The sequence below is a fragment of the Callospermophilus lateralis genome, chromosome 4 (assembly GCF_048772815.1).
Source record: "Callospermophilus lateralis isolate mCalLat2 chromosome 4, mCalLat2.hap1, whole genome shotgun sequence".
Taxonomy (NCBI): domain Eukaryota; kingdom Metazoa; phylum Chordata; class Mammalia; order Rodentia; family Sciuridae; genus Callospermophilus; species Callospermophilus lateralis.
In genome coordinates, this window is record NC_135308.1 from 13,906,733 (window position 1) to 14,174,906 (window position 268,174).

General features: G+C 46.5%; 6 protein-coding genes across 14 annotated transcripts; 1 reads left to right on the plus strand and 5 right to left on the minus strand.

The window, feature by feature from the left end:
* Positions 1-500: 500 nt before the first annotated feature.
* Positions 501-14,053, minus strand: Fhip2b (FHF complex subunit HOOK interacting protein 2B). Of its 4 annotated transcripts, XM_076853614.1 has the most exons (19): positions 13,976-14,041; positions 12,755-12,920; positions 12,237-12,318; positions 9,995-10,073; positions 8,201-8,373; positions 6,688-6,792; positions 6,474-6,596; positions 6,033-6,278; positions 5,724-5,920; positions 5,354-5,462; positions 5,057-5,133; positions 4,477-4,666; positions 3,700-3,845; positions 3,470-3,601; positions 3,270-3,360; positions 2,946-3,089; positions 2,472-2,612; positions 2,217-2,317; positions 501-2,060 (listed from the first exon to the last, which is right to left on the minus strand). In XM_076853614.1, exons 5-19 carry the CDS (start codon positions 8,321-8,323, stop codon positions 1,922-1,924), a joined length of 2,064 nt encoding a protein of 687 aa, XP_076709729.1. In that variant the 5' UTR covers positions 8,324-8,373; positions 9,995-10,073; positions 12,237-12,318; positions 12,755-12,920; positions 13,976-14,041; the 3' UTR covers positions 501-1,921. The 4 variants fall into 4 exon arrangements, with proteins under 4 accessions (XP_076709729.1, XP_076709727.1, XP_076709726.1 ...); XM_076853612.1 differs by lacking the exons at positions 12,237-12,318; positions 12,755-12,920 and having other exon boundaries at positions 501-1,172; positions 1,902-2,060; positions 13,976-14,053; XM_076853611.1 differs by lacking the exons at positions 12,237-12,318; positions 12,755-12,920 and having other exon boundaries at positions 13,976-14,053.
* Positions 14,054-18,657: 4,604 nt separating this feature from the next.
* Dmtn (dematin actin binding protein) lies at positions 18,658-51,919 on the minus strand. 4 transcript variants are annotated; one of them, XM_076852315.1, is made up of 15 exons: positions 33,578-33,906; positions 33,298-33,372; positions 32,764-32,919; positions 31,796-31,840; positions 31,347-31,446; positions 30,963-31,019; positions 30,557-30,706; positions 28,846-28,970; positions 28,179-28,284; positions 20,844-20,908; positions 20,644-20,692; positions 20,510-20,517; positions 20,272-20,337; positions 19,937-20,017; positions 18,658-19,798 (listed from the first exon to the last, which is right to left on the minus strand). In XM_076852315.1, exons 1-15 carry the CDS (start codon positions 33,593-33,595, stop codon positions 19,685-19,687), a joined length of 1,215 nt encoding a protein of 404 aa, XP_076708430.1. In that variant the 5' UTR covers positions 33,596-33,906; the 3' UTR covers positions 18,658-19,684. The 4 variants fall into 4 exon arrangements, with proteins under 4 accessions (XP_076708430.1, XP_076708427.1, XP_076708428.1 ...); XM_076852312.1 differs by lacking the exons at positions 18,658-19,798; positions 19,937-20,017; positions 20,272-20,337 and adding an exon at positions 51,825-51,919 and having other exon boundaries at positions 20,423-20,517; positions 33,578-33,757; XM_076852313.1 differs by lacking the exons at positions 18,658-19,798; positions 19,937-20,017; positions 20,272-20,337 and adding an exon at positions 43,404-43,454 and having other exon boundaries at positions 20,423-20,517; positions 33,578-33,757.
* An 892-nt stretch (positions 51,920-52,811) lies between these two features.
* Positions 52,812-58,112, minus strand: Fgf17 (fibroblast growth factor 17). 2 transcript variants are annotated; one of them, XM_076852317.1, is made up of 5 exons: positions 58,078-58,112; positions 57,847-57,883; positions 54,564-54,708; positions 54,245-54,351; positions 52,812-53,105 (listed from the first exon to the last, which is right to left on the minus strand). In XM_076852317.1, the coding sequence occupies exons 1-5, from the start codon at positions 58,110-58,112 to the stop codon at positions 52,812-52,814; spliced, it is 618 nt and encodes a 205-aa protein (XP_076708432.1). The 2 variants fall into 2 exon arrangements, with proteins under 2 accessions (XP_076708432.1, XP_076708431.1); XM_076852316.1 differs by having other exon boundaries at positions 54,564-54,741.
* A 4,647-nt stretch (positions 58,113-62,759) lies between these two features.
* Npm2 (nucleophosmin/nucleoplasmin 2) lies at positions 62,760-86,354 on the minus strand. Of its 2 annotated transcripts, none has more exons than XM_076852319.1 (10): positions 86,292-86,354; positions 81,529-81,623; positions 81,010-81,098; positions 80,764-80,849; positions 80,511-80,636; positions 65,951-66,044; positions 64,865-65,034; positions 64,616-64,650; positions 63,008-63,041; positions 62,760-62,901 (listed from the first exon to the last, which is right to left on the minus strand). In XM_076852319.1, exons 3-10 carry the CDS (start codon positions 81,062-81,064, stop codon positions 62,857-62,859), a joined length of 645 nt encoding a protein of 214 aa, XP_076708434.1. In that variant the 5' UTR covers positions 81,065-81,098; positions 81,529-81,623; positions 86,292-86,354; the 3' UTR covers positions 62,760-62,856. The 2 variants fall into 2 exon arrangements, with proteins under 2 accessions (XP_076708434.1, XP_076708433.1); XM_076852318.1 differs by having other exon boundaries at positions 86,200-86,332.
* Positions 86,355-91,635: 5,281 nt separating this feature from the next.
* Positions 91,636-174,644, minus strand: Xpo7 (exportin 7). The gene is made up of 28 exons (XM_076853616.1): positions 174,546-174,644; positions 129,739-129,885; positions 127,350-127,443; positions 126,626-126,792; positions 125,380-125,472; positions 122,569-122,673; positions 120,075-120,240; positions 119,244-119,317; positions 117,613-117,732; positions 116,763-116,909; positions 115,343-115,515; positions 113,370-113,563; positions 112,828-112,933; positions 110,322-110,457; positions 109,737-109,810; positions 108,531-108,611; positions 107,765-107,828; positions 107,265-107,373; positions 106,270-106,376; positions 103,759-103,847; positions 102,896-103,003; positions 100,402-100,484; positions 99,980-100,194; positions 99,618-99,756; positions 96,666-96,826; positions 95,471-95,569; positions 94,255-94,382; positions 91,636-93,243 (listed from the first exon to the last, which is right to left on the minus strand). Exons 1-28 carry the CDS (start codon positions 174,561-174,563, stop codon positions 93,150-93,152), a joined length of 3,291 nt encoding a protein of 1,096 aa, XP_076709731.1. The 5' UTR covers positions 174,564-174,644; the 3' UTR covers positions 91,636-93,149.
* A 4,927-nt stretch (positions 174,645-179,571) lies between these two features.
* Dok2 (docking protein 2) lies at positions 179,572-183,847 on the plus strand. Its single transcript, XM_076853615.1, has 5 exons — positions 179,572-179,767; positions 180,752-181,033; positions 181,268-181,355; positions 182,155-182,339; positions 182,772-183,847. Exons 1-5 carry the CDS (start codon positions 179,696-179,698, stop codon positions 183,363-183,365), a joined length of 1,221 nt encoding a protein of 406 aa, XP_076709730.1. The 5' UTR covers positions 179,572-179,695; the 3' UTR covers positions 183,366-183,847.
* The last annotated feature ends 84,327 nt before the right edge of the window (positions 183,848-268,174 follow it).

Genomic DNA, 268,174 nt, shown 5'->3' on the forward strand with positions numbered 1-268,174 from the left:
CCAGTTGAGAGCCACAGGAGGGCCCTTCTCTAAGTTCTCTGCCTGCCTGAGCCTGGAATGCTGTTGGTGACCTCTCAGAGGAGCCCTCCCCTCTCGACACATCTAAGGACAAGTATGTTAAATATCAGGCCCCCTTCACAAACGAGAGAGTTAACAGAGTTAACACAGCACAAACAAATCCAGGAAAAGGAGACCTGCATCCAGACACTCCCACGTGGCCTGTCCCCTCCAGGTCGCTCCCAGGCTGGCAGGCTGTTGTAGATGAGCTGAGTAGAAACAGCGTCGTGTGGCTCAGCCAAGAGAGTAGTTCCTGGCAGGTGTGGAGGAATATCGGATTTGCGCGGCCAAAGCCTGTCTCCATTTACCACCCACCTATGCGCCAGTGCTGGAAAAGGAACTGAACCTGTCTTCTTAGGGGTGGAAGATGGGCCCAAATTAGCAGAGAAGCCCGGGTAGGGGATGAGAAGGCTGAAGAAGAACACAGCCATCGTGTCCACGCAGTCACACTGTTTATTGCTGTGCTACCTGGGGGAAGACACCGTGCAAATGCCAAAGTGCATTGATGAGAGGCCTGGGACTCTCAGACCCTCAAACAGTTTAAGAATCTGTGTCCAGACCCGATCCAGCCACTGTCTGCTTTCCTGCCACACCAACACCCTGTGCACACGTGCACGGCATTCTTCCAAGCAGCAAGAGTCCTCCCCCGCTGGAGGAATGCGGGAGAGGTAGAGGTCACTGAGTTCCCTCCTCTTTCATGTCACCTCTTGGCAACCTGTGCCAGGCTTCTAGAAGCGGCATGGGCAGGAAAAGGAAGCGAAAGGGGCTCTGGCTTGCTCCTCCTTGCCCAGGAGCGAAGCCAGCAACTGCAGTCCCGCTGTGAGGTAATGCCTGGCTACGCCCGTGTTCCTGCAGGTCGAGACAGATTCGGCCGGGCGGGATAGCAGACCCAGCCGTAGAGTGCACACAGGGAGAACAACACCAGAACCAACTGCCTGTGCCTCTGCCCCTCCCCACCAGGCCTCGGGGGTCTGGAGGCAGGGGTGTCCTGCCCATCTATACCCCGAGGTCCTGTGCTCCAGCTGTTCCATTGGGAGCATTGAGCGAGAGGTGGATTTTGGAGAGCAAGGATGGCCTCCTCTGGTCACTGACCTCTCTGCCCAGGTGTTGTGGACCTGCTGAGACGGGTTCAGAAGGCGCCAGAGAGGAAGCAGCTGGAGCTGTGTGGACTGGCACCTGGCTCCCCAGCTCCAAGGCGCCCACCTGCCCTGGCTGCCACGGCTCTGGGGTTCTCATTAGTAGCTGCCCCCGCCTGGGTGCGGAGCATGCTTTGGGCATGTGCCATGAAGCAGTTGGGAATTTTGCAACAGTCTCCAGTAGGGCAGGGCAGGAAGAGGGGGATCCCCCACAGTCCCCTTCTCTGCCCCTTCTCCACGGCTCAAGCCAAGAAGGCAAGAAAAAATGACAAATTTCAGCAGCTTCCATGGTGCCTCGTGACAGGGCTTCTGGTCCCCATCTCTCTGGCTTGGGTTCCTTGGAGCCAGGAGCTCAGGCCCCATTGCCCATGGAGTTATCTGTCACAGGTCATGGCCTTGGCCACACAGGGACAGCACTGAGGGGATAGTCCCATAACCCAGAAGGGTCAGGGTCTGGGCGCTCACTGGCCACCACTCACATTCTCCGAGAAGGCCCGAGGACCCTGACTGCCTGGGAAGCCATCTCTCTCTTTTGCTCCTTGGCACTTCAGAAGCCCACTCCCTGAAACCCTGGCCCATGTGGTCAACAGGTCAAGGCCTCCCAGAGTTGGCCTGGGAGCTGAGGCCCGCAACCCAGAGGAGAGCAGTGGCAGCGGAGCCAGGCAGGAGGCAGCTTCTGAGCAGAAGTTTGGACAGGAGTCTCCTCACCTGCCCGTCATGCTCCTGGCTCAGACTTGCCCTTCCGGGGGTGGGGAGAGGTTCAGCTGAGGACCATGTGGGGGAAACTTGACGAAAGCAATGGCAGCCAGCTCCTTGCAGAACTCCTCAAGTACGACCACACCCTGAAGGAGGATCTGGTGGTCCAGCCTGAGGGGAGACGGCACAGGGGACATGGCTGGGTGGCAGAGGCATGTGCCTAGCATGGCAACCTAATATCAAGGCTTGACCCAGTGGCCAGAGGAACCCGACCTGAGGAACCTTTTATCTCCCCACCCCGAGGCACCACTACCCTCGGTTACTTACTGCTCCCCAGGGACCTGGCCCATCAGTTGCTTGCGTACCAGGAGCAGTTTTCCTGGGAACTGGGGTACCCTCTGAATTCTTTGCATCAAGTCTCCAATCACCTAGAATGGGAACCAAACATATTTCTGCAGGCTCCCCTGGCCCTGCTGTGCCATAGGGGTGAGCAGGGGGACCTATCTCTCCCTGACTGGCAAGAGTGTCCAGCCCCCAGCCCCCTTCCCTGATCCCTTCCTTCCTGTTCCCCAGCATTCTTACCCTAACAAGCACAGAGAATAGGCTCCGGCAGCCAGGGGCCAGGTTGATGTAGGGATCCAGGAGGTACTCGTGGATATGGGGGTGGGGGAAGAGGGCGAGCCGGGACAGGACTGAGGTCACTTGCAGGTTCAGGCTGTATGGCTGTAGGGAATGAGATGGACAATACTGAGGATTGGCAGGGGGTGGTGAGCATTTTTTCACTCCCCCAGCAAGGCGCCTGGCTGGTGTGAACGTGTGCGGGGGTGGGAGGCTCACGTGATGTGTGTGTGTCATGGATTCCCTGGGGCTGAGGGCCAAAGCATGTTAGGGCGTGTGAAGCAGAAGCAAGATGGGCTTCCTGCCTGGGGAAAGGCGAGGGGCCATGGAGATGGAGACCCAGAGATGGGGGTCGAGCCCTGTGGCTAGCCCCTGCTCTCTTGAAGGACTCAGAGGACCCAACCTGCAGTTCTTCTGGGGCCCAATCCTATTGGCTACCTGATCCAAAATCCGGGCCATGCGGTCAAACAGCACTTGGAGGAAGGGACCCTCAAAGAAAGGCCGTTCGGGCTCATGGAGGTCCAGGGGTGCAGGACCCAGGGGCCAGCCCCAGGGGGCGACGCGGGAGCTACACTCCTGGAACTGAAGCAGAAAGGAGGAGAGTTGGGGGACAGTTGAAGAAGCAGGCCCAGAAGGGCCCAGCCGAGAGACCCAATGCAGGAGGGATGGGCCTGGGGCCCCTTGGGCAGGACACCAAAGGAGTTTGTCAACCCAAGGCCTCGGAAGGACAAGAGGGGTACTTACTGCAGAGTTGCCACTTACCAGTCCGTAGGCATCGTGGACATACGTGTCATAGCCAGTCTCCTCCAAGAAAGCTGAGGTCTTGGCCTCCTCCGGCACCAGGCAGAGGAAACTGGGAGACAGAGCCTAGGTGTGGAGGTGCTTCCCTGGGCTCCCCTGCTCACTGGACCCCAAAACAGAACACAGGTCAAGAGGCTCCGACTGCCTAACCTGCTCCCCACCTGTTGACGATCTCGGTAACTGCAGTCTTGCCAGGGGCACTCATGGGAGGAGCGGTACGAGGTTTTGCAGAAGGTGAAAAGCCGCAGTTGAGGAAGCCGTCGTCGGTGAAGTAGGGGTCTTCCTCCAGGTCTCTGCAGCCAGAGCACACAGGCGACACCAATGAATGGATGCTCGTGGGCGTGCTGAGGGCTGGGTCCTGGGCAGCCCCCGGCCTCCCAGTTGTACTTACAGGGTGTCCTCATAAGTCTCGGGCTCCGGTGAGCCCCGGGCCACGTACAGACGGCCGTCGAGGTTGCACAAGACCAGGTCACGGATGACCTGCTCATGGGGCTTCTGGAGCAGCTCCTCGAACAGCCTCAGTGTGGCGATGCTGATCTGGAGCAAGAGGGGATGGCAGGGTGCCCCCCACCTCAGTGTCTAGGAACTGCTAGCCCAGATAAAGAAAAGTCCTCTAAGGCAGGGGTCACTGCTGTTGGCAAGGGGCTAACATGGCAGGCTTTAGGGCGAGAAGTTTATGGAGGGTGGCCCGGGAACCAGGAAAGCTGGGTATAGTCCCCATTTTGTGACCTTGTGTGGTGGGGATGGGGTGGGGCTGGAAATCGAGCCCAGGGCCTCAAACATGTTAGGCAGGCAATCTACCACCAAGCTACAGCCCTAGGCTCTGTTACTTATTTGATGTGCTATCAGAGGCAAGGCCACTGCCTCAGTTTCCCCATCTAAAAATGGGACTATCAGCTTCCCCTACATCACAGAGGGTTTAAGCCTCCAACAAGCCAAGTAAATGGGAAAACTACGGTAACACACAGCAACACGAAGAGTATATTGTCACAGAAAATTACTGGGTAACAAAAACAGCTCAGCCGCCAATCACCTTGTCATTGCTTTGAGGGGCTCAAGGCCTCGGAGGCAGAGTCTCCTGGGCAAGCTGATGAAGATGGGAAGAAGTGCTCAGGAGACCCCCTTGGCAGGCTGGGGGTGAGCAGAGTCAGGCGTCCCTCTGTCTTACCTCGTCGGAGAGGTGGTCGCAGTGTCTGATGAGGTGGGAACACAGGGTGCGGGGGTTGTCCTCCAGGGCTGCAGGCTGCTGGTCAGGGCCCAGGAGGAAGGCCACAGCTTCCTGCAGCAGCGCGGGGGAGCGGAGCTGGCGCAGCATGGCCGTCAGCAGCGCGGTGGAGGTCAGGATGCTTTGCTCAGACCTATGGGCAGAGGGCACCTTAGCCAGGCGGGGGGGTCTGAGCTAGGTGGAGAGAGCACAGGGGCAGGGGGCGAATGGGAGCAGTGCTGCAGAACCCTCGGCTGCTCTCCTTACTTCTTTGGTTAATATGTCCTGGGTTATGTCCTTGTGCCTACTGAGGTCATAGAGTTGGGGTGGGAGGCTGTCATTCAGCCCATGTAACTCAGAGTGATGTGCCGTCAGGGGCAGGCCTGGCAAACTTTAACCAGTGAAGCACACAGACCCAACTCTAGCCAAGGAGTTACCTGGTCTTAAAAGGAGTTACCTGGTCTTAAAGGGACAGGAAGTGGCTCGGTGTGGTGGGCATGACGCAAACCAGGGCCAAGGCCCAGGAAACCGGTCAGATACTTACACATGCAGGAGCTGGGGCTGCAGAGTCTCCACAAACAGCTTCTCAGCCACAGTCTTTGCCAAGGTATCTGCAACCACCTGAGTGCCAAAGAGCGTGTCTCCACTGTATTCCTACCCATCACAATTTCCCTGGGAATCTCTGTCTTCACAGTGCCCACATATCAGACAGAAGGGCTGGGCTCACAGGGACCCTGCTGGCTCCTGGCCCTGGGCAACCAAGTCACGGCTCCACCTGTCCTGGAGATGGGATGGTAAGGGAAGCCGGGAGAGCGCCCTGGCTGGGCCCGCCCCTGCTCACCGCGTGTGCCTCTGTGATAAGGTGGTCGCAGTAATCAAACCAGCCCAGGAAGGCAGCCAGGGCCTCCTTGCCAGGGAAGGATGCTTCATCGGATGGGGCACTGGGTAACCTAGGGAAGTGGAAGGTGGGAAGTCTGGAGGGCGAGAGAAAAACTTTAAGATCTTCCCCAAGGACAGCTGGGAGTGGGCCCTCTCCTCCTCCTCCTCTAGAGCCGCTATTGCCTTGTGATCCAGACTGCAAAAGTGAAGCTTCCAGAAGGCTGACAAAGCCCTTGGGGATTCTCTGTCACCTCAAGAAGAGTGGCCAGCAGGGACTCCCATCCCATGTGGAAAACCAGAGAAATCAGCCGCCTTCCTGGCCAAGGACCTACCTCCAGCTGATGCCCTCTAGAGCTGCGATGTCTGCGGGGTCGAGGAAGGCAGGCAGGGATCGGTACAGCTGGCAAAGGTGCTCTGCGATGGCCATGCAACAGGGGCTGCTCTGCACCAGGTAGGTGGCAGCTGCTGGAGAGGCCACACTTACCAGGAGCAGCAAGTTCTCCTGAGCCTTCAGGGCCACTCGACTCTTCTAAGGGGATGGGGACATACATCAGGGACATGCATCTGAACCCCCCAGATCGCCTCCTAGCAACTCACCCCACCCTTCCTGTCTCCACCCTTGTCATCGCTATGGCCAGCACCTTGCTCTTGCACAGTCCAAGCAGGGAGGTGATCAGGGTGCTCTCCCCGGTCCCACTATCTGGCCCCTCAGTCTCAGCAGGCAGGTGGCTGTTCAAGGCCTGGGCCCCACAGTGCTCCCCATCCAGCTGGGATCCTTTGTCAGGAGCACTGCTGTGGAAATGGTCCTTGTCCGTGTGGCAGGCTGAGTCTTTGGACAGGGCGGTAGACTCTCTGGGTGCCTTCTTCCTACTGATGATTTTTTTACCCTGCAAAGAAGGAGGGATGCCAGGTCACAGTGGAGAACATTCCCCTGGGACCTCCCTTAAGAGTGCAGGGACAGGGCCTCAGCCTGGAGTCACACAGAAGCTGCCTGTGACCTCTCCTGCTTGCTCAAAGGGTTTAGGGGGCTTGCCCCCGGGGTTCCAGGTCCTCCCCTTCACGTTCTCTGCAGAAATGCTTACTTCCAGGATGTAGGTGAGCAGCTCTGGATCCTGCTGGATCTTGGAGCAGAGGACGCTTGTGAACTGCACCTCCTCCTTTTCTGTGAGGGATCCAGGGACTGACCCACCAAGTCGGAGAAGTTTCTGGAAAGGTAACAGGGCAGAAACAGGGGAGTAGGGTGGTGGGGAAGGAGGGCCTCCTACCCAGACACCCCTTGGCTTCCTGGACCCTCACCTGCACAGGCCTGTGGACACTGAGGTAATGCAGCAGGGGGTGCTGCACCTGGGCCAGGACTTTGCTGAAGAACTGGAACACCTGCTGCCGCATGCCTGGGGGGTACTGGGGGTGGGAACAGAGCGCCCTGTCAGTCGAGGCCACAGCTACCTGCCCAGAACGCTACTCCCCAGAAAACCATGGGCTCACCTCCTCCTCATCACAGCTCAGAGGCTGCCTTCTCACAAAGTGTCCTTCCCTTGCATGATGTTTCAAACCCGCCTTCCTTGTGCTCCAACCCCTTTTCCTGCCTTAGTTTTCTCATAACTGAGAAGTTATCAAACATACTATAGCTGGTCCTCCACATCCTCCAACCTTAGATCAAAACTATTAAAATGCAAAAATCCCACACTGCATCTATACTGCAGATGTACAGACATTTTTCTTGTCATTATTCCCTAATCAATGCAGCAGAACAACTAATTTCATAGCATTTATTTTGATTCTGATATCAGGGTTTGAACCCAGGGAAGCTTTATCACAGAGCCACATCCCTAAACCTTTCAATTTATTTTTGAGACAGGGTCTTGCTAACGTTACTTAGGGCCTTGCTAAGTTGCTGAAGCTGACCTTGAACTTTTTTTTAAAATACTATTTTATTTTTATTTATTTTATTTATTTATTTTTATGTGGTGCTGAGGATCAAATCCAGGGCCTGAGCCACAACCCCAGCCCTGCCTTGAACTTTCAATCCTCCTGCCTCAGCCTCTTGAGTCACTAGGATTGCAGGCATGTGCCACCGCGCCCAACCAGCACTTAAATTTGTATTAGGCATTGTAAGTAATCTAAAGATGACTTTTTTTTTCCAGTACTGGGGATTGAACCCAGGGGTCCTCTACCACTGAGCTACAACCCCAGCCCTTTTTATTTATTTATTTATTTATTTAGAGGCAAGGTCTTGCTAAGTTGTCCAGGCTGGCCTCAAACTTCTGCCTCAGCCTCCAGAGTCTCTGGGATTACACACGTATACCAACCACACCTGGCCAGATACAATTTAAAGGTACAGGAGGATACATATAGGTTATATGCAAACATGGTCCTCCCTTGGTATATCCATGGGACACTGGATCCAGGACCCCTTTCTAGAATAAGGGACTTGAGCATCCGTTGATTTGGTATTCAAGGGGAGATGGAGTGGGGAAGTGGAAGCAATCCCCCTTGGATAACAAGGGCCAGCTTACACAGTTATCCGGCCCCTCACCCATGAGGATTCCTCTCTTCTTGTCACTTCTGTGTCTAGAACACAGCCTGGCACACCTCAGGTGTTCAGTATATCTTTGCTGAATGAGCATAAAAAGAATAAGAGTCCCTGGAAGGAGGTGGGATGTCCCAAGTAAGACAGCCACAATAACCCTTTCCTTTTGGCTCACTCACCCTTAGTGTGTGTGAGTACTGGGTGGGACAGGGTAGAAAAGCCTGGAATCCAGGGGCTGGCTAGAGTGGAAGTTTCTGGAGGCTCCTTGGGCATACCCACCTCAGCCTTGCCGAGCGTGCATAGGGTCTCCAGGATCCTGTGCTGCAGCAGGTATTCTAGACAGGGCCCTGCCTCGCCAGCCGCCACCTGCTGCCGCTCCTCATACACCAGGATGTCCAGCATCTGCCTCAGCCGCCAGGGAATATCTGTTTTCTTGACTGGGGTGTTTTCATCTAATTGAGATTCAGGAAGCAAGGGTGAGCGGGATGAAAATGGGCATTTGGCTTAAAAACTGTACCCTCTCCTGCAGAACCCGGAAGGGGAAGGTCACACCTGGGAGATGAGGGAAGGGGTTGAGGACAATCAGGAAATGAAGTTTACAGTTCATATATTTTAAAAGTCCCTCTGGATGAGGCCCAGGATATGGCCCCAGCACTTTATCACAGGGTAATTTTCCTACAAAATCCGAGACAAGGACACATCATGGGCCCACAGAAAGACATTTTAGAAGCTGCCTGCCTGTCTGCTCTGGGCTTGAGTGAGCAGCTGAGGGCTTAGGGGTCTGTCACATATAAGGCTATTTCTAGCAGCTTCCTGGGTGACAACCTCCTGGGGCCTGCTTATGCCCCTTTTCCACTCACAAAGGACAGCACCGTTTTTTTTACAAAGCATAAATCAATCTGCACACCACCCCAACCTGTTCCACCACCAGGGAGGAGCTGGTTGGTGGGGCCTCAGGAGTCAGCCTCACAGGGTGCTGGGTTTTTATAGAGAAAGTTTTGGGACTTGCCTTGGAGCACCCCCTAGCTTTCCTCCAAGGCATAGGTTCTTGGGCAAGGCCGCCTACCTCATCCTCTCAGCATGCCTCAGGCCTAGGAACCATTTTGGAAATTAAAAATTGGATGCAGATCTGTTAAGAGAGCTGTAAAGGGGTGGTTCCCAACTGGGTGTGTGTGTATGGGGGGGTCAGTGTCTGAAGACAGTTATGGTTGTTATGATGGAGGGGCAGGAGGTGGAGACTAGAACTGCTGCTCAACAGACAAAACTGCATAAAACATTCCCCCTCTACAAGAACAACACTGTCCAAATGTCGACTGTGCTGACACTGAGAACCCTGAGCTAACAGAGGGTCATAAGAGTGCCAAAAGGCCACTCTGTAATTTCTTGGGCTGGTTCAGGCTGGAAAAAAGCTCTCGGAACCGTGTAGCCTGGAATCACACAGTCTGAACGCTGGGAGGTGGAAAGCTAAGGATGCAGGATCTGGTTACCTGGCAACCATTCTGCATCTACCAATCCAGGCATGTTGACTACAAAGCAACCAATCAGATTCTGCCCCTCAGTGAGTGATCTTAGAGGCCAAATGACCCAAGGCTTTGGCCCTCTAAGGTGTCAGCTTAAAGAGAAGGACCCAGGCATAGGCCAGACCTTGGTTTTGGTTCTCTTCCTGTCCCAGATCTCTACAAGGGACATGTCCCTAGGTTGGCCCAGGGAAAGGGGAATGCATTCCGTTTCTTTTCACCAGTAACCCTAGGCACAGGCACTCGGGGGATAAAGGCCTGGAGGTTCTACCTAGCAGGAAGCTGAGGCAAGTGAAGCCACCTTCACCCTGCAGTCAGGCCAACGAGATCCCCAACCCCCGTGTCCCTGCTCATCCCACCCTCAGCTCCTCTCCTAAAAGGTGAGGATGCAGTCTGCAACCACACCACAAAGACAGGCAACCAGGGCTCTGTATCCCCTTCTGTTCCCTGTCTTCACGGGCTTGGCCCCAACTCTGGCAGTGGATGTCAGATACACTGTGACCCTCTGACCGAGTCCTCCTCCAGGAGCCCCTGGGCTGGGGAGAAGCGGCCCCACCTGTGCTCTCGATGTAGTAGTGGGTGACGCCCTTCCAGTGCTCCACGAAGGCCTGCAGCAAGTCGATGCTGGGTTCCCGCTGCAGAGAGAGCAGAGCCACAACCTCAGTGGGGCTCCATGACCATGAGCTCCACCACAGGCTCTCCCAGGGACAAACACCCTGCGCTCCTGTGATGTGCCAGTCGGGTGGGCACGAGGCCCTGGAGGAGGCACTCCACTCTAGCCTTTCAAAGAGAAGAGGAACATCTCTCCATGACCCACAAGCACTGTCTCCATCACTTTCCAAGGTTCTCCGGGCACCACTCCCCACTGCCCCTCCCTTCCACAGGTCCCTATCCAGCACACCCGGTCCTGGAGAGCTAAGCATGTTGATGGGGAAACAGACAGCACTTCAACACAACCTGGTCACGCTACAAGACAGGCACAGGCAGGCACCAAAACACGTGCAACGATAAAAAGTGAGAGCCAGAGGCGGTGGCTTGTGATCCCAGCAGCTCAGGAGGCTGAGGCAGGAGGATCCTGAGTTCAAAGCCAGCCTCAGCAAAAGCGAGGGGCTAAGCAGCTCAGCGAGACCCTGTCTCTAAATAAAATACAAAATAGGGCTGGGGATGTGGCTCAGTGGTTGAGTGCCCCTGAGTTCAATCCCTAGTATCCCCCCACAAAAAAGTGGGAAACACTGCAAAGATAAGGCTTTAGGTCCCTTCAATCAGAGTTATGAAAATCGGTGTTCAGGGCTGGGGTTGTGGCTCAGAGGTAGAGAGTTTGCCTAGCATGCGTGAGGCACTGGGTTCGATCCTGAGCACCACATACAAATAAAAAATAAAGATACTGTGTACACCTATAACTAAAACAACTAATAAATATTAAAAAAGAAAGAAAGAAAATCGGTGTTCACCACCATGACAGACCATTCAGCTGGACAGGGCACATCAGCAAGACACAGAAGAAGTGCCCTACTATGGGTTTTCCTCTTTCATCAGGCTGCACCCCTTAACCCCTAGTTGATTACCCTTGGTCCCTGCCTTCTGAGAGAGCTGGGCCACTGTTCCGAGCCAGCCCCTCAGCTCCCCTCTTCTGTGAAAGCTCTCTCCATCTCCATGTTCTCAGACCCAGTGATCAGTACTTTCCCTGGAAACTTCTCCAAAAAAGGCCATTCCTCTTTTGTTGCAGAGTGAATGTTTGCAGGAGGAATATGTGTGTCAAACAGTCCCTACCCATAGGTGCTCATTTTCAACTTCTAGGTTCTTGCCCAGGGCACTCAATGCTCTGGGGTCCTTGAGTCCCTCTACACTCGCCTTGGTCCCCCAGCAAGACCCAGCAAAAGGCTGGTAGCTCCAGAAAGCCCTGTCCTAGACTCCTGCCTGAATGCAGCTCCACAGAGCTGGCCACACATTCGTCAGGTCACTGCACAGTGTCTTTTAAGAGCCTGGTAGGTGCAGAGTGCCATGCTAGATGCTGCCACAACACAAGAATGACTAAGCCTCAGTCCTCAAGAAACAGAAAGGATCTAAAATCACAATGAATAACTAAACTACAAAGGAGTAGTATGAGGCTCCAGGAGAGACGGAAAGGGGCCTCTCACAAAAGAGGGGTCATGTCTAACAGGCCAGAACAGGGAAGGCCTTACTGAGGCCACACCTGAACTCAAGCTTGAACGAGGTCAGATTTTGACTGAGAAGGAAGACATTCCCTCCAGAAGGAACTCCAAGGTGCATCTGGGGAAGGACAGGGTTGATGAGTTCGCGGGGTCTCCAAGGCCAACCCAAGAAGTCCAGGTATTATTTTGCAGGCAGCTAGGAGCAGGTCAATGCCATCTCCTAAGCAGTGTTTGAGGAAGATTCATTTGACAGCCTCTTATAGGAGAGCAGGCAAAGGCAGGAAGGATGCGTAGGAGCCAGAGCTTCAGGGGGAGAAAGCTGGACCCTGGGAAGGAGAGCTTGAAGCACTCCTCATCCTGGCCCCAATCTTGTCTTCCCTCAGTTGACTACAGGGACCATGACCCTTCTTGAAGTGTCACCTCCCACAGACTTCCAAATACTCCACGATGAGCTACTCCATCTTATTACTGTCTATGTGATGCCAATGGACTGCAAAGTCACCTCTACGGAACTGAGAGCCCCCTAGACCCAAGGCTCTGGGTTTTACATGTGCCCGCCACAGAGGGCGCTGCCCTTAGTGAATACTCCTCATATACCACCTATCCCTGCAAACTCCGAAGAACACTCTCTCCACAGTTCCTCACCTTGGGAAGCCCTCGAACCCCCGAAGAGCACAATTATCTGTTCTGTGATGGGGTCTCACCTCCATCAAATTTCATTCACAGTCTCAAAAAAAAAAAAAACAAAAAAAAACCAAAAAAACTTAAGCTGAGCGTCAACCAAAAAGAATAATACTCAGTTAAGACCAGAAAGCCCAAGAGAGGGCAGGCTAGCCAGCAGAAGCTGTTGAGAGAAAGCTGCAGGCCTCCTGAATATCACTAGCTACTATAATGCCAGACCAAAGAACTTGCCCCAAACTGTTTCTTTTTAGAAATATTAGTTTTAGAAAGAACCCAAATGATTCTTATTCTTGCTGGTCAGGAGAAGGAAGGAAGGAGCACTCTTCCAGGGTCACAGTGACTTAATCATTCAGCACAGGGAAAGACTTAGATCCCCAACATAGGGGTAAAGTGGGAGAGGGATTCTCCATGTCAGTGGATCACACAGGGTCACACTTCCAGGACCATCTATATGTTGCATATGGTGGTGGTGGGGAGATTACCTGCCTAAAAATATCTGTCTGCTCCCAATATCTCCAGTGCCATGCCTGATCTTCCTGCATTTTAAGGAACAGGTGGGCCTGCCCATTCTTCCTCCTTGTAGACAGACCTTTTCCCACAGGTGGAATTAGTTGATCAGATCACTTTCTAAAATGACAGCTGTGGAGACTGGGCACAGATAGGAAAGAAAGGAAAGGCCACTTTGGAACCTCTCCTCCATGGGGTGACCAGGCCCAGGGTCTCATGCAGAGAGGGACTGGGAAGCAAAAAAGAGGGGTGGGGTGTGTGTAGAAGGTTCTCACTTTCCTAACAAGTCTGCCAAGGTAGAGTCACCATGACTGCTGACAGAGGGGCGGGTTCTGGGGGAGAGGGGTGCAACCCAAGTATGTTTCTCCTAGAACAATTTGATACACTAAACTCACCATTAGGAGAACAAGAAGTAACTTCACAGCTTCTTAGCAAGGCTGCGTTAAAGAGAGGGCTCACCTCCCACCCTATCTAAACTGCACTTTATCTTGCTGAATGAAGTGAACCCTCGGGGGCTGCCTGGGACCTGCCCTCTGTCCCAAAAGAAAATGGCGAAAAAAACCCCCATACTGACAGAATGGGAAAAACCAATACATTCTTTCACACCAGGCCACCCAGGGACCCCACGGCCGGCCGGCCCCTCCTTTGATCAGGGTCAATTCGGCTCGTGTGGTGTGGGATGCGTGCTGGAGACCGGGTTTCTCCCACAGAGGGCTATTTGACGGCACTGTTTCTTTCCCCGTCTTGGACACTTGGTCACTCAGGGCCCGTACTTCCCAAGGCCTGACCGCCATCAGGGTGTAGGGAATTGTGCGGGGCTCCGAAGAGGGGAAGGGGCGTTTTTCAGACCCAGGTGAGGGAGGGACAGAGGGGATCGGCCAGAGGAGGGCAGCAGACAGGGGCGGGGCAGGGGGCTTTGGGGGAGTCGGGGAGGGAGCTGTGGTGACGTGGGAGCGCCCCGGGACGCAGCGTCGGGAGCGGGGAGAGCGGTGGCGGGCGGACAGCACGGCAGGAAGCAGTCCCGGCCAGGGTCAGGGAAGTGGGGCGGTCTGGGGAGGATCCGGAGCCCGGCGCCTGCGGAGGCGCTGACCCCGGCGGGAGGTCCGGGAGCGGCCGGGCCGCGGAGGGGTCCTGCCCGAGGGGCCCGCGCCCGCCCGCCGCCCCGGCCCGCGCCCGCCCTCCGGCCCGCGGCTCACCGCCCCCACGGCCTCCTGCAGCAGTGCCCCGAGCCGGCTCAGCATGATGGCGGCCCGGCGGGCTCCGGGCGGCGGCGGCGGCGCGCTGGCGGAGGAGGTGCCGGGCGGCGGAGGCGGGGCCGGGCCCTGCGCCCCGCCCCGGCCCGGCCCGCGGGCTGGGGACGCGCGTGGCCTGCGGGCCCGGGTCGCTGAGGTCGCCGCGCAGGGGGCGTCCGATGCCGCAAGCCAGGTGCCAGCCGGAACCACGCAGCGCGCGGCCGTGCCGTGCCACCGGGCGTCCTGGGGAGCCGGTGACCGCCAGCGACTTGGCCTTGAGAAGGGCCCTTTAGGGAGGACCGGATGTCCCTTGATGAGGAGCTAGAACTCCTTCTGAATTGAGGGTGTGCGCCCTACTTAGCGCCCCAGCCTTGCTCACAGAGTGGCCCCGGCCACCTGTGGCTATGGCGCGCCCCGAGACGTGCTGGTCCTGCCCGATGCGCAAGGCCAAGGACACCCAGACTCGGAAAATGTGGCAGGAAGAGAAAGAATGTTAAATAGTTCCCTAATCATGTTTTACGTTGATTGCATGTTGGGAAGGCAATGGGTTAGGAATATTGGGTTAAATAAAATATATTGTTAACTAATTACACTTGTTGTTGCCAGATTGAACCCAGGGGCACTCTACCCCTGAGCTACATTTCCAGCCCTTTTTTATTTTATTTTTCTTTATTTTTTTAATACTAGGGATTGAATCCAAGGGTGGTCTACCACTGAGCTACATGCCCAAACCTTTTTTGAGACAAGGGTCTCCCTAAGTTACTGATGCTGGCCTTGAACTCAGGATCCTCCTGCCTCAGCCTCCCAAACAGATGGGATTACAAGCATAGCAAGTGTTTAAAACTATGTGTAGTTCCATCATGTTTCTACTGCTCTAGAGGTCCCAGGGAGGAAGCCACAACTTGTACCCTTCCATCCACATTAATGAAAACAAAAACACAAAACAGGTGGGTCTCCAGAGCGGGAACAGGCCTGGGAAAGAACAGGCCTGGGAACTACATAGCCAGGCCGGGCCAGGTGGCACCCTGTAATCCCAGTGCCTTTAGAGGCTGAGGTAAGAGGGTCCCAAGTTCCAGGCCTGCCTAGGTAACTTACCCATACTCTGTCTCAAAATAAAAAATAGGGCTGGAGATGTAGCTCAGTGGTAGAGCATCCCTGGGTTCAATCCCTAGTGGGGCTAGGGCAGAATTACACAGGCAGGGCCCTCAACAATTAGCAGAGTTTCCTGGAATGTCTAAAGCTTGGGCCTTTGGAATAGACCTTTTAGTTCCATCACCACCTCTACTCCCAGGAATAGAGTTTCTTCCCAAGGAAAAGGCTGATGTCTGTTTAAAATGTAATTCTATTAATCACTGGTATCATATGAGGAGTGGGTAAGGTACCAAGAGTCCCACAAGACCATTCAGAGTGGCACTCTCCTGAAATCCCGCAACTCACCAGGCTGAGGCAAGAGGATCCCAGCTCCCAGGCCAGACTCAGAATTTAGCCAGGCCCTCAGCAACTTAGCAAGACCCTGTCTCAAAAAATAACAAGGGCTGAGGATGTAGTTCAGTGCAAGCACCCTGGGTTCAATTCCCAGTACCCCACCACACACATAAAAAGTCCCACTAGAGTTGGGCATGGTGACCCAAAACTGTAATGCCAGTGACTCAGGAGGCTGAGGCAGGAGGATTAAAAGCTCAGCAAGAGAGAGAGAGACACACACACACACACACCACACACACACACACACACACACACACACACACACACACACACGGAGCGGCGGGGGGGGGGGGGGGGGGTGTGGCTCAGTGGCAAAGTGCTCCTGGGTTCAATCCCCAGTACCAAAACAAAAAACAAAACAACAACAACAACAAAACCCCACGAGTCTCACTAGAGACGAGAGTAGCCTTCTACCAGAATTGTAGAATCTAGAGCTTTCTTTAGAGTCTTGGCTTTTTTACCGCGGGCCCTGCCAAGCCTTTTGGGCTCCATCCCCCAGTAAGATCGAGGCCCAGGAGACCACGACCTGCCAGAGTTGACAGTGTGTGAAGTGGAGGCTGCAATACAACTGAGTCAGGGTCTGGCAGCTGCTTAGGAAAAACATTTGTCAAACAGTTCAGCTGCAGACAGGCTCCTGCATGAGGACCCCTATGGGAGATGCAGGAGACTCATAGGCCAGAATGTGTAAGGACCAGGGGAAGCAAGGGCTGTTTTGTGTGGGGTGTGGCACCTTAGGGAAAAACCCAGGAAGTCAAGAGACCTGAGTTCCAGCCCAGCTGCTGCACTTTTGTGGGTCCACTTCCTCACAGATGTAGGATGCTGGCTGGATCAGATTGGCTGTTCTCCCATTCTTGTGCTTCCAGGAACTCCAGGGAATAAGGGAAGTGCATGGGGAGTCCAGAACCTTCCATTTGATTTTTAGAAATGCTTTTCAAAACTTTAATGAAAGTCGAAGATGTTAGAGACCACTGAGGTATTAAATTCTGCAGCCAGCTTAGCTCATTCAGGGGAAGACTTTGGAATAAAACTTCTCCTATCAACTTGAATGAAGAGTCCAGGTCTCTGCAGAGCTATCTGCTTTAAATGAGAAGCTGCCTCTCCATGGGAAGAGTGTGAAGGGATCCACTCACACGGTGTTAAAGCACAGTTCTGGAACTGCTTATCTGTGTGAATCAGGATTTCCTCAATACTGTGCCACCAAAAACAATAATAAATTAGATGCTGCGTTTGACAGAAATGCGACTATCATACAAAACCCCTGACTGGGCATTTTTTTAAAAAATCAGATGGTTTCTTTGTCCTCAGTTAATTTCATAATTAACTATAAAATTCAACTTATGTTTCCTAATTACTTATAGTAAGATCTTTTTTTAAGAGCTTTGCTATTAAAAGTTTTGGAGGGGCTGAGGTTGTGGCTCAGTGGTAGAGCACCTGCCTTAGCACTGCATATAAATAAATAAAACAAAATAAATATATTGTGTCCATCTACAACTAAATATATATGAATGAAGTTTGGGAAAGCACTGGACTAATCTCCTGGTCTTCCACCCGTGTGAGTGCTCTGCGTGGAGGAGGCATGGGCTGTCTGTAAGCCTTTGTTTCCTGGGCTGCACCCCACTCTGAGCAGCTCTAAATTAGCAGCCACTTTAATCCTTTGGGACATAGTGTTACATTTGGCCCACAGCAAACATTCCCACATTAACTAATTTTTTTAATATTTATTTTTTAGGTGTAGATGGACACAACACAATGCCTTTTTTATTATTTTTTTTAATGTGGTGCTGAGGATTGAACCCCGGCCCCGCCCGTGCTAGGCGAGTGCACTACCGCTGAGCCACAATCCCAGCCCCCCACATTAACTATTGTCACACACCACCTCTGCACCCTTGACATTTTTCCCAACAACCTGAGAGCTCTATGTGGACAGGGTCTGTGCTGGCCTGGTCACTGCTGTGTCCCTAATGCCCAGCACAGGGCAAACTCCACACCTTCAGTGGATGCCGGTATTGGGCACACACATGTGAAGTCCTCGTGTCTGTCCCTGCACCCCCTTGCCTGCCCTGTGCTACTGCTCCTTAGAGGGAGAGACCTGCATTGGAAGTCAGGAAACAGGGGGCTGGGGATGTGGCTCAGTGGCTCCATTCCCAGGACGGGAATCAAAGTCAGAAAACTAGGAGTTTTGTCCCCTTCGTCCACTCATTGATTACATGTGGCTTCGGGCTTCAGATGAAATCTATCCTACGATTTTCCCATTTTGCTGTTAGCTTCACAGGTTCGTTGAAAGGATAAAACAATATTGTGGATGCAACAGAATTAGAATTGAAAATAATCGTCCAAGTTTGAGTGATTCTTACCTACTTTGCTTTTGTTTGAACCAAAGAGTCTAGAGACTCATCTGGGGGCCTTGGGTCAAGCCCAGCTCCCGTCTTAGAGGTGTCCGACTTGTGACATCTCTCCAACCACATTTCCCCTACTCACATGTCCAGTCAGGGGAGGCCAGTCCTGACCCCCTTCAACACACACACCTAAAGTCTTCCTTCTGATGTTCTGACCAAATCTGACCCCCCAGCCATGCAGTGCCACGTCTGTGTCCCTTGGGAGGCCTTGCCCAATCAACCAAGGCCAATCACCGGCCTCCTCCCGTGGCCTCACTGGTCCCTCGCTGCTTCCTGTTTGCCCTGCCTGATCCCTGACATTCAGCTCACCACACCCTCCCACGCCTTTCCCCTTCCCCACTGAACAGCAGCAATCACCCTGGGCCCCAGGAGGTGCAATCAGGTCTGATGCTGATGAGCCTGACCGTCAAGGTGAGCACTCAGGGTCCTGGAGGAAGACAGAGGTGGTCATCTCAAGCTTCCTTTCAAGTTCCCTCCAGCCCTAAACACTAAGGTTTCTGTCTCCCTCCTGCCACTTCCCTGCCACCATCACAGAGCCCCTAACGGAGAGGAGGCAGATGCTTAGACCTAACCCCTGCTTCTGGGGCCTGGGGCTCAGGCAGGGTAGTGTGGGTACCATCTCTGCACCCACTGCAACTCTTATGTGATCCCATGTGAACCCTCACTCCCACGGCTTCTGTCCCTCTCACCCAGGGCTGGTGGCTCACAGAGAATGAACAGATTTAGGGACCCAATGCAACCTTTTAATTCCAAGCACAGTCCCCCTCCCAGCATGATCATACACACATGGAAAGGGAATGCCAGGGTCTGGGCAGGAACAAAACCCAGACCTGGGCAAAAAAATATATATAATTATATACACATACATATCTGGAGAGGAGGAAAGCTGGGCACGTGACTGGGCAGGGCAGGGAGTCAGGTGAGGAAAGCAGCAGGGGTGCCCCAATAAATTACATTCTGTAGAGAGCGTGGTCGGGGGTGCATGGGTATGGGTGGGGCCTGGGAGCCAGGACTCTCAGAGACGGACTGAGCCTGCCTTCTGGGAGGCTCAAGGCCTGGGCTCCTCCGGTCCCTGGGCAGGTGCTAGAAGGCACCCTGGCTGGCTTCCCCGAGGCTGGTGGCAGGCCAGGCATTGTATAGGCGGCATCTCCACTCTAAGCCAGGGCTTCTGGGAAAGCCATGGGGCTCGAGTAGGAGGCTTCAAAGCTTGGGGGTCACAATAGAAGACAGGGCAAGCTGGAGGGTAGGCAGACCGCCCTGCGGGAGGCCCCGCTGGAGCCTGCTCCTGCCAGTCAGAGAAGCAGGAGGCCCAGGTGCAGGGAGCTGTCAGAAGGGAATGGAGTGCTTGGGCAGGCGGACACAGGGTCCCAGAGCTGTCCCTGCCTGGCCTCATCCCACCTACTGTGTAGGACAGGTGATAGTCTAACCACTTAGCACACCCTTCATTTCTCCTCACCTGATTCTGGGGACCTTCGTGTGGGGGTGACAGGCAGGGAGAGGGTGCAAACTTTAACTCTGTGTGTGCTGGGCTTGGCTGGGCAGTGCGGACCAGGGACAAGAGAAGGAGGCCCCGGCCCATTGTGGGGAAGGAAGTCCATGCCTCACGGCTCTGGGACTGCAGAGGCCCGGGCACCCCTTGCCCTGAGGAATGGAACCCACTCTGCTTGTGCCCCGCCTCCCACTGCTCCTAGCCCACCAGGGGAAGAGGACGCTTCGGGGTCAAGTGGCCCCAGCTCCAGGGCCCTGAAGCAGCATCGGAGAGGGGCTGGTCGTGGAGACGGTGGGCAGGCAGTCAGAAGAGGGAGGCCTTCTTCTTGAGCTCATTCCGCTTCCACAGGGCCAGCTTGCTGAACTCCTCAGGGGACATGGCAAAGACCCTAGAGAAGTCCTCGGCGGACAGATGCCTCTGTGAGGGGACACACAGGCAGCTCAGGGTGGGGGCTGTGCCAAGGACTACGGGGACACAAATAGAGGCCCAGGTCTTCTCCCCACCAGAGAGGAGCCCCGCTGGTCGCCCCACACCCCCAAGGCCTCCCCTGCATACCTCAAGCCTCATCCGATCTACGCCTGGAGGCAGCTTGGTTCGCCCCTTGTTGGTCACCACCAGCATTTCATAGGGATAGATCTGAGGGGGCAGGGAGGGCATCGGAGGCTCAGAGAAGCTCCTGTCCACATTTCCCCCTCCCCTCCCCAGGCCCCCTGTCCACCTGCAGAGGCCACTGAGGTTCATGCCACTTCGCCATCCACCTCCCACAGCTCCCCTGCTGCTGCCCGGACCATCTCCAGGAGGACCCCAAGCGCATCCAACTTGCCTGGCTTCACAACCCCCTCCCCGCCGCGCTGCCCACCCGCTGTGGCGGTCAGGTCCCCTGCCCTCACCTTCTGCTCCAGCACACAGGGCAGGGAGTTCCCCCGGTCCATCCTCCCCCTCTGGCCCTCTCCGTTCTGGGGAGACCAAAGCCGCAGTGAGCCAGAGTGGGGCAGGGAGACCTTCCCAGCCTTACCCTGGGCCTCTTCGGTCTCCTCCAGCTCACACCCCCCTTTCCCCACACTGCCAGGTGCCCGGCCCTGGCTCCTGGCACTCCGCTCCGCCTGTTCCCCTCCAGGGGGCACTGACCTGCAGGCCTGTGGGAGATAAGAGTGTTGCTCAGAGGCCAGCCCAGGTAGGACAGCTCCACACCCGGCTGCGCCACCTCATGCAGACCCCCACCCGCAGGCTGCCCCTTCCCCCTTCTCCAGCCCGCTTCTTACCTGGGCTTCCAGCCTCACTTCCTGAAGGGCTGAAGTCTGTGGACTGTAGCTAGGAGAGGACACAGAGGGATCAGAGGAAGCTGAGGGTGCTCCTCACCGGTCCCCTTCACTCTGAAGGCCTCCCTGTTCCCCTGCGCTCAGTTCCCCAGAAGCACCCTGCATGCAGCCTCTCCCACCAGCCTGTGACCCTGAGGCCTTACCCGGCTCAGGGTGGTCCTGCCATAGGAGGGGAGAGAAGACGACTTAGACGTCCCTGGATGCAAGGCTGGAAGAGAGCAAGAGGCTCAGTCCCTCGGACCTAATAGTCTCCGGAGAGGGCTGCCCTGCTGGCCTCTCCCACCAGCTGGGCAGAGACAGGGGAAGTCGAGGGGATCCCAGTGCGCTCTGGCTGGCTCCCAGTTGCTACCCGTGGACTTCAGCAAGCAACACAGTGCTAGGGTTCGTGATCTATCTAGATTGCCCCCTCCCTCCTAACTAAAAGCACACCAAATCCCCAACTGGACCAAAAGTCTAAGTGTGAAAATCCAGAGCCAAAGTGGAGGCTTGCTGTCATGAAACAGGCTTCTAGGATATATAAATAAACCTAAAGTCTAACTAAAATAATTGAATTATTATTATAATTTAACTAACACTGTTACTAAACCAAACAAAAAAAAATTATTTTGTGGTACTGGGGATTGAACCCAGGATTGTCCTACCATTGAGCTACAACCCCAAACATATTTATTGTTTATTTTGAGACAGGATCTTGCTAAGTTACTGAGGCTGCCCTTGAACTTGTGATCCTCCTGCCTCAGCCTCCAGACTCACAAGAATTACAGGCATGTGCCACCACACCCATCCAGCAATCAAATTTTGAACATCCGATAATACAGAAGCCATCAACATTTGGGCACAGTCCGCTGGAGGTCACGCCAGCAGCCAGCCTACTTCACATTTCTGTTACTGGATGTCCCTAGCAACTTACACATTTCATAAGACCTCGAAACCAAGCACTGTGGATAACAATCCTAGAAAATCGTTTTCAGTAACGTTCTTTGCCAGAAAGAACTTCATAACTAAGATTCTTAGCTTGAATGGATCTCAAAGCTCCTTCACTGGGCTGGAGGTGTAGCTCAGTGGTAGAGCAGTTGCCTATCATGAGTGAGACCTTGGATTCCAGCCCCAGCCCCACCTCCCCAAATGTGCTCCTTCATCCCCAATTACTGGAAATAGCTGGCATTCTATAGCAGTTGTTTTTTGTTCGGTTGGTTGGTTTTGGTACTAGGGATAGAACCCAGGGGCACTAAACCACTGAGCCACATTCCCATCCCTTTCTGGTTTTTATTTTGAGACTGGGTCTAGCTAAGTTGCTTAGGTCCTTGCTAAATTGCTGAGGCTGGCCTCAAACTTGCAAATTCTCCTTCCTCAGCCTCCCAAGTCAGCTAGGCATGCACCACTGCAGGCTCTGTGCAGTTTATATGCTACCTATACTGCACACAGTATATATACAGGCTCTATAGGAGTTATTTTGACAGGTATTTTTGCTTAAATGTGTTTAGCCTCCGGTTGGCATAGGAGAAGTGGCTTCAGGGAACAGGCTGTGCCTCCACCTGGGGATTCCTGAGGCCATGTTTGTGGAAGACGGAGATTCCTTCCTGAAACAGCCTGAGGAGCAGATTGCAGATACAGTACAGAAGAAGCTGGTGAACAGTCCAAATGTATACATTTACGGAACTCAAGCTCGCTTAAAAGAAAAAGAGGCTAAAAGGTCAGATTCCTGAAATTAAGCAGACTTTGGAAATTCTAAAATACAGGCAGAAGGGGCTGGGGATGTGGCTCAAGCAGTAGCAGGCTCGCCTGGCATGCTTGCGGCTTGGGTTCGATCCTCAGCACCACATACAAACAAAGATGTTGTGTCCACCGAAAACTAAAAATAAAATAAATAAAATAAAATAAAATACAGGCAGAAGAAAATCCTGGGAGACCGGATTCTTCCTAGCAGATAACTAGTACTGCAAAACTTCACTCCTCCTTCTGAGAAGGTTTGTGGCTGGGGATTATAAAGGAAGACAAGCTGCTGGCTCTGGGTCACCCAGAAGGTTAATCAGAACATTGGACGCCATCACCAGAGACACCCAAGCTGCAAACTAGACTATCTGTTGGATCGTCACTGCCCTCAAAACCAACTTCGAGAAATCTCAGCTGGCTTCCCTCTGGACTCAGACTCTGGGTTTCCCACCACAGGAATAAACCATTTTTTATTTATTTGCATAGAAATTCATTCTCATTAAATCCCTGGCTGTTAGCACCATCCAGCAACTATTCTTTATTCCTCAGTCCCAACAGATGATTCGGCTGGTTCCTAGTAAATCGAAGGCAACCAAATGAGAACATGAATTTACATTGTTCAAAGGAGAGAAGAATGTCTCTTTTCCTGAACAAGATGGGAAATCAGGACTGGGGTTGTGGCTCAGAGGTAGAGCGCTTGCCTAGCATGTGTGAGGCACTGGATTCGATCCTCAGCACCACAAATAAATAAAGTCCATTGACAACTATCAAAATGTTGAGAGAGAGAGAGAGAGAGAGAGAGAGAGAGAGAGAGAGACTGACTGACTCTGAGTCTCAGCTTGGCCAAACTTCTGCCAGACTGCAGAACCCTCTCTTATGCCTGTTGGTGCATTTTCTTCTTCCCTCCTTCCCTCTCTCTCTCTCTCTGTCTCTCTCTCTCTCTCTGTCTCTCTCTCTCTGTCTCTCTGTACCAGGGATTGAACCCAGGGGCACTCAACCACTGAGCCACATCCCCAGTGCCCTCCACCTTTTTTTGAACTTTTATGTTAGAGATGGGGTCTCATTGAGTTGCTTAGAGCATTACTAAATTGATGAGGCTGGCTTTGAACTCAAGATCCTCCTGCCTCAGCCCTGCAAGCCGTTGGAATTACAGGTGTGCGCCACCACACCTGGTTGGTGGATGCATTTTCCTGTAAAATCCAGGGCTATCAAAGAATCCTGCTCAGTCACTTTAGCAAGAACACAGGCTTCCCCAACGCCTGTTCATCCTCCACTTCTGGTCAGGCTCCTCACCTGCTACCTTCCCTGGGTGATGTGTGGTCACTCTATTCTGTCTCTAAAAAGAATCCCGTATGGTCAAATTAGCCAGAACTCCCTTCACCTTGATCTTCCTTCTTAGTCATTTTCTAGCCACTGACACCCTGCCCCACCGCCACCACACACACACACACACACACACACACCCCATGCTCCTTGCTGTAAGCTCCTGCTTGCTCACACTGCATTTAGAGTTAAACCCAGTCACTCTCCTCCACTCTGAGATCCCTTTGCAAAGGTCTTGATACCTATTATGAGGGTCCTGAGTAAAGTCTCTTCCCATGCTTAATAAATAAATAAACAAATACATATACATGCATAAATTTGTTCAGCCTCGGTAGATTTGAAACTCTAAGAAGCTATCTTCCTAAAAACATTCTTTTATTTTATTTATTAATTTACTTATTTTTGCTACTGGGGATTGAACCCAGGGGCAATCTACCACTGAGCTATCCCAAGCCCTTTTTATTTTTTATTTTGAGACAGGGTCTCCCTATGTTGCCAATGTTGACCTTGAACTTGTGATCCTCCGCCTCATTGACCTTGAACTTGTGATCCTCCACCTCAGCCTCCTGAGATGCTGGGATTACAGACCTGCACCAACACGCCCAGGGGGAACCTAAGGATTATTTTTGGACAAGTTTAGCATCCCTAATCTGAAATTTTGAAATTCTTTAAAATTTTGAAATTCTTCAAAAGCAGTTTTAGGTACAACATCCAGGCATGACATCTCCAGAAGAAGAAGAAGAACTAGTTTCTCTTTGTACCTTTTTTGTGAGATGGTCACACTTTTTTCCAAGGCAAACTCCCCCTCACTTTGTGTTGACCAGAATAAACTCGAATGCCCATTTCTAAGCAAATCTTGACAAGGGAATAAAAATACTGTGATTATTATTTTTTTAAGTTTTTCAAAATTTTGCTGACATCATGCTTACAAGGTTTTGGATTTCGTAGCATCATTTCTGATTTCAGATTTTAGGATCAGGAGTGTTGAGCTAGTAAAGTTTATACAAATAAACTGAAGGGGCGGGAATCTCCAAAATTTGAAACACTTCTAGTCCCAAGCATTTAAGAAATACTCAACCAGTATGGGAAATCATCAGCTTTTGCAATCACCATTCATTACTGAAATGCTGTGCACTCTTCCAATAAGTACACATTTATACCACGACCAACTGATGCCTTCCCAACCTGCCAAAAACATAGGAAGATTTTTCACTGCAAATCACTTCTAGGTGCTTACTGATATTTTGTGCTTGTTTGTTTTTTTTTTTGTTTGTTTGTTACAGGGGAACTAACCCAGGGAAGCTCTACCACTGATCCACATCCCTCTCTCTCTCTTTTTTTTTTTGAGACACTAAGTTGCTTAGAGTTTCGCTAAATTGCCAAGACTGGCCTCAAACTTGTGATCCTTCTGTCTCAGCCTCCTGAGTAGCTGGGATTACAATCATGTGCCACTGTGCTGGGCTCCTTACTTATGTTGGATACTGACAGTTCCGAGGCTACCATTAGTCAGAAAGGCATGCCTGTCATGCTTCAGAACTGTTAAGGGTGATCAAATACAACAGTAACCTACAGATCCCATGACCATGGATCATGCATAAGTCCATGCTGAAAGTGGCGTTCAGGTAGTAGTTGGCTATTCGACTTCACAAAGCCCAAAAGGAAGTCACAAGCTCTTTTTTGGCTGAGCAGAAGAACCTGGTAGAACGCTGAGGGTGAATCCAACCTGGAGCATCCTTCTGTCTACCCCTTTCTCCAGCCCTTGACTACTGAGTGCATGTTTTCTAAGATGACTTTCGGAACTTCTCACCCTGTGCTACATCCTGGGCACTCTCCACATCCTAGCACGTGTCACTCTATAGGTCCTTCAATTCCCAGTCCCAGGGGCTTCTCCCTCTGTTCATCAGAAGAACTGCCTAGTGGGTAGCACACACCACCCAGAATCCCAGCAACTGGAGAGAATGAGGCAGGAGGATTGCAAGTTCAAGGCCAGCCACAGCAACCTAGTGAGGCCCTAACCAAAGTCAGCAAGACTCTGTCTCTTTTATAAAAAGGGCTGGGGATGTGGCTCAGTGGTAAAGCACCCCTGGGTTCCATCTCCAGTGACAGAAAAACAAAGGGTCACACCCCAGAGCCTGTTGTCGGTCATCTCTGTTTGTAGCTCCTGCTCATTCCCACCCCACCACCCTGGCTCCTGGATCTCCTAGAGAACTCCAGTTTCTTACATGCCCACAGCCAGTGCCTTCTCAGCTTCTCCCTGTGGTCAGGCACCTCTGCAGCAGTGTGCTGGCCTCCCTGACCCTCAGCACCTGCCTTACACACACTAATCTTGAATCAACCCAACCTCTGCCCTCCTGCTGCCAGCCGTGGAGGAAGAACCCCACACTGTGGATCAGCAGAACTATCGAGGTAAGCCACGAGCACTGGCACACACCTGTAATCCCAGTGGCTCGGGAGGCTGAGGCAGGAGGATCGCAAGTTCAAAGCCAGCCTCAGCAACAGAGAGGCACTTAGCAACTCAGTGAGACCCTGTGTCTAAATAAAATACAAAATAGGGCTGGGGATGTGGCTCAGTGGTTAAGCACCCCTGGGTTCAATCCCCAGTACCACCTCCCCAACCAAAAAAAAAAAAAAAAACAACCCAGCCATCAAGGTAAAACCTTGCACCATTCCCTGATCCCCTCACCTCACACAGAAGCACAGCAGACAACCTCAAGTCCTGAGCTGGCCTGTCCCCACAGCTGTCCTCACGCCTCAGAGGAGGGGCCCTCCAGGCCAGCCTCCCACGTGCCGAGGCACCGCACCCTTCCCATGCTGCTCTCAACCAGCCCTCCCACTGGACCCTAACTGAGGTGTCCCCCAGGGCAAAGCCTGAGTGCCCAGTCCTTCCCTCCTCTACCCACAGCCTTATCTTCTCACCAATTCACTACCACCTCCAAGCTAAGGGCTCTCACTCTCCCAGCGCAGCCGAACTCGGTCCCTGCTTACAAGCTCTTCAGGACATTTCAACCCTCCTGCAACCAGGCCATTCCTCTCCCTGGAACCTACCTCTTGTCATCTCACTTCTGAGTCTGTCACCCAGGACTTCAGACAAGGCCCCACTCCTCCCTCCCCACCCCACATCCAACGGGCCACCAAATTCCCGGCAGGGCATTCCACCTCCTAGGTACTCCTCAGATCCGTCCCCCCTTCCTGGGCCCATGCAGATCTGCAGCTGCTCCTACTACTATGGTTTGGGTACAGTCTGAGTGTGTCCCCCAAAGCTGTGGTGCAATCTAATCCTCATTGTGAGGTGCTACAAGATGAAGACTTAATCCAGCTATGATGTGCAGAGGTGGCATCTTTGGAAAGGGATCAGGATTAGATAAGTCATCAGGATGGAACCCCCATGATTGGATCCTGATGGTTTTATAAGACGAGGGGGAGAAACCAGAACAGACACACAGATGCACACCTGCACCCCCTGTCTCTTATCATGTGAACCCTGTGCCATCTCAGTACTCTGCAAGCAAGATGTGAGCCCCGGAACCTCTAGAACTATGAACTAAACAAATCTTTTTTATTTATAAAGTTAGCTGCCTCGAGTATTTTGCTAGAGTGATGGAAAGCTGACTAACACACTCGGATGACTGGAGAGTGTGACAGATCATTTGTAAAGATGGCTGGGACCATCAATGCCTGTCCTGCTTGCCTTTTGCAACACGACCCTACAGTTCCTTGCATCAAGAGGCAGAGCTTCTCTCTCCTCCTTATGTTTAGCTGCTTCATGACCTGCTTTGGCCAACAGAAGTAATGCTATGTGGCTTTTAGATTAGCCTTTGTGAGGAGGCCTGGCAGTTCTCATTTTGGGGCCCCCAGGTCTCTCCTCTCTGTAGTCACCATGCTCTAGGGAAGTCCAGGCAAACCTGGGGTCACCAAAAGCCCAGCACTCAAGGCCCCGGTTCACCAGTCTCTCGGCCTCACTGTGTGCTCCTCTGTGCTCTGCAATCCTGGCTCCTGGCAGTTCTCTGAGCAGGCCAGGAGGCTTCATGTCCCTTCCTTTGCCTCTGCACTGTTCCCAGTGTCTGCGATGACGGTCTTCCTCACTCATTTGTCTGTCTCACTGTCTCACTCTTTAAGACACAGGTTAGCCACCAGGCCCTGTCACTGTCCTTGCAAAACACCAACTGCACCCTCTGTCCCAACACCTGCCACATGTGCCAGAACCCCAGGTTCCATGTCAGTTCCCCATTGACCACAAGCTCCCAGAGGATGAGACTGTACTTTTTCACTTGTGATATCCCGGTACCCCGGGCGTGGCAGACCCTCGGTTAGTGTCCGTTAAATTAAACAAAACCTGCTGACCCACACCAGGTCCCGCACCTTCTGTGTCTCACAACTCAACAGACAACTGCAGTGCAGCCCGGGTCTGGCCAGGTGGTTCTGAGCCCCTTCACGGCACTCACAGGTATGGAAGGGTGTCCGGTCGGGCAGGGAGCGGGTTTTCCTCCGGATAGGCAACGACTTTTCCATCTCTTCTTTCAAGATCAGCTTTCCCAAGTTGGAAGTAACCTGAAGAAGGAAAGTGGAAGATGAGGCTGAGACACAGGTACCCATCTCTCACCTCTGCAAGGCCCAGAGTTGGGAACTGCAGGAAGGAGGAGGAAGGGTTTTCCCAAGTAGCTGGGTTGTGCCCTGGGGCCCAGGGACTCCCTTGTTCTTTCCCCACAGCCACATTAGGTTCTTCAAAGCACTCAGGTGAACTCTGCTGCAGTGACTTCCCTGTCCCACGTCACCATGGCCAAAGCCCAAGCCCATATCATGGGTAGTAGCATTTCCATGGCTCCCAACTCTCTCCCCTTCCCTGGGCCAGTCGCCCATCTCTCCTTTCTCTTCCCCTGACCTGCTTATCCTGCTGAGCCTGGTGCCGTGGGCCCACCCTCCTCGGTGCTTGAACATCCCCCCAAAGCAGCTAGAAGTCCCCATGTCCCTTCAAAGCAGCATGTGGAATCCCGGGAAGAAGAGGGATTTCTCGCTGGTTCAACAAGGATGCTCTTCTGCCATGAACCCTGTAGACTAGCTGCAGGACCAGAACGCCGGTCCCCCAGAAGACAAGGGGGCACGAGATGCTACCTTACTGAGCTCCTCTTTCTGACGCTCCCTGAGCGCCTTCATCTCCTCCCCAGAGTCGTCATCTTCCTCCTCCTCCTCTTCCTCTGCCCCCCTGCGAGATGCCTTCCGCTTCCTCCACTCAGTCTCTAGGAGACAAGAGGCAGCGCAGCCAATCAGCCAGGGGTCAACAAGCGTGTCTCAGAGGCTGGCTCTGCACATGGCACTGGGATGGCTCTTGATGAGCTACAAATTCTTTTTTATTTTTATTTAAATTTTTTTAATTTAAAAGAAAAAAAAATTTTTTTTTGAGATGGGAGTATTGCTACGTTGTCCAGATTGGCTTCAAACTCATGAACTCAAGTAATCCTCCCTCCTCAGCCCCCTGAGTAGGTGGGACTATAGCTTGTGTCACCAAGCCCAGAACAATAAGTCCTTTTAAAAAATAAAAGAAGGGAGAGCTGGGTGCGGTGGCACATGCCTGTTATCCCAGAAGCTGGGGGAACTGAGGCAGGAGGATTGTGAGTTCAAAGCCAGCCTCAGCAAAAGCAAGGCGCTAAGTAACTCAGTGAGACCCTGTCTCTAAAATAAAATACAAAATAGGGCTGGGGATGTGGCTCAGTGGTTGGGTGCTCCTGAGTTCAATCCCTGTTACCCCCAAAAAATAAAATAAAGGGGCTGGGAGGTGGCTCTGTGGTAGAGCACTTGTCAAGTATGCATGAGGCCTTGGGTTCAATCCCCAGGACCACAATAAATAAAAATTAATAAATTAATAAAGTAATTAATTTAATTAAATAAAGGCTAGGGGTGTAGCTCAGAGGTAGAGCATGTGTTTAGTATACACAAAGTCTATCCCCAGCACCAAAAATAGTAATAATAATTCAAAAAAATAAAAATAAAGCTGGGCACAGTGACACATGCCTATAATCTCAGCAACTTGAGAGGCTGAGGCAGGAGGATCACAAGTTTGAGGCTAGTCTTAGCAACTTAGCAGTCCTTCAACAACTTAGTGAGTCCCTATCTCAAAAGAAAAATAAATAAAAAGGGCTGGAAATGTAGTTCAGTAGTAGAGCACCCCTGGGTTCAATCCCCACTACAAAAAAAAAAAAAAAAAAAATCAAAGTAAGAGTAACATTTCCTCCCCTTGCTGTGAAGCTGGGTAGAAAACAGACACATGGGGCTGGGTGCTGTGGCGCACGCCTCTAATCCCAGCACCTTGGGAGGCTGAGGCAGGAGGATTTCGAGTTCAAAGCCAGCTTCCGCAACTTAGCAAGGCCCTAAGCAACTCAGTGAGACCTGTCTCTAAATAAAACATAAAAAGGGCTGGGATGCGGCTCAGTGGTTAAGCACCTCTGGGTTCAATCCCTGGTATGAAAGAAAACAGGGATTGAAAAAAAACATGGCTTAAATTCCTGGAAACAAGTCCTCTCGTTTGTTTCTCTCTTCCAGAGCTCCTATCACAGGGCCTGGGTCACAGCAGAAGTTTAAGAAATGTCTATTGAGTGACCAGATCAATGAAGGGAACAGGGAAGAATGACTAACCAGCTGGTCACCGTAGTGCCACAGGGGAGTAGGGGCAGGTGCTCAGTGGGGTGGGGACGGTTCATGTAGGTCTAAAAGCCACAGGGCATGGGGTGGGGTGGGGGGGGTGGAACTGGGTTCATGGCCCTTTAATAGGGACCAAGATGGAGTAGTGAGGAGGGGTCCCAGCCTCCCCTCTCCCAGCTTTTCCTACCCACAACAGCCAGCGACGGTGGGCATGGCCAGTAGTCGGTTTCGATCTTGGCCGGCTGGTTGGGGTCAGGGGGCTGGGCTGCGGGGAACTTGGACGACTCGATGATGTCCTCGATGAGGTGCTTGGTCTGAGGGCTGCCTCCCATGGACTCTGCCAACAGAGGACAGAGTTGGCACCCACACAGCCCACCCCACCTGGCCAGTGTGGCCCCCAGCTCCCGCACCTCTCCCCTCACATCTGTGAGCTCCTGGATATAGAAACAATGGATTGCAAGGAGCACAGGACAAATATCACATGATGTCATGAAGGGTGAATCTCCTGTCCCCTCCCAGGCACCCTCGGCACATGCCACAGCCCCCCAGCATGTGGCAGGAAGGGGGACCCTGGGAAGTTGGGGGACCCTCACCTCTCTGCTTGTAGATGGGTGGTTTCTTGTAGATGTTGGAGTCTGGGCGGGTGGTCTCTGTGACAAGGAACAAGACAGATGAGAAGGGAGGGAGACATGCTGATGGCAGAAGACGCTGGAGAGTGGAGACAAGTGGAAGGGACAAATGGGACAGGACCGAGAGCCCAGACAGAACTGGAGGTCCTGGACTGACCCTCAGGGGTTGGGGAGGAGGGAAACAGGACAGGCCCACTGTCATGGCAGCTCTGCCTGGGTCCTGATATCCTGGGGTCCAGCCAGGTCTGTGGTGAGCTCATATCCCCAAGAGCAGGGGATTGAGAATAGGGGTTTGAGAAGAAGGAAAGTGACAAGGAGAGGATGCAGCCGTGTGGCAACCACACCTACCAGGGTGGTGGAAGTGGGGCAGGCTGGTGCGGGGGGTTCCCGTGGTTCTCGGGGCTGAAGCTTGAGAGATGAGGCCAGGGGTCCGGCTCTCTGCCCACACCTGCAGAACAGAAGTGTGCAGCTTCCAGGTCCCCCACGTAGCCCCTCGGGCCCACAGGGACACCACTTCACCTTTCTCCCTCTTCCTACCCAGGCAGCCCACATCCCAGCCCCAGAGCAACGCTGTGGCAGAGGAAGGGCGTTCAAGGACTCCATCTGCCCAGGGAGAGTGTCAAATGAGTCCTGGGTCAGACAGACAGATGGGCACAGAGTTGGCCAGCGTCGGGCTGGGATCTGCTGAGTCTGTCATCCCCTGTACTCTGCAGAGCTCAATCTGGATATCTGGGGGGAGGGGAGCTGGGGCCCCATCAGAGCAGGGCTGGGCAAGTTTCAGGGTGGGACAGACTCACCTCTGGGGATGGTGGGGGGGATGTGGATTTGGGCGACAGAGAGCGCTGTGAATGGAGAGGGGGGCTGGTCAGAGTCACAGGGGTGGGATTCAACCCTCATCCCTGGAACCTCAGAGGGGCCACTTCATCCTCCACCCAACTCCACACACCTCCCTAGCCCACTCTCTTCTCTCTGGGATCCTTGCCATTTCCAAGCTCGGGCTTTCCATCCTTCTTCTCTCAGTGTTCTCATATGGAAAGTCCTGAGTCTTTCCATATGAAGCATGAAGCAGCCCGCCATCTTGGAACGGTGTGCTCGGTGCTCTGAGGGCCAACTGCCAACCAGCTAAGGCCCTGTCCTCAGAGCCTAACAAGGAATGGCAGGGGCAATGCCATCGAGCACCCAGGAAGGAAGTCTGGGCTCCCTGGCCAGATATTTAAATCTCTCTCCACAGTTTGGCCCCAGTTCACTGCTCAGCCATGACCCTGTCCCTTTCTTAAATACAAATGACAAAGTACCTGCCCATGTGTTGCCTCAGGCACCTTGTGGGTGGACAACAGAGCTATCTGTCACCTGTGGTTTACAGGAGGGCAAACAGAGGCCCCAACCTCATAATGGGCCCTGAGTTAGGACTGCAAGCCTCTAAGTTCAGAGCTCCAAGCTTTTTCTACACATTTGGTTCTTGCTGCCTATTCGCACCCTTTTCCCATGCAACCCCTCTCTAAGAGGCTGCTCAAATGTGGTCCCCCCAGCTCTCTACATGTGGTCCCCCCAGCTCTCTACATGTGGCCCCACCCTAACCTTGAGCTCTTCTGCCTGCTCTCTGCCAAATGCTGGTTGGTCATTCAGGTTGATTCCATGATTCCCACCTGATTCCCAAGCTCAGTCCCTTTCTCCTTGGGTGAAGTCTGGCTTCCAGGAAAGACAACCCAGAGGGATTCCAGTCACCAGCCAGTGGGCTGGGAAGCCAGTCCCTAACCCCACTCACCTCTCGGCTTCTGGGAAGCTCCACATGATCCAGGAGGGAATAGGTAAAGTGGGGCTCATAGATCATGAGGTCAGGCCTCTCAATGTCCAGGATGGCCTTGTCCTTGGGGATGGCAGCCAGGTCCTTGTAGCCCAGTACCTGGTTATCCATCTTGGCCTGAAGTGAAATAGGGTAAATGGAACAGATGTGCTGGAAGCCTCACCTGGGGCACCACCCTTGCTGGCTGGGCTTAGTTTGTTGCCAAGAAAGTGGGCAGCCATTTTAGATGGCCACTCTCACAAGTTGATAGCTCATTGTTTTAAGTTTAGGGATACAGATAGTTTTAAAAGACAGGATAGTCCTTTGACTAGCATTTTGAATGCAACAAGGCTAGACCCTGCCAGGGGCAGTGGGGAACCTGCCCTGGCTCTCTGGCTTCTCTCCACCTGCCAAGCACCGGCAGGACCAGCAGTGGGGGCCTGTGAGTGAAGCGAAGCGGGTGCCGCCCTCCCTCCTCCCGGCCTGCGGCTGCTGGTGGCCGACAGGGGTACTCACCACGATGCTGGAGGGAGAGCCGGGCACACTCGAGTCTCGGGAGGAGCTGACGCTCCCGGGGGAGGTAAGAGGTTGCTGGGGAGAGCGAGAAGGCGGCCGAGTGGGCATGTGCGTGGGTGCGAGGGCGGGGGCGCGGGTCTGCCCTAGGCCTCTGGGGACCCGGCGTGCTGCGCGGCGGGCGGCCACCAGGTGGCACCCTCGACTCCCGAGCTTGCCCTCGCGGGCAGCCCGCCCCCACCCGGCCCTGCGCCCCCTGCCCGGGCGGGTGCAGCCCGCGCACCTTCTGCAGCCGTTCCATGCGGCCGGGAGCTCGCCACGCCGCCGCTCACTCGCAGAGGCCTGTGCGCGGGGAGAGGACACGGGGTCAGGCGCGGCCCGGCTCCCGCAGCAAGGGCGTCCCCCCGCGCTGTCGCATCCTCATCCCTCGGCGACTCTCCAGGATGCTGACCGCGAGGCAGGTCTGGAAGGACACGGAGGGCGGCGCCAGGAGGGCCGTTAGGCTCGGGTCTCCGCGGCGCTGGCTTCAGCTTTCCGTTCGCTCGGCCCCGACCAGGCGCGCGTGCGGACCCGCCGCCCGAACGGACGCGCTGCACTTGTTTTTGACCCATTGTTCTCCGGATCCAAAGGAAATGACGGCAGGGGTCAGCCGGCTTCCCAGTGCCGGGTGGCCTTTACATCCCCTGCGCGCTCACACCTGCCGTGCCCTGCCCCCGCCGGAGTCCCGGCTTCAGGGCCCTAGGCCCACTCCCCGTCGGTCTCCTTTCCCCATTCTCCCGGGGATGCTCTAACGCAGAGGGACTTAGTCATACTCAGGAGAGAGTGGACGCAGGGCAGAAAGGGGCCGTGGAGCCAAGTGCACGAGGTCAGGCCACTGTCTGGAAACGGCGGCTTGCCCCAGAGGGAGCCCACACCCCCCACCCCGTTCCTGGTACAGCAACCAGTCATCCTCGCAGGCATTTGGTAAGGTATCCTCCGGGCCGAGCCACATCCCTGCTCCCCACAAAGTTTTTACTTCTGTACCCAGAGTACTCTCAAGGACTAAGTCTTGTCTAAGGCAGTAGATTGTGACCACAGTCCAAACTTTCTCCTTCCTGGTGACTCTCCCAGCAATTCCCCCCACTCCCTGCACTGGACCCCTTAACATGCAGGGAGTCTCCAGCTGGGTCCAGGGTGGCAGTGGCAGTGCCAGCAGAGCTGCCTATCCAAATGCTGGCAATAAGCCACAAAATGAAGAGAGTTGTCAGCTATAGAAAGCACAAGGAGGTTAACATGGTGGCTATAAGCATGGAACTGCTCTTAAGCCAGGGTGCCTCAGCTTGAGGAACTCTGCTACTCTGGATGCTGTGTGACCTTGGGCAAGTTATTTACCCCTCCTGTGTTTCATATTTCTCATCTATATAACGAGGAGTAGTAATAATCCCTGAGTCACAGGATTGCTATGAGTATCAGGTAAGTAATAAGAGTAGAGTGTGTAAAATAGGATACATTCCATGTAAAGGAGTAGCTATTATTAGTTATACCTCCTCATAGACCGATCACTTAGGGGGGTTTTCTGTAGCCATTCCTGGCAACAGTCAGGAAGGACTGAGGGGGGCTATTGGTGCTCCTAATCTTTTCACCTGTACTTTGTATCAGGCCATCCACCAAACCACCCACCTGCCACACAAGCAGTCCTTATTCCCACTTCCAGGCCTCAGTTCACATCCTGGCACACCTCTGCCCACATCTCTGCCTCCCCAGTGCCACCCAAGCTTCCAGGTTCATCTGCAAATCCCCTTCCCCACTCTTCTAGTCCTCACTGGCAAACCCATCTCTGAATTTCAGTGGACCTAAAAAAGAGCCATGTAACTAAGCAGTTGATCACACGCTGCCCGACTCCTAACTCTGGAGGGCAACAACGAGGAGGAGAGCTGTCTCGTCACCACAACAATCCTATATGGTAGACCCATTCTGCAGATGAGGAACCTGAGGCTTCAGAGAGGTAAAAAGACTTGTCCAGGGTCAAGGCACTCAAAATGACTCTTCTCAGCATGGTCTAATTCATGGTGTCTATTCTGTGCACCATGGGTACAGACTAGAATCTGCTCAATTTCTCAAGTCTTCTTGGAATCCTAGAACCTCCAAGACAAGACTCTGTCCACCTGACGCACACTAGGCATCTGGTTCTCAAGGCATGACTCCTATTCAGCCAGGCTTGCTGGTGCATGCTTTAATCCCAACAAGGTTGAAGCTGGAGGATTGCAAGTTCAAGGTCAGTCTCAGCAATTCAGTGAGACTAACCCCAAATACCAAAGATTAAAAAAGAGAGAAGACTCCATTCCGAGCCTCATCCTCCCCTTGTCTTCTTAGTGCTCACTGTGAGGCGTTTTTAACTAGGTGTAAGCAATGAAATCCATTCTCGTACACTTTAGAAGAGCTGTACAGTCTTCCCACTCTGCTCTGATTTTTACTATTGCTAATAGCTATTGTCACACTAGCTATACATTTGGCTCAGCCCTAGAAGCAAATGCTTATCCATCCCCCGCCCACCCACCCAGGCATGTATTGTTTTATCCATCCACTCAACAAATCCTTTCTGAGCACCTATTCTGCACCAAGCACAGCATGATGCTCTGTGATGAGCCTCAAGGAGAACAGGAAGATGAGTCAAAGCAACGAAGCTGCTGTTCTAGAAAGAAGGCATGACTGCAGATAGCTCCAGTGGAAGATAGAGAATCACATGTGCAGGATGACAGCACAGACCAGGAGGAGACAGGGAGAGAGATTACTCCTGCCTGGGTATTGGCTGGGGAAATAAGGTTCCTTGGAGGAGGAGGTCAAGTTTGCGGTCATCCAAAAAAAAAAAAGAAATTTTGACAGAGAAAGTGACATGAGCAAAGGTGGAAAGGGGACACAATGGGTCTGTCTGGGGGACGGCAGATATAGCTAGATGGTCGAGCTCGGGAGCTTGAGATACTTTTGGGATAGGAAGAGGATCCCACACTGAAATTAGATTATGTTCTATGGGAAAGAGGGATCATAGAAGTAAAAACTTAGTTTTTTTTTTTTTTTTTTTTTTTTAACCAAAGAAGTGACAGGATCCATACACTGTTTGGGGGAAATGACTCTAGCTGCAGCCCTGGAGCTGGACTGGACAGTCCACAGGGAGAACAATAGGGAGCTGTGGTAGTATTTAAGCAGAGGATTGTGAAGGTCTAGACTTGGGCAGGGGCTGAGGACTGGAAGCAAGCAAACCAGGAAACCTAGAGGCAGCTGGTGCAAAGCAAGACTGGACCCCCCCAGGGGAGGGCAGGCACCATCCAGAGACTGGGAGGGGGAGGGGACAGGTGGAGGTTGCAGGAAGCAGCTGGCAGGCAGGTGGGAAGGTCCAGGAGGAAAGCAGCTGGGTGGGGCTGGGCTGGGAAAGGTGGTTTGGGAGTTACTTGCCTGGGGTGGTGGTCTGAACCCAGTGACTGCTGAGGGAGAAGGAAGGTCAAAACAGCATCCCAAGAAACACTTTGGGACTGGAAGAAAGAAATAGCCAGGGAGGGCACAATCAGAAGGGGGATGGGAAAGGAGGTGGCCAGCTCCTGGGCAGGGAGTATGTCTAGTGATCCTCTGTGTCTTTAGCAAAAGGCCTGAGACCACTAAGTGTGCACTCCACGTTGAGACAGGGGACGGGAGGAGTGCAAAGGCTCTAAAACCGGAGTGCCAGGAGAGCCAGAGGCTGTTGCCATGGGGAGGGAGGGCGGGGAGAGGTGCCAGAGTGATTTCCCTCCAGTTCCCTGTCAAGGCCCTGATGGCCTCCTGGTTTGGGACGACAGAGAGGCAGGGCCTGGCCAGGCTATATGCCAAGGGGAAGTGGCACTTCTAAGCAGTGCCCTAGCAGGACAGGAGGGTGACTTTGAAAGAGGCAAGTTGCATGTTTTTAAGGGAAGGAGAGTCAACCATGATGGGAAGCAGCAAAGAAGGGAATGCAGAGGCTGCAGCAGAGAGGGGACACTTGGCGAAGCAAGGTGCCAGCAGGGAGAAAGGGGATGGGTCTGTGCCCAAGCGGAGCACTGGCTTTGGAAGAGAGCTCACGCTTCCCTCAAAGGAGAGGAAAGGGCAAGAAGTTGGGTAACAGGGACATAGGGACATTTAGAAGGAGCCAACCAGGAGACTTGTATTCTCCCAGTGAGACAGAGAGTTTCTGTGCTGATCTTGCAGGTAGCCTAAGGCAGCGAGGAGAGTTTGGAGGCTCTCTCTGAAGAGCAGGTAGAACTGAGCTCAGCGAAGGCCTGGTAAAATGGGTGGCTTAAGAGTGTTTTGGAGCCTCCAGCTAGGCCTGGAGGTGACCCTGGTGCCCTCCCCTAAACACCATGTGCTGGAGTGCTGAGGGGACAGTGCCTGTCAGCCAACATGGCATCAAGGTGGCAACTGCCCAGGAAAGGAGTGTGGGGAGGGGTCGGGGTGATCCCTGTCCCAGGGCACACATGTGGTCAGACACTGAGACTCGCACTCACATGTGCACAAACACCAGGCCGTGGGCATAGCCCGTGGGAACATGAGTCCAGATACTGATGGTCAGAGTAAGATTTAATAGGTGGTGTGTGCCAGGCACGATGGCACAGGCTTGCCCAGCTCCCCAGAAGGCTGAGGCAGGAGGATCCCAAGTTGAAGGCCAGCCAGGACAACTTAGAAAGATCTTGTTTCAGAATATAAAAGGGCTGGGGATATAGCTCAGTGGTAAAGCACCTGCCTCGCATGTGTAAGGCCCTGGGTTTGATCCCCAGTACCACCAAAACAGTGATAATAATGATAATTATAATAATACAGTTGGTATTTATGGAATATCATCTTCATGGCTGGTACTTTACACTCTTTGTTCCACTTAATTCTGATATCCAAGTGATTATTATTGTTGTTTCAGGTTTGTGGATGAGGAAATTTGAGTTAAACAAGTAGTAGGTTAAGGACACATTACTATGTAAAATTTAAGCCCATTAACCATAACACTGTTAGGGTACAGACAGATGTGAATGGTGGGAACACAAGGTTAAGAGAATAATTCTATAAAATGGGCTCACAGTGCTGACCCCCACATGATTTCTTTCTAAGGAGCAATTCACCTGCAGCCCTGCCTGATCTTAGTGGACAGGATATATCACATTCCTCAGCAAAGTACCTGTTAACTGCAGGAGAAATGCAGGCCCAAAATAATGCTGATAAGAGGAACCCAAGTTCCATTGAAGGAGGAGACTTTTGTGATCAGAACCTGAAACTCTGGGAGATAAGGATTAATTCTTCCTAACCATAAAATCTGCAAGAATGTATGGTTAAGGGGCTGGGGTTGTAGCTCAGTGGTGGAGCACTTGCCTAGCCTGTGTGAGGCACTGGGTTTGATCCTCGTACCACATATAAATAAGTAAATAAATAAAGGTATTATATTCATCTACAACTAAAATGAATATTTTAAAAAATGTCTGGTTAAGAATCCAATTAGGGGCTGGGGATATGGCTCAAGCGGTGGCGCGCTGGCCTGGCATGCGTGCAGCCCGGGTTCGGTCCTTAAGATGTTGTGTCTGCCGAAAACTAAAAAATAAATATTAAAAAAAAAAAAAAAAAAAAAGAATCCAATTAGAACTGGTCAGCGTGGGCTAAAGTGACCTAGTGTTGCCATGACAGTGGGGACTTGAAAGTCTGATGTCACCTTGCTGTCAGTCAAAAGTCAGGCCGTGGCCCTGGGGGCTGGGTTTGTAGCTCAGTGGTGGAGCCCTTGCCTCCCATGGGTGAGGCACTGTGTTAGAGCCTCAGCACCACATAAAAATAAATAAAATGAAGGTATTGTGGGTATTATGTCCATCTACAACTAAAAGTATTTAAAAAGAGAGAAAGAAAAGGAAAAAAAGCCAGGCATGGTGGAGCACACCTGTAATCCCAGCGGCTCAGGAGGCTGGGGCAGGAGGATCTCAAGTTCAAAGCCAGACTCAGCAACTTAGCAAGGCTCTAAGCAACTCAGTAAGACTCTATCTCTAAACAAAATATAAAAAAGAGGATATTGCTCAGTTGCTTAGCATCCCTGGGTTCAATTTCCAGTTTAAGAAAAAATGAAGAAGATAAAGCTAAATTAATTAAAAAAAAAAAAAAGAGTGGACTTGGGTAGGACTCTCTCTGTCTGGAAACTTCTCTGAGATCCCCAATAAAACAGGAGAGCAGGAGAGGCACACTGTCTCTCTCTTCTGAGAGGACCCACTCTCTTCCTTGAGAGTGTCCCCTTTCCTATCCCTTCAAAAGTCATTCCTGTTACTCTGAGCGATGTGTCTAAAATCTTTCTGACTTGGTCACAAGAATCGGAGTTTGAAGAGGGGGTCTTCGTGCTGCCTCAGTTTCTCAGAAGGCCCCAGCTCCAAAACCATACCACCCCATGCAAAACTGTGACATTAGTCACCAGCCCCTCTGTTCCTTACCCCTCAGCCCCTCTTTATCCACAGCAGGCCCCGCTGCAGGTCTTCCACAAAGCATTTGGGGTTCCTGCCCCTGGCTCTTTTAGGGTTCCACATCTAGTTCCAGTGCCTGCCCTGGGTCAGAGAGTGAGCTGATCAGTTACTTCCCTGTAGGTCCCAAAGACAGAAATACAATCATAGCCCTCTGGGAGCATTGTCTTTTTTTTTTTTTTTCTCCCCTTTAAAAAAAAAAAAATATATATATATATATATATATATATATATATATAGTAGTTGGACACAATGCCTTTATTTTTATTTATTTTTATGTGGTGCTGAGGATTGAACCAAGCACCTCACAAGTGCCAGGCAAGCGCTCTACCACTGAGCCCCAGCCCCAGCCCAGCATTTGCTTTTAAATTTGGGCTGAGCCTTAAGGAAAAAAGTTATAACTGCTGAAATTTTAGGTTGCCAGAAGGCAAGCAGGGAAAATGTTTGGGCTTGGTAGCAAGAAAGAGAGAGAAAGCATGAGCGTGCACGTGAGCCCTTCCTGGCTCCTCTCAAATCACCAGGCAGCACCTGCCCACTCCACCCAGGTGCAGCCCCTTCCCCAAAGCTTATTCCTGCGGGCGCCTCCTCCAGGCGCGGTGCCCTCTCCCATCAGTACACACTGCTTACCTAGGTCCCTGCATTCCAGAGGTCCCAGCGACCTCCACAGACAGGGACCAAAAGGGCAGGCTGCAGCAGGAAGGGAGGAAGGGAGGGAGGGAGGGAAGGGGAAAGCCTGGCAGCCAGCAAGCCCAGGTGGCCAAAGGGACTCCTCAGCCTTCCTGGCTCTGGGAGGCTGCCAGCAGGCTTCTCACCCTCCCATCTCAGCCCCACCCTCCCCCAGCTGTGTGTCCTGGTCTTATCTGAGCCACCAGCCCAGCCCCACCTCACACCACCCACCCTCTCATCTCCAACCAGAGCCAGGCAGCTCCCTGGGAAGTAGGTGATAAGACTCGCCCTGGAGGGGGGAACCTCTAAATTTGTGCCCACCCATCTCCAAGCCTTTTGTTCCAGGCAGGGGTGAATCCAGACTGTGGCGCCCTAGACTTGGAGAAAGGAAGGCATCCCCTGCAAGCCCCTATACCCCAACACCAGGCAGAATGGGAGCCTTAGGCTTCAGGGTCTCTAATCCAACCTTTGCTGTCATCCTCTGCCAGCCACTACCTGCCTGTGCCAGCGCCCGTGCTAGGGACTTTCACATGTCCCCAATGAACTCTTACTTGAGATGAGGCTGTGAGGGTGACTGGCCAAATGCCACCCCAGGGGAGTCAAGGTGGAATTCCTACCCAGGCCAGCTTGGGCCAAAGCCAATGAATGCTTTTGCAATGAACTTCCCCCAAAGACACTTTAATCTGAACTTGGAACTTGGTCTGCCAATTTCACTTGTAGAACAGGAGTGGGGAGTCGGCGGGGGTGGGGGTGGGGGTGGGGGGGGCAGCTCTGTGCAACCAGGCAGGGTCAGCCAGGCTGGAGGCCTCTAGATAGTAAGGGAGTTAGGAAATGAGGTGAGTTGTCCCAGTGGGCTGGGGTCAGGCTGGCCCCGCCCTGCCCTGTCTCTGTGTCATTCAGTATGACTGCCTTGCCCCCTCCCTTTCTTCAGTCTTCCTGCCTCTCCTTCCCTTTTGACTTTCTTTCTTCATCTTTCTCCCTCCTTCTCTCTTTCCCTTTCACCCTCTCCCTCTCCCCCTTTGGGCCCCACCTCCGCAGTTGCTGTGGCAACAACTAAATGCCAGAAATAAAGGCAGGATCCAGCTAGGTCACCAGTTCCCAAAACAGCATCCCTGGGTGGGGAGGAGAAGGGCAAGGGCCAGGAGCAGACCACGGGGCAGGGACCAGGCACACTCCAGTGGCTGTGTGTGTGTATATATGCTGGAGAGTGGGGCAGGACACAGGTCAAGGGAGGGCTTGGCCTGCTCCAGGCCAATGGCTCACCAGGTTGTCCCCTACTGAAACCAGGCCTGAACCCCTGATCTTTCTAAGGATGGCAAACCTGGGCACTTCTTCTTCTTCTTCTTTCATTTTCTTTCTCACCCCAGGCAATTTTTAAAATCCTTGTTCTGCCTGCTAAGACTAGAGTCCCTAGACACTCTCTCACCCCGAACAGGATCAGGCAGGGGCAGTGTGAGCCCAGAGAACACCTGTCCAGGCTCTGCCCTACTATTCTTGATGACCACAGGATGAAGCCTCTGGCTGCCTTCTCCTCTGACCCCCATAAATGTATATCTACTTGTCCATTTTTTTCTTGGGTCTCTGTCTTCCCTGGGTTTGAAGATCATCTCTCTACACCTCCCTCTGACAAGGTCCCCATTTTCTAGTTCCCCAGCCCCCTGAGCTTGCTTGGCCCCAACCTGCTCCTGCTCCAGCCCCTGCTTATATCTGGTCACCAGGTGCAAATGAGATGGGAAGAGCTGTGGGAGAGGGTGGGAGCTTTCACAGTGAATTCAGCTTTTGAAATTCTGGGGACATCCCTGTTCTCTCGTGAACGCCGAAAGAATAGTCCTGCAGATATCCGACCACCAGAGGACACCCTGGCCCAGGTGTTGACCAGGCCACAGAGAGGCTGGCAGCACTGAGACAAGACTTACAGGTGCACATGGGTAGCACAGCCCCGCTCTGACAACACGATTAGAGACAGAACACGTGCACACAGGTGCACGCAGGGAGACTCCACAGCCCTGCTTGCCAGTTCACGCCCCCACTCTCCCAGCAAGGCCCCCACACAGCAACACATGGTGCTGAGGACACCCACTTGAACCCACCCACTGATCCTCCCCTTGGCAACCGTTCTCTACCTTCAGCCCCCCACACCACATGCTGCCACCATCCCTGAGCTGTGCACGTGTACAAGTAACAACACTCACAGGACCTACCATCCCAGTCCCTGAAGCCTCCCCATGTCCCCCATTCCCACAGCTGCACAGCCTGCCTTCTAGGCTGGTCCCATCCCCTGACTCTCACAACCTGGCAACCAGTCTCCTGGGAGGGAACCACCAGGTGCTCTTGCCTGAGAAAGGAAGCTCGTCCTGCCAGGCCTAGGAACCTCTAGAGCTGGGATGGTGACCTCAGGACCCTGGAAGGGCCTGTGTCTGCTCAGCACCCAGCTCCTTCAGGCCCAATTGCAACCAGTACCCAGTACCCGGAGAGCAGAGGCCAGGCCTACAGCCGCTCCCTGCCACTAGCCTCATTCTTCACTGGTCCCCACCCAGCCTGGCCTGCCAGAGTTAGGAGGGGCTCAGGAACAGACTCCAAATCAACAGCATAGGGGCCCCTAACTGGCCCTCTCCCACCTGGAGGACACCTGGTGGGTGGGTAGCTGGCTGTGGCTTCTTCTTCCATTATTCAGCAAGGAGGGAACCGCTCCCTTGCCCAACGCATGCCCCCACATCCCTAGGATTTCTGGTCAGTGAAACTAGGTAGGCAGGGCCAGAGAAGGGAGTACTGGACTGGCAGCATGGACTCTTTGTGCACGGAAAGCCCCAGGCCCTCTTCCCCAGATCACATCAAACCTAGGGGTCGGTCACCAAAGTCCTGTTTCCCACTGAGCAAGGTGCCAGAGCTGGGGCATTCCTACTACCACCCAAAGCCCTGCTCCAGGCAGGGGCTGCAGCCCAAAGTGCCCACAAAGGGGAAGAGAGGCGGAGACCTGCCACCTACCTCTTCCCAGGCTGTGGCCCAGACGCCCTTAAGGCCCCAGGAGGCGCAGGCCCTGCTCCACAAAATGCTGCTGCGTTTCCTCAGGAGCCTAGGTAAGAGGCGTCTCTTGCAGGAAACCAGCCTTGCTTTCCGAAGCACAAATAACAGGAAGAAAGCCGGCTTTGAGTGGGTGGGGTGGGAGCTGGCAAAGGGGGGGAGCTGGTCTTGGCTGAGCGTTGATCTCCCCTCTGGGCCCCCACCCCCCTCGCCCCCACCCTGCTGCTCTGCAAGCCACACCACGGCTTCCCCGTGTTGGGGAGCCCGCGTCTGATGGGCGGGCAGCAGGATGGCTGGCTGACTGGCGGGCGGCCGGCTCCCCACACCCTCCCGCACCCTCCCCACCTCCAGCTGATAGTGGCCGAGAGGGTGTGTGTTTGGATTGCCGCTCTTCCACCCGGGCTGCAGTCAATCCATCTCAAACAAGAGGAGCATTAGCCGGCATCATGACGAAGCAGAATCCACTGCGCTGTCCTTTCCCCTTTCCCACACCTCTACTCTATGACACCAACGCGGATGCGTGCACGCGCACATGCACACTCACACTCAGCCCCTCAAACCTTCTCATAAACAGCCAGAGACTTCAAGTAGCTGGGGGTGGGGGCGGGGTGCACTACTGATAACTGAGGGGGACAATATGTGGCTCTCCAAGCACCTGTGCCTTCTTCCTACCCCATTCACAGCCACCCCATCATCTTTCAGCAGCAGCAGAGGCCTCTGGGGCCCCATCTCTCAGGGTGAGGGTACAGGCAGAGGTAGCAGAATGGGTCACCCAAGGATGCAGGAAACCGGTCCTCAGTACCAGAGACTCAGGCTGGCCCTTCAGGAACCTGAGTGCCCTGGGAACTTCAATAGAGAGATGAAGGAGCCTGACTCTCCCCTTCCCACCAGGGGGTCCCCTTTCTGGAGTGTGGAATTTACTACGCCCTGCCTTCTGGCAAAACCTCCTCTACTCTAGGCCTCTGTCATTGGCCTTGGGGTGCCCCCCCCTGGGCAGGGGCAGGAGGGCAAGAGCCTAGCCAGTGACCCTGACCTTCCCTGGCCATCTCCCTCTCTTCCCCTCTGCCTCGACCACAGACTTGCCTACCTAGGCAGCCTCGCTGTTGCCCCGGTAACCACTGCCCACAGCAGGTCAGCTGATGGTATCAGTGGCTGTTGAGGAAGTCTAGAAACTGGGGAGGGGGCTCTGAGGTGTCTGGATGGAAACTCACAGGGGGAGACCTTGAAAGGGACAGGTGTGAGTGCGCCAGGATCTTTTACTCCAAGAGGATAGGAAGGGACAGGAAGGGACAGGAAGGGAGGGGTCTGTCTGGATTAGGAGAAGGCAGAGCAGAGTGTAAGCTGAAGGGTGCTCTGGACAGAAATGACAGGTAGCAGCAGGTAGCGAGCGAGTGGCTGGGAAAGGGGAGAGAGAACCCGGATTTAACTGCTGGATGGGGTGTGGGGAGGGCCCTGCGGAAGGTACAGAGAAAACCTGGGGGTGGGAGAAACATCCCTACAACCAGGGAGAAAAAGGCCAGGAGAGACGTGGGAGCGGGTATACCTTTAATGTGCAGGAGGGGGCCACAGCCATGAGGAGGGGCCAGCAGGCCTTCTCCTATAACCAGCCTGGCCTCTGTCCAGCCTCCAGGCTCTCTGTCCTGCAGCCCCACCCTAGTGCTCTGGAATCAGAGAGAGAGGAGAGGCCCTGGGCCCACTCCAGTCCCGAAAGTCTCCCTTCAACCCTCTAGAACAACTCAGCCCTTTAGGATTCCTGACCTTTCCACCATCTGGGTTCCTCCCTGCTCTCGCCTGCCCTCCACCAGACCTCACCCCAGGAGACATTCTTCCCGTACCACGGTCCCTAGAGGGAAGGAAAGTTGGGATGAGCTGATGCTGGAAGGACCACTATGGACAGGGGCCTGGAATGAGGTGGGTCAGGAGCCCTGGGTGGGAGTCGCTGAACCCAGGAGGAAGGGACTCTCCCCCTAATGGCAGCCGGCATGTGGTATAGGCAGAGTGCAGGGAGCCAGGGAAAGGGCTGGAGGAGGGTAGGAGGAGGGGGAGGGTTCTCGGTACCTTCAGGGGCCTGGGGCGTGGGGCAGGAGCACAGCAGCCTCCGCGGCGACATACACCTCCATCCCTCGTCGCATCTCCTCTCCGCCTGTGGTTGCCAAGGCAACCAGCCGGCAGCCCAGGCCCGGCTCAGCAGCGGCGGGGGGAGGAGGAGGAAGCTGTGGCTCCTACGGCCTCTCTTCCTCAGGGACTGGAGCTAGGGTGGGGGGAGCTGCAGGGAGCCTCTATTGCTGGGGTGGGGGCTCCTACTATGCCCCACCAGGCCTCCCTTCCCCCACTCTGTCAGGCTCCAGGATTGGCTCCCAGGATGGCCTCAGGAGAACCCTAAGTCAGGGCCAGACAGCAGGCTGGTCTTGAAGGGGGATGACATGCTGTGGAGACCGTCCCATCCTAGGAAGCCTAGCATGCAGCTGGGGAAGGGTCATAGAGACAAGGAGCAGCAACCCTGGTGCCAGAAGGTCAGAGGGATGGTCCCTGACAGGAGGGGCACTGGCAGGGGCCGGCATGTGGCAGACCGGCCCCTACTTCTGTACCTGCTCACCTCCTCCTAGTCCCAAACCCTCCCTCATTTCCCTTAACCTAGAGAAAAGTCAGAGCATTAGATTGCTCTCTTCTAATCCTCAAGGTCCTGCCCCACTGTCCTCAGACCCACGGTCCTTGGGAATGACCCTCCATGGGCTAGCTACCTGGGGCAGGATTAGTCTTAGGCCCAGCCAGCTCCAGACCCGAGGGTAGAAAGAGTTAGGGCTCCCCCTGTTGACCTGAGGAGTGGTAGCTGCCAAGGTCACTCCTGTTGGGAGGGCTCCTGCTGTGTGTGTGTGTGTGTGTGTGTGTGTGTGTGTGTGTGTGTGTGTACATGCCTGCACAGACGCACGTGTGGGGGTCAGCAGGGCCAGGAGACCCTCTCCCCTGTCAGCCTCTGTCTATTCTCCGCTCACCTCTGTCCTGACAGAGGCTGGCTCTGTGTCCAGCCCCCTCCTCCTGGAAAGGTCCCAGTCTTCCCAAGGCCAGCTGAAGGGGAGGCCCTCCTTGTGGCCTGCCTGCCCGCTGCCCCCAATGCAGGGCTGGGATGAGAGAACAGGCAACAGTGACCCAGTGAATGTGAGTCCATGCCCAGGTGAGCTTCCTCAGCACCACTTGACCAGGTAGGCCCACCTTACCTCTCAAAGTCCAGGAGTTCTCAGCTCTTCCCAGTGGGCACATTCATTCACAACAGGGGGTTCTGGCAAGGGGTTTCAGGCCCCAGGCCCCTATTTCTTAGCTCCCTTCCCCAGCAAGGTCACTGGTGCCAGAGATCCTGAGCGGACTCTGGTCCTGCCACCTGCCCCCTCTCCCAGGCATGTGCACCAGGCTTCTCTGCTCCTGTCTGTCTCACTCCAGTGCCTCCTGGCCCCACCCCGCATACCAACATGCTGGGAGGGGAGCACCAGGAGTGCCCCCCATCCTGTCTAAATATTAACTCCTGGAGAGGTTGAGCCACAGCACCAAGAGGCCTCTGAGGCCCTTTACCTCTGAGGCCCTTTTCTCCAAAGATCCAGGCCCAGGAGAGGAAAAGGAAGGGACCTTTTTCATCAGAGGCTGGAAGCCACATCTTCTTCCCTCTGGGTGTTGGACTCTGGGCCTCCACTTTCCCAGACCTTAGTCCCCAGAATGCTGCCTGCAGATGATTCCATCTGTCACTCCCCTTCTCAAAGCCTTCCTGTTTCTCCTCCCCGCCACTGTACCAAGACCAAACTGCATGACTTGACTCACCCATTGCCTGCCATCTCTCTATGCACTTTCAGTTCCAGCCAAACTGATCAATCTTTCACCTTCCCCTGAATGTGCCTCACATTTTCCTACCTCTAAGCCTTCCTCCCAGTACTGTTTCCCCTCTCTATATTCCCGCCTTGTGCATCTTCTCTCCAATGAGATAGTGCCAATTCCAGCTATACCACTGCATCCTCCCAGGTGCCCCAGCCCCACACTCTCTCCCACCTCAGCACCCACAGGACAGGGGACTAGAGAACATGGCACTCCTGGTGTTGAAGATAGCAAGAGTCTGGACCATAGTGCTCACTGGCTGTGCCACCGAGGATGGTTGTAGATCTCTGAATGTGAGATTGCCCACATGGACACATGGGAAAAAACTTCCTGCCCTAAATCAGGGTGCAGTGGTGCATGCCTGTAATCCCAGTGACTCAGGAGGCTGATACAAATTCGAGGCCCAGCCTCCCTCGGCAATTTAGGGAAAACCTATTTCAAAATAAGAAATGTAAAAGGACTGGGATGGAGCTTATTGATAAAACACCCCTGGGTTCAATCCTGCCAAAATAAAAATATTATAACAGAGAGATTTCCAAAAGTCTATGTGTTTGGGCTGGGATATGTAGCTCAGTGTTGGATTGCTTGCCTCACTCGTGCAAGGCACTGGGTTTGATACTCAGTACCACATAAAAGTAAATAAATAAAATAAAGGTATTGTGTCCATTTACAACTAAAAAATAAGAAAGAAAGAAAACCTCACATAAAAAAAAAAAAAAAAAATAGGCTGGGCGCAGTGGCACATGCCTGTAATCCCAGCAGCTCCAGAGGCTGAGACAGGAGGATCTCGAGTTCAAAGCCAGCTTCAACAACTGTGAGGTGCCAGGCAATTCAATGAGACCCTGTCTCTAAATAAAATACAAAATAGGGCTGAGAATGTGGCTCAGTGGTCTAGTGTCCCTGAGTTCAATTCCCATACCCGGTACGAAAAAAAAAAAAGTCTATGAGTTTACCCCTCCAATTAAATTTGAAGTGCCTTGAGAGTTCCCTGTTGTCCATCTTTTAAAATTACTTGAAGGATTAGCACAGAGCTTGAGAACTGTACGGAAGAAGTAAGTATTACAGAAACTGCTGAAGACTCCTCACACCTGAGTTGAACCTTGAGGAACGGCAATGACTTCTTTCTGGGGCCTCATTTGGATGATCCCCTCAATATACATTTCCCCTGTGATTTGTCCTGGGCTGGGCACATGCAGTGGGTGGGTGGGTGTGGCAACACTATTTTTACCCCTGAGGTCCTTTTCTCCAGCAGAACCATCACACAAACATACATAATGACAAGTGCGTGATGAGCTATGTGATTTGTGCCAAAGGCAAAGGTAAGTGATCGGCAAGAGAGTCCAGAAGCAGCAGAGCCAGAGAGGGTCAAATACCTGTGGAGCAGGGGAGGCCACTAGTGTCCAGGTGAGCGAGCATGTTGGAGAAGGGCCTGTCAGGCAGCAGGAATATTTATTTATTTATTTATTTGGTACCAGGGATTGAACCCAGGGGTGCTCAACCACTGAGCCACATCCCCAGCCCTTTTATTAATTAATTAATTATATTTTAAAAATATTTATTCTCCAGTTTTCGGTGGACACAACATCTTTATCTTATTTCTATGGTGCTGAGGATTGAACCCAGCACCCGGCGCAAGCCAGGCAAGCACGCTACCGCTTGAGCCACATCCCCAGCCCCCCAGCCCTTTTATTTTGAGACAGGGTCTTTTTAAGTTGTTTAGGGCCTCACTAAGTTTCTGAAGCTGGTTTTGAATTTGTGATCCTCCTGCCTCAACCTCCCAAGTCGCTGGGATTACAGGCATGTGCCATGGCGCCCAGCAGCAGGAACTCTCAGAACGCCTGGTGCGCAATATTCTCTGCTCCCCTGCCAGTCCAGGGGTTGCTCATAGCAAAGATGAAGACAGTGCACTTCGTGATGGCAAGAGTTCCTGTTTTAATGGCATTTCTGGAAGGGGATGTACTAAAGGAGAGGGCGGGGCAGGGAGACTGGATAGCCCTGGACAAGAGTCTTAAAAGCCACACCAGGAGTTTGCTGGTGAGGGGCCTGCACAGCTGGTGTGTGATACTCCGGGTTGGTAGAGCCACCTGTGCAGTGGATGCAGCTGGGGCAGGCACCGCTAGGAAGCCCCTGCAGTAATGTAGACAGAGTCAAGGGAGGCCTTCGACAGAGCAGAATTCCAGAGTCTGGGAGAGAAATCAGTGGTGCACAAGGGGTTGAGGGTGTGGAGATGGCTAGCAAGAGACAGCATACAGGAGAGAACACAAAAGAAATCCTAGAACTGCTTCTACAGGAGGAGCCAGGCAAGAGCAGGCTGGGGGAAACAGTTCAAGAAGCGGTCCTCCTCTGGACGGACTGAAGCAAGGCTTTTAGTTTGGTGAATAGGAGGCCACTGGCCATTAGAGGGAACATAAGTAAAACCAGCTTTTGTAGCCTCTTGCTCTGGCTCCCTTCCACCTCATCTGGCCTTTTGGAGGACAGGCTGGAGGAGAGATCAATAGAAAGGCTATTCTTAGGCTGAGGTCTCAGTAATCCTAAACAGGTGCAGGATTTGAGGCATACTTCTGCAGGCGCCCTCTACCTTGTCACTTCCTCCCCTTGATGGGTTCATCTTGCCCCAATAGCAATGGGCCATTAGTAATCAGCCCCCTGGGGCCACCCCTTGCTCACTCTTGCTTAGAACCTTCAGGAACAGGAAGCAACCAGGGTTGCTGAAGCCAGGTGTGGTCCTTGGTCCTGGGGAAGCATCTTTCCCATCAGTACATAAGCATATTAACTCCCTTCTGAAGTTCCCAGATTCTTAGAGATCCATTCTTTTGGCTTCCTACCCCCTCCCCCATGGTACTGGGGATTAACCCAGAACATTTTGCCACTGAGCATCCCTGCCTTGCCTCCCTCTTTGAGACAGGGGCTAAATTGTTGAGGCTGGCCTCAAACTTGCAAATCCTCCAGCCTCAGCCTTCTGAGTCACTGGGATTTCGGGTATGCGCCACTGTGCCTGACTTGGTGGCAGGTTCTTCTTTTTTTAAAGCATCTTTTATGAGGAAGCAATGAACTGAGCAGACTTCCCCAGGATGTGAAGGGTTGCCTGGGGTAGGGCACCTGGATCCTGGGCAGAGGCACTAAGAAATGTGGTGGTGAGAAAATTCAGAGCCCAGTCAGGGACCAGAGGCCAGAGCAGCATCAGACACCCAGGCCAGGGCCTGGCTTGAGGCGAAGACACTACCTGAGATGCACAGGCCTCTGAAACTGCCCTCCCTTGTCCTTCCCCATTCCTGGTCCCAGCGAGCCAGGTCTCACCTCAAAAAGCAAGAAAGGAAACAGTGAGGGCTTTCTGGAGCCGGTCCCCAGAGGCCTGTCTGTGCTGGGGAGGTCAAAAAGAGCCAGGGAGGGGCCAGAAAAAGGCTGAGAAGAAAGCTCAGGCAAGACAAAGAGCCCCGTGCACCTTTGAAGCCGTCTCTAACCCGAGCAAGGGGGTGGGGGATGGGGGTGGGCCAAAGGCCCGGCTGGGGGGAGGCCGTCTAAAGTCTTAAAGAATGTCTCAAATTCCTGCGGAAATCAGAGTGATTGTAAGAGTCCCCACTCCCCAACACACCTCCTTCCCGGCCCCCTCCCCCCCTCCCGCTCCCCAAAGTCCAGTCCTCCACACCTGGGGGGCCCAATCCTTTGTCCTCAAGTAATTGCTGGGTGTTGCCCCAGTTTTTAAAGTCCCATTGAACTCGCCAGTTATCAGCTGCGCTCCAGACCACCCGCCCTACACACCCCAGAAAACGACCCCCAACACAGCCCACGGTCTTCACCAGGATTAAGATTCTTTGTGATGGGGGGAGAGGGAAAAAAGCAACCTGGTGAAAAGCAATTATGACAAACTGCAAGGAGAATGTCTGTCCTGAGGCCTGGGGACCTCCCTCTCGGCTGCTGCGGTCCCCACCTTCTAAATGGCCCCGGGTTGGGGTCAGGCTGGGCTCCAGCCCTCGCCGTCCACCTGGACTGCGGCTGCCACCTCCCTTTCCCTCCTCTCGCCTTATTTGAGGCCAAAGGGACCGGTGGGAAGCAGGGATGGCTTTCATCCTTTTTCTCCTCTTTCCCTAATCCTCCTGCCCAACTTTTTCTCAGTACAGTGAAGGGACGGGGCTGGGGGGGGGGAGGGAAACTGAGGCCGGGGGATTCAGCAGCCGAGGAGAGTCCGCGGCGGGGCCTGGGGGGCAGCTAGGAAGCCCCGCCCCCTAACAAGATGAAAAGCCAGCGCACAAGCAAAGAGGCGGCTTTTATGGCCTGGAGCCGCAGCCCCGGGCACACCTGGAGGCCTCTGGGAAAGCCCACCCCCGAAGCGCCGTGGGGGCAGGGCCTCCCGCCTCCCCGGGGCCATCCGGACCGAGCCCGCCGCCGCCGCCGCCTCTAATTGAGATTTACCCTCAGGTGTGGCCCCCGCCCCCACCCCAGCGGGGACCTGGGAGAACAAGAGGACACATTCTCGCCCCCACCCCCCTTCCGCTCGTCCAGCCCTCCACCCCGCCCGGCCCTCCTCACCGGAAGAAAGCAATCTCGCTCCCCGCGCCGCGGCTGGGGCGTCCGCGGGCCGCCGGCCTCGCTCCTGCCGGCCCCGCCAGCCCCGCGCCGGTGCCTCGGGCTTGGGCCCCCTGGACACCCGGCCCCTCGGCCCCGGCCCGGCGGCTCGGGCCCCACCTAGGGATTGGGTTTTTTCCACCCCAACAGGTAGCACGGGACGCACCGTGCGAGCCGAGGACACCGGAGGCCGCAGAGGGAGTGGCCGCCCGGTCCCCGGGGCCTGGGCACGCCCTGGGCCGCCGGCCTCCTGCCGCACGGCCCCCCGCCCCTGCCGGACGTGCGGCCAGTGGCCCCTGCACCTGCCGCCCATCCCCTCGGCCAGCGCCGGGCGCTTCTCAGTGCCGCGTGCAGCAGCCAGCTTGATTCCAGGCCACCCCACTCCAGATAACCCGTTTGCAGGAAAATGGTTTTATTCTGGGGTTTCGGGGTGGGGGTGCAGGCCTGGGTCATGGAGAGTGAGGAATGGCCGGCCCTTTTTCTTTTTTCTTTCTTTCTTTTTTTTTTTTTAATGAACAAAACCAAAAATCCCTTCCTACTCTCTGGCCAAGAGGAGCTTGGGCGCTGGGGACAGACTGAGGGGGATTTGGGGAACAAGATTTGAAGCCAGCCACCTCCACCCGGGTTGCCTGGGCAAGGCCTCACATTTCTGACCTGTCCGCTTGTTTCAGGCCACTGCTGGGGGGCTGGCTCTGCGATCAGGGTGACACACTAGTTTCCTCTCCTGGGATCTGCCCTTGGCCCAGAAAGGAGCCTATTTCAGTGTGTGGCGCCAGCCCATGGGAGCAACAGTCCTGTCCCTTCCCAGCTGGGGGCACTGATGCTTCGGGTCCTCAGGGTCCTCCTTGGGGCTCTGGTTCCCCTCCCTCCATCCCAGCCCAGTCTTTGGATTAGGAAGGGAAGGGGGTGGGAAGGCTGCTGAGGGGCAGCTGTTCCCGCCTCCCTCCCCGACTACGTGAGGGGCTGGGGCCTCCTAGTGCGCTTGGTCCTGCGGGTGGGGGCTGAGCCCACAAACTCGAACTGCTTCTGCCTCTCAGCATGGTTGGGGAAGGGCAGCTGGCCCTGGTAGAGGCGCTTGATAAAGTGGGCCTCTCGCTGGTTCTGGCGGCTGCGGGAGGCCTGGCGGGGCCGGCCCTGCCTGGTGAAGGCCATGAACCAGCCCTCATGCCGGGCATTCTGGAAGGCTGTATAGTTGTTCTCCAGGACGATCTCGGTGAACACGCAGTCTTTGCTCTTCCCACTGGGCTGTGGAGAAGGGAGGAGGAGAATTTGTCCACCCAGCCCCAGAGGGCTTATCTGCCTTTGGACCTATTTTGTAGGTCCCTTATTCCCAGGAGGGAGCTGCCTAGTGACACAGGCATCTTTGCTAGTAAGGCAAAATGAACAAGCTTGGAGTCAGAGCTGAATTTAGATACAGGCTTGTTACTTGGCAGTTGAGGAGGTGTTTAGCCATTGAGGCTCAGTTTCGTGACATAAAGATCAAGGTAATGTGTCCCCTGGGGTACTTGGTACATGAAAACTCTCATTCAATCTGGGTGAGGGGTGCTGTTGAGTTGAGAGAGGGAGGCAAGAGTCTCTGACAAAAAAGAAGGATCAGGATGCAGTGGTACATGCATGTAATCCCAGCAATTTGGGAGGCTGAGGCAGGAGGATCACAATTTAGTGAGACTCTGTCTCACTAAATTGCTTAGGGGAAAAAAAAAAATAAAAGGCTGGGATATAGCTCAGAGGCAAAGCACCTCTAGGTTCAATCCCTAGGTCCTTCTCCCTGCCCCCCAAAAAAAGAAGGGAAGAAGAGTGTCGGACACAACAGCCCCACTTGATCCTATGGACCCCATGCCCTATGCTCCTTTCTCAGACAACATGCCTGAGGTTATTTGGTGAGAAGCAGCTAGAATTGGAAGCCAGGAGTGCCCAGTTCCAAAGGAAATGTAATCCTCTTTACTGACAAGCTGGATGGACCCCACTAAGGAAGGGTTCATTGCCCAGTATTTAGTGTGCATCTTGCTAGCTGGAGCCCACTGAACTTGGGAGACCCACTGAACTTGGGGGAGCTTCTGTCTTCTATGTGCCCCAACTTTCAACCCTCATGAGCCCTTAGCCCTTCATACAGGGACATGTGGGTATTAACACTCTTACTGATCGCTGCTGGGGAAAGGCACCTTATATCAGAGCCAGGGGTCCTTGTGGGTCAGGGGTCCCCTCAGAAGGCTAAGAGAGCCATTGAAAGAGAAACAGGGAGGCACAGCAGGTGTGCTGAGAGGACAGTAAGAAGTCACAGTCCCACTGAGGTCCCTGTCTTGCTCCTGTGGGTGGGCTCCGCAGGGGGAGCTGGGTGCTGTTGGCCCTGCCTGCCCTGCCAGCAGGCCCCGCGCAGGCCTCACCTTCCCGATGAGCTTGCCCCTCTTGTTCATACAGATGTACTTCTCACTCTCCGCCCCCTTGATGCGCACCCGGCTGCCAAACGTGTCTGTCTCCACTATGAGCTTGGCTGTGATGGGGGAGGAGAGAAAGGCCTCGGTCACAGGGCTGCCAGCCAGGGGTGCAGAAAGGGTCCCCAACCAGTCTGCCCTCCAAACTCAGGCAGGTGAGAGGGATTGAGAACTGGCAGTCCCTGGGGCCCTCCCACTGTGGCCTTAGCCCTGGCACAGGCTCTGGGGATGGGCCAGGAGGCCAGGCCTGCAGCCGAGGACCAGGTCTCACCAAACTTGTTGCCGTCCTCAGCGGTGGCGGAGATGCGACGTCCGGTGACCTGCACATGCTTGCCACTGGTCCGGCTGTAGAGCTGGTACTCACGGATCTGCCGCCTGCTCAGCTGGTCGGTCATGGCACCCTGGTCCCTCACGTACTGGTTAAAATTAGGAGACGGGTGATTCTCCCCCTTTGCGGTTACCAAGGGAAAAATAGTGTCAATTTGCTTTGGATGACACCACCACTGGTCCATCGGGGGAGAGGGGTGTTTAGGTGAGTGCAGTGGGGGCAGGCCCTGTGTCCTGCAGAGTAGAAGGTGCAAGGTGAAGTTGGCATGGGCCATGACCTACCCAGGCTGCTGGGTGAGACAGTCATGGCCTCTTGGTTGCGTCCACCTTAAGGCAGGAGCCTTGTGTCTGCCCAGGCTTGGGGGACACAGTGATACAGCAGACTTGAAATCATAACTTGGGAAGCTGGAAAGGACCTTCAAGGCTATGGTGTCCCTTCTCATGTTGTGTGGAGGAGGTGCACAGAGACACACAGCTCACCTGAGACAGACCCTGTTTTCCTACCTCTGGGGTCTTGGATCCATTAGCCAGGGCTACCTGATTTCTCCTTTATCCTCCCCACACACTTTGCAAGATCCCTGCCCTAGTGCCTGTGCACAGAGCAGATGGTTTATTAGGTGCTTTGAGTTAGGGTCACTGGAGAATATTTTGGGATCTCTTATGCCCTTATCTTTATCTAGGGCCCCGTCAGCCCTGTAAGCTGCCTTTCCAGATCCTGCTCCCCTGTGTCTTCCCCAGGTACATGGGGCCCTCTGGGCAGTTGGTTTCCCTTCCGGCAGTGCTCACTTCCCTGTGGGCTCTGTGGGTCTAATACCTCCCTCACGGGAAGTGCTATCAGTGGGATTCAATGGCTGCTTTCACAGGCTGCCTGCCTGCTGGTGCCACAATGTGACCTCTGGTGCCATAGTGTAATTGAGGCTCCCCAGGCAGGTAGAAGATGTTGCCACCATCAGCCTGCTCTCCTTCCCAGGGCCAGGAGAGGAGCTATTTCCACACAAGCATACCACCATCTCCACGCTGGAGCTGCCCTTACCGCTCTGTAACATTGAGTTGGGGAGAAACAGATCACTTCCTGCCATCCTATTAGGTGCCCGTCAGGAGGACAGTTCCTATCCATTGGAGATCGCCTTAGCTCTAGCATGAAGATGCACCTCACTTGTTTCTCTATCTGGATACTATTGGCCATTTGGGGGACAGCTTTGCCCTGCCTAGAATTCCTAATTTCCTCCTTTTTTTTTTTTTGATACTGAAAATTTTTTTTGATCCCAGAAGTGGTCTACCTCTGAGCTGGACCCTCAGCCTGCTGTGCCTTAATTTTGTTTTGAGGCAGGGTCTTGCTAAGTTGCCAGGCTGGCCCTGAACTTGTGATCTTCCTGTCTCTCCTGTCTCAGGGCCTTGAGTAGCTGGTATCACAGGTGTGTGCCACTGAGCCTGGCCCTAATTCCATCTTTATACCAGGCCTGATCCCAACCATCTGGACAGAGCTAGACACAACTGGGCATCCGTTAGGGGCGACTGTCGCCTAGGGAGAGGGGTGGGAAATATCACCTCTGAGGAGGGAGAGATGAAGGAGCAGCTCTGAGGCCAAAGGTTTAACCTGCCCTGGGTTAATCCTTCTGATGCGTCACTGCCCATTGTCATCGACAGGCTCCCTAGGCAGACTCCAGGTAGTTCTCCAATTTGGGGAACTCCCATGAATCCCACCCTGGAAAAACCTGAGGTGAGAATTTGGGGTGGGGGAATCTGCCAGTCTGCCCCTCCCTGGCTTCCCTGCCAGGGGTGGGGTCCCTGACTGTCCCAGCCTGAGCCTCCTGGCCCAGGTTCAGGCTGTCCGCCCCTCTTGGCGGGCAGCCTCCTCCTGGCAGTCTGTTCCAGGTCAGGGGCAGAGAGGGCCCCCCAAAGCCCCCTCCTCTCCCCATTCCCCTTCAAGCCTTTCACAAAAGCAGCCCACGCCCCCCCCACAGCCCACAGCCCACAAGTCCCTCTCCCCGCGGGACCTTGCCTGTCCCTTTCATGTTCCCGCTGCGGGGGGACCTCCCCTTCCACAGCCGCAGACAGCTGCTTGTCAGCCGGCCCCTCAAGCATGGCTGTGGTTCAGCCTGCCGCCCCCTTCGCAGGGGGGTGAGGGGGCACTTCAAGGGGGAAAGGACAGCCTTGCCACCTTCCCCGCGTCCTGAATGGGGCCTCAGCCAGGCCATAAACGCCCCGGCCAGCCGCACCATTGTGCTAATTCCCCTTCCAGAACAGGTTGGGCCACCCCCAGCCCCCTCCCGGCCAGGCTGGGGGCTTTCTTCTTGCTCTCCCTGGATGTGTGAAGCAAAAGGCCTGGAACGGGGCTACAGCAAAAGGGGGAAGGAAAAGGGGGGGGTGTTGTCTCTCTCTCCCACCCCCCCACTGCTTCAAAGGCAGCCCAGTCCCTTCCCAGAGAAAAGGCATTTACCTTAAAAAAAAGTCCCCACTGGATAGGAAGAGAAGCCGGCCTCTGGCCTGGGAAAGCCAGGCGGTCTCTCCCCAGAGCGGTTCTGGACCAGTGCATTTTAATAGCTGCACTTTTATGGAGGATCACAAAAAAAGGACGAGCCATGCACAGGGGGCTGAGGCTTGGGGGTGGGAGGTGTGCGTGGTTGGGGGGTGGAGGGCAGACTTGGGGTGGGGGGAACGTGAAGAAGCAAACCCTGAATTCCATCCCAAACAAATCTTTGGGCTTGACCTTGTTGCCCTATAGGTAGGGAGTTGCCCCACCCCAGCTGGGCATTCCCACTGTGCCCATGGGACCCCGCTGGACATCTGTGGAGGTGGGAGGGGGGAAACGGGGGATCATACAAGTGGATTTGCATCAAAACCTGTCCTTTCAGGTGCTTGCAGGCTCAAGCCTCACCTGCGCCATGACTGTCCCCTCCCCTCAACTGGCCCTGGGCTCCATCCCTGGAGTCTTGAGAGCATGTGCACTTAGCCTTCGGGGGAGCCCAGTGCAGAGGGATGGACAGAGAGGCAGAGACTCAAGGGGAGCAGCGAGGGTCCTCAGAGGGAGACCTCAGATTAAAACCTCCCTCTATCCCCAAGGCTTTCCTAGCCCCCTTTCCAGTCATCCCCCAAAAGCCGATCCCCCCAAACCTCAGCACCTTCTAGATGCAGGAGAGGCCAGAGCCTTCTAGATACCAGGGGCTCAGAGACCTCCTTCCCCTCTCTTAGGTGCGGTGGGGGAGCTGGGGAGTGGGGGCGCCTACCTGCGTTTGACAGCAGAGAATCAATAGCTGCAAGCACCTGTGAAGGGGACAAGGCAGACCCAAGTGTGGGTGCCAGTGGCAAGCCCAGGGGTGCACCCAGGCCCCCCCAGGCCCCCATCCCTGCCCTGTTCCATCTGCCCCCACCCTGCCCAGCCCACCCAAATAGGGAGACAGGTCTGCCCCCGGGGCTGGAAATGGCAATAGGAGTCCAGTCCCAGGCAGCGCACTTACAGAGTGAGGTTGGGCAGCAGGCGGGCGGCTCCCATCGCTGGAGAGACTTCTTGGGGCGGTCACCCCCCTGCCCCCAAACTCAGGAGCAGATGTGGGCAGGCCCCAGGGGTAGTCCCAGAGAAGTCAAGGTCTCTCGGAGCCACAGGTTTTCAGGGGGAAGAAGAGAGAGAAGGGAGGAGGAGGGAGAGGAGGGGGAGGAGGGGAGGAGGGCGTAATTGGGAGACTGAGGTGTGAGGTGTCCACCTTCCCCGCCAGTGAGGCTGCAAAGCTGGCGCTGGTGGGGGCTCCCCAGCTCGCGCCCTCTGGGCTGCCAGCCCCGAGCTGGGTTTCCCAGGCGCAGGGATGGAGCTGCGGGATGGGAAGCTGGCCCCTGCAGTCAGTCTCCTGCTTTATTCCTGACCCTTCGGACCTGCCTTACTCCGTGCGGTGCGGGGCGTGTGGCAGGCAGGGGAGGGAGGCCGCCTTCCCCTCTTAGGGTCAGCTGCTCCTGCCCTCAGGTTTGGTGCCCCATCTCCCCGAGGGTGAGCGGCAGGTACTGAGCTGGGACTGGGGTCGAGGGTTCTGGCTCAGGGTGAGAATTCCCAGAAGCAGCCTTAAAAGGAGGAGCCTCCCTCCAGGGGGCAGGGGTGGGCTTGGCTTGAGCAGCCGCTGGCGCTGTCTCTCGTCACCCCTAGCCACTGGGAAGGAGGGGTTAAGGCCGTCCAACCCTAGCAAATACTGGGTGCAATGGGTTGGGCTGGAGGTGGAGGGTCTTGCAAGGACCTGAATGGAGTCACAAAAGCTGGCCCGAGATGGAGAAGAGCAGGGTACATTGACCTGAGCCACTTTTCCAGGGGACTCCTCTGTCTTCTCTGAGAAATGGGGATAGCAATGCCTCAGGGTGTTGGGGGACCAAATGAGAGAGCAGCATCTAGGAGACTTCAAAATCTATAAAACATTCTGAACCTTACTCTTGGCCCGAAAACCAGCCCCATTTACTCTCCCCAGCCGCTCAGGCCCCCACCTGACCTCGAGGTCCCTAGCACTGCGGGGCTGACCTCCAGGCTCCCAGCGCTGTGCTGGGCCAGCTTTCCCAGTCTCACGTTTCACACCCACATTTACAGATGAGAAAACTGAGGTACATTGGGAGGTCACTTGCTCAAAATGAGCCAGCCAGTGGATGGAGTGACCAGGTGAGTCCATGAACCCTCTCCTCCAGAGCCCCAGCCCCATAGGGCTTCCTTGTAGGGGCTCAGAAGCCTTTCTGTGTTTTAAGATGACAGGGAGGTCCTGAAAGCTGATGGCCAGGGAGCTCTGTGCTGTCTCCTCCCTACAGAAAGGGGATGTTGGTGACAGTGGGAGTGGGGAGTGCAGGAGCGGGTCTCTGAGAGACGCCCAGGTCTCAGCTCTGACTCCCTGGAGTTCTTGGTGCCCTGGGAAGGGAAAAGGGAAATGCCAGGTGTGGGTTCATTTACCTAAGGAGCTGACTTTTAGGGTGAAACTCTCACCTCCAGGTTCCTCTCACCTTCCTGAGCTCCAGCAATCCACAAAGTGGTCTGCCACCCTGGCCCCACACACAAACAAGCCAAGCAGCCCCCTCCAGGGCTCTGTCCAGCTCCAGCAGGGGGCTGTCCAGCTCTGCCCTCCCCCGGCTTAAGCCCCAAGCAGGGGGCCCAGGAGTAAGTTGCCTGAATTGGTTTAAGGAGGGTGGAGGCTCAAATAACCTGGGGAATCCAGGGCTTTGGGATCAGATTCAAATGGCATCAAAACTGGAAGCGATTTTAGAGCTTCATGATCTGGTTCAACTGATCATTCCACAGATGAGAGTCAGAGTGGGATGGTGACTCACCTCGTGTCTCACTGCTGGCATGGTGGGGCACGACAAAAGGCCAGATGCTCACATCCTAGCACAGTGCCTGCTGTTCCCTGACCACACCCCAGCCCGCCCGCCTCTCGCCCCCTGCTGAGCCATCCTCTGCACTCCTCTTCCACATTCTTCCCATTACTCCAGGCCTGTTTCAGCCTCTGCCTCTTCCAGGAACCTCCCCCAGTGTCTCTCCCCATCAGATTCTGTCTTGATCCCTCGGGAACCTCTGCCTTCATGCCCAAACCCACCAGCTCCCAGAGAGGGTGTTAGAGGCCACCTCCAGCCAACCTCCAATCCAGGGGTCAGGTGGGGTCGCAGGCACAGATTCACAGGGCTTAGGTCCTGGTGCTCCACGGTGGTGGTGTCCGCTGGTAGAGGGAGGGGGATTCTACCTTATGCCCTCAGGGTTCATTCACCCAGGGGACAGTGGGATTTGTTCAAGGCCTCTAAGCCGGAGCTCCAGGTTCTTGTGGGTGGGGACAGGGTCTGCCATTACTGGCCCAATCTCAACCCAGGTCTCCATGGTAACAGATGCCTGCAATCAAGATCGGCTTTGGGGCTCAGCCCGAGGCTGGTGCCAGGGGGCTCTGGGGCATGGCAGAGTAGCCTGCTTCCTGGGTGAGATCTCTTTGTCTCCTTGTCCTGTCCATTGGCATTAGGAGGCCTGGCTTCTGGTTCAATTTGCTCCTTTGCCCCCAGGGGAGAGTCAGTGGCATGCCCCAGGTGGGGAGCCACAAGGCCTGGCGTACGGTAGGCAGGGACCTGGGTCTTTTCCCATCCCCTTGCTTGGCCTTCACAGCTGTGTGACCATGTCAAGTCCCTTTCCTTCTCTGGTCTCAGGTTCCCAGTTCATAAAAGGAAATGGCCACTACTAATGTTGTCAGAACTGCCACCAGGAAGTTCAGCTGAGATTTGTGATGATTTTTCAGATGACTGAAAAGTCTGAAGTGCTGCAAGAACAGGGGAATTGGGCAGTGGCTCAACCTCACTTTACCTACACTTTGTTAGACTTTGTCCTTCACTGGAGCTGGGGGAAAGGAGGAGGGGAGAAGGGTACAGCTCATTAGCATTGGTGGGGGGGGGTTGCAGGAGGTGATAAGGGAAGTGAGAAGTAGCCTGGCTGCGCAGCTAATCTCCACCCCCTAGTGCCAAGTTCAACACCCCCCAACTGGGGCCGTCTAGCGCCTGCTCCTCCCAGCAGCCAGCTGCTGCAAACACCAGCCCACCTGCATATCTGCCACTTGTCAGCGCCTGCTTCAGCCCCAGCTCACCCTTTTCCTGTTGAAAGCGGAGGGTTAGGGCAGGGGAAGGGAGAAGGGCAAAGGGCGCCCTAGGAATGCAGGCTGACCCCCATTTGCGAGTTGATACCTACTGTGTGTCTGCAAATAAGAATCAGATGCTCGCTGGTTATCTGTTCAGAGCCCTCCTGTGAGGATCCCCAGGGCTCTCGCCTGGGGCTGGGGGAAGGGAGGAAGTCCTTGCCACATACCTTCAACTATGAAGACCCTCGGCCATCTGCTAGACTGTCCTTTGGACTTAATTCTTTTTTGGTGGGATGGCTACTGGGACTTAATTTTTTGGGGGGTACTGGGGATTGAACCCAGGGGTACTTTACAACTGAGCCACATCTCCAGCCCTTTTTATTTTTTGTTTTGAGATAAAGTCTAAATTGCTTAGGGCCTTAATAAATTGGTGAGGCTAGCCTCTAACTTTCGATCCTCTTGCCTCAGCCTCCCAAGTCTCTGGGATTACAGTTGTGTGCCACAGTATCTGGTTGGACTTAATTAATTCCTGTCCTCAGTTTCTGAAGTTCCTCACATACTTCCTAACCAAATGGCCCTTCCTACCATGGAAATTAACCTATTTACTTCCTTCAAAGCATTGAATGGTAATTGAAATTACAGTGTTGACTTTTGTTTTCCACTATAACAGAGGCGACTTGAGGGTAAGGAATTGGTTTTGTCCATCCTGTATGGCTGTGGCCAAAACCAGACTCAGTGAACAATAGCTGCCTACCAAGGGCCCGAGGAGCTGACCAGAGTCCCAAGCCTTTTGCTGACTTTCCCATGCAGGTGTTCAAGGACCTGACCTCCTGGGACCTGCACCTGGGGCTTCTGGGCAGCTCTCTGCTGCCTTGCTTTAGGCCTGGCCCACGGCATGCTGGGAGAAACCCTGCAAGTGCAGTCCCTAGAGGAGAGCCACCTGCATGCCTGCTTGCATCAGGAGCTAAGCCAGGGTCAGTAACCCAAAGCCACTGTAGCAGGCCTGGAAAAGGCAGGAGGACAGGGCCATGCAGTGGTCATTCAGGCCACTTCCCTGCTGTCTATTGGCTTCACTCCAACACTTTCTGGGCCTTGTTCAAGTGGCCCATGGGGCTCAGCACCCTCCCAGAAGAAGGCCCAGAGAGTAAGGCCCCCTGAGCTGCTCCCCCCACTCCCATGGGTGCTCTGTACATTTGACAGCTGCCTGACAGGAGGAGGGCAGGGGGAAGAAGGGAGCTGGGGCCCTGGGGACAGGCCCTTCTTGGTAGCACAAGCAGGTAAATCCTGAAGCTCTGCGCAGCTGGCAGGCTGAGGGCCTGGCCCCAGTGCCCTGGGCACCCTCAGGGCCCTGTGCTGCTCAAGGCTGCCCTCTGCTGGGCACATGGACAGCTGTAGCCGGCGAGCCTGCCCCAGGAAAGAGGAGAGAGGTCCTGACAAAGCAAACTTTATTGTGGCCCTGTGCTCTCGGGCTTTTCTCTCCAGGGCCTCGAGACCACAGGGTCCAGGGTACGAGGCTCCTGTGGGGCCCTCACAATACCCTGTCACATTGAGGCTCAGGTGAAGGGGGCTGGTAGGGGGACGTCTGCACCCAGCGCACAGAGGGAGGAAGACCCTCTGTGCGGTGGGCTTGCGGCTCTTCTTCTGTCACTGGGGCGAGGCCATCCTGGCTCCTCACTTCTTGGAACCCAGCTTCTTAGATCTGACTGTGGGTTTGGCCTGTGAAGATGAGGGAAAGCTCCCGTCTCCACTTTCTCCCCCGGCCTGGGCGGCCTCCCAGAACCCAGAGGCTCCCTGGAGGCCAGCCTCACCTGCTGCCACTCACCTTTCTTACAGGGCTCTTCTCTGGAAGGCTGGACCTGGAATAGGGTGGGGTTGGCAAGAATTGGGGTCACAGGTGGGCAAGAGAGCTCGGCCTGATGCCAGTAGCTTGGGTCCTCCTGAGCCTGAATGGTTCCAGGAGACAGGGGCCTGGGCCAGGGGAGGTGAAGCTACTGGGTCCATTGCACCCTGGCTGCCACCAGGGTCCTGCCTGTCCATTTTTATTAAATAACCTTTTTTTTCTCTTCTGACAGCAAGGAAGTGGCCTGAATGACCACTGCATGGCCCTGTCCTCCTGCCTTTCCCAGGATAATATAAAAATATAAAAATAATTCTAACTGCATCACACATAAATAAAATAGGGGTGGGGTTGTGGCTCGGTGGTAGAGTGCTCATCTAGCATGGGTGAGGCACTGGGTTCGATCCTCAGGACCACATGAAAATAAATAAATAAAAATAAAGGCATTGTTTCCACCTACAACTAAAAAATATTTTTAAAAATAAGAATAAGTTATTTATAATTTTCTTTACTTCACACCAATAGTAACACTTCAGTGTACTTTTTCTGTAAACTATTTCTAAAACTATGTGAAATAAAATAAAAGTAGTTTGATATCCTCTTCTTTGAACTGTCAATAATTTCTCTTGTTATAAGCTTCAAAAGCATTATGTGGCTAGGCATGGTAGCGCATGTCTGTGATCCCAACTACTTGGGAAGCTGAGATAGGAGAATCACAAGTTTGAAGCCAGTCTCAGCAACTTAGTGAGATCCTCCCCCTTTTTTTTGTGTGACCCTGTCTTAAGGAATAAAAAAGGGCTGGGGATGTGGCTCAATGGTAAAAGATGCCTCTGGGTTCTGTCCCCAGTACTCTCTCAAAATAAAAAAGGGATGTGGTGGAGCTCTGTGGTGGTAGAGTGCCTGTGGTTCACTCCTCAGGACCAAAAGAAAAAAAAAGAGAAAGGGAAAGGGGGCGCAGCATTTAGTTAACTTTTATGTTAGTACACATTTATAATGCTTGCATTTTTCACTAGTTTTATTTTATTTTATTTTTGGACCTGGGATTGAACCCAGAGACACTTAACCATGGAGCCACATCCCCAGCCCCTTTTTGTATTCTATTTAGAGACAGTCTCAGTGAGTTACTTAGCTGAGGCTGGCTTTGAACTTGCAATACTCCTGCCTCAGCCTCCTGAGCTGCTAGGATTACAGCTATGTGCCACTATGCCTGGCTGCTTTTACTAGTATTTGAATAATGCCACGATGGTATTTGAATACTAGTATTTGAATCGTGCCATGTGTATAATTTATCTCATATTTTTTAAAAAAAATATTTATTTTTTAGTTGTAGTTGCACACAATACCTTTATTTCTATGTGGTGCTGAAGATGGATCCCAGGGCCTCGCACATGCTAGGCAAGCAGCACTCTACCGCTGAGCCCCTGCCCCCCGCCCCCACATCTTGAACAGGATTCCTTGCAGGGGAAGAGAACACCTGCATGCCTTTGAGAGGGTTGTCCCTTCACTGCGCACACGCCTGCTGGGCCTGCTCTTTCCAGCACAACACGCCTCAGCCAATGACTTCTGGCGAATTTAATAGATGGAAAGAATTACCTTTCTGTCTCCTCTTCTTTGTCCAGTTTTTTTTTCTGGAAACCAAAACCAAGCATTACTAGGAGAGCCAGGGAAGGGCCCAGGGCCAGAGCAGACTCCCAAGCCCCACATAGTCCCAGCTGAGCACCTGGCAGGACTTGGCCGTCCCACAGGCTCGCCTGGGAGCCTGGGCCACATGCTGGAGCCCAGTCCCTCCCAGGTCCTATGCAGGGTCCCACCTCAGTGAGAGCAGCTATGCTCCTCCCCCACCTTGGCAACGCTGGTCTGCTTCTGCAGTGACGGCCGCTTGACTTGTTTGACAGGCGTGTCCTCTAGAGACACATCTGCCTCGTCGTCATCCTCTTCCTCTTCTTCCTCCTCTTCCTCCTCCACCTCTTCCTCCTCCTCCTCCTCTTCTTCCCAGGGTAGGTCTGAAGTTTCTGTGATGGTGTGGGCAAAGGGGCAGGGGTGGGGGAGTGGCGGAGCTTCTGAGCAGCTGGGTGACACCTGCCTCCTGTCCCAAGACTTGTGCCCCAAGTGTGGTCCTGAGGGGATCCTGCATGGAGCTGAAGGTATTAGCCTACCCACTGCCCAGGGCCTTTCTCCTCCACAAAGTGGGGGCCAGGGTGGGGCATGGGACCCTGGAAGCCCCCAGAAGGTGGGCATGGGAGAAAGAGGGCAAGGCAGGAGGACCACACACCATTAGGAAGGGGTGGGGGCGAACACGAAGGTGGGCAGAGAGGGCGAGCAGGTTCCAGTGCTGGTGACATGGTCCCCAGCATGGCACAGTTGAGGTGGTGGGATGGAGCAGAGCTGGGGCCCAGTGGAAGGTGATTAGGTCTTGGGGTTCCACCCTCACAAGTAGACTAATGCCCTTAGCCTAAGGGAAGTGGGAGATGCCAAAGGATTTTGGGGAGGAGAGTGCCCTGAGAGAGAGGCACAACTGGACAGAGAAGAGGCCAGCGGAAGGGGTCTCGAAGGGGACAACGTTATACTGAGCTGTTTCCTACACTGCACAGCTTCTTACTGAACCAGCAGCCAGGTCTGGGGTGGTCCCGTGTTCAGGTGTTTTGCTAAGTGCTCCTTCTGACCACCTCATTTATTCTTGAAACTATTCTTCAAAGATGAAGCCAAGGGAGGCCCCATTCTCAAGCTGCAGATGAGGGGCTGAGGCCCACAGAGGACCTGGGGCCAGGACACTTGCCATGGCCTTCCACTTCAGGCTCCAGGTGATCCTGTTGCCTTTGGGGATTTTGTCCCCCAATTTAAGAATCTCTCAAATGTCTGAGTACCCAGTAGGTCCCTAGTCCTGTTTGGCACCATATCCTCAAACCTGCCCACCAACCTCATACTTACCATAACATTCCTGGCCACTGAGAAACACAGGCCCTGAGCCAGCCCGGAGGTGAAAAGTAACTGGAGGAGAAAATTCTACTCCTGTCATGGCGACCTGCAGTGGAAGGGATGTGGGGACAGGAGCAGAGGAGACAGGGTCACTGAGGTTTGGCAGCTGCTGTGGGCTGGCCTAGGTGATACTCAGATATGCTTCTCCCACCACACACGCTCATGGGCTGTGTGGACCTTGGTGCCTGCTCCCTTCTTGCTGAGATGGGCCTTGTCCAAGATGGGAACCTTATAATCTTGCTTCAAGACCACAGATTGCCTTCCAAGATGAGGGGCAGCTGTTAGAGAAGTCTGAAGGCTGTGGTCTGACTTGGGACCTCCTTTGCGCATATTCATGGTTAGGCCCCAGAACCCTCTGGTGCAATGGTATTTGGAGGTGGGGATTTGGGAGGTGATTAGATTCAGATGAGGCGAAAGGTGTGGAGGGTTCTGGTGGGATAGCGCCCTGACGAGAAGATACCAGAGGGCTCGTCTCTCCTCTCACACTGAGAAGGGGGCTGCCCATGAGGGAGAAGACCCTCACCAGAGCCCACCCACTTGGGCACCTACTGTTGAACGTCCAACCTCCAGAACTGAGAAAATCAAGCCGTCTCTGGTACCTTGTTAGGGCAGCCTGAGCTGAGTAACGTGTTGGCCAAATGTGAAAATGCCACGTGGGACATGCAGTACAGCTTTGGTTTTATGAGAAATATATGGATATACATCTGAATAAAGGTTAGAAACAGTTAAAGAACTAGTGATAACTGTCGGAGGAAAGAAAGGTATTTATTATCTATACTTTTCCAAATGTCCCAAATTTCTTTCTTTCTTCTTTTGAGACAGGGGTCTCACTGTGTTGCCCAGGCTGGCCTTGAATTCCTGGGCTCAAGTGATCCTCCTGCCTCAGTGTCCTGAGTGTTAGAACTAAAGGAACACACCACTGCATCTGGCCCAGCTTTTCTAGAATAACAACAACTTATATTTTTTGAGCTTCTACCATGTGTTAGGTACCATGATAAGCATTTTACTTGCTTTATCCCACTTAAATCTACCCCCCCCCCCAAAACCCATGATAGAAGTACTGTTATTTGTAGAAGAGGAAGCTAAGGGTTAGAGAGATCCACTTAAGAGTTTGTGATCCAGCCAGGCACAGTGGTGCACATCTGTAATCCCAGCAGCTCAGGAGGCTAAGGCAGGAGGATTGTGAGTTGAAAGCCAGCCTCAGCAAAAGTGAGGTGCTAAGCAACTCAGTGAGACCCTGTCTCTAAATAAAATACAAAATAGGGCTGGGGCTGGGGCTCAGTGGTTGGGTGCCTCTGACTTCAATTCTCAGTACTGCTCCACCAAAAATTAATGTTTCCAGCCTACGACAAGGAGGCGAAGGCCCCTCCGAGGTCTTAACACAAGGGCTATGGGGAATGTTGAGGATTGGGGCCTAAAAAAACCCCAAACCAACCCCTAAAACCAACAAACCCACTTAGCAGACTTGAAGAAAGATAACGGAAGTGCCAGTGCTGGGAGAACCTAAAAACCCTTAGCTGTGTCTCTCACACCCTCAAAGGCTGCATTCACACGGTGGGTACTGCCAGGCAGGAAGTTGGAACAAAATCCTAGCCTTGGGATATTTCTAGAGCAAATGGTAACGCAAACACAAAACCACTCCACTGGGACACCCCCCAAGCCCAGGCCACAGGGAGAGCTTTCAGAGCAGAACAAGCAAACCAAACCCCTGAAGATGAGCTCACCATGAAAAGCCACAACTCAAATGAGAAACAACCCTGCCGGAATTGGCAGAAAGAGGCAAAGAACTTCAGGTTAGTACAACCAAGGAGTCCAGATAGGAGAACAATGACTGAACACTTCAAAATAAACCTGGTTATAAATGTAAAAGTGGAAATCAGAACCCTTAAAAAAAACCATGAAAGTAAGAAGCAAATGCAGTCACAAGGCCATGAAAAATAGGAGCATTAAAATAAAATGATCAAATGGTAAAAAAGTAGAATAAGCCAGTGGAAGCAAGAATTTGTAAGACCTGGCTGGGGTGCTGGCTCAAAGGTATAGTGCTCACCTAGTATGCGTGAGGCACTGGGTTTGATCCTCAGCACCACATAAATATAAAGATATGGAGTCTACCTATAACTATATAACTATAACTAATATGTATATATGAATTAGTAAGATGAAGTGATGCTGTAAAGAATTACTCGGTACAAGTTGGACATGGTGGTGCATGCTTGTAATCCCAGTGGTTTGGGAGGCTGAGGCAGGAGGATCGCAAGTTCAAAGTGAGCCTCAGCAATTTAGCAATGCTCTAAGCAACTTAATGCAGCTCTGTCTTGAAGCAAAATATAAAAAGGGCTAGGGGTGCTGTATCTCAGTGGTTAAGGACCCCTGGGTGCAATCCCAGGTACCAATAATTAGTTAATTGCCTAGTAAGAGGTAAAGGAGAGATTTCAAAACTATGAAAGATTTTAAAAAATTTTTAAAATCCTATAAATTAAAATAAAACAAAAGACAAAAATATGAAAGAAAGGTTAATACATGGGAAACTAAATGGGGAAGGTCCAACATGCATCTAATCATGGTGTGCTGTAAAGTTGAAAAATTATAATTTGAACCATTGCCGCAGTCTGGCTGGGCACACGAGCCACTCAAACAGGAACAAATTTTATCTCTGAAACTCGCGCCAATGCCCTGTATGCTCCCAGGAAATATGCCGAGAGAGAGAGAGAGAGAGAGAGACACACACACACACACACACACACACACACACACACACACACACAGGGCGTTCTCCTGGACCCCACAACAGGAAATCCCTCCTCCGGAATTCCCTCCTACCGTACTTCCCCAACCAATGGGAACTCTCCAGGAGTCCTGTAGCAGGCCTAGGTGGACAGCAGGGGTTTAATATCCATTTGAATGCAGATCTTAACATAATCATATCATCTCAATGGCTTGCTGGCGTCACCTGTCACCTTTCAACCAAAAATGCCATGCTTCATTACTACTTGGCTATGGCTCTTAGCAAACCATTACAAGTTGGGGGCTAACTTTGCAATTATTTTTTAAATTTTAATTAAAAAATAAACATACATCACACAATAAAATTATAAGAATCCACTGAAAATCCACAAGAATAATCAAATTTTACCACACTTCTTTGGTAACTGATACATCAAGGAGATTTAAAAAGTAACGCAGGTTTGAATGCTTAATACACTTGATTTAGCAGACACACATAGAATCCTACGATACCACCATGTACTTGTCTATATGTCAGGTATCAACAAATACCAAAGAATAGATAGTCCTTTTTTTTTTTTTGTACTGGGGATCAAATCCAGGGGTGCTTTACCACTAAGCCACAACCCTTGCCCTTTTTATTTTGAGACAGGGTCTTGCTAAGTTGTTTAGGGTCTCGCTAAATTGCTGAGCCTGGCCTTGAACTTGGGATCCTCCTTCCTCAGCCTCCTGAGTTGATGGGATTATAGGCGGTACCACCATGTCTGATGGTAAAATGAAAAATCTTAAAAGCAGCCGGGTGGGCAGGGGAGGGCGACTTTACTTACAAAGAATGAAGATAAAGATATGAGTAGATTTCTCCAGATAATACAAACTAGGAGAAAATGAAGCAAAGTTTTTCAAGTATTGAAAGGGAAAAAAAAAATTCAAACTAAGTTTTTTTTTTTTGGGGGGGGGGTACTGAGGATTGAACTCAGGGGCCCTTACCACTGAGTCACACCCAGCCCTATTTTATTTAAAGCTGCTGGGATTACAGGTGTGTGCCACCATGCCTACCTTCGACCTAAAATGTCTTTCAAAAGTAAATGAATGATCCAGGCATGGTGGCGTGCACCTATGATCCCAGCAGCTCAGGAGGCTGAGGCAGGAGTAAAGCGAGTTCAAAGCCAGCCTCAGCAAAAGCCAGGCGTTAAGCAACTCAGTGAGACCCTGTCTCTAAATAAAATACAAAATAGGACTAGGGATGTGGCTCATGGTCAAGTGCCCCTGAGTTCAATCCCATGTTAGAAAAAAAGAAAGAACAAGCAAGATGAAAATTTCCAAACAAAGGCTGAGAGAACTCATCAGAAGCAGACCTACAATACAAGAAATTTTCAACTCCTTGAAGCAGAAGAAAATATTACAACATGGAAATATGAATCTATGCAAAAGAATGAAAAGTATCCAAAATGGTACATATGTAAACAAATACTAGAAATGAGATACTTTAATTTATAATCCCCTTAGAGCCTTTAAAACAATGTAACAGTAAAACAATGTAACAGTGCAGTATAGAATTTATAGCCTTTGTTGACAAGTAAAAGTTGTTACAACAATACCTCAGAAGATGGGAGGTAGGAGATGGAAATAGGCTGAGCTGACCTCTTCCTCCTCCTCCTCCTCCTCCTCCTCCTCCTCCTCCTCATTTTTTAAAATTGCAGTAGAAAGTGGTGTTGAAACCAGGAATGTTCTATCTCTGAGCTACATCTTTAGTTCTTTTTATTTTATTTCTGAGACAGGGTCTCACTATGTTGCTGAGACTGACTTCAAATTTGTTAAGCTCCTGCCTCAGCCTCTTTAATCTCTGGAATTATAAGTGTGTACCACTGGGCCAAGTCTTAGCCCTCTTTCTCATTTCTTATTTTGAGACAAAATCTCACTAAATTGCCGAGGCTGGCCTTGAACTTATGATTCTCTTGCCTCAGCCTCCTGAGTAGCTGGGGTTACAGGCATAACACCACCCACCATGCTCACCAGTAATAGTCTTTTAGAGTACATAAATAGGAAGAATATTATTTGGAAGTAGATTATTGTAAATTAAAGATGCACATTGTAAATCCTAAAACAGCCACACACACACACACAGAAAAAATGTTTAAGTATAGCTAAGAGGCTAATGGTAGAGATAAAAGTTTAATCATTGCCTGAGCTTGTGGTTCAGTGGTAGAGCACCTGCCTAGCACATGTGAGGCATTGGGTTTGATCCTTAGCATCACATAAAAATAAAACAAAACAAAGGTATTGTGTCCATCTATAATATAACTACACAGGCAGCCCCCCACCCCTCTCTCTTAGTACCACGGATTGAACTCAGGGGCACTCGACTACTGAGCCACATCCCTAGCCCTATTTTGTATTTTATTAGACAGGGTCTCACTGAGTTGCTTAGTGACTCGCTAACTGAGGCTGACTTTGAACTCACGATCCTCCTGCCTCCACCCCCTCAAGCCACTGGAATCAGAGGCATGCACCACCGTGCCTGGCCTACACAGGCAGCTTAAAAAAATAATAATCATAAAAGGACCAGGGATATGGCTCAGTGGTAGAGAGCTTGGCTGGCCTGCTTGATGCTCTGAGTTTGATTCCCAGCACTGGAAAAAAAAAAATTCATGAAAACTATTTAGTTAATTCAAAGAAGGAGGCTAGGAGAGGAAGAAAGGAAAATAGATGGAGGAAAACAAATAGCAACATGATACATTTAAACCCAGGTTGATAAATTATGTGAGATGTTAATGGTATAGGCTAGGATTAGTGACACACACCTGTAATCTCAACTATTTGGAAGGCTGGGGCAGGAGGATCACAAGACTGAGACCATCCTGTGCAACTTAGATTCTGAGTTGAAATAAAAAATAAAAAGATCTAGGACTATAAGTAGTGGTAGAGTGCCCCTAGGGTCAATCCTCAGTATAGGGGGAGGGAAGGACATCTAACTGGATAAAAGAGTAAGACTCACTTATATGCTATCTCACAGAAACCCACTTTATGTATAAAGATATAGAGAGTAAAAGTAAAATGATGTCAGGTATGGTGGTGCACACCTGTAATCCCAGTGGCTTGGGAGGCTAAGGCAGGAGGATTGTGAGTTCAAAGCCAGCCTCAGCAAAAGTGAGGTCCTAAGTAACTCAAATTAAAATGATAATGGAAAAGAACAGGAAGAATACACCACATAAACACTAATCAAAAGATCTGTATTAAGGCTGGGGATGTAGCTCAGTGGTGGACTCAATGACATGTATATGTGAGGCCCTCGTCTTGAGCCCCAGCACTCAACAAAACAGATATTGACTATTTTTTTGGGGGTACAGCTACTGGAGATTGAACCCAAGGCTTGTTACCATAGAGCCTCATCCCTAGCCCTTTTCTAACTTGAGTTTCTGAGGCTGGTCTTGAATTTATGATCCTCCTCCCTCAGCCTCCTGAGTCACTGGGATTAAAGGTGTGAGACACCATGCCTGCCTATTTGTATAAAATAAACAGAACTGTTATCTGACTTGATATAGAGCAATTCAACACACATTTTTCATTTTAGTGTAAACAAAATATTCATCAAGACAGAATATATTTTGGGCTACAAAACAAGTCACTACATTTTAGATTGAATTCTTACCAATTATATTCTCAGAACCCAATGGTATTAAGCTATGAAACAACTAAAGCATCATAGAAGATGCCTAATTATTTGGAAATTTAAAAATATACACATTCATAAAATACTTCAGGGGCTGATGAAGGAAAGTGGTAATGATTTGAACTGAATGAAAATGAAAACAATACTTATCAAAATGTGTTGAAGCTAGAAAGATGCTTAGAAGAACATCATGGCCTGAAATGCTTGAATTATAAAAAGAAGACCTAAGTATACCTATTATATAGTATAATATATTATATGGTAGAGTATATATGTATACATTTGTATATGTGTGTGTATATGTAAATATATATGTATGTATACACACAAATATGTTTTTCCTTTTATACTCAGGGGCACTCCACCTCTGAGCCACATCCCCAGCCCTATTTTGTATTTTATTTAGAGACAGGGTCTCCCTGAGTTGCTTAGTGCCTCCCTTTTGTTGAGGCTGGCTTTGAACTTGTGATCCTCCTGTCTCAGTCTCTGGAGCCACTAGGATTATAGGTGTGTGCCACTGCGCCTGGCTGTTTCTCCCTTTATAAACTATAAAAAAGGCAGAACAGAGATAGGGATGTAGCTCAGTGATAGAGTACTTACCCACCACATATGAGGCCCTGGGTTCAAGCCCCAGCACTGCAAACAAAACAAAACAAAAACTACAAAAAGAGTAAGTGAATTCCAGTGGGGTGGCACATGCCTGTAATCCCAGTGACTTGGGAGGCAAAGCAGGAAGATCACAAGTTTGAGGCCAGCCTCAGCAATTTAGCAAGACCCTGTCTCAAAATGAAAACTAAAAAAGGCTGGAGATGTAGCTCAGGGATTAAGCACCTTGAGTTCAGTCCCCAGTGCCAACACACACACACCCACACCCACAAAAAGAAAAACTCAATCCAAAACAGAGAAGGAGATAAAAATATGAAAGTAGATAAACAGAAAATTGATGAGACCAAAAGCTAGTTTAAAAAAAAAATTCTGTTAGTTGTAGAGGGACACACAATATCTTTGTTTATTAATTTATTTTGTAAGTAGTGCTAAGGATTGAACCAGTACCTCTCACACGCTAGGCAAGCGCTCCACCACTGAGCCCCAGCCCCGCAAAAAGTAGTTTTTGAGAGAAATTAGTAAAACTATTAAATCTCTGGACAAGCTTTAAAAAAGGAGAAAAACAAGTTACCAATATCAGAAGCCAAAGAGCAGATGTCATTACAGCTAACAGAAACAAAACAAAGGAATGTCACGAACAACTTTACACCAAGAAATCTGACAAATTAGATGAAATGAAAAATTTCCTTAAAAGACACAACGAAGCCCTGTCATGAAAAGACCTACAACTCAAACAGTCCTGTATCTATGAGAGCCCTTTAGCCTATTAAATGTCAATCAGAGCCGAGTGCAGCAGCACACATCTGCAGTTCTGGCTACTTGGGAGGCTGTGGCAGGAGGATCGCTTGAGCCCGGGTTCATGGCCAGCCTGGGCAACAGAGTTGGACCCTGTGTCTCTCTCTCTCACACATATACAAGTTAACCAGATTGTTTCATTCTACCAAATTTATATGAACTGTTCCAGAAAAACAGAAAAGGAGATAATACCCTGTCATTTGGAGGCCAGCATTAGCCTGATACTAAAACCAGATGAAAAAAAAAGAAACTACAGACAATGTTGCTCATCAACAGACACAAATATCCTTAATAAATATTAGCAAATAGAATCCAGCAATAAAGAGAAGGATAATGTGACAAATGGGGCTCATTCCAGGAAAGCACAGTGATCAATAAATATAATGGACTGAAAATCGAATTTAATTTGCCAAATAACAGAACAAAGGCGGAAAAAAAAAATCACCTCAATACAGAAAGGAATACTTTGACAAAATTGAATAGCCATGTATGATAAAATATCTCAGAAGAGTAGGATAGTTGGAACATCTTCAACCTGGTACAGGACATCTTGGGAAGATGGCTTGCCTTTCCCCGAAGACCTGGAATAAGGCAAGGATGGTCCTGCTCTTGCCATTTCTAGTCAACAATATACTCAAGGTCCCAATCAGTGAAGTTTGGCCAGAAATACTCACAGAGGCACAGAGGTGTGCATACGGAAACTAAAGGAGTTAAACTCTTATTCACAGATGACACGAATATGCACATAAATTCAAAGGAACTAATATATAAATTTAGCAAAGACATCTGATATAAAACCAATTGTATAGCTGTAGACTAGTTATGAACAATCACAAAGTAAAATTTAGAAAGCCCATCTGGCCAGGGCCATAGCACATGCCTGAAATCCCAGCTACACAGGAGGCTGAGGCAGGAGAATTACAAGTTCAAGGCCATCTGGGACAACTTAGTGAGATGCTGTTTCAAAATAAAAATGGTGGAAAGGTAACTCAGTGATCACTTGCCTAGCATGTGCTAAGCCCTAGGTTCAACCCCCAGGACTACATACCCACACACACAAAAATCCCACCTGTTTACCTCACATCATATACAAAAATTAACTCAAAATGGATCACAGACTTAGATATAAGAACTAAAACTCTAAAGCTCCTAGAAGAAGTTGTAGGTTTAAATTTTTGTGACCTTGGACTAGACAATAGTTTTTAGATTCAACCCCAAAGGTACAAGCAACATAAGAAACAAAAATAAATTGGACTCTATAAAAATTAAAAACTTCTCTGTTGCAAATAATAGCAGGAAAGTGAAAAGAAAATCTACAGAATGGAACAAAATACTGCAAATCATCTAATAAGGGATAGCAAGAACTAGCATAACTATAGCAGAAAGACAAATCTTAAAATAATTGACCTGAAACCCAAAGGAAAAAAACAAAAAACAAAAACGAAGACTTGAATCAACAATTCTCCAAGGAAGATAGACAAATGCCCAACAGAGACACGAGCTGTGAGAGGTATGTTGTAAAAAGGGACAACTGGATTCCTCAAACTTTTGTGGTAGGAAGGCAAGAATCACATAGCAATTTTTTTTTTTAATTTATTTTTTAGTTCTCGGCGGACACAACATCTTTGTTTGTACGTGGTGCTGAGAATCGAACCCGGGCCGCACGCATGCCAGGCGAGCGCGCTACCACTTGAGCCACATCCCCAGCCCTCACATAGCAATTTGGAAAATAAACTGGCCATTTGGTATAATGTTGAATATATGCTTATTATAGGAGCCAGTGATTCATTCCACCATTGTGCTCAAGCTAAATGGAACATTTTCCCAAAGACTTACACTGGAATAGTCATGGCATTTTTTATTCATGATAGTTTAACACTGGGAACCACCCAGATGACCATAAATAGGTTATTTAACAAACATGACATGGAGCCATAGCATGGCGTGCTACTCCAACACAGAAAGGAGCACGTGACTGTTTACCAATACGGATAAATCTCAAAAGCATCACGACAAATGAAAGAAGCTGGCACAAGGGACTACATACTGCTTGATTTCATTTAAGTTAAATTCTGGAAAATGAAGAACACAGTGGTAGAAAGTAGATCCATGGTTGCCAGAGTCAGGCATGGGTGGAAAGGGCTGCCAAAGAGGCAGAGGGAAGTTTTGGGAAGTGATGTGAATTTTCTCTACCTTGATTGTGGTTGTGGCCACACAATTAAACCATTCACACACACATCCAGTTGTGCACTTAACACTGTTAAATGGCATGACATGAATTCTACCTCAATAAAGCTGACAAACTGATTCAAAGAAATAAAAACATTTGGGTGGATCCATTAGATAAATTATAATAGCTTAAAATCATATCAATTCTATATAATTCATTCTTCTAATTACTCATTCATGGTACATGGAATTTCTACGCTATGGCAGGCACTATTACGTAGGCTTCACAGATAATGCAGCACACTAAACAGACAAGCCCTGCTCTCTTGGAACTTACATTCTGGTTGGGGAGAAAGTGCACAAGTGAAAACTGATGCTAGTGGGCTGGGGATGTGGTTCAAGCGGTAGCGCGCTCACCTGGCATGTGTGCGGCCCGGGTTCGATCCTCAGCACCACATACAAAAAAAAAAAGATGTTGTGTCCGCCGATAACAAAAAATAAGTAAATAAATATTAAAATTCTATCTCTCTCTCTTTCTCCTCTCTCACTCTCTCTTTAAAAAAAAAAAAAAGAAAAAAAAAGAAAACTGATGCTAGTGATGGGTCCCATGGTGTGTGTGTGTGTGGGGGGGACTCATGGGTGAGGCAGGAAGAGGCCATGCTGCTCGTGGTCAAGAAAGACCTCCCAGATGAGATGACATGGGAACCAAGACTGGACTCAAGTGGGAAGGCAAGCCCTGGAACACACAGGGGGAACCAGTCAAGGTAAAGATGCTGAGGAGGGGGAGCACTTGGCATTTTACAGATATTCAGGGGGTGGGCATGGGGAAGCACACTTATAATCCCAGGGACTTAGGAGGTTGAGGCAGGAGGATCACAAGATCTAGGCAAGCCTCTACCATTTTGCAAGCTCCTGTCTCAAAATAACAAAAGGGCTGAGGATGTAGCTCAGTGTTAGAGTGCTCCTATGATCAATCACCAGTGCCAAAAAAAAATTATTTCAAAGGTAGAGTCAAGGAAACTAATGTGGTTTGAACAGGTTTAAGGAGGTTGCTAAGGGCTTTGAGCTGGGCTACACGACTTTTTTTTTTTTTTGTACAAGGAATCAAACTGAGGGGTGCTTAACCACTGAGCCACATTCCCAGCCCTTTTTAAATTTTTGAGACAGCATCTCACTAAGTTGCTTAGGGCTTCAATGAATTATGGAGCCTGGCCTCAAACTTGTGATCTTCCTGCTTCAGCTTAGGGAACTGCTGAAATTACAGGTGTGTGCTACCCTGCCCAGCTTAAACTCTCAAATCTTAACTCTGAGTAGAATGGGAAGCCATTGACCTGATATTCTAGAGGAGAAGCAACATGATCTCACTTGTGTTTAAGAGAATCTTTCCAGGTCTGGGAGTGTAGCTCAGTGGTAGATGCTTGCCTGGCATGCAGTGAAGCCCTGGTTCCATCTCCAGCACCACACTCACGCAAATAAAAAAATAAACAAACAAACAAACAGAGGGATCTTTCTGGCAGCTTTGTACAAAATGGATCAGCCCTTTCTGTAAGGGGCCAGATTTTTTTTGGGGGGGGGATACTGGGGATAGAACCCAGGGCACTGTCCCCCGATCTATAACCCCAACATCCACCCCCAACTTTAATTTTGAGATAGGGTCTTACCAAGTTGCCTAGGTTGACCTTGGATTTGCAGTCTCCTTACCTCAGCCCCCTGAGTTGTTGGGATTACAGCTATGCACCACCCTACCTAGCTCAGTAATATTTTAGTTTTGCAAACTGTGTGGTCTCTGTTGAGATTATCCAGCTCTGCTGTTATGGAGGCAAAGCAGCCAAGAACAATATAGAAATGAAGGAGTGAGGCTGAGTTCCAATGGCACTTTACCCACAAAACAGGCAGTGGGCTAGATTTAGCCCTGTGTGTGCCTACCCCAGGAATAACTGTAGGGGAAGGAAGGTAGACCAGTTGGGAGGTCCCATAATAAAATAAAGGAGGAAGTACAGTCACCCGTACCAGGGTATAGCTGGAAGGTGGCGAGACAGGACTGGGTCAGGTATATTATAATGGTAGAGCCAATAGGGTTTGTTTGCAGGTAAGATAGGGAATGAGAGACAAAGACATTTTGTATGATTAATTGGAAGAACAGCTATTTGGGAGAAGATGGGCAGGGGATTACAGATAAAAATCAAGAATTTGGGCTTACACATGTTAGGTTTGGGAGATCTATTAGATTTCTATTAAATATATAGGTATATACATATATACATTGGTGTAAGTACATATATATATTTGGTACTGGGGAACTGAATCATCTAAGGGCACTTTACCACTAAGCTACATCCCTAGCTCTTTATTTTTATTTTTGAGATAGGGTCTCATTAAATTGCCAAGGGTGTTCTTGAACTTGTGATCATCCTACCCCAGCCTCCCAAATAGCTGGGATCACAAGCTTGAGCCCCTGCACCTGGCTTTTACTAAATATATTGAGTTGGAGATAGGATCAGGAGAGAGAGAGAGAGAGAGAGAGAGAGAGAGAGAGAGAGAGATAGATAGATAGATAGATATTGGGTTTACAGAAACTGGTTTCAAAGTCTTCATTTGTCTAGAGGGTTTTTAAACCCAAGAGACTGGATGAAACCCTCTAGGGAGTGTTTGTAGATTGAGAAGAAAGTAGGTCTGAGGGCAGTTTTACAGATGGGAATCCCATAGATTCAAGGACTACTAAGCATAGACTTTTGCTCACTATTTCAGGGAACAGAGGGAGGGAACACTTCATCCTCAGTTCATGAGGCTACTATGCCTTATACCCAAAAAGATAATTTATAGGCCAATCTCACTTATGAGTATGGAAGAAAGGTCTCAATATGTAAATATATTTCTATAATACATTAGCAAAGCAAATCTAGAAGTTATGTGATCCAGTAGTGTTTATCCCAGGAATGTAAAGAGATTCATATATTATTCTATTAATATAATTTTCTATATTAATGGAATAAAGAACAATCCCAGGATCATAAGAGTAGAAAAGCATTTGATAAAATTTAAGTTAATTTTTAAAAAACTGTTTTCTTATTAAACAATGCAGGACTAGTTGGGGGCTTTCTTAACTTGGAAAGGGTATTTGCCAAACACTTCATACTTAATAAAGGAGCATTAGAAGCATTTAAAACAAACAAACAAACAGGAAGAACACCTATAATTTCAGTGGCTCTGGGAGGCTGAGGCAGGAAGATCAGAAGTTCAAAGCCAGCCTCAGTAACTTAGTGAGGCCCTTAGCAACTCAGTGAGAATCTGTCTCAAAAAAAAAAAAAAAAAAAAAAAAAAAAAAAAAAAAACCAGACCAAACAACAACAAAAAGTCAGGAAGAAAACTATTCTTACACTTATCCCAAACAATCCCCGATTTAACGATGGTTCAACTCACATTTCATAAAGCGTTATGCAAGCCGCACACGTCAATAGAAACCATATCTGAATACTCACTTTGGACTTTTTCTGGGCTAGTCACACATGGTTCAATCCTTTCTGTTGATGGAGAATAACTGCAAGGAGCTGTGGCCCTGTCAGCCCCACATTCTGCAGGCAAATAACCAACCCTGGGCAGTGTGGTAAGGTGGTTAGGTGTAGTAAACCATTCTCCACTCTTCATTTATCAGAACACAAGTCGATCTGTATTACCTCCGAGACCCTCACCAGTGCAGTGGTGTAGTAGGATTACAGAAGAATAAGGGGAAAAAAAAAACAACCCAACAAAACTGACATTATTCACAAACACTGCTTAATTGTACAGAAAAGCTAAGATAAATTATTAGAAACAGAGAATTTCTGGGGCTAGGTCTGTAGCTCAGGAGTAGGGTGCTCACCTAGCATGCACAAAGCCCTGGGTTCTATCCCTGGCACTGGAAAAAATAAGAAAACAAGAAAATTTCTGCATATAAAACCAATATACATACCAAGTGTCTCTTTCACTAGCCGTGAACAGTTTAAAGCTGTAGCCTGCCCTTCTCTAATAGAGGTGGTAGAAACCAGGGGAGCTCTTTGAGTCACATTCTGGCACTTCTTATTTCTGAGACAGGGTCTTGCAAAGTTGCTGAGTGAGGCCTTAATTTGTCATCCTTCAGCCTGAGCCTCCCTAGGCACTGGGATTACAAATGTGTGTCCAACTAAAGCTGGATTTTTTTCCCCCTGGTACTGGGAATTGAACTCAGGGGCACTCAAACCACTGAGCCACATCCCCAACCCTATTTTGTATTTTATTTAGAGACAGGGTCTCACTGAGTTGCTTAGCGCCTCTCTGTTGCTGAGGCTGACTTTGAACTCACGGTCCTCCTGTCTCAGCCTCCTAAACCACTGGGTTTATAGGCCTGTGCCACTGCGCCTGGTTTAAAGCTGGAATTTTTGAAGGGAAGTTATTTGACTTGCCCAAAGTCTTGAAGCTGAGACGAAAAGCAGGCTCTGAGTGGTGGACTAAATTGCTTCTCCAGCAGTACAGCAGGACTTTTGGGGTATGAGGTCCTGAGCTGGGTGGAGGCAGCTGTGGGGAAAGGCTCACCATGGGTAGGACGGAAGCCTTCAGCGAGGCAATGGTGATGGGCTGCGTCTTCTTGTCCTCCTGATTTGTGGGGGGCACGATCTCCACACGGTTCACCTCATCTTTGGCTTTCTCCCCCAGGCAAATCTGAGGGTGGTGGCAAACAGAGGCACTTCATCACCCCAAGAGCAGACCTTGGAATTTTACTGTCGCTCACTGGGAACAGAGAATCCCTTCTGTTCCCTCTTTCCTCCCCTCCCTGAGGGGCACCCACCGCATTGAGCAACAGCCTACAGTTCTCCTTCCTCTCCACTTGAGGTCTGAAGGTGCAACTTTGCCTCTCCAGATTTAGTTCACCGCCTGCCAAGGGAGAGGGACGGGTAGGGCTGGGGCTGGGAGGCCCATGAGAACTCTCCAAGCTCCCTTGCAGCCCACCCTCAGGGGAAGGTTATCAGCATCTCCATCCTGCCTCTGCTGGGGAGAGGGAGGGTGAACGGAGCTGCTCTTGGCCCTCACTCACCCCAGAGCAGGGTCTTTGCTTTTTCAGCTGTGCTGCTGATGCTAGGGTGACTCATGTCGCTGAGCAGAGCAGTGGGGGTGGCCGGACAGCTGTAAGGAGGGGGCCTGCCGTGAGTCAAGGTCCGGGGACCCTGCTTGGTACTCAGCAGCACTCTTTGTCAGCTGAGTGGTGCCCGATGGGCTAGCAGGGTTAGGTGATGAGGCCTTGGTTGCAGCCTAAGAGTGGCGCCATGGTCAAGGGCTCATTATAAACTCCTGGAGGACAGACAAGTATCCATGGCCCTACAGATGAGGGCAGCCCAGACCTGAAACAGCAGTACCAGGGAGAGAAAGGCGGTTCTGTCAAGCCCAGCTTGCTGTGAGATCACTTTTTGGGCCCTCCCAGCCCTGTGGGAGGGTGCCAGGGTGTGTGTGACCTCATTGGGGTGAGGGTCTCAGAAAACAGACAGAATGTCTAGTTTGGGCTTAATGCCACTCATGCCCTGGGTCCCAGCCTTCCTCAGCCCCTCCTGAATCTCACCTTGCTGTTGCTCAGGTCATGTGTTGTCCTACTGACTTAGGCCTTGTCCACCTTCACCAGAGGGCTTGATGCCCACACCAGGCTGTTAAAGAAGCCTGGGAAGGGGAAGAGGAAAGGGAGCTGTCCAATCAGCATCCAAGAAGCAGTCCTTTCCCCCATCCTATTCTCTCCTCCTCTGTGCCCCAGAATCACCTGGAGGGCTCATTAAAACACACTTTGCTGGGCCTGACCTCCAATTTCCCATTGAAGAGGTCTGAGTGGGGCCAAGAGAATTTGCATCTTTAACAAGCACCCAGGTGAGGCCGCTGCTGCTGGTGCAGGACCACTCAGCGAGAACCACTGTCACGGCCACAGGGATTCACTAAGCCTAGTGCATGCTCCTTCTTCCCATTGGCCACCATTCTGCATCTCTGCCTGCGAAGTGTGGGGATTCTGATTGCTCTGCATCTTCATTAACACTTGACATTGTCACTCTTCCTAACTTTAGCCATTCCAGCGGGTGTATTTGATTTTCTAGCGATATTTAATTTGGGGTTTTTATTTGTATTTCCTTGATGAAAAATGGTATTGAACATCTTTTAAAGCAATTACTGGTCTTGTGTATACAGTCATTTGAAAAATTCCTGTTCAAGTATTTTGCCTATTTTTAAGTCCTAAATACAAATGGTTTTTAACATATAGATAAATAGCTTTTAAAGATGGATAGATGCTGAAACTCCATACAAATTAAAATTGTATTGAAGTAATGCAAATCATCAGTATGAAGTAATGAAAATCATCAGTAGTAAGTGCTCTTCAGAGATCAGGTGCTATTTTGAATACATACATATATCATATTTATTCTTTGCAATGACCCTACAGCCTAGTGATATGCAGTATGATATTCTTTCCATGCTAGTCATTGTTTTACCTGGGTTTTTTTTTTTTTTTTTTTTTTTTTTTTTTGGTACTAGGAATTGAATCCAGGGATGCTTAACCACTGAGCAACATCCTCATCCCCTTTTGTATTTTATTTAGAGAGAGGGTCTCACTGAGTGGCTTAGGTCCTGGATCCTCCTGCCTCAGCCTGTGTGAGCTGCTGGGATTACAGGCATGCATCACTGCACCAAGATATTTTGCATATTTTTGTAGTTGGACACGATACCTTTATTTATTTATTTTTGTATGGTGCTGAGGATCGAACCCATGGCCTCTCATGTTCTAGGTGAGCACTCTACCACTGAGCCACAGCCCCAGGCCTATTTTAAAAGAGTTATTTTTCTTATTGGGTTGTAGAGATTCTTTATATATACTGTATGCTTGTTTTGGGTCAAATTATGTATTTCAAAGATTTTTTATTTCCATTAGATAGTATCATTTCAAGATTTGATGAAACCCATTTTTTTTTTTTTTACTGGTTTTGGTTTGTTAAGACATCTGGCTTAACTTGAAACATTATGAAATATTTTGAGTATACTCTTGTGAATACTCTTAGGTGGGGCTGGGATGTGGCTCAAGCGGTAGGGCGCTTGCCTTGCATGCGTGCAGCCCGGGTTCGATCCTCAGCACCACATACAAAGATGTTGTGTCCGTCGAAAACTAAAAAAATAAATAAATAAGTATTTAAAAAAAATACTCTTAGGTGAGGATCAATGTCTACCTCCCAATGGCATATCCATTTCCTCTAGCACCAACATATATATTGGTACCAGCGATTGAACCCAGCGGTGCTTAACCACTGAGCCACATCCCCAGCCCTTTTATATATTTTATTTAGAGACAGGGTCTCGCTGAGTTGCTTAGGGACTTGCTAAATTGCTGAGTCTAGCTTTGAACTCATAATCCTCCTGCCTCAGCCTCCCAAGCTGCTGGGATTACAGGTGTGCACCACCATACCTGGCTGTAGCACCAATTTTGAATATTATCCTTTCCCTATTGTTTTACCTTTGTTGAAAATCAGCTGCAAAAGTTGTTCTATATCTAGACTTCATTCTGTTTCATTGATCTATATGCCTGCTCTAAGGCCAATACCAAAATGTCTTGATAACTCTAGTTTCATAGAAAATCTTGAAATCACAAATCCACTAGCTCTGCTATTTTATTTTAAAATACATTAGTGATTCCAGATTCTTTGCGTTTTCATGTAAATTTTATAATCAGTGTGTCAGTTTCTTTAACAAACCCTTTTGAGATTTTTATTGGGATTTTTATTGAATGCAAAGATCAATACAGGGATAACTGACATAGTTTTGAGTTATTCAATCCATGAATGCATTACAATCTACTTAGATCTTTAATATTCCTTGGTAGTGTTTTGTAGATTTTAGAGTACAGATCTGTATCTTTTTTTTTTTTTTTTTTTTGTACCAGGGATTGAACTCACGGTGTTTAACCACTGAGCCACATTCCAACCTTTTTTATTTTGAAGCAGGTTCTTGCTAAGTTGCTTAGGGTCTCCCCAAGTTGTTGAGGCTGGTTTTGAACTTGAGATCCTCCCGCCTCAGTCTCCCAAGCCACTGTGCCCAGCCCTGACATCTTGTTAAATTTATTTATTTATTATTATTTTTTGTGATGCTGGGGATTGAACCCAGGGCCTTGTGCATGCGAGACTAGCACTCTGTACCCACTGAGCTACATCCCAAGCCCAGATTTATTTTTACATACTTCATGTTTTGGATGCCACAGCATATGGTATATATTTAAAAATGTCTTCCTCAAATTGCTGTTAGTATACAGAATTACAGTTTGTGTATGTGTACTTGTGTGTTGCTAAGGATCAAACGCAGGTTCTTGTGTGTGTGCTAGGCAAGCACTCTACACAATTGTGGCTTTTCTTGCATATTAGTCTTGTATTCTGTGTTTTCTGCTTGCTTATTAGTCCCAGTAGCTTTTTTGTACCCTAAGTCATGATATCTGTGAGTAGAGTTTTACTTCTTCCTCTCTGATCAGTGTGCCTTTTCCTTCTTGTGCTTTACTGATCAGGTTAAGACCTCAGGTAAAATATTGAATAGAAGTGGTAAGAATGGGCATGCTTACCTTCTTGGCTTTTGGGGAAACACTGTTTTTCACCTGTTACTGTGCTGTTGGTGATAGGTTTTTTTGTAGATATCCTTTATCAGTTTGAGAACATTTATTTTGGACCTGGAGCTATAGCATGGTGGCATACATGAGACCCTGGGTTTGATCCCCAGCTCAGCCAAAAGTAAAACAAAAACAAAAAGAAAACAAACAAACAACAACAACCCCCCCCAACCAGAAAGTTTCTTTCTATTGCTAGTTTGTTAAAAGTTTTTTTAAAGCCTTTTTTTTCCCAGTTGTAGATGCACACAATACCTTTATTTTATTTACTTATGTGGTGCTGAGGATTGAACCCAGTTTCCCATGCATGTGAGACAAGCGCTCCACCACTGAGCCACAACCCCAGCACTTGTTAAGCTTTTAAAATTTTTTTTATATTTTTAATTCATTAATAGCTGGGTATGGTGGTGCATGTCTGTGCATGAACTCAGGAGGTAGGAGGATCACAAGTTTGAGGTCAGCCTCAGTAATTTAGTGAGCCATTTTATTCAATTTTTAAATAAAAATTTAAAAGGGCTAGGAATGTACCTCAGTGGTAAATTGCCCCTGGTTCAATCCCAGCACTGAGAAAAAAAAATTAGGAATAAAAATTGAATTTTGTTGTCGTATGTTTTTTATTTACTGAAACCATCTATTATTTCTCCTTAATATTGTTTATATGGTAAATTAAATTTATTGTTGTTTTTCAAATGCTTTCAACCTTGATCTTGATTCCTAGATCAATCAATCACATTTGGTCAAGGCAGCTCTTATATATTGTTGGATTTGCCTTGTTTATATTTCCATATGGATTCATAAAATATGGTAATCTAAAGAGTTCTTTGTTTTGCTTTTTTCATTTAATCTCTGGTTTCGGCTTGGGAGATGCCTATTTGGTAAAATGAGTTGGGAAGTGCTCCCGCCTACTGAACTTTTGTGTTTGGTAGTATTTCCTCAGTTTGATGTCTCTCAGGCACTGCGTGCAAAAGCAGGGAATCCTCTAGGGATCAGAGTTTCGCTGAGACTCTTCAAAGACCCCGCCTTCTCTACAGTACCCAGGAGCTGTACTGCCCTCGATCCCTCTTTTCCTCATTTAGCGGCCGCTCTATTCTGGAACCTGAGAATCAAGCAAGAATCATCTTTTACTCTCCAAATCCAACTGGTCACAGAGCCCAGTTACCTCCATTTCCCTTAATCTCACTCCACTCCCTTTTCCCAACCCTTGCCTTGTTCCAATGTATTACCCACTAGCTGGTGGGTTAAACAGACTCCTCACAGGTGAGGCTTTGACAAGTGGCTTTGGAAATTAAGAGCTTTTAGGATCAAATGTCACCTCTCGTGCTCCACCCCTCATGTAGACACATACAGGGCTGCACTCTCTAGTCCTATTTCCGAAACTCCTAGGAAGGCAGACGACGTTTCATGCCAGCGTCCGCGCCTTCTTCGATTAGCCAGCCCTGCCCCGTGCGCCTGGGTGCCCCTTCGCCGTTCTCCCCGCGCTCCTGGCCGCACGGGGCGCATCTCTCTCAGTCGGCCTGCTCCACTGGGGTCTTCCCAGCCAGCGACCAAGTCCCCAACCCCCGTCCCCCAGCCCTATTCCAGGGTGCGAGAGAACTTAACTCCTAGCAAGCGCACCGGGGTGGAAAGACTCCTCACTAGGTTGCTTTGACAAGTGGCTTTGGAACTTCGCAGAGCAGGTAAAGACGGTGTCCCAAACTCAAACCCACCGCAGGACCCAGTCCTTGACTGCGCTTGCGCAGGACAGCGGGGCTTGTCTAGCAACGCCGCACGAAGGGCGCGCTTGGAGCCGGTGTGCGCAGACGCACGGGGACACCGCCGCTCCCGACGCAAGGGGCGCGCAGAACCACTTCCGGGTCCGCGGGCCGGCGGCTGCTGGGGCAGCGCCAACGGAGAGTGCGGGGTCGCTTGTCGGTCGTGGACGTTTCCCCTTTTCCTTCGTGAGGTTGAGGCGGGACCGTGTCGCCTTCTGCTCTTTCCCTTTCCGCAGAGGTCTGCCACGCTTGTGTGGGCTTAACCGCTCTGCACCAGGCAGTGGGGGGCTCCGCAAGGGCGTCACTCGCATAGTTCCACCTGCTCTCTCCATTTACCGCCTATGCGGACGCTCCCGCAACCCAGAGTTCACACTTCCTTGTCTTCATCATGACGTACCAAGATCGTCGGGTCCGGCTCCTAGGGAGCCTGGTTTGATTGGTAGGGAGGGGACGGCTTAAGAACAGCTCAAATAAATTAGCAGGTTTAGGCGTTTAGGGATGGAAACTGTAGACGGGTACTTTAGAGAGGACGTAGGGCTCGATTTTGTGTTGTGGGAAAGGGTAGGTGAACAAAAGGCATTAAGTTTAGACGAGAAAAGAGGGTTGGAAAAGACATCAAAGAAGGTGTGGCAGCAGTTGCTTCTGTCTAGTTGAATGGAAGGATTCCACTGCGGTGTTTGTAGCTGGGTTGGTGAAGTTTGTCGCCATGGTTGACTGGAATAGTTTTCTGATGAAATGATAAAGGCCTGTTACATTTTTCTTTTGATATTGGGGTTTGAACCGGGGTCGCCGTACCATTGAGCTAGGTCCCCAGCTCTTTTGAGACAGGGTCCTGCTGAGTTGCAGACTGCTCTAGACCTTATCCTCTTGCGTGTTTCCCAAGTGCTGGGATAGCAGGCATCTTCCACCACACCTGGCTGCCCAGTTACTTTGAAAAATGGTTTCATTTCCATTATCTTAGTTGGTACTCTCATTTTCCAGTTGAAATAATTCAGCTTGAATTTTCGGTCAAAATTCTCTTACCCCTTTACTAGCTGTGGTGATTACTTATCAGTATCTCTTTAAGCTTTACATAGGCCAAACACACTATCCGCTGGTCAGTTTTTATCCAGTGAGCTTGGTTTCCCTCTGGACCTTGAATTCTGATGTCTAACTTGATAAATTTGTGAAACAGTAATAAGAGTCTAGGAGATTCCTCACTTGTCATTCTTCACTCCTTTGCAACCCAATAATGAGATAGGCTATATTGATACTGTGTGCTTAAGTGCATCATGAATTGTCTTCATGGATCTCGAAAGTATAATTGTGTAAGGCGCTATAAGATCTGTTCACTGTTTATTTTGGGGGGGGGGATAAGAGGTGCTGGGGATTGAACCAAGACCTGGCACATACTAAGCACATACTCTATCATTGAAGTATACTCCTAGCCCTATTTTATTTATTTATTTTTCTTTTTTCTTAGAGAGAGAGAGAGAGAGAGAGAGAGAGAGAGAGAGAATGAGAATGAGAGAGAATTTTATTATTTATTTTTAGTTCTCGGCAGATACAACATCTTTGTATGTGGTGCTGAGGATAGAACCCGGGCGGCACGCATGCCAGGCGAGCGCGCTACCTTATGAGCCACATCCCCAGCCTGCCCTATTTTATTTAGAGGCAGGGTTTCACTGAGTTGCTTAGTGCCTGCTGTTGCTGACACTGGCTTTGAACTTCTGTTCCTCCTCCCGTCTCAGCCTCTGGAGCGTACATCGCCTGTTGACTGTATTTTAAACCTAGTTTGAACTATCATGGATCTTACACCTAAGAGTGGAAATAAATTTGCTTTGCAGATGACATTTTCTGTTTTGAGTTTCCTTTTCCACTGCTGACAATCAGAAAATTATTTATAGACGCTCAGTATTTGACAAATGAACACATCATAAAGGACAAACATTAAATTTTCCCAAGAACTATGTTCTGAGGAAGGGGAGTACTTTCCAAACTTGATTCCATCCTCTACCCTGATGGTCTCATGTCCAATTGTCTGATAGCTGCTTCCTCTAGTTGATCCACTGGTTCTGAAAACACTAAAGTGGCTAACAACCACTGAATTCAGAGTATCTAAGGCACCCAAGGTAAAGGTAATGGATTCAGAAAACAGCTAAAGGCAAGAACCCCTCTAGACATTATCTAGCATCTAATTAACAGTTGCATAATTATGGCTGACAAATAATTTTTATTCTTTTAAATTTCCCTGTGACTATATTCTTCTGCTTTGACACTTGAGATGTCAACATTGGATGTCAGCTTAGGTTTCTAGATATAACCAAAAATTTTGTATGAGGACAGGGTTGACTGGTGGCAAGTAGGACATGGGGGGTGGTGTTTTGGACCTGTATTTATCATTCTTATCCCATTACCATGGATATTTTATCTGTGTACCTGGATGAAATTTCATAGGGTACTTCAACACTTTTTCACTTCCAGGTAAAAAAATCCTTAATAAACCCATGTTTTGGAGAATGAAAAAATTTTCTTAGTTGTCATCATAAAGTTAGATCTTCTGAGTCCTTACTTCCTAAAATTTTAAAAACTAAAAAATGTGAACCTGAGCCTTATTTGTTTTCAGTACTTAAGATTGGACCCAGAAGTTCTTTACCACTGAGCTACATCTACAGCCACCCCCCACTTTTTTTTTTTTTTTTTTTTTTTTTTGAAACAGGGTCTAAGTTGCTGAGACTGATCTTCAATTTGCAATCCTCCTGCCTCAAGTCTCTGGAGTCCCTGGGATTAGAGGCATCTGCTGCCATACTTGTGGTTGGGATTTCTGGCATACACCACAGTGCCCAGCCTCCCTTCTTTTGATTAATACTTTAGTGGGAAAAGAAAACCAGTGCACACACACAAAACAGTTAATAATTGACAGTAAAGAATTTGTTGTGGGCTGGGGATGTGGCTCAAGCCCGGCATGCACGGGGCCCTGGGTTCGATCCTCAACACCACATAAAAATAAAGATGATGTGTCTACAGAAAACTAAAAAATAAATATTAAAAAATTCTCTCTTAAAAAAAAAATTTGTTGTTTTAACACAGCCACATCAATGTTTATAGCTGCACAATTCACAATAGCTCAACTGTGGAACCAACCTAGATGCCCTTCACTGGTTAAATGGATTAAAAAAAATGTGGCATATATACACAATGGAATATTACTCAGCAATAAAAGAGAATAAAATCATGGCATGTGCAGGTAAATGGATGGTGTTGGAGAAGATAATGCTAAGGGAAGTTAGCCAATCCCCCCAAAACAAATGCCGAATGTTTTCTCTGATATAAGGGAGGGGGAGCATGGGAGGAATAGACGAACTCTATACAGGGCAGAGGGGTGGGAAGGGAAGGGAGGGGGCAGGGGGTTAGCAAAAATGGTGGAATGTGATGGATATCATTATCCAAAGTACATGTATGAAGACACAAATTGGCATGAACATATTTTATATACAGAGAGATGAAAAACTATGCTCTATGTGTAGTGAGAATTGTAATTCATTCTGCTGTCATTTATTTTTTAAAAATCAATTAAAAAATTTTAAAAAATAAAAGAATTTGTTGTTTCAGGGTAAGGTACAGTTTGTTTCAGGAAAAAGTACCTTGTAATCATCTAGAGACTCCTACATAAATTCATTTTTTGACTGAATAAAACCACATGATTTCTAGAGAAACTGGAACTTAAGATTTAACTTGGCTTTTATTAGGTTGAATTATATGAAGTTAATAATCATGTTTTACCAAAAAAGGCTACCGGCAGGGGGGTACCTGCTCTTATAATTGGCAATTAGGAGAGAACAGTCCCTTGGCCATGTACTCAGCCTGTCCTGATGAGACCACCATGCCTGATGAGTTTCTTGTCTCAAATTATTTTTGTGGAAGGGAAGGAAGAGGGCTCTGGGATTTTGCAGATGGATAGGCAGGTCAAGATAGTTGGGGAAAAGGGGACTCTTTTTCAAGTACCTGTGAGAAAGTTGTTACTGTTTTGTCTTCAGAATTAGAATTCTAAGTCCCTGGAGCACGGGAGAATTTTGCTTAATAATGGAACTTCACCACTCACTATTTTATCTCTCTGCTAGGCTTACAGATGCTAATATCAGTCAATTCTATTTGCCTTTTTTGGTGGCACTGGGGATTGAACACAGGGGTCCTCTACCACTGAGCTACATTCTCAGTCCTTTTTTTGTCTTTGTGAGATGGGGTCTTGCTAAGTTGCTGAGACTGTCTCTGAATTTGTAGATCTTCCCATCTTAGCCTCTAGAGTTGCCAGGATCACAGATCTTGTGCCATTAGAATACAATTTTTTTTTGCCTTCAAAACAAAACTGAGGTTATACCTATTCAAAGAAGGCTGAAACAGCACAAAAATGAGTATTTAAGTCAGACAAGATGGCACTCTTGAACCTATGAATCATTGGATATTATTTTGAGAGAGAGAGAGAGAGAGAGAGAGAGAGAGAGAGAGAGAATTTTTTAATATTTATTTTTAGTTTTCGGTGGACACAACATCTTTGTTTTGTATGTGTTGCTGAGGATCGAACCTGGGCCACAGGCATGACAGGCGAGCGCGCTACCGCTTGAGCCACATCCCTAGCCCCTCACTGGATATTATTAACCTGCAGTAAGGTACACACCTGCTTTTCAGTGTTTTTGGTAATGAAGCTCCAGCATACTTAGGTACTGTGCAGCTCTGGAATTAGGAGTTCACATTTCATTAGTGTTCTTCATTTGCTAAATCTGGCCCATAAGGTCTGGAAGTATTCAGGGGATAGCATTTGCCTTTGAACTTGTCAGGATCTACTGAATAAAGCCCAGCCCACACCAGAAGAGCAGATGTCAAGACACTAACAAAGCTGGGCTTTCTTCAATTACTGCTTGTCTGAGGGTGGCCACGTTAATACCATGCTAGTAAAGAGGTGGCTTCATTCAGCTGTGGACAACATATGCTATCCCCAATGCACGTCAGCCGAACCAATCATACTTTGAAAACGAAGTTGAGTGAGACTTAGTCCAATGCTTTTTTTTTTGTATTTTGAGACACAGTTTTACTAAGTTGCCCAAGCTAGCCTTGAACTTACTATCCTCCTGCCTTAGCCTCCTGAGTCACTGGGATTATAGGTGTGGCCACCACTTGCATTTACTCCACAAGAAACAAGTTAATTTTTAAGGCTGAGAGGCCCCTGTTGCTCACTGGCTTTTAAGAATGCATGTTTCAAATAGCTTTATGTTTAGTGAGACACGTTCCTGAACACACACTAGACTTGATTGCTGAAACCAGGTCAGTAGAAACCATTGAAGTTTATTGGCGGTCACAATGCTTACACTGTATGCAGCAAACACCCTTACAAGTCTATCCGCAACCTGATCACGCAAGAAAGGAGTCACCACACAGTCGCCAGAGGAAAAGGAAAAAAAAAAAAAAAAAAAAAAAAATCAACAGGCTTGTTTCTGGGGGTAGAGGAGAGAAATTAAAACAAAACCTAATTGATGAGTGTCCCATGGGCAAGAGCTGAACTAGAGATGTGAACAACTAGCAGCAATAATTGTGGAAAAAGTACAAGGCAAATAGCTTTCTCCATTAATTTTCCTCTGTAGGTTAATTTTTTATATTCAAAACATTTATTATGGTTTTCATTTTATAAAAATGTATATTTTCAAGGGGTGGGAAAATGTTAAATACTTCATGCTAGGTAGACCTTGTTATTAAGAACCCCTCCCCTGTCGTAACTTCCTCCAGTACATACATTCACGAGTGCAGGGTACATACATAAATATCCACACACACACACCCACACACACTGCCTCGAGGGCTGGGGAAGACAAAGTTATGGCCACACACAGTCAGGCCTCTGGCGGACTCACCCAAATTGCTCAACCAGAGAGCAACTGGCTCATTTACTTCTCTATGGTCTCTCCTTTATACAGAGACCAAGAACCCTAAAACACATAGTTAAATCCAACTTTTAAAAGCAAGAGGCATCTGTCTGAGGATGAGGGTAAGCAAAGTGGGAGAAAGGATGGTGATAAGAACACCAAACACTTTTAGCTGGAGTTATTTGTCACTGCAAGAGGTCAGGGGACCTAGGGCAGCATCCACAGTTAAACGGGAAGGACAGTGTTCTGGCATGGCTTAGAGTTCCTAATAACAAGGGTTAATACAGCAACAGGAAGTGATCATTTCTGGGATAAGGAAAGGGCAATAAGAAAAAATATACATTTGGAATTTTTACTTTTTTTTTTTGCCTCTCTACACTGTGTCACTAAATATATCTCTGCACTTTCACACATCCTTGTCCAGTAAAGCTTCAGGCCACCAGAATACACATTTTCTTCACTCGCATACATAACCCCTCACATCAGCATTGGTGCACTAGACTCTGTAAAAATTTTTCAGTCACACTTTTTGTTTTTAAACTTGAGTCAATATAAACCTTGTTCAAAATGTTATGAAAAAATGTACATGTTTATACAAGGCAGGTTGTGGCAGGACACTGGGGGTTCTCCCCCATTGGGTGGCCCCAGCAGGAAGGGGCTGGAGTCTCAGATGTTTGTGTCTCTGTTTCCTCCCACCACCCTTCCCACCCAGTTGCCCAGGAACCAGCAGCGCCCTGCCCACTAGTGAGTGCACACACACCCTATTCCCTGGGGAAGTAGCTAGTTGACCTTTGCCATTTTCCCCACACCCCTGGAGGAAGGAGCCAGGGATCAGCCAGGCCCTTTCCCTTGTAATTGTTTGCCCCTCTGGGCCACACCAAAGGGATGCTGCTCTGTACAAGTAGAGTCCAAGGAGGTGTCAGCTCATCATATCATTGCTATTCACGCCGTAAGTGGAATTCTTCATCGAGTCGTTGACTTCCCGACGGAATGCTGACAGGTTCTGGGTGAACCTGAAGAAAGGATGCATGTGGGTTGGGGGAGGGTGGTAGGGAAAAGTTTTTGCTTAAAAATACATACATATATGTATATATATGACAGACAGACATCAGAGAAGTGGCTACTGAGAAGAAAAACAAAGGAATAGACAGATGGGTTCTAGTTCTAGGTCAGTTAATCTCACTGTTAAAACTATAAGGGAAAGCTGGCCAAGTTTTGCCCCACTTTCTACCTGGCAATTTCATAGCAAGCTAGAGGTGGTCAAATCCGGGGACCTGAAATTCAGCATGACAGTATAAAAGGAGTATCAATCACAGGGGTGGTAAGTAACCCCTCACAAAGAGAGGGTGGTAAGAGGATGAAGCTATCTCATCTCTTAATTAATGCCAAGAGATCAGTGATACGGAGCTGGTGTTTCCACTATGGCATGTTAGCCACATCTGTGGCCTGTGCGACTTAGAACTGAATCAAATAGAATTTAAAATTCAGTTTTCCAGTCAGATTTTAGTTAATTTTAAATTAAAATACCTTAACTAGAATTAAATAAAAATGAATTAAAAAACCCAGATATTCAGTTCAGCTACTAGAAAACATCTAAGTATGTTTGGAACAACCTGGATATGGGAATCTACTTTGTCAACAATAAATTTATGAAATCTAAATAGAGATCAAGGATGACTGATGAAAATTTAGCTTCTGAACTGAGGTGTGCCAGTAAGTATAAAATACATGGAATTTAAGATAGTACAATAAAATGAATGTTAAGACTCAATTGTAAAGTATTGATTATATATTGACATATTTTAGATAAACTGGGTTACATAAAATATTAAATTGAATTTTGCTTGTTTCTTTTGACTCTTTAAAAATGTGGCTACTAAGAAATTTAAAATTATATATGTGGCGTGCTTTCTATTGGACAGCGTTGGTTTAGATGGGCTTCAAATACAGAGAATGGCCCTTGTTTCAATGATTTAAAATTTAACAGCTGCCCAGGTTTTCTTGGCAGGGTCCTCTGTGCTTACCTGTCTCTATTTTTTGTTAGAAGATTCCGCTCAATGCCTTCCATCAGGTTTTCAAAACACAGATGCATGGCTTGTTGCTTCTCTGGTGGCTGGCTGTTGACGATACTGTTCCTTAGGTCAGAAAAATACTGTGGGCAAGGAGTGAAACAGAAGGTAAGGGAAGATGGGGAAAAAGCAGATTAGCCTTCTGTTCACCTACAGAGTGGTGGAATAATGTTTTTAAAGAAGGAATGGAATACACTACCTACTAAAACTGGATACTTTTTTAAAAAATATTTTTTTAGTTGACAATGTATGCCTATTTTATTTATTTATATGTGGTGCCAAGAATCGAACCCAGTGACTCAACAACATGCTAAGCAAGCGCTCTACCACTGGGCCACCACTCCAGCCCCTGGATACTTTTTTTTTTTAAATTCAGGATATCCTACTTAGAAAAATCATTAGTATTTTTTATTTGTGTGTGTGTGTGTGTGTGTGATAATGGCGAGGGAACACTCTACTAGTGAGCTACACCCTCTTCTTTTTTCTTAAAATTCTGATAGAAAGGGCCCTGCTAAGTTGCCCAGGTTGGCCTTGAGCTTGTGATCCTCCTGCCTAAGCCTCCTGGGCAGGTGGGATTACAGGAGTGTGCACAAGTAAAAATCAGGAATTTTAAATTTCTAAAGTACCTTAAGCTGTTTTCTTTTATAGAAATCAAGACCTATTTATTTATGGTGGAACTGGAACTAGAATTTGGGTTATCAAGTGCTGTGATATCCAGGTACATTCTTCCTTTAAAGGAGTCCTCTTACTAGTTAGAGGAAATGAATTTTACCCTTTGAACTGCCACATGGACTACTTCTATCAGGCAAACAGGAATAGGGTATGCTCAGTAAATGGCCCAAATTCCCTGTTTTGTCATACTTCTGGGATATTTCTATTAGCCTTTATTTATTTTTATTTTTTTGCCGTACTAGAGAATTGAACCTAGAGTCTCATGCATGCTAGGCAAGTGTTCTACCACTGAGCTATATTCCCAGCCCCTTCTTTTGAGATGGGGTATCACTAAGTTGCCTAGACTGGTCTTAAACTTGTGATCCTCCTTAATCTCCTGAGTAGCTGAGACTGCAGGCATACACCACCATGCCTGCTTTCTATAAGCCTTTCTCATAGTGCCTGGGACAGCCAATGTATGTTACCATTGCCTCTGCCATTAGGAAGCTGGCTTTCCTACCTTTTCATTAAGTAGTATCAAGCCAAGCAGAGGTCGAGACATAGACCACTGATTCCTACAGTCTTCAAAGATGATGATGTTCAGCACCGTGGACAGCATCTGAAAATGGAAAATCAGGCAGTGACCTAGTATGTGGCTACCCAAAATATGTTGATAGATCCCAAATAGAGGAGGGTATTAGGAAAAGCTTTTTCTATGTAGGGTAAACCAGACAAATATTTTGTGCCTCTTAATTTCAGTCTTATTTCAAGGTAAGTTTTTCTTCATCTAAGATTTCCTGTTCTTTAAACTGACTTGATAATTTCATTTACAAATGGACCTTCCCAGTTTATTTTTGACTTGTGGGGACTGGGATGAAGTCAAGTAAACCAACTACAGTAGGCGAAACCACCTTAGAGTATTGCTTCCAAGGACTGGTCTCAGACAGCTTTTTTGACATTTTGTGGATATGATGGAGTTGTGAATTGTTTCATTGCTATTGAGGAACAGACAATGATGAGAGCGTCTAACACACTATTGGTTTAAATATGAAAAATTCTACTAATCCCAGTTTCTCATCTATTTTAGTATTGTATTGCTGCAGGTTCCTTCAAATCTTGTTTTTGTTAGACAAATAAAATATGGAGACATGTGTGATCTGTGTGGTCAGTTACTTTCTTGTTCTAGCTTTGCAAATGGAAGCATAAGCCAGAAAGAAGGTTGATTACTGCTAACTTACACTCAGTGTTCACCAATGGGTAGCAGTGCATGGGAAGAGGACAGTGCATGAAATAGGATCAAGACAAAGGGTTTGTGCCATTCAGAACAACAATTCAGAACCTGATTTTTTTTAGACTTTCTATATCCAATGATTATTTAGTAAATTCAAAATCCACTATAAATCTTAATTTTGGTTGGGGGGGATACTAGAGATTGAACTCCAGTGCTTTACCACTAAGCTACATCCCCTGCCTAATTTTTATTTTTTGAGACAGGGTCTTGCTAAGTTACTGGCCTCAGACTTGTGAACCTCCTGCCCCAGCCTCCTGAGTTTCTGGGATTACAGGCATGAGCATCCAGCTCCACTGATTTTAAGACATGAATTCTACCTTAGCAGTGTGAAACTGAGAGGTCAATTCATCATCTTGCTTGGCCTCCACTCTCTTCTACTGTAGGACACCTTGTCACTGTTCCTAACCTTTGGCAGCTTCCTTACCTGTTGGATCATCTCTGGATGCTGTTGCATGATGTGCAGAAAGCGGTCACTCTCCTGGTTCAGGGGTGTTGTTCTCTTCTTGGTGCTACGTGACAGCTGCTTGAAGAGGTATGTCACGATGTGGTCCAGGCAAGAGCAGCAGCCTGTGCATACCATGGTGTCTGGAGCCAAGTGGGCAGGGGGAAGAGAGGGATACTGAGCTGTTGAGGGTGACTTGGGCAATAGGGATCACGCTTAACTAGATCCCAGAGAAGTACCCCATTAAGACTGGGCATGAGGTCATTTCAGCCAAAGCCCAACTCAGGATGTCTCCTGTTTACCTCTTACCCCATCATACTATCATACAGCAAGGCCCAACTTCTAAGTCTTTTGGTAGCACATTGGCAAGTACTCTACCACTGAGCTTCAGCCCCAGACTTTTTATTTTTGAGACGGCATTTAGTTAAGTTGCTGAGGCTGGCCTTGAGCTTACAATCTTCCTGCCTTAGTCTCCCACAGATCTGGAATTACCCGTTTGCCACCATACCGAGTCCAATTTCTAAGTTTGATACTGAGTGTATGGTAATAATATTAATTAAATTACTAGCTCAGTGTGTTATGGATATGTGTCTTCTGCTTTGTGAAAAAAATCACAAATAGTTTAGAAAGATGTGTGTGTATTTTTAGATGTTTGTGGAATTTTCTTAAATTTTACTTTCAATTTAAAAAAATTACAACTAGTTTACATTCATCCAGCACTTCATTTGTGCCAAATACTGTGCTGAGTACATTATAGGTATTATCTCTATCCTCTCAAGAACTCTAGGATGTATGTGTTCTATCTTACACACAAGAACAGCACAGTTTGGAGAGGTTGTGAAACTTGCTGAAAAATCATACAGCGCTAGTAACTGAAAACACTGTGATTAGAATCCAACAAGGCTGAGGTGTGGGCCTATGCCGAGTTACCTGGTGTAGAGGGTATGGCATTAAAACCAACTTCATATAGCCAGTAGACATCTACATTTTTTAGAATGGAGTCTATTGTTATCTTTGAAGCATCTTGGGGAAAGCCAGCCTTTGTTGCCCCCCACCCCCGCCACCCCATATACACTAAGGCTTGAGCCTGTGGGTATTCTACCAATGAGCTATAGCCCCAGCCCATTTAATGTCTTACTAAACTGTTGAGGCTACCCTCAAAGTTGCAATCTTCCTGCCTCAGCCTCCCAAGTCACTGGGATTACAGGTGTGCACCATTGTGCCCAACTCATCTGTGAATTTTTACCAAGGCAACATGATAGCACAACCTGTGGACTGAATGCTGACTAGGTGAAGCAAATGGGCTGAATGATAAATACTTCAAAGAGTAAATAAATCTCTGATTCCTGGAGTGCTGAGGTCCCTCTATTTTTTTCTTTTTTTTCAGTACTAGGGATTGAACCCAGAGGCACTGCACCACTAAACTATATCCCCAGTCCTTTTTATTTTAAGGTAGCACTTCACTAAGTTAGTTAGGGCCTCACTAAATTGCTGAGGCTGGCCTTGAACTTGTGATCCTCCTGCATCAGCTTCCCTAGCTGTTGGGATTATAGGTGTGTGACACTGTGTCCAGTGAGGTCCCTCTATTTTTCTTTTTGTTTTTTTTTTAATATTTATTTTTTAGTTGTAGTTGGATACAATACCTTTATTTTACTTATTTATTTTTACATGGTGCTGAGGATTGAACCCAGGGCCTCACATGTGCTAGGCGAGCGCTTTACTGCTGAGCCACAACCCCAGCTCGGTCCCTCTGTTTTTAAGAAGATATAAAATGGCCTTCCAAAGCAAGATCTGACACCTGACTGGACTGTCCTCGATATGGATAAGCTCCTGATGGAAGTAAATGTGTATCATAGAAATGGCCCAGACATACGGATAATTCACAATAGATAATCTAGAAGTCATTCTGTGTACATTTGTAATATAGCTTGATTATTCTGCAGTTGCCTAATATTAAAAAAAAAGTGTTTTATTCTCTAAAAACACACACATGCATATATATACACATATACACAAAAACTTTGAAGAGGTAACATAGAAACAAAACAGTCAATAGGAACTGTATGGACTATGGACTAGGATGGAAAAACTTATGGAGTTTCTACTGCCTTCAGGAAGGAGTCTAAACACACCCTAATATTACTAGAAGGGCCCTTCATGACATTCATTTTTGTACCTACTCAGAATTCAGCCTCACTTCATTCCTAACTCTTCTGCATTACTGTAGCTATCTGGAATTCCTGCCTCCTCCTTGCCAGTAGGGCTCATGGCTAGCAACTTGGGTAACACCTGTGCATATTTGCTATGTATGCTTTTTTTTTGTACTGGGGATTGAATCCAAGGGTGCTCAATCACTGAGCCACATCCCCAGCCCTTATATATTACATATATGTATACATAAAATATATATTTTATGAGACATGGTCTTGCTAAGTTGTTTAGGGCCTCTTTCAGTTACTAGGCTGGCTTTGAACTTGCAATTTTCCTGAGCTGCTGTGATTACAGGTGTGTGCCACTCGCCCAGCCTGGTGGGTGCTTTGCTGTCAAGCCTTCAGCAGGCCTTCCCTGACCACATCTTCTCAAAGCCAGGAGTTTAGGTATTCTTCCTGAGGGCTTGTGGCACACTGCACTCACCTCACTGCAGTGTGTAAGTATAGTAAAAAGGCAGATATCCATTTGTGTGCCTGTTTAATTCACTAGGTACAAAGTTCTTTAAAGATAGGGTCTATATGTTGTTAATTACAGTATCCTTAGTATCTCACACAGTGCCTGGTATTTAGGAAGGGATCAATAAGAACTTGCTGCATGAGAATGTGCTATAACTATCATACTTGGTTGTTAGGGTGTACTTCCTAAAACAATAATCCTTTGAACATTGGGGCAAGATTCTCTCCTTCGGTTAAGTGGTATAAGTCAGCCCACTGTGTTGCTTACCAAGTGCAGTAAGTCCTTCAGAAATGGAAGAGAGAATATACATAATAACATGAGGTTCCAGACTTGCAATAAAGTTCATATGGTCCTGGGTCAGGACTTCCAGTAGTGAATAGTAAGACTGGCTGAGCTTGGGGTAATCCTATGGCAGAAGAGGAAGAAAATCATCCTAGTTAGTGTGGTCTTCAGCATAGAGGAAGCAGACCTTAAATAAAATAGTTTTGTTCCTTTCACTTGGTTAAAAAAAAAAAAAATTTGTTAGCAGAAAGGGGTTAGCTTGTGATTTCTTGGAAATCACACAGTCTTAGGTTAAAAAAAAATGATGAGGGGCAAGATCCTATCAATGAATGAGGCTTAAGGCTTACCAGGAGATCACTGTGGGGAATAGAGAGAAGCAGCTTAATGAAGGTCTGTAGAGCGTTGTCCAGGGCATCGTCTCCATAGAGACGGAAGACTCCAAAATTGACGTAACTCCCACTGAGAGCAGCCTTCAGCATAGAGAAGCAGATAGAGATGCCTTTGAGCTTTAGGGCATAAACTTGATCCTTTGGGACCTCTCCTAGTGTCAGGATGCGATTGCCTGAGTAGACATGTAAGTTAAATATTTAATCAGCCACATTAGAATTAATATTTTTATGCCACCCTGACCCTCCTATTCCAAAGGCATACAAATTCCAGCAGGCCCATGCTAGCAACTGGCACTGTGATACACATGTATAAGGAACAAAGCACCCCTGGGAATGCTATCTTGACTATTTCCAGGGGCCTGTTGCTCTAAAGTACTTACCGTACATTGTTATCATCTTGCTGGTTTCTCGGAAAAGCAAGATGCCATTGGGAGAAGAGACATCAAACTGGAGTCGCTGGGATCTGAGCAGAGAATATACAGGGAAAAAGAGTCAAAAGTGTTCTCTTGGAAAACAGGGGTACATGAGGCTCTTACTGGAGTAGAATATACAGACAACTTTTCCCAAGGTGAGGATAACCAAATTTGCTGAAGATATTTATACAGTAATGTCACTAATCTCCAGAAGCCCAACATATTGTATTCATGTTTCTGCTACTCAAATTGAAAATATTTTTAAGAAACAAACAGAGCTGGGTGGTATCTCAGTGTAGAATGCTTGCCTAGCATATGTGAAGGCCTGAGTTCCATCCTTTGCACTGAAAAAGAAAAGCCAAAAAGCAAACAAGTTGGGTATAGTGGCGCATGCCAGTAATCCCAGCAATTTGGGAGGCTGAGGCAGGAGAATGTCAGTCTGAAGCCAGCTTCAGCAATTTAGTGAGACCCTGTTTCAAAATTAAAAAAGGACTGGGGATGTCGCTCAGTGGTTGAATGCCCCTGGGTTCAATCCCCCAGTACCAAAGAAACAAAAAGAGGCAACATCTAAAATTACTCTTTGATAAATCCCAATTTCACTTAACATATAGCTCCTATTACAGCCCTTCAGACAGTAATTTAATCACCCTTATAGCCTCAGTGGCAATGAAGGGAGGGAGGGGTATATACATTGTTACCATTTTAGAAGAAGAAAAGATACAAAGGGACTTGGATTGCTCCAAAAGAAGCTAGGCAGAAAAGGAAGATTTTTTTCCAACAATTTTGTTTAGAGTTCTTTGTTCATGAGAGCAAAAAACCTCTTCTTTTAACAAATTTCTTTTTTTTTTTTTAATGGGGTGGCGGTGGTGGTGATATTGGGGATTGAACCTAGGAGTGCTCTATCACTGAGTTACACCCCCATCCCCTTTTGAGACAGAGTCTCACTAAGTTGCCCAGGCTGGCCTCAGCCTCCCTAGTAGCTGGGATTTGTCTGCTCTGCTTGTGAGCATCTGACAAAGGTTGGTGAAGTTTCAAATCCAGGAGCCCTTCTTGACTTCCCCTGTCTCCATCAAATCCTTGAAGATCTAGTTCTACAATGTGCCCTGAATCCACCCACTGCCTAAAGGACCTCCCTGTTTCTACTCCTGCTGCAGTGGTCCCCATTCTTTACACAGTAGCAGCTAGAACAACACCTTTAGATGATGTAATCAAGATCATTTTACAACCTTGCTTAAAATGCCCTAGAAGCTTCCCACTGCAATGAGAATCAATGCCAATTCCTCTACTGCTGTGTGGGACACAGGAAACTGGGCCTCTGTCTACTGGTTTGACTCTATCACAGCCTGCCTTGCCAGGCTGTCATCACAATGGCATTTCTCTGTCTCAGATCCCAGCAAACTCTGCCTCTCTTAGTACTCTGCAGTTGTGTTCTCAGTTTAGACCACCCCTTACCCTTGCAGGGCTACCAGAGTCATCTTGTCATTGAGTCTCTAGGAGGCCTTCTTTGAGCTTCCTATTCCTTTCAATTTTTCTTTTTTCCCACAGCACTTAATCACAACCTGAAATTGTCTTCTTTTCATTGCAATTAACAGTGAAGAAAGCAGAGATTCTGCCTAGCACAACAGATAAGGAAGTGGCCCAGCAGACACTGGGTACTCTCAAGTATCTAATGTATAAATAAATAATTCTTTAAAAAATTTTTTTGGGAGGTACTGGGAATTGAACTCAGGGGTACTCTATGACAGCTATATCCCCAGGATCTTTTTAAAATTTTAGTTTGAGGACAAGGTCTTACTAGGTTGACAAGGCTGGCTTTGAACCTGTAATCTTCCTGTTCAGACTCCTGGGTGGCTGGAATTATAGGTGTGCACCGCTACACCCAGTTCTAAGGTAGTTTTGAAAATGAATTCTCTCAGAGTGCCAAAACAGATGTACTTATACCTGAAATTCTAGCAAAGCTAAGGTGCTGGTCTTTCCTTTTTAACCATCCTTAAATTGTCGGGCAAATTTAAAATTTGGTGTTTTGGAAGTATTTCTTACTTTTCAACAAAAGCAAAACCTTATTGATCCCTCTTCAATTTGTCTAAATAAGGACTTTTCTAAAGAAGGTTATTTCATAACCTCAACTATCTCTATTCTGAAATGTGCCAGACGTAACACCATTACCACATTAACTTTTGTATCTGTAGGCAGGGAAATCAGAATCTTGTTTGCCAAACTTCCTTCTCATAAGAATGGAAACCCTGAGACTAACAGGTGACTTATTTCCTGCAGGCGGTATGGCTTTGTGTGGTTGATATTCTTCTTTCAAAGAAAAACAAACCTTTATGGGTTTTCAAGTTTGATAGCAGTGCCATCTTATCTCCCACAGTCTTCCCAAAGCATGAGATTAACAAAATTCTCTCAGGGCTTTCTCAGCTAAAGACTAGCTGTGCCCTTCTGATGTCTTCCACCTGTTTACCTGTTATGAACTAGTTCAGCCATCAGCTTGAGCACAGGTGTGGTGCAGGCTGGGTCATGGTACCAGAGCTCAATGGCCCGCTGGAGAATTGGCATGTAGGATGGGTATCTGTAAATGAGAAGCTGAGGAAGAATTTCTGAATCCAGAAAGATACAGAATTTTAAACAATTTGTCAGCACTAGCCAAGTATAAACTCAAATTATAGTCCTCACTTTCCTGTCTCTTGCTTGCTAACCTGGGAATCATTCTATTTAGAAAATGCTGAAGTGATTTTGTACTCTTTTAGTCTGTAAAGTGTATCTAATGATACACTTTAAATTATACAGTGCTTTTCTTTCTGCAAAGCACAGTGTATTTCATATTGTTATTTATTCTTTACCACTGCTATGATGGGACAGGGGATAAACTATTTCCTTGTCATAATTATTTAAACAGAGGCACACAGATTTGAAATGATCTGTTCAAGATTATGAAGTAAAGTTAGACTTTATAATACTGAAAACTGTTTTTCTTTTCTTCCTTTCATTTTTTTTCAGGGATGGGGAATACATGGAACCATCTCTCTTTTCTGAAAGTAATGGAGTTTACATGCAACAGTTCCACAGGAATTTATATATCTGGGCCCTATAAGAGAAACTGGGAAATGATCTCATTCAAGTCCTAACCTCAGGCAACATTGTGTCATTAGACCACTTTGAAGTAGTAGCTTATAGGACAGACACATGGCAGACCTTATGGGAAACTCCTCATCTTCTTGCCTCACCATGCCCCCCTTGCCAATCCCCCCAACTCCCATAACTCCATCACCAAGTTATGCTCCAGTTGAGGCTTGTATACTATAATTCTAGTTTGAGTTAGGATACATCCATTCAAACAGCATCATGAAGCTGGTCTTGGCATTGAAGGCGAAAGCTATCCCCCTCAGGTCTCTCACTAGGCCAACTAGAGTTCGCTGTAACAGAAGACAAAAATGTAAAAATAGAAGAAAAGCCAAAAATGGGGGATTTCACACACCTTGTAATCAAATTCTTCCCTCTAGTTCAACAAATATTTACTGAATATTTTGAATCACTTTCCTCCATGCTAGAATGAGATCTTTTCACTTGGAAAATGAGTTCTAGAAAGCTTGTTATTGTGTTGAGAATCCTCATATGAAAATCCAAAGTAGGAAATGCTCAAAAATCCAAAACTTTTTTGAGTGATATGAAACAAATGAATTTTGTATTTAGCCTTGGGTCCTATCCCCAAGATATCTCATTATGTGTATGCAAATATTAAAAAAAAAGTAAAAAAATATGAAACACTTCTGGTGTAAGTATTTCAGATAAGGGACATACAAGCTGTACTAAAAAAACAGGATGGCCTGTGGCTCAGTATAGCAAAAATCAAGGCTGATAAGTTTTAAAGATATTAAAATGATAAATTTAAGGGGGAAAAAAAAGCCGTTCCAAAAGAATGGGGTAGGGGGAAAGCCCACAGAAGACAGCTAGGTGGTAGGAAGGCCCATCTTAGGACTCACAAGCATGCACCAAGATGTCAAACCCAATATTCCATCAACAAAATTTCTACTGGGGGTGGGGTGTTCTATCAGCATTAAGATTGCTTTTAAACTCCAACAGTTATCAATATGCTCAAGAAGGTAGAACACATGGGGATCCTCACTCTTTTGGCAAAAATTACCATACTTTTTTGAATAGAGTGCTTTAAGCATATGGTTCTATTTCTGAGCTGATACCAGGAGCTCAATTTTCTAATCTAAAACATGGTCAGTCTAAAAGACTTGTTTCATGGGACATGACAAAGATGTGTCTGATTGCTGTAGTCCATTGTCAAGGAGATTCTTGTGGGTAATTTTTACTTGCTTTTAATGGAACTAATATGATGGGAAAAGACTGATCCCCCTTAGTTAAGTCCTTGATACTGGTTAATACTGTAGCCTAAGTCACCAATATGTTCCACACTTACCCTCATCTTTTAGAATTGTACTCATCAGACCCCAAAAACACAAGGGCAAAGGGTAGAGAGTTGGACAAAGTGATGTTGCTAACTAGCCTGCTGATGTGAAGATGGAAAACTATGATACTTAAAGATAAAAAAGGAGAACTTCACAAACTCAGGTAAAGCCTTGCAATACCCTATCTGGTGGTTCTCCTACTCAGCCATGGTGCTGTTAGGAGTGCAGTAGAAAGCATTACCAATATATTAACATCCTGGTATCTTATGATTTGAGCAGTTACCTCTAGGTCAGGAGACCAGGTGTGTGTGAAGTAAAAAGATGAGGAAAGCAACGATCAATGAATGACAATTCTGAGAGCCAGACATTAACAACTAAAAGTAACTTAAGATCCATACACGTAGAAATTCAAAGCAGGAATCTTAACAGAAATGAGAAATTATAAAAAACTTTTCATCATGTGTATACAAAAATTTTTAAAAACCCTTGTTTCTGAAGATTTGTTTCACAACAATGTAGAATGGCTTAACACTGCTAAACTATATACATAAAACAGTCAAGAAGGTAAAGTTTGTATAGTTTTACCACAATTAAAAATAAATGTATAATAATATGCTAAGAGGCACTGTTAGTTTTATATATTGATTATACCAGGAAAGAAGGGCTGCAAATAAGTCAGAACTGGGTAACTCTAAAGAAAATAACATGAAAACAAAGATGAGAATGGAAAGGAATAAAGTGGAATAGAGTAGAAATGAATAAAATATAAACCACGTAGAATGTGTAAAACAGAACTATGTTTTGTTTTTTGCAAAGACTAATAAGACTGAAAAATCTCAGTCAGGACTGATGCAGAAAAGCAGTGATGGTGGACCCCTGTAATCCCCAAACAACTCAGGGGTCTGAGACAGGAGGATCACAAGTTCAAAGCCAGCCCCAGCAATTTAGCAAGGCCCTAAATAACTTAGTGAGAACCCGCCTCAAAATAGGGGGGGAAAAAAAGGGGGAGGTGGGCTGGGAATGTCGCTCAATGGTAAGTGGTTCAATTCTTGGTACCAAAAAAAAAAAAAAAAAAAAAGATGTCCTATGAGCATTATCAAAAATGAAAAGGGGACATAATAAAAGATACAGCAGTAACCGAAAAGTCAGGAAATTGTAAATAACTCCATGCAAATATATCTGAAAATGCACATTAAAAAGTCTTAAGAGTTGCTTCAGAATTAATATACTTTAATGCAAAATATTAGACTTTAATAAATCTCTACTAGTTCTTCAATTTTACAATCCCAAAAGATTAAGTCTAGTGCTAACCAGTGGGTGGTATAAGGATGAGCACGATTCTGGCAGTGCTTGCTAGCCTGGGCTCTCTCAGGGACGGTGTTCCACCAGAAGCTGATTAGCTGGTGGGTGTCAGACTCACCTTTGCCTCTTGCTCATTGAAAGTGTTAGTGCTGAACATCTGGGCCACAGCCTCAAATGCTGCTGTGAGTGGTAACATGAACTGCTCGTACTGATCTTCATCCTCTCCTGAAAGAGAAACAACCCCATGTGTTACCCTGATTCCAAACAATCCAAGCTGCATGTGCCTGAGAAATAAGCCGGGATGAAAGAATAGTAGGCCCCAGAGTAATTCCAAGGGTCCCGTCATCCTAATAGAGTTCACAGTAATTTAAGAACAAATTTGAAAACTTAGAAAACAAACTTTCTAGTGCAGGGATCGCCTAAGTTTTTGAGGTTGAGTCTCAGTATCAGAGATATAGGTATGTGTATTAGGTACGATGTGACTTAGCCTTCAGTAAGAATTAAGAGACAGTCAAGAAAGGACAATGGCTGATATGAGAACTAGGCAAGACTCAAACCTGAAAGAGGTACTTGGGAAGCTTTCTTCATGCTTACTTAGTAATTTTTCATAATCTCATTTTAGTAGGATTAAATTCAAATAGCTTAAAATTAGAATAACCACTGAGCTTCAGTTATTAGTTGACCCCAAATTACTTTTATCACCATCAGTGCTGCAGAGATGATCAAACCCTCCTGGTTCATATGTGCTGGAAACCTGAACAACAAATCCTTTGCTGACCGTCTCTATTGGGTTTGCACCCCAACTTGGGGTGGAGGAGGTATCAGGCCAATAGGATGCGTTCAGGAGTCTTAAAGCACAATTCTCTTATTTTACAGATGAGAATTTTATAGCCATAAGCATATCAGAAACTTTGGGAGTATGCTGTATTCTCTTCCAGTTATAGGGACTATGCCAGCACGATGTGTTCTTGGTGAAATTTGACTGTTATTCCAGATGATTTTGCTATTACTGAAACAACAGAGAAGATTTCCCCCACATACAGTTTTCTGTTCTCAAATAAAAATTTAAACAGTGCCAGATTAATTCATGAGCCTCAGGATTTATTGCAGTACCTAAATCCACCATGAGGAGACGCCCAAGTGCTGTGTAGAAGGTAGTCCGACACCGCATGTCAGTCAGGTTGGACTGATTGTTAATACCCAAAAATGAAAAGTGCTCGCTCTATTGAAAAAAAGAAAACACGTTAAAAAGGTGAAAACATGGGTTAGAGGCAGAATGCAAGCCAGTAATTTGAGAATTACTGAGCCCTTTTAGGCTAATGGCTCCATGGTCATTCCTTAAGGATCTAAGGGTATTTTTCTTTTCTTTTTAAAATTATTGTGGTTGTTGCCTGCTAACAACTTATTTCAGGTATAAATGTAGCAGGTGATGTCAACGTAACTCAGGTCACCCTGATCCCAAAAAGCAGCTCTGATGCTTGGAACTGTAATCTGGCAGTGTGATGGGAGTGGGAACAGCCTGTGCTGTGGTGGCAGCCAGGACCTCAGCTTGACCTCTCCTTCATGTGTGTGGACGATGGAGAGAGGATGGAAGAGGGGCTTGAATCACTCACCGTGTGATTGTTCAGCATGAACTGTACCGCACTAAGCTTCACTAACTTCCTTACACTACTGTACGTAAAGACAAAGTCAAGGAAAGTGTGAAGTCAACCAAGAATCTTTAAGATGGAAAAAAAACCCTTGGATTAAGTACGGTTTACCCAAACATCTATTTTTCCAATCCACTTGAGTATACTATTGCCAAGTGGAAAAAATTGTTCTCTTCTAAGCAGTATTTAACTGATCAATAAGAGAACAGTCATATTAAACATCTATCTGTAAAGAAATCGATAAAACCCAGCAGTTTCTCGTATGAATTATGAATATTCTAGAGCAGCTTTCTGGGTGGGGGGTTCCAAGAGAGAATTTAACTTGAGCCCTAAACTCTTGCCTAAGGTAACCACTGTGTATCAAGAATAAGCTCCTCTCCTATTCAGAATGACACCAGCTGTGTACAACCTTTGGGAGAACTGAGGAGAAAAATAGCTCAAATACTTTTATAGGATTTACTGTTCTTGTAGACCCATGGTTGTGAAAAGCTCACCAAGAACAATTCAAACTTTATAGTTGCAAAGGTTAACATCATCAGGATGCTTCCACCAATCAGTTGGGAACTTTTATTCTGGATTCTGTGTGGGTACTGCTTTAATTTCAGGAAAATGGAGGATACCCAAGTATACACTACAGTTAATGAAAGTAGCAACAGCAGGAGGCCATAATTTCCAAGACTAGCATGCCATACTTTTTGCTGTGCACAGAAGCCAGTTTAGAAAAGGATATCCAATGGACAGGTCATTGAGAAGCTGTAGTGTCTTGGAGGTGATTGGTTCACAACGGCCCCAGTACTTCAAGTTGGTGATGCTGGAGGACAAAAACAAAAAAAAAAAGCAAGAGACACTTTTGATTTGCCTGGTCTCCTTGAAGGCTGGGAGAAGAAGAATATCATCCATCAAGTCACCACACATCTGCATCACCAATTCACAGACATCACGACCACAAAAAAAAAATGGGTATAAAATCTCCGTACTTACATTTGGTTGACTAGAAAAATTATCCTTCAGATAATCTTCACTACTTGGTTCCAAAGCTACACTGGCCCATACCCAGGCCCTTGGAATTCTGGGGCACTCCAGGGCTGATTTCTGCAGCAAGGGTAAGAGATTTCTGCGGCAGTGATAACATGCAGACGTATGCAATTCTGCACCTGCACCATCCACTGTCAGCTGCAGAATTCTAGTAGCCCTTGCTTCTGGATTCTTGGCTGGCAGAGTCCTTTAGACCCCCTTTGCTTTTTCCATCTTAAATTATTAACCAGCTCATGGATATGAGTGTTTAGGGCTGGGATAGTTGGAAGGAGGCAAAACATCACTTTGCACACAGCCCTGGGTAATATATTTGGCTCCTAGTGTGCGCTTTGATAAATTGAGCTCCTAAAGAGGGGAAATGTAACTAAAGGGGCATAACTTAAAAACAAAAACAAAAACAAAAAAAGGGCCAATCAGGAGCGCCAACTTTGAAGACAATTCAAATAATAGCACCAGATTTTGGAGATTTAAGACCCTCAGTGGGTATGATGCTTCCTGATAGGAGTAAGCCCATCTGAAAGTGGGGCTCTCCCCTGGGGGCATAACTAATGGAAATCAGCATCAGAAAGTGATGCCTGCTCTGGGCATCCTGGGTAGCTCAGGGATCAGGTGAGAGGTCAAGCACCAGTCACTGGGGAAGGAGAGCCATTTTGCTAATGCCATGACAAGGTTTCACCTGTGATCCCAGAGGCTAAAGAGAAGATTCTGTACAAGCCTGGAATGCTCTGGGGCCGGGCCATATCTCTAAGCACAGCTTGTCACACACTCAAAGGCACAATTTTCTGACGCAAACGATCAATGCTGTAATACCCAGGCACTGGCAGCACAATGCCCAGATCACATTGTACAGTTGCAACAGGACTGCAAGGGCCTCTTGCTGAGGGCAAGCTGAAACACTTACATTTTTCCTATGAAGACGCTTAGGACCATGGTCTCATCATTCAAGCCGAGAACTTCTGAGAGTCGGCGGTACAGCTGGTGTCATGTTAAAGGAAAAGAAAGTAACCAGAGAATATTAGAACAATCACATACCTGGATTAACAATCACATATTCAGGGAATAAGATGTGGGAAGAAAATTGAAAACAATCCTGTGAACCTCTGTTGAAGGGATGAGCCAGTTTCTAAGTATTACAAAATACTGGATAGATGCTGAGCTCTCTTACTGGTCCCCTTCAATCCTGAAATCACAAAAACTCTGCCAAAACCTTCTGCTGTTCTGAAGATTAATTCATGTATAGAGACTAAGAACTGCCAATTTGGGGAAGAACAACAGATGTTTTGACTGGCCATTTGTTAAGCATATGGAATTCAGGAGAAATAGACCCAATTCCTCAATAAGTCTCCAGAATTCTAAACACTAAGAGAAAACATTTGTAGTATCCCAGTACCTAAAATCTGGAGACTGTATCTCAACAGTTTCTCTCAATCAGCAATTTCACATGTGAGAAGTGAGAACTAAATGGAGCCAATTGTAAGTCTGTTACCTTTGAGGATTTCTGCACCTGGTCCCCAATGTAGATCTTACGAAACTGTTCAAAAAAGCTCAGCATGGCCAATTCTAGCTTCTCGTTACCCGCCTGAGCCAAGCGAGAATCTGTTAGGTTCATCAGCTGGAGCACCCTAGAGGAAGAGGAGTAATGACTCTCAACAGCAGGATAGCCTCGTCACCCTACACACCCCAACCTACCCTGAAACAGCCAAACATACCTCCTCTTCTCCTTATCTAGCCTATCTGAAAGGCATTCTCTGCAGGTTGTAAGCTTGGGTGAGGGAAAAAACAGTCTCCATTTCTTGCCCCACAGGAACCACAACTAAGGAATGAGTAGTGAGATGTTTGTCACCGAGATCTTGGATGGGGGTAGAACTGAGAATCAGCTTAAAAACTATGGAACACACTGGCATGACGGATCATGGTATTTCCTAAAATTTCTGAGATATTGGATAGAACAATTTTATGCACTCCATTCATCTATACAAATGAAGGACTAGCCCAAGTTCTCAATCTTTTCTCTCAGAGCCACGAAGGAAATACAGATATGTGAAACACCATGTTCATAGCACGTCCAGGGACAAGGACAGAGAGATGTGCACCTGTGTTTTTGTCTCTTTTGCCTACACTGCTCTCTTCCCCAAAAAGCATAATGGAATGCAAGTGAAAGAATATTGAATGAATAGGCATGATGTTACTTTAAGTGAGTCATCTGACATTTTCATTGTGTGAGAACAAGCAGCAAACTATTTGTTACATATCATAAGTAAATAAGACTCAGTCACTGTGTTGCAACACTTGAGCAAAGAAATATAAGACACCATCTAAACTAAATTTATATATAATGATACACACAGTACCATAATAGACTGCAAAATCAGAAAGGCATTATATTTCATTCTTCTTTTTTTTTTTTTTTTTTTGCAGTACTGGGGATTGAACCCAGAGTCTAGCACATGCTAGGGGAATGCTCTACTACTTAGTTATATCTCAGTCCTTTAAAACTTTTTATTTTGACACTTGCCATCCTCCTGCCTCAGTTACATGAGGAGCTGGGATTACAGGTGTGTGCCACCACACGTGATCGTTCTCATTTCATCTTTGCTCAGTTCTTCAAAGAACGCCAATGGACAATACCATGAAGACTCTTGTTAGGATTAAGGCAGCTAAGGCAAATGGGCATAGAAAGAGACAAAAAGGGAATTTCAGAGGAATAAGAATTATAGATTGAGGGTATAGCTCAGCCTTGGGTTCAATCCACAGCACTGCAAATAAAATTATAGATTGAGATGTCTGGGGACCAGTAAAGTCTACGGCATCAGGTTAAAGTGTGTGCATCCCTAAAGAGAACATCTGAACTTTTAGAACTCTTTACAGTAGTAGCTCTCTGCAAGGTCACAAAATGATTCACAACAGTAGAAAGACATTTTTGGTCCTTTTTGCTTATAATCTCATGAGTGTATAGTAGGTTTCCCAGAGGCTACAGGCCACGTGAGACACACAGACTGATTGCAGAAGTAGGTATGAGAATCCAGCTGAATTCCACCATGCAGACATGAAAAAGATTTGCAAATTGGGGCTGGGGATGTGGCTCGCCTGGCATGCGCAGGGCACTGGGTTCAATCTTCAGCACTACATAAAAATAAAATAAAAATGTTGTGTCTGCCGAAAACTAAAAAATAATATTAAAAAAATTAAAAAAAAAAGATTTGCAAACATGTAAACAACACTGCTCTTCCAATTAATTTTTTTGAAAAATAGTTTTCTTCATAAAAATAAACAATGTTAGCATTTAATGGGCTCATTAGTGTTTTACAATAAATTAATATACATATTGTTTTAAAACCCCAACTGCTCTTCTGGGGACCTCAATGCCTCTTTTTCTTTAAGAGGGTAAGGTAGGTCTAAGATCAACATGTTGGAGAACATCTGCCTTAAAAAAAATTCTGCCTTTAAATAAATAAATAAAAATTCTGCCTTTTATTTCTGCTATGTAAACTTTCGGAAATCACTAGTTATGTGCCATCTTTCTTCTCTTTGACTTCGAAAAATTTTCAATAAGTTGTAATGTTCATTAAAAGGTTTTTAATAAAATGAAGATTACACAGATACAACTTGATGAATGGATGTATGGCTGAGAGAGAGAACTGAAAGTCTGTAGTTCTATAATTTTACCTTTGGTGACATTTGAGAAACCAGTTTCCCTTGTAACTTGTGTTGGCATGGCAAAAGTAGCCTACATTCCACTATGCTGAGACATGATCCTTAAACAGAACTAATGGTTACTCCCACATTAATTTTCCTAATTCTGTCCCCATCATTTCCTGCTGATTTATTGCTGAAATGTTTTTTGATAAGTTTGTAGGCAGAGCTCTCACTGCACATTTGAAGGCTGGAAGCTGGAGCTGCAGCAGGCCTGTTTTCACGGTGTTCTGCTTCCTAAGACTGGTCTGTAAGTGAACGTCAGCAGGGCATCCAAAGTGGCTGGGGAGTGGTCTTACCGACAGACAAGCTCGCCATCCATAGCATCTTGCTCGTCAGTGCTGGCAAAAGAAACCCGGCCACCTATCACAGCTCCGATGATGTACACCAGCCACGTCAGCCTCCCTGTGGCAGGAGGAAGCCTCATCAGTGACCCCTCCAGGGATAATTTCACCAAGACACTCTTCATTAGGAGCTTCCTTAATCTTAAGGAAAATCTGGTGAAGACATAATGTCTTACTTTCCTTGCACATGATGGGTATTCCCTTGCTCTAGTAAGAGTGATGCCAAGGAGGAAATTCACCAGATAATCAATGTTTCCATGTAGACAAGGTCATTACTTTTAGAAAGCAGCAATTCTTTAGATCTAAAAGCCCTCACTGCAGGTGTGATTTTAGTTACTTTTCCCTTGTCCCCTGTGATATTCATTCATTCACAAATACTCTCCTGTGTACATGGAGGATGAAGAATGGGGTGGGGTTGCAAAGGAGGGTGGCATGCAGTTAAGGGTTCTGATAGCATCTCCTCAGGGGTCTAGAACCCTTCTGCACAATATACTCACCCTCTTGTACTGCAATGTCCATTGGGCTGGCACTGGCGCTCTGTAGCAGCTCCTGGTAGGACTGGGCCGATTGGTCAAACAACTGTACGAGGAGCGCACATGTCTTCTCGTACTCACAACGCCCAATGGTGGACAGCTGGTCCAACTGCTGCTGGACCAGACCTGTATCCTCCAGGGGATCTTCCAGGCCATCCCTACTCGCAAGGGGTAAAAGGAAGGACGTTCTCTTAAAATATGCCTACTGAATTCTGCAATGCAGCAGTTCTCTTTCTCCTTAAATTAGCCATCATTTCCTATCATAGAGGACAATACTACTTTTTCCTAAGGAAGGATATTTAAATTTTTTAAAATTGTAGATGGACACGATATCTTTATTTACTTATTTTTATGTGGGCTGAGGATAAAACCCAGTGCCTCACACACGTGAGTCAAATGCTCTACCACTGAGCCCCAGCCCCAGCCCCAAGGAAGGATATTTTAAAAGTAAGAAGGCAGAGGCCTTTTGCTCTGGCATGTCTCCCTTAAGTATACTATATTTGTTAGCAGTAAATCTTCCCACCTGAATTCCCATCCCTTAATAATTTGTCTGCCGTGAACCTGGCAGCCTTATCTTCTCACCTCTTTGAGCTCTTTTAGTTTAGCCTTTCACTTGTTGCTAAGTACAATAAACTTTGGGACTATAAGTACACAGTCTTTTATGTGAGGCTATTGTGGTCAGATGTGTTTAGGATTTCAGAAATTTTCAGATTTGAGGAAGGCAATATGATGCTTATCACATGTAATATAAAGCCCTTGATGGGCCCTGTGGCTTATTAGACTTAATATTCCCATAGCAAATGTATGAATATTGTGAACAGTCATGTTAAACAGGATTTAAAAACATAAGTCTATAAATGGTCTAATAGCTCATATCACATTTTGCCATGAAGTGATTTTTGGTACCAAACTGTTGAGAAAATTTAGCTTTGCATCTTCTTAGATTTCAGAATTGCACCTGAGGAAAAATGCATCTGTATGAGGTCTTGCCTTATCTACTGGCTCTTAGATTTTAACACCTTGTTCTATGGTGTGCTGCTATTGTTCCATCTTAGTATGTTTGGCGGTGGCAGCAGCAGCAGCACAATCGCAGCTGACTGTGTTTGCAATGTCCCACACACCAGGCCAGGTTATATTAATTTAATCCTTGTAAGAACCTTATAAGGTAGGCCTATTATTATTTGTGTTTTATAATAATGCAATGAAGAAAGTTGACCAAGAGCACACTGCTATTACCTGACTCCTTGGGCCCACTTCTCTACCTTAACACTGCCTCCTGGAAACCTGCTGCAGGTTTTCCAGTGAACTTCATGAATATTCTGATTTTGAAATGACTCAAATTGCAGTTAAAACTTTAACTCAAATGCTCTTGACTTTGAGGAAATTAAGAATGTGACTTTAAAAAAGACATATCAGACATTCAGAGTCCCAAAACAAAGACAACTTCATTTAATACGGGTCACTTTTAAAAGAACCTGACATTTCTTTAACTACAGGTTTCTGATCCAGTTAACAGTCAATGTAGACAGAAACCCTGTGTTAATATACTGCAATCAGTGATAGCTGCCTTGAATTCTTTTGTCTTTGAGTAAGCTCTGAAGTTAGAGTTGATGACTGGACTTATTTCTTTAGGAGTTAACATGAAGCACCATAACTTACATATTAAGAATTCTTATCACCTATGTCCTATAATTTCTCACATTTGAAGAAAACCAGTGGCAAGAACAAACATACAAACGTGCTTTGTATTCAAAGACATTTCTATAGACAATGAAAAGGCGGACAGCAACAGGATGTTTAAAAGAAAGACTATTCTTTCAGGCTGACAATGAGGGATAACCATAAAGAGTACTGGCACTGATGGAACTCATGTCAAGTCCCCCTTTGCCAAGTGGGTGTGTATAATGGGATGAAGGAATCAGTCCAAATTTCCTTACCTTAGTATGATGTGCACAGATTCCAACCGGGATGTGATGTAGGCTTTTGTGACCTCAGGAGTATATGTTTCCAGCATGTGGGGCTCTGTGGCTTTGACGTATGGCACAGAGGCTGCCAGCCGCTGCCACAGGCTCAGGAGATAGTGCACACTATTTGGGGCAAATTCCCAGTGCTAAGGACAACCAAAGGAGCAAAAGGCATATTTTTCATTTCTGTATACATAGTCCCAGACCACTTGTCACAAATGAAAGACTTTTTTTTTTTTTTTTTTTTTTTAATTACTGGGGATTGAATCCAGGAGCACTCTACTACTGAGCTACATCCCCAACCATTTTAATTTTTTTATTTTGAGACAAGGTCTAAGTTGCCCAGACTGGCCTTGTTTTATGATCCTCCCAAGCTGCTGGGATTACAGGTGTAAGCCACCATGTCCAGCCAGGATAAAGAAGTTTTAAAAAAGGATAAGATTTTATGGGCTTTGTTCTATGTGTGGCAACTAGTTTAAAGTTATTAGTATTTTTAGAGGGTAAGCATCTAACGAGAAGACAGTTCTATACTGGCTATGTAAACCTAACCCACAAAGAAAGCCCTCTGTGTTTCTCCGTTATCAGTATGCATGAGAATCACGTAGAGAACTTGTCAGACATAGGGATGTCAAGGCTCCACCTTGGACCTAGGGAATTGAAAACTATGGGTGGGGTAGGTGTGAGACTCAAGCACCAGTATTCTTCATCAAGTTCCCAAGTGATTCTGATGCAATACTGTTTGAGACCCACAAATCTATATTACAAGACTAAAAAAGAGAGGCTACTAACTTTTTATTCTTTGGTCTAGTCCCCTGTTCTATTTTTTCTTTTTCAGAGAGGTTAAAAGGGAGTTTCCTCTGTTTTCAATCTGAATATTATATTTGTAATTCCCACGTTTCTTTAATCGTATCCCTTACACTTTTTTTTTTTGGGTTGTGATGGGGATCACACCGAGAACCTTGCAAGCTAATCTAGTGTTCTGCCACGGAGCTACATCCACAGCCCGCTCCCTGCACTTTTTTTGAAAAAAATTATTATTTTTTTTTTAAAAAAACTTTTTTTGGTTCAGGAACCTTTATTTATTCATTCATTCATTCATTCATTCACTCACTCACTCACTCACTCACTCATTTATTTACTTATATGTGGTGCTGAGAATTGAACCCAGTGCCTCACACATGCCAGGCAAGCAAGCGCTCTACCACTGAGCCACAACCCAAGCCCCTCCCTGCACTTTTGTAAACTTAAAAGGCGAAGCTACAACAGGAACTACTTTGCAGGGTAACTTATAACCTTTGCCAAGGTAAGAGGTATCCTTAAAAGATCAAAATCAATAAGCAAGAGAAGAGATTCCAATGTTTAAGAAGAAACACAAAAGCAATCCAAGACAAACCTGTAGGCTGGTCACTGTGAAGTTGGCTATCAATCGGATGACCTCAGGGTAGTTTTCCACTTTTACCAGTTCCCCCAGTTGATAGTTACTCTTCAATCGAGCCAGTAGTCTGCAAAACTCATGGTAATTGTTTGGGTCTGATAAACTCTGGCAACAGCACGGGGGAAGATAAAATGGAAAATGTGATTAATCACACTTTATGTGTTCATAATAACCATCAATAAGATGGGATTATTAGTTTCAATAGGCAGAGTTTGCAAAGGAAATCCAAGAGGGACCATAACCCTTGCCTATGGTTCTAAAGCTGATTAATGGCAGAAGGACACCACCTCTGATGTGACTGGCCTGTGTATTTCCCTCCAAAGAAAACCTAATAAAATTTCTCATTTCTACATCTGTCAAACTGATCACTAAGCCCAGTACTGTAATTTACTACAATGGCAAAGTTATACAAATGTTTCATATATTTATATCATTATTATTTATAATTATCTAAGTATCTTTATAAAAATCTTTATAAAAAACTTAAAAAAAACTGCAAACAAAAACTAAATTCAAACTTTAGAGGCTAAATTTCTTGGGGGAAAATGACTAACTCCATCCTTATTATTTTGTATCAAAGTGATCTCTTCCCAAGACTCCTACATATCTGAAGCTGGAGGATACTGACTCCTCTTTGGGGCAAATACTCTCAGAATCTGATTAAAATGTAGACTCACAGAATTCTTAAAGATCAAGATGAAATGGTTCTCTGAGATTTCTAAGTGTGGCATCTAGATGAACTTCTTTCTGACTCCTATAGTTAGTCATACATTAATTCTATACATATATAAATTCTCAAAAATCTTACCTGTGGATTTTCCAGTATTCGTTTAACACCATCAACAAGATGGGAGAGAAACTTGGCCCTCTCAGCATTGTTGAACAGGGATCTCCTGACAGAGGCGATCTGTACTAAGCAGGATAATACCTGAGCAGGACACAACACATACAGTGATTAGGATGGTACGGCTATTTTTACCACACCTTGTTCCCGCCTATAATATTCCTTAGGGTATCTGGAACAATTTTACAAAAGAAAGAGTATCAGATCTAAGTTGATCACAGCAACCACTCCTGGTTACATTAACAGCTTGGAAAGCTCCCTTAGACACTATTCTTAGACAATCCCATAGGCTTCTTTAATGATTCTTGCTTAGAAAATATCAAGCAAAATTATTATTATTTTTTTGTTTTAAAATTTAAAGACTTTTGGCTAATCAGGCTTTATATATCATATACATCACTACATAAACAAGTCAGATCTATTCCCTGAAAAAACAACTTTTACACTGAAAAACATTTTCCCTGCTGTGCTACATATTTACATTGTTTGCTCCCCCCAAATCTATTTTGTATCCTTCTCCACCCTGCTCTTTGTTCCCTGGGACTATATGACCTCTCAACAATAGCAGCATTCCCTTGTCCTCTGGATTCTGGTTGGCTTAAGCCACTGGGAAGTACCGGCAGGAGGTCAAAAGGCAGAAAAAAAGAGGAGCCCTTCTCCCCACCCTCTGGTTGGGCTGGGTTGGCATAATTTCTCTATGAATGACCACAATTATTGCTTTCAGTCCTCCCCTTGGCTACAACTTCAGCTCTCTTCAGGGTTTCCTTCCTCCATTCCTGGAGGTCCCCGCTCCTGTGGGTGATCATGCACCACTACCATTTGCTGAATTCCCTTCAATTCTGCCCATACCTTTGCAAACAATCCTTTCATTAATTAGCACTCATGGATGTGCTCCCTTCTCCTGCAGTGTCCTGAATGATGCACACAGCATTGAATTCACATTTCTTCTAAATCAAAGGTCCATATTAATTTGGAAAAGTATTACAATGGCCAGGAAATTAGTCCACTGTGGACACCATGTAGAACATCCAGTACTTCACTGTATTTTCTTATGCATATTTTATGTACAACAGCATTTTAGACCAACAATCTAAACACTGGACCAATAGGGTTTTAGAATCTGAATGATTTTGAGATTAATCGTTGTTATAGGAAATACAGCATTCCTAATATCTTTCAAATGTTATTTAGGACAATATGCAAATTAGTTTTTCCATTACAGTTTCCATGTATCACTATGTAACATTTGCCTGGGGGACTGTCAAAACTTCTCAGCACAATCTTAATGGTTCAGCCGGATAATATCAGATGAATCCTCATGCTCTAGCCCGTGACATGGATGTGAAGTATAGTACAAAGTCAAACACAGACACAAGATGAACAAAAAGCACTTGACCATTTGCATCAACTGGCCAATAGACAGGAATAATTTAAAAACAATGAAACCGCTATTGCCAGAACCTTTAGGCTGTAAGCTTAATCTCATAAGGCTAGATAACTAACCCTAGTATTTCTATCCTATAAAACAAAATGAATGAACACTCATTGCTATTTTTTAGAAACAGTTTGTGTTGGAAATAGTGGTTTTGACTCACCAGAGGTGAGAATGAAGGAGGGATGGAATGATACAGGTCGAAAAACAGCTGCAGAGTTGAAGAATCTAAGAATGCTGAAAAAAGACAAATGACATCACTTTTACTTTGTCCACAGAGTACTATCATATTATTCTAAGATACTAAGAGAGCACATCCCACTGCTTACTTATCTTACAGAATTTCTATCTCCTTAGCAAGTGGTAACTATTAGGACCTTTTTTGTCCCCCACTTTTCCCCTTAAAATATCAATTGCAGCAACTATAAGAAACATTCATGCTTTGGTTCTCAGGGAATTTTAGACAATCCTAACACCTCCAACCACATCAAGAATTTAAAAAATTTTATCCTTAGGAACACAAAAACAAATGTAAGCTCAAGTTCTTTGTATGATATATAAATATTTTTGGTACTGGCTAGGAGCATTCTATCTCTGATCTATGTTCTCAGACCTTTTTTATTTTAAGACAGGGTGTCACTAAGTTGCCCAGGTTGGCCTTGAACTTGCGATCCTTTTGCTACAGCCTCTGGAGTAGCTGGGTTGATACTATTTTTAAAGGCAGTATTATTCTAAATAGATAACAAGCCTCTTAATGATTAATACAAGAACATACATGCCCACTCTTATTCATTTATTAAGAGTTTTCCCATGCTGGGGGATCTATAAGATTCCTCCAACAACCTCTCCCTTGTATTATAAAAATAGACATCAAAATTATCAAAATTCTAAGCTTTAAGTAAACAAGCAATCACTGGGGTTCTTTGGATTATCCTATGAACATGCTGAGGAGCTGTGGGGCAGGCTGATACAGGTGGTGCAATTTCTCTGTTACCTGATCTCCAGCTGGTGGGGATCTGTACTGTACATAGGTCATCTGAGGACTCATCAGTAGATGTGCCGATGAAATCAAAGTTCAGGCAGTTATGGGTGAGTTTGAGCAGCTGCATGAGCAAGCCATGCTGACTTTCATCATTCAAGTTCAGATTCTTTCCTGAAGCCTGGAAAAATTGGCACACAATGAGCCCCAAACAATTGTTCCTCTCTTCCCAGCTTGCTCCCAGATTCAGCAGCAGGATGCTGAGCCAGAAAAGGCGGACTGTATTTCAGCAGAACAAACTGATGGTTTTCCACACAAAAAGATGCTGTACTTTATCATGTTAATCTTACTATAAAATCCCTTCTGTTTCTTTTTACTAATAACATTTATTATAAAAACATACAGTTGGTACTTAAATAAACTTTTTCCCCCCTTTCGTTTTTTTTTTTTTTTAATTTATATATGACAGCAACGATTCTTATTCCACATACAGAGCACAATTTTTTATGTCTCTGGTTGTATAGAAAGTATATTCACACTAATTCGTGTCTTCATACATGTACTTTGGATAATAATGATCATCACTTTCCACCATAATTTCTAAGCCCATGCTCCCTCCATTCCCCTCTAACTCTTCTGCCCTATCTAGAGTTTGTCTATTCCTCCCATGTTCCCTCTCCCTATCCCACTACGAATCAGCCTCCTTATATCAAAGAAAACATTTGGCATTTGGTTTTTTGGGATTGGCTAACTTCACTTAGCATTAACTTCTCTAACTCCACCCATTTACGTGCAAATGCCATGATTTTATTCTCTTCTATTGCTAAGTAATATTCCATTGTATATACATGCGCCACATTTTTAAAAATCCATTCATCTACTAAAGGGCATCTAGGTTGGTTCCACAGTTGAGCTATTGTGAATTGTGCTGCTATAAACATGGATGTGGCTGTGTCCCTGTAGTATGCTGTTTTTAAGTCCTTTGGGTACAGACTGAGGAGAGGGATAGCTGGGTCAAATGGTGGTTCCATTCCCAATTTCCAAGGAATCTCCATACTGCTTTCCCTATTGGCTGCACCAATTTGCAGTCCCACCAGCAGTGTATGAGTGTACCTTTCCCCCCACATCCTTGCCCTTAAATAAACTTTAAAAAACTTATTTTTCATATGTTGAGACAAAATGGCCACAGGGAATTTGAAGCAAGATGGGTTGTGAAATTTGCCTGTGAGAGGCTAACAATTTCTAGACATGGCTATGGTAAAACTCTGGATGGAGTTCTGAGGAAATTTCACAACCTGCTCGCCTTCCCTCCTCCCTCTTTCCAGCACCATCCTTACCACGATTACCAGAAATCTTTTTAACCAGAATTAAAACAAAATCACCAATGCTTTTTATTTGTTCACCTGCAGTGTATCTGCAGACCATACAACTGATTATAGCTCCACAGTGAGCATGTTTATTGACTCTAAGGTTATACCAGCTGTGTCTCAGTGACTGGCTGGCCATTTGTTTTTGATAGGATCAACGAAGAGGATTCAACCCTGAGTTTTCTCCAAAGCTTTCCCCCATTCAGGGTGTATAATAGCTTTGCCAGGCAACTTGCCAAACCTCAGGAATATTCGGGAATTCAGAGGTAACCCTAAGTAACTCAGTAAAAGATAAGTATCATTAACAGTGACAACAGAAGAATCCAAATTTGCCTTTAAAAATTAAACTGGGAAATATTGGAAAAATGAGGAAAAAACCAAAATAAAACAAAACAAAACAAACAAAAAACTCCCCCAAAACCAAAAATGAACAAAAGCTAGTAGCTAACCTCATTTAAATTCTCACAGGGACCAAGAACCCAAACATTGTTACAAATGTGTAGGTTAACATTTCTTTCTTCAACTCTATCAATAAATGAATTGAAAACCAACTCTCTACATTAAAATAGGTAATTTCCTTATGTGATACTGTATATCCCTTCAGGTTATTAAATCTAAATGGATGTTAAAAATTCAAAATCTACTTTTCCTTACAGATGTTGCTTGTTTATTTGCTGTTTCTAACTCAGCAGGGGTCAGAAGCATCAGCCTAGTTTTGTGTGGTAACAGTGCAGTCTGAACCTACTTTCAAAGTACCAAGAATCCAAACACCATAAAACTAACATGCTTTCACTCTGAATAGAGATTTTATGTGGTTATAAAAAAGCAAACAGCAAAATCTCTAACTTTGTGGTAAATTCTTGATTCCTTTAAGATAGGAGAATGGGATAAGTGTTCGCTTACTGCTGTTTACCTAAGGGAATAGTTTTGAAGTAGGAAAATCACAGTCTTTTTCTTTAACTTCAGTGGTTAATCTGGCTGGCTTTTTATATATCTCTAGATGTACAGTATATGAGAGAGGAATGATTAAAGCAACGCAAAACTCTAATGCCCTCAGTTTGGAGCTGTCCCCTAACAAATTTCCACATACTCTCATCCTTTGAAAAGAAAAGTAGGAAGCATAACCCAACCCATGACTGTACCTGTTTTAATAAATTGCAGGAAAGCGTGAAGATATCAAATAGTGATGAATCTCGGAAAGAGGAAGCAATTTTTCTGTGCTTGGTTAAAGGATGGGTGGTGTCTGCCTGTGTAGAAACAGAATAGACCAATGCCAGTTTTAGAATTAATAGGAAAAAAAAAGCAAATGAAAGAATTTTTCATGGAGACTTTAAAACAGAGGATTTCCAATAAAAGCAACATAAATACAAACCACATTTTTAAAGCTTAAATTATAGTTAAATCATCTAGTAAGAAAATATGGAAAATATTCCAATTCTAGTTTCAGTGTCCTGCTAAGACAGCTAGCTAGGATCTCTTTCTCATAGCGTACAGAGGAAAAACAAAAGAAGGGATAAATATTTTCACTGCAAATTTTTATTTTCCTCTGTACTTGGAGAGGTAAAACTTAACAAACTATGGCAGACATTGCTAATAATTACTGTCATGTCATATTGTGGCTTAATCTCAAAAACAGAATAGCAAGCCTAGAATTTTGGTAAACAAACCATTCAGGGCTGAAGTTTCTGCTGAATTTCCAAAATAGTCTTTAACAGTCATGACTTAAAATAAATGACAATGAGTGGTCTTTTACTTATTTCTGTTCATGACTTTTCAGCTAAGTTACAATATTTTGTAATTAAAGATTAAATCTTTTATTTTCCTCTGGTACTGGGGACTGAACTCAGGGGTGCTATACCACTACGCTACATCCCCAGCCATTTAATTTTATTTTGAGACAGGGCTTTGCTAAATTCCCCAGGCTGGCCTCCAACCTGTGACCCTCCTGCCTCCACCTCCTGAGAGGATGATATTACAGGCTTGTGTCATCACACTGACTAGGACTAAATCTTTTACTTCTTTAACATGCCTTCTATTTTGAACACATAGTAGGCACTCAACAAATAGAATGCAAGAATTTCAAGGTTATCCAGGATATCTTTAGTTGATTCACTTATTAAAAATGTAAATCTGTTTGCTGATCAAATCAGCAAAATGTCTGACAGACAACAAAGTTTTCCTTGACTTTATTTCTAAGTGCAAACAGGAATTGACAGAAATATACTATCTGAATTGAATCTGACAGCCAAAAAATTATGGAAAATGAATGTTATTTAAGGTTCAAAATATTCCAATTCTAGTTTCAGTGTCACTGTGTTAGCATGTAGTCTTAGATAACAAAGGAGCTGCTACAACATATATCATGAACCATATATAATCTGCTGTACTGATCATAATACAGAGTACACTTAAACTATGACAGACATGTTTTTAATCACTTTCTCCCCCTCTCTCTCTTTTTGGTACCAGGAACTGAACTAAGGTACCAAACCACTGAGCTTAAAGCCACAGAGCCACATCTATATCCCTTATTTATATTTTATTCAGAGACAGGGTTTCACTGGGTCTTAGGGCCTCACCAAATTACTGAGGCTGACCTTGAACTCATGATCCTCTTGTCTCAGTCACCTGATCAATGGAATTACAGGGGCGCTCCCCCGCACCCTGCTTCATCACTTTCTTAAGAAAGAGAAGTAAAGCCATGCAAGATTTTATATCAACTATTTATGTATTTTATGGGGACAAACTACAAAGAGGAGAACATTAAGGCCACAATCTCTAGTTAATGAATGCTCTCCTACTAGAAAGGAAATAGTGGTTAAACAGTCAGTTAAGAGCACAAGCTCTGGAACAAGCTATCTGGGTTCTAATTCAGATGCTCTTGCTTACTATTTAACTGTAGGCAAATTATTTAACCTTTATGAGCCCCAGTTTTCTTGTCCAGAAAATGGGATAACTATAATACCTATCATGTAGGACTGCTATGAGATTAAAATTAGTTAATATAAAATGCTAAGAAAAGGAACTGGTACATCATAACCACTTAAAAGTATAAGCTACTATTTTGATAATTACTGATAATTTCTGTGACAGAAAACACACGGACTTCAGATTTTAATAGGCTATAAGCTAGTGCATTAAAAGAGTATTGACTCACAGTTAAAATTTCTTGGGGTTAATAAAAATGTCTGCATAATTATGAGCAATAGCAACAATAGTGCTAATGTAATTAATACACTGACAACTTAAAGGTGAGATATTATAATTAATATTAATATTGGCCTGTTCAATAATTATAAAATTTTAGCTGAATATGAAAATAAATAACTGGAAAAAAAAAGCCAGAGCAAAAACACAAACAAAAACAAAAGCCACTGGTATTTCCTCTGTAGTACTATGTGACACCAATGAATATTTAAAAAATTAAACCCCACACAGGCTGGGGTTGCAGCTCAGTGGTAGAGTGCTTGCCTGTACGTGAAAGGCCCTAGATTTGACCCCCAGAATTGCAAGAAAAAAATTAACTGGTATTAGCAGAATGGTTCATACATTCTAAAAAGAATCTAGGAAAAAATCTTTAGGAGTAACACAGGGAAATAAGTAATGTATAAATGGCTATAATGCATTAATGTATATAGGAAAAAGGGGCACACAAATGATGCTGGTTCTATTTTTAAGGTTCCTGGTTTTAACTTAGGACCATTATTCTCATCTTTAGAATGAGCATTATTACCAATGAGAAAAGCTGAGATGGGAGGGTGGAATATTCTGGAGTCAGAAGGGGACCAGGACAAAAAGAATGAGGTTAGGTTGCACTTACAGAGGAAAGCCCAATGGAACAAGATTGTTTCAAAAGGGCATTAATCACTTACCGCAAAAGCACACAACGGCCAAAAAAGATCATCCCACACATAGCAGAAAACACCAAGACTAAGAAAAAATATGTCACTTACTTCAATGAGGAAGGCTGTAGCACTTACTTGGTTAATTTCATTGGTTAGCTGAGATAAAATTGTGACGCCAATGATGCAGTATTCGACACTGTCCTGGTTAAAAAAATATGTTAAGGCAGAAAGAGTTGGCATGTGTGCTTGATTTTAGCATTTGGGATACACTCATGCTACTGGATGACAGGTTCTTTGGTCACTGATAAAACTGGCTAGACAAGGCAGCAAGAAATCAGTTTCAACCTGTTGCCTTACAGGACATAAAAGCTAACTTTCATTGGATGAGACTGCTAAATCTGACCTCTGCAAGATTTAAAACTTTGGTTTTAAAAAGTTCCTATAAGCACTACAGCATATACGTTATTATAAGATAAAATGCAAAACACACTTGAAAGGTAAATGACAAAAGACAAAGACCCTGAGGAAAGAAACGTAAAATAGGGAGTTCACAGAAAAGTACATACAAATATTAAATTAATAAATAAAAAGGTGTCATGTCTCATTCACAACAAACAATAAGATAAGAATTGCTTTGCCTATTTAAAAGAAAAAAAAATGTTTAGCTTCTCAGGCTGAGGTTTTTTTTTGGCGGATGGGTACTGGGATTGAACTCAGATGCACTAGACCACTGAGCCACATCCCAGCCCTATTTTGTATTTTATTTAGAGACAGGGTCTTACTGAGTTGCTTTGTGCCTTGCTTTTGCTGAAGCTTGCTCTGAACTTGTGATCCTCCTGCCTTAGCCTCCTGAGCCATTGGGATTATAGGAGTACACCACTATGTCCCGCTCAGGCTGAGGTATATGAAGTAGATACTCTTAGAAAATGTTGATGAAGTATAAATGAGATATAACATTTTGAAGGTTATTTGAAAATATTAACTATCCCTTTAGCTGAATTAATTCCAAGGCAAAAAAACTGCCTTTCAAATGCATTTACTCAAGTACAAAATATATATACTGGAATAGACTTAACATATTTAACAGCCAAAAAATGGAAACAAACAAAATGCCCAGCTATAGGAGACTAATTAAATAAACTATGGCATTTCACTGGGAATATTATGTAGGCATTTTTGAAAAGATGAGGCAAGGTTTGTTTGTGCCAACAATGCAAAGACAATAAGGACAAAAAAGACGCAGAAGAGAATATGCCAAAAACCCCATTTTGTGTAATTTTTTAAGTAGATTAACATAAGTTAGATGTTTCTGTTGCTTTTCCCATTCTTATTATATCAAATACATATGCTATACCTGTAAAAACCTTGTGACATCTGTGATTGCATTTCTGAAGACATAGTCATCCTTCTGACAGTCAAACCAGCCCAGTTTTGTGATCCTGGCATATAACTGAATAAGTGCTTGCGTCACAAAAGTAGCCAACTTTGGCCGTGTGGCAAGGTAGTTGAGCACATAATTCCCTGTGGGAAGAAATCCACTTAATAGACAGCTCTGCCAGAGAAGGGGGTTTGTCTTCAAGCAAGCATAGGTCAAGAAATGATAATATCAGACTGTTCACCCTTTACTCTTTTAATTGTTTATGCTGAGAAATAATATGCTGGGACCTCATATTTAATATTATTGGTGGGCTTTCAAATTCATATGAAGCACAGCAGCCTTGAATCTACTCCTACATGACTAGATAACATAGTCTTATACAGAATTCAAAATCCCTAGAAAAGTTTTTTGAGTTATAGGTGACAATAAAAACTAAATGAAAGAAATCTGACAACAAAAGGGATGACTTGGGATTTATCTGGAAGTAATTGTATTAGATCCTCTTTATTTTCATAGGCCCAAAATTCTGGGAAAAACCTGGATTCTAGATATTCTGTATGCTTAGCAATTTTAGCACATTATCAAACAAGCCCATATCTATTATAAAACTGGAAAAAACCCTTTTTTTATGTTATCTATTACTAGTACACCACTAAACAAATTAATTTCTTTAAGCCAGATCAGAAAATTCCATACTTACGAATATCTATTCGTTGTTCCAATGGTAGAGGGTTGTTTGTGCGTGACACAAGCTTGGTAAGGCATGTAGCTGCCAGTAACTGGGAGTAAGATGACTGTAAAAGAGGGGGAAGAAGGACTTAAAATTGTATTGGTAATTCAGTCACAAGATTTGTTAGAGACTGATGTTTCACCTCAAAATATTCCTATAGTATGGTAGTGGAAAAGAAAAAAGAAAAATATTAGAGGAAACTACCACATTATGCTGCACGGTTAATCTCCAAATTATTTCTTTCCACCAGCAAACCTATTGATCATTTATAACTCTGGGGAATATATATGATAGTTTTTCTGCAGTACTGGGGATTGAACTAGGGTTTGTACAAATGCTCTATCACTGAGCTACATCAACAGCCCTATCTATCTATCTATCTATCAATCATTCATTCATTAATCATTAGTCAATCAATCATATTGGGAATCCAACCCAGGAGCACTGTAACATTGTTCTACACTCCCAACCCTTTTCATTTTTTGTTTTGAGACAGGGTCTCAAGGGTCTCACTAGGTTGCCCTGAATGGTTTTTAACTTGCCATCCTCCTGCCTGAGCTACCTGAGTCTAAGAATGATTTTCCATGAAAATAAAAGTCCTAAAGACAGTAGGCTATTCACAGCTGTAAGAATTATGTAATATACCATGGTATAAAAAATCTTTAATAAAAGCAATTTTGACATGCGATATTTATTCAAGTCACTTAGAACACGATTTAGACTGATAGGTCAAACCACTAATAATGCAAGAGTCTACCATAACCACAGCACATATTGTACCAATTCTGCTTTCCAGTCTGTGAACTGTCAACAAGGCCCCAGAGTTAGCAGTCAGAGACGGCACTGGAGCTTTAGCAGAAGTCAACTGGAAGTGCTGGCTGTGCATCTCCCACAGGCAAATGCAAAGGATAAATGACTTAAATATTAGATTCAGAAAGCTTAGAAAAGAATAGACCACTATTCACTCTCTATAATCCTTAGCCACTAAAGAATAATCTGAACTAAAATTTATACTACCTATTGCATAAACAACACTATGACAATAGTAATAAAAACTGAAAAAATAAAGTTATCTAGAATTCTGCCCTCTCAACAGATTAACTGCTTTCATTATTTTACATCTCCTTCCAGATGGAAAGTAATTTTTATAAACCAATTTTTAGGGATAAACTTTTTTTAAAAATGATACCCTCCTATCAGGATATAATATTGGATTATCATTTCTAATTTTAAAAACTTTTACTAAAATGATAATAATTTTAGCTACTTTTTGCACTTCTTGGTTTCTTCCCTTTCATTTGTAAAAAAAAGATAATGTAGCTAGGCATGCCTAAAGTTTTTTGGACATTAGGACAATCAGGAGAATTGCACCTGACTATGTCACCATTTGTGCTGAGAAGACTAGTGCTAGCAGGGCACAGTGCCGCATGCTTGTCATCCAAGCTACTTGGGAAGTTGAGGCAGGAGGGTCATAAGTTCAAGGCCAGCCTGGGTAATTCGGATTCCTGTCTCAAAAGGCTGGGGATGTAGCTCAGTGGTAGAGCACTTGCCTAGTCTGTGTGAAGTGCTAGGTGCAATCCCCAATATGTGCATGCCATGTGCATACATGCACACAGAGAAAGCAAGCAAGCTAGCATTACTTGCTAATAACTACTTGTGATTCTGACTCTCCATGCCCTTTCATGGTACCCTGATGGGATCTTACTAAGACCTCCTTCTTGCAAAAACTAGTAATTTTATCAAATTATGTCTCATTAGAAGTATTATTTTGATTACTACCATGCCATTTTTAAGCTGGAAGAGGTTCTAATGTTGAAAGCTAAACTTCCTGTAATTTTCATTGTCAAGATCTTTATTTCCTGGACTTGTAAAAGGTAATAAGCAGAGGCTATGATATGAAGGAGGAAAAACACAAAAGATTGAGGGTCTTATACAATGATAAGGACTTTAGGTAGGAGAGGTCATTTATATATAGCCCTGTCTTCTGCAAGATGAACAGGGACAGGACTCTTAATACACATTTCAAGAAATTTTCCTGTTGAGGTCATATGCAAATCTGGCAAATATGATGCTTTTCAAAAATAAAATGGAGAGGGGCTGGGGTTGTGGCTCAGCGGTAGAATGCTCACCTCACATGTGTGAGACCCTGGGTTCAATCCTCAGTACCACATAGAAATAAATGAGTGAAGTAAAGGTATTGTGTCCAACTAAAAATAAATAAATATAAAAAAAAATGGAGAGAGCTGGGACACGTAGAAGATCAAGGAACAGAGGCTATCCTGACGAATTCCTAAGCTTAGAACCAGAATATTTTCCCTAAGCCTCTGTTATCCTCTAGGATTTGTCAAATCTTACGTACACTTCCTCTCTCAAGGAGCAGCTGGCACTTGCTCAGGCAGTCAGGGCTGTTGGTGAATTCAACCAAGGCTTTCTCTGCCTGCAGTCGAGTGGTTGTATCTGTTGTTTCATACAGTTGTTTGCACAGATTCTCTAGTTGGGCCAGGCTCTGGAAAAAAAAGAAAGAAGTCAGTCCGGTCTCCTATCTACACAAGACACTGTGCTTGAAATTACTGGATACAGATAAATTTTAACAACCAATGAGAAGAGAATTGCTTTTCATCTCTGAGAAGCTGGGTAACCTTTATCTGATGACCATTTGTAGCTCTCTTTATTTGAGGCTTTAGAAGACAAAATGACAGAACGCTTAAGGTATCTATATACTTTTTTCAGTCATTCCCTTGAAGATCAATAACAAATGAAACATTTTTCCTTGCAAATACTCATCTTCCTAAGTTTTCCAAAAGGCTTTCAAATAAAATTCAAAATACACTGATTCTACCATCAAATTTACAAGTATGAATACAAGAGGCATTGCTGCCAAATTAAGCACACAAACATACAATTTGAGTGCTACACAGATCTTTACATAGTTTTAAATATTTTCCTCTTGAGTGGTAGTTATTAGCTTACAGTTATCTATCTGCATAAGGACCATCACTCCCGAGAGAAACTCTAGAATATTTCAGCATGCAGGTACGCACCTTCCTCCCCGGATCCCTCATGTCTAAAGTTCGGCAGTCTCTTCTGTTGTACTTTAAACTCTTGCTTCACTTCCAAATTTAAAATGAAAGGGCCAAAATAAATTCAACCCTAGCATCTGCTCACCCAGAGATAAGACAAGGGAAACACCCCCAAATAAACCCTTCTCTCCAAATCTTGAACCAGTTCCAGAGAGGTAGGCAGGGTATGGGTGTGTGTTTTGGTCAAAAGCCCAAGTGGATGCAAGCAAATCTACTTGCACTGAACATGATGTTCAAGGCAAAGAGGAAAGGAACTAGTTAAGACCACACTTAACTATCACCTTTCACTGATGGAAGGACAGTAAACATCTGTTAGCCTTTAAAGGAATGGTTTGGACTTTAAGAAGAAATCCGAACCTGTTTTCAACACTAGCAAGCAAGATTTGGTTTAAGCAGTTCGGAGGATCCTACTATTAAAAATGGCCATTCTAATAAGAACAAAAAGATAATAATTAAAGTAACCTATATAAATTGCTTAAAATATACTACACAGCCAGTTTGCCCAAGGCTTTTCATGATCACCTTTTTCTGTTACACTGTGGCTTTATAAATCACAGCTTTTCCACTAAGCAAGAAAGCCTTTAAGGCAGAATTGCTATTTTATTTAACCCGATATAACAAATTTCTAACCTTAACCTAAAGGAAACAAGAAAGATAAATACTGACATTCTAAGATCTTCAGTGTCACTTCAGAGAGCCACCAAAAGAATAAAACAACATCTTTTATCCTTAAAACAACAAAACTACCCTTCATTCAAAATATTTTGGGTCTTTGATTAGGGGTCCCACTTACTCTCTTCAATTCAAAAGCGCAGAGAAAACTGCAATTGTAAAGTCAGACACCAAGTAATGAAGGTCTATAAACAGTACCTGTTTTTTTTTTTTTTTTTCCTCCCCACATGGCTCACAAACACAAGAAATGGAAGATAAGGCTAATTTTTTGGTGGGGGTGGGGTGGGATGTACCAGGGATTGAACCCAGGGGCAATTGGCCACTGAGCCATATCCCCAGTCCTATTTTGTATTTTATTTAGAGACAGGGTCTCACTGAGTTGCTTAGCACCTCACATTGCTGAGGCTAGCTTTGAACTCAAGATCCTCCTGTCTTAGCCTCCTGAGCCACTGGGATTATAGGTGTGCGCCACTATGCTCAGCAAGGCTAATTTTATATATGCCATAAAATATGTGTTAAAGAAACTTTTATGCTTGCCAGTACTGGCTCGAGACCTTACTAAAAATAAATCCCCACATTCCTAAACAAGGGATTAAGTCTCCTTCACAAGGTTTTGTTTCAACATCGAAATCTGGTCTTTACTTCCTCCGGGACACATTTAAAACATCGGTAATATAGAAGACATCAACAGAAGGACCCCACCCCCCAACTAAAATATGAAAGCTGGCTACAAAATCTGGTATTAGGGAGCAATAGCAACCCCACAGTTATCCTAGGAGGTTTCCAACCTCCAACAGACAATCCCTAGACAGACCTGCTGTTTAGGGTGTAATGACTCTCCTCAAGTTCTCATCAATTCTTGTTTATGTTTATTGCAAGAAACTTGCTCACACAACAATGACTAAGCATCTGTCAAATGTATTTCCTTACTGCTAGAAACCTACATGCAAGTTATGGTGGAGTTTTTGTTGTTTTGTTTTGATTTGCTAATTTAGCAGACAAAATATACTTGGGGGTAAGTCTGGTAATGAGTTCTCAGCTCAGGAAACAAGACTGTTAAAAAAACAAAAGTAATTTAAAAGTAATTTGACCATTTACACAAACAGTTTGAAGAACTACAGCTCTATTTCTTTTGTTTCCAGAAGAGCAAATGGGAAACCATTTTGTTTTCCCAAACAACTAGTGGTAACATGTGAAAAACAGGGTTAATAGTCACTTTGTCTTGGATAGTCACCATCCATAGAAAGGAGGAATCAGACATTTAAATTTATAGTCTTTCATCTCCTAGTGTTTCCAAAGCAAATTTAATGGTTGGATTATTCTGAATCACTTTTTTTTTGGGGGGGGGGTAGGGGCCCAACTTAAAATAATTTATTTTATAATTATTTGATTAGCTATTTTTTAATAGTTATTTTTAAGTTGTAGTTAGACACAGTATATTTATTTTATTTATTTATATATAGTGCTGAGGATCAAACCCAGGGCCTCACATGTGCTAAGCAAGTATTCTACAGCTGAGCCACAACCCCAGCCCTTGATTAGCTATTAAAACCAAGATTTCACTCTGAGGGTGGCAATGACACAGCAGAGCATTCCCTTCATGTGATAACACTGATGTTCAAACCTTTCCCTGTTCCATAGTTCTTGTTAAGGACAGCTATTATGTGATGCTACTTCAGTCACAAAAAAGCCTCTAGAGAAGAATGTCTATTTTCTGTTCCTGAGATTGCAAGCCTATAATCCATACAGAAACGTCCATCTGGTGCCAATGGAACAGAAAGTCACATTTATAAAACTGGAAGACAATCCTCAACTAGCAAAGTACTACTTTAGTACAGGAAACTCAGCCAATTAACCCCAAACATAGAACCAGACTGATTTTGCAAAAAACCACATTGAAGGTATTAAAAAAAGCACACCACCTTTATTTAATAACATTATTTTGTACATTAGTCTTTTTGGTGTGGATAGAGAAAATGCAGTTCAACAATTCTCCACATAAGGTGCAGTTTGTTGAAACTACAGACCTTCAAATATAATAATGATTAATCTGAAAAGTTAAAGGAAAATAAAAATTTTGTTTGTAGATTAGATGTTATGCTCCTCTATAAAGCAGAACACTTTGGAAACTATTTAATTTGCCTATTATTGTTTTTAAAAATAGCCTTACACTCTATATTTTTAAATTAGCCTCATTGCTTTAAAAAAAAATTAAAAATCATCTTAGAGATTTCCAGAGACCAAGATACTTGCTTTTGGAAGGGTTTAATGACATTGTCCATAATGAAACTACCAAATTAGAAATAAGCATAACTGTTGAAGAACCAGCAGATTTGCAGGTCTCTGAGCACATGTCCATGACCTAACTGTCATCTGCCCATCTGAGATGAGAGAAGCCACCATCACATTATAGAGAGTAGGTAATCCATGAGTTTCAAAGAACAGAGAGTACATTTACCAGCTTGGAGACTGAAGCTTCATAATTATGCTATCTCAACTAGGAAAAAGAATTAACAGGTCAATTTCAACCTGTTAAATTTAGATTCTTCTAGTTATAACTCTTCTGTATACTAGGAAACACAAATGTTACGTAAATTAAAAGATGGACACTGAGCCTTGCCAGAAAATGAGCCACTGCTTAGATGTTTAATGAGACTAATATATAAGTTATATTTTAAAAATCTATCCACTAAGGCATTCTTACTTTCAATAATGAGTATCCAATTATCATAAACTCTAAAAAATTTAAAAATTCAGGATCGACAATTATTGTTAGGTTAAAAGAGCAAGAGGTAAAATGGTATAAAGTATATTATCAGTTGTAATATATGTTAGTAAATTTTAAGAAAATCTGTATGAATAAAACCAAATTTAATCATCTCTCAAAGGTGAGATTATGGAAGACCTGCAATATCTATGGTATATATTTCTATAAGTTTTGAATTTTTGACCACAAAACTGTGAATGTTTATATTAATCTATAAGCAGGAAAAAATTCCCCAAAACTGTACATATAAAATATTTTTTACCCAGGGACAGACGCTTATACCTTGTAACCCCAGCAACTCAGGAGGCTGAGGCAAGAGAATCATAAGTTTGAGACTAGCCTCAGAAACTTAGTAAGGCCCTAAGCAACTTAGTGAGACCCTTTCTCAAAATAAAATTTTTTTAAAGGCAATTTAAGCTCCATTCTTCTTCTAATTACTAATGCTATATTTACTAACAGCTATTCTGTTACCAATCAGAATTTATGAACCCAAAAAGACAAAAGGCAAGCTGGGAGTGGTGACACACGCCTCTAATCATAGTTACACAGGAGACTGAAGCAGGAGGATCAAAAGTTAGAGGCCAAATCTTTGGAGGCCAAAGTCATTTTGGTTTTATACATATATCAAGAGATCTCTCAGAAGTTATTTCTGCAGTGGAGTCAATGGGGAAGCTGACTGGCTCTCTGAATAAGAAAGTTAACGCATGCTGGGCTGAGGTTGTGGCTCAGAGGTGGAGTGCTCGCCTAGCATGTGTGAGACTTTGGGTTTGATCTTTAGCACCACACGAAGATATTGTATCCACCTATAACTAAAAAAATATATATATATATTTAAAAAAAGAATATTAACACATGCAAACTACTCATTTAAAAAAGTCTGGTTAAGTAGTTTACAAAGCTATTGTGGAAATAACCTGAAATAAATGTACTTTAGGAGAGGATATCCAAATGGCCAATGGGCAAATGAAAAGGTTTCAATCTCAGTAATCACTCAGGAAATGAACAATGATGAGACAGACACCCATTAGAATAAAAACGGAAAAGCCAAGATCACTGTTGGTTGAATGTGGAACTCACATGCTGCTCAAGGAGTCTGAATGATCAAAACACAATGGAAACCTGGCAGCTTAAACCTGTGGATACCCCATGACCCAGCTACTCCATGCCTGGTATGTGGCCCAATGGGGATGAATATGAAACTCATCAAAGAACATGTTCAAGAATGTTTATGGCAGCACTAAATGTAATAGTTCACAAATGAAAAGCCAAGTACCCATTAATAGTAGTTATAATATTTCAACCTGTGTGCAGGTTACCCAGGCATGTCTACTTTGTGAATACTCACTAAATTACACATTTATAATCTGTGTATTTTTGAATATATAAATGATATTGCTCCTCCCAGAACTCTCCAGGTATTTATTCTTACCTGTTACTTTCTGATATGAATGGGAAAGAAGTTCATCAATAACCTGCAGTTGTACTTCAGACTTAGAATGCTTAGTTTCATATTAATTCATGTTTTTTTTTTAATTGAAAAAGCATTATTTCCATTGTTTTCTCAGGAAACGAGTAAGGTAAGATTTTTGGATATATTTGGGGACATTCTACTTTTAAGAGTACTGAGAGGGCGAGTAACACTTTTGGCTGCAGGTGCTGTGTAGTTTGTCTACTGCCTTCAAACAAGATAAAATACATACTTCAGCATGTGATAATGCTGTGCCAGAACCTTGCATGCATTAGATAAGGATGGCAAGTCTGCTAACATATGAGACTGCAAAATTCTAACTTCCAAATATGAATCAATTCTAACTTGTAATAAACACATATGGTCTTTGCATTGTGGGTAATATGAGGCCAAAATACACATAAATAATTTCACAAAATAAACAGCCAGACTGACTGTGCCTAGTCACTTAATGGTTTTTGACTTATACATGCAACCCAAGAGCATTCACTTAATCTGTCATTGAAAACTGGGTTCCTTCTCATAGTCACTAGTGGTGTTGAGAACTGAAAACTGTAGCATAAGAAAATCTGCTAAGACAGAGGTTTCAAGCCAGCACCCCAAAACAGCCCACAGAGATTTCTATTTCTGTTTTGGGTCTTGCAGTATATGGGTTAAAGTTTGACATGGCTGCCAATATTTTGTAAAAATATCTGATTTTTCAGCTTCCTATGAAAAATTATAAAGTCTAAAAACACTTGCATTCTGAAGGGTCACTAGCCAGTGCCACTGGTAAAGAAAAGGAAGTGCTTTCCTAGGCCGGCTTCCTCCCTTGCCAGTTCCCCTGCAAATATCCTGGGTTTAGGGGCTCAATCCAAGAAGTCAGATGTAAAAAGTTGGGAGCTAACAGTACAGTAGATTTTGTCTTAACTAAGTCTGCCAAATTTGGTTACAACAATCTTCTGAATAAAAGGGGCTATGAAAAACTTAGGCAGAGAAAAGAGATTGGGAGTTAAGCAATTTGGACACTGGTGATAACTAACCATGTGACTCTGGCAAGTTTATTTCCAGGAGCTTCAGTTTTCTCATGTGTAAAGTAACTGGACTATATTACACAATCTACAAAGAAACTCTAGTTCTAAAATTCTATGATTATAATATGCTATTTTTCTCTATATTAGTAAATCAGAGTTAAAAGTGGGCAAAAGACTAAAATTAAAATAATCATGACAACAGTCAGTACAACTTTTTTTAAAAAAGAGAATTATCCTTAAATATAAATCAGGTAACACATACACACATCTTGTCATTGCAGCACAGTGCCCTTCCCCACAAACAACTTCAGTGACCTAGCAGCAGGGACAAGGGTCTTTTTGAGTTGAGATTCAAAACCAAGTAATGGTTAAGCTTTTAGGTTACAGACAAATCCCAACTCCTCCTTCTATTAGCTGTGGGAGTATAAAGCATTGAAGTCATTCAAACTAGTTTTTTCTTCTTTTAAATAGAAATAACATCTACTTCATAAGGCTGTAAATGTCAGTGAGGTGATGTATTAATGACTGAGTTTATTACTGGCTATTATCTATTGTACTGGCTACTAAAAGCTCTAAAAAACAGCAGTTTTATATTTGTTTGCACAAATGCGTTACTTAATATGCTATGGTTGTTCTAAAGGAATTATAAATGCCCTTTCCCTGTAGAACTAAAGGAACTGGGGACAGGATATACAACTGGTCCTCCCTCTCATGGATTCTGTTTTTGTGAATTCACTACTTACTAAAATATATTTGTAACTCACAAATCAGTATTTGCTCATGGAGTTTTACATGGATATGCAGAGGGGAGAAAAATTTGAGTTGCTGGACATACATTTCCAGCTGAGGCTGAACACTGTAACACTTTGCTTTCTTGTCTTAAATCTCACAGTGTAAACAAGTGTACAGTCCTTTCGATGTTTTACTTAGTAGCATTTTTTTTGGGTAGTATTTGGGTAATTTTGGGCATTTTTTGATTTTACTGCTTAGAGTAGCCCTGAGCACAATGCTGAAGTGCTGTCTAGTGTGCCTCTGTGCAAGAAGGTTGCGATGTGCTTGATAGAGAAAACGTGTATCTCAGATAAAGCTTGTTGAGGCATGAGTGACGTTACTTTTGGCCAAGAATTCAATGCTATATTTTGGTCCAGAGTTCAAGATTAGTGAATCAACAAAATGCATTAAATATAATGCCTTTAAACAGAAACACACATAAAGTAAGTTTATGTACTGATTGGTTGATGAAAATTTTGTGACTGGAGTTTGACAGGAACTTAACTTTGTATTTCCCCAAACAGAAATGGTTCAGTATGTTCTTGGTGACTTTATAGAACATAACTACAGGGAACAATTAAGTTATAATGAAGTCATATTTTTGGCCTCACTGGTGGTACCAGTTACATATTTTCCCACGGAAACAACTATATTTATTCCCATTGTTTCAAGTCATTTGTTCAAACAGAGGTATTTATTAATCTATTTGCATAACTTCCATATTAATATATATAATGTTGTTTAAAATTCTTGAATTGTCTCAAAAATCTGCTAAAGTTGCCACTTGTATTAGTTATGTATACACACACTGGATGGTCAGGTTAAGAGTGGATTAAAAACAACAACCACTACTGCATATTCCCACAAGAATAGGGAAAAGAGGACAAAGGACAATAGCAACAAAATTTTAGAATACACAAAACCAACCTGATTTACAACACTTGCTTAGACACTGAGGTACAGTGGGAGGCTTAGATGAGGAAGAACAACAGATTTTTTTTTTTTGAAAAGTTATGATTACCAGATATCTTCCCCTATTCTGTGCCTCTAAATGTCTGTCCATCTCTCAGGAGACACCAAGCCAGCTGAGTGCACACTACATACCAAATGGGTTGATAAAGTGGCTGCCTCCACCCCGAAGGGGGCTGTGTCTTCGATTACTGCATCTACCCAGATATGTCATATACAAATGGTTCTCTTTAAGCAGGAATTTGAAAGATTCCCCCCTCAAGAATCTCAGTAGTCACAAAGGAAATAGCTGACAATACAGTGATATGGGGGTTACCCCAAAAGTGGCAAATGATTCTCCTGCAATGCCTCAAACCCACAAGCCTCACCCAAACTCTTCAAGCTTCCAACTGGCTTTGGAGTCTCTAATCTTGATAGTGAGCCGTCAAGGAGTACCAGATATCAGAAGAAAGTCTTTCACATGGAAGAAAGAGAGAGAGAGCTAAATAAGTACACAAAAATAATCTGGGACAGGCACAGTGGTGTACACATGTAATCCCAGCTATTTAGGAGGCTGAAGCAGGAGCTGAAGTTCAAAGTTAGTGTCAGCGATTTAGTGAGACCATGTCTCCAAATAAAGAAAAGAAGGGGCTAGGTTCGTGACTAGCAAGGTCCTGAGTTCAATCCCCAGTGTCCCCCACCTCCCACCCAGGAAAAAAGATATACCATTAAGCCTACTGAAGAGACATTCTAGGTACATGAAGAGAGAGATCTTAGAGAATAAAATTGTGACATTAGAGGCAAAAATCTACTGGCAGATTAGAAATAAAGTAAAAATCGCCACAGACAGTAGAGAAGACCCTATATGGATAATATGTGAGCAAATTTAAGCTCAGGCCAGTGAAAAATGTCCCTCATCCAGTTCCAGAAGTTCTAGAAAGAGAACAGAGATTGGGGAGAAAGAAGAAATCATCAAAAAAAAAAAATAATAATTCAGAGAAACTTCCTAGAACTGAAGAATATCAGTTGCTAGAATGAAAAGGTCCACCAAGTCTGAGAAACCCAAGGACAAAAAGATTCCTTAAGCTGCCAGAATGACCAAGAGACAAAACAATAGGTGACATATAAAGGATCAGGAGTCTGAAGGCTCTGGACATCACAAAAGCAACAATGGAAACGAGAAGACAAGAGAGGAGTTCCTGCAGAAATCTGAAGAGATGAACTTCAACCTGGAAGACTACCCAGCCAGAGGTAAGCAAGGGCTGGGCAGGATAAATCTATTTTGGGGAATATTAGGCCAAGAAACCTCTCATCCATGCTCCCTTTTTCAAGGAGCCATTAAAGATTGTGCTTCAAATCAAAATAAAAGTAATTCATGAGAAAGGTAAGCATGGAAGGGAGAGCATGGGAATCCAACACAGGACAAGAATATCAAGGGAATCGATAACTACTGAAGAGTAAGCCAGGCATGGAGACCATCCAGGACTTATTCAAGCAGAGTGGCTCAAGGGACAAGTGGAGTTCTACCAAGATCCCTACCACCACTGGCCTCTTTAACCAGAGGACAGAATACCTGGGTGGGATTTCTCATTTTAAGTCCTTACTTTGATCCATGTTGAAGTTTTTAATTAACACAAAAAGCCCTCAACTGATGAAGTCATGTTCTCCTTCAAATTTTGGAAAGTTTTTCTATAGAGGTGCAAAATCATTTTTAACTAACATTCCAAAGACAAGGGCAGTTGTGCAACCTTGAAGGTTGGCTTTGAAATAGACACTGCACAGTAACATAGTGTAGTGGTTAAGAGAAATAAGCTTTGGGCATAAAAAATTCTGTATCTTGTGATTTGCAAATGAAGTTCCAAAAAGAAGAAGAAAAAAAACCATCACATACTAGCATTTTTGCCACCTTCACTTCCTTCTTTATCAAAAAGAATCTGTTGGCCTCTAAATTGCCTTTTATGGGACTTGATTCTGCCATGCTGTCAGTATTAAAAGACCAAAACAATATACTTTGCTATGAAAACAGCTGAGTAAGAAAGTAGATTATGTAGGCCGAGATAATCACTTAAGGAAAGGAAGTCAACATCTAGGTACTTGGGAACCCAAATTTATAATTTAAAATAATTATATATGTAAATACATTTCCCTTAAAACTCCATGTTAATAAGCAGACTATATAGGGACAACAATCCTCATGACAGAGGTTTAATACTCCTGTTAATAATGTCACCATACCCTGGGTATAGTGGTAGAGACCTGTAATCCCAGCTACTTGGGAGGCTGAGGCAGGCGTATTGCAAGATCAAGGCCAGCCTGGGCAACTTAGTAAGACCCTGTGTTTCAAAATAAAATTATTTTAGCTTAGTGGTACAGTGTTTGCCTAATATGTGTGAGGCTTTGGGTTTATTTCCCCCATACTGAAAAGAATATTACCACACATTTCTAACAATTTAAATTGGTGTGAACAATCTTGATATTAGCAGATTTTACAAACTTAATAGTGATCTTTACCATGTAGCAAACGTGGTAAAACAACTGACTTCCAAAGTTCAGAAAGTGATAGCCTTTTAGTTAGGTATTAAAGGAACAAAAATATAAGTAGTTTAAACACTCACTTCATTTAGTCCTGGTTTTCAAGAGCTGTTTGTCTTTTTAGTTCTCTAAGTTACCCTGCAGAGGAACACTGTAGGGCCAGAGCATACTTATTGCTTTAAATTTATGTTTTTAATATCAACTTGGTACAACATTCAAACTTCAGAGTACTAGAGGCATTTTGTGCAGACTGCTGTTAATACACTAAAAGCCACATTTAAACACTGAATTATATATATAACAAAGGAAGTGATCACAAACAATCACCATCTCTGAGTCCACCAATCATCAGGCTTCAGCACTGCTTTGCATTAACTACAAGAAAAGGGTAGATTCAAGCAAAGCAATTAATAAGCTACCCAAATAAATGTAAATGTAAATGGACTTGGAAAATGTTCAAGGAACTTCAAGAATCTTTGGCTTTCCCCCTTCTATTTACTAATTCTTAGAATTTCCAAGATTGATAGAAAATGTATTTACAAATGAAATCGAGTTTGCTTATGAAAAAACAAAACAACAAAAAAAACACCTAGCTATAGCTGGCAGAAAATCTTGCCAAAAATCTGAAATAGTAGTGGTATTAAATATATTCAAAAACCTTTTTAAAAATTTTTAAAATGTGTTCTTTGTATTTTAAAAAATACTTTTAGTTGTAGTTGGACACAATACCTTTATTTTAATGTGGTGCTGATGATCAAACCCAGGGCCTCCCATGTGCTAGGTGAGCACTTTGCCACTGAGCCACAACCCCAGTCCCCGTAGATATGACATATTGTATATTACATGGAGTATAACTTCCAATTTTTATGGTTGTACATGATGTAAAGTTACACTAGTTGTGTATTTATAAAAGAACATAGGAAAGTTATGTCTGGTTCATTCTACTTTCTTTTCCATTCCATCACTCCTTTCTCTCCCTCCCTCCTTCAATCTGGTGAACCCCCTGCCCCCTATTGTGAGTCACTATCTGCATATTATCTGACTTCCGTTTCTTTTGAGATTGGCTTATTTTACTTAGCACGATGGTCTCCAGTTCCATCCATTTACCAGCAAATGCCATTGTTTCATTCTTCTTTATGGCTGAGTAATATTCCATTATGTATAGGTACCACATTTTCTTTATCCATTCATCTGTTGAAGGACACTTAGGTTGGTTCCATAGCTTAGCTATTGTGAATTGAGCCACTATAAACATTGAAGAGGCTATGTCATTATAGTATGCTGATTTAAAGTCCTTGGGGGTATTTACTGAGGAGTGGGATAACTGGGTCAAATAGTGGTTCTATTCCAAATTTTCTGAGGAATCTCCATACTGCTTTCCAGAGTGGTTGCACCAGCAATGTATGAGTGAGTGTATCTTTCCCCCTACATCTTTGCCAACATTTATTGTTACCAGTATTCTTGATAATGCCATTCTGAGTGGAGTGAGATGAAATCTTAGTGTAGTTTTAATTTGCATTTCTTTAATTGCTAGACATGTGATTTTTTAAAAAAATATATTTGTTGGCTGATCATATTTCTTCTTCTGTGAAGTGTCTGTTCAGTTCCTTAGCCCCCCCCCCACCCTTTGGTACTGGGGGTTGAACCCAGGGGTGCTCAACCACCGAGCAACATCCCCAGCCCTTTTAAAATATTTTATTAGAGACAAAAGTCTGAGTTGCTAAGTACCTCACTAAGTTGCTGAGACTGGCTTTGAACTTGTGATCTCCTTGCCTCCAGAGTCTCTGAGATTAGAGGTGTGTGCCACTATGCCCGGCCTTAGCCCATTTCTTTTGTTTCATTTTTCTTTTTTTATGGTGCTGGGGATTGAACCCAGGGTCTCAGTGCATGCTAGGCAAGCATTCAACCAACTGAGCTATACCCACAGATCCTAGCCCATTTCTTGATTGCGTTATTTGTTCTTTTGGTGTTAAGTTTTTTGAGTTCTTTATGTATCCTGGAGATTAATGCTCCATCTGAGGTGCAGGTAGCAAAGATTTCTCCCATTCTAGACTCTCTCTTCACATTTATGATTATGAAGAAGCTTTTAATTTAGTTTGATACCATCCCATTTATTGATTCTTGATTTTTCTTCTTGTGCTTTAGGAGTCTTGTTGAGGAATTTGGTTACTAGGCTGACATGATGGAGAGTTGGGTCTACGTTTTCTCCTAGTAGGTGCAGAGTTTTGTGCAGGGTGAGAAATAGGGGTCTAATGTCATTTTGTTACATATGGATTTTCAGTTTTCTCAGCACATTTGTTGAAGAGGCTATCTTTTCTCCAATGTATGTTTATGGTACACACAGAACTCTTAAAACTCAGCAATAGGAAAAAAACCCCAATTTAAAAACAAGCAAAAAGTCTAAACCTAAGAAGATACACAGACCTCACCTAAGAAGATATACAGATGGAAAGTAAATATGTGAAAAGCAGCCAAACATTATGAATCATGAGGGTACTACAAATTACACCAACAGTAAAGATACCACCACTATACACCTACTAGAATGGTTAAAACCCTAAACGCTGATAATACCAGCTGCTGGCAAAAATGTGAAACAGAAACTGATGGTGAGAATGTAAAATGTACAGCCACTTTAAAAGACAGTTTGGCAGTTTCTTATAAAAATAAACATACTCTTATCATATGATTCAACAACTGAGCTCCATGGTATTTACCCAAATGAATTGAAAAATTATGTCTACACCAAAACCTGTACACAAATGTTTATAAAAGTCTTATTTATAAGTGGCAAACTTGGTCGTAAAAGACATGGAGGAACTTAAATGCACATTGCTAAGTGAAAGAAACCAATCTAAAAAGGCTACATACTGAATGATTCCAATGATATTTTTACATTCTGGAAAAGGTAAAGCAAACCAGAGGCAGTAGTAAGATGAGTGCGGGGTTGTGGGGAGGGTTGAACAGTGGAGCACAGGATGTTAAGGCAGTGAAATGCCTCTGTATTAACACTGTCATGGAGTACCTGCCATTACACCTTTGTCTGTACACCACAAAGAATAAACATTAATAAATAGGGGAAACAGGGGAGGGCAGGGTGATTGGCTGTGGAGGAACTCTCTGTACTTTCTGCTCAAATTTTACACAAACCTAAAATGGTTCTAAAAAACAAAGTCTGCTAAAAACAAATTTAATTTGCCAGTTTAAGAAGTCCAACTCTCCCGCCTCAATTTTTATCTTAATATTTTTCTGGGTTTACTAAACCCATGGTATTTATATATTAAAACATTGTCATTATATATCTTAGTGCTCACACCCTACCCCACCGCTGGTATATGTGACAGGGCAGCAGAATGAATACCATTCTCTAGTTTAATACACAGGATATTCATAGTAAGAGAAGATGTAACCGTGGTTATGTTTCCGTGGTTCTCTGCCTACCTAAACTGGAATCTATACTATACCTATTTGGTAGAAAAATCTTCAATGGTTAGACTTATATTGTTTCAAAGTAATGCTCACATAGACATATATTACTGTTACTTTTCTAAATTACACTGTACCACCCATTCAAATATTTGTCTGTATGGGACACAAAAACAGTTTGGTTTGCCTTAGGGATCTGCTATTTCATATGCCCTCTCTGGTGTTCTGCCCTTCTCTGAAAAATGCTAAATACAATCTGGACATTCAACTATTGAAAATTTTTCTCTTTTAAGTTCCTCCAGCTTAATCATGCATTTGTTTCCATGAAAAACAAAACACAACACTCACTTCACCTGAGGAACAGTTGACAGTAAACTGTAACAGATTTGTTGCCGCATGTATAACAAAATGTGAAACAAAAAAGGTATGTGTGTATCATATCAAAAAACTTATTTTTGAACACCCCTAAAAATTTTTTTTTAAACAAACTCATAGGAAATGACTACAAATATCAGGTATTTTACCATCTCTTTCATCCTAAACTGGTGTTATGTTTTTTGAGCTAATTCTCACAAAGGAAATGGGTAGACAAAATGTAGATGACATCCCAGGAAAAAGCCAACACCATGGAGACACTTCCCCACAATGTACATGTGGGACTGGATGAACTATACTTAAATGTTCTGAGTTTGGACTGAGTTGTCACCATCCTATCTTGATTAACTGCTGTGTTCCATCACTTCTATGGATCAACATAACCATATAACTCATAATTGACTGTAAACAATATATATATGCATAATTAACATAAGAACTTAATGTAAGTTCCAATACTATAAATATACTTCAAAAGGAATTTTCCAAACTACTAGGCTAAGAACACGAGGCTCTGAAAAACATTAGCAGCAGTTGGAAACAGAAAGAAAACAGTTGACTACACACCTATACGACTACTGAATTCTCCAAGTGTGACCAAATGCTGACAGGCTGCATCAATATTTAAACTAAATGTGAAGAAAGGCAGGCTGATGAAAAGAACAGAGACTTGAAGGTCAGAGAAGAGAGTTTTTATCAGTGGTTTTATGTGCCATTCTGCTCTAGACTATTTATGTGACATGAGAATACCCTAAGTCTTGAGTGTCTCTTTCCTATCATCTAGGAAACATGATTTATTCAACAACAAATGTGAGTGCCTAACATGTGCTAAAGCACCATTCTAACAAACAAAACAAAGATCCCTGCGTACCTGCTGCTGATATTATAATAAGGGAAGACAAATAATACTCAACACAATAAATAAGCTATAAACTATGTTAGAATATAATATACACTATGAAAAACTAGAGCAGAATAAGGAGAATTAAGAAAGTGTATATATGTACATATAAGGATAGAGAGAGCTACAAGTTACAGTATTTAAGGTAGGCCTCATAGAAAAGCAAAAAAATGAATCCACATTTTTTGGGATGAAGAAATTAGCCAAGAGGCACATCTACTTGTCTCAAGACGGCTCCTCAATAGGTAAGATGAAACACATTCCTCCAAAGGGAAAGATCACTTTGCTGGGTGGGTGCCAACTATGTGCTAGGTATTTTAAACATATTTAATTTTCTTTTCTTTTTGGTACAAGGGATAGAAGCCAAGGGTGCTTGATCACTGAGCCACCCCAGTCATTTTTATTTTGAGACAGGGTCTTGCTAAATTGCTAGGGCCTTACTAAGTTGCTGAGGCTGGCTTTGAACTTGCAATCCTCTCCTATCTCAGCTTCCCAAGCCGTTGGGATTACAGGCATGCAAGCACATCTCATTTTCTATACAAAATTTAAAGTTCCATTGGTTGTTATGCTCATTTGAATAAAAAGTGTTAGGGTTGGGGATATAGCTCAGTTGGTAGAGTGCTTGCCTCACAAGTACAAGGCCCTGGGTTCAATTCCTAGCATCACACACACACACACACACACACACACACACAAATGAAAGATAAGTACATACTTCACATGAGTTAATTTAAAGAACATCTATGGAAATACATACAAACAGGAATATGCATGAATGTTCTACATACATACATATATGCTTAATTCATAAAACACTATTGTTTTATTAAATTACCAGGATCTAATGCAAGACACCTCAATCTGAATTCATCCAAGGAAAATCTATGCAAAATGTGCAGAATCAAAGAAGATAAATTGAAAGGAACTCAATAATGTTCATAGAAACAAAAGGACGCACACAGCCTAATCACCTCAACATAATCTCCCCCAACAAATCTTATTCATTGGAAGGGGATATCACTTACTCTTCTCAAAAATTAGCTTCTGTAGTTTATGACCATGAAATATACCTCAACAAATGATATTAATACTAATTAAGTTTTCAGGCAAGGATTTCTTTAACAATGTCCTTAAAAGCCCACAAAAAATAAACTACATTTGAGAAGATAATTTTACATTCATTCAGCCCAAATAGATACTGGAGTAGTCTAGGGTATGGTTGTGAGTTAAACAAACAAACAAACAAAACCCTAATCTAACATGAATGCTATTTTGTGTGTGTGTGTGTGTGGGGGGAGGGTACTGGGGATTGAACTCAGGGACACTGTACTATTGGGCTATATCTCTAGCCCTTTTTATTATATATTTTGAGACAGGGTCTTATTAAGTTGTCTAAGCTCACTTTAAATTTGTGATATTTCTGCCTCAGCCTCCAACGTTGCTGCGATGGCAGACATGTGCTAATTAAACAAAAAGCGCTCACCCCCCCTCCCCCAACCCCTCCCCAAATCCAGACCTTAATAAGGACGACCTTAAAAATATGCTTTGGAGGGTAGGCATGCGTGCAGTTCGATCCTCAGCACCACATACAAACAAAGATGTTGTGTCTGCCTAAAACTAAAAAATAAATATTAAAAAATTCTCTTTCTCTAAAAAAAAAAAAATGCTTTGGAACTTAAACTCCACCTTCCTGTTTTGGTAATTAGGTTTAAAGCAAAATGTTCACAACTACTTACATTTTCTTCAGAAATCTAAGACTTCCCAAACTGTAATAAACTAAAACATCTATCCTAACTCACTCAAGAGGGCTCACTAAAGTTCAGAACTGCACAATTAATGAGAGTAATAGTCTTGAAGGTCTGTAGTGCTTTTAAAAAATACTGCCCTGGGCAGACTGAGAGTTCCCTGACTCCTGGAAGAGTGCTACAATACCTTCTTGGTCAGGTGGGGGAAAGAACATTAAGAAGCACTTGGTGTTTAACACTCACTGGTTACACACCTTTTTTCACCACACTGCTCCTAACTACACTACTTTTAACTAATGAATTCTGAAACACTAAACTTTTTTGTAGCTACTCTGGCAAAACTAATGCATAAAAACAACTTGTATTCCAGTGGTAACAATGGGACTAGCATTAGGTATCTATCCTCCCTGTCTTTTAACCTTCATGCTTTTTTGGTCCTCTGTTCTCCCTATTCTGTATTCTAAACAATATCCTCAGATCTAGTTCTCTAATTCTCTTCAATGTTGTGTCTAATAAGCTAATCTGTTCACAGGGTTTAAAAATACACACTTTTTTGGGGGATTTGTTTCAAACTTGCTGGGCTGGGGGACTGAACTCAAGGATTCAGAGATTTCCTTCATTTTTTTTTTTTTTTGGCAAGCTTGTCAACACATTAAAACAAAGCTATTGAAATCGAAAACAGGATCTAATTTATTGTAATGGCAGGGTAGTTCAGAAAAATTGGCTTGTCTTACAAAAGGAAATGGAATTCTTCCCATTTATTTTTGCTCTCAAGGGATCCCCCCCCCCCATTTTTTTAAAGGTCAGCTCTGGACTTAAAGGACTTAGCAAAACAAACAAAAAGTAGAAACAAAACAAAACAAAAAAAGGATTTAACAGTTAGCATTTCTGGGTATTATATAGTAGAGGTCTTTCAGGTAATACCACATGCCAGAAATTCCAAACTTTTTTTTTTTTTAATTCTTTTTGAAACATGCTGTTAAATTGGATCTTTCCCATGTGATACACATGTATCAATGATACCCATACCTACATGCAGGATCTTGATTTATATGTATAAAATTTTTTTTTTAAATGTCTCATGCAACCATGAAAGTAGTTTTTTTTTTTTTTTAATATTCATTTATTTTTTAGCTTTTTGGCGGACACAACATCTTTGTTTTGTATGTGGTGCTGAGGATCGAACCCAGGCCGCACGCATGCCAGGCAAGGGCGCTACTGCTTGAGCCACATCCCCAGCCCTGTATAAAATTTTGTTTTGTCAGATTTAGAGAATTGTTTTAGTCTAATGAGATCTTTCTAGCTCATCTCAAACAATTAACTCCTTTACCTCTATATGATCAGTATATGAAACTTCTATTCCAGCAATTGTTTATGTATTAGTTTCCCTTGAGATTAAAGAATTATTCCACTGAAATTTTAAGATAGGACATATTTTAATTCTTTTAAATTTCTGAGGGCATGTTGGAATACATAGCTCACAGGAGATATTCAATAAGCATATAGTGAATAAAAGTCCTTATCCAAGATATTGATAAAAATATATTTCTTATGTATCAAAGTGCATAAATGCATTCTACTGTCATGTATAACTAATTAAAACAAACTAAAAAATCAATAAAAAATTTTCTTAGTAAAAAAACAGGTCAAATCCCTGGTCAGAGCCCTGGTCCATAAAATAGACTAGTTTTCAATGAATCATTTGTCAATTAGCCCTCTTGGGTATGACTACTTACAACTAATTACTCAACAATCCTACAAATATTTGAGACTTTTAAAAATTTTACATTTCAGCCAATTATATTATGTCTATAAGGGTATTTGAGATCTTATGTTTATCAAACTCTTTGTTCACATCCAAATACATTCTGTTTATAACACTTCCCTTTTCTACATTACTGGTTTGTTTTAAATCCCTAGTGAAGTTTTTCTAGATTTTCAGACCATTCTGATCTCTCCAGTACTCAGCAAACACATTTTTCTATCTTGATCATACGCTTCTTATTTACGTTAATGAGTTTATATCTTACTTTTCCGTGATATCCAATAGCAGTGAACATACAGCAAGCATTCAATAAATAACTGCTTTACTTTAGTGGAATGTCTTAAAACGTTTCAAATATTGGGGAAGAACGAGAACCTTCATCTTGACCCTACCTCACTAGTAGAAAATGGTGAGGGAAGAAATAGGATTCTGTATTTGGTTACCTCAAGGGAGGAAAATAAAGAATGTTATATGTGTTTAAAAAAATTACTCACCCTTCAATTCTATCAAAATCTGCTTTCATATTCGTAAAATCTTATTTCTTTAAACAAATTTATGGCAACAAATACTTATGAGAGAAATGTATTCAGTTACAGTAATCCAGAAAGTAAAGGGGCATATGTATTTCTCAGATGATGGGAAATAGACTATTTTGAATCACACTGTCAATCACTATTTCACCTTATCACTCAGTTCCAAATATTTTATTTAATTGATGACACCCAAAAGAAACTGCCATAAAATATCAAGTTCTTAATTCCTGACAAGCCAGGAAAAGCCATATTGTATGTCAATTCCTTAAAAACACAAGTTATTTTCATATCTTTCTTAAAATATAACCAAGATGAGTGCTGACTATAACAGCCAGAGAGAATATACAAAGTTCTCTAGTTCATGTGTCTCAAAAATGTGGTAAAAGGATTGCTGGGGATTTTTGAGACTCTTTCGGAAAGTCTGTAGAATACAGGTTATTTTTCACAATAACACCAAGTTATTATTTATACTTTCTTCACTGTCCTGACACAAATGGTACACAAAGTACACATGGTGGATAAAACCACTGGTGCCTCATTGCAAATCAAGGCATTGGCTTTAAAGTGTACCGGCAGCCTTTGTGCTCTGTGCTGCAACACACTCATTTAAAACAAAGAAAAACTCAAGACTTAAGAACATCTTTGATGAAAGAAGGAGAACATTTCTTTTCATTAAACTCAACCTTGAGATATATTTTTAATATTTCATGTGACAAAATGGAAATATGCATAAAATACTTCTGTAGCATACCAATGGGTTTTTGCTTAGCACAGCAAGGGAAGTTCAGATACAGTTTCAGATTCCATACTGCAAGTAAGCTTTACAAAAAGACCACTTTTAATAGTACTGAGAAACATCCACAATTATCTGAAAAGGTTATTAAAATACTCTCCCTCAATCCATACATTTTAATCCCAGCGGCTTGGGAAGCTGAAGCAGGAGGATCTCAAGTTCAAGGCCAGCCTCAGAAATTAAGCAAGGCCCTAAGCAACTCAGTGAGACCCTGTCTTCAAAAAGGAGTAAAGATGTAGTTTAGGGTAAAGTGCCCCTGATATCAAGACCCAGCAACACAACAAAACAAAAACAAACAGAAGCAAAAGGGAGAATCTACCTTTAGTCCATTAAGACAGACATTAAAGAAATTTATAAAAAAAAGATGGGGCTGGGGTGGTGGCTCAGTGGTAGAGATTTGCCTAACATGTGTGAGGCACTGGGTTTGATTCTCAGCACCGCACATAAATAAGTAAAATAATGGTCCACTGACAACTAAAAATATATTTTTTTAAAGTAATGCAAATGATATCTTACTAAAATTTTTGTGTTTTGTCTTGGAAAATGCTTTCTTTCAGGCTTTTATAAAGAGTTTATGATGGTTATTTTAAGTGAATTAAATATATCCTAAAAGTTTTGCTTTAGTTTTGTTTTTTTTTGGGGTGGGTGGGTACCAGGAATTGAATCCAGAGGTGCTTAACCACTGAGCCACCTCCTACCCCAACCCTCACTTTTTGAAACAGGGTCTCACTAAGTTGCTTAGGGTCTTGCTAAATTGTTGAGGCTGGCTTTGACTTGTGGTCCTCCTGCCTCAGCTTCCCCAGCCACTGGGATTACAGGCATGCACCACTGCATGTGGCTTTTGCTTTAATTTCTAATATAGCAAATGTTTTAGTTATAACCCACAAAAACAAGAGCACTTGGGGTTCTCCTAAGACCAAAAAGTTCGAGAATTGTGGATGAAAAACATCACCATGCCTACAATTTTTCCAACTTAGCAAGAAATACTTGGGAACACTATTTGCTGCAATGTATGACCAACTGAATTATCATATCATATAGTGAACATCACTTGAATCCAGAAATAGAACTTGGTCAAACACCATGTGTTCCACCCCAAACATAACACACTCCCCTCTAGATGTAAGCAACTGTTATTTGATTTTTATAGTGATTACTTTCTTGTTATTTTCTCTTTGTGGTTTCAGCACCTATGTGTGCTTCCCTAGATTCTACAGTTCAGCTGTGCTCAGCTGTGCTCAGGCAAACAATGTAGTCTTTTAGTTTTCTTTTAATTCATTGGTTTCTCAGGATTCTTTCACTTCTTTGTAATTTATCTATGGAAGAACCTAGGTTATTCGACCTGTATAGTCCTTCAGATTTGGGTATTTTCTAAAAACTGACAGATGGATTCAGAGATTGGATCAGACTTAGGTTCCGCAATCCTTGGCAAGACCATACACAGGGAGTGTTTGGCGAGAGAAATGCCTCTCTTTTATGATTTTAAGAACCAATGAAGCTTACTACCCCATCTATTCAGTCAGTAGGGACTGTGAAATGGTGACACTTAAACATATCATTTCTTTATCATTTGTTAGTGGAAATACATTTATAAAGTATTTTCTTCTTCATCGACCATTTGGTTATTCATTGGTTATAATCACATAGAAAAGGCAGGGTACTCAATTCTTGACCAATTTTTAAGATAATGAATTGTTCTCCTACCATTCTCTGCATGTGACCAATTATTTTTATTATTATTATTAATTCATTCATTTATTTTTGTCTCACTGGGGATCGAACCCAGGGGTATGCTGCCACTTAAGTATAATCCCAGTTCTTTTTTATTTTATTTTCAAACAGAGTCTCACCAAGTTGCTGAGGTGGCCTTGAACTCGTGATCCTCCTGCCTCAGCCTCTTGAATGGCTAGGATTATAGGTGTGTGCCACTGTGCTTAGTTTATCATTACTTATAAATATCATTAAGAACTCATGGGGGCTAGGGATGTAGCTCAGTGGTAGAGCACCTGCCTAGTGTTTGAGGACCTACACCCAGCACCCTATCCCTGCAACATACAAAATCATGGATTTAAACATATCTGGTTAACCTCTAACAAAATTTTCAAACAGCATGTTTTGGCTACTGAGGGCTAGATTTAACCACATTAATATAGTGGTATAAAGATCAACTTCACACTTGAAAACTATATCTCTATAAGCAAAGGTATTTCAGTTACGAAAAAGGTTAATAACTAATTTGTTCTTAAATACATGATAAAATTCAAGGTAGATTAAAAGATTTATGTTTTCTTATCCCATCCACTAATATATAATAAATTTAGATAAAATTTTTAAAAAAGGCTAGTTTAGTAAATGCTTGCTAATCATATTTTTAAAAAAATGCTTCAATGACTTCCCCTTGGCTTTCAGAATAAAATTAAATCTTATTAGCTTAGTTCATAAAGCATGTCATGGTTTGGGCATAGTCTCATCTCTTGCCACTTTGTTACTTATTCTCTGATCTTTTAGGATAGTATAATTTTTTTCTCTTGAAAAGTTGTGCCTGTTTGAAGAAGATGTTTTTCTGACATATAGTTTAAAAAAATTATCCACCTGAATTAACTTATATTACAATTTTATAAGAACCTGACTTGTTTAACTTTGGTATAAAGAAAAAAATCCTGACTCAATTATTGGAAGTAATTACTCTAAAGTTACTAAAAAATCCCAAAGTAAAGCCAGGCAAAGAAAGAGAAGTACTGTTCTCATTCATATGTTGAAGCTTAAAAAGCTTTTCTCCGAGAATGAAATACTACTCACTAGAAGCTAGGAAGGTCTTGGGGGAGAGTAGACAGGGAGGCTGGAGGGTATCAAAATACAGTTATATTGGAGGAATAAGTGCTAGTGTCCTAGAGCACAGTAGGGTTGACCACAGCTTACAACAACTTATTATTTATTATATAAAGAACTAGAAGTTTCCAACACAAAGAAATGATAAATGTTGAAGGAGATGGAAATGCTAATCACCTTGATCTGATCATTACACATTGCATAAATATATCAAATTATCACAGCGTACCCCCAAAATATGTGCAATTGTGTCAATATAAAAAAAAAAAGCATATAAAATAAAACCCCCACATAAGTTACTACTTGAAAACAATGGGCGCATTCTGTAGGCAAAGCCTACATTTATCTATTTTAAGTTAGAAAATAATATATACGAACAAGAATGCAAGGGCTAAATATAAAATTATTTCACTTTATTATCAATTTGAAGTTTCCAAAAGGGAGGATTTTTCATATTCCCAGTGAAAAAACTTATGTAAATAAAATTTTGCTTTTACTAAAATGACATACAAATAAAATTTTCCCAAAAAGATAGTTTCCAGACAGCAGGGCAATTATCCTAAACATTTAAAAGTATAATAACAGATTTAAAATGCCCATGCTCCTCATTCTTATTAAGGAGCACACGTAAAACTTCAAGAATATTTATATTAGTGCTTCTCAACATGGGATCTTGAGATAGTCTTGGTGCTCCATGAGTTCCCTGTGGGCATTTTAAAATAATGTATTTTTACTTTTATGAGTGTTAAAAAATAATATAAGCATATTTAGGATCAGCTGCTGATCAAGCATTGTATCATGATTTTGGTGTTCACATTTCTGTTTAGGGGTATACTACTACCAAGTATTTTAGTGGAGGGCTGATAAAAAAAGGATCAAAGTGGGCTTGATATGTAAATGATGCCTTCTATGAAGTGAAGACCCAGGGCTGGGTTTGTAGCTCAGTGATAGAATGCTTGCCTAACATGCATGAGGCCCTGGGGTTCAATCCTCAGCACTGGTGTGTGGGTGTGGTGGGGGGTGGTCAAATTACATTATGAATCAGAATTTCTCAGGGCTTTGAATGCAGAAAAATGGCATAAGAATCGAGTCCTCACAGGTACACAGCAGCAATGGTACAATGAAGTCAAAAAGGAAATTACAGTGACTGCTTCACGAGTTTGGAATTTGTTTTGGGGGCGGGGCGATGAAAATGTTATGGAATCAGACCGTGGTGATGGCTGCACAACACTGTGAATGGTCAGAAGCCACTGAATTGTATACTTTCAATTGGTAAATTTTATACTATGTGAATTTTACCTCATAAAACAAAGAATAGAATGTAGGACATACTGTCAGTATTAGAGATATCATCAAGCACATCAAATGTATGCTGCTAATTTGAATGTAACTGGTTTTACGGTTTGTTCAAAATCAGTATTAACAGTTTACAGTTACATAAGAGTGACAACCCAGGCTGGGGCTGTAGCTCAGTGACAGAGCGCTTGCCTAGCATGCAAAAGGAACTCGGTTCAATCCTCAGCACCACATAAAAATAAACAAAATAAAGGCATTCTATCTACAACTACAAAAAAAAAAAAAAAAAAAGAGTGACAACCCTGAGGAATTTACACCTAGTTCTATGTTTGTTAATATATTACATTAAAATCAAAATAGTAAATCAACACTGAAAGGTCTGTGAGATACCGTTCTCCTTTAAAAGGAGGTTATATATTAAGAAAGTTTGAGAAAAACTGATATGAAAAGACTCGTGTTATTCATATTTTATATCTGAAGTTTTTTTTAAAGAGAGAGAGAAAAACTAAAAAATTTTTAATATTTATTTTTTAGTTTTCAGTAGACACAACATCTTCATTCCTTTTAATCTCTATTTGGTTCTAAGGATCCAACCCAGCGCCCTGAGCATGCCAGGCGAGTGCGCTACCGCTTATCTTATATCTTATATCTGAAGTTTTAGTAATAAATCAGTATAGGAATATCAGGAACTTACTACAAAATTCATACCTTCTTTATTAATTACTCCAAGCCCTTTGAAGATTCTTTTATCCATATAACATTTCTACTACAAAAACTGAGTATCACTTTGAGTGTAATATCTTCTTATAAATATACTAGCTTTTATAAATAAGGAACAAAGGTACCAGGAATCAGGCACTGATTTCCCTGTTGGTCAGGGTACTTCAGTTTCTGCTTGATCCTCTACAATTAAACTAAGTTACTAGTCAGTAACTTCTTAACTCATTTTTTAACAAGCCTTGTAGTAATTAACAAACTCAAAAAAGAAATACCTTCCCTGTGCTGATAACTGATAGATGATACAGATGGGGACACTGTAGTGACAAAAAGCAATAATGGGAACAGAAAGACACAGTTAGAAGCTCCTTCCGAATCTGAAGGAACTAGATAAGCACAGTTTGGAAAGTATGGTAAACTCAGCTTCCACAGAGTCCACAAGCAAAACATCAATTAACCCAGTGGCTCAGGAGGACAAAGCAGGAGGATTGTGAATTCAAAACCAGCCTCAGCAACTTAGTGAGGCCCTAAGCAACTCAGCAAGACTCTGTCTCTAAACAAAATATTAAAAGGGCTGGGGATGTGGTCCGTGGTTAAGCACCCTGGGTTCAATCCCTGGTACCAAAAAAAACAAAACAACAACAACAAAAATCAATTAAAACTTTTGCTATTATTCATAGAACACTAGAGGTTTACTTTTCTCAGTGCTAGGGGGATCAAAAGTGCTTGGGCCTGAAACAACAGATCAAGATACTTTAAAAAGTCAAATACAGGGGGCTGAGGTTGAGGAACTGGGTTTGATCCTCAGCATCACATAAAAATAGATAAAGTAAAGGTATTGTGTACATCTACAACTATGAAAATATTTTAAAAAATCAAATACAGTTCATGATGGGCTCAGGCATGTTCTGAAAATATAAACTCAAAAGACTGATTAATTCTTCCAGTCAACATAAATTTGTATATATGCTCCATGGTGTTAATATATAATGGACCAATGATTATATAGTTCTAAATGTTAAACAGGTTTTGCCTATCTGTTGAAAATTTCAGAAGATACGAGGTTTTAAAAAATTTTGAGCCCTTACTCTGCCAGACATTAAAAAGAAGAGTATGATTCTGAAAGTTAGATTTGATTAGTCTGAGTCTGTTAAGAGCGACCCACAGGTTGATGACAGTAAATTCCGATTATGTTGGCTAGGGAGCAGCAGCAAGGCACCAAGGCAAGAAATAAACAGTCTAGCAAATCTGGGGCAGCGTCACCTCTGAACTCTACCCTGCGTTTCACCCAATACCATCCTACATGAAGTAGAAACAATTCCTCTATTTCAAATGAAAACAAAAACAAAACTAAAAATGCCCCACAGTGCAGTGAGCACTTCATACTGGTCACTAATAGGATTACATGAATACAAGAAATTCTGGTTTGGGAATTGCCAATTTAAAGTAAAGGCAGTTTTAAACAGAAGAATTTCTAAGTTTTTCAGTATGCTAATGTACACTGTGAATTTCTAGGAGATATATGATATGTAGTTTTCCAATTTCTAAGACCAATGATACATGGAACTCTGAGGAAGTGCTGCTTTTGTGGTCTCACAAATTCGAAGATTTATGGAAGTTTGGGGATTAAACTTTTGAGACTATTTTGGAATCTGTATGATTTAATCCTTAGCATAACACTGGTGAGAAAGGCATCACACTTACTCTTTTTTTTTTTTTTTTTTTTTTGGTGGGGAGGAGGTACCAGGGATTGAATTTAGGGACATTTGACCACTGAACCACATCCTCAGCTCTATTTTGTATTTTATTTAGAGGCAGGGACTCGCTGAGTTGCTCAGACCTCGCCCTTGCTGAGGCTGGCTTTGAACTTGTGATCCTTTTGCCTCAGCCTCCCAAGTAGCAAACTGGATGTTATATAGGATTACAAATTTTGAGAATCAAATTGCCTCTGTGAAACAAAAGGACAAAAATTGTTCTCTTGGTCACATCTACTGGCTATAAAGAAAGGTCATGGTGGAAGGAATAATTACCAATGATCTCTAAATGGCAGCAAATTAGAATTACTTGAGGGGTTGGAGATATAGCTCAGTTTGTAGAATGCTTGCCTTGAAGGCACAAAACCCTGGGTTCAATCCCCAGCACCACCACCAAAAAAAAAAAAAAAAATTACTTGAGGGTGCTGATTAAAACAAAAACAAATTGCCACAATCAAAATTGAGATTCAGAGTGGGGGGCATTGCTCAGTAGCAGAGCACTTGCCTAGCGTGTGAGACCCCGGGTTTGATTCCCAGCACAGCAAAACAAAAAAAGCAAAATTTCTGATTTGGTACGTTGAGGTAGGGTACAAGGTGAGATATATAATATATATTTTATATATTTTAACTTTATATATTTTCCTCAAGGGGACTCTGAATAGGCAATGCAAAACATCTTTTTGTAAGTTGCATGCCTAAAGTAATAAACTATTAAATGGATTAAAATTTGGGTCTGTCTTCAAATCCTATGCTCTTTCCACTAAGTTATACTAAAAATCTAGATTCTATTTAAAGTTCAGTCTATGAGGGGGCTGAGGTTGTGGCTCAGTGGTAGTGCGCTTGCCTAGCATGCATGACGTACTGGGTTTGATTCTCAGCACCACAAACAAATAAATAAAATAAAGGTCCATTGACAAAAAAAAAGTTCAGTCTATGAGAAAAAAAGTAAAAGGTCAAGCTTTTCTGTGAAAAGAAGGCAAGATACCTGAACCTGGAGTTCAAGTAGAGTTTTAATCCTGGCTCTCATTGGTTGTGTGATTTTGGATTAAAAAGCTTAAAAGCTCCCAGGGTGCAGTGGCACACACCTGTAATCCCAGGGGTTTGGGAGATTAAGACAGGAAGAGTTCAAAGCCAGCCTCAATAAGGGTGAGGTGCTAAGTAACTCACTGAGACTCTGTCTCTAAATAAAAAATACAAAATAGGACTGGGGATGTGGCTCAGTGGCTGAGTGCCCCTGAGTTCAATCCCTGGTAACAAACAAACAAACAAACAAACAAACAAAAAACCCCAAAACAAAAACCAAAACCAACAAACCAAACAAACAAAAAACAAGCTCAAAAGCTTAATTTCCAAGTATTTTGTTCACCTAAAGAAGCTTTTATCTTGATATTAAAAAAAATTTTTTAAAGAAAAAATGCATCTGAAAATACCCTATGCACTCAGTATTTTTTGGTTCTGACAATATGGCAAACCAGTTAGCTTCCAAATTTCCTGCCACAAACATCTAGGACTGCTATAAAAATAATACAACAATCCTCTTAAATGCGTGGCTGTACTAACTAAAGAGTAAGTCAAATCAACTAGGACCAGAATAGGGAACTAAAAACCACCATAGTAAACATGGACTGAACCTGCAAGCATTCTGATGCAGATGGGGAATGTTGGTCTGGGATCAAGGGGCTTGAGTTTTAAATCTCTATAAGCACAATTCTAACACCCTAACTGATGCTCTGGGCCTGCATCAGTTAGGATGTTAGAATCCAGACCCTAGGGATTCTTTTTTTCTTTTTCTTTTTTTGGGGCAGCACTGGGGATTGAACCAGGTGTACTAGACCACTGAGCCTTTTTAATTTTATTTTTGAGGTAGGGTCTTTCTAAATTGTCCAGGCTGACTTAGAATTTGCAATCTTCCTTCCTTAGCCTGCCAGGTAGCTGGGACTACAATGTGCATGCTTGGATTCTTAATTCATATTAGATAACCAAGCATCTCAATAAAAAGGTAGACTAATGTAATGAAACTAAGTTTTAAAATCTGCCCACCAGTACAGGAAATAATAAACCTGGTCTGTCTTGATCTAAACTCTGGGTAAAGGAAAAACAAAAACTTACTAAGACTTTGTAACAAGGACAGGTGTCAAACTCTGGTTCAGGCAGGAAAAGAAACTGACATATAAACTGTCTTTGGGCCAATGAAACTTCTGTGCCAGGTGGAATTAAAGGCAAAAACCTCTTTCTTAATCCAGGTCATACGAGGTTCCCATAGATAAAACTACCAATCAGCTCAGAGTCTTGAGAAACTGAATAATATGACAGAGATGAGAATAACTGTTCAAGTTTAAAAAGCTTAAGAGAACAAGACATTATGAAAAAAGAACAGATTTGAACAGAAATGAAATAAAACTTTGAAAAATGGAAAATATCATCCTATAAAATAAAAAGCTTCTCAAAATCTATGCCAAACAACTTAATAATTGCATCTGAAGAACAAGTTAATATTCTAAAAAGAGAAATCTTTTTAGTATAAATAAATAATTCAGAATAGAAAAGAGAAATAAAAAACATGAAATATGAAAGAGTGGTTGAGACATTCATAAGAGACATCAAGTAGATCCCAAAAAGGCTTCCAGAAAGGGAGAGAATGGAAAAGGTAAAAAAATCAGAGAATTCTCCAGAATGGATGAAAACCATGATTTTAGTAGATGCAACTTATCAAACATGATCAATAAAAATTAACCTACACCAGAAGACACTTTGTAGCAAAACATGTAAAACAAAGAGAAGATCTTAAATTGGGGGAACACATATTTCATTTTCTAAACTGAGACACTTTTGTCTCAAACAATGCTAAGCCAGATCAGATCCCAAGACCACAGGAGTAAATTGGGACTGTTCCAGATTTAAGACAGAAGGAGGAGAGGGACAGACTTGCTGAAAACAAGAGCCAATGGAGTCACCTTCTTAATAAGTGAGAAAATAAATAACCCTGCCCCAATTATTTTTTGTTTCTATACCCACATATATTATTTTTCAAGAGTGAGAAACAAAAACATTTTCAGACAAAGCAAACCAAAATTCTCATTCAAAGAACCTTGCTAAAACAATTACTAAAGTAGTCACATCTCAGGAAAAAAAAAATTCATTCCAGGACAGTATAGAAATTAAGAAATAACAATTCCAAAAACATTATGCCAATAAATTAGAAAACACTGAGAAAGTAAAAAAAAAATTTAGAAAAATTACAACTTACCATAAATCACTCAAAAATTAAAAGAAAGTTTGAGTATATCTATTGTCCCACTTCCCCTGCAAAACGGGCTACTGGGCTGAAGTGCAGCTCAGTGGTAGGGAACTTGCCTAGCATGGGATGCACAGGCTTCATCCCCAGCACCACATATAAAAACCCAGGCTAGAGAGCTTTATGGTAAGTACTACAAACATTTAAGTACTAATGCCACTCTTATTAAAACTTCCAGAAAAGAACAGAAGTTTAAAAAGAAAGACAAGGAAAAAAAAAAAAAAAAAAAAGCAAAGTCCAAGTATGAGGCTAGTATAATCTTCATACCAAAGCCTGAAAAAGGGGAAAAAACAACAAACAGTATGGCAATAACAATAACAAAAATTATATGATAACTGTCACTTATGAGTATTAGAAAAAACTGAAATAAAGTACTTATAGCCCTAAACCAACACAAAAAGCTTAATAAGCTGATTTTAAAATACAAATAGAATTTTAAAAAGGACCAAGAATAATAGGAGCCATTCTGAAGAAGAACTTGGGAGCACTTGCCATAGGAGATACCAAAACTGTAGGCACAGGGACAGAGGAATAGACCAAGGGAACAAACCCTGAAAAAGGAAACACAGACCTAACAATATAGATCAGTAGAGAAAGGTCAAGAGGACTGTACAACAGTGTTGAGAAAATTCATATGAAAAGGAGCAAAATTAGGTCTCTACAAAAAAGTGTCAGCAGATCCAATTGAAAATATGATCAAGTGTTTTGCTTTTTCATATAAATAGCAATGTTCAGAATAGCTTTAATTAATTTAATCAAAGAATGTTAAATATTCCTAGTAAAACCAGTTTGGTTAGCTAGTTAGAATTAAAATGATCAGGTTCTGTGTGTGTAATGCAATAAGGTACACACACACACACACACACACACAAATATACCAAAACACAACTTTAACTTTTTGAGGATCTCAAGTTCAAGGGCAGCCTCAAATGAAGCCGCAAGTGGAAAATTTCATACCTGACCACAAGTGAGGGGTCACAGTCAAAACTCAGCCACACTAAAAAAAAAAAATTTATAAAAACTATGTTCAGGGTATGTGTACAAGGCACAGTTGAAACAAATAACTCATATTTAGACTTGGGTCTCATCCCTAAGATCAAAATAAAAATAAAAATAAAAAGCACTGGGTAGATGGCTCAGCATTAAGTAAAACATAACTGGGTTCAACCCCCAGCACCAAAAACAAACAAAAAAACCAAGAAACCCACTTCTTTGTCCTTTTCTTGCCTAAGCATGTTTACTTGTACCTTTTTCTTTCATTGAGCTAACTGCATAACAAAATTACACTTTGATGGCTGGAAAAATTAAAATTCCTATATTAGTTTTAAGAAAAAATAATTAATACTAAGTTACCTTTCAAACAAAGGGTAAGTAAATTCTTTTTACTGTATTATCACACTTTTTTTGGTACAGGGGGATTGAACCTGGGGTGTTTTACCACTGAATCACATCCCCAACCCTTTTTATTTTTCATTTGAGACAGGGTCTCAAAAGTTGCTTAGGGCCTCACAGTTACCGAGGCTGGCTTTGAACTTGAGATCCTCTTGTCTCAGCCTTCCCAGTCACTGGGAATATAGGTATAGGTCACCTATACCTATATTCGCCTGGCTATTATCATACTCTTAAATTTCTTTCTAACTTAATATTTTGTTATTTTAATTCTACTTCATTAACCTGATAACAGCATTATTTTGATTAACATGGACATATAGTAATATTATTGTATTCATATTGAACCATTCTGCTGGGAGGTTGAGATAGGAGGATCTTGAGTTCAAAGCCAGTCTCAACAATGGTGAGGTGCTAAGCAACTCAGTAAGACCCTGTTTCTAAATAAAATACAAAATAGAACTGGGGATGTGGCTCAGTGGTTGAGTGCCCCTGAATTCAATCCTCAGCACCAAAATAAATAAATTAATTAAAAAAAATAAATGAACCATTCCAAATATTAAGCTGTGGGTAAACAAAACAGATTTGGTAGAGAAATGCTAACGGGCTTAAAAATGCTTTCTTAATACACCCACATAAAAATACAATATTTAACATGAAACAAGCTACTGTTGTAAATAATCAGAATAGTCTGTTTAGAAATATGGGTCAGGGCAATATTCCAATGTTAAACAAACTTGTACGTGTGATTGGAGAACTAATGATTTATAGGGCTTCAAAGTAGAAAAATTTTTAAATTGCAGCACATCCTCTATTAAATAGAGGATGTGCTGCAATTTAAAAAACAATAACACTGTAAAGTCAAGCAAAAAGAAGGAAATTTCAGTTGTCTTCTAAAACCTGATGACGTGGTGTGTGCTTACAACCGTGGCAGTAAAGTACTACAGTATACCACCTGCCAATTTAATACTTTCTTATCCTATAAACATATTTTTTATTCTCTAACAGAGGTCAATGTACATTTTAATCTATTCTCCTTGAATGCCATTTTGGATGTTATTTCTTTATACCTGTATGTCACAGATACAAATAACGAACAACCACACCTATCGTTCCTGAGACTAGCTGGCTGCTAGTATATTAAGACTCAGCATCTCCCCTGGCCTATTGACTTAGCATTCTAACCACTAATATAAACATTTAGAAGTTAGAAAGGATGAAAGAGGAGATAAAAGGTACAGGCATAAAGGAAGAGGACAATGTTTTTACTGGCATAAAAATCCAAAAGAAAGCTTTTCAGCTTCCCTTATCTCTTTTCCCATGAGAAAACCCCCAACATCATATGTACTCTTTTAGAAAGCTCAACAAGAAAGCACAGTATTAAATTCAAACCAGAACATTAAAGGAAAAAATACAAAAACAATCATAAGTACTTAATCTTGGAATTTTGAACTCTGTTTTAGAGAAGCAAAAAACTTCATAATGCCATATTTATTCCTGACCAAAAAAAAAAAAAAAGTATTTAAGTAAATGTTTCTTAAAGAGACTTTGGCATACATGCCCCCCACACTGATGGTTTTCTCATTCTCTGAAATTCTAAATCATTTTTCCCTTAACAGTTATGTAAAATATCAATATGGTTTTTAAGTTTATACTACTGTATGAGCTATGAAAAATGCTTTCCAGGAATTCAAGTCAGCAAATAAGGAAGAGCAGACAAACTTCACTAGAAGAACCTCTTAATTTTTTTCTGAGAGAATTTAACCTTTATTATTTATTTATTTATGTGTGTATGTGTTTTTATGTGGTGCTGAGGATTGAACCCAGTGCCTCACCCACGCCAGACAAGCACTCTACCACTGAGGTACAACCCCAGCCCTTAGAAGAACATTTTAACAGAAGATTTTTAAAAAGAAGTCTTTGAGCATGCCTGTAATCCCAGGGACTCAGAAGGCTGAGGCAGGAGGATTGCAAGTTGGAGGCCAGTCTTGGCAACTTAGGGATACTCTGTCTCAAATTAAAACATAAAAAGGGCTGGAAATGTAGTGCAGTGGCAAATCACCCCAGGTTCAACTCTCGGCACTGCAAGAAAAAAAAAATTCTTTTCTGGGTACCCCTAAAACAGTAATTAATGGGGGATAAACAGATGATGCGTGATATAGAAAAAGGAATCTGCTTTTCCAAAAGTTAAAAAATAGGACAGAGACACAAGATGGATCAAGGGCAGATAAAGTAGAATCACTCCTTTTTAAAAAATGTTTATTTTTTATTTGTAGTTGGACACAACACCTTTATTTAATTTACTCATTTTTATGTGGTGCTGAGGATTGAACCCAGGGTTTCGTACATGCTAAGTGAGTGCTCTACCGCTGAGCCTTAATAGAGAAACCTTTAAGAGATACTGGTGGTTCTACCAGCCAATTCAAATTTGTAAAAATATGACCTCCTCTTTTTTGCATTAAATGCATGCCAATAAATTAAATTCTTGCAGTTTCATTGCTGATTGCCACAAGCATTTTATGCTTGCCAATGGTAACTGAATCTAGAACAAACTTTCAGGGTTTTACTTAGGTCGTCCAGTTGCCATAGGATATCAGAAATAAGATGGGTACATGTTGTAAGGAGGTGACGTTTTACATATTTATAACATCTCAAGGTCACTGAAATGGAACCTCACTACAAAAAAAAAAAAAAAATGTGTTCTAACCCAAGTCGGTTTCAGAAAAACAATCGTTTATTGGCTATCTCCACTTAAATGTATGTGAGCACCTCAAACTCTGTATATTCAAGACTGATCTTACTCTTTCTCAATGTCTTCTTTATTCAGTCTCCACTTGGCTGCCCAGAAATGTGGGAGTCTGCCTTCTTACTTAACACATTCAGCTGTCAACCAGGTCCCAACTAGTGTAACCTCCTTAACATCAATATTCTGTTTTCCATCCTCACAGTTACTGCCTTACTTCTAACCTGATTACTGCTAGTACAGACTACTGCTTCATATCCTATTTTGTCTACGTCCAATCAATTTTCTCTACCACTGCCACAGTAATCATTCTGTCTTTCAATATAGGTTCTTGGTGTTCTGGTCCTTCCTATCATCACATTCTCATTTCTCATCTTACTCCTCGTTATTTCCTATAGAGAAGCCATATTTACTTCCTTTTCCTAGAATGTCCTGTGAACATACAGCTTTACTTATGGCACTCTCTCTGCCTGGTGTGGTCTAAATAATTTGGAGAATACTAAGTCTTTTTAGATCTGGCTTAATTATCTACCACTTTAAGACCTTCCTGCTGGGCAGAGTGGCATGTGCCTATAATACTTGCCACTCATGAGGCTAAGGCAGGATGATCTCAAATTCAAGGCCATCCCGGGCAACTTACTGAGACTTCTCAAAATAAAAAATAAAGAGAGTCAGGGAAGTAGCTTCGTGATGTAGCACCCTTGGATTCCAACCCCAATAATGCAAAAACAAAAACAAACAAACAAACAAAAAAACCCCAACAAACAAAAGGAAAAAAGACCTTCCTGGCTCTCTGAGGGAGGACTGACACTTGTGGCTCATTATGTTCTATGCATAGAGGTGTCACATTACTGATAATCACCTGGTAACCCTTACTGGCATATATATCTGGCTACTAAGGTCCTCAAGCATAGATGCTATACCTCATTCACATTTATATATGCACTGCCTAGCAATCTGAATGTAGTACATGATAAAAAATACCAGACAAATGAAGGAACTTTACTGATGTACATACTTAATTATCATTCCTTCTATCTCACCAAATCACCAAGATAATAATACTATTGTAACAATGCCATTCCGTTACATAGCAAATAGGTGAGACACATTAAGGGTACATATGAGAGACATTAATAAGTTGGAGAATGTAATATAAGGTATCTTTGAAACTAGAAATGAAGAGGCTGTTTAAAGAACATTTTTGGAAACTTCAAAAATACGCATCATTTCCTTATACTTACACGCAGAACATCAATTAGAACACCCATATCTTTCAGTTGTCAGCTGGTGCATTTATATTTCTAATTTAGCAAAATATTTCTAGGAAGGATTAGGAAGATATTGACATTAAACAGTGAATCACCCAAAACTTGCTAAACATCTCTATTTATGTCAACAAAATAATACATAATATTTTTGCCAAAGGTGAATAGCTATTTAATAATGTCTTTATTAACCTCCATGTCACTATTTAGAATTAGTTATGCCTACCCATAACAAATAGAATCATAGAGATTTTTCAGCAAAGAAACACTTTTAAATGTAATCTTAATACAGTCATCTCATCTCTGACAAAGCGCCAAAAACAAAGGTTGGAGAAAAGATAGGCTTTTTAACACACAGTGCTGGGAAAACTGGATATCCACATGTAGAAAAATAAAACTAGATCCCTATCTCTCATGCTGCACAAGTCAACCCAAAGTGGACCAAAGACCTAGAAGTTACACCAGAAACTTTGCAACTGCCAGAAGAAAATACAGAGGCATCGCTGCAACATAGAAATGAAGGCAATGATTTCCTAAAGTTTGGAATGAGATGACAGCAAATATAAAAAAAAGCTTCTGCATGATAAAGGAAACAAGAGTATCAAGAGTGAACTTATTGAATAGGAGAAAATCTTTGCCAGCTATTCTTCCAATAGAGGGTTAATATCCAGAATATACAAAAAAATTCAAAAATTTAACATGGAAAAAACAAAATAACCCAATCAATTAATGGGGAAATGAACTAAATACATTTTTCAAAATAATTAATTTAAATGGCAAACGTATATATGAAAAAATGTTCAACATCTTTAGCAATTAGAAAAATACAAATCAAAACTACATTGAGATTTCACCTGACTCACTTAGAATGGCAATCATCAAGAATACAAACAGCAGCCAGACCCAGTGGTTCCGGCCTGTAATCCCAGACACAGGAGGCTGAGGCAAGAGGATCACAAGTTTGAGCCTGAGGCAACTGAGACTGCCTCGAAACAAAAAGGACTGGGGATATAGCTTAGAGATAAAATGCTTCTGGGTTCAATCCCCAGTACTGCAACAACAACAACAAAACAAGAAATGCTGATGAGAATGTGGGGAAAAAGGAATACTGTTTATACACTTTGGGGACTATTAATTAATACAAACACTAAGGAAATCAGTAAACGGAGGTTCCTCAAAAGACTACAGATGGGACTGCCATAAGACTCAGCTATACCACTCCTTGGTATCTACCCTAAAGAATTAAAGTCATGGGGCTGGAGTTGTGGCTCAGAGGTAGTGCGCTCACCTACCATTCATGAGGCACTGGGTTCTATCTTCAGCACCACATAAAAATAAAGATACTGTTGTAACTAAAAAAAATAAAAATAAAAAAATAAAGTCATTGTACTATAGAAATCCGTGCAACACAACTCACAATAGCCAAGTTATGGAACCAGTCTAGATATTCACCAACAAATGAATAAAAAAGAAAATGTGATAAATATATAAATAGAATTTTATTCAGCCATAAAGAACAAAATCATGTCATATGCAGGAAAACAAATGAAACTGCAGAGCATCTTGTTGGGCAAAGTAAATGAGGCTCAGAAAGTCAAGGATTACAAGTTCTCTCATATATGGAAACTAGAGAGAAAAATAAAAATACTGGCTTTGTGAAAACAGAAGGGAGACCAGTAGAGTTAAAGAAGGGGATTTGGGGAGGAAGTGGAAAATGAAATTGAACAAATTATGCTACGTGCACGTACGACTATGCCACATTGAATCCTACTATTATGTAAAACCACATGTACCAATTAATTTAAAAAAGTGCTGTACAATAAATTCAATCTCAAAACCAGCCATCTTTACCACTTTAACTCAGAATATTTCTGGATTATTTCCAAAACTATAGCTATTTATTACTATGAAAAACTTAGGATATTTTAAAATTAGAAACTGAAGGGATCCAAAATTTCTAGTATACCAGGACTTAGCATCTTGAATCAGTGATTTATAGTTTAATATCTTCTATATTCTTCAACTTACTTACAAACTGATTACAAATACATCAGAATTTTAGAACGTTTATTTTTGCAAACTGCTTTGGGAAAGAATATATTAAAACCCCTTCCCCAAGTCCTTAAAACACTATTTCCAGCTGGGCATGGTGCTAGACCCTTGTAATCTGTGACTCAGGAGGCTGAAGCAGGAGAAACACAAGTGTGAGGCCAGCCTGAACACTTCGTGAGACCATGTCTCAAAATAAAAAATAAAATGGGTTGGGGATGTAGCTCAGTGGTAGAACACCCATTGGTTCAATCTGCAATACTGTAGAAACAAATAAACCCCCTAAACAAAAAAAAATCAAACAAATACCTGCCCCCACTATTGCCTATCATGAAAAATATGATTTTTCTTTCTTCCTTCTTTTTGTTTTTTTATGATTACACTGCTTCTCCTCAACTTTGGTCAAGAGAACAGAACATATCATAGGCTTATAGCACAAACAGTAAGTAATCTTAAATCATTTAATATATCCATTTGCATTCATACACATATGGGAGGATGAAGATTGAGCTTATTTTTATTGGCAATATCAAAACAATTCTATGTGTCACTTCTGCTTCTCTTTGGTTCACTAGCAAGTTCTTATTCTAGAGTACTACTGTCCAGCAGAAATTTCCATGAAAATGGAAATATTTTACATCTGCACTATGCCACCAGTCACATGTGCTATGTGAAATGTGGCAACATTGAATAAATTAATTAAAAAAATTTTTTTTAGTTGTAGGTGGACACAATAACCTTTATTTTATTTTTTTTATATGGTGCTAAGGACTGATGGCAGTGCCTCACACAGGCTAGGTGAGCGTTTTACCACTGAGCCAAAACCCCAGCCTAATTTTTAATTTAGATAGTGATATGTGACTAGTGGTTACCATTTTGGACAATGTAGAAGAGATTCCAGAGTGCCACAGTCGATAAAACATATCAAATAATTTCTGAGTCTGATGTGGTTCTGCCAAACTAGACTTTAGTTAGAAACATACTCTGGTTGGTGCCATCCTTGCTCTCAAAGTCAGGCAACAGATTTTAGAACTTTTCTCCTAAGAAAATGCACCAAGGCTCTGCAAACTTTTTATGGAAAGGGCAAATACCACCTCCAACTAAGGTTAAATTTCGTTAAATTTTACAATAACTACCACCACAATTACCATCTAAATCTTCCAATGGTTCTTCAATTTTCTAGGGATACCAGGTCTTTTAATTAATTAATCTCTTTCAAGGAAAATTTCATTGCTATTATCTTCACAATGCCTATCTTGTACAGTGGCTGTGAGGATTAAATGAGATCATGTAAAGTGGCAAGCAGTTAAAAGTCCAATTAATGCTAGCGTGAAGTTTTCAATTCGCCTTCTCTCAAACACATCCTTTCCATTGTATGGTAGTAAGAGTGCGGGCACATGCACACATGTGTGAAGTGGTAAAGAGCCAAGTATGCAAACATTAGAAACACTTAAGACTAGTTTCTTAAAATTCTTCCCCCTCCCTCAGGACTTTGATATGCCCCTTGGGAACTATAATCATGCCACTGAGAACTCCCTGCTAGTGAGTCACTGTAATTGTGAGTAAACTGTATTCCTTGAATGTACTGGAATGGAGAAAAGTGGTAATGGGTAGTAATAATCCTTCACTCAGGACTTGTTGACAAAATCATCATCTCATTACAAACTCACAACTCAATAACCCAGGCTTGTTATCATCTTCCCAATTCAAGTATTAAGGCCCTAAAAGTAGGATATCACATCTTGTACTTCCTTCTGTGAGTCCACAAATCAATAACTGGACATTGGTAGATGTTTTAAGGTCATTGGTACTGATTATCCTTAAGACTATAATTCAGTGTTTAAAAATTCATTTTGCGTATAACTGTCCAGGAACACATATTATAATCATGAACCAGCCTTTCAAAGAGGTCATGAAAGAGGGCTGGGGATGTGGTTCAAGCGGTAGCGCGCTCGCCTGGCATGCGTGTGGCCCGGGTTCGATCCTCAGCACCACATACAAACAAAAGATGTTGTGTCCGCCGAAAACTAAAAAAAAAAAAAAAAAAAAAAAAAAAATCAAAATTCTCTCTCCCCCACCTCTATCTTTAAAAAAAAAAAAAAAGAGGTCATGAAAGAAACACTGGTAAACCAGCTTTCTGATGAAATGTGAACATTTTCATCTAAAAAGGAATGTGTCTTTAGAATTCTAGTTCTAAGTTTTGCAAATGATCTGAATTTGCTAACAAATTTTCTTCCAACCCTCTTCTAGAGAGTAGTAATATAGCTTCCATCATGTTCTCAAAAATAAATAAAAGAAATCCCCCAAAGCTGAATAACTACTGTTTATCCCACTGGCTTTGAAGTTAAAATTCTCAAGTTACTCAGCATGAGTTGTAAAAGCATAAAAAACCAAATGACAGGATAGTAGTTACCCTGAAGTATGCAGGGGGCAAGGTATGAGTAGTTGTTGAGAGGGCATCAGGTGGACTTTTGGGGCACTGACAATATTGATTTGATCAGGGAGCTAGTTATAAAAGAATGTTCACTTTGTAAAAATTCATCAGACAGAATACTTTTTTTTTTGTATCTGTCTCTAGGTATACCGTATTTCAAAAAGAAGTTAAAAAATAACATAGATGAGTCACTTACACAGAGGAGACATCATTAGAAATCCTCAGAAATGATGCACTAGGAGAAGCCCATGTGGTGAAGAACTGAAGCCCCAGACAACAGCCAGAAATGAACCCAGGCCCTCAGTCTAACCAAGCCTGCAAGTAACTGAGACCCAGAGCAGCACAGGCACTTGAAAGCAGAAGCTCCAATCCCAGTCAGACCTTGAAACTGACTGCAGCCTACAGCTAGACTGTAAATGAGACCCCAACCAGAACCATCTAGTTAAGCCACTCCCAGATTTCTGACCATGAGTAAATCTGGGAGATAATGTTAGATGTTTCAAAAACAAACAAAAAAAGAATTTCAAAACACTATTTTCCTTACACATATTGAAGTGAAGAGTAGCCTCAGTAGCTGTACCTACAGAGAGACATTAGCTTACTGGTTTAAATTGGCAATTTTCCCTCCTTGAAGAGCTATGGTACAATATTGCTTTCAAAATTCAACCAAGAAGGAAGAAATACAGCTGGTGATATGAACATAAGTTTCTGCATCAAATGGAAGCTAATTTTTCTGTAAGACCCAGGACAGAAATCTTCAATGCTTCTTTCTATTACCTCCATCTAAATTGGAGATTATTTCACCACAGTAAAATATGTTGTGTTTTACTGAATAAGTATTTATTTGAATGGTACACACATATGCATACATCCTTTAATTTTTCCGAGTGTTCTCACAAAAGGAAATAAGAAGTCAAAGAGTTATAAGTTACATAAATACTCTATAGATATATTAGCCCAGCATGATGGCAAGCACCTGTAATCCGAGACTTCAGGAGGCTGTGGCAGGAGGACAGCTTGAGCCTAGGAGTTTGAGATGGTCTGTCTGGACAACATAGCAAGACCCAGTCTCAAAAAATAAAATATGGGCATATTATTTGTGAAAAAAATCCACAAAAGAGATAGATGGGGTAGGGCTGGGTAGGGGGATGGAGCTATCCCTGTATCATTCCTGTACCTCCATTTGTGCTTCTGATGCCTGTCCAAAGAGCATCAGAACCTGACACCTTAGCTTCTGGCTCCAGGGCCTTCCTTATCCTCCATCCCCTGCAGAGCAAAGGGCCTTGCACACAATTAAACATTCCCACATTGTTTTAGTTTGCTGAAAAAAGTTACAAAAGTTACTATTTGTTTTTTTCTTTTCTTTCTTTCTTCCATTTAAAACTCTCAAAAGTTGTACAGGACTCCCTTCTCAAAACGACTACCCATTGTTTTCTTGCAAGTTTTTTAAATACAGAAATGACAACTGTCACTTTTTCTATAATATGGCTAAAAATTTTCACTATGTTAAATTTTAACCTATCACTTATAATGATTTTTCATAGCTCCCTAGAGTTACACTGACAGTCAATATTTAATTACTACACCTGAAGTTTAAAACAAATTACGAATACTTTGAAAACAATTTTTTGTTATTACAAAGTTATAATGAAGAGCCCAGTAAATTAAGACTCTGTGTAAGGCTCAGCATAATAATATAATACATCCATCAAGAACCCAGAATTATTCATGCTATTATTTATATTGTATAATATATTTACATATTAACATATTTAATATATATTCTTCCTGTCAAGGTTCTGAACATCAACTAATACCATTAATACATGATCCTTCTTCTTAATCTTTGTCATTTCCCCTTTACTCTGTTGTCATCTCTGTAATAACCAGTAAGCAAAGGAAGACAGTAAATCCTCATTATTTTCATTATCTTTAAATATTTTTTAGAAAATGGAATGAGGGGTAACCAAAGATAATTACATCCGAATGAGTCTGATTTTTCCCCTAGGCAATGCTTGTAACCACAGCCAATGAGGTAAGTAAATAAGTTCATTTAAGACCAAGGATAAGAAAACCATTATATCAAAGAGCTGCTTCAGGGTACTATCCTAAAGACACTTGACTATGACAGCAGCAGAGCTAAAAGACAAACTAAATATTATAATTTTCCATTACTAACGTTTTACAGCACTTAAAATCTTTCATAAAACACAACCTTAGAGGAGAGATATCTAAGACTTCAGACTGAGAGGACTTGACAATCATAAAATGCTTAGCATGGAGTTAAAAAAAAAATGGCTCACCCTGGTGGTTCAGAAAAGTACTAGATATATAATGACTCAACTATTTAGTTCTACATGTGGAGCTTTCAAATAATCTTCATCTTAAGATTAATAAACTGTAATAAACTTCTTTATTAAACTTCATGCTCAAACAGCATTTTGAGGAAAGCATTCCCTCTTCAATGCACTGCAGACTGGTTTTTATTTACTAAATTCACTGAAAGGAGAGTGTATCTTTTCTCATGGAAAGGTTTCCTGTTATAATAAAACACCACTTTAAAGTCTGTGAGTGCCCAATACTAACCTGGTGGTCTAACAAAGAAAAGCCACATACCTTACTCTCTCCAGAAAGAAAAAAATCACAAACTTATCCCATTGGCATAGACACCACTTACCACTCAACTGAGTTCTTAAAAGTTCTTAAAAGTAAATGAAGAATAAAAACAAATCACTGACAGCATGCTTCCGTGTTTTGAAAGCTAATTCTTATTTTGGTAGATTTATTTTTTGGTGGATTAGAGAAAAACAACTCCTTACTAAAAACTACAAACCCTCCTTTGAGCAAAAAATGCTATGAAAATTGCTTTGATACATCTTGACTTTCTAACAATTAGGAATGACAACTGTTTTGCTCCAGAAATGTGGGAGAGATAGTAAACAAGACAGACGTATATCTATAAAAGTATCCGCTTCTTCCTCTGCAGGCCAAAGCATCCTTTAACAAGACTATCTATTCAAATCATGCTCTGGAATGAGTTCATGGACACTAATTTTTTAGCCCCTAGTATATAAAAGACCACTGGACCCAAAGTGCTCTTTACTGTAAGCAAATTTCGCATCAGTCCTGTGCATTGAGTCTGTTCCTTTAAGTGCCAGAAGTAATTTCTGCCTACTTACTTGTTTAAAATGCAAGGATTTTTTTTTTTTTTAAATCACATAAACTGCTTCATGCTTAGCAGTAGCTGCAATAAAACTCAAGGTACCATACTACTATTATTATTATCATTTTGTACAAATTTTATCGCTATTTTCGCTGGTGCTGGCCATGATGCTGGCTTCAAAACACAAATCTTGTGGTCTTCATTTGTGGTTGTTTCTTGATATAATCCTGACCTGGTAACTTGTCCCTCTCATTCCAAAGATCTGCTCTACATCCTCGCCTGCAAAATGAGTCTTTTATTTAGTCTCTTCTCTTCCGAAGAAATGAAGTCATGCCACTGACGCTTTTGTAGATATACCAGGAATAAGATCATTCTTTTTATTTGAGGAATGATACCACAGAGTATGCAAAATAAAGGCGACATTGCTCTGTAATCTTTACTTCCTACAACTCAAAACCTGTGGGATTGGTTTAGAAAATCCGAAGGTTCCCAATGGATTTGCATCAATAACTGTCATAAAAATATCAGATCTAAGGCACAGAGAGGAAAAACTTTACCTAGTTTGCCAGAAATACACTGCGCTCCTCCAGCTACTACTGGGTTTTGTGTGGGCTGTCCTTTTTTCGGGCCTGTGTTGTGTCTTTGAGGAAAAGTGGCCTGGCCCAGAAGCACGCGTGGGGCCGCTCCGGGGCCGGATCAAGACCCTCGCGAACACCGTCTGCACCCAACCCTGCAGCTCTCGTTTCAGACACACCCCCCTCCACCCCGCGTTTCACATAGGAGGTGTGGGCGCTCAACTCCTTCACTGTGGACAGGGGGACGCGAGGGGAGGCGGGCCGAGGCCTGAGCTCCCATTTTGGAGGACCGGGAGCTCGGCCCTCTGGGACGTGCGATCCGGAGTGAGGGAGCGGAGGGTGCATCCGGGGAGGGGGCAGGAGGCCGGATGGGGGTCTATCGCATTCGAGGCCGTGAGGAGGAAGGCGGCGGGAAAGACTCAGCGGAGCGAGGGTCACCGGAGTGAGGATCCTTTTTTGTTATCGCGGCGTGACGGCGGCGTGACGGGGCAGCCCCCCTCAGGACATCCAGCAAGGGGTCGCCCTCCCCTCCCCGCTGGGGGACCCTGAGGACTCCGCGGAGGCCTCTGGCCGGCTGGGAGGCAGCGGCCGCCCGGCGCCGGGGCTGTGCGCGCCGGGCACCGATCCTGCCCCTCCAGCGCCTAGCGCGAGGCGTGGGACCGGGTGGGAGGGGATGGAGGAGGCCCCCGGCCCGGGAGGCGGGAAAGGCCCCGAAGCTGCGGGACGGGCGGCGGCTCGGCAGCCCCGAGTGGCGGCAGCGCGGCCTGGCGAGCCCCGAGCCGGCTCGAGCCCCGGGGGCCGCGTGCGCCCCCCACTCCACTCCCCGCTCTCCGCGGCCGCCCCCTCCCCCCGCGGCTCCTCTCACCTGCACATGATCCGCCATTTTGCTCCATTCATGCTCCTCTCCGGCCCCCCCTCCCCCCCAGCGCGCACCTCGGCCGGGGCCGCTGCCGCCGCCGCCGCCGTCGCCGCTGCGCCTGCGCACTGGGGGCTCGTCGCGCTACGCTCGCGGCGTAGCGCCGCTCTGCTGCGCAGGCCCCGGCGGGTCGGCCGCGGTTGGAGAATGCGCAGCGCGGCTGGGACGGCGTAAAGGCGCGGGCAACGTCAGCGGCCCCGAGACGCTGGGTGGGAAGAAGGAGCGGGCCCGGGGAGCGCGAGGGAGGGGAGCTGGGGGAACAAAGCTTTGTTTACATGGGTTTTAAAGGGGCCGCGCTCGTTCCGGCGGGCGGGCGGGCGCTGGCGTAGGAGGTGGCGCAGCCTTTTGCTTCTGTGCGCGGTGAGGGCTCCCGGATGGGGGCCGGGGTCGTCCCCACCTGGAACCCCTGCCCCCTGGGTATTCCCCTCTGCCCACGTGTCTTTCCCCTTGACTTGCCCCTGGGATGACACCGCCACCACCACTGCCAACAGCAACAGCAACCCGCAGCGCACCTACTGTAAACCCCCCCGGGGGGCTTCGGTGGTGCGCGGGCCGACGCATCCCCACATACCTGCACTGTTCATTATTCTCCAATACACTGTTTTCAGCAGTTGGATTTATGTTTGTAGTTTTCTAGTTTTCTGTTCGGGGCCATTGCCCTCTGATCAGATTTTACCAGCGACCTAGAAGTGATTTCCTTGTTTTCATTTCTGTCGTTTTTGCTTGCATAAGCAGTCACGGAAATAGCTTCCAAATAGTGGTGATGATCAAAACACACAGAAGGCACTGTCTTAATCTCCTGAAACCGATTGCTATCTTAACCAGTACTCTAGGCTACCTCCTCAAAGGGGTCAGATGCTGGGAGGGGTGCTACTGGTGGTCATTAGGACCCCTGGGCTCAGGTTGGTAGGACAGCTAATTCCAATTCCTGCTTTTCCCATTATGAGTTACCTGTGTTAGATAAGCAAGTTCTTCTTTAACACTGGATTCGACTCTAGTTTCTATTCAATGCCCCTACTTTAGATCTCCCCTCGCCCCCACATTCGATCTTAAGTAGATTTCCAGAGCGTTGGTTATTTGAAGGCTGTGTATTTACTGGGTGCTACCATGTATAATCCAAATGACGGTGGTAGTAAATTACACACCTTTTATGTTCGTATATAGTGGTATGGCACTCTTGATTGTCCTAGTGTGTCTTCATGATTCACAAAGGTAGGACGTGTAAAAACTACATTACCCAGACTCCTTTGTAACAAAGGTTCTGTATGCAAAATTGGCTCAGTCAATGAGACTCAGAAAAGATTTAGAAGGCATAAGTGAGGCAGGGCTTTAGACTCATTTCTGGGGAGCCCAATGCGCCTAACATCTCTTGGTTTCTATACTTGTGTATTCCAGCCCCCCGCCCCCCTTAAGCACTATGAGTGTAAAGAAGCAGGGATGGTGGAGGGTCAGGGGCCTCCTAGCCTTGAGTTACACTAAGGTGGTATATTCTTGGAATTCTTATTTCAGTGATCATCTTTGGATTCCCTCCTTGACTGATTGGGGAGAGGTTACAGCTTCCTGGCTCAGATTTGTGTCTTTCCCCTAACTGCTCCCCACCCATACAGTTATTTTTCTCTTTCTCTTCCCTTTATCAAGATGGTACCACCATCCATCAGCCAATTGCTCAAAATAAGCACCCAGGAGTTATCTTAGTTTCTTTCTCATTAGTACCCTATATCCAAATCCACCTGCAATTCTTGCTGAGTCTTTACCTAATTTATGCCCCAATCTGGCCACTTCTCTATCTCTACTGCTAATACCCTGGTCCTAGCCACCATTTCTCTTAGCTGAGATATTAGATTTATAACTAGATTTTGTACTTTCTGTCTTCCTCCTTGATAATTCATTTTTATACAGCTGCAGAATTAAAATTATAACAGATAATTTACACCATTACTTACAGTCCCTCAGTGGCTTCCCATTGAATTTAGAATCCAAATCCTTGCTGTGGCCCAAGAAGCCACATGATATGAATTCACCTCTTCAGTGTCTCTGCTTGCTCATAATACTCTGATCATTCTGGCCTTCTTACAGTTGCAATTCTGTTTTGTTATAGTCCTTTACTCAGAAAATTTCAAGAACTGGGTGCTTTTAATACACTATTTTCCCCTTATCTACAGGGGATACATTTCAAGATCCCCAATGGGTGCCTGAAACTGCAGATAGTACCAAACCCTATGAAAGCTATATCTTTCCAATATACATCTATGCTAAAGTCATTTACAAAGTAGGCACATTAATTGATTACCAACAATAGGTGATATAGAGCAATATAAGTTACTTAATAAGTAACTTAATACTTAAGTTACTTAATTGTTTGTTTTTGGAATTTTCTATTTAATATTTTTGGACTGTGATTTTTGAAATTGTAGATAAGGAAGGACCTCTGTGATAGGACAAATAACGTACTTAATGGAGAAAGGATAGTCTAGGAATGAAACTTGGAGACTGGTGTTGTCTTCCTCCTCCCCTCAGCCAGGATGCACTGGGCATGGGGGAGGCATGGATGAGATCTTTCAGAATCTCTGCTCTCTTATTTCTTTGTCCAGTCCTTTGTCCTTTCCAGGCCCCTGTCATCTCTCTTGCTTACTTTATACCTGTGCTCCTGTTGTATGCCCAGAGCTGTCTCTTGTAGTTGCTTCCACCTGTAACATCATTTGAGGTTACTAACCCCCAAGCTTATACAAATAGTCAGATATAGTTTCTCCTGTTCCTTCCTCTGCTGCCCCCAAAGGAAAGTTTAAAAACTCCTTTGTGTTAAATATTTGGTTGTTAATCTCTGTAGGATAGTAACAAAAAGTTGCAAAGTTCTTGGAACTCTTGTCTCTCTTCACTCCAGCTGAGAAAAACCATTGTGAAGGAAAGGGTCTCAGTGGCCTATAATTGAGGGGTGCCTCTATTATAGACCCTCCCTTTCCAGTGAAAGCAGAAGCCAGGTGCCACTCGAAATATACCTGTGCCTCAATATAGACCCTTGGGATCCTTTGATCTGTGATACTTTTTCTTCCCTTCAGTGGTGCCTGGGGTACTAAAGGTTGTCTAATTCTTTTCACCTCTTCTGTGCCTGGGAGGGGAGGAGTCAGCCCCTGTTCACAGGTTACCCCCAGAGGCTAGGCAGAAGCTACTGGGGTAAGTGCGTAGGTGAAGTTGAACTTGACAGACGACAAGTGTGTTGCTCTTAGTACAGTACTGTTACTTTTTTCAGAGTGAGGCTGGAGAAGGAGGATTTCTCCAGCTTCCATAGGCCTGGGATGGGATGGGGGTGTCTGGATTACCTGGGGTTGAGGCCTCCAGGTTTAAACAGTTTCCAAGGAATCTGATAAACTTGGGCGCCCCCCTGTGGTTCTGAGTGAAATGTGTCCCACTTACCTCTGGGGAAGGAGAGCAGTGTAGTGGGAGGAACATCCTCTACAGCCTTATGGCCTGGCCCACCCACCAGAAGTGTCAACATCTCAGAACTGACTTCAGACTTGCTTTATCACCCTTTGCACTTTTAGCAAGATTTGCACACTAAAGTCTGAAGGGCATTCTCTGGCAGTCCCTAAAATATGACCCTAAATCCTCTTACCCCACTAACTTCAAGGCAGGGCTGACTCTCCTTAGGTATTCTAGAGACACAATAGGCCACATCCTAAATGTGTACTCCTAGCCACTTCCAAGTGTATGCTTTATCCAGGACAACATTAATGGTTCTCCTTTGGGCTTTAGATCAACCTTTTCAAACTCTGGGCTGAGGGCAGGGAGATAGAGTGGCCCAGCCCCCAGAGCCAGCCCATTAACCTCTGTAAGCTGTTTTGATCACATGACATGTACGACAGAAGGCCTGAGTTATGCACCGCTCTCCTCACCAGGGCACCTGAACCCCTGTGGTAGAGGAAGTGGATGCAGTTATATAAGCACCTTTATGGGATTGACCTCACGAGCATTTGTCTAATTCATAGTTTCCCCCAACAGTTTTGCACTGTGCCTCCATCCACATTGCTTCTTCAAGCCATCTGGTTCTAAGGTGAATATCTTGTGGAGCTTGGCTTTCCCCAAAGCCATGTATCTTCTTTCATGGAGTCTGGATTCCACTTTGGGGCCTGGCAAAACAGCGCATTAGAGATCTGTAGCCCTGGGCTTGACTTCCTTCCCCAACCCCCAGCCTTAGCTGAGTTCGTGCCTGCCCTGCCTTTGTCAAGGGACACTGGCTGGCTGGTGAAAGAGTATACTTGGAAGCTTTGGAAAGTATGAAGCTACTGGAATTTAAGTTTCAGATGAAACCCAAGTATCTTTCTAATGCTCACTAGGGCTAGCAAGAAGGTGAAATCTAGTGGTTGAGATGTATCTGGAGAATAAGTCCCTTCTCCAGAGGGGAAGTTGATATTTCTAGAATCTTCACAGGGGGATGTGTGGTGTTGTTGGCAGCAGGGAATGCTCCCATGTAGAGGAACAGGAGCATCTGTGTGTTCATAAAAGTGTTGTCCGACTAGGGTGCAGTTTGGGGCAGTCAAGTCTAAGTGTGGAATGCACTGTGTGATTCAGCTATTACTGAGTCCAGAGCCCTTGGGTTCTGGTTTGGTGGCCTTGAAGGAGTCCCTCAGACCTTTCCAAGTCTGTTTCCTCCCTTTTCGATTAGGAGGCTGTGATGGTTGATTCCTCAGGTCTCTTCCCGCTGGGTCATGCTCAGTACCCAGCCTGTGCCTGGGTCTTCTGCTCCTGTTTTTTACTGTGATTTTCTTTCTGGGTCTCTATTCCTGCGGGTCAGCCACTCCCCATGCTAGTTTCCTTACCTGACTTGTTGCTCACTGAGGAGCTAAAATTTAGCTTTTTGGAAATTGTGTGTTACTCACTGGAAATGCAGGAAGCTTGAGCATGAAACTCTCTCATCAGAAGAAAAAAAAAAAAAAAAAGAAGAAAACCACATACGGAGCAAGAAACCGCAGGGCCTATCAGCTCGTCGTCATCGCGCAGACTAGAATAGTGCAGAAAGCTCTAGGCAGAGAGGAAATGAACTTGAGAGAAGGGGGAACACAGGCCAAGAAGAGAGAGGAGCGAGGGCGGGAGCCCGGGCGGCGATGGTCAGGATGGAAGAGGTGGCGGTAAAGCAGGGCTTCCTGCATCTTCAGCAGCAGCAGACTTTTGGCAAGGTGGGCACCAGGCTGGGCCAGAGCAAGGCAGAGTAGGAGCTGCTAGAAATTCCTGGGGTGGGGGAGTTCAGTGTCTCCAAGCTCCTGTGGAACCTCGCTGTCCACCAGGACAGATGAGAGCTCCGCCCCTGGAGGGTTCCTTTCTCACCTGACTTGTCTTCCAAACCAGGCCTCAAATCAGTCCCCAAACTGTGCTTTTTGCTGAGGGTTATAGGGTTGGGGTTGGGGAGGAAGGAGGGTGATGACTTAATCTCTCTCGTTCTGTTGACTTCTTGGGGGACAACTTGTGGGGGACAATTGAGGATGACAGTGGAGCTTCCTTCTCCCTTTTTTTACCCAGGTGGGGTGTGTGTGGCTACCATTAAGCTGGGCTGGGACCTCTGGGACCTGGGGCTCCAGTTTGTTCAATGTCCTCCTTCTCCCTGGCCTCCTGAATGAGGAAGTCCTCTTTCCTCACTGACCCCCACCCAGGCACTTCTCTCTCTCTCTCTCTCATGGCTGGTCACCCTGTCAAGTGGTGAGGCAGAAAGGTTCAGGAGGGAGGAGGGACGTTCCTGAGCCAGGCCCTTCCTCAGGACTTCCCACAGGATGAGGACGCTGTGGTCTGGGCCCTCACTGCCCGCCCCCCTACTCTGTCCAGACTCAGCCTCTTCTTCCTTCCATCAGCCCCTGCAGGGTTGGCCTGCCACTGCTTTCCTGCAGTCTGCAGCCATGGGGCTCGTTTCCATGCTCCTGGATGCCCTCGGCCATCCCTGCTCACCATCTTGCCGGCCTAAAAGTCTTGGTTGCTGGAGGCGGATCTCCAGCGTTCTACCCTGTGGGCCCTTTTGCCTTCTGTGCTTCCTCTGATCTCTTGGGAATGTTCCCTCTCCCTGTCTCCACATTGCTGCTGCAGTCTCTCTCCTGTGGTTCCTCTTCCCCCTTTGATCACCGCCTCTCCTTCTCCAACTCCTTTGGTTCTCCGCCTCCCACACCTGGGTTCAGAAGTGGCGCCGGTTTGGAGCTGTGCTGTATGGAGAGTCAGGCTGCGCTCTGGCACGGCTAGAGCTCCAGGAGGGCCCAGAGAAGCCTCGTCGGGGAGAGGCCAGCCGGAGGGTCATCCGCCTCAGTGACTGCCTGCGGGTGGCTGAGGCAGGCGGGGAGGCCAGCAGCCCTCGGGACACCAGTGCCTTCATTCTGGAGACCAAGGAGCGCCTGTACCTGCTGGCAGCCCCTACCGCTGAGCGTGGTGACTGGATGCAGGCCATCTGTCTCTTGGCCTTCCCCGTGAGTCATCTGGAGGTGCAGAAAGGGCTACAAGCATAGGGGAGCATTAGATACTTACTTCCTGTGGGAAGGTGGTAGAAGCGCCAAGGTCAGAATGCTGGGGCACTTCCTTAAGGGTGGATCCCAATCCAGAGGGTGGACAGGGCTAGCAGGCTGGGCATGCCCTGAAAGAAAGCCTGGGCCAAAGAGGGCCCTGGGATGGTGTTGGTTGTGAGACCTGAAACTTCTCCCCAGGGGCGGAGGAAGGAGCCCTCAGGGCTGGAGGGGAAGAGTGGCAGGCCCTGCATGGAGGAGAATGAACTGTACAGCAGCTCGACCTCAGGTGAGGGGTGGGCTGCAGGGTGGGCTCCCGGGGCGTGGTTGGGAGAAGGTGTAGCCGATGGCGGCCAACTCTTCCTGCCTGTGGTTGCCCTGCACCCAGCTGGCCCCCTTATCATGCTGACTTCCGGTGTGGCCTGAGGTGGGGGAGCCCGGGGCGGCTCACCACAGCTTGCCTGGCCCCTGATGGTGGGAAAGGGCAAGCTGGAGGCCCAGGTCAGGATACTTGCTGGGACCTTAGCAATTGTCTGAAAAAAAGAATGGCTTTGTCTCAGGCTTGGCTGTGCAAGGCGTCCTGGGACCGGGAGCTCCTTGGTGACCAGGCAGTCCTGCTCTGCTCACTGTCTCTGTGCCCAGGGTCTGGGGTGGAGTGAGCTGGTGGACACTGAGGGAGCTGGTGGGCTGCCTTCCATCTAAGCTCTGCCCGTGGGAAGCACATGGGAGGGTGTGTTCCTGCTTCACCAGCAGCTGTGACAGCGCAGACTTGGGGGGCTGCTGGTTCAGGGTGAGAGATGGTGGAGAAGCCCAGGCTGTGGTTCTGGCAACAGTGGCAGGAAGGATGTGGGCCCAAGGTTGGGTGAGGTCTGAGGGCATGAGGCCTTCTGTGGTAGGGAGTGGAGGGACCTGGTATTTGTGTGAGGGGGGGTCCCCTGGCACACAGCAGCCAGCTTTCAAGGTCGGGGCTGGGATCACAAGCACGTGGATGATAGTTTTTAGAGACCTCCGGCACATCCCCTTAGACCCGGGCAGCATGGGCTGCCAGCTGTTTCCCTTAGCTGCCTTCTTTCTCCTCCCCTCTTCAGGGGTCTCCCTCAAGGAATTTGCTGTCACCCTGAGACCCACAGAAGCCAGTGAGCGGTGCCGGCTCCGAGGACCTTACACGCTCCGGTTGGGGGTGAGTGCTCTGGAGCTGTGGAGTGGCCCTGATCCAGGCACCCAGCTGTACGACTGGCCCTACAGGTTCCTGCGACGCTTTGGGCGGGACAAGGTGAGTGAGGGACTGCACTGGGGCAGGTTGAGAGGGTGAGCCAGGAAAGAAGGAAGGTGATCAGAGGCGCATTAGTGCAAGAGAGAATGCAGAAGGGAGGAGGAAGGAAGGCAGGCAGCAAGGTCCGCAGGAGAGAATCAGCAGAGGTGGCCGGGGAGGGAACAGGCGAGGGGAGAGAGCAGGCGGCAGGCGAGGGCGTGGAGTGGCTCCTGCGTCTCCAGGAGGACTGCCCAGCTACGTGCTCAGTGGAGGCAGAGGGTGGGAGAGAGGATGGGGGGCGTTTTGCTTATGAGGAAGAAACTGAGGGAAGAGGAGCAAGGAGCTCAGGGAGAGGGCTCTGGCCGTTCCTGGCGGACAGAAGCTGGGGGCACAGGGTCTGTATTGGGGTGGGGGGAGTCCAGGAAAGCAACAGTGCCTTTTTCCTGGCTGCAGACCACCTTTTCCTTTGAGGCGGGCCGGCGCTGTGTCTCTGGAGAGGGCAACTTTGAGTTTGAAACCCGGCAAGGCAACGAGATCTTCTTGGCCCTGGAAGAGGCCATTGCTGCCCAGAAGGACGCTGCCCCTCCTGGGCCCCCACCCCCACCAGCCACAGTGTCCACAGTGCCCACTGTGCTGCCCCGGCCGGAGAGCCCCTACTCCCGGCCCCACGACTCACTGCCACCACCTTCACCCAGCACGCTGGTGCCTGCCGCGCGCTCTGAGGGGGAATATGCTCTGCCCTTTGATGCAGTAGCCCGCAACCTGGGGAAGAGCTTCAGGGCCATGCTGGCAGGCCCTCCCCTGCTCCTGGCTGACCCTCTGTATGAGGAGCCCTCAGCCCCTCCACCTGACCACATATATGATGAGCCTGAGGGCATGGCCTTCCTGTCTCTGTATGACAGTCCGCAGGAGCCCCAGGGTGAGGGGTGGAGAAGGAAGGCCACCGTGGAAAGGGGCCCCAGCGTCCTGCAGCAGGACTTGTCTGTCTCTGGCTGGCCACAGGAAACCGAGTATGACAATGTTGTGCTGAAGAGAAGCCCAAAGTGATGCGGATGCCAAGATGGGGCCACCTCGAAGTACATGGGGGTGGTGGCTGGAGGCTGTGGAGGAGGAAGCCTGTCTCCCCTTCCAGCTTGGCCGCTGCGTGGAGCATCTCTGTGGGCTCCTTCTGCAGACCCAGGCCTGGCCTGCCCTGTTTGGCCTGAGGGATTCTCCCTCCCAGGGCGCACTGAGTCCCCAGCCCTGAGCAGGCAGAGTGCCCTGGAGAGACCCACCCTCCTCCCACTCCTTTCCACTTCCTCTTTTCTTTCTTTGACCCTAAAGGGAACCTGGGGGCATTTAGGGCAGAGGAGAAAAGGATATCCACAGTCTCCTGGACTCCCCTCACTCCATGGTTCCTTGGCTTGTGCTGGCCTCCTGCTTGCTGAGGTCCCTCCCTGGGACAGCCTTAGCTCCAGGCACCCAGGAGGATGGCTGCAGCTTTCTGCAGGTTTCAGATTTCTCTGTGGCATTAAAATATTTTTGAACTACTTCTGTTATGACCTGAGTGCTGTGGGGATGGGTTGAATACTCCAACTGACCACCACTGGACACCTTTTTGTCTAGCTGCAAGATCCTCCCTAGGCCTAGACTGGGCCCCAACCATCTGTCTGTAGAATCAGAGGCCCGTGGAGATCAGGGTATCCTCAGGAAGACCTTTGTCTTAGTCCGTGTTCTGTTGCTGTGAATGAACACCACAGACTGGGTTATTTATAAACAATAGAGGTTTATTGGGTTTAAGGGTCTAGAGACCAGGGAGTCCAGGAACATGGTGCTGGCATCTGCTTGGTATCTGTCATAGACCATCCTGCATCTTAACATGGCAGAGACATCCCATGGCAAGACACAGAGCCAGCATGCGAGAGAGAGCTCAACAAAGCCACTCCCTGGACAATTCGCTAATCTGCGTATGGCTGACTCCAATCCATGAGGGCTCTGCCGCATGACCCATCACCTCCCAAAGATCTCACCTCCAGACACCATTAACATAAGAATTTGGGGATTAAATTTCCAGTACATGAAATTTGAACCACACCAGTGTTCCCACACGTCTGCTCTTTGCCAGGATAGGGTCACTACAGGAAAAATGGTGGGAGATGCATTGGAGGGGTTGATAAAAAGCCAAACTGTAAGAAAGGAAAGGGTTGGAATTGATTGAGCCTCTCACACAGTAGAAATGGGGCTCAATGGCTGCGTGGTGCTGGGCAGTTCCCTTCCTCCCCTGGGACGTGCCCTCTTGGCAACAAGAGGGGCTTGCTCACGTGGGAGCTGAGAGTCCTTCCAGTTCTAATTCTCCTGCAGCAGGGCTTGTCTGCTTGCAAGTCCTCCTTGCACTCCATTTTACCACAGTGTCTCTGTCCTTGTGGTCTCATCAAAACCTGCTTTCATGAGAAGGGATGTTTATATATTTCTGATATCAGTGAGTCAATTATGGTCACTGTGTGTGTCACTGTGGACTGCCCTGACCTCAAGCTGTGCATAGCCCAGAAGGGCAGAGGAGGCAGAAATGTCTGTCCTGAGAGGGGACATGAGTGCCACGAGAGGTGAAACACGGCCCTGGGCTTCAGAGAAGATTACTATTTGTTGGGGGACCAAGAAAGGCTTCATTCTTATCAAAGGCGTTTAAAGTGAACCCTTCAGGTGGGAAGGAGTTTGGTGGAGTGTAAGTGGGGTATGGGGAGAGCATTCTGGATGCAGGTAAGAACATGGTTGAGACTGCACAGGGAGGTAAGAAGTTCTGTACTTAAGAGGGAGGATACAGCGATCTGCACACCATCCCTGACTTGCCTTGGTTCGACTTAGGATTTTTGATTTCATGATGGTGTGAAACCAATATCATTCAGTAGAAACCCTGCTTTGAATTTGGATCTTTCCCCCAGCTAGCCATATGTGGTATGATCACCTCTCTCAAGATTGGGCAGCAGCAGTGAGCCCCAGCTCTTAACTCCACCATCACCTGGTAGTTAAAGTATATTATTATTTTTCCCCCATATTTTTTATTGATGCAGTATAATTATACATATGGATTTTGTTGTTACATATTTGCATGTGCACACGATGCAATATAACAATATAATTTGGCCAGTATGAATCCTCAGCACTTCTCCCCTCCCTTCTCACCTCCCACCTTCTTGTCCCTTTCCTCTACTGAGCTCCTTTTGATTTTCATGAGATCCACCCCCACCTTTCTTTTCCTTTTTCCTCTCCAGCTTCTGCATACGAAAGAAAATATATGACCCCTTAAGTTAGTTTAGGTATATTAAATTCATTTTTGACTTATGACAGTTTCAACTTACTATAGTTTCAACTTACGATACATGGGCTTATCAGAATGGAACCCAATAACTCCAGCATAGGTGGAGGAATGCCTATGGGTGGGAAGGCAGATTCTGATCAGGTTGCAGAGAGTTTGTACCTAATTAGAGAGGAAGGAAGAATGAATTAAGGCTTTTGAGCAGAGAGTCCCACTGGAGTTTTAGGTCAATACCCTCGACAACCCCTTGGAAGGTGAACTTGGGGTTGGAGGGGGCAGGTTATGGGCTGAACAGAAGAAGGAAACTCAGAAAAGACTGATTTAAAAAGCGTCACAGGGATACCTCCTGTAGCTGTTGTCCTGTTGGATGTGGACCACGGGGAAGGCAGATTTTAAGAGAGACTCAGGCTTTGAGAACAAGGCTCCCAAGGAGCCGAGTTAAGATGACTGGCCTGGAGAGAGGCTCTGGAACTGAGGAGGGAAGTGAATGACAGGCACATGAGTTGGCATCAGCCCCTCAGGAGCATTGCCACACATGGAGACAAAACTTCCTGAAGGAATTTGAGAGAGGGATGGGCAGGCTAGAGATAGTGGGTGGGGACCTTCCTGCTCATTTTGCCTGTGACCAAGGTCTGCATTCAATCCCAGCCTTAGGATTCCTGGAGGCGGGAAGGCCCAATGCTCCTGAGGACCCTAGTCTCTGCCTCTGTGGGTAGGGCTGGCAGTTAGGGGTCTCGGGCAATGGAAGGCATCTTTCTTATTTCCTCTGTGGCCATCCCAGCCAGGCCCAGCAGGGGGCAGTGTTAGCCTGTGGAAAAGGCCACAGGGGGCTTAGCTGTGCTGGGCTTGGTTGGGGGTCTAGGACCTGAAGGAAGGACGCTGCTACCAGAAGGGTTTGGGAGCAGCTGGAGGAATCTGCCTTTCGGAGCTTGTCCCCGCAGACTCACAGTCTTCAGGAGTGTGGACCAGGAGGTGGGGGTCCTAAGCTGAACACTACTCTTGACCCTTCTCACTTTTGAGATCCAGGGCCTTCTGGGTCCTTCCACCCTGAGGCTGGCATGGCCTGACAAGGGGAAGTGGCAGAAGGCTCAGAAAGGTGGGGCGGGGCTGGCAGGGCAGGGAAGTGGAGCCTAGGGGGAAGTTGGGGGGATACCGAAAGTCTTTGAGACAGTTATTGAGGAAACACTGAGCAGACCCTCAGGGCCCCTCTTGGAAAACATGATCCAGTGGATGGGCCACCTGCAGAGAACTGCTGGTGCCACTTCAGCCAGCTTCAACCTTGCCATCGTCACCCACGGCCTGCCCATCATTCCTGCAGTCAAAAAGTGCCATGGAGCACCCGCCGAGGTCCAGCTCACTGGGATCTGGGGTGTGGGTAGCACCACAGGCCTAGGGCCCACAGCACAGATGACCACTGAACACGTACACAAAGGGGTCCTTAGATGCATGGGGCTTGTTGCTCCTTCAAGGGAAGAGCAACAAGGGGCCAGCAAGGGACAATTCATGGGTAAGGAAACCAACCAGCCTTGAAGGCACCAGGCAAAGGAAGATCAGGTGGGAGTTCTGCCCAGAAAGTGTCTCTTGGCTCCAGGATCTGCTGCCTGGCAGCTGTTGATACCACAAGAGACTAAGCTGTAACCAGGACACTTATAAACTGGTTTTATTTGCTAATTACACTCACGTGTTGCTTAACAATGGGGACCTATTCTGAGAAACTGATCACTAAGCATTTTATCATGTGAATGTCATACCTAGATGGAATGGCCTACCACATTTCTTAGCTGTATGGCATATATATGCATAAATATCAATATGGTGTAGCCTATTGCTCCTAGGTAACCAACCTGTACAGCACGTTACTATACTGAATACTGTAGGGAGTTGTAACACAACAGTATTTGTGTATCTCAATGTATATAAACACAGAAAAAGAACAGTAAGAGGACTAGGCGATGGGTATTTTTCAACTCTGCTGTATCTTATGGGGTTTGTGTGCAGCCTGTTGTTGCAGAGACCGGGTTGTGCATTGTATGACTCCATGATGCAGAGGTGGTGTCAGGGTAGGAATAGCATCATGACAGGCCCCCAGCCCAGAGATGTGTACACAGAATCATAGACTGTTGGTGTGGCACACAGCATACTTTATCATTCTTCTTGTTTCTTTGCTTCTCTACCTCTCTTGCCTCCCTTTGTATTTTTCAGAGTGTGTGTGCTGTATGTGTGTGTGTGTGTGTGTGTGTGTGTGTGTGTGGCCTGTGGTGGTCATTAGCCTGCTTGCGGTGGGGGTGGCCAGCCCCCTGGTGAGCTCCCACCATGGCCCTCAGCATATATGAAGGCCCAGATTGCTTGGGCCTCTCTGTTCACACAGGCTCCTCCCTGATGGCTCTACTCAAGCTGTTGCTGCCACTACCTTTCAGCTGTGATGCTAACCAGCCTCCTGCCTCCTGCCTCCTGGGTGCTGATTCAATTAGCCAAGGTGCCCACCTCCTGCAAGCGCCATTTATAAAATCAACCAGGCCAGCTGGAGACCTCAGACAGGGCGGGGCTGGGAAGCAAAAGGAGGGGTCAGTAGCTGGGAGGAGGAGGTAGAGGAATGAGGGGACCTGGCAGGGGGTGTCTGATCCGATTAGGCATGAGGCTGGCTTCCCCCTGGCAGGTGGCTGTACATCACTGCCTGACTCTGGCCCTCATGGAGCGGAGCCCATCAATCTCTGGGCTCTGGCCAGGCTGCTCTCTTCCTTGCCTCCTCCCGCCCCAGGAACCCTCTTCGTGACACTAGCTTCTGCATCTCTGGGCTAGAGGTGGCTGATGGGGACAAAATAGGTGTGGAGGGGAGACCATCACGTTCTGACAGATTTCTGCCAAAGTCCCAAGACTGGGGCAACTGATTCCAAGATCTGCACCCAGGTGCGGTCAACCTTGTGTATCCAGGGGTCTGGTCGGAGGGCTGTGGGGTGTAGGTGATCCTAACGCTAACCCTAACCCTCTGATGAGGCATGCCCCGGGAGAGCATTTTTGAGTCTGCACAATTTCTGTTTGCAAACTGCTTTGGGCAGCTTAGTGTCGTGGGTTGTGCACACAGGCTTAGCCTGACTCCCTGGGTTCAAATTGGATGCCTGGGTGCAGGCATCTGTTTCTGCATGTGGAACATTGAGATGATAATCACATGCTCCTTGGAGGCTTGTGGTGAAGATGAAAGGAATGAATGAATGCAAAGCTCCTAGAATGGTGCCCGGCACACGCAGAGCTCTTCTCAACTGCTCCTCCAGATGGGTGGGACAAGTCATCTCTATGTTATCAACAAGACCTTGGCAGCCAGGAGAAGCCAAGTCCTACCTTACCTTTGCAGGGTGGACTTGGGCTCTGTGGAGGGGGGAAGGCTTGGGAAGGAGAGGCGGATTCTGATAGGAAGAAAGGCAGAAGAGAGTTCAAAGAGAGAAAACATCAGTGGCTTTTGCTTTCAGCTGGATGGGGGCTCCACACTGGAGAGAAGTTCAGCCCTGCTCAGAGCTGTGCTCCTGTGGTTTGTTGTGCCCAGACATGGGAAAGCTGGGAAAGGAAGATGCTTAGCAAATTAGACGACCTTTGGCTTGAGGCCAGGCTGGAGGGCGGGTGGCCACCGGCAGAGCTCCTCCTCCATCCATGTGCTGCAGGCCCTCTCACCTGCACATCAGGGACAAGAAAGCAGCCCCTTGCTGGGCAGGAGCAGCCTGCAGGCTGGAGACAGGAGCGCAGAGCCCTGGGACCAGGCTCTGCAGCTGCGCCAACAGAGGAACTCAGGACTATTAAGAGTTTTGAGAGGAGGAAGCTGGGAAGGGGGTAGCAGAGAGGAACTCAGAGAACGTTTTTGAGGGAGGTTTACCATATCCCTCACTAGACGGCAACTGTCCAAATGACAGGAGTCATTCTCCACCAAATTCATTGTTAAGTCCTTCAACACTTCACAGGAAGTCTGGCATGATTTCTTGGCTGAAAGAATAAGCAAAACCTACGTGGGGGTGGGGGTGCACAGATGCTTTTCAAAGTGCGCGATTTGTGGTGCCCTGGAGGTTGACCCATCTGGAAATTTCTCCCCGTCCTTGCCAAGAATGCTGCTGAATGCATCTGAGCTCCTCCACATCTTTCCTGGAAGGACTTTTTTTGGGGGTGCTAGAGATTGAACCCAGAATTGCTGGTCACTCTACCACTGAGTGACAACCTCAGTCCCCAGCCTCTTTTAAAAAGCAAGTGCTCTGGGGGGAAGCATTGCTAGGGTCTAACCCCTCAGAGCAAATGAGTTTCCCTGGGAGGCCCAGGAGAGGCTAAAGGTGATAATAGCCCTGAGCAGCCCCTGGATTCAAGGGCCTGTTGGTGCTGAGCCTCTGGTGCACCCTAAAATCGGCAGGCAGGCCTGCAGATGGAGGGTGCACTGTCAGGCCCAGGGCACAGGCACATTTCCTTCCCTTGATGCCACCTCTCTTCCTGAGCCCCTCTCCTTCCATCACCCCAAAATCCTGCCCAGGCCAGGGTCCTCTGGAGGCCTGAAGCTGAGAAAACCCTTACTATTGAATTTGAGGAGCAGGAGGTCTGAGCAAGAAGAGGCCTTAGCAAGCTTCCCACTTTCCATTAAAGGATCTGAGGCCAAGTTAATATTTAAATCCCTCTTAGATGTATTTAAATTTTATGAGAATTTGAGGATTGAACACAGAGGCAATTTGCCCCTGAGCTACATCCCCAGCCCTTTTTATTTTTTGTTTTGAGACAGGGTCTTGCTAAGTTGCTGAGGCTGGCCTTGAACTTGAGATCCTCCTGCCTCGGCCTCCAGAGTTGCTAGGTTTACAGGATTACACCACCACACCTGATGGGGAGGTAATTTTTGACCTTCTCTGTGGATAGGGGAGGGGCAAGAGGGAAGGGGACTCTGGATTCCCCCACTCTACCCTGCAAGGGCCAGTCTCTGTACAAGGATTTCTTTCCTTCTCCAATGCCACTGTTGCAAGTCCCTGAGCAAATGCCCAAGGGTGTGTGGGAGAGGCTGGGGTTAATTAAGGGCATCTGAGATGGACGCTGTTCATTTCCTGCTGGTCATCTCCCGAGCCGTCCTGGAAGTCAGGCTTTGTGGAACCTATTCCCTTTCGGTTTCCCTCTGATGATTGCTCCCCCATGCTATCCTTGACCTTAGCCCCTGAGGAGCAGCTCTGCTGGCAGTCATCTTGATACCAGGGTGCAGCAGCCGGCTCCTGGCTCCGATTCACTTGGTCCATGAGTACATTCGTGACAAAGCAGGCTGGGCTGAGGAAGAGGAGACGGAAGGCCTGGGAGGCCCCCAGGATGTGACTAGGAAGGTGGGGGCACACGAATGATGGACCTGACACAGTGACTGGAGGAGTGACCAGAGGGTCCAGGGCGTGGGGTCATCAGGGGAGGCTCTGGGGAGCAGCCTGGGTAAGAGGACTCTACCAGGTCTCCGTGCAAGGAGGGACCTCAGAGGCTGCTAGTGGGGAGCAGGGTGGTTCCTGAAGCCAGCTTTCAGGGCCACCAGGTGAGTAGGGACGTTGGATTGTCTGAAGCCAGGGTTACACCCAAGAAGCAGTTGTCTGGCTCAGGGCCAGAGGTGCTGCAGGGAGGGGCTGTGGGCCAGTCAGGGTGGACCAAGGCTGGCCTCTGGGGGTAGAGTGCTCAGCAGGCTGTCGAGGGCCAAGGTCTGACAGGCGGGAGATGAGCCCTGCAGGAAGTGGGTGCCTGCATTCAGAGCTAGACCTTCAGGATCCAGGGCCTTGGGGCTGCTCAGGCCAAGTGACCCAGCCCAGCCCCCCATGCCAGCCCCCACCCAGGCAGACATGGGGCCACTTCCTGTGGGGGCATTCGGAACCGCAGCCCTCACCAGATCCTCCTGCAGCCAACCTGTACCTGACCTGTGGCTAACCAGGCGCAGGGTCCTGTGGCCCAGCAGAGAGAAAAAGAGGAAAAGAAAAAAAAAAAAGGATCCTTTGAGTCTCCCCTGAAGGCTGGAGAGGCCAGAAGCCCCGGAGAGGGCGCTGAGCTGGACGCGCCTTGTCCTTAGGAAACTAGGAGCTCTAAGCCCTGCTCTGTCACCAAGTGACCACAGGTTATCAAGTGAGACTGTTCCCGTCTCGGGGCCTTGTCCTGCCATCTGCAAAAGGACAGGGTGGGATGGGAGGACCTTCCAAGTTCCCCTCGACCCCACAGGCCTGTGTCTTGGGGCAATCTTAGGGCTGCAAAGCAGCAGAAAGGACTCTGTCAAGAGGGAGTGAGGAAAATATGGCTTTGGGTTTTAACTTAACCCTATAGTGGGGCCCACTGCTAGGACTTGGGGTAAAGTACTCATCCTAAAGGAAGGAGAGGGCATGTACAGGATCTCTGTGCATGGCTGTGCAGGTTGAGCAGTGAACAACTCTACTAGGCACTGATGGCAGTGAGGACTCGGGAAAGCATGGCAAGCCTCACCCAGGAATACAGAGCAAGTTGCCAGGGAGAGGGGATGCTTTGAGGACTATGTAGTGTCTATGGCCCACCATGTACAGCTGCACAGGCTGTGTACCACACAAGTCCGGTGTGCACCTTTAGACTAAAGTGGAGCCAATGTAGGTATCTAAGACCCATCTCTGAGCATCCCTCTTTCATTAGATGTTAAGGCTCTTGGGCACTTGTTAAACTTAGAGTGTTCCTCTAGCTGAGGTTGAGACAGAAAAAGGACAATTTCCTTGCTTTGCTACAGGATGCCAAGCACCGTCTGGGAGCAGGAGTTTGTGGTGCTCAGTGGACCTGGAAGTGCAGAAGCATCCTCTTGGTGGAGGTAGCACCAGTGACAGAAGATGGTTAGCCCTTGGGGACAGCCACAAACACTGGGGGGCACTTTTCACAGATTAGGGCTCTGCACTCAGGGTCCCCGCGAGTGGCTATAAAATCCAGTGTCCCACTCCCTTGGAAGTGAGCCTTAGAGCTGCCCCGAAGTCCAGCTGCCTCCTCTCCCTCCCGTGGCCCTGGCTGGAAGGTCGGCTCCGTGTGCAGACCCTCCTGCCCCCGACCTCGCCCTGCTCCTTCCAGGGCTCCTCTCAGCCTGCTCCTCTGTCCCTTTCACAGAGGAAGTCATCACCCAGAGAGGGTGACAGCAGCTTCTGTTTCCGGATGTCACAGTTAGCTGCAGAGCCTCCTTGTCACACCACACCCCAGAGGCTCAGGGCAAGGGGCATCTGGGTGTGGTGACCATGGCTGGGACACAGGGGTTCCTGGGGGCAGGGCACCCACGTCCTCCTCCTTCCTCTCGAGGCAGAGGTGTAGTCTGTATCCTGATGGAGCAACACGTCTGGGAAGATTGGACCACTCGCCACAGCCACCCCTGCTCATAAGGGGCCAAGTTGGGCTTGGCTAAGCCCTTCCCAGGGCACCAGGCGGCTGCCCACCAGGGTGTCTGTGAGTAGGATCTGAGATGTGTCCGAGGGGCAGCAAGCAGTGTAGACTGAACGAGAACTCACTCCGGGGCTCTGCCCCTGGCAGCTGTGTCACCTTGGGCAAGTTACTGCACTTCTCTGAGCCTCAGTTTTCTCCTCTGTCAGCGAGAGTCAGCAACATCTGTTGACCTCATGAGGTTTCTGTGCAGCTTAATCAAGTCGAGTGGAGATTGTTTACTTCTGTTCCAGCTCGAGTCATTATCATCCTCCCAGGTGCCCCATGGAAAGCAAATGCCGACATTTTTCTCATCTCAGGGTCTTCTGAGCTTCCACAAGTCACCAGACTAAGGACAACCAGGATGGGACATAGGAGGGACCCTGGAGGGAGTGGGGTATAAGCAACTCAGATTGCCCTGGTTGTGACTCAACGAGCTTCCTCTGGTGCTCACCAGAGGCTAGGCCAACAGCAAGACCAGGGTAAAGGACCAGGGCAGACGGAGGCATCCATCAGGGGCAGCACAGGGCACCACCGGGCAGGACCCAGCTCTTTAAGAGGCCATGACTTCCTGCTGATCCAGGCAGGTGGACAGATGATGGACAGGCAAAGGAGGAGGAGGGGGTTGGAGTAGGAGGAAGGAGGGACTGGAGAACTGACCACGGCAGAATCTTCAGCAGCTCAAGGGAAGCCTTCTGGAGGGAGGGGCTGCACTCGGGGGGGGGTGGGGGGGAGTCCTGGCTCCTGGGCCTGCTGTGTACTCCCTGCCTCCATAGGAGGCGCGGGTGGAGCCTCTCCCTGGCTCCAAGACAGCCCAGGAGCCTTCCCTGCCAGACCTACCCCCAGGAGAGGCTCTGAGGATGTGGGTGGGTGCTACCTGACTTAGCGAGCTGGTGATTCAAGGGTCCCCCTGATAACACAGGAGTCAGGAGGGGGTACTCCCACTGCAGGGTCTGCAGGTGGCCAGACTCTGACTGTCTCCAGGCTTGTCATCGCTAACATCGGTGGGCACCCTTGGGTGACTGCTGGGCGTGGGGCTACATCCTGCTACCTCACCAGCTCCTTCTCTAGGAGGTCTGGATCAGAGACTGTCCCCACACGGGGTAGGGTTGGGTTAGCAGGATGGAGCCTGCCCTTGGTGCAAAAGCTCGGACATACTCACAAAGGGGATCTGCCCCAGGAAAGGGACTCTCTGAAGGACTCCCTCTGTCTACAGGGGACCTCCATTCGGGACCTGGCCAGATTATTAGGGCTATGGGGTAGGAGACAGTGACCTGGGGCAGGGAAGTTCCTCTGCTTGGATGGTCCATTGAAGGACTCACGAGCCGCCTTTACTCTGTAGAATCTCCTGCTCTGGCCCTTGCTGTGGGGTCTAATGCCAAGTGCCAGTGTGCCCACTCTTCTGGCCCTAAGGGTCCTGGTCTAGTGACGCTGACCCACCAGGCCTCCGAGAGTAAGGACCACACCACCCCGACCTGGCTGGGAACCCTGTTCTCCAGAGCTGTGCTTCCCAGCACTCCAACTGCAAGCCTGGCCTAAACACCTGCCTTTTTTTTTTTTGACAAAGATCAAATAAGTTCTTATGTGTGGGGGCCAGGCTGGGGGAGGGGAGGGGGATGTGAGCCGTCAGCATCAGCTCGCTCTTCCTCAGGGTTCGGGGAGAGCTGAGCGAGGCTTCCGAGGGTTGGGGCTGGAGGCTGCCTGACTTGGGGGCCTGACTCCTATCTGCTTTGAGGAACTCTGAGTGGGGCAGCAGGGAGACCCCCAAAGACCTTCCCCCAATAATTCATCCGTGATGGCTTCCCTCCATCCTGGGCTCATGAAAGGCCTCATCATTCCTGAAGGCCTCCCTTGTAAAATGCAAATACCTCTATAAAGTGGTCATGACTTGAGTCTGCTATCAGCCAGCACCTCAATTATGATCACGGTACAGGAAATAAGTGACAGTCAGAAATTTGATCTGTACAGAGGTTGTGTGCGTGTGTGCGTGTGTGTGTGCGTGTGTGTGTGCGTGTGTGCGTGCGTGTGTGCGTGTGTGTGTGTGTGTGTGTGCGCGTGTGTGTGTGTGTTTGGGGGGGTAAGTGGGTGGGAGGTGTATTTTTTTCATTTATTCCACAAATATCCATCAAGCACGAATGAAATGCCAAATCATGCTCTTGGTCCTCGGGACAGAGTGTGAACAGTGGAAGGGAACTTTTGTCCTCGTGGACTTTGCTTTCTTTGTGGGGAAGAGGCTGATAACCAAAATGCAAATAGAATGGGAGGTGTGTCCAGTCTCGGGTTCTGCCTGGAGGAGGGGCCGGCTTCCAGAAGGACCAGCCTCTTTCTCTGAAATCTCCAGGAAGGAGGGTGAGGCCAGGAGGCTGCTCCAGCCAGGGAAGTGGACAGAGGAGAAGACAGCTTGCCCTGCCCCCAGGAGTCAAGTGGGGAGTTTGTGGGTCACCCAGGAGGGGTGTGTTAGGGCTGAGGGGACGACAGACGCAGCACAGGGGTGTGGGAGCCCCGGGAAAGAGGGCCCAACTCCATTGGCACTGAGGAAGGTTTCCGGGGTGCTGTGAGAGCAGTACCCTTACGCTGCGGAAAGAGAAAACGATACTCCAGGCCCAGAGACTGAGTTGGGCCACTGTAGAGTGTCCCTGGGTGCTTCGAGTAAAGGAAGGGCTCAGAGCTGCGGGGATGTCCCCCGTGGAGAAGGAGGGGCAGGGGCACAGTGGGCTCCCACTGCAGGGCAGGGTGGCCCCAGAAGGGGGTTTCTTTGAGAGCTCTGCTGTCACAGGGAGAACCCAGTAGAAGGGAAGCCTAAAGCCTCTGGTCCTCTCTCCACAGATCCGCAATCAGGCCTAGGGGGCGAAGAGCACTGCCTAAGACCCCACAGTCACAGGCAGAGTGGGGACCAGAGAGCGTGCTGGCCCTGGAGCTGCGGTAACTGGACGAGAGCAGCCGTCATCCGGAGCATTGCCCTGATGTTCTCCATGTTAACTCATCCATCTTCACAGTACCCCGTGAGGAGGGTGCCATGCTGTCCCCTGAGGAACCCTCGGGGACACGTATCAGTTCATTTATTCTAGGGTACACGGTCACTGTGTGGGGAGCAAGGATGGGAACTCCACAGTTTGTTCTAGGGACTGTACTCTTCTCCCTGGAGGTGACATGGAACATAGGGGTCAACCAATGTCCTGGCTGACTAAGGGAGGCCAGCGGCCCCGGTCCAAGCCTGGCCCTGGCAGGGTGAGCTCGTCTCAATTTCCCAGCCCCCCCATGCTCCCCCAAAGTCCTGTCACTTCCTAGCGACCCCATCGATTTTGATTTTTTTGCAGACCCTCAAGCAGAGATGAATTCCGGTGCACAGCCGGCTCTGGGTGTGGGATGCTGTCGTTGGCTGATTGCTGTAGCATGAATATTCCCACAACGGCCAGTTTCCAGCTATCAGCTGGATCCCAATCAGCTTGCAAAACCGCACAGTCTCCAAGGGACTCTCGATCTGTGCAGACGCCAGTCACCAGCCCAGCCCCTCTTCCCTCCCAGCTCTGCCTGAACCCCCCTTCTCCCTACCCTCCTCACTTACCACCTCTGATTAAACTAGGTTCTCATAAACGGGTATGATTTGAAAGTTCTCATCTTGGGAGGTTTATTTCCTCTACTCAAAAAGAAATGATGATAAAAGATTCATGGAGCGCTTCCCACTATCATCGTTTCCTAGAAGGGGCCTTCCTTCGCCATCTAGTTCACATCTTGGTTCTACAGATAGGGAAAGTCTGTCCCAGAGTGGAGGGACCTGCCCAGAGGCGCACAGCCAGGAACTCACTGAGCCCAGCCAGAAACCAGGGCTCTGGACTCTGGGTTCCTGGCTTGCTCTTCTGCCACATCTCAGCATGCTCCTAGGTTCCTGGGGGGTGATTCAAAGGCAGACAAAACTTTCACTGTTCAATTGGGAAGATAAGATGAAAACATACAGCAATCAGAAAACAATTCAAGATGGCGTTTTGGCTCTTTCACACCAGCCTACAGCTTTGAGCCAGACTCGTGAATGCTTTGAGTCTAAACTTTATCATTTTAAAATGCAGATACGATGAACACTTTCCTCATGTGTCTCACGGGGGTATGGTGAAGACCAAAGGAGATAATGGGTAGCAAAGTATGTCTAAGATAAGGGAATACAATGGCCCTTAAATATATACAACAATGTTCAACCTCATTCAGAATAAGAGAAATGTAAATTAAAATTACACTGTGATAAACAATTTTTTCACCTATCAGATTGGCATCAGCCCAGAAAGTTGAAAATACACTCTAATAGTGATGTTGTAAGGAAATAAGCATTCTCGTCTTTCTCCTGGGAAGACAAATGTGTGTAACCTCTATGGAGGGTAATTTGGCAATATCTATCAACATTTTAAACACACAATCTTCTGACCTAGAAATTCCACGTCTGGGAATTCAGCCTATAAATATATTTGCATAAGTGCCAAGGATCTGTTTACGGCTCTTTGTTGCATGATGTTTGTGAAGGGAAGAGATTTGAAGTGATATAAATGCTCATCAAGAGGAGTCTCTTTGGGCTGAGGGCGTGGATCAGGATCGAGTGCTTGCCTAGGATGAAGAGGCCCTGGGTGCCATCCCCAGGGATCTTTTTAAGAGGCTTTGATTCATTCACATCATGGAGAATTACACAGCAGTAAAAAGGGAAGAGGAAGAAAGCTTCACAATTATGTACAAAGCAGGTCATCAAGTGAAGAATAGCAAGGTACAGAGAGAAGTATAGTGTGTATAGTAGCTACATTCCATGTCTTAAAAAAAAGGGAAATAGGAATATTTGCCTGAGCACACAGAATAATACTCCAGAAGAATCTTTTGAGACTGTCATGTATAACTAAAAAGGAGAAATAAAAGAAAATTATACTGATGGTTATCTCTCAATCAGGGGCAAGCCTAGGGTCTGGAAGGGGAGGGAGGGGAGGAGGGTAAACAGGGAGATTCTTTGATATTTGCCTTTTTCTGTAGATTTTGAATTTTAGAACTATTGTGAATGTATTCCCAATTCAACAACATACATTAAAAATTGCTTTGGGCTGGGGCTGTAGCTCAGGGGTACAGCGTTTGCCTAGCACATGGGAGGCATTGGGTTTGATCCTCAGTACCACATAAAAATAAATAAATAAAACAAACATACTAAACTACAAGTAAAAATATTAAAAAAAAAATGCTTTGTGAATTGTGAAGCACTTTACCGATGCTTATTCCTTGGACTATGGCTAGTATTTAAATGGATCAAATTGCAGGGTCTGCAGAAGGCCTAGAAGAGAATTCTTGGGAGTCCGGGATTGGGGGCAGGATTAGCTGGAGTGCGGGGTCTTGAGGGAAGCATTCCTTGTTGTTCAGTTCGACAATGGCTGGTCAGGGGCTGCAAGTGTGGCTCAGTGGCAGTGTGCATGCCACACACCAAGTCCTGGGGTCAAACCCCAGCACCCCATGTTAAGCCGTCTGGCCTACGGTAGGACTGCTCCTCTTGCCCAGGTGACCATGGCAGTGACCCTCCGTGGTAGCCAGCTGTTTTGTTCACGACTTGTGCTTGTTTGGACATTGGTGCCAGGACTCTGCAGTTTGCAGCCGGCTTTAGCAGAGAGGTATGCCGGGCTGGAGGGCCTGTATGACCTTGACCTTCGTGATACGGGGGTGAGTGTGAGTGTATCAGGATCTTGGTCCACCCAATCCTCTCACAGGGCTTTGAGGTAGAGACTGTGGTGGTCTCCATTTTACAGATGATAAAATCGAAAGCACAGAAAGGTCAAGACCTTGGTCCAAGCTGGCCTGTGATTCCAGGCAGCCTGGCTCCAGAGCCACCCCTTCCAAGCCGGGTGGGGCTGCCTCTCCCTGGGAGACCCCTGGCTTCCTCATCTCCTGCTGGAGTCCCTGCGGCTCTTCCTCCCTTTCCCATCATGCCTGGTTAGATACTGTCCCTGGATCAGAAAGAAGCCCTCTGACTGGACGATTGGTGGGAAGGAAGCTCCACTGGTCAGGGCGACTTTGGTCTCTGCTGGGTCACCTCCATGGCAGGCACCGCGTGGGCACCGTTCGTGTGGCTGCTCAGATTCCTCTGTCCTGGGGGCCGAGTCCTGCTGCTTTTCTTCCCCCCCCGAGGGACATCAGAATCCCCTGGAATCCCCCACCCTTGCATCTTGATATCCCAGAAACGGATCCCAGCGGACGGAGGCCTCCTGTCCATTAGAGAGGCGAGGGCCTTGCTATCTGTGCGGGGATCTGCGAGAGGGGGGCCGCGGCCTGGTGAGAGCATCATGTCTCCAATTAAAATGCTGAGGATTCATCTTCGAACTCGGCCCCCCTCAGAAATTGACATTTATTAGGTTGTCAAAGCTGATTTTTCTTCCTGGTCCTTTCCTGCCCCCACTTCTCATATCTCTCTCTGTGTGTGTGTGTGTGTGTGTACAAATGTACATACAAGTAAATATCTTTATTTTGCTTTTCAAAAATTAAAAATGCAGCATTTGGCTTGGCTCCCTCATTCCTGATAAAAGGGAAGGTGGTAACGAGGGAGCGGAATCAGGCTGTGTGTGTGTGTGTGTGTGTGTGTGTGTGAGTGTGTCTGTCTGTCTGAGATGATGATAAGAAGTCTGTAATCTGGGGTGAAGCTGGCCTTGTGTAGAGACGAAGGTTGCCGACTGTGTGGTTTTAGAGTGGCCCACCCCACCATCCTAAAATATATCTTTCTCCCATCTACTACTCAACCTGGGTTTGCACTACTGGGAACTCACTCCCGTGAATTTCCTCAGTCAGCCCCTTCCTGGGGGCTCCTTTAAACAAAGCGTATTTCCCCGAGAGGAAAATTCACTGAATTAGTAACATCCCAGAAACAGAATTCAGAACGAAAAGAGGCTCTAAAGAGTGTCTTGTCCTCTCCTGCAGAGAGAAAGCTAAAGTCTGGGAAGAGGAGGCATTTGCCTGAAGGCACTCATGTTAGTGACAGTGATGGGGCCGTCACCTAGCTCCTCTGACTCCGAGTTCAGTGGGATCTAGTTTTTCAGATTGGTGTTCTCTGGGGACAAGAGGGAGGGAGGTTGGCTGTAGGTCCTGGCTCCCAAGGAGAAAAGGCAGAATGAGGGGACAGCTTGGCCCATGTCATAATCTTTGTATGTATTGTCATTTTCATTTTCGTCTTCTTTTCATTTTTGATTTGGGACATTAAAGGGAGGTAGAGAGTGACTTTCCTTAAGACGGTATGTACCAAACTTCAATTACTATCCTCACCTCTACTTTTTTTTTTTTTTTACCATATTTTTGTGCCATTCCTATTCATGTGACATAATATTTTTCTTCAAATTAACTCATTTTTTAAAAAAACATAACCTATTTATCTGAAAAGGAAATGTTGTTTTGCTGTTGAACAGGGAAACCAGTTATCACTTGCCAGAAAAAGATAGCAATCATAAAAATAAATATAATGAAGTCAAACAACACTAGCAAAATTTAGTGAGGTTTCTTTTCTGCTGAAAGCTCTTAGCCGGAGGAGGGCCGGTTGCTCTGTGTAACAAGGAAAATTAGCAAGTGTTGAAAAGGCATTAAAAGCTTGCCAGCTCCCGGGGGCCTTCTCCCCAGGTCCTCAGGGTCTGTATTAGTTTCTCAGAGCTGCCCCAAACCCATTGGCTTAAAACAACAGAAATTTGTCGTCACACACTTCAGAGACTGGAAGTCCAGAATGAAGGTGTCAGCAGGGCCCTCTGTCTCTGAAACTGTAGGGGAGGATCCTCTGATGCCTCTTCCGGTTTCTGGCAGCCTGCTGGACCGTCTGCTCCCTGGCCTCAGTCTCCCCTCCTCTGCCTTGCTCAGCACGCAGCAGTCTCCCTGTGGTTCTCCTGTCTTGACCCTTGTAAGGACAACAGGTCATCCGCAGTCTGACCTCATCCTAACTAATTATATCTGCAGCAACCCCATTTCCAAATAAGGTCCCTTGCTGACTTCAACATCCCCGCCCCCCACACACAGGGGATGGAACCCAGGGGTGCTCTACCACTGAGTTACATCCCCAGCCCTTTTTATTTTTAATTTTGAAACTGTTTTAGTCAGGTTTTTGTTCCTATGACCAAGAGATCTGACAAGAGCAACTTTAAGGAGGAAAAGTTTATTTTTGGTTCACAGTTTCAGAGGTTCAGTCCACAGTAGGCTGACTCCCTGGTTCTGGGCCTGAGGTGAGGCAGAACATTCTGGTTGAAGGGCATGAAGGAGGAAAGCAGCTTTGGACATGATGGCTGGGAAGGAGAGAGAGAGAGAGAGAGAGAGAGAGAGAGAGAGGTCCACTCAGGAGGGACAAAATATAAACCCCAAAGGCACGCCCCCAGTGACCTACTTCCTCTAGCTACACCCTACAGTCATTGCTCAGTTAATCTCCGTCAATGGATTAATCCACTGATAAGGCTACAGCTCTTCTAATCGAATCATTTCACCTCTGAACATTCTTGCCTTGTCTTGCACATGAGCTTTTGGGGGACACCTCGTGTACAAACCGTAACATAGGTTTCCAAGGTTGGTCTCAAACTTGCGATTTCTCTTGTGTCAGCCTCCTTCCCGAGTTGCCAGGATCACAGGCATGTGCCACCATGCATGGATGAACATTTGAGGGATACAATTCAATCCCTTAACATGATCACTGAGAGAGAGTTGAAAAGAAAACTTTTCACTGTGTAGACCTGCCTTGGGCTTGACCACTGCTTGGGGAAACAGTGCATATGGGGGTGTGGACAGGCTGTGAGGTCCCCCCTCAGGTCCCCTGCCTGTCAGAGGCGGGCAGCATTCTGAAGGCTTGAACAGGCCTTTGGGGTCTTTGAGTCTGTTTTGGGGTCAGCGGGTGGCTGTGGGTGGTGGGGATGTGCTCACTTGGACCACAAAGATGGACTCTACAAAGCAGCCAGCATTCACTTGGGAGTTCCTGGGTGTCCACGTCTGTTCTGAGCCCATTCCTGGTGGTACCAGGAAGAAGACCAAGGGAAGAGAGCCAAATGGATGGGCAAGCTGGTGGACTGGGAAGGAGCAGCTGGCCTCGGGGACCCTGTTGAGCACTTCCATGAGTGGGAGTGGAGAAGGTCCATGGAGCTCTGCTGGGCGGGAGGGAGAGGAGACAGAGGACCATATGCCTGGTGGTGAGGGTGCAAAGAAGAGAAAGAAAGCAGGTTAAGGGGACAGGGAGCCCGGAGCACCTCAGCCTGCCCGTGGGAGAACCCAGGAGGCCCGTGGGGGAACCCAGGAGGCCCGTGGGGGAACCCAGGAGGCCGTGGGGCTGGAACAGACTGAGTGGGAAGAAAGCAGCAGGGAAGGGAGCGAGGCAGAGGGGCTGTGACCCCTGAGGGCACGGGTGTCATGCTGTACCCTGAGTGCCAACGTGGGATTTTGAGCAGACCGGCCAGTCATCTGACTTCATTTTCTTTTGTCCCGTTACTTTTTATCACAGTGGCCAAATTCACATAACATAAACGGCGCCATCTCGAGCAGTTCAAGTGCACAGTGTGATGGTATTAGGTGCGGTCATCACGCTGGCGACCCTCTCCGGATGCTTTCCATCTGGCAAAACTGAAGCTCTGCCCCCATTAAACGACGACTCCCGTATTCCCTGCTCCTCCAGCTCCTGGCAGCCCCCAGTTTACTCTTTGTTTCTATGAACTGGCCCACGCTAGGTGCCTTCCATCCACGGACTCACACAGCTCTGTCTTTTGGGGACGATCTTATTTCACCTCACATAATGCCTTCAGGTTTTATCCATGTGATAACATGTGCCCGAACTGCCGTCCTTTGTGAGGCTGAAGGATATTCTTTGTGTGGTTATGTCACATTTGGATCATCCTTTCATCTGTCAGTGAGTATTTTAGTTATTTTATTTTTCAGTGAGCATTTGGTTTTAGTAGCTATTGTAAATAAGGTGACTATGTCGATGGGTGTGAAAATCTTTCTTTCTTTCTTTCTTTTTTTTTTTTTTTTTTTTTGTAGTCCTTGGGATTGAACCTAGGGATGCTGTATCACCGAGATGCACCTCCCCTAGCCATCTTAATTTTTTATTTTGAGACAGGGTCTCACTAAGTTGCCCAGACTGGTCTCAAACTTGTGATCCTCCTGCCTCAGCCTCCTGAGAAGCTGGGATTACAGGAACAAATACGTCTTTGAAATGTTACTTTCAATTCTTTTGGGTATCTACCCAGAAGTGGAATCGCTGGACCACATGTAATTCCATTTTTTAATATTATAATCACCATACTGTTTTCCAAAGGCTGCACCATTTCACCTCTCCACCGGGAGTGCACGAAGTTTCCAATTTCTCCACATCCTCACAAAGATTTGCTCTCTTTTTTTTGTGTATTTAATTTTCTAGCAGTCCTCTTAAAGGCTACGAGGTGGGATCTCCACGTGGTTTTGATTTGCATTTCCCTGGTGACACGGGGCATCTTTTCATGTGCTTGTTAATTTTCTTTGGAGATGAGTCTGTTTGAGTCCTTTGCCCATTTTTTGAACAGAGTTGTTTGTTTTGTTGTTGTTGCATCTAGTGAGCTGACTTAACTTTGAACAGAACACTTTGCTGTTGTCGTGGGAATGATGGAGAGGTAAGAGTGGAAGCCAGGGGGCGTTCCTGTAATAATCCAGACAGATGAGGGAGGTGCCAGTCAGGGCGACAGTTGTGGATGTGACAAGTGGTGAGCAAGGAGGACTGTAGGGTGTCAGGGATGACTCCAAGGGCTTTGGCTTTGGTCCCTGAAAAAATGGAGCAGCCACTGACTGAGATGGGGGAGGCTTCAGGAACAGCAGGTCTAGGGAGAAGATTGCGGGTTCTGAGCAGGTAGGTTAACATGTGGCTTCCAAGAGAATGTGGAGGGTGAGTGATAGGGTGGACAGACCTGGCACTGAGAGAGTGTCTGAGTCAGTTATCATGTTAAAGAGTATTTTAGAGCCACTCTGAAAGTGAGTGTTCATAGAAAAGGTGCCAAAGGACTGGTCCCTGGGTCACTCGGATCAGCAGGGCTAGCAGGACCAGCCTGTAAAGACAACAGAGAAGGTGTGGCTGGTGGTGTGAGACCATGTGATGCTCGAAGAATCCCTGGAAAGTGTGGCCACGGAGGCCGGGGGAGGAAGACGTTTGAGGAGCAGGTGCCACCCACCCCGAGCATTAACTAACTGTTGCTAGTAGGTCCCTGGAACAGGAAGGGAGGAGAGAGGGGCTCAGAGGCAGGTGGAACCGTGGCTACAGCTACGACCACGAGCGTTCCTGCTTTATCTACTAAACAAGAACCAGAGGCTGAGTGAGGGGAGCCCCGAGGGGTTGGGAGAGACAGGACGGAGAGAAAGGGACTCTGGGTGGGGAAGAATGGTGGTAGCCGGGCTGCTCCAGGGCTCACCCGACCGTAACGTCTGCATCGGAGGGGCGGAGGGACATGGGTCCGCTGGAAGGGAGCTGGCCGTGGACCCACAGAACACTACCATGAGCTCGAAAAACTCCAGTTGTCCCTAGAAAAAAGAGCTGAAGGGGAGGACAGGGAGCCAAAGTCCCTGAGGACCCTCGCAGGGGAGGGCTTCCTGGATAAGTCGACTCCTGTGGCAAGGAATCAAGCGTCCCCTCGGTCCCGCTGTGTGCTGTCCCCAGCGGTGCAGCCCGGCGGGTGGGGCGAGAGGGGAGGGGCAGAAGCAGACACAGGGGACATCGTGCCTCTCTCCTAGCAGCAGAGAGATTCTGTGACAACCTCTTTCTCCCTCCTCTCTCAGAGTACCAGCCAGATGTGTAGGCAGATCTGAGGGTAGAGACTGTGCCTCTGAAGCACTTTGGCTGACGAAATCATACACTGTTAAGGTTTAGATGTGAGGTGCCCCCCCCAAAGCTCATGTGTTGAACTCTGCCAGGATTTTCAGAGTTGAAATGATTGGGTTGCCAGAGTCTTGACCCAAATAGTGGATTAATCCACTGATATGGATTAACCGGGCAGTCGGGCATGACTGGAGAAGGTATGTCACTGGGGGTGTGTCATTCGGGTTTATATTTTGTCCCTGGTGAGTGGAGCCCTCTGTCTGCTTCTTGATTGCCAGGCCCTGTGCCGCTTTCCTCCTCCATGTTCTTCTGACAGGATGTTCTGCCTCACCTTGGGCCCAGAGCAATGGAGTCAGCTATCTGTGGAGTGAGACCTCTGAAATCATGGACCCCGAACCAACGTTTCCTCCTCTGAAATTGTTCTTGTCAGGTCTTTTGGTCACCGCTGTGAAAAAAGCTGACTAGAAACACACACACACACACACACACACACACACTCACACACACACACACACACACACACTCACACACACACACTCTCTCACACACACGCACACACACACTCACACACGTACACTCACACGCACACGCACACACACACTCACACACAACTCACACACACACATACACCCACACACACACACTCACACACACACACACATGTACATACATGTGACTCCAAGTACCAACGTGTCATCTTGGGAGGCCATGAACTTATTGCAAAGATGTTGCCATGGAACAAAATATTCCTGGAACTCCTTTTTGGGGATTCCAACTGAGCATGTGACACATTCTCTTGACTGTTCTCTGTGGGGGTCACTCTTTGCATTTCAAGGGTACATTTGATTTCTGGAAACAGCCTGAAGTCATTGAGAGTCAAGTGTGATAACTAAAATTAGGGATTCGAGTTTATTGTGGCCACCGAGGAGATTTGATCCAGCTAGAATAAAACTTGTTTTGTCTTGTTTAAAAGAAGACAATTCTTCTTTCATAGGATTTAATAAAGTGTGGTGGGTAAAGCATAGTTTTTGATCTATCTCAGGCATCTCATAATTGGTGATTATTAATATTCTTAAAACAGAGAATGGAAGCATTATTGAAATAAATGACGTGTCCCTCAAGGTGAAGGCTTTGAGGGGACAGACGTTATCTAGAATTAGAAATTTTGCTCAGCGTGGTAAAAAAATACTGAATTCATAACTTCACAATCTTATCTGTTGCTCTCTTTATCAAGCTTGCGAGAGGAGGATTAGGCGGGTTCTGGGTCAAAGACATGAGCAGCTGAAGGAGATCTTGGGAGAGGAATGGGGCCAACCCCGAGGGCACCCGCAGGACCGCCTGTGTCTACACCGGGGCCGGTAAGCCCAATGTGTTCTCCCCTCCCCTGCCACGCTCAGTGCTACCCCGCTGGCTTGCTTATGTCAGGCAAAAAGCTCTACCCTTAGAAATTCTTGTCTTTGGCTTAAACTTTTAATCCTGCAGGACAAGAGGCAAGGAGTCATGAAGATAGCAGGGGAGTAATTTACAGCTTTGTGTGCAGAAGGTTACTAAGTCCTTTCCCGAGGCCAGGTCTTAATGGAGGGGGAGCGGAGGCCATGGGAGGGCTGTGGGAGTTTCTGCAGAAGGGGTGGGAGGAGGAGGCCTCCCCAGGGAGCTGGAGGCACTGAAGCAAACCACCTCCGGTTCAGTTTTGTGGACAGCCAGACTTCTCTGTGGCTGCCTCCCCAAGGTCCACCAGAAGCAGCTTCCTGACCCGAAGCTGTGCATGGTGAAGACTTCCAGGGTCACCTTGCTGCCATGGGGTACAACAGGAAGACCCGGTCCTCACCTGGGTCCTGCCCAGCCAAGTGAGCAATTTTGGTTACACTCTGCGTAGGCTTCAGTTTCCCATGAAAGAAATGGATGGTGTGGGGCTTTAATAGTATTTAATAAGCTTTTATTTTTTAACCTTAGTCTGCAAGAAAGAATACATTTAAAAATAATCATATTTGTGTAAGTATGAATATATGGTCATGCATCACATAAAAAACTTTGCCAGGCTCTTTACCCTCCACACTTTATTAAATCCTTGCTTACCATGGTGGTCCCATAAGATCACAGGCCCTATGATGTCATAGCAGTCTTTGTGTAAGTACCCTTTGTGATGTCTGCACCATGGTGAAATTGCCTAACGGGTGCTTTTCTCAGAAAATCTATCTCTGTCATCATGTGACATATTTCAGTCTACATAAACCACACATCAACACATATGAATTTGTGCACATTTCATCTATTATATACACCTATCATTATCTATGTGTCATCTATCTGAACCCAAAATGGTATGACTTGCAGTTTAAAAAATATGAGATGGGGTAATTGATAACGCTGCTTTGAGTTTGTTATTTTAGGCAGATTTCTTAGCAAATCCTTGGTTGATGTGTTCAACGTGCAGTTCAAGGTTACAGGACGTGTCCACATAAAGACTTCACACAGGGCCCAATTCACAAGGAGGGACTGTTCCTTGTGACTTTTGCTCTGGAATTGGCTTCCGCAGCCGAGACCCATGTCACTTTCCTTTTCTCCTACAGGTACATCCCATTTCCTGCTGTCCTGTAATTTTTGAGTGTGAGATTAAAAAAAAAAAAAATTCTCTCACTTGTCTCTCATCTTCTTCCCAGATTTTTTCTCCTGAGCCCCTTTTCTTCGTGTTGCTCTGTTAAAACCCAAGCTCCAGTTCCACAGGGTTCCTGTGATTACCTCTCTCACCATCCCAGGCCTTAACATGGACACTTGCTTGTTGGAACTGGGTTTTCTGTTCATTTGGGGGCTTTCAGCATTTTTCTTACTTTTCACCAGTCCAGAAATGCATTTACAAAATTAGTTTGTTATATTTTCCACTTTTTGATTGGTGCATTCTAATCGTACATAATGATGACTTTATTTTTGTTCATCATATATTGGGTGTTCTTGATAAGGAACCTGGACCCTGAGACTATCAGTGACATCAAAATGGAAAGTCCCACTGATCCTTCTCAACAGAGAAACCTACTCTTGGAGACTACCTCTTCTCCAGCAGGGAAGGGAAGAGGCATTACGTCCTTTGGATAACTGGAAGACAATGATCTTCCTTTGGGGATGTGGTGGGTGGGGGGCAAATTTGGAAACTCTGAAGAGGTACCTGGATCAAGGTACCTGGATCTGACCCCATCCCAACCCTGAAAGATATTCCCTGTGTGACTTTGGGCTGACAGATTATCCTCTGGCTGTATCTTGGATCTGGAATGATTATATTTTAAAGGCTTTGTCTCTAGCTTGTAGCACTATTGGGAGGTGGCGGAGCCTTTAAGAGGTGGAACCTAGTGGGAGGTCTTAGATCATTGAGCGGGGGGGGGGGGGGGGGTGCCCTTAGATTGTGGGTCATTGATTTCTTCCTCTTTCCCTCTTTATGTCTGAGCCATGAGATGAGCAGCTTCCTCTGCCATGTGCTCACACTATGGTGTGCTGTCTTGCCACAGGCCCAAAGCCAACCATGGACTATGACCTCCAAAACTGGGAACCATGATAAACCTTTCATTTTTTTAAAATTTATTGACTCAGGTATTTTGTTATGGTGGCACAGAGCTGACTAATGTGCATCTGATGGCTCATCTGTGAGGTGGAGATAATTGCACCACTCAGTAGCACTTTTGGAAGAGTGAATGAGCTTGAGTGCCTAGCATAGTGCCTGGCAAACACCACATATTCAATAAATGCTGACAGCTATTGTTTTCTTTCTTTTCTTTCTTGACTGCCTTGTGGGCAGAGCATTTCCCATCATCTGAAAAAGCTGCAGTGTCTGCACTAGGTGTCTGGGGACCCAGGTCACTGTCTCACTGTGAGAACTGGGGCATGCCAGTTCATTTCACTATTTTCTCACATGTAAACATTTTTCTCCTCTGTAAAAAGAGGGGGTGGACTAAGTGATTTCTAAGGATGCTTCTCGCCCTCACAGTATGTGATTCTCTTAAGAAGTGGTGTGAAAAGCAGAATGTACCCCTGAAAACACAGCGCTTTCCCAGGCAGCCTTCAGCAGGGAGGAAGCTGATCTGTTCAAGTTGCGTCTTTGGAATTTGGCACATATGTTCCCACAGGAGTAGCCTTCTAAGTGGTTGCTGGCTTTTCAGGGCTAGCTCATAAAGCCCTGCTTAATCCAGGAGGAAGTAGGAACGCTATGCATTTGCATTAGAAATGGCAGGAAACAAAACCGCCACCATACTAGTAATTAAACAAAACAGAAAAACAATTCTATTGAATAAGAACTCATTTTTTATTTATCTGGAATTCTGGTGCTTGAGGGAAGCAGGTTAATGTAGAAGAGGAGGAGGTCTATGGAAGTGTGTGTGTGTGTGTGAGTGTGTGTGTGTGTGTGTGTGTGTGTGTGTGTACACGCGCATGCGCACTGGGAAGTCTGCCACGCTCCTTCAGTGTTCTCTCAAGGGATTCAGTGGAGGTTGATGGCACAAGTTCTTGCAATGTCTGATTTTGGTTAAAAGTTCAAGGATGCCACCTTATCTTTTCTTTAAGGTAGAAAAGTATATAAGTTTTTCTCATATCTGACAGTCACTGTAATAACTTGGGCTTATCAATGGAAAGGGGTGAGAGGAAGAAAGCAAGTAAGAAACAAGGGCGAGAATTACCCTACCATCACAGATGGGGGCCCCTCAGGTATGTTTTGTTGGGCTGGTTCATATGACATTTTAAAGTTTCTAAAAATTAGCTATCATGGCTTAAAAAGGAGTAACTTAAGTTTATGGCCCTACATTGTCACATGGTGATACCAGGCTGGTACTGAACAGCCCCCTACCTTTGAAGCTAATTACCAGAACAGAATACTTCATATCATGAAAGTATTTTCTGTTTGGCCCTCATAGGCATTTGAGTTTGAAAACCCCAAGTGATATAAATTGAAAAGGGGGAATTTAAAAGAGCATGAGAGCCAGGTGCAGTGGGGCACACTTGCAATCCCAGAGACTTGGGAGGATGAGGCAGGAGGATCACAAGTTCAAAGCCAGTGTCAGCAACTTAGCAAGGCCCTGGACAACTTAGCAAGACTCTGTCTTAAAATAAAACACACACACAAAAAGGGCTGGGTTAAGTGCTCCTGGGTTCAATCCCTGGTACTCAGAAACAAACAAAAATAAAAAATAAAAAGAGCATGGGTGTGGTTGCATGAAGAAAATGCTTGGAAGGGGAGTCAGCTGAAAGAAGTAATATAGATAGAAAAAGAAAAGGGAGGTGAGCCATGCATCCTTACAGAAAGCCAGGAGGAGGGCCAGGCTAAAAAGCTAGGGGAAGGGGTCAGGTTTGACAGTTCCTCTTTTGGCCACCAGGTGGCCTTGCAGTCCCTGAGCAGCTTGGTTGCTATTTGGGGTGACTTCTAAATTACTGGGAGAAGCAGTGTGCAGACCTCTGTGTACATGAGGTTTCCAGCTAAGATGTCTACACCTGGCTGGTTAGCTTTTTTAGGAAACAAATCCTGGGGTCCCTCCCCCAATGGTGTGCCTACATTTCTGATACATGGGCATTTGGGCTGTGGCATTGGTACTTCCTTTAGTCACTGGGGTGAATCTGGCTGAGCCTGATGAATGGGTGGGGTCCCCTCTACACTGGAAGTTACAAGTGGGACTACTTGAGCTCTGGGCTGGTGTCAGGTGGAGCGCTGCTTCTCCCTACCTGTCACCCCTAGGTGCTGCCTCTGTGTCTTCTCTTTCCTGTTCCTATTTCACTTAGTAGTTTCTGAGTTGTTATGGCAAACAAGACCCCTCTGGGACTTCGTTCTCAAGTTTTGAAGTGCACTGGTCCCTCCTGGGGAGCTTGGTAATATGTGGATTCCTGGGGTCCATTTCAGACATGATGAAACTGACTCAGGGTGTGGGACTTAGAACTCTGCTTTCAAAATAAGCAGCCCAGGAGTGAGTGAGGTATAGCAGCACTTAGTATGGAGACTTCTATAGCTTGGCCAATCCCTTTCCTCAGTTTCTCATATGTAAAGTGAGGGCTTTGGATGGGCTTAACTCTTGGGACCCTTCCAGCTCTGCAGCCTGAAATCTCGTAGCTCTACCTGTGTTTAAACTAGTCCTCATCTGTGGTTATTCACATCTCCTTCTCTCAGGCCCACTTCTCCGAAGGGGTGTGCACAGGAAGCCCATCTGTGTGTGGGTTTGTGTACGTGGCCGCCAGGCATCTTGCAGGCATAAATGGCTACACAGGAATCTTCAAATGAGGCTGTGACTTTGCCCCTGGATTTGATTTCTGTGTATTTATTTACATATAAAAGCCTAGATCTGGGGTGGGGTGTTATGGCTCAATGGTACAGCACTTGTCTAGCACTGGTGAGGCCCTGGGTTCAATCCTCAGCATCACGTAAAAATAAATCAATCAGTAAAATAAAGTTATTATAAAAAAACACTAGACTTGGAATCTGAAACATTGGGTAGAAACTAACTTTTTGCTGTTCAGCCAAGTTATCCTTAATTTCTTTGGGCCTCAGTTTGCTCATCAGTGAAACAGAGAGGAAGGAAGTGTCCCTCAGAGGTGAGCTGTGAGGATCCTAGAGTAAACCCTGCAAACAGCGCTATGGTCCATGGATGTGGGGATTCCAGGTGCTCCTCTCCCTGAGGCTGTGTGGCCTGCCCCTGGCCATAGACATTCCCCTGTCCCTGTGGCCTATTGGCTCTGGGACCTAGAGGGCAGGATGTCCAGGAGCGGTGCCTCTGCCCAACCTGACCTTCCAGTGCTGTTGGGTCAGTAGTGGTGCCTCTGCCCAACCTGACCTCCCAGCGCTGTTGGCTTCCTGCATTTTTCTTCCTCTCTTTCATGTGCCTGACCCTGGCTCCTACTGGGTGGTCGGTAACTTTTTGAAGACATAAATGAATGAATGGCACAATGAATGATACCCAATTTCCAATCCCTGAACGAAATGAGTGAGGCGTCCTGGGGCAGGTGGGGGACTCCACCTGGGCACTGTTCTTGTCAACTGGAGTGACGATGGGAGATAAGGAGGGGAAAGAATGGTTCTTGAGCACCTGTCTGCCAAGAACTATGCCAATTTCACCCTATTATGAGGAAAGTAGAGGAAGAAAAAGGAAGCTCTCTGAGATGCATGTGAGTCTCCTCACATCCCCAGTGTTAACAGGGAAGAAAAGCAGATGATCAGAAAGCAATCATTTGTCTGCTATGTGGTCTTCAATGGTTCCCATTTATTGAGTGGTTCCCATTTATTGAACAACTACTACATGCCTGGCACCATGCTGCCTGCTGGGGCTAAATTCACGGCTCAAACTGAACATTCTCTTCCAACAGAAGTCGTTGCATTTAATCCTTCAAGTGACCATGTGATGATCAGATGAAATATTGCCCAGGAGAAGGGTTTATAAACTGTAAAGTGCTATAAAATGTCAGGGATTCTTATGAGGATGATTCGTTTTCCTTCCTCATCTCTGCAGCTTCCCAGCAGCCTTCCTGGGCAGGGTTGGCACCCACCTTGCCTGTCTCCTTCCTGGCTAATTGGGGAGGCACTCCAGGCCTGATTTATGCAGACACTCACGCATTCTCCCACTGAATATTATTCTCATCAGACACCTCATTATTGGAAGCTGGCCTCCCCGGGCTGCCTGGACAGGGTTATTACAGGATATTATACAGACCATTTGCATGGCCACCTTCAGGTCATTTCCATCACTTTAAGCTACTTACAGGCCCATTTTCTTCCCCATAATATTTGCCTAATTCGATTACTCTGCAGCCTCAGCTGGCTCCAAACGGAATCCGAAGTTACCACGGGGCGCAAAGGCAGCTGGATCCTGGCCCACCCTCAGTCCTCAAGGGCCTACCTGGTCCCAAGGGACTGCTGACAGATCCATGCCCCAGATCCAGGGGCGGACTTCTGGGCCCGGTGAGGAGGGGACTGCGGGGGAAAGGGGCAACCTGTCGGACAGGCCAAGATTTCAGACTTCCAGATGATGCCCAGGATCCTTTTCTGGCCTGAGTTCATCTCTTGTGACTTCATTTGAGCCCCCGGTACTCCTCCATCATTAACCCTTAACCCCTCTTTAAAAAGATGGATGGTTTACATCACGCCATGTGAGGGCAAAGGCTCTGCTTATCTTCTTGGTCACTGTGTCCCCAACATCCGGCCCAGGGCCCAGTGTGTAATGCTCAGTCCAGAAGTGGATAAATATTTGTCGATCGGTTGATGGAGCAGACGACTCGTCATCGCTGTTAGCCATTCTCTCCTAGGAACGTCCATGTCTGTAGTGAGCCTGCACTTGGTGTCAAAGGTCCTATTCATTTTGTGCCATTTGCAAGCCTCCTGTGTCTGGGGGTGAAGGATCCTGTCTGATACATTTACTCATGTCCTGACTCTGTGCTGGGTGAAAAGTCTGGGAGCACAAAACTCTGGAGCAGGGGGAAGAAGGGTGGGGAAAAGGTTGATCAATGGGACTAAATGACAGTTTGATAGAAGCAAGAAGTTCTGGGGCACTATTGCACATTAGGGAGACTGTAGATAACAATCATGCACAGTGTATTTCAAAAGTTAGAAGAAAGAATTCTGAATATTTTTGCCCTAAAGAAATGATGAATGTTTGAGGAGATAGATGTGTTTGACCTGATTTGAACGTTTCACAATGTATCTATGTATTGAGCATCATGGGGTAACACTTTAAAGTTTAATTTTTAGTTTTTGTGTATTAGTTAATAAAAAATTTTAAAAAAGTCCTTCACCTGAGGGACTTTTTTTGATTGTCACTTGTATTAATCAGTACTCCATTACTATAACAAAATATACAAGGCTGGGTGATGTTAAAAAAGAAAAGAGGTTTATCTAACTCACAGTTATGAAGAGTCAAGAGACATAGTGCCAGCTTCAGCTCAGCTCTGGTGAGGATCTCACAGTGAATGGCATCATAGTGGGAGTGAGTGCAAGAAGGAGAGATTATGTGGCAAGAGAGGAAGCCAGAGTGAGGGGAGGGGCCATAGGGACCTCCCACTAGGCTCCACTTCTTAAAGGTCCCACTATGTCTGAACACTGTCACACAGAGGATCAGGTTTCCAACACAGGAACTTCTGGGGGTCATACATAAACCACATCCAAGCCAAAGCCTAGGGTGTTCTATCAGCATCCGTTGGCAGGACGCGGTGCTGTTGTGTGATGTAGCAGACAGCCTCTTACAACAGAAGAGCCACCCAGTCTAAAATACCAAGTGACCAGGGTCACCCCGGAGTTACCCCAACAGTCTTAAAATTCCTCATGAGCCGTTGCCTTCTGCTGGGGCTTGAAGGGACTTTTATGTGACGCCTTCCCTTCCCTGGCCATGTTCTGAACCACCAGACAGAAGGAGATAAAAATACCTCTTATTACTGAGAAAACTGTGGAGAACAGGGTTTAGCGCAGAGACCGCTCACTCCACACTCCTGCGTTGGACTTATTCATCTCTCTCTCGAAAACCCCCGCTTCCAGATAGAGCCTGACACCGCCGAGGGAGAAAGAGGACACCCACCGCTCGGAACCATCTGGGCCCAGTCTCTGTCCCCACTGTGATCAACCTCTCGGCCCCAGTGACAGTCAGTGTGGCCCTGACCTAATGATGGTCCAGGGTCTCTGCTGCCTGCCTCTCACCCTGAAGGACGCTTGTGGCTCTGCCGCGAGCACCAGGAGTCAGTGTGGCCTCTGGGCTTTCTCAGTGCCCTGGCTTCACTTTCCTGATCTTAAACAGGAGACCACAGACGCGGTCCAGCGTTGTCACAAACCTCAAGGGAATCACAATGGAACAGTGCCTGTGGGGTACCGTGTGGCACCGTGCGGGGACCACAGTGGTGGGCAGGAGCAACCTGAGGACCAAAGGGTGGGGTGGGGGCGGGGCAGATGGGCGTCTCCTCTGGGTCCACGGCTCACACTCTTGGCTGTTGGCAGCGGCACGTGGAGAAAGTGGCTTTGGATTTGGGCCCAGATGAATAGTTATTTAAAAAATATTTAGGAAATTTTAATGGTCATGACATTTTGTGTATCATAAAAGCAATACACACTCATTTAGAAAATTGAAAAATAGATCAATCCCAAGAAGGAAGTTCAATTCCCTGAAAGTGCCTGAGCCCACATATAATCACTGACACTGGTTTTTGAGTTTGGGGTTCAGATAGGGTCACATCCACCTCCTCCTCACATCAGTAAATCTAGTATCTCCACTTTGGGCCTCCCCTCCTTCTAGCTCCGGTGGTTTTTACAGGCTGCGGAGGCCAACTGGATCTCAAAGTCAGGCAGAGTGAAAACTCAGAAGCTGGGGCACAGACTGAAGGGCAGTCCTGGGCCTGGACTCCGGGTTTGCAGCCCCATTAGTTCCTGCAAGCCTTAGTCATTTCCCAGTGCTTGCGAATATGCCAGGGTAGGTGTCCACAAAGGCTGTTGTCCCCAGTCTTGGGCCTTCTCAGAATTTGACTAGGGGGGTGGTGACGTAGCCCCAGAGGTGGCTTCCTGTCGGGCGTGGGTGGTGGGGACCCAGGTTGCCATGAATCACAACTTATATAGGGTGTTGGGTGGCTGGACTCTGGTAGGGCGGCTTCTACCTTCCAGAGGACAGAGTGATGGGTGATAAGTCTGGCTTTGAGGAAGAGGAGTCTGTGCCTTTGAAAGTACCAAGGCAGCTGGGACGATGGGTTTCTCGGTGCTGCCTGTCTTGGGCTGCCTTTGGAATATATAATCTTCCCAGCAGGACAGGAGTCCTCCAAATCCTGACTGAGATGGAATTTCTTGCCCATCCTTGAAGACGGGGGCTTGTAGCCAAGTTGGTTTGATTTAGACACATGATAATGTGGCATTGCTTGTATCTGAGTGCCGCGGGACAAATTTATACCTCGGGTTATATTGGGCCGTAACAAACATTTTCATCTTAGTCTAGGAGGTGAAAACTTGGTTCTTTCCTGTGACAACCAAGTGGAGAGGGAATGTGTCCAAGAAGATATTTTTACGTGATAAAGACCAACTGGGAAAGGGACCAACCAGAGCCAGCCAAAGATAGAAGAAGGAGAGGAGACCAGAGGAAGCCCACTCCCCACCTGCCAGTCCTGTGCCCAGTCAGCCGGAGCCTTAGAGGATCACCCTGCCCCCCAGCCCCCCCCAGGATTGTGAGGAGGAGGTCACGTGAGCAGGGGGCTGGGGAATCACCCTGTGGCCTCTTAATTCTACCACCTTTGTGTTTTCAGACAACCCTTATGCCTGAACCCTCTCATTTTGTAGTTTTAGTGAAATATTTCAAGAATAAAAGTGGAGACACCAATAACACAAGGAACATCCATTCATCCATCACTTGGTTTTATCATATTTCAAGAGTTTGACATATTGGCTTCAGATCTTCTTCTTTTTCTAAAAAATAAAATATTAAAAATTTAATGTAAGTTCTCTGAATAACCCCCAGTCCCAGCCCCATTCCCTCTTTCCCCCTTCTTCTTCTCTAGTAATCACTATTTTGAATTTGGAGCTTGTCATCTCCATAATTTTATACTTTTGATACATATGTGTCTCCATAAACTACCCTCCCACATGCGCCTACACATAAAGTTTGGGTGCTTTTAAGAGCATATAGATAGCGTTGTACTATATAAATCTGTGACTTGCTTCCCCTCTCAACATTATTGAGGATTTTCCAATAATGTTGTAATCCTAATTTGTTCATTTTAGCTGCTATATAATTCATGGTATGACATATTAAACGTCACTTGTCTAATCTTCTGATAATGAATATTTAGATATTTTTCATTGTTCCTTTTGGGCACCCAATATTCACCTGTGCAAGGAGACCTGGGTCTCCTTATGCCGAGGCTATGAGACTCTTTCTAGAACATACAGAGATCCTCCCTCACCCTTGGGGGATATGATCCAAGACCTCTAGTGGGATGCCAGACAGTAGCAACTGATAGTAGAACAATTAGAACAAGATACAGTATCAGAGGTCATCAAAATGGAGGCATTGTTTATATATGGAATTTTCTGTTTAATATTTTTCGTCCTCACCAAAATATTAGAGGTTGAACACTTTTCAAGATGATTGAGACCCGGCCTCCGGTGAACTATGTGTCCATGTTCTTTGTCCATTTTCCCGTTGGGACATTTGTCTTTTCCTTATGGATCTGTAAGGATTTTGTATGTTCTGAATACAGGTCCATTTTCAGTCACATGTGTGCAGCCACCTTCTCCCAGTCTCTGACTAGTCCTTTTATTTGTTTAAGCGCTCTAATACGAGTAGATCAACTCAAATCACTTAATGACTTTCAAAAGTTATTAGGAGACATAAATTGGATAAGGCCTTATCTAGGCATACCAATAGGAGAGTTGGGACCTTTATTTGATATCCTAAAAGGTCCATCAGATCCAAATTCACCCCGAATGTTAACGCCTGAAGCAAGAAAGGCATTAAAAATCATTGAAACATATATGGAAAATATGCATTTGGATAGAATTGATATAAGTTTGCCTTTATTATTTATTGTACTACCAACAAAAAATATTCCTACAGGAGTATTTTGGCAAGAAGGTCCATTATTATGGATACATTTATCTTATTCTTCTAACACTATTCTTACTAGGTATCCTGAGGCTGTAGGACAATTAATACTCAAAGGAATAAAAGCAGCGAAGGGAGTGTTTGGAATTTCTCCCAATAAAATTATTACTCCATATACTATGAATCAAATTGATGAGTTAGCTAATGAGTTAAATACTTGGGCAATAATCATGTGCAAATCTAATGTTTCATTTGATAACCACTTACCATCTAATCCTTTATTGTCTTTTTGGTCATCGAATGCTGTAATTTTTCCAAAAATGACAAGAAAAACACCTATCAGGAATGCTCCAAATATATTCACTGATGGATCAAATAATGGTATAGCAGCAATAGTTACACCTGATCAAACTTTTACATTTTTAGTACCCAAACAATCAGCTTAAAAGGTAGAGCTTAAGGCAGCATTACAGGCTTTTGTGATGTTTAAAAATTCTTTATTTAATGTATTTTCCGATAGTCAGTATATAGTTAATGCTATAGTAACCCTTGAAGATGCTGGTAGGATTTCCCCTTCCTCTACTGTTTTCTTTTTGCTTTCCACTATACAAAGTCTAATCTGGGACAGAAAAGATCCATTCTTTATAGGACATATCAGGGCACATACAGGATTGCCTGGAGCCCTTAGTTTGGGCAATGATTTAGCAGATAAAACTACACATGACATACATATTTTCTCTACACTAGAAGAAGCTATAAATTTTCATAAAAAGTTCCATGTCAATGCTAATACTTTACAAAAGCGTTTAAAAATAACTAAGGAACAAGCTAGACAAATAATAAAACAATGTCAAAATTGTGTGACCTTTTTACCACAAGTTAATCTTGGAGTCAATCCTAAAGGATTGATACCTAACCATATTTGGCAGATGGACGTCACACACTTGCCAGAATTTGGAAAATTAAAATATTTGCATGTTACAGTTGATACTTCTTCTGGATTTTTGATGGGCTCCCTTCATGCCGGAGAAAAAACTAAAGATGTTATAGCTCATTGCTTACAAAATTTTGCCACTGTGGGCGTTCCAAAACAGTTAAAAACAGATAATGCCCCTGGTTATACTTCTACCTCTTTTAAACAATTTTGCTCATCATTTGGCATTACTCATATAACAGGAATCCCATACAATCCACAGGGACAAGGCATAGTTGAAAGAGCTCATCAAACTATTAAAATGTACTTATTAAAGCAAAAAGAAGGAATTGGGAAGGGGTATATATTCCCCAAAGATAAACTTAAAATAACCCTTTTTACTCTAAACTTTTTAAATTTGGATTCATCAGGGCTTAATGCTGCGGAAAGGCATATGTGTCCAAAAAATGTACATAAGCCCAAGGTACTTTGGAAGGATATTCTAACAGGACAATGGAAAGGTCCTGACCCAGTAATTGTCTGGAGTCGGGGGTCTATTTGTGTGTTTCCACAGGGAGAACCAGCCGATTTGGATTCCAGAGAGATTACCTAAAGCGATTTCTACAGACCAAAAAGAAGATGTGATATCCAGAACTCCAGTTTGGTTATTCTTACATCTGCGACAGAACCAGAATGCTTTTTTCAATATCTATTTTATTATTGCCCTTTCCCATATTTTGTTTTTTGAGCTCATACAGACCTAGGTTAATGTTTTGCTGATCAGTTCTATTTTTTGACTATAGAGTTTTTAAACATTGCAATGGAGATTTCACCTGTAAAAAGTTATAAGGCCTTTACTATTATGTTATGTGTTGTATGTATGTGTGCACACTTGTGTTTTGTGTTATATGTTTGAATGTATGTCCATATATCATATATGATGAGTGCTCATGAAAAAATGGATCCAAATAATTTTTTTTTTATTCACATGATTTAAATGGTTTAATTTAAATTGGGTAAACAGCTGTTGAGGATTGTTTTAAAATGTGAACAAAAAAGGAGGTTAACAGATCTGTTTGTTTACTTTCACCTTTCCTTTTCATTATATTTAATAATTCTCTAAAGATAATGTAAATTATTAAGAAAATTGTTTTCTTTTAATGCCTTCTGGAATGTTACATAATTTTTTCTTTAGCCATTATTGCCAGAATTCCTATCTTCATCCCAGTGCATGAAGACAAAGATAAAACCAATCTACAGCTTCTGCAATAGCCATCACTGAACTGCTTACAGAACTTACCTGGATCACTTGTATGCATTGTGAACTCACCTATATGCATTGTGAACTATCTGTTAGTGCAGCGACTTGTGGTAGTGTTGGGGTATTTTTGCTGATGATGTCATCGGTGGTACAATTTTTCCAAAAGGAGCCGTCAATTGGCTTGGTGTATCTTCCTCCCTTCTGCTTGTCATGATCGTTCAGCTAAAATTTGGGGGCCAACAGAGGTGAGGCAAAGAACCTCACCTCGCCTCTGGTACGAAGACCTCCACACAGGTGTGGCTGTATACTGGACCGGTAGTCAGTGACGGGTAAGATCCAATTACTATGGTACCAACCTAAGACAGGAGGCTGACGCCTTGAGGTCAGCTCATCCGATAACGGGTAAGAACCATATGTACTATTGGACAACCTAAGGCAGGCACGGTCCCTAAGCCACATGCTTGTTGTTTAAACTGAGAGGGGGAGATGTTGAGAGCCACAGCCGAAGGGGCTCCAGCAAACTTTCAGACTGCCAGCTGATGATTGGCTCACAGCGGCCCCAGCAACACCTAGCTGATTGGCTCCTCTGTGGAGATGCTCATTGAGCTGTTTCCCTGCCCTTTCAGACCACGGAGCTGCTCATTGGGGGACTTTTTTGGCTCTGCCCATGCGACCCAGTCAATCGGCCTCAAGGGCAGGAAGATTGTGGGAGGAGGAGGTGGTTGGGGTGTGTGGCTTGTGGGAAGCCGGTGGTGGCAGTTGGGCTCTGAGGGTTTTTTCCTGAGGAGCTGTTTTGTTTATCTTGTGTGGTTCTAAAAATAAAGTTAGTTTCTTTTGACAAGTGGCTCCTGAATTGTGCCCAGCCAGACTGCGGCATTTGTTTAAGTGCTCTCTTCTGTAAAAGCTTCTCTCTCTCTCTCTCTCTTTCTCTCTCTCTCTCTCTCTCTTTCTTTCTTTTTTTTTAATGAACCCTTTCCCTTTTCCTGGTGAACCCAGGACTTCTAAGGGAGGGAATGGGAGGAAGAAAGGAGCTGAGGGGGGATGAAGCTCTGGCAGGAGTGAAGGGGTGGGCTCCGTCAGGGAGGGGTGGGGACTGCGTGATCTCAGTTGCTTGGTATGTACTAGGGGCCTGTGGCTATAGTAGGTGGCTGCTCAGAGGTCCTGCTAACTTGAGTGACCACATAGTTCTCTAACCCAACTGGGACGGTCTTGAGAGTGTAGGGAAATGAATAACCACAGGGGTGACTGAAGGAGACGGGGACTGTCTCAGGCCAGCCTGGACCCAGGGTCCGCTGCTTCTGGAGTCCCCCTTCCCAGTCCCCACACTTTTGCCAGTCTCCACTGCATCTCTGTGCACCCCTGATTCCCACTGCCCAAAGGGCTTTGGGGCCCTTTTTCAGTACCCAAGGCCTTAACCTTGCCCCTCAACAACTTGTACAGAGCCCAGTGTCCTCTGTGCAAATCTCGCTCCACACAGGTCCCTTCTTGGTCACCCAAGCTTAGAGTCCACTCTGCTCTGAGTTCCTAAGGACTTCCTCTATGTTGGCATTTGGACATGAGATCTGTCACCTTTGTGTGCACCGCCTTTCCTGTTGGCTTGGAAGGACCTTGGAAATGGGGACATGTGCTACACTGTCTGCCTCTGTCCTTCAGGGACTGCAGCTTGTCCCTGTGCTGCATGTTCCCCCGGGTCTGCTCTGCTGCGGAGGTGGGAAGGGGGAGGCCTTTTCTCCTTGAGGGGAGTGGGTTTCTTTTTAAGCCATTTCTTTCAGCAGCACAGGTGGCTACCCTCCTCCTGACCATGTCCAATCCACTCCTCCATTTTGGCTGTCCTCTCTCCTCTCTGGAGGGTGCCGTTGAGGCAGGTTTCTGGAATCCTGCACATTAGCGAGTGGAGCACATCAGCATGCCAAAGTGCATATTCAAGCTTCAAGATAAGCATCTTGTCATAATGCCCAGCAGAGGCCTCTAATTTCAGGGATGCATGCATTGTGGCATAATTAAGAGGGAAGGCCTGTCCTTGGGAAAGATTTGCAAAAGGGGTTTGTAATTGCAGGAACATAGAATTAGTTTGAAGGAGCCTTGACGCTTGTGATAATCTCTAGAGCTTCTTTATCAATTCATGGCCAGATGATGTTGCTCTCAAGTGGTAAGCAATTGGCTAGCCGAGAACTCTCTGGCATCTTATGGCCAGGCACGGCCTCGGTGGGGAGAGGGGAGGCGTCACTGGCCAGAGATGGAATGTGTTTACAACATTCTGGTGTGGACTTAGAGGTCCATAATGGCTTGACCTTCCTGGAAGTGATATTAGGATGGTGAGTCCGAAACCATGGGGTATTTTCTTAGTAGAAATTATATTGCTTTTGAGGTCGTTGCTTTTTGTAGAAGCAAGTAGCCCCTTGAAGGCTGGAAGCTATTACTTTGTTTTGAGAGTAAACACATCTGCCATGTGGAAGGAGAGGCGTAAGGGTGGCTAACTAGAGCAGCAATGACCCAGCTGTCCAAGGAAGTGACCCTGAGGTCCCATTCCACATTTCTCTTCAGTCGGGACACTACCTGTGTGCAGATGGTGTGGGAGTCACAGAGGCCTCTTATCCTCTTATGAGTTTCTCTTCTGTTGATTTCAAGACCAGGGCAATATCAAATACAGTTCCCCACCTGGAGGAAGTTCTAGGGGAAGTGCAAGTCCTAGCTTTGAAGGTGCTCAAGTCCAGATATCCTTCAATGAGTGACAATTGTTTGAGGGTTCTTGGCAGTTATTTCTATGGATTTATTCATTTTTTTTGTTGTTGTTTGTTTTTGAGACGGGAGTCTTATTAAATTGCCCAGTCTGGTCTTGAACTCCTGGGTTTAAGCAATGCTCTTGCCTCAGCCTTCAGAGTAGCTGGTACTACAGGCACACCACTACTCTGATTTGGATTCTCTCTCTCTCTCTCTCTCTCTCTCTCTCTCTCTCTCTCTCTCTCTCTCTTTCATACCAGGGATTGATCCCAGGGGCACTTGATCACTGAGCCATATCTCTAGCCCTTTTTTAAGTTTTTATTTTGAGACAGTGTCTTACTAATTTGCTTAGGGCCTTGGTAAGTTGTTGAGGCTGGCTTTGAACTTGCGATCCTCCCGCCTCAGCCTTCTGAGTAGCTGGGACTACAGGCACACACCACCGCACTGGATTCCTTTTTAATAGACTTGGGCAAAATACCCCTGCCCCCACCAGTGTGGAGCTGAGCTGCTGCTGGGCTGTGGACACAGTTACACTAGATGCACTGTCTTTTTTGCAGGGCGCTGCGGTCTCCACAAAGCCCTCATGAAGGGCATCAGCCTCAGCAGTAACCCTGGGCTTATGGCGTATTTTCAGATGGCCTGATTAAATGATCTCCCATGTTGTCTTTTCAAATTGCTTTAACATTCTGCATTCTAAAGTTATTTATGTATTAATTCATCAAACATTGGGGATAGTTGCTGGGGATCCAGCAAAGAGCAAGTCATGCCTTGCACATGCTAGGCTAGCGCTCGCTCTGCCACTGAGCTATATCCCCATCCCCATCCCCAATCATGTTTAACAATTCTATTTTATTTGCCCAGGCTGGCCTTGAACTTGTGATCCTTCTGTCTCAGTCACTTAACGGGGATTATAGCTGTGTGCCATCAGTCCAGTTTCAATTCAATTCTGACACTACCTTCAGTGTCAAATTCCACAAGTTGAGGACTCAGTCTATAAAATACCGCCCCCCCCACTTTTGATGCCAATCGAAAGCCTCAGGTTGTTTTATCTGTGTTTCTGACCAACCAGTCATAAATTGGGTGCCCCACAATTCTCTCTTTGGATTTGGTTAATTTAATTGAGGGGCTTCCCAACCGCAGGGAATCTCTTACCTTTACCAGTTTATCATAAAGTACATAACAGGCTCTAGAGATGAAGAGATGCCTGTGACAGGCAAACAGGAAAGGGAACAGAGCTTCCATGCTGCCTCTGGGCCACCACCCTCTGTGTGTCCAGCTACCTGAAGCTCCCCAGCCCTGTTCTATCACATGGGCATGGTTGGTTGAATCACTGGCTATTGCTGATCAACTCAATCTTTAACCCTTTTCCCCATCTCAGAGGTTGGGCGGTTTGGGCTGAAAGTCCCAATCCTCTAATCCTGTCTTGATATTTCCAGTGTCTGGTCCCTTCATTCTGCCTAAGATGACAGCCATCAACTGTCAGCCATCAGCATATGAAAAGACACTAATTACTTGGGGACAGTCCAAGGATTTTAGGAGTTATATACCAGGAAAACAGAAGAACAGATAAGATTTCATGATATCACATCATGAAATCTCAAAGTCTTTTGATATAGTTTCCTCTTGTTGGCTCCATGTTCCAGAGAAGAACTTTTGAGACTCACAGAGGCTGAGTTACTCGCTGTAAGCAGAGCAGCCGGTGACTGGCTGACCTGACTCAGGCTGGTCTGAGTCCATAGCCCAGGTTCCTCTGCACCCATGTCATGTGACCTTCTCCTGCAGTCTGCAGGGAACCTCCCTCCACCCCCAGGCTTTCCTTGAGCCCCATAAATGTCAACATTGATTTAGTTAAGGGATGGTGTGGTAGTTTTCTGTCACTATAACAAATACCTGAGATAATCAACCTGTAAAGGGAAATGGTTTATTTTGTCTCATGGTTTTAGAGGTCTCAGCCCAGGATTAGGCAGACCCATTGCTGTTAGGCCTCTGGTGGGAATGCCGGATGGCCAAGGCAGGGAGTGGAGCAGCCCCTTTGAAACCCACAGCTCGGAGTTATTTCAGCTTCTGAACTTCCTCATTCAGAGGATGGAGGCTGAGGGGCTGCCCTCTGGCCTGGACGGGCACTGGGGAAACAGATTGCGGCCCGTTTCTGATTAACACAGCCTGGCCAAATCTATGTATGTGTACTTCCTGTCTCTTGTCCCACTGTCCTTCCTCCTCTTTTTTTTTTTTTTTAATATTTTTTAGTTGCAGTTGGACACAGTACCTTTATTTTATTTATTTATTTTTATGTCTTGCTGGGATCAAACCCAGCACCTAGCACGTACTAGGGGAGGGCTCAACTTCTGAGCCACAACCCCAGCCCCTCCCCATCCTTTTATACAAGTTTTTCATACTCCTGAGTCCCTGAAGAGGGGCTATATATATATGTGTATATATATATATATATATATATATATATATATATATATATATATGCCACAGAGCCACAGATATATAGATATATATATCCACATATATATCCATATATATATATATATATATATATATCCACATATACATATATATACACACACACCCACATATATAATGCCTTTATTTATTTTTATGTGGTGCTCAGGATCAAACCCAGTGCCTCACGTGAGCTAGATAAATGCTTTACTACTCAGTTACAGCCCCAGCTCCCCGAAGATGGGCTTTTGAGAAAGAAAAAGGTCTCTTCTATCCTCCTCAACTGACTTTGAATAAAATCTGCTCCCCCCCCACCCCCGTGCTTTCCCCCCCGCCAACTCCCTTCTGAGCTTTAGTGGACACCATGTGTGGTAAAGCCCTTCCTCCCCAGCTTCAGGCATGCGTGGAGGAGAAAATCTGCTCACCTTATCACTAGCCAGAAAGCCAAAGAGAATCACTAGGAGACAGTCCCTTTCAAGGACATGGCCCTAATGACCAAAGGCCTCCCAACTCAGCCCCATCTCTTAAATATTCTACTACTCCCAAGAGTGCTGCCGTGGGGACCAAGCCTTTAAATATTTGGACTTTGGGAAACATTCATGCAAACCATAGCAGATGACAATGGAGGACCCTGCTGTGAACTTTCCATCCAAGAGCGTTGGGTAATTTATCAACTGGGGACTCTTCTTAAGCACTGTCCATGGCACCGTTCTGAGATGGCAGTGTGTAGTCAAACACTGGGGGAACTTGTCCTTTCACCTGGCTCCAGCTGTCACATTGGGGCCAGCGGGAATATTGGTAGTTCTCAGACAGGACTGTAAGGATACAAAGAGAGCACCGAGTCTCAAGAGAAACAAGCATAAACCACTGGAATGCAGAAGAGACAGCTCCAGAGCAACCCAGCCCATGACCTTGAGCCCTTGTCCTGGCCCACAACTTGCCAATGGCTGAAAAAGCAACAAATCCTCAAGAAAACTACAAGGCACCCGAGGAAGCACTCCTTTAGAGAGTGTAGACCTGCAGACTTTGGTAAAGACACACACACCTGGGTGGAGATTCAAAATGCTAACAGGATGCGCGTGATGTAGGAAGTAGCATGATTAGAACATTTGAGGGCAATATACAACAAAGAAACTGGTGTGAAGTGTCACGATCCTGCCCTGACTCTACCTCTGGTTCAGTCCCTAGCCTCTGTCCCTCCATAAATGTTAAAATCCAGACCAAGACAAGGAGACACACTGTCTTTTTGAGATGGCCCTCACTCTTGTTCTCCTGTGTTCACTGCCACTTCATAATGAATCTCTTGCTCTGTTACTTGAACCTGGAGGTGTGTCTAAATTCTTTTCTGCCTCGTGATCTAGAAATTGGGAGTTCTGAGTAGAGTTCTCCTTGGTTCTTGGAGACCTCTGTGGACCCCTGTCGAGTGACAGTTTCTCTACTGTATTCCAGGTAAGTCCCAAGTTCCCCAGGTATCCATGAGCCCTGGCCTTCCTCCAACTCTGTTGGACTCTATTGTTCAGCTTTTTATTGCTGTGACCAAAATACCTGAAAAGAAAACCTGAGGGGAGAAGTTTATTTTGGGATCCTGGTTTCAGAGGTTCAGTTCAGGGTCAGCTGGCTCCGTGGCTCTTGGTCTGAGGTGCGGCAGAACCTCATGGCAGAAGGGTGTGACGGGAGGAAGCTGTGTGACCCATGGTGGAAGCAAAGAGAGAGAGGAGCCAGGGGACAGGTAAAATCCCCAAGGGCATGCCCCCAGTGACCCACCTCCTCCAGCCACGCCCCAGGTGCCTACCTGTCAAATTACTAATCCATCAAGTGGACTAACCCACTGGTTAGGTTACATCTCTCACAATCTAATCAGTCACATCCTGCATTAACATGGGGGCTTTGAGAGTCACCTGTATCCAAACCATAGCAGGGGCGTTACGGGCCCAGCAGCATGGCCATGGGTCTTGGTTTGCAGTTCAGTCTCTCAGTGGCATGAAGCCCCCAGCCTAGCTTTGTTGCTTGGAGATCTGTCTCTCTGGCTAAATTTTTCTTGATTTTTTTGGAAGCCAGAGATGCTTTCAGCTCCTTCAGACACTGGCTGGGATTCTGTTTAAAACCAGACTGTCCTCTCTGAAGCCAGCAAGGACTCTTGCTGGGACATCAGGTCCACAGGCATCAATAATAGCTTGATTGGACTCAAATTGGGCTCTGTGATTTGGGCCAGGAATGGAGTGGGGCTCTATCTCTGAGTTCCTTCCCTTCCCTTAGATCCTAAATTGTCCTCCTCTCCCCGCTGGTTGGGATAGAATTCTATCATGTCTGCCTCTGGAGGCCCGTGGATTCTACCAGTTGATTCCTTTACAAAGTCCAAACTTCTTTGCAGTGAGTCCTCAAAGAGATGTGTGATCTCCACCATCCCCCAGATAAGGTGGGGCTGGAAGGGTTGGGGGAAAGAAAACCTGCCACAGCAAATATCTGCCCTAGTTCTGAACATTTAAGACAGTGGTTCTCAACTGGTGAGATTTTACCTCTCAGGAAACATTTAGCAATGTCTGGAGATACTGTCACAGCTGGGGGCTTGCTATTGGCATCTAGTGGGTAGAGGCCAGGGACATTGCTAATTCACAGGACAGCTCCCTACAATGAAGAATTATCTGGTGCCAAGTGTCCATAGTGCTGAGGTAAAGGTGGGAGAAGGTGGGATATTCATGCTGGGGGCCGGGGCCAGAATGACCCTATTTATTTGCATGAAAGATGTTTATGAACATCCTGGGATTATAGAGAAATGGCCTGAGTTACAGTCAGAAGCTCAGGGGGTGAGGTCTGTGGTTACCGGCAAGACGGACTGTTCCTCAAGGTGAGGTTCTGTCCTGGTGAGTCCAGGTGTGGGGCTGGCCTAGTGCCCCAGTCCCACACTGAGTGGGGGTGCTCAGATGATATTGGATTCGTCAGACTTGGCATTTCCTGGGCCCCAGACAATCAGGAGCACTTTTGGGGAAAGGGGCCCGGGAGTCCAGATCCATACCCAGGACCCCTTCTCCCGGTTCACTCCTCTATTTTCCTCACCTTATTTCTATTCCACCTTTCATTACACTTATCCCCCAAATGCCTGCATCTTCTCGTTTTAATCCCATTGCAGTATTTGACAGCCAGGTGGAAAGGACCTTGTATTCATGTCGCTGAAAAAGACCTGCTTACCCATGATTCAGGGTAAGGTGGGCCCAGCTCTTAGAAACACCAAGGCCCATCCTCCCTGCTCTGAGAGGAAGTAAAAATGCTTGCCCTTCTTCTGTGTGATGCAGAGAATTTCTTGCGAAAGCAGCAAAAACTAAAACCAAACACAAATTGAGTTCTCACGGGTCACCCATTAACCAAGAGCTCAGCAGGACTCCCGGCCTGCATAGTAAGCAGGCTCTGTGCGGTGCTTGGGAGACAGTCCAGGGCAATATCCTCATCTGCACAAGAAGCAGCTAAGGCCCAGAGAGGGGAGGTGACTTGCCCAGGGACACTCAGGTGACTCGTGCCAGAGCCAGGATAAATGTCAAGTCTCCTGACTGCAAGGCCATTTGGGGTTGACCTCGCCCCAATCAGTGGGTATGGGAACTCAAGAGGCAGAAACATTAGGAATAAAGCCGAACTCATCCCAGCACACCTAATCGCTTTTGTGGTGAGGGAGGCTCTTACCTTCTGGCCCCAGCTCCCGGGTTGATTCCCATAAAGCCCTTTCATATCCATTATCTCACTTGAGCCCCGGATGCTCTGTGAGGGAAGTAGGGCTGGGATGGCTCTTTCCCACTTTATAGATAATAAAACCAAGGTTCGAGAGGTTAAGTGACTTGCCCAAGGTCACACACTGACTGCAGAGGGGATTAGGACCTGGGTCAAATCCTTTTGAGAAATGGCACTACAAGCAGGCTGGTTCCGTGTTTTCGCTCTCCTGCTCCCTCTGGGAAAGCCAAGAGACAGCAGCTTCTTGCTCCTCTTCCATGTTCTTATCCTTCGATTTCCTTCCCTGACTTCTTCCTTTCTCCTGGTCCTTTCTCCCTCAGGCCCCCACTCCTGCTGCCAGCCTGGCCCCTTAGCTAGGTGCGGGCATCTGCATCTATGCACCTGCATGCTGGCGGTCGGACTGTGAGCAGGCTCTCGGAGCCACAGGAGAGGCTCTGGGCTGAGGTCTGGACTCCCTCTGAGCTTGGGCACACTCTGCGGCTGGGTCTCGGCGTCTCCCTCTCTAGCCCAGCTCCCTCAGCTTGGAGACTAATTCTGCCAAAAGGGGGTTAAAAAATAAAACTGAGCCTAATCCAGGTAGAGGCCTGGCCTGCTCATTTGCATATAAGCCTCTCCTCAGCCCCAGCCCTGGCAATTTACATCTCATTATCCAGGTGTGTCCTTGATGATTTCCCGGTGGACGGGCCTGGCAAGGTTCAGCTCTGTCTCCTTTTGGCCCTAAGAGTGTTTCTCGTGCCCTCCTTGTCCCAGAGGTGCTCCTGGTCTTGACCTACCTGTTGTCACAGCTGCAGGCTGTCTCCCTGGCCCTCAACATTTCCCTTTGCAGAGCTACTCAGGGCCTAGCCAGGGAAATACACTGGGGACGAGGGCGAGGGCATGCCTGTGGGTAGAAGGGAGTGTGATTTTACTTTCGGATTCAACATGAAAGACCCAGGGTCTATTTATAAGTTTATGTGCACACACATGGATACACACACTATGCTGTGTGTGTACACACATTCACCTTGACCTCTCTGACCCTTCCAAGTCATCCTAGGGCAATTTCCTTTTTAACTTTAAGACAAAGTTTAGCATGCATTTTATGGGATGCCATCCAGGCAAAAAATTGGGGGGAGAGGGGGTAGGAGGGACAGGGACACGCTTTGGGTTTTTTGTTCTGTTTCCCCATCCCTGTTCCCCAGGGGCAGACTTGGACCTGAGTTCTTCCAGCACACCCCTGTTCTTCCTAGCACATTGCCATGCCCCTGGAAGCCAGCCCTGGAAGCCTCTCCCTTGTCCTCCCCAGAAGGCTGGGCAGCTGTGGAGGGCCAGCCACGCCCAGGATGAATGGAGGGTCTAGGGAATGAGCAAGTGCTCGAGAGGAATGGAGCCCTGGGAGGTCCAACTGTTGGGCTGGCTCCCTCTGCTCCCTGGCATTGCCTGACGAGGTGAACTGGAGCCGGCTCTGCTGCAGTGGAGAGCGGCAGGTGCGGGAGCAGGTCATGTGCTGTGTTCCTGCTGCCAGGACAGTGGCTAAGGAGACAGGCACGTGTGTGCCACGTGGAGCATGCAGCAATGTGGCAACTCAGATGGGGAAACATGGGGGAGCTAGGTCCAGGAGAGGAGGGAGAAGTGGGGGGCTGGGCATGGCAGTCTTGCTGGAAGGTGCTGGCTGAGCTGTGATATGTCTTCAGGCAAAGCAGGGGAGCAGAGGCATCCAGGGCAAGAGCATTCCAGGTTGAGAAGCCCCATGCTGCTGAGTAGTGACAGTGACCAGCTTGGCTGCAGTCTGGAGCATGCGGGGATCAACCGGCTTGGTGGCTTTGGGGCCCTGACTTCTCTGAACTTCCAAGTTCTCTATTAGGACATGGAATAATAGTCTCGGTGACCTTCGAAGAGCTTTGAAGAGGATGCAAATAAGCGAGATGCACTGTGAAGAACCAAAGGACAAGAGGGGCCACGCAGCACCACAAAGGTTGTGCAGGAAGGCAGCAGCAGTGGTGCCAAGGAGTCAGAGGAGAGAGCAAGTTGGGCTTGGTGGCACCCGCCTGTAATCCCAGCAGCTGGGGAGGCTGAGGCAGGAGGGTCGGGAGTTCAAAGCCAGACCCAGCAAATTAGTGAGGCCCTAAGCAACTTGGTGAGACCCTGTCTCTAAATAAAATACAAAGAAAGGGCTGGGGATGTGGCTCCATAGTAAAACACCCCTGAGTTTAATCTCCAGTATACCCCACTGCCCCCCCCCCAAAAGAAGAGAGGGCAGTTTCCTATGTGCTGAAGGGCCTCCAGCCTCAGTGTTTCCAACTGTCCAATGGAACCTCATAGAGAGTCAGGAAAATTGAGTGAGATGACATGCTTGATGTGAACAGTCCTTGGTCAAGAGCAGGAGAGAGGTAACAGGGTGGGGCCAGGTCGGTGGGAGGCAAGCACAGCACTGGGGTGCAACATTTAAAGAACCCTCTGACTCAGAGGCACACCCTGCCCGGGAATGACCCCGAGAGGGAAGCTCCTTAACAGCGGCTCCTTGGGACCTTGCTCACCTCACGGAGGCAGGCCCTGGAGCTGAGGGCTGGCATTAATTCACGCAGGAGAGATAGGTCCTTTGGGTGGCCTGTGGATTTCAATGTTCTTCGATTGTCTTGATAGAGGTTTTTGCAGGCTGAGCCCCAGCCACTGTGCCAGCCCCACAACGGTTGGGGCGTCCTAAAGCAGCGGTTCTCAGACCTGCAGCGTCAGCAGCGCGTCGGAATTGCTACAGATGCAAATTCTCCACCCCACCCAGACCCACAGGATCAGAAACTCTGAGGACAGAGCAAGCTGTGCTTTAAGATGTTCTGGGTGACTCTGGTGCCAGGGAGTTGTTGAGTACCCCTGCGTCATGGATTAGGCATTGGTAAGGGCAGGGGCACCCTTGTTGATTGAGCAACTTACCTGCAATGACAACTTTCTCTTCTATCTACTTCCTCCTTCCACTTCTTTTTTTTGGGGTGGGGGGTGGGGGGATTTTTCTTCTGTCTCTTCTTCTTCTGCTTCCAAGACATGGAGGCAACCTCCTGCAGATGTGATCCCAAAACTTGCTGAGCAGAGTGGAAACACATTTCTGGCACTGCTTCTGCCCTTGAAAAAAGACCAAACGATTCACCAGAACTTGGAAAGAGGTCCAGATACTAGTAATCAAAGAATGTATACTCAAGCAACTCGGCAGGATGGCGGAAGTCAGGGAAAAGACCCAGGACTGGAGAGGAAGTGAGTGGGAACCCCCTGATTCTGCTACACTGGTTTTAGAAACCAATCTAGCAAGTTTAGTGCCATTTATTTACTTATTTTTAGTTAATATCCCAGATTCAGGGTTTGCAATGTTTTAGACCTTGTTTGAGGCAATTTACAAATACCAATGGATATGGTCTGACTGTGTCCCCCAGAGTCTGTGTGTTGGAAACTGAATCCCCAGTGCAACAGTCGTAAGAGGTGTTGAAGGCTCTGTCCTCATGGGTGGATTAATGCCATCATGGAGATAGTGAGTTAGTGTGGGAGTGGGTGTCTGATAAAGGATGGGTTTGGCTCCCCTTCATCTCTTCCTCTTACATATTCTCTTGTCCTTCTGCTTCCTGTCATGGGATGACTTAGCCAAACAACCCGCACCAGCTGTGAGCTTTCTGACCTTGAACTTGCCAGATTCCAGAACTTTAAGAAATGAATCTCTGTTCTTTATAAATTTCCCAGTCTCAGGTATTCTGTTATAGCAGCACAAAATGGATTAAGACACCTACTCAAACAATGACTAACTTATTTATTTGAATATGCATATGTCTTATGACCCAATGATCCTACTCCCAGGAATGAATCCTGCAGAAAGTCCCCTGCCGTCCATGAAGGATCGTGTGGAGTGTGTTGTCAGTGGTGAAGCAGGCTGGGGGCCTCTGGGTGTCCATCAATGGGGGATGGGAAAGCAGACCGCCATGATGCAGACGGTGGGGATAGCTGAGTCATGTTGGAATCATCTAACCAGATTCGACAGCCCCAAGGTCAGATCTCAGAAACACAGGGCTGGTTGAAAAAAGTAAAATGCAGAATAATATTCATAGCACAATACCATGCATGAAAATTCAACACACATACTCAAAACAAAGCTCCATAATTCACAAGGATATATGCATATTTGAGGACATACAGAGAACACACCCGGGCAGGTGCCTATGGGGAGGAGATGGGTTGGATGGAGTGGGAACAGAGGTGGAGGGGAAAGGACGGACTCCGCCAGGGGCCTCGCACTGACCAGATGGAATCTGCTAATGTGCTGGGCACTGAGAAGCTCCCTGGCCCTGACTTGCTGACACCGTGTTCAGAATGGGAAAGAGAAAGGAGCCAGCCATTCCCTGAAGACGGCTTAAAGCCGGAGAAAAGCCAGGCCTGAGGGGAGTGGGCTGAGTCCTCAGGGCAGGAGGTGCCCTTTGACCTTTAGAATTTCATTCTCAAACTAGTCAGTGAAACGGGAAGAAGGACACGAAGTCGGGTCCCACGCCGCAGCCTCGCATCTGGGCCCACTTTTCATTTTGGAAAATTTGGCGCATAGAGACATTCCTATCGGGAACTCCTCCTCTGGCTTAGTTTGTTGGGCTGCTGTAATAAAAATGCCTCAGACTGGGTGGCTGGGATGACGAACATTCATTTCTCCCATTTTGGACACTGGGAGGCCCAAGGTCAAGGCGCTGGCAGGTTTGGTGTCTGGCGAGGGCCTGGTTTTTGATCCATGGATGGCTGTCTTCCTGCTGTGTCCCAAAGGGAGAAAAGGGGCAAGAGAGCTCTCTGGGGCCTCAGTGTAGCCCCTCCCCAGTGTGTCCTCCTTAGCAGGAAATGGAGCAGTTTAGAAACATCCCAGAAAGCAGAGAGAGGCAGCCCACCAGCCCCTCTGTGCCCACCCCAGGCCACATTGGTTCCAGGTCATAGTTCCAAGGAGGAGCCCTGGGAGAGGGTGGTGGTGGTGAGCGGGTAGGAGAGGAGCCCGGAGGCTCCCCTGGCTTAGACTCAGCTTATTTTGGCTGCTGGGGTCAGGGTCTGGAGATCTGGTGACCATGCAATCCTGGAGAAGAAAACCAAGATTTCTAGCTCTCCCTTGGGGACACTCGGCTCCCAGGCAGTGCTGAGACAAGGTTGCAAAAGCAGATCTTTCCCTTCTTAATTTTTGTCCCTCCCATAGTGACCCTTTTTGTCGACGATACCTGTAGTCACTCTGGTCGCCTCCCTGGCCGTTTTGGTGGAGGGAAGTCTCCCTATCCAGTCCTTACTCCCTGTACTGTGGTTGGGAAGCCCTGTTCAGGGACATCGGCATCCTCTGGGGTGGGGAGTGACACTTAAGAGCACTCCTGGAGCTACCATGCACTCAGTCCCTCTGGTCTGAAGCCTGTGCTTGGTTGGTGAGACACAAATGAGAACTTGTGTCCCTGAGTTCTCAGTCCCTCTTCTGGCTGCCTAAAGGTGGTGGCCACTGGGTGGGAGAGGGAAAGATGGACAGAAGGTGATGATAATAGCTGGTGATGCAGGACCTGCCAACACAGGATGGAAAGGTCATTCAGCAAGCTGTGTTGACTGTTCCTGAATCATTCAGTCCTGGAGAACAAGCTCATGGGGTGAGAGGCCTGGCAGGAGCACCACGGGGGCAGGGTGAGAGTTGGAGGTTTTGACCACGAGGCTAGAGAGAGAATTTCCCTTCCGTTGTGACCATTATGGATTGGGAGGATTGGACACTCAGCAGAAACAGGGCACAATCCTTCTGCCACAGTTTGTTTTTCCATTGCTATAACTGAATGCCACAGACTGGGTAGTTTATAAAGAATAGAGGTTTATTTTGCTCAGGGTTCTGGCTGGGAAGTGCAATGGTAAGGTACTGGCATCTGTGAGGGCTCTCACTGCATCATAGCATGGTGAGACAGAGCCACTATGCAAGCTTGGGTCTCTCTTCTTTTAAAGCCACAAAAGTGATCATGGGGGCCCCATCTCAAGACCTCATCTAACCCTAGTTACCTCCCAGAGGCCCCCCTTCAAATATTACCAACATATGAAATTTGAGGGATAAATTTCCAGTGCATGAACTTTTGGGGGACACCTCCACACCATAGCACCTGCCCTCTGAGGTTTATAATTTAGTGGCACAAACACACATATACACAGAAAAACAAAGACACATGCAGAGGAACAGTTAAGCCCCTGGACACCGTGAGTACAACTGAGGTGGGAGCAAAGGAAAACGGTTTCCTCGTGGAGGTGGATGTGTTTTCATCCTATGCTTTGAAGCTTGCAGGAAAAGCATCTCAGGCAGGGGAACTGCATGAACAGAGGTGTGGAGACTTACAGGAGCCTTCTTTGTTCAGGGGACGCCGAGGAAGGCCTGTCTGCCCAGGATCGTGCAGAGTCTAGCAAAGCAGAGAGCCTACCCTGGAAGGTGAGGGCAGGCAGAACGGGCTGCCTCTGCATCTGGGGGAGACACTGGGGTGCCAGTGCTCCATGCTTGTTAGTCCAGGCCTCCGGGGGTCAGTTCTGAATGGTCAATCAGGTCTGGGCTAGGAGCCAGTGTGGAACGGGGACCAGGGCACTGCAGGGACCCTGCGTGAACTACCGGATGCTCTTTTCCCTTCTCCTGAACTTGAGATGCCTCTTTCCACCTTCAGTGCTTGATAGCACCTTTCCCAGTCTGCCCCACTCATGGAATAGGGATTATGGCATGGTACCACTGAGGGCTGTCATGCAGATTAAGTGAGGGCATCTCACTTCTGAGCATGGGGCCCTGCACTCAGGGGACCCCTGTGACTGAGAGCTCTTCTTTGCAGGCTCCTTGTTTCTTCTTAGCTTCCTCAAAGCTCAGCACCGCCACTGGCTCAGGAATGATGCTTCTCTGTGCTCCAACCCATCCTGGGCACACTTGTGACAGCACTAGGAAGGGACACTAACATGGCTAGTTGAGTTTTGTCCCCTGGTTGATGGGGAGCTCCTCACAGCGTCAGGAGCTGTGGCTTAATGGTTTCCCCAACACTTAGCGCCTGGCTCATAGGGCAGGCTCCAAAGGCTTCTGAAAGAATGAATGAAAATGCGTAAGTGCTTTGTAAATTGGAAAGAATTTACAAAAGTTATTTTATATGCTTCTCCAGAGAGTGAGCCTTGGGCTAACACTTAATGAAGTAAACAGAGCTGGATTTCAAGGTGAAGGCCAGATTGGAGCGAGGCCTGTGGGGGTGGTTTGGGGAGGCGGGGGGCCACACCTGCCTCATCCTTTCCTCGGAAGCCCCTCTGCAGCCAGCTGCCCGGGCTCCCCCAGCCCTGCGGTGACTCAGCCCTGAAGCAGCAACCCCGTCATCTTCTTTTCATGGAAAATTTGCCGTTCCCCAGCCCCCAAAATTGTTTTCCTGATTATAAAATCAATCATGGGCAAAATGCTCAAACTTCGAACAGCCAAGAAGTGTTTAACATGAAACGTGAAAAATCCCTCCTCACGCATCCTCACGCCCAATGAGACAGTCGCTATCAGTGGATGTCCTTACAGATGTTTTTCCTGATGCATGCGCTAACTTACTTCTTTCCTTTATTTATTTGTTTTTCAAAGGCAGAGCTGCAATTTCCTTACATCACCTAGCAACACATTATGGACATTGTTATTTTTTAAGTCCATACCACATTCTTTTTCATGGCCGTGGTGCTCTGTGGAGGGAGAAGACATCACTCACTTAACCAGCTCCATTGATGGGCCTCGGCACTGTGCGGAATGGAAATTGCATTTTGAAGGAGGTCTGTATGCTGACTGCGATGCTGGCTGTAATGAAGGAAAGATTCCAAGCACTGCACTAAGAATCTCTCTTTCCTCCCTTCTTGTGTCTCCTTCTCCCTTCAATGAGACGGCAAAATGTCCTATCCCTGAGCCCCCTGTGCCCCGGTCTCAAGCACTCCCCTATCCCTGTCCACTTCGTCCAGCCCACCAGCCTGGAGTCTGACCTCCTTGCTCGTGGTGGTGGGATCTGACTACCCACCTGCCTGGCTCAGACCTTCTTGTTTGCTCAGCTTGGGGTTTGGCAGTGGAGGGTCTTGACACAATGGAGCTTTGGGGAGGGCCTGGTTAGGGCAAACAGTGGAGGAGAGGAGGAGGCAGGCGGGCGAGGGAGGTGGTGGTTTGCAGGAATGATAGTGATCAGAGTGCAGGTCATCCCAGGAGGGGGGCAGTCAGAGAGGACAGCTGTTTGTCATGGCATTTGTCATTTGGGAAATTCGATGAAACAAACAAGGCCTCATGCTCTGGTAACTATGAATATTCATGAGGCGCTCTCCCCTAGAAGCAGCTGGGAATTCCTCCAGGCCCCAGGATGAAGCTCCCTCCTGTTCTGGAGTCTGGGAGGCGAAGGGTGGATGTGGTCTTTCTCATTCTGCCTTTTTCTCTCCCATCTTCCTCTGGTCCTTCGGACCCTGGGAAAGTGGCAGAGGGAGAACCAGGGGGCCAAAGCCTGGGATCCCCCGTTGGTGGGTTTTGGTCCAAATTCTCTGGGCCTTGAATTCTGCCCCATGTCTTTCTCTTCCTCCATGTTAACTCATGACCAAGGCCACGTCCTGGGAAGAGGCTGAGGCAGAAGTAGGGAGCTGGATGGAAGCTTAGATGTGGTTTAGATTGGGTGGGGAAACTGAGGCCAAGAGCATCGTTGACGGGGTCATATCAGATGGCAACTGCGTGACAGAATTGGAGCCGAACCCAGGCAATTGCGTGGGAACCCTGGCGGCTTACCTCCCTGAACCAGAGTAGTGTGTTCACTGGGTCCCCATTTCAGAGCCTGTACTTGGGTCTAAGTCACTTTCTTCTTGGAGTCTGCCCCAGGCACCATGGCCCCTTTTGCTTCCTGGACCATGCAGTCCTTCATGGCTAAAATCTTCCTGCTACACTGGACCCAGATGTCCTCACTGAGTTACGTAACTTTCCAAGGGGCACCTGTTTCCTGAACTTTAGGGCAGGGGCTGTGTCTTCTGCATCCAGCTGGAGGTGTCTGGGGATCTCCTTTCCAAACCCAGACCGGGGCCTGGTTACTATAATTGTCATACAGGGACCACAGAAAAGGATGAGCGAGGACCTCTCGGCCAGCGTAGCCAGGCAAACCCTGGGTGTGTATTGAGTGAGAATCAGATGCAGAGAAGAAAGGACTTGCAGAGGTCATCTCTGGGCCAATAGATTTTAGAATTTTTTTTTTTTTATAGTCACTAAACTTGTTTTTCAAATGAAACCTTACCCAAGGCCTTACAAATAAATCAGACGAAAGTGCCCTAGTACAGGGTGATGAGGGGCCTGGAGTCACTTACTGAGTCCCGTCCTGGCTCCTCAGTAACAACCTAAACGTGTGGCTCCCAAACCATGCTGTTCCCAGCTCACTTATTACACAGATAAAGGAAAGAGGCTCAGACAGGATAGGATTTGCTTGCAGTCAATAAATTACTTAGTGACTGGCGTGGTACCGCTTGTAGGAACAGAAGAATTGGAAATGGGATCTTATGTGCTCTGTTGGGAGCTCTGCTTTCCATGTCCCTGAGTCTTTCCGTGCCCCTTGGCTAAGTTCCCAGGTCAGCCAGGCCGGTGGGTCTCCATTCCCCTCTACTACCCTCCACAGCCTTTTTGAATGTAGTAGGCTCCACCTCTTTTCTCTGTTGAGATTTTTAAGGGGTGGCAGAGAGGATGGGTTTTTCTGAGCTAGGTGGGCACAGTGGAATGGAGGAGGCGAGAGAGAAGGTTCCAAGTGGAGTCTGCTCTGGACAATAGTGCCCGGCCTCTGGACGTTGTCTGTTCAGGATGAGGGGTGGGGAGGGGCAGGGCGGGTCCTGCAGCTGCCTCATCTCCTTGAGGGGCGGGGAAGGAGCTCCAAGCCTCTGCAGACTTCACTGGGACCATTAGTGCCGCTGAGGACCGTGGGCCTGGCCTGTCTTGTGGCCATTCTATTATGCTCTTAGCGGGCTTCTGTGGCCATTTATAGGCCTGGGCGCTGCCAGACCTGCTGTTTACTCTCTATCCCTGCTCTCTATCCCTCCCATGTCTTTGATGGCTCCTTCCAGAAAGGGCCCTTTGAAGCCTCTCCCAGCTGCTCCCCACCTTCCAGGGGTTTGGGGGGATTCCAGCTTGTGCTTGGAGATGAAAATCAGTGAAAAGGAGAATGTGAAGCTGGAGAATGAGGGGAGGAAGGGCGCACATGGGCTCTTGAGGGAGGATTTGCATTCAGCTTTAGCTGGGCCTCTGGCGTCTGTTGAGACCCAAGAAGGTGGACAGAGCTGGCTCAGCGGAGACTCAGGGCGACAGGAGTCCTGGCTCTGCCCCTGCTTCCTGTGTCAGCCTGGGCAAGTTGCCCAGAGCCCTTCAGTGCCTCAGTTTTCCCATCTGGAAGAAGGGTGGTATTTTCAGCTTCTTCTCCTGCTTTGCCTGTCCACCCTCGGAGGGTGACTTGTTCTTTATAATTAGACCACAGGGGCCTGAACAAAGCAAGGTGTGTTCTCATCCCCTGGAGCAAAGGGGAGGATATAGCCACACACTGGGGGAGGCCCCTTTCCCTCCCAGGGAAGTTGCCCTGAGATGGACACTGGGTTGGCCTGGAGAAGCTGGGGTTGCCGTGGCCTCTGAACATGGAGGCAGGTAGAGAGGACCCAGAGCCTTTGGCATCCAGAGTAAGAATGTGAGGCTGCATGCAGTTGCCTAAGCGGGTGCACTCCCAAGCCCCCTGCAGCTGGGTGAGGATGCCATCAGGGAGGAGTGCAGCCCCTTTCAGAGCCCTGGCCTTGGTGGTCAGCAGCCCTTGCCATTCAGGGATTGCCTTCTCACACACTTTCCCAAGGTGTCCTCCTGCAGAGGCTCCTGTGCATCAGGACGTGGCATTGAACATCATCTAGCATCCACGGACCGCACCCCTGCAAACAAAAAGTCATTTTGTTTCTATAGAAACTGAATTTCTAGAATCATCCAGCTGTACAATACTGCATGCCATTTCCTCTCCCTTAACCTTAGTTTCTTTATCTGTGAATCCGGAGGGTGGAGGTGATGAGAGGTTGGACCTCATTATCGCCGAGGATGCTGTGGTTCAGCACTGATGTTTCAAGTCTCTGGATATCCTTGCTGAAGTGGCCCTCTCCTGCTCTGACGGTGCAGCAGCTTCCTACCCACTGATTTCCAAGGCAGCCCCACCAGCTCCTCTTTTCTAAGATGCTGCTGAAATACTGCTAGTAGCTGATCATGTTTCCTGGAATGGTGACTCACCCTGCTGTATAGATTGTCATTGGCCTTCAAGTGGCCCCTGAGAACAGTTGGAGATGTCATATACTTCTATTGTCCACTTCCCAATCACCATCCATCCACCCACTCATCCATCCACTCATCTATACATCCTTCTACTATCTAACCACTCATCTATCCACCCCTCCATCCATCCATCTATCCATGCATCTACTCATCCATCTACCCACCCACACATATAGTCATCCATCCATCTATTTCTCCATCTGTCCACCCATTCATTCATCCTCTCATCCATCCATCATTCCACTTATCTATTCACTCATCTATCCATTCATTCCTCCATCCATGCATTCCTCCTCCATCCATCTACTTATCCATCCATCCACCCATATAGTCATCCATCCATTCATCCAACCACTCACATATTCATTCACTTATCCATCCATCCATCCATCCATCCATCCATCCATCCACCCACCTATCCACTCATCCACCTTATATGGTTATTTGAAATGTCCATAATGAACCAAGTGCTCTTCTAGCTTCTAGATATACAGAGCGAGGAAGGAAACACTGCACCATAAAAGAATTACTGGAGCTGGGGTTATAGCTCAGTGGCAGAGCGCTGTCCCTCTCACATGTGAGGCACTGGGTTCGATCCTCAGCACCACATAAAAAAGAACTACTTGCCAAGAGTTTTTGAATGGGCAAGATACAGCCACTGTGATACAAAGCACAACAGATTTGAGTTAGCCCAAGATTTGATTTCTGCCTCTGCCACTCACTTAATAATTAACTGTAATCTTGTGAGAGTTACTCAACCTCTCTGAATCTCTTTCTTCATTTGCAAAGTGGAGATAAAAATACAGGGTGCATTAAAGGTAAAAACAAATCTCAATAAATGTTATTTTCTCTCTCCATAAGAGGTACAAAAACATGGTATGGCAGTATAGGTTAGGGAAGAGTTCTGGGGCTGGGGAATCTTAAGGAAGACCTCTAAGAGTAGCTGACCTGGGAGACAGGAGGTGGTGGGAGAGGGATTCCAGGGTGAGCCACGATGGGGGAGTGCAGGGTGTCTTGTACTTTGCACCTTGAGGAGAAGGGCGAGGTCGGGAAGGTGCGTGGAGTGCTAATGGAGGCAAAATGGAGGGCCACTGGCTTCTGGGCTCAGGAAGAAGTTCAGTTCGGGAGGCTATGGGGTTTTTGAGCCGGACACATGGGCCATTGGCTCCTGGGGCTGAGCTAGACCTCCAGTCACTGGGTGACTAAGCCACGAGGTTCCTTTTGGAACCACAGAGGAGGACCTGATGCTGAGATGGCTGTGTGAGAGGACCTCATTCAACCCAGCCCTCCTGAGTGACCTCAGTGCATCCTGTGCTTCTTGGAGTTTAAGGGTCCTTGTCTGTAATAGCGGGGCCCTGATGTAGTGGGCCTTCCTGCTTTGGGTCCCTCTTTAAGTGTCTTGTCTCCAGGCTCTTTTCGTGCCTGCCCCTGCCTGCCTGCCCTCCTCCCTCCATGCCTCTCCCCACAGAGTGAGACACCATCCATAGCTGTCTCTGCCCTGATGCACCAGGGTGGGGTGAGTTGGATCCTCCTCCTCTCTCCCTGAGCATCCCAGCTTTGCTGTTAGGAAACTACGCCCGCCTGCCCGCCCGCCCGTGAAGGCGAGCGGGCCCCGCCTCCCTTGGGCCTCCCCGCACAGCTGTTTATGAGCTGGGATGGGCACGCTTCTCCTTTGCCCACAGAGGGCAGGGAGGCTCTGGGCCTGGCTGTGCCAGAAGGTACCCAGCAACCCCTCAGGTGGGGGTTGTCCCCACCTGAAGCCCTCTGAACCCTGCAGAGTGTAGCCAAGAAGGGCGGGGGAGCTCCTTGAGACAGTAGGACAGATGTTCGGTGGTCCCCACCAGAAACCTGTCCCCTGCTCCTGGAGAGAGTTTGGTCTGACTGGCAGAGGCTTCCGGGCTGGTGCCTGCAGCTGAGAATGTCTGTGGGAGTTTCTGACGGGCACCCAAAGGCAACAGGAGATGAGCGTCCATTTGCCACCCCCAACCCTGGACAGAGCGTGCCACATGGCCAGGATGGGCCTGCTGAGAAGTCTGGAGGACCCTGTCCATGGTGGATGATGAAAGCTCACAGCAAGGGACTACCTGCCTTTCCCCCACATGTCCCTCTTGCTACATCTGAGGCCCCCATTAAATGATGTCACTCCCGGCAGAGGCCATGCCTTCAATGTGACATGTTCCTCTGCTTCTGTGGAGATTCAGCTTCACCAATGGCAGGCTGGGAGTTGGAGAGGCCTGTGCAGACTCAAGAGGGAGTGCCAGGTGTCCCAGGGACAGGGGACCAGACCAGGCAAGGTCAAGAAGACATAGCCCCATGGCCACATCCTTGTCTGCAGCCCCAAGAAGCCTGTTCTTACTGGGATGGGACAGATTCCCCTGTGGCTGGCCCAGGAGAGGTCCTGCTCATGGCCATGAGACCAGCCCCACTGGGGTCCACTTTTGGTTCCTTCTTTCTAGCTGGGTTGCTCTTTCTCTAGCTGTAAGTAGGAGCAATTTCATCAACCTCTTTCTCTAGCTGTAAGTAGGAGCAATCTCATCAACCCCATCAGGGTGCAGTGAAGACCCAGTGGCAGTATTAGAAGAGTGACTGTCACACAGTAGGATCAAGGACGAGGGGGCTGCTGTCCTGTGGAAGAGGGCTTCAGGCTGACGTTCCGTGAAGCTCCTATCATCCTGCCCATTCCTGGGGTTGCGGATCAGTCTAGCTTTCTTACTCAGCTTCTTCTTATCTCCTTTCTGATCCCCCTCATCTCACTTGTCTCTGTATCTCTGGCTGCTGTCATCTGTTATCTCCTTGTCGATCTGGCTCCCATCTCAGGCTCTCTTCTTGTCTCCATCCTTCCCCACCCTCTATTCCCCTCCTCCCTCCTCCCCCTGGCTACCCCCTTGCCATCTGTCTGGCCAACACCCGGTGCTGTGGTTCTCTGCTCCCGCCCATCACCACACCTTGGACCCCAGGATTTCCTGGACAAGGCTGCCTGCCCATCTCCCTACCCTCCTCTCTCTTCCCACAACCCTGTTCGGAGCCCTTTCCCAGTACCCTCACCCCACCTGCACCCCGGGTCGGTGGGTGGCTGTGGAGTGCAGCAATGCAGGCAGATGGGGGTGGAACGCAGTCTCCCGAGGCGAGGGTCGGGACTGCTAATTCCCCCGCTCTGGGTGGAGGATGCGGAGGCCTCATTCAATTATGTCACATCCACTCAGCCGCTCCACCCAGATGATGCAGAGCAGCCCGCCCGCCCTTGCCTGCCAGGACCTAATGGAGAGAGATCTCCTCCAGCCTGGCCGACCACAGGGTCCTCCTGGAACAGGACTGGGCCCAGCCTGTCTGGCCTTGGGGTTCTTGGCCTGCTGTGATTCGCTCTTCACTCTAATTACATCCAGCAATTGGCCCCTGAGCTTCGCCCTCTCTCCTTAATCACTGTGGAATTGGATCTCGGTGGTCCTCATTCCATTGCTGCCCCTCCCCACTTGGCTACTGCCTGCAGGAGCCAGACTGGTCCTGCCTCTCCGGTGAGGCCCAAGGACGAGTGGACCAGGGAGGTGACCAGGGGGACACAGGGGTTGGAACCCAGGCCAAGGCTGCTTTTCCCTCTGGGGGACGGGAGGGGTGTAACGTTCTGGCTGGAGTCTTCCCACTCTAGCTGTGCCACACGCCACGTTCCCGAGGAGCCCCAAGCCCCTTCCCCTTCCTCAGAATGCCTAGGCCGGGGAAACAAGGCAGCAGAGCTGAGCAAGCACATGCAGCCCCGGCCACAGGGAGAGAGGACTGAGGTGGGGGTCAGATGCCCACACAGCACACGCCCACTGGGAGTTTGCTGGAGGGCGGCTTCTGTCATGCACATGGCCATTCAGTCCTCACCGATCCGCCAGGAAGGGGCTGTCTGTGTTTTCAGGTGGGAAACTGAGGCCCAGAGACATCGAGAGGCTCAAGCAGCTGGTAAGTGACAGAGCCCGTTCCCAGAGTCTTGGCCCAAGCCTCTCCTTCTCCACGGGCTCTCGGGGAGGGCGTGGTCAGGGACCGTCCCCGGCAGAGGAGTCCGGGAGGGCTTCAGGTGGCTGGAGCGAAGTTTAGAAAGGAATGGGGACATTGAGAGGGGGCAGGGTGGGAAGGCTGCCACCAGGGCACACCGAGGGACATGGGAAATGCACCTGCGGAGCTCACAGCAGAGTCTGGTCCTAATTCAGTAAGAGGGGACCGCCGCAGGAGAATGACCAGGAGACGCGTACAGTGGGGTGACTTCAGCTAGGCTGAAGTCCGGACCCCCGGGACCTGGGAATGTGACCTTATTTGGAAATGGGGTCTTTGCAGATGGAATGAAGAATTTCAAGATGAGCTCCTACCGGATTTAGGGTGGGCCCTGAATCCATGACTGATACCTTTATATGAAAAAGGAGAGGGAGAACTGGGGGCGGGAGAAGACAGCCATGTGGAATGGTGGCAGTGATTGGGTGATGCAGCCCAAGGAATGCCGGGAGCTACCTGAAGCAGGAAGGGTCAGGGAAGGATCCTCCCCTGGAGCCTCTGGAGGGCACTCTGCCCAGCCCACATCTTGATGTCAGACCTCCGGCCTCCACCCCACAACTGAGAAAGAACACATTCCTGTTGTTCTAAGCCATCGAGTTGGGGGTGATTTGTTATGGCAGCCACAGGGAACTCATACATGCAGGAATTCAGCTCAGGGAAAGTGAGAGCAGGGAGGCCGGGGGTGGGGGGGTGGGGGGGGAGCCGCTATCTCAAGTGAAGCCCGGGCCCCACTCTCTGAAGACCCCAGTGCCTCCTGGGCTTCCACACACACGACTCATGGCAGAACCACTGGCCAGGGAGAATTCATTCTCTTGCTCTTTGCCATTGGCCAGGGAGGATGTGTGAAACCCAGAGTGAGGGTCCCAAGTATCCGTGGGAGGCATTTTTAGGCCAAAGAGAAAGCAGACCCTGCCTCATTGTAGGTAGCAGATATATGGGACACACCACCCCTTAAGAACAGACCCTGCTAGAAATATCCTCTGGTTTGGATAAGTCCTGAGTGTGTCCCCCAGAGTTTCACTGTTGGAAGTTTGGTCTCCAGTGGGGTGAGGTGAAGAGGTAGGACCTAGCAGGAGGACATTGGGAGTTCTGCCCTTGGAGGGGAGTGATGAAATTTTCCTTGTGAAACCCCAGTCTTTTGACTTTCTGTGTCATGGGATCTCTTCATTTTACACATTCTGCCATCACTGTGATGCCATCTGCCATGAAGTTCTCACTAGAGATGAGCAGAGGCTGCCGTCATGCCATTTGAACCTTCCGAACCGTAAACTAAATAAACCTCTTTTCTTTACAAAGTGCCCAACCTCTGATATTTTGTTATAGTAATAGAAAAGGGACTAACACAAAACATAAACCTGTTCTACTTGGGACTTTGCTGATTTGGTGGATGGTGGCTCCACGACACAATATTAAAGGGAAGGAAGGCTGTTTCAGGATGAAAGCATGGGAAGACAATTTCCTTTCTCCCAGTAGCCATCCTGTGAGACCACTTCCTAAATGTAAAACCTATGCTTTGAATAAAGTAGGGTTTTTCTCCAGGTGAGAGATTTTCAGGCCCTGATAGAATAATTAATCCAGGGCAGCTGTTCTGTAATAATTGGCTGACTTCCTTGTCTCACCCCCTCACCACTGGCCCCAAATGACAAATGGGACTCATGTCTGCAAGTATTAAGATGAGTGTCCCTGAGTGAAGTCATTTCCAGCTTGAACCTAAAGAGCAGAATTAAACCAGGTAATGTGGGTTCTGTTTCAAGAGTTGATGGTGGATTGCAAGATCTTGGTGAAGGTGGACGACAGGGCGTGAGGCCCGGACGTGTCTGGGAGTTAAGGGAAATTTCCTTAAAACATGGGTCAGGAGTGCAGAGCTCTAGGGCTGAGTATTCTCCAAGCCTTCTCCTCTGGAGGCTGGGCGTGCAGGCACGGGGAGGGCAAGTGGAAATGTACACCAAGGCCCGGGGGACGGGAGCGGGGAGGCCTTCACTTGACCACAGGCCTCCATGCCCGGAAGGTTCCTCTCTCCTCCCTGCTGGTCCCAGCTCTGTTTGCTGGTGGCTTTTTCCTCAGCCATCCTCTCTTGCCACAGCCTCTCCCTGCCCGTCCCTCCCTGCCAGCCAGTTAGAGGGAGGCAGACAATTGCCAGGGCCTGAGGCCTCTTCTTGCTCCCGGTGAGTTCTTCAAGGAAATACTGCACTGAGAGCAACCTCGGTTGCTCATTTTCTTCTTGGTGGCTCTTTCTCCTTGTTGGGCTCCTTCATCTTCAGCTGGGACACACCCAAAGCTGACTGTGTGTGTGTGTGTGTGTGTGTGTGTGTGTGCGCGCGTGCGTGTGCATATGCACATGTGTGCACAGGTGTGTCCATGCACTCACGAGCTGTGGGCTCCCTTCCTCTTGCCACGTGCTCTTACCAAGCTTGCATAGTGGTGAGGCCACAGCAGGGGCTGAGCCCCACCAACACCCTCTCTTGCTCCCTCAGCCCCCTCCCCAAGGCCTATCCTAGGCCTAATCCCTTATTGCTGTTTCTCCAAGAGTTGGTACTTCTGGAAGGACCTGGAAGGATCTGGCCCAGCCCTGGAGGAGGTCAGTGAGGTTGAGGTCATAGCAGTTCAAGGTCACAGTCAGTGCTTGGCAGCACTGGGGCCAGGCATATGTTGGTGCCCCTCTGTTAAATACCTGTTCCATACTCTTTGAGCAGCTCCCCAGAGGAGTGTTGGGGGTTCCTAGCCAAGCCCTGTCTATTCTGGTAGGAGCAGGGACCAAGTTACTAAAGAAGCTGCACGCAGAGACGTGGATTAGGACCTTGCTACTTATTTGTTGCATGTTTCTGGGCCCCATTTAGATTTGTGCCCAGGTGACCTTCCCCTTAATGTGGCATGATGGTCCAGGGGCCCAGGTCCTGGCCCCACCTTTCCGGGGTCGTTCCCTTAAGCCCTCGCATCTCACTTAACATCTGGGACACTGTGCGTTGTGAGGGTCCTGCTCTCCAGGAGATGTCACGATGACCCTGTGCTTACTGCAAGCCTCCCTCCTAGTCTCTGTCTCCTGGTTTTCCTTCTTGTCCGGCTCCGCTCTGCTCAGGCTCTTCAGGGCCCTCTGCCTCTCAGGGGCTCTGGCCCAGCATCGTCTGGCACTTTTCCTCCTTGGTGTATCCCTGAGGCTCATTCCTCCCACCTGTCCATACTCAGAGCCCTGACAGCTGCATGCAGGTCTCAGTCCCCGCTGTGCTTCCTGTTCCCAGTGCTGACTCTCTGGGCCAGTCACTGCCAGTCCCCACACCCAGCCTTGAGTGAGCAGTTCGTGAGGCTACTGGATTTCCACTCAGGTCCTCTGTCCACCCAGGGTGTCTCATTCAAGGCTCATTTCTTTGGCTTAAATGCAAATACCCCTGGGAGTGGTCCCATGCAAAGCCATGATCACTGGTGGTGTCTGGAAGAACACAGAGAAAATTAGCTAGATTTACCCACCTACAATGTAGGCACATTTCACAACACTAGGCTGTATGTATCCCATAAGTGCATACATTTTTAATTTGTCAATTAAAAAATAACAAATGGGAAAAAAATCAGAAGGGCTTTGTAGGTGAAAATGAGAGGTATTTAAGTTGCTGCTTGAGTTCAGAATTAGGAAAGTGAGGAGTGACTCTTGAGGAATCTGTGGCAAGCGGGTTTGTCCAGGGTAGAGCGCACCAGAATTTTCTAAAAAGCCAGACAGCGAGTGGACCATCAGCGGTAAAAGATGATCTGTATTGGTCTTTGTGGACCATGCGGTCTCTGTCGCAATCATTCAATTCTATCGCTGGAGTGCAAAAGCATATGCAATGGACTGAGTTGTGTCACCCCAAATTTACACGCTGCAGTCCTGATCCTCTGAATCTCAGAGTGTGCCTCTATGTGGAGACAGGGCCTTTAATGAGTAATTAAGTTTAAATGAGGCCACTGTGCTGGACCCTAATCCAATGTGACTTGTGTCCTTATGAGAAGAGAAGATCAGGACAGGAACACACACAGAGGTAAGGCTGCATGAGGACACAGGGAGAAGATGGCCACCTACAAGGCAAAGAGAGAGGCCGCAGAAGAAACCAGCTTGGCCAGCGTCTTGATCCTGGACATTCAGCCTCCAGAACTGTGAGAGAACATGTTCTATCGTTTAAGTTGTCCTGTCTGTGGCATTTTGTTATGGCAGCCCAAAGACATAAAAAAAAGAAAGAAAGAAAGAAAGAAAAGAAAAAGAAAGAGAAACAACAACAAGAAAAAAAAAACAGGTGGCTGAGTTCCAATCAAACTTTACTTATGAACACTGAAGTTTGAATTTTGCATTATTTTCACATGTCACACAATATTATTATTTTTTGACCATTTAAAAATTCAGATAAGCCATCCTTAGCTTGTGGGCTGTGACAGACGGGCGGCCAGAGACACTTGGCCTGTGGGCTGTAGCCTCTGACCTGGCCTGGGACAGGGGTGTGGCTGGGGAAGGAGAGAGGGAGGCGGGAAGGAAGGGAAAGAAAACCTCGCAGCTCCTTGGACAGACTCAGTGCAGACTCTAGAAAAGGCCTTGGGTGGGGTGGGGTGGTGTGTGGGTGGCCAGGAGGAACCCCAGCTTTGGACGGCAAGGAACGGGTCCCACCCTGGCAGTGCAAGCGTCTGAGGGCCTGAGGGGACCAGGGGAGGGCGGCAGAGGGCGGACCCCCTTCTGCTTTCCTCCTCGTATTTCTCCCAGCGGTGGTGAGTGGAGCCCCGAGGCTGAGGGGTGGTGGCAGGGGGTGGCTGTTGATGCCTTTGGTGACAGGAGATAAATGAATCTATCCCAGAGAGCAGCTCCTTTTCTAGTACTGTAGTAGCTCAGCTCTTGACTTCACTGCCTTGGGGTTTTAATTAAATGTCAAATATAATTTAGGGCTGCAGCGCTGATGGGTGTGTGAGCACCGAGTCCGACGCCTCATCTTCATGGGTCTCCCTGGGACCTACCTAATTTGGGGGTGTTTAGCTGATCGCTCTTTATTTGAAAGCCATATGAGAAAATATTTGGTTTCCCCTCTCCTCTCATCCTTGTTTTTTTTAAACACCCCCAAACTTGTGCATATATGTTATATATAAAGAAAGATCCAGACCGGGACCTGGATAATCTGGGACCTACAGAAATAGCATACATTTTGGACTGCAGTCTTTCTTCCCGAGTCAGGCTTAGGGTGGCTAATGGCCACCCTTATGGCCACAGGATGGCTAGTCCAGCTCTGGGCATCATAGTTGCATAGAACCCATGTTCTCTGCTCAGCGTTTGGGGGCGGAGGGCCTTGATCAAGCCGTCCCTGCAGCATCTCCTGCACATTTCTGGGAGTGAGGAGGAGGGAGCTCAGGACAAGTCTCCTGGGTGTCAGAGGGTCAGTCACAGATAATGTTCCACATTGACATGGCTCACGCTGAGGACAGAGAAGGTCACTTCCTCATGAATCCCGGTTTATGGCTGAGCATGAAACACCCCGGACATTTCTGAATGGCGATTGATGAAGCCCAGCAGATCATGTGAAAATAATCAGGGTAACTTTGTTTCAATTTAAGCCAACAAGCCTTTCAGGGCAACTCCATTGGAAGCTACAGATGCTACAGAAGGACATTGGGCCCTACTCACCAGATGTCATCTGTGTCTTTAATGGGATCTTTCCTTTATATCATGGATACAATTATTTTCCAAACACAAATGCGATCATCTTACTCCCTTGTTGAAAGCTCTGCAAACCTCTCCTCTGAACTTTTCACGATGGAGTGGCCTTCTCTATTCTGTTCTCAGCCTTCCTGGGAAGACTCCCTGGCCCCTGCCCCAGGATGCCTACTGTCCCCTCTGCCACATGGAGCCTCTTGCTGTCCAAGGTACAATTTAGGGCACCAATGTCCTTCTGCCTGGATGGTCTCTCCCTGGTGGGTTGGTAAGATATGTGTTGGGCTGCAAGGAGAGGACACTGCAGTCAGAAGAGCTGAAACCCCTAGGGCCTCCTGTACCCCGTGTGATGGGAAGGCAGGCAGCCGCCAGGCGAGGCTTGACCGTTCAGGAATGGGCCAGAATTCCAGATTCTCTGCACCCGATTCCACCCGCTCTGCTGAGCTTAGCTTGTTGGCTTCCTGTTCTTGGGCTCCACCCCTAATGGCCACAGGATGGCTAGTCCAGCTCTGGGCATCATAGCTGCCCTCAAACAGGATCAAAGGGAGGACGGTAGCAAATCCCCCTGCTCGTCTGCTCAGGGAGCAAATGCTGCTCCAGAGCCCTGCCTTCAGCACGTGTCCTCTTACTCCCCTGGGTGGAGACCTGCCCGCTGTCAGGCCCAGGAGAGGCAGGGAAACACCTGCGTGGTGGTGCTTGGGCATAGGGTTTCATAACTGGCACAGACCAGTCCTGGAGGATCACCTGGCTGAGCACCGGTTAAGAAGTGACTTGAATGGTCAGCAGGGAAGAGAGGGGCGATGCGGGTCATGGGAGGCAAGGGACAGTCTCCAGTGTATTTCCTGTCCATCCTAAAACTCCTGCTTGGCCTTCAGCATCTGGCCCAAATTGGGCCACACCCAGGGAGCATTTTGGGGCCTCCTAGGTAGCTGGGCTGACCTCCCCAATGCCCTAGGACATTCTGTTGCTTCTTTAATTGGGACTTCCTTACCTTGGCTCTTCCTCCTCCTGCATGGGAAGGGCAGGGACAGCCCCTGGTGGCCGAGGCTGAGACAGTAGCTCTCTGTCCTGTTCCCTCAGACCTGACCCGCCCTGAAAAATGTGCTCTGGGAGCTTCGCTGCCACCTTTTGCATCTCTGTCCCTGAGGGATTTTCTGGAAGTTTCTCTGCCTTCATGGGCCAGTGCAGCAGGCTGGAAGGGCAGAGGGTTGAATCCCTCGGGATCAGCCTCCCCCAGTCCGGTTCATAAGCCCCTCAGCTCCCCAACCCTGAGGTGGAGCTCATTTTGCGGTGTGCTCCCCAGAGTGGCTCTGTGGATTCGGCATCCTCAGACGGTAGCTAGTTTGACAAAGCACGCCTCCTGGGCCCCTGCCTGTCTGCCATGCTGGTGTTCCCTGCAGCCCCATGCACTCTGGCTCTGAGAAACTGCTTCTAGGGACACCTAACCTGGGGCAGGGCCTCCCTGGAGTGATGGTGGCAGTATCAGGCTGACCATCATCTCGGAAAGGGGAAAGGTAAGTGGAGGGGTTAGAATATGAGCAGGGACGGGTGGAGCTGGGAATGGCAGGCTTGGGTACCAGAAGTTCCTGCAAAAGGGAAAGGTTGCTCTGCCTCATATTCCTTTGAAAAGAGCAGCCTTGGGGTCTTTGCATATCCCCTGGGGGCTGCATAATCACTGTTGGGTCAATGGTGGGCTCTAGAGATCAGACGGTCCTTGCTGTAGAGCAGGCCACCGGAAGTCCTGTGGAAGGACCAGTGGAGAGGCGAGGTTCATGCTCAGAGTCAGGCAGAGATACGTACAAGGCCGTGCTGTGGTGGAGATGCTTAGTTCTCGCCAAACAGCAGGACGAGTCTCTGCAGTTGCCATCCTCCTTGCAGTTAGTGGCAGCTATGTGACCGGGCTGACCACCTTGAAGCGGCATATGTCATCCATGCGTGCACGCAGCAGGGAGTGCGACATGTGCAAGTAGTCCAGATTTCTGATCCACTGCGTGGAGGACAGAAGCCCTGGAGAGTCATCAGTCCCACAGCAGAGGTAAGAAGTAAACCACTGGGGAGCCAGGGAGAGTTTGATTTCTCTTTTGTTATTGCACAAATAACAAAATTTTATTTCTCTTTCGTTATAGTAGCCTAATCCGCACCACCCGTTCATCAATACTTACACTTAATTATTTTTTTTTGTCGTTGTAAATGGATAGCATACCTTTATTTTATTCATTTATTTTTTGGTGGTGCTAAGGATTGAACTCAGTGCCTCACACATGCTAGGCAAGTGCCACTGAGCTACAGCCCCAGCCCAATACTTAATTTAAAAAAATTATTTTTGTAGTTGTAGATGGACAGCATGCCTTTATTTTATTGGTTTCACTTTTATGTGGTGCTAAGGATCGAACCCAGTGCCTCACACATAGTAGGCCAGCGCTTTGCCTCTGAGATACAGCCCCAGCCCCAATACTTACTTTTGAACGCTTGCTATTTGGTTCCATGTGCCAGGGACAGAGGTTTGCAGAGAAGCCCAGGCCTTGCCCTTGTCCACTTACTGACTTCTTTCCCCTGCCAAATTGGGTGTTCTGATAAGGTGTCTTCAACTCCAGCTTTCTCCCCCAGGCAGCTGGGTCCCACCGGCCTCTCTTTGGTGGAGACACTAGGCAGTTTATAGGTTCATGGTACTGTTTGGGACAGAGGCACTAATATGCAGTGTTTTCCAACTCAGTTAGGAATATGTTTTATATCCCATCAGTATGCAACACATGGATATGTATATGTGCTGCTTAGAATCAATATTTATCACTGGTGATATATTCCAATATTTTATATTCCATTTTGTTAAAGAATGTTCATCATGACCCACCAAATTGATTTCCGTGACCTTCTAGTGATACACAACCTGCAGTTTGAAAACGACCCACGTGGACAAGAGGGACATTCAGGAATTAGAGAGCAGAAGTAAATATCGTGGGCTTTAGATGGTCTAAGGAGGCTTCCGGGAGGAAAAGGCTCTTGAACACCCTCCTGGAGGAGGGGTAGGGGCTGGATCAGTAAAGGAAAGTCATGGAGAGAAGACTATGAGCAAGGCTGTGGAGGACAAGCCTAGAGGTTGAGGGGTACGGTCAGCCTCTCTGTCAGGAGAACAAGTGGGGGATTTGATGGGGAATATGGAAACAGGCTGGCACGTGGTGTGGCTCTCATGCTGGGAAGGGCATGGACTCTGGCCAATCAGAACATGCACCCTGCTCCCAGGAGTGATGGTGCCAGTATCAGGCTGACCATCATCTTGGAAAGGGGAAAGGTAAGTGGAGGGGTTAGAATATGAGCAAGGACGGGTGGAGCTGGGAGTGGCAGGCTTGGGTACCAGAAGTTTCTGCAAAACGGAAAGATTGCTCTGCCTCATGCTCCTTTGAAAAGAGCAGCCATGAGATCTTTGCATATCCCCTGGGGGCTGCGTATTCACTTCTGGGTCAATGACGGGCTGCATATAGGATGCCGATGGTCTGGTCAGGTTGTAATAGAGCTGAAAACTTGTCACCTAGAGGCACCACTGCTGCCACATCCCTGCTGCACGGTGCGTGACTCTTGTGCTAGTGGTGATGCTGGTGCCAACAAACCTGGGCTGCCAGTCCTATAGAATACGGCAATCACAATTAGACACAGTGCATGTGTTTGATAATGATAATAAATGACTATGTGACTGGCTTGTGTATTTACTACTCTATGCTTTTTATGGTTATTTGGAGTGTACGCCTACTTATTAAAAAAAAAAAACTTTAAGATAATGTCACGTGACGCCAGCAGCAGCCTCGCGGGTCTCCTGTTTATCACATCTTGTGATTTCATCAGGTGGAGCAACTGACTCGGGCCCGTGGGTTTGTGGGAGCACACTCCACGGTGCTCAGGTGGGGATGAAATGGCCCAATGACACACTCGTCAGACGCGTCCCTGTTGGTAAGCCACGCATGGCTGTAATTCCACGCCCCCAAGACTCATGCCCAGGGTCCTGCAGGCTGAAGCCTGGGAGAGTGGCAAGACTCAGCACAGAGACCCACTGTGCAGGAGGGGTTGGTCAGGCAGACGACAGCCTGCCCAGCCATCTATGCCCAGCGCAATCAGACCAGGGGCGAGAGGGGCATGGGTCCAGCTCCACAACCTGCCTGTACCAGGAGTTTCAGAATCAAATAAAGGAGGAATCACAACATCTACCATCCTGGGGATTCAACTGTGAGCATTCGCTGAGGAGCAGGAGCAATGGCCCTGGACGTGCAGAGTGTTTTATGGGCATAAGCACAGTCTTGGGGGGCTGTAGGGAGCACTTTCCTCCCAATTTTCCTGAGAAAGGATTTTTTTGTTGTTGTTTAAATAACACAAATGTAATAGAAATGTCCAAAGTCATGATTTCAGGAATGAAATTTGTAGAACTTAACTCGGGTTTTCTTAGTTTTACGACAGTATAAAAATAATACATTTTTCATCAAGAGAGAAATAAAAACAATAATAAAAATCTAACATTTATTGTATGCTGATTATATACCAGAAGCTGTACTAGGTACTTTGCATCTCATTTAATTCTCACAACCATCCCGTGTAGTGCATCCTATTATCATCCTCTTTTGCAAAGAAAAACAATGAGGGAAGTTGGTATAACTCAACTGACAATGACATTCCAATTGTTCTACCACACGGAGAGAGCTATCATTACAGCCTATACGAAAGCAATGCCACTCCTCCTCACAAACACTGTCGTGCTGTTCTCAAGTCCACAAAGGCAAGGCATTATGAGACTAGCCCTTCTTCTTCCCCTGTATTATCAGCTTTTCATTACTATAATGAAATACCTGATACAGGATACTTATAAAGAAAAGAGGTTTATTTAGCTTACAATTTTGGATATTCAAAGTTCAAGATCTGAGCTGGGCACTGTGGGGTGCATTTGTAATCCTAGCTGCCTGGGAGGCTGAGGTGGGAGGATCACTTGAGCCCAGGAGTTTGAGATCAACCTGTGCAACACAGCAAGGCACATATCAAAAAAAAAAAAAAAGAAGGAAAGAAAAAGAAAAAGTTCAAGATGGACTTCTGGTGAGGGTGGTGAGGGTGGTGAGTGTGGTGGGTATGGGCATACCTTGAACTAGGAAGCAGAGGGAAGAGGAGAGGTCAGACTTGCTTTTTCTTCTTCTTCTTTTTTTTTTTTTTTTTTGACACTGGAGTCAGACCCAGGGTCTGGAGCATGCTAGACAAGTGCTTTACTACTAAGCCCAGACTGGCCTTGAACTTGCAATCCTCCTGTCTCAGCCTCCCAAACTGTTGGGATTCTAGGTGTGCAACCCTGTGTATAGAAAGTCTTGCTCCTTTGATAATCACTCTCTCTTGAGCACTAACAAGAGAATAACCTTAATCCGTTTTGGGGGGTGCATGACCCCAGTGACCCAAGGGTCTTCCACTAAGCCCCACCTCTTAAAGTTTCTACCACTTCTCAATACTGCCACTCTGGGGACCAAGCATTTGACACATAGTCCCTTGGGGGACATTCCAGTCATATCCATACCGTAGCACCCCTATTGCCACCTTGTGTAGGGCTGAGTCTTTCCCGCTAGTATGGCCATCTTCTTCTCCTTGTGCACATTTCCTGTACCTTGATTTGTTGCTGCCAAAGCCTTTTGTCTTTTCAAGAGCTGAGTAGGAGTGGTGTATGGAGCTAGTGCTTAAAAGCAAATTAATCCTGTGACTTTCTGTCTTGGTTCATCTTCCATTGCTATAACAGGACACCCAACACTAGGCAATTTATAAAAAAAGACAGGCTTATTTTGGCTCGCTGTTCCGAAGGCTGGGAAGTCCAACGGTCTGGTGCCAGTGTGTGCTCAGCTCTGGTGAAGTCCTCCTGTGCTTCATCTCATGGCAGAAAGTGGAAGGGCCAGTGGGACCTGGCTCTGGGACTGTTTGGCTGAACTTGAGCAAGTTACTCCTGTTTTTGGAGTCTCAGTTTCCGCTTGCGTGGAATTGACCGACAGGTCTGGATGGCAGTGAGTCCTCCCAGTTCCAATATTGTCTCTGACCTAGTCCCCAGTCTCCTAAGTCCTGGAGGAAATGCTTCCCTGCTGGAGACCAACCCTGTGGGGCTCAACTTAAAATTCCAAGAGCTGGGTTTCCAAGACGCCTGCCTTCCCAGGGGTCTCTTATTTGTGGCTAGGGAAGGATGAGCCCTGGGCTGCCTGTGGCCTGACGTGGACAGGAGAGAGGGGCAGGAAGGAAGGGGAAGGCCCCTTTGGGGGAGGGCAGAAGGACCTTGGAGCTGGAGCCGGTCATCAGCCCAGAGATGATGGGTGGGGAGGAGCTCTGGCATGTGGCTCTCCTCAGCTTAATTACTGTAATTCCGAGAAGACCCACGTCTAAGCCTGGGAGTCCTCTGTGGAAGACGGTGTCTCTGCAGTGTCCGCAGACAAGGACGTTAGTAAGCTGGCCGTCAGCGCTCCGTCACTTGCCATGTAGGGAGGGCTGCGCTGACAGATGGAGGTGAGCTGGCCGCGCAGGTCAGACCTGGCCAACACCCTGCCCACGTGCCCGGCTCCCCTTGTCCTGCAGACCCAGCATAGTCACAGGGACAGAGCCATGAAGAGGTCTGTTACCTCTAGGGAGAGGGTGGAGTGGTGGGGAGAGAGGGGACACCAATTCAGAGAGAGGCAAAAAAGGATGGGAAAGAGCCAGGGACGGTGCCTTTGGCTGTCCTTGTGCTGGGTAGCGCGTCCGTGTTAGAGGGGCTTCTGAGGGCCCTCTCTGGGGGTGCCAGGGTGTGTGTGTGAGATTATGATGGTGAGTAAGAGGACAGCTGGCAGGGCCTAGGGAAGCCTGCCCTCCACTTAAGACTCTTGCCCACACATCACTGCTAGCCTGGTACCACCCCGAGTCTGGAAGTGATTACCCAGGAACTTCTGTGTTGATTCTTGGCAAAGTGCCAACGCAGATGACTGAAACTGATGATTTGTGAGTTCTTGGAAAAGAAAGGTGATTGCTAGAAGCCAGCATGAGTTCACTTAGAACAAAGCAGATCAACCGACCCCCCTTTTGTCTTTTTGATAACTCTTTGATTGGTAAATCAGTGTAACTGGGCACTTCTGCTCAGCAGGGCTGCTGGGGGTGGTGACCCTTCTCCTGCTATGATTCACCTGCATGTGGGAATCAGGCACCACAGGGCAGCGTGGCTGAGCATCCCTTCCTAAGGTCTCTGTTTTTATTCTAGACTTGCACAGGAGAAGGGGGTCCCGTGAGTCTAGGGACTGGTCCCCATCCTCACGTTTATTCATAACTGCACTGGATGACTGCAGCAGAGGCCAGCAGGCAGGAAAGGACAGCATGCTCCTTACTGCGGAGAAGGGGAGTCATCACAAGAGCCAGGCCAGGAGGGGTGCCACCCAGTTCTAGGTGTTAGCCACCTATTCTTAGGGGAAATGTTATAAACTTCTATTTCTTTTTCTTTTTTTGGCCACATCCTTAGCCCTTTTTTGTATTTTATTTAGAGACAGGGTCTTGCTGAGTTGCTGAGGCTGCCTTTGAACTCTCAATCCTCTTGCCTCAAACTCGGAGCTGCTGGGATAACAGGTATATGCCACTGTGCCCAGCAAAAAAAAAAAAAAAAAATCTTTTTGGTAGCGGGGACTGAACCAGGAGCATGTAAACACTGAACCACATCCCCATCCCTTTTGTAATATTTTATCTAGAGACAAGGTCTCAACTGAGTGGCTGAGTACTTCACTAAGTTGCTGAGGCTGGCTTCAAACTTGCAATCCTCCTGCCTGAGCCTCTGCAGCTGCTGGGATTACACGCATGTGCCACTGTGCCCGGGTGCTACAAACTTTTGATTAAAGGGCAAGCACTCTGTGGCAAGGCCCATCAGCAAAGCTAGCTTTGAGTTTCTGCTTCCTTTGCAGGTAGTAACCAGCCAGCTCCAGGGAGAGCTGAGGTTTAAATGAGTGAGTACAATCTCCGGATTCTTAGGGATATCTGGGAATTAGATTCTTAGTGAAGAGCGTGGGAACTCAAAGTCACTGTAGCTTGGATATGAGGAAAGGTGACCTCTTTATACTTAGAGGCTGATGAGACCTGGTGGTTGGGGTTGGCCAGTCATGAGCAGGCAGTGTAAAATCACTCTTGGCAGCCTTGTGAATAAATGGAAAAATGAAGTCCAGCTGGCAGTGTACCCGGGTGGACTAAGAGCCACTGAATTGTTCTCTCTAAAGGGGGGAACTCACCTCCCACCCCTCAGTCGTTACCATTGAGAAGGGACCCCCATAGTGTGCCACAGAACTCTGTCCTAACCCTGTTCAGCAATTTCATCCATGACGTGGATGAAGACACAGAGAGCAGGATTATTAAATTTTAAGATGACAGTTAGAAGGGATAATTGAGGTCCAGAGAGATAGCTGAGGGTTCGAAAACATCCTGACAAGCTGAGATGATGCCTATAACAAACAAGATGAAATTTAACAGGGACCAATATTAAGCCCTATATTTAGGTAATAAAAATGAATTATGTAGGTTCAGGATGGGGGAAACATGACTTGGAAGAATTTCAAATTAAAATTCTGCATCGGGTTGCGTTGAGCCTAGACTGCCTGATGGGGGAAGCAGAGAGCAAACTGCTTTATCCCATGCAGGAGGGCAGTGGGCCAGGCAGGTGGGCAGCCATGGACTTGGGGTCTGAACGAGCTGGGGTGGGGGGGGGCAAATGGGCAGATGAGGACTGAGTCATGGCACATGCGAGGTATGTGGGTTGTCGGCATCCACGGGAGGCTGGGCTCCCTGTATCCTGGGTCACTCTGTCCCAGGCTGCCTGCTTTGGTCATTTCTCAGTTGGCATCTGCCTAGTCTGTAAGCTGGTTCTTAAGGACCAAAGATCAGTGGGTCAGAGACCAGAAATAACAGCATGGTAGAGGTGGGAAACAGATGAGTGACAGCTAGGGGTAAAGGATGGGGAAGAGGTGTGTGTGGGGGGCCTTTGTGGTGATAAGCCGTTTGGCATCTTGATTTCAGTGGAGGTTACATGAGTCTGTACAGGCGGAAATGGCAGAACTGCATACCCATGTGCAACAAGGATTTCCTGTTTTCTACTATAGTATAGTTACATAAATTGTAACTATTCAGGGAATCTGATCAAAGGGTCTATGAGGCGTTCTGGGCTATTTTTATAACTTCCTTTGAATCTGTATATATTTTAAAGTTTAATTAAAAACAAAACAAAGCTAAGGCCTCCTCTGCAATGAGTGTGGTGTGGGGGCAGATCTCTTTTTACTTCTGGGGAACACCAGCTGTTAGGACCGCCTGGGGGAAGGAGAGGGAGAGGATTTGTAGGCAGGAGGGCCCTAGGGTCCCAGGCTTTTTAAGAGCATGTGACAAAAGGTCGAAGACATTGGGAACTATAAAGATTAAGCAAGAGGGCTGGGGTGGTGACTCAGTGGTGGAGCACTTGCCTGGCATATGTGAGGCACTGCGTTCGATTCTTGGCACTGCATATTAAAAAAAAAAAAAAAAAAGATTAAGCAAGAGGAAGACAAGAGCTCTTCCCAAGTTGACCTTGAGGACCCCCAGTGGAGGAAGGACAGGGACACACACATTCCCCAGCTTGAATCCTGGGAGGTCACCTGATTCAGCCTGGGAAAACCCTCCCAATTTTCTCTAAGAGCTGGTAAAGCAAACTCTTAAGATCTCTTGATTTGGGAACTTAGCAAGAAGACCCTCCCCCCACTCTAAGCATGACTTCATGCAGCACGCAGGTGGGACCAGCCTTGAGGATGCCTCACAGGGAGGCCAGTTCTTGCTTCTTTTCAGAGGGAGGCGTGAGGCTGAAAGCACTGAGGGACACTGCCAGATGGGTCCCAAGAGGGGCCCTATTGCACTCCAAGGGGGTGGCTGTGCCCGCCTGCCAGGCTCTGGCTCAGCCAGTAGTGCTCTTCTCTCTGCATTTCCTGGGTTCCCCAGGGGCCAGCCATGGGCCTGTTTCCAAAACCAGTGCAATTTGTGGACAGCACAGAAGGGTCGTGTACTTCCACAAGGTGATGGGGAGGCGGTTCCTTTCCAGATGTGCGGACGGGAAGCCAGCCAGTTTTCCAAGTTTCTTTTCTCTCAGGGTTGCAGGAGGCCTTGGTCGGGTCCCCTCAGCCCTGGCTCCAGGACATGTGATTCACTTGTGCCTCAGTGCACCTCTCATCTCATTCCCAGGGCCTCCCTTGTCCTGAAGCTCCCTCCTCCTCTTTCAGAGTCCCTGAGAACTCAAGCTGTGCATCTGACATCCCTGCAATAGCCACTGGCTTGGTCAAGTGGCACAGTCCACCGCTGCAAAGACAGTCATCTGGACCTTAGCTGCTGCCTCCGTCCTGCTCAGAACAGGTCTCTGAGTGATGGCTCCTTTGACACCTTCGTTTCCTTCATCCTAGCTGGGACCTGCCATGTTCCTGCTCTCCTAGGAACCAGTTCTTTTGCATCCTGGGCAGGACAAGCAGCTGGTGCCAAGTGGTTGTAGAGTTTGATATAATCTGGAAGCAAATATGCAGGAAGGGAGCCGAAGGGCTTGAAGAGATTGGGGAGTCGTAGGGAGCTGGAGCCTCAATTAGGGAGGAGGGGGCGGACCATGCCCCAGCTGGAGACTTGGCAGGGAGGGAGGGGAGGAGGATTATATCTCGTGGGTCATTTCTCCTCCCCACATACAGCAATGTGGATGTGTCTGGCTTTGGGACACCTGTGTTCATCAGAGTAGAGCACAGAAATGAGGCAGTGGTGGTATTAGATGTGGGAGGGGTGGGAGCCATCACGAATTCTCATTGCATCAATCTGGTGAGAAACTGTGACTTGTTTTTCCTGCAGCCTATTTCTGATCCTATTGGGGGATGATCAGATAGGGTAACGGATGTGGCCCAGTTGTGCCCAGGACTCAGGGGAAGCAGCACACTGTCCCCTCGTGCAAAGTGAAGCTGCTGGCTGGGGAATGAAGGAGGGCCACATTTGCTGGTCCTTTCTCTCTCCCATGGATATCTCTGGACTTCCCTAGAAGACACTGCAAAGCAGCTGTTCAGAGGGATGAAAAGCTCAAGAGCCATTTGTGACCAGAAAGCCATGTCAACATCTGGGTAACCAACCGGGAAATGGAGAAGGGGGCATGGTAGGGCCCACTCCGGGAGTGCAGTGCCTCACTTGAAATCATTGATTAAAATTATTCAAAGTATCATTGTCTGCTGAAGGAGGCACAGCTGCAATGGAAACAGTGTTTCTTTTCCTCCTGCTTCTGAAGGGGTCTTTCCTGGCTCAGTTTCTCAGGGTGCCTCCTCCCCCGCCCACTGAATCTGGAAACAAAGAGGAGAGAAGTGTGGAGTGGAGGACATGGAGCACCCTTGCCCCATGCTGGACAGATGCTGGATCTTTCTCTCTTCCTTTACTCATCTGCCAAATGGGTATAAGGTTCTCCTTATCTACGGTGAAGCCTTGCCTCAGGGTGAAGTGAGATAGTATATTCTTACAGTTCACACCCTGCTTCATTCCACCGTGTGTTTGAGGCAGGTTCTAAAAATAAAAAGATAAAAATAAATACTATGTGAAATGATTTTGCAATTGTATTCTAGGAACATTTTTCTTATTGTCACTCATAAAGGTGTGGAAGTATATTTCCAGACATACCTTCAGTTTAATCTTGGCCTTCCAGGCCTTAGCTGAACAGCTGACCTGGTAGGGGATGTCTGGACCTGAGGTTGGCCCTTCACTGGGCCCTCGGGCTGGTTTTGTCTCAGAGGATTCGGGTGGCTCAGTGCGGGTCAGTCCTGACTCTCAGGCTGCTCTGGGTAGAGGCTCTGGATTCTCCATGATAAGTAATGTCCAACTTCCTGGTGACCGTCTCCTCTCTGCCTGGCCCATGCTGAATGAAGAAAACCACGGAGTCTCTCCTACAGGGGCTCCCAAGGAAGGCCCTAGGAGGGTAAGACCTGTATCTGGTTAGCTTGACTTGAAGAGTTGACTAAGTCCTTCTTATTTCAATTCTTGGTCCGTAAGCTGGACATCAAGACACCTCCTCTTCCTCCCTCACAGCAATGCGAGAGGATAAAATGAGACTGTGCTCTGATAGGAAAAATTGCTATGCAAATGCAAGAAATCATCATCTCTATTCAGTGCAGCTCGAAAGTGATTTCAAAAATAACAGAGCCATTAGGATTGGGAAGCAGATATGACCAAGAGGGTTTGCCTTAAATACTCCACAGAGTTTTTCAGGGGTCTATGCAGAACTGGGAGCCCAGGCCACCAAAAGGAGCCATTCTCACAGAGGAAATGGAATGCCTGTCAACTCCAGAGCATTTATTGACTCTGAAATATGTGCCCAGCACAGAGATCGGCGTTGTAGGTGAAAGGTTGTTGTGGGCTGAATCACATACTTCAGATTCACAGGACTTAAACTAGGTATGTCAAGATGTGACCGACTATATTTGGAGACAAGGTCTTTAAAGAAGTGATTCAGTTAAAATTAAATGGTTAGGGTGGACCCTAATTCAATGTGACTGGTGTCCTTATAAGAAGAGGAAATTTGGGCACACACAGATACCAGGGATACACATGCAGATGAAAGACCATGTGAGGACACAACGAAGAGGCAGCATCTGCTAGCCAAGGAAAGAGGCCTCAGGAGACACCAATCCAGCTGACACCCTGATCTCAGACTTCCAGACTGTGAGAAAATAAATTTCTGTCGTTTAAGCCATCAGGCTTGTGATATTTTGTTACAGCAGCTTGCGCAAACTCATACAAATTTATATAGAGAGGTAGAGTTATTCCTTAATTCCTTTATAAATACTTATGAGCTGGGCACTATGTTAGTATCGGAGACTCAAAGTAAATGACAAAGATGTAGTTTTTGCTCTCAGGAAGCTTAAAGTCTGATGGGGACAGCTGCCTTTGTGATGGGGAGATGGGACCAACACTCTGAGAAAATAGGGTGGCATCTCATTATGTGTCATACATAATATGAGATAACTTCATATTAAATTGACTAGTGCTGACTTCAAGTGGTGGAAGGTCAGAGAAAAATGAAAATAGGAGGAAATGAAAGAGACGGGTTTGAAGAGTGGAATAGATCAGAGGGGATGAAGATCCGGGCTGCAGGGCAGTTTAGGTCCAGCACGAAGAGAGGGCTGCATGGAAGGTGCCCATGCCCTGGGGGCCCAGCTGTGCTCCAGGGGACCAGCCCTGACAGGCTTCCCCCCGTAGGGAGCTGCCACCCTCTCGCTCTTGCTCTAGAGCCACTAGGGCTTGGCCGGCCCTTCTGCGGTTATTTGCTGCCATTTCTCCAGGCAGATGGGGACTGCTGGCTGTTCATCAAGTTAGCAATTAACAAGTAATTCATTAGGCGCCTAATGAACAAATTATTAACCTGGCAAGCCATGTCCAGCCACCGACTGGAGGGAGAAATGGCTATTAATAAGGTCTTGGAGTGGCAGCTGTGGTTTAGTGGTTAAGGTGCTGGGCAGAGTGACAGGAGATGTGGGCTCTGGACTGGCGGGCCGAGTTGCTTTCCCTCTCCAGGCCTTATTTCACTACTCATGAAGTGGGGGTAATAAAACCCAATTAGTGGGCAAATTAAGTGTCAGAAACCGTCTGCATGAATGTAGGGCATTGGATTATATAAACCCTAAGGCTGCTTGGTCCTAACTTTCATGACTGCTCCTCAAGCCACTGTGTGCTGTGCCGGCACTGCCACCACAATGCCCTAATTGGTCAGTACAGTTGACCCTCCGAATCCACGGGTTCTGCGTTTGCAGTGTCACCCAACCCAGAATAAAAAAAAAAAAAAATTATTTGAAAAAACCCATTGTGTCTGTGAATTTGTGCAGACATTTTTCTTGTCATTATTCCTTAGCAATACAGTGTCACAACTCCTTACACAGCATTGGCATGGCATTAGGCGTTGTAAGTCATCTAGAGCTGACTTCAAGCATGCGGAGGGAGCTGTGTAGGTTCTAGGCAAACATGCCATAGTCTATAAGGCCCTTGAGCATCCTTGGACTTTCGGTACCCACAGGGGTCCTGGACCCAATTCTTTTCAGATATCGGGGGACAACTGTACGCACTCAGTACCTCAGGTACACCTGGATCCTGTGCAGTGTGGGGAAGATGTGGTAATGTGTCCCCTGCTCTCATGGAACTTAGGATTTGGTTGAGGGTATCAGATGTTCACGCACAGCAAACTAACTAGAGCGCACAGCAATTTAGAGTAGGGCTGAGAACTATAAAATTTCACGGGAGAAAGAGAAGCGTCTACTGGGATAAAGGGGAGGGGTCTCATAGGAAGGCAGGGACTTACAGCATGACTCCATTGTGTTTTTCTGACTATAAAAATAACACGTGCTCCTTCCCCCAGATCTGCAAGAAGAGGGAATTGGGAAGGAGAAGGGAAAGCTAATCCGTCATCTCATCACCCTCAGATAGCTGCTGTTGGCATTCTCACGTGCATCTGGAGGGATTTTAACAGGCAGAGAGATGGCGGAGGCTGTTCCAGGTGGAGGAAAGCCATAGGTGAAGGGTCTGCGGGGGAGGGGACAGACGCATGGACTGGGAAGACTGGAGCCAGGCTCCCTGAGCATAATGGATGGAGGCCGGCATAGAGGGGAAAGGGCTGGGAGGGGAAGCCGAGGCTAGACTGCAGGAGTGGAAGAGGGTGGAGGGAGGGCTGAGCCCCAGAGTCCAGCCAGCAAGCCAGACCCTCCACTCTTCAATAACACCCGTGACGCAAGGGAACGTCCTGCTGTAGATGTCCCACTTAGGAGAGACACTGCAGAAGCCTCCGCAGGAAAAAGGAACGTGAGGCTGTGTCAGAGTTCCCAAAGAGAGCATGGCAACGGAGGAGGCCAAGAGAGCCCCTTCTAGTTGTTGGTGGGGACCATGGCAGGTGTGTTAGCAAGACCTCAGGTGACCAGGGATCGTGTCCTGTTTTGTCCCCCAACCAGCAGGTGTGACCTCCCTTCAGACCCTTGTCTCATCTCTGGGGAGTGTTGGATCCACAACTATATTTTTGGTCATATAATAGCAGAGGAGTTTTAGCTGACCAAAGCTCTGTTGTGTAGGATCATGAAAGGAGAGAATAGGTATTTCTATGATCTGTGTCTTAGAGATGAGAAGTTGAGGTTCAGGGAGTCAAAGCGACAAACTCAAGATCATAAGGCTAGTTACAAAGTAAGGCTGAGAATACAGATCTTGGGACTGTAAATTGTGTGTGTGTGTGTGTGTGTGTGTGCATGTGTGTGTGTGTGTGTGTGTGTGTGTGAGAGAGAGAGAGAGAGAGAGAGAGAGAGAGAGAGAGAGAGAGAGAAGAGAGAGAGATTGATTAATTAATGGGCCCATTCCCCTCCAGGAAGCAGTATAGCTGGGTGGAAAAGTGAATAGTTTTTTGGAGATGGGGTAAGTTGTATGTTCAATCTTCTGCTCTACTATTTTACTTATTGAAGAATTTTGAAAACCATTGCACCTTTTCTTTATTTTCTTCTTATGTCAAATGGGTTAATAATACCATGTATCTCCCTGGACTATTGCAAGGTTTAAATGAGATATTATGGGTGGTGTGGGTATAGTACATAGTCCATGTTCAGTTAATGTTGATTATTACTATTTTTGTGTTAATTCTGTGCTCATTGGAGTTTCAGAAATAACTCGAGTCTTGTGGTTTTCCTCAGTTCTCTTCCATGGCCAATGACTTTGGAGTTAGGGAGAATGCATGTCCAGTCCTGGGCTACAGAGTTTGCTTGATCTTGAGGGAGCCAGATGCAGAGTTCCCTAATGGACCCTTTAATTAGTCAAACACCCAAGTTTTTTCAGGATGCAGAGTCCTTCTTTGGTCCCCGTGACAGAGAAGTTGAGACTTACCAGACAGTCCATCTGTTTCCCCACATTGGCTAGTCCTGGTGTTTTTAGACAGGACCATGTAATTGGTTCACACCAATGGGTATCATATCACTTTTGGCCAATCTCTGTCTTCCAGCTATCTCTCTTTTTGGTTCAACAACTGAGGAGGCTTGTGTTCCAGGTGCAGGAGCTTCAAGATGCTGCTGCACAAGTCAGCCTTGATCCCCGAGTGATTGTATGGATCAGAGGCCCCTGCCAATTACACTGAACATGGTGCATGAAGAAGAAAAAGAAGTTTGCAGAATTGATCCTCTGAGACTTTGCAGTTGTTTGTTGCTGTAGCAAGAAACCCAACTTGGTCTAGCTTAACTAACACAATCCATTTTGGTTGGCCAAAGTCTAACATTTTACATGAATACCTTGCATTGCATAGCTTGCCACAGCATAGCATAGAGTAGGTTCACAATCCTCATCTTTTTTCATCCTTAGAGAATTATGTATATGGAAATGGCCCCTGATACATGGACTTGGGCCAGTGTTCTTTCTTTATGAAATGACTTATCTCAAATCCTTATTTTTACATCTACCCATTATATAGTCCGTGCCTCTCCCCCACCACACCCTAATTCAATCACGGTAGCTTACAAACTCCATTGCACTTCTTTGCTCAGGTATTTGTGTCCCCTGTCAAGCTGTAGCACCTCCCTCCTGTCTTACTGAAGACAGAGGCAATGTCTCCTAGGTGTTGTGTCTCTATTTCAGAGCCTAGAGCATAGTAAGTGTTCAATACACTGCTCCTTCAAAAAAAAAGGGGAAGAAGCCGAAGGACAGGGAAGAAGGGAAGGAGGGTTGAACTTGAACTCTGAAAAGATGGGACTCTGAAGGGGGCTCCTGGGGTGGGAACCTCCCAGAACTCCTATCGGCAAGCGCAGCATCAGCGTGCCTCCTGCTCCTACTCCTGGCTGACCCTGGGGGCTGGGTGGGAGACTTTTCTCCTTCTCTGGGTCTGAGGTGGATGGGATGGAGTATCTGGTGTGGAAGGCGTGGCAAGGGCAGTGAGTGACATCTTGGAAAGAAAAGCCTGCTTTTCTCTCACAGAAGCAGAGATCCCAGACCTGGAGGGGACTCGGGATTCATGGTACCAGCCCTTGGAAATGGATTAGATGAACTTGCATGCCCACTCCAAGTGACTGGCTGTGGCTGCCTGGGGCTCGGCACTGAGAGGTCCTAGCTGTGACCAGTGAGCAATCTGTGCCTTGGGTAGGGGAGGGAGTGGCATGTGAGTGCCACAGATGAGGCTTCTCAGACCTCATTTGAATCCCTTTCTCCTGGTGCCTGATTTCTCCGGTTAGGAAACCATTACCTTGCATTAAGGCCCATCTCTCTTTAAAACACGGATGTGTCAGAGAGAAGTAATAAGAAGGTACTGAAGAATTCAATAATTGATTGAGATTGATTACCAAAAAGAGACCATTATCAGTTTTTCTGGTTCTGGAGTGCACAGTGCACTGGCAAATCAAAATAGATTATTACTTCACTCAGGGTCTGTTTGCCAGACCGTCTTCCAAGGCTGCAGCTGACCCAGAGGAGACGGGAGAGCGATCCATGTGGTGGAAGGCCACTGGGAAACTTGAGGTCGCCTCCCCCAACCACCAAAGTGTCCCCTGCCATGGGAACTCTGGGGGACCAGGAAGTATGGAGGTGCTGACCTCTGTGATGGGCACCAGATCAGCTCTTCTCCTTCCTCTGTTTGTAAATAGCCCTGGTCCCCGCTTATGTCCAGTGCTGTGGCCATTCTGTCTGCAGAGAAGGGTGGCTCCTTGTTGGGGTGGGAGAGTCCCATATTCTTGCACTGTGGCCAGTTATCCATGGGCTGTCCCTCCCTCGCCCACTTCATCGGGTGGCCTGGGGGTAGAACTGAGCTTGATGCTCCTTTGTTGCCTCTTCAGACTAAAATATTATTGGGGTCACTGGGCCATAGTGGGGTGGGGGTCGGGGATTACCCTGCTAACGAGTAAGAACGAGGCAGTTCATTGTGTCAATCAGGAATTCTAAAGAGTCTGACTCCCATTAATGTGCTAAATCTTTATAGAATTAGACTTTAAAGTTAAGAGCATAAGCCAATCTAGTTTGAATTAAAAGAACTTAAATGGCAAAAAAAAAAAAAAAAAAATCCTCTGGTCAGATTTATCAGTTTTTCCTAAGAGGAATAGAATGGGTGAAGGTGAAACTATTTATTATAAGGGTCAGTTGGACCCCAGGAAGTCCAGGAGCAGGGGAACTAGGAATGGGAACTAGGCCAGGAGTCTTAGGCCCACATCCCTCTGCTAATGTCATATTGGGTGAGAGGCATGGCTTGCTTTATTCACTCATGGAACACTTCCTGAGCACTTAGGTAGCAGCCTCCAAGTACTTGATGATGATGAAGATGTGGGTTCCATCTTCTAGAGCTTTGGGTTGAGTGAGGGGTATGGGATATGAGGAGTGCTAAGGGGTCTCACCCATGAAGAGGGAATGTTGCATCTTTACTGTGCAGCTGCAAGTCACTAGGGCAGCTATGCCAAGTAGTTTAGTGGCCCCGGGGCACTCATTCCTAAAACAGATGGTGAGGGGTGGTCTCCAGAACTCACCCTGAGCTGTGGGCTGCCTAAGAAACCCACAACAGTCATTGGCACAGTGGGGAATCTCAGACACTTCAAAGTGCTGTCATGTTCAGTGTCTCATTTGATCACCCTGTTCCGGGGTGAGGTTGGAAGGGTAGAGAATTACTCTCTTGGAGACCTAAGGTCACATGGCTGGCTGGTGGCGGATCTGGCAGCTGGAACCCAAGTATACTTTCCTGGCTCATTCCGTGGAACGAATTGGATGGAAGATGAATCGCAGGAGTTTGGATGGAGCACAGAGGACAGAGATTCCAATAGTACACATCTCTTTCTCCCTCCCTGCTATTTCCCTCCCCACCACCTCTTCTTGTAACTGGGAAATCCTTACTAAGGGCAG

Bases quoted from the DNA above. Each gene is read 5' to 3' on its own strand.
- Fhip2b (XM_076853612.1), bottom strand. From the start codon at position 14,020: ATGCTGAGCCGGCTCGGGGCACTGCTGCAGGAGGCCGTGGGGGCG. The intron at 2,613-2,945 runs GTAGCCAATAGG...CATTCCCTACAG, and splicing joins TGGCCCGGATTTTGGATCAG to CCATACAGCCTGAACCTGCA. The intron at 2,318-2,471 runs GTAAGAATGCTG...TTCCCATTCTAG, and splicing joins TATTCTCTGTGCTTGTTAGG to GTGATTGGAGACTTGATGCA.
- Dmtn (XM_076852315.1), bottom strand. The intron at 31,841-32,763 runs GTGAGTGGGGTT...CTCCATTCACAG, and splicing joins AGCTTCCCAGAAGCCGAGAG to CGCTCTCTGTCGCCCAAATC. The intron at 20,018-20,271 runs GTGAGGGCAGGG...CTGCCCCCTCAG, and splicing joins CCTGTGTGCTGGAGCAGAAG to ATCTATCCCTATGAAATGCT.
- Fgf17 (XM_076852316.1), bottom strand. From the start codon at position 58,112: ATGGGAGCCGCCCGCCTGCTGCCCAACCTCACTCT. The intron at 57,884-58,077 runs GTAAGTGCGCTG...TCCCCTTCACAG, and splicing joins CTGCTGCCCAACCTCACTCT to GTGCTTGCAGCTATTGATTC. The intron at 54,352-54,563 runs GTGAGACCTGGT...CCCCCATCACAG, and splicing joins TGAGGACGGCAACAAGTTTG to CCAAGCTCATAGTGGAGACA.
- Npm2 (XM_076852319.1), bottom strand. From the start codon at position 81,064: ATGAGTCACCCTAGCATCAGCAGCACAGCTGAAAAAGCAAAGACCCTG. The intron at 65,035-65,950 runs GTAAGTATGAGG...ACACCATCACAG, and splicing joins CAGTGGCCAGGAATGTTATG to AAACTTCAGACCTACCCTGG. The intron at 63,042-64,615 runs GTAATTCTTTCC...ACCCTATTCCAG, and splicing joins AAAGAAGAGGAGACAGAAAG to GTCCAGCCTTCCAGAGAAGA.
- Xpo7 (XM_076853616.1), bottom strand. The intron at 112,934-113,369 runs GTGAGTATATTG...CTCCTGCCACAG, and splicing joins GGACATTGCAGTACAAGAGG to GGAGGCTGACGTGGCTGGTG. The intron at 103,004-103,758 runs GTATCCTAACTC...TCTCATTTACAG, and splicing joins ATGATGCTGTTTGAATGGAT to ATACCCATCCTACATGCCAA.
- Dok2 (XM_076853615.1), top strand. From the start codon at position 179,696: ATGGTCAGGATGGAAGAGGTGGCGGTAAAGCAGGGCTTCCTGCATCTT. The intron at 179,768-180,751 runs GTGGGCACCAGG...ACCTGGGTTCAG, and splicing joins AGCAGCAGACTTTTGGCAAG to AAGTGGCGCCGGTTTGGAGC. The intron at 182,340-182,771 runs GTGAGTGAGGGA...TCCTGGCTGCAG, and splicing joins GACGCTTTGGGCGGGACAAG to ACCACCTTTTCCTTTGAGGC.